General features: G+C 52.0%; 2 protein-coding genes and 3 long non-coding RNA genes across 10 annotated transcripts; 4 read left to right on the forward strand and 1 right to left on the reverse strand.

The window, feature by feature from the left end:
• Positions 1–17,119: 17,119 nt before the first annotated feature.
• HDAC11 (histone deacetylase 11) lies at positions 17,120–39,547 on the reverse strand. The gene is made up of 10 exons (XM_060631881.3): positions 39,419–39,547; positions 38,342–38,490; positions 36,027–36,127; positions 25,347–25,463; positions 24,046–24,088; positions 22,227–22,303; positions 21,146–21,208; positions 20,047–20,143; positions 18,991–19,169; positions 17,120–18,845 (listed from the first exon to the last, which is right to left on the reverse strand). Coding segments are annotated over exons 1-10 (1,044 nt in total). The 5' UTR covers positions 39,421–39,547; the 3' UTR covers positions 17,120–18,629.
• A 309-nt stretch (positions 39,548–39,856) lies between these two features.
• LOC132678897 (uncharacterized) lies at positions 39,857–46,133 on the forward strand. Its single transcript, XR_009609865.3, has 2 exons — positions 39,857–40,079; positions 42,478–46,133. It is a non-coding gene; the product is annotated as an uncharacterized LOC132678897 (long non-coding RNA).
• Positions 46,134–61,090: 14,957 nt separating this feature from the next.
• LOC145715291 (uncharacterized) lies at positions 61,091–86,850 on the forward strand. The gene is made up of 3 exons (XR_014137281.1): positions 61,091–62,495; positions 85,587–85,703; positions 86,587–86,850. It is a non-coding gene; the product is annotated as an uncharacterized LOC145715291 (long non-coding RNA).
• Positions 86,851–88,875: 2,025 nt separating this feature from the next.
• NUP210 (nucleoporin 210) lies at positions 88,876–197,566 on the forward strand. 6 transcript variants are annotated; one of them, XM_078442713.2, is made up of 40 exons: positions 88,876–89,276; positions 108,156–108,292; positions 109,976–110,107; positions 113,355–113,451; positions 116,964–117,114; positions 119,213–119,345; positions 124,438–124,596; positions 125,180–125,248; positions 127,583–127,689; positions 128,682–128,822; positions 129,705–129,842; positions 130,840–130,995; positions 132,508–132,706; positions 137,543–137,688; positions 147,145–147,366; positions 149,503–149,676; positions 155,216–155,408; positions 155,938–156,044; positions 157,814–157,918; positions 158,001–158,102; positions 166,483–166,611; positions 167,695–167,822; positions 167,912–168,047; positions 169,637–169,699; positions 169,867–170,046; positions 173,101–173,181; positions 174,255–174,386; positions 175,495–175,653; positions 178,718–178,809; positions 180,421–180,595; positions 182,000–182,175; positions 184,156–184,376; positions 185,598–185,734; positions 188,535–188,652; positions 189,670–189,816; positions 191,373–191,623; positions 192,611–192,827; positions 194,571–194,666; positions 194,745–194,828; positions 196,036–197,566. In XM_078442713.2, the coding sequence occupies exons 1-40, from the start codon at positions 89,104–89,106 to the stop codon at positions 196,134–196,136; spliced, it is 5,664 nt and encodes a 1,887-aa protein (XP_078298839.2). In that variant the 5' UTR covers positions 88,876–89,103; the 3' UTR covers positions 196,137–197,566. The 6 variants fall into 6 exon arrangements, 5 of the variants coding, with proteins under 5 accessions (XP_078298839.2, XP_078298841.2, XP_078298838.2 ...); XM_078442712.2 differs by lacking the exon at positions 88,876–89,276 and adding an exon at positions 92,906–94,173 and having other exon boundaries at positions 149,503–149,673; XM_078442711.2 differs by lacking the exon at positions 88,876–89,276 and adding an exon at positions 92,907–94,173.
• A 316-nt stretch (positions 197,567–197,882) lies between these two features.
• On the forward strand, positions 197,883–205,206 carry LOC144615677 (uncharacterized). Its single transcript, XR_013554108.2, has 3 exons — positions 197,883–200,745; positions 202,877–202,950; positions 204,717–205,206. It is a non-coding gene; the product is annotated as an uncharacterized LOC144615677 (long non-coding RNA).
• Positions 205,207–206,517: the final 1,311 nt, after the last annotated feature.

Genomic DNA, 206,517 nt, shown 5'->3' on the forward strand with positions numbered 1-206,517 from the left:
ACACTAAGGATACCGTCGGCATTGGTAGCCTGTCAGTGCCCCCTAGGAGGCTACAGAGATGGACAGAGAGAGGCTGGCCTTCCTCCCCGCAACCTCCTGCCTCCCCGAGCTGGATTGCAGAAGAGGGTGGAGAGAGCAGGGGAAGACAGGCCACGCCCTCCCCACCCTGTCCAGGGCCACAGGCAGAATCCAAATCTGAAGGAAAAAGGAGGGGTGGGGGTGGGAGGAGATTTTAAGTCCCCAGTGACCTGAACCTGACTCTTCCTGTCAGAGAACTCTAGGTTTTGTCCCCAAACCCTGTCTGCATCTGCCACACCAGACCCCTACCCACTGTGCAGACTAGGGGAGTCGGCGGGGGGGGGGGGGGGGGGGGTCTCTACTCCCTCAGTGACTTTGCCAGGAGCCACCAACTTCACACATCATGAACCCTCCCCCCAGAGCCCTCCAGGCTGCACAGATGGGCTCATGCCCACCCAAGGCCCCACCCAGGGCCCTCCGTCTTGGGGCCCTGTCCAGCTTTGCTGACTGAGCTCATGAGCATGGCCGGGGTGTGGATGTGCTGAGAAATAGAAGCTTTCCGCCCACCCCTGCAAGTATGGGAAGGTAAAGCACAAGCCAGACTCATCCCGAGACACAGAGGCAAAAATCCTAAACGAACAGGGACGAACCAAATCCAGCCATCTCTAAAAAGGTAATGCAGCACGCAAGTATGATTTATCCAGCGGCACAAGTCCGGCTTAACTCTGGAAGAGCAAATCATTTCGTTCGTCACGTACGTAAGTGAAAGGAGAACAACCATACGGGCGTCCCCATAGGTGTGGGGAGAAAAATGTCTTTCCTCAGGGCAGCATCTCCTCGCCAGCCAGGAACAGAAGGGAGCTTCCTTCATCTGATAAAGTAGATGCACACCCGTAAACTTGTATACGCAATATGCAAACTCAACTTCTACCGAAAATTGCAGGTAGAGCCTGAGCTGAACGCGCCTGTCTCACTTCCATACCAGTTCCCTCCTCCCGTCAACAAGCGTCCCTCTGCTGGGTGCGGAGGTCACAGCAAGGCCCAGGGCGTCTGTGGAACCAAGCACGCTCATCGGCTGTGCAGAGCCCTCATCCCGTTGCAGAGGGATTAGATGCCTTAGAGGTTTGGGAACAGACAGGACCCACCCCAGTGCCACCACATTAGCCTCCCGGCCTGCCTTCGCCTCCCCTCCCCCCCAACATGAATGTCATTGCCACTTTTTTTTTTAATGTTTATTTATTATTGAGAGACACAGAGAGACAGAGCACGAGCAGGGGAGGGGCACAGAGAGAGGGAGACACAGAATCTGAAGCAGGCTCCAGGCTCTGAGCTGACAGCACAGAGCCCGATGCGGGGCTCTAACCCACGAGCCGTGATGTGACCTGAGCTGACCCAGGCCTGAGAGACCCAGGCCTCTCGGGCTGCATAACAGACACCGAATGAAAGCCTGACGGTGTGAGTGGTGGCTGGATGCTCAAAGAGAAACGTGCTGATTCAGCCGCACACCCCACCTCCAGCCCACTTTGCTCTTGGGTCCCTACCGCCATCTGCCCAGCCCCACAACCAGTCCTCCGCCAGCAGGATGAGTGTGGCCCTTTCGCCTGTGTCCCCATTCTTCTGCTCTGCCACCTCTCCGCTGGTTCACGCAGACCCCTGTGCCCACCTCACTGTGTCTTGCTCCTCCCTGGCTCCCCTCTGATCTGCCCAGAACGCGGCCGTAAGGAGGCGCTTTTGGAAACGCACCTTGTCCGCAGAACTCCTCTCCCTAGACACCTGCCTCGGCCCCAGTGCCTTGAGGATGGAGTCTGACCGCATCACCCTGGCCTTCAAGGCCCATGTGAGCGGGCTCAGCCCTCCCCTACTCCCTGTCTCGTGTCCCACACATCTGCCCCCCCTTGCACACCACACCGTTCGTACCCCCGTGCCTTTGCAGATACTGTTTCCTCACCTTTTTCCCTGGTAAACTCCCACTTGCCCTCCAGAACCCAGCTCAGGCATTGGTCCCCCGCCCCTGTGTGTCTGCCTTACAGCTCTGATCACCCTCACACCTGAGTCATGACTGACCCCCCGCGGCCAGCTGAAGGCCTGGAACAAAATGGGGCCAAATGGATAAATAAGTGGATGGAAGGGTGGATGGGGGCAGAGATGGGTAGAGAGGGGACTAGGCGGAGGGATGGAGGGATGGACAGAGGCTGGATGGAGGGAGGAAAAGACAGGGAAGGGGGCTGGAGCAAGGGAGAGGTGACTGGAGGGACAGACGGAGGGAGGGAAGGGACAGGGTGGGACGTGACAGCTCTCCTTACTCTGCTGCTGGTGAGGCCCTTGGGAAGGGGACGGCATCTTTATCTGCCCTGTGGATCTCCCACAGAGCCTGACCCAGGGGTGAGTGTGCAGCAGGAACTCAGTAAGCTGACAATGAGCCCAGCACGGATGTGCAGGAAGTGGTGACCAGGGTGAGGAATGGGGCCCGGCGGGTGGGGTGGAGGGAGCAGTCAGGAGGCTGGGGGCTGGAGAGGTGAGACACTGATCAGCTACGACAGAGGCAGAACCAGCTGGGCTTGGTGACTGGGGACATCGAGGAGGAGGAGAGGGGGGCACGGGGTGTGGAGCCAGCTCAGGGAGCAGGGGTGAGCCTGGGATGGACGTGCTGAGTATGACTGTCCATCGGGGCTCCGCCCAGAAGCAGGATTGGAGTTCAGGGGAGTGCTCTGGGCCAAACCAGGTTTGGGGTTTCTAAAAGAGAGAGGCTAAAGGAACATGTGGGATTGAGGGAAATTTCCAGAAGATCTGGGTAGGAAAAGCCAGGGAATGGAGGCAGAACCTTGGGGTGGGGTGAAGAGGGGGGTGAAGCCAGTCAAGAGGAAACCAGAGAGAAAGGCTTGGGGAGGAGCCAGGTGGGAAGCCCCAGCGAGGCACAGTCCACAGAGGGTAGCAGAGAGGGTGCACAAGGGGCATTCCGTCAGGGCATGCTCCCTGCCCTGAGGCCCCCTCTCCCGTGCTGTCCTGCCCTTGGTGTCAGACAAATGAGTGCAGAGAAAGAATGAAGGAGTTAGGGCTTGGCAGAACAGTCATCATTTGCTGCAGAGTGGTGGGGCTGTCCACCAAACAGAGGCAGCCAAAGGTCATGTTAACAGAGATACAATGTGCAGAAAGTGGGAGTGGTGGTTCTGGTAAACTCGTCCCAGTCACAGCTGCCCCCAGCCCTCTCTGGGCTCCATCTGGAACCTGGCCATCCACAGCCTCAGTTTGGGACCTCTTACCTCCTCCTACTTCAGCTGTGCCTTCAGCAACCCCCTCCCCAGCCCAGCCTTGCCTTCTACTCCGACTTGGGATTTAGAGCCACCTTCTGTAGGACTTAGTTTCTCAGACCCAGTTCAGCTCTTTCTGTGGTTGCTTTGACCCAGTGGCCGACCTAATGTGTTGGACACTCAGGATCACTGTTCATAAGCCCTGTTCTCTATATGCCAAACTTTTTGCTTGTAATAAGCACAAAATGGAAATATTTTATGTGTGAACAAACATGTGCACTTACCCAGCAAAAGCGTTTCATTCCAAGTTTGCATTTCTTTTCACTGTACGAAATTTTAAGCTTAAATAGAAACTCTGTGTGGTCACACAGAAAGGACCTAAGTCAAATACTGCTCCTTCCATCGTTATCATCACTGTGCAATTAGTGATTGTTTCAAGTCCACTGTCTCACACGAGAGTAGATGGTGCCACAGGCGGGTGGTGACGCCAAGTTGCCCAAATGTGGGTGCCTGGGTGGCTCAGTCGGTTAAGCATCCAACTCTCAATCTCGGATCGGGTCTTGATCTTGGGGTGTGAGTTCAAGCCCCACCTTGGGCTCTGCACTGGGCATGAAGCCTACTTAAAAATGAACAAACGAATGAATGAATGAATGAATGAATGAATGAAATTGCCTGAAGGCTTCCAAACTGTCACAAACTTGCCCTCCAAACATATGCTCGTTGTTAAGTCCCCACGTGTCTGCGTGCCTGTGTAGGGGGAGTTTATACATTAGCAAAACCTGCGAATCTGCGGCACGCATCTATATTATTAAAACTTAACAGTATCTACTGTAATTGTTTACAACAGGGAGGAATATTTTTATCACTGATCCTCTTTTAGAATTCCCAGAGCATGGTGATAATAAAAAGCAGACCGCCTTTTGGTGGGGTTTGTTACTGATCCAAATCAAATCATGTACAGTCCACACACCCCCTGTGGGCTGTGCCAGGAGAAACTGGTCCCACCGCCTGCCCTTGGTCCGTCGTGGTCCTCGAGTGGCACCAGCTGTGAAAGAGGCTTTCTTCTACTGCCCGGGCCTAGCATTGTGACCACCACACAGGGCTGTGGCTGGAGCCTTTGTCTTTTTCTCTCGGCCCACCTGGTAGGCCAGTTATCAATCGGGTCGCCACCCCGACGGCATCCTGGCCAGGGCAACCACCAGGCCCCTGACGTGAGTGGCAGGACAAGCCCCCGGGGGGGGGGGGCGTCTCTGAGAATGAGGACCCTTCTGGCTCTGCCCTATTATTCCAGAAAGACACTTGTCAGGGTCCCTTCCTCACTCTCCCAGCCCGGATGGTCATGAGCCCACTGCCATGGAAATGCAACCTAGTGGCCAAGCCCCCCTCCAGCAGGAATCCCAGGCTCGGCATGCGGCCTGGATTAACCCGTGTCTGGTCTGCCAAGACTGATGACCCTCATCCCACGTGCGGACGGGGCCAGCCTGAAATCTGCGTTTCACAAACGGCCTTTGTTCTTCTGCCCCTTGCCCCCGGCCCCCATCGCGGCCTTCCCCACAGCCTGGGAGAAAGGAGGCTTCCTGCCCTGTGTCTACCACCAGCAGGCTCTGTGTTGGCCTGCCCTTGTCCTGCAGCTGGGAAAGTTGCTAGAGAGGCCAAGCGTGGGCTTTGGTGTCCCTCCCAGGGGGGTTTGCTCCCGATGGCCACACACGAGATACACAAATACGGACCCGTTCCTGAGTTGCCCTATGCCCCACTTCCTGGATCTAGAGATGTTCGGCCTCCCAGAACATATCTGAGGCCGACGGGGGATCACGTCCCCCTCCCTCCTTGCCACAATTCCAACACCCAAGCCTGGACCAGGCCCCTGGTAGTCACAGAGACTCCTGTGTGAGCTCCCTCCCCTTCACGGTCCACCCAATGTCACTGTGTCCCCGACCACACTGAACTGGTGATCTCCCTCAATCTCTGGATTATTACCCAGAATAACACTTGTACATCATACCAGCGGTCCTCAGATATTCGCCTCTCACGATCTTCGGATAGGGCTGCCAGGTTTAGTACATAAAAACACAGAATGCCCAGTTCAGTTTGAATTTCAGATAATTACCAAATAACCTCTGTAATATGAGCGTGTCCTAAAGACCGCGTAGGACAAACTCACATTTTATCTGGCGACCCTATTCTTTACGCTCTTAAATAGCATTGAGAACTTCAAACAATTTTAGTTTATGCGAGTTGTAAATATCACCATTGGATATTTGGAAACCAGAATGGAAAACTTGTTTGAATATACATCTATTTTCTTAAATAATAAATAACATATTTGTGTGAAAAATAGCTACTCTTTCAAAACGAAAAGCGAATGAGCTTGCATTTTTGCAAAGCTCTTTCTTTAATGGGTGGGAAGGGATGCTTGGAGGGCAGGGGCCTCACAGATGTGGGACAGAGCTCTGCCCCCACCTGGGCAGCTGGCCACTCAGCCTTTCCCGCTGCAGGCCTCGGAATCCAATGAGAAGTCCCCAGGAACAGTGTGGAAAGAGCCAGAGTTGAGAAAACAGAGGCCCAGAAGAGCAGGGGACTCTCCACATCTCTGCAAAGCTCAAACTACAAAGGTCTGGGTGCCCCTCAGAGACCTCCCCAGCCTGGGGGAGGAGGAAGGAAAGAGGGGGGCAGGCCAGGGCCAGGGGCGCAGGCGGTGGGGGGGGGGGGCATCTCTGCCGTGCCGGGAAGCAAGGAGGGAGGGAGGCAGGAGAGCACAGGGTGAAGGTGCAGCCCATGAGCCCACGGCTATCGACGGGGCAGCCGGTCATTCACAGTGAGCTCCATGGTCTCCCACTGGTGACGCTCCACTCTCACTTCCCTCTTGTCCTAAGTCATCACAAGTTTTTGTAAACAGTCTAACCCTGGTGCTGCAGGGCCCCAGGGCAGGACCTCCAGCATGCTGGGGCCAGGGTGTCTGAGAGAGAAAGGTCACCTGACCCCCACCGCAAGGCCTGAAGTTGCTGGGGAGGGAGGGAGGACGTGGGTCAGAGTCAGCAGGGGCACTGTGATCCAGGCCCGCCCCCCGTCCCCCCTGCCCAGCCCCTGACTAAGGAGGCTGCTGTTTCAGGATCAGCCTGGGAAGCCATCAGCTCTGAGGATGCCCAGGGCTGCCATGTCTAGTGACATGGGCACTTGGTGGAGCATGCCAGCTGTGTCTGCCGAGGGGGCACTTTCTTCTAACATGCACGGGGGCATGCTGAGGTCTAGCACTGGGGCCTGCTGCGTCTTGCCAGCCCTCCCGGAGAGGGAGCTGTAGCCCCTGGAGCTTCGGCCCCAGGCCAGGACGCCTGGTCCCAGTCCCCGGCCCTGCGGTCTGTCAACCCCGGCTGGACACCCTCTCCTCACTGTCGGCAGGTGCCGCCTCCCTCCCCCCACCCAGCATTCCATGTGTCCAGCCACCATAGGGAGCTCCCTGAGTGAGCTTTGTTCCAGCATCCTTTGGGAAAATATTTACTCACCGCCTGCAGGCTTCTCCAGGCTCCTGTTTCCAGCTCTCAGTGGGGAGCGCCACAGTTTGCACTGGACCCTGGCCACCAGCCCCTGGCGCTGGGCTCAGCAGGCAGGGCCCACTCTCCATCCTGTGACCAGGAGACCTTGGCAGAGCCCCGGTCAAGCCTGCACCTTGCCCTCTCTTTCCCACCATCCGGCCCACGTTCCTGGGATGGGCCCAAGTTCCCATGGGCAGAGAACGTGTCCCTGGGCTGGCATCGTCTGGGAGAGGCAGCTGAGGCCTGGCCTAGAGGTTGCCAGGGACTTGGGAACTGATGCCAGCACGAGCATCACCCGTGCCTGCTTCCTCGGGCACCCTAGACAGGGAAGTGAAGGTGGAGGAGGACAGAGGCACGGAGCACCGACTACACCCTGGGCCTTTCGTGCGCACTGTGTCCAAAGTTCACACATCGAGGGCATGACTCTCCTGTTTGTAGAAGAGGACGTGGGGACTCAGAGAGGAGAAGGGCCTTGCCCAAGGTCACGCAGCTAAGAAGTGACATGGGTGGGATTTGAACCCAGGACCCAGTCTCCAATGCCCCTCAAGGCAGCCTCTCCCTGTTTGGGGCTGGGCCTGACCTGACCAGTGACGGAGCGGGCCACAGCCTCCTTTCCGCCAGCAGGTAGGGTTTGGAGTCAGTGGCCTGGAGCCCCGGGTTCACAGTGACCCTGGGGCCCGCGTGTCCACACAGGAGCCATGTTCCTCAGGCCTGTGAGGGGGCTCCTGTCTCAGTTTCCCCTGCTGCCGAGAAGGCTGGGCTCTGCTGCCGAGAAGGCTGGGCTCTGCTGCCTCTCCCGGTTCCGGCGCACAGGAATGAGACTGGGGTCCTCCTCCCCCAGATCTGCCCGCCCGGGACCCAGGATGCGCTCCCCCAGCCCTCCCCTTCCCGAGGGCCCCCGCGGCTCGCTCTGCAACCCTGCGCGGTTCTGGGGAATGTGGTCCATCCGCGCGGCCCAGGGGCCGCTCTGCCCAGCCCAGACCCACGCTGGGTCCGGGCAGAGGGTAGGTGGTGGACGAGGTGGGATGGCTGAGGCTGTGGTAGGGGAGACGCCCCGCCCGCCGGATGTGCACACTCCACTCATAAAAGGGCAGTGCCTGTGTCTGCCTCCCAGATGCCATCAGGGGTGTGGAGTCCCGAGTGGCTCCTAGTGCCCAGCGGGCACTCGTCAAGTGTCGGCCCTTTGCGCCACGCCTCCTGTCCTCTTTCCCCACGGTCTTGGGGGGGAGGGGCACTCAGAGAACAGCAGCTCCGTGCACTGGTGTTCAGGTGGAGGCGAAGGACCAAGGTCCTGGGGGCAGCAGGGCTACCCGGGGTCACCTAGCATGACCTCCACCGGTAGGGGCTGCGCAGGCCAAGGAGACAGGGAAGCCAAGGGGCGGGCGGGGCTGCGGCTGACAACTGCTCTCTCTTCCAAACAACAGCAGGGGACGGCAGCCAGAGAGTCAGGACAGCCTGTTCCCATAGCTGGGCCCAGGGGAACCTGGCTGACCACACCTAGCTCTGCTGGACCTAACATCTGCTCAGCAGCCAGCCCTGTCCCTCTCAGGCCTCCATTTTTAATCCCATGCAAAGGGAGGTGGGACGTGAAATACGCCGGGGCCCACGGGTCCACTTTTTCTGTGGCTGATGGAGCTGGCAGACTCTCCCAGGGGGCAGGTGGCCCACGCCCTGCCTCAGGGGCAGTTCCCAGGCTAAAGGAAGAAGGAATGGAGGAAGGGTGGGGGGGAGGGGAGGGAGGAAGGCAACTTTCACCTACACTCCGCCTCCTTCGCACAGCCTCGGGGCACTCACAGCCTCCCACACGCTGGGCACACTGAGGTTCGGAGATGGGGAATGACAGCCCTGCGCCACTAGAAGCCCGCCAGGAACGACTTACGGTCATAATAATCGTGACAACTCATTTCTGGAGCATTCAGTACATGCCAGGCATTGTTGTAAGTGCTTGGCCTGGGCCCACTAATCCATCCCTCACAGCCTGGCTAAGACCCACCCCCGGTACCGAGATTATCCCATTTTACAGATAAAGAAACTGAGACCAGGGAGGTTAAGTCATTCACCCAAGGTCAAAGGAAAGTGGACCCCAACCAATGCTGTCCAGCGGATCCCAGAGTTCCCTCTTGGGCGGAGAGGGAGAATTTGGTTCCTCCCACGCCCACTGGCGTCTCACCCGGAGCCCCCCAGGCTGGCTGCCAGCAGCAAACCAGAAGCCTCAGGCAGAAAAACCATTGTGTTGGCCCAGGGCTCCTGGAGGGGCCTGGGAGCTCCCCTTCTCTATGTCCCACTGCCAAGAGGTGCTGACTGGGAGAGGAGGGAAGGGCCCGGAGGGGCGTAGGGAATGGGGAGTGCTTGCTCAGGAGTGGGGTGGGGGCCCCATGGATCCAGAGGGGACACGGGGGCCCCCTGCCCCCAGAAGTGTCAGGGAGAAGTGGATCTCTAGCCTGACCGGGCAAAGACAGTTCCTGGCCTGTTCCCCCGCAGCCTGGAGGGCAGGGACAGCCCCGACAGGCACAAGCCAATTTCCCTCACAACTGGAACAGTGACAGGGTGTTTATGGAGCACCTACCAGGTGGCAAAGGGGCCCTGCTGTGAGTGCAGGCTGGCAGGGCAGACCAATCCCCGCCCCCTCATGGCCTGGCCGCGGGGGGGCGGACAGTGGGATGAGTGACGAAGGCTGTTCACTGAGCATCAACTACAGGCTGGTGGTTCCCACACCCACCTGACCCTCCCAACGACCCCGCAGGTGGGTGTCAGCATTCCCATTTTTGATAAGTGGCGACTGAGGCTCCAGATGAGGGGGTGGGGGGTACTTGTCTGTTGTCACCCAGCTAGAAAAAAAAGGCAGTGCCAGGACCCCGTCCCAGATCATCTGACGCCTGGGCCCACAGCCTCCCCTAAACCTTTCCTGGAAACTCCTGGCATTTAGGGTCGTGGGAGTGAGCTATCATGCACAGGGCAGAGCGGGGTCAGGGCCCCGGCTGGTGGGGAAGCCTCCCCTGGTGCTGGGAATGGCAGGGGGGCTGGACCTCACTGGACACCATCCTTTCTTTTACGATGATACTTTGTTTATCCAGCTTAAGCCACACATATGTGAACTCTCCAGATAATGTTGTTAAGGAACAACATAGTTATAATTTAACCAAAGTCTATACAATGTCTGCTCTGTGTCCCTAGAAAAATTACTATTGCAAACCATTTTTAGGCCACAGCACCATAGGGTAAGAACCGAGGTGCTTATTGAGATAAGAAAATGACTTGTATCTACACAAATGGCCTCAAACCGATGCTGTTGTTGTTGTTGTTGTTGTTGTTATGTCTATTTGTTTTGTTCTGGTTTGTTTTTAGGTAGGCTTCATGCCCAGTGTGGAGCCCAGCACGAGGCTCAAACTCATGACCGTGAGATCAAGACCTGAGCCAAGATGAAGAGTCAGATGCCTAACTGACTGAGCCCCCCAGGCACCCCCGTTAGGTCTGCTTTTAATGGTTGTTCTGTGTCCTCTCTTGTTGTTGGACTGTATCTCTTTTCTTTTTTTAAGTTTATTTACTTATTATGTGAGAGAGAGAGAGAGGGATAGAGAATCCCAAGCAGGCCCTGCGCTGTTCAGTGTAGAGCTCGACACGGGGCTTGATCTCACGAACCTGTGGGCCAAAACCAAGAGCTGGACACTTAACCGATTAAGCCACCCGGGCACCCCTGGACTCTATTTCTAAAAGCACTTCAGGGCGCCTGGGTGGCTCAGTCGGTTAAGCGTCCGACTTCGGCTCAGGTCATGATCTCACAGTCCGTGAGTTCAAGCCCCGCATCGGGCTCTGTGCTGACAGCTCAGAGCCTGGAGCCTGCTTCGGATTCTGTGTCTCCCTCTCTCTCTGACCCTCCCCCGTTCATGCTCTGTCTCTGTCTCAAAAATAAATAAACATTAAAAAAAAAAATTAAAAAAAAAATAAAAGCACTTCAAGGTCTGCTCTGGAAAGTGAAAAACAAGCTTGATGCATCTTGTTGGTGACTGCAGTGTCAATGATTCTGTTGTGAGCACGGCTCAACAACAAAGGCAATTTATCAAAAGAATAAATTCTACTGAGCTTGAGCTCAGGAAGCTCTGGGCACTTAATGACTGAAATTGGGGACTTGACACAGCATGGTTTTTAGCCTGTATAGCAAATTCGTGCCAAATAGAGAAAAGTTCCACTTCCTTAAGACACTTTACTGCCACCTGCTGGGAAATTGTCCTGATAAATACACAAATACATTGTGATAGCAATGCACATAGCCCTATTTAGAATTGTGTAGTGCACAACTTGTACAGCTGTTCATGGCAGTTCTGTTTTGATGTCACCAGAATTTTTATCACATCTTATCACATTTTATCTTTTTCTGCCTCCATTTTACTCTTTCATACCTTAGATGGGCTTTATCTTTGTGGTCAAAATATGACTGCTCTATAACTCAAGAAACAAGGTCCCTTCCCTTCTCACCCCAAAATAAAAAAAAGTCTAGGTAAGGACTCTGGTCCAGGTTGAATAACATTGCATCGCTAAACCACCTCTGTGATCATGGAAAGGGGACGTGTGTCAGTCAGAACAAGCGAGGTTATGCTGTGTAAGAAGCCACCCAAGACCTCAGTGGCTTAAATGACAAAGGGTTATTTCTCACTCATACTGAATGTCCACCCCTGTTTGAGTGGGGACTCTGCTCACCTTGGGCTTTCAGGGACCCAGACTATCAGATGCTATGGCTCAAAATGTGCTCCTACCATCACCATGACAAAGGGGACAGGAGGACCCAGAAAATCACCCACTGGCTCGGAAAGCTTCCACCCAGGAGGTGCACAAGCCCCTGAGCTCACAGTCCATAAAGAAAGTTCACGGCTACATCCAACTTCAGAGGACAGTGGGGTGGGGAGCGGGGTACAGCCCTGCCCTGGCCTGGAAGGAGGGGTCTGCATGAGGACGCTCTGAACTTGAGTCACGTGGTTACCTTTGGGGCAGGGCAGCTAGGCTGGGAGTAGGCAGCGGACTGTGATTGTTACAGTCTGGGACTGGGGAGTAGGAGTTCCTCAGGAAGCAGGGAGGGTACCGGCTGCCCCAGCAACTGCCCAGGGTAGCAGCCAGGAGCCAGCCAGCGCAGGGTGGGAGGGCCGTGTGTCAGCCAGACAGCGCAGAGCAGCCACACCCAGCCCCCCGGACACTGTAGCCAGCAGGAGCCCCGAGGGCCCCACAGGGACCAGAACTCCAGGGAAGAAACACACAGACTCCAGCACAGGGAGAAGCGCCCAGGTGGCCCTGCCTGGATTCCTCAGAGCTGTTTTAGATGCAGCACCTCTACCTGTGCAGTTCTTGGGGCGGCCGCGAGTGGGTGGACAGGTGCCAGGTGAAAAAAGAAAGCTTGCCGACACCCCTTAGAGCTGTGGAGCCCATTTCACAGAAGCTACCAGCGCTTAGATGGGTCAAGGAACTTTCTCAAATTCATGGCGCTAATTGGGAAACCCGCATTTACTAAGCAACCACCACATGCCGCTTCTCGGGGGTTCCTGTCTCTGCTGCACAGCCAAGAAAGCACGGAGGTCGGGGGCATATCGCAAAGCTGAGCAGGCCCACCTGTAAAGCCTCAGCCCTCCCCGTGGTGCCCTCAGGATTCGAAGGGGTTGTTTGAGGCGGGGGGAGCCGAGGGGAAGGAGCGGTGGGCATTTAAAAGGATGATGGGTCTGACACATGATCAAGGAACTCGGGGAACCAAATGGGCGGCTGCGGGCTGCGTTTAAGGCACATTCCTGAGCTCCGAAAGGAGAAATAAAAAGTGTTCCCTTGTCTGTGAGTTGAAGAGACAGCAATATTGTGGTGTAACTAGGACCAGATGGGCTCCAGGAATTTCCAAAGGCCTTTTAGCATATTAGACAAAATAGCCTCCCAGCCACACACCATAACTTTGTCTGGCCGCCTGGGTATCGGTTACCGAGACGACCAGCAGGCTGCGCGCTCTGGCTCCAGGGTCCCAGAAGGGAGTGGGCCTCTGGCCCAGCAGGAACCCCTCCCCCTTTGCGTGTGACACATTCCCCTGAGCTCCAAGGCCATTGCACACTCAGAGCAGGAAAAGGGGTGGGAAGTCCCAGAAACGGCCTAGCCAGAGGGCCCCCTGATGTGAAATCCTTCCCCCCACCACTCCACCTTCCAGAAGGAGGAGGTCAACCCCCCCCCCCCCCCGCCCCGGGACACCCAAAGGTGGAGCATACACAGTGGCTCGGCACCAGGCTCTGGGGCGAGCCGCGGAGCATACCCCGGCTGGGACACAGACCCTCCCCGCACCCCCTTTCCTCATCTGCGAACACGGCTGCGTGAGGATGAAGCCGGGCAGTGCACGGCTGGTGCTTGAACCGTGCCGCGAACCCAGAAGCGCCACGCTGTGTCGGCCGCCATCCTGATGATCTTTGGAAAGCTCTGACTGTGAGAGCAAGCGTCCTGCCTCATTCCCGTCCGAAGAGCATCATTAGCTGATATTGATTGAGCACTTGCCTATGCCGGCACGTCTTTTGGGGGAAAAGATGCGGGCTCGGGGCAGGGATTTGTCTCACCGAAGGGCGCACAGCTAGGGAGTGGCCCCGTGGGGAAGCTCATCCCGGCTCTAGCCACTGTGTTTACACTGCCTCCCAGGGGCCCAGCGTCTCCAGGCCTCGGGTGCACTGCCTGTGCAACAAGGGGCTGGACAGGGAGGCAGGAGGGTCCCTCCCACCCTCACTCTCTGGATCCGAATTCTGTCCTCGAATGACCCAGGGACCATACGACAGCCCCTCCTCCGTCATCTGGCTCGGTCCTTGTCGAGGGAGAAGTGGGTCTCAGATGCTACCTGAGGGATGCTACCTGCCCAGTGTCACTCTGCAGGCCAGTCGTGGAGGCAGGTTCGAGCCCAAGGCTGGCCAATTCCAAAGCCTGTGCCCCTTCTCTGGAGACCTCCTCCGCAGAGCTCATGGCTCCTACTCATGCTGTCACCTGCGTCTTAACCCTAATAGTGACAAGGGAATGCAGAAGAAAGCACGTGGTGGGGGCGGGGGGTTGTAGAGCCCATTCTCCTCCACTACTTGGCTGCGTGTGGCTTTGGGCAAGTGCCATGTGCCTCTCTGAGGCTTGGTTTCCCAGCCTGTAAAACGAGGCTCCAGGTCCCTTCCCAGGGAGGCCACTGTGAGCATGAACACAGGGAGGTCAGAGGTCGTGTGGCTCACGGTGGGAGGGCTTCCTCAGGTCCTCTTCCGGACACTACTTTCTGCACACACTCGACATGGCCCCTCTGTCCCTCCCTCCTGCCATCCCCTAGAAGAACACTGAGGGAGGAAAGCCAGGATTGGGCTCTGGTTCATTTGCTTGCCAGGACATCAGGCTCCTTAATACCCTTCCGTGGGCCTCACATTTCCTAGAGACAAAGTGGCGGTGGTGACTGCCAGCACCGAGCCAGGATCTGAGCAGGCCCTCGGACAAGGGCAGCCTTCCTTCCCTCTCCTCCAGCCCAGCACGCCCCAGCCAGCTGCGGTGGCACGAGGCTGGGCCTCCGTGTGCTGTCTGCCCAATGAGCAGGTGGGACAGGTTGTCCGGGGACCCTCGGCTCTGACTGTGCACACGCCAGTTCACAAAGCACTTCTCAGCTGCCTCCCCTGTTTTATTTTTAAAAATTAACTTTCTGCTTGCAAAATTCGAGCTGCAGAAAGCCCAATGTGCATCCTCCGGCCAAAGAGCATCTCAAGGGCAGGACAGGCAAGCCGTTCATCTCTCCAGGCCCCAGCTCAAAAGCAGACAGACACCCACCTACCCACGTGCTGCCACAGTGCCCTCGGCCTGGCCCTGCCCCACTGTCCAGGGGCCACGGAGGCTGTCTTTCCCCTCCAGGTTCCTTGTCTCGTCTGGACTCTGGGGTGCTGACATGTGCCTCTCCCAGGATTGCTAGTAAGGGTGTGAGCCACGGAGGGGCTGACAGGTCCAGGTGGGCTACAGGACACGAGCTCCCCCACATATTCTCATTCCAAACCCCTGCCAACAGGTCTGGTTATAGGAAAAGGGCACTAGTTTGGGGGTCACATGGACACGGGTCCATTCCCTGGCTTTTCCATCACCTGACTTGTGATCTTTACTTCTCTGAGTCTTTAATGTCCCCATTTTTTAAATGGTGATCATGATGATGGCTAACCTATGTAGAGGACTTACTCTGAAAATTAATAAAGGAAAAGCTTCGCTAAAATGGAGCCAGGAGGCCAGAAGGGGGAGCTCTCACACCACACCACTGGCAGCCAATTACAGGAAGAAGGGTCAGTTAGGTCCCAAGGGAAGAATCCCCAACAGCAAAGAATCCTCAGTTATAGCTCCCAAAAGGAAAAGATGCACATCACATCTCCTACGAGAAACTGACTGCCCCAGCAACTCAGCCAATGAGAAACTGTCTGAACTCATGCTTCTCTCCAACTGGGCCTTCCTTCAAAACAACCCCTCCCAACTTCCTCTCCTTCTCCATAAAATAATGTTCCCTCTCCTTGGTCAGATTACTCTATGGTTTTTGCCATAGCTTGCTCGTCCCAAGTTGAAATTTTCTGCCGTTCCCAAATAAACCCAGTTTTGTTGGCAAAATAACAGGTTTCTTTTTAAGATCAACTCCATGCCAGACACTGCTTTAAGCACCTTACAAACTCATTTCATCCTCATGACAACCCTGTGAGGTAGGTACTATCAGCCCCATTCTACAGAGACATAAACTAACGCACAGAGAGGAAGCATCACCCAGCTAGCAAGGGGAGGAGGCAGGACTCCAAGCCAGGCTGGTGAAGGATGGGAAGCTCCTACTTTAATCCCCTGCAGCCTCTGGGGTGCCTGGGTGGCTCAGTGGTTGAGCAACCCACTTCAGCTCAGGTCATGATCTCACTGTGAGTTCGAGTCCTGCATTGGGCTCCATGCAGAACCTGCTTGGGATTCTCTCTCTCTCTCTCCCTCTCTGTTCCCCTCCCCAACTTGTGCTCTCTTGCTCTCTAAATCAATAAATCAATAAATCAAAATACCCTGCAGCCTCAAAAACCATCACGGGATCATATCGCTCCCAGGACAGGGCACTGAGCCTCCCCATACTGGCCCTGGGCCCAGAGCAGGATGTCCCCAGCCAGTGCTGGCTGACCTAAATGAAACCAACTCAAGAACAGGCTGCTTGCAGGAGGTCTTGGCCCTAAACGCTAAGCATTTGGCTGAGGATCCAGGGAGGGTCCTAAAAGTCTCCTTCAGATCTGCCTGGGAGTCCTGCTAGGCAGGGAAGGGCCCTGGGCCAGCACCCACCTTTGTTTATGCCCAAGGCAGTGGGCTGGTGCATTCATTTCCGGCCTCTGCCCCCCACCAGGGCTGTATTAGCCTAGCCTCGGGCATTCCGCGGGTGGCTTAGTCATAGCTGGGCGCTGCCGTTCCAACGCCTGTCTGAGTGCCCCCCAACCGGCCCCAATGGAGAACAGAGCTGTAACTTAGGCAGATGAAACCCCTTCTCCCTAGGCCTCAGCCAGCCCACCAGCCAGACGTGGCACCAGGGTCTACAGGAGGAACAGGGAGGGGGCTCTAACAGGCTAAGCCACTTGTCCAAGGCCCCACATTCAGGCCCAGGTAGAGCATGGCTCCCACGTGGGCTTGGGTTCCAAGGTCTGCCTGCTCCCCTGTGTGCTGGGGGGGAGGGACTGCCCTGCCTCCCACACCAGATGTTCATGCTCCACATCTCCAGGAGGCTCTGGATGGAGTCTCCTGCAGAAATCTCACGCCTCCTGGGCATCAGGGCTGCTCCCAGCGGGATCCACCAGAGAGTGTTTTCCCAAGCTTTCTTGCCCCCCAAGTTCTCCCTATAGCACATGTCCGACCCCGGACTTCCCCCAGCCTGTCCCCCCTCTGACCCTGGGCTGCAGGACCCCCCCCCCCCATCCTGGTCAGCAAGGTGCTCGGCTAGAGACTCAGCACTTCACAAAGTTGGCACGTTCCCTTGGGTTTTTATAACTTGGGGTATCACTTACCAAAAGCAGACAACTCAGGTCTTAAGAACAGATACTAGGGGCGCCTGGGTGGCTCAGTTGGTTAAGCGTCCGACTTTGGCTCAGGTCATGATCTCACGGTCCGTGAGTTCGAGCCCCGCATTGCCTGCTTTGGATTCCGTCTCTCTCTCTCTCTCTTTCTCTCTCTCTCTCTCTGCCCCTCCCCCCGTTCGCACTCTTTCTCTCTGAGAGAGGAGAGAGGCCATGTCTGGCCTCGTTCGATGTGGATTTTAAATCTTTACTTCCTCTAATCCTTGGGAGGTAAGGATGCTCCATCTCAAGAACACACAGCAGCCAGTCCGATCAAGAGCCTTTATGGTTCTCCACAAACAGAAGCTCAACGGTGATGAAGCCAGCCCACTGCCTGCCCCCACGTGTCACAGGCCCCAGGTGGAAATGAGGGGATGTTAGGTACCTTGAGTCAGATGCAGAGAAACCAACGGCAAGGGCAGGGGGCGGGTGAGGGGATCCAAGGGCGTGGTTAGTGCCTCGAGGTCTAGTCCAGGAGGTCAGCCGTTTTGACAGTTCACGATTTTCAAGCCCTTCCTCCCGTCCCCCAGCAGAGGGAGCACCAAGGGAGTGTAAGGGAGAAAGTGGGGAAATGCAGGAGCACCCCCAGATGGTAATGAACGGGAGTCCCCCAGGTGCAGTTGACTGGGGACCGGGATGTGCCTCCGCTGGCCCATTTTTTCTCCCCACCCCACCTTTGATCGCTAAGAACACACTCAGGTAATGAAGGGTGGATGCTCTCCCCACCCAGCTCTCTGTGGGGGGCCCAGGGTGTCCCCTTCAGATTAGAGCTGAGAACAAGGTCAGGGTCTGGGGTTTTTCAAAGACCAGAAGTCAGGGCCCACTTGGGACCTTGGACACTGGAAGCAATAGCCCCACCTAAGGCCCTGCCCCAGGTCCTACCTGTTACAACCCACGGGCCAGGATGGATATGTCTGCCCTCCCTCCCAGAACTCCAGCCTGACCACCGGCACCTCCGTCCTCATCTGGGGCCTCAGGTCCTGTAGGACCCGGCTTGGCCACCTGTCCCCATCCCCAGTGTCCCTTTCTGGGCCTCACCCTCCTCTGTCCCCTCCTCAGTGGGGTTGGCAGCCCCCTCAAGCCTCCAGTGCTGAGGCCCATCTCTGACAGGCAGGACCATGACTAAAGCACAGATTTGGAGCTCCTCAGGCCTCTCCTCTCCTTATCAGCACCGAGGAGCCCTAGGAAAGCAGGTCCAGCCCTTGCTTTATTGAAGGGGAACACCAGAGGGGAGACGCCACTCGAGCCCCGTTCCCCGCCACCCCTTACATCCAGGACACCCAGGACCAGGTGTCCTGCCTGCTGGCTGGGAATCCAGAGTCCCCCTCCAGAGGCCTCGCTGCAGCACCCAGCTTTCAGGCCCCCCCACACGGACACGGGCACCCATGGCTCCCCATGCCCTGCCTGAGGTGAGGGCAAAAGGGTGGGGCAAATCACATGACTCCTGCCCCCAAAGCCTCACCTGCCCTTCTCCCTCCTCGGGAAACTGCCTGCCTCTGCAGGGCCTGGTCAGACCTGGGGCCCCACGGGAGGTCTTCTGGGACTCAGGCCCTGCCTTCTGCCCCCGCCCACAGAGGGGCCTGGAGACCCTCTGACACCCAATGGGGAGAGCGGAGGGGCTGCCCCTAAGGCCAGCCCGGTCGGGGACGGGCCCCTGCCCCTCGGCACCTCCTGGCAGCTGCCCCCACCACCCCGTGGTTAGAAAAGGAGAAGCGCTGAGGGGCGGGCCGGGCTGAGGCAGGCAGGGAACCGCGCAGAAGAGCAGAAGGGTGGCGTGGTCAGGGCACCTCGGGAGGCAGCAGAGGGGTGTCCGAGTTCTGTGCGGAGACGCTGGGGGACTCAGACCCAATGAGCCCGAGGCTGTACAAATTAAGGATGGAGTCGGCAATGATGCGGGCCGTGCGCTTCTGGTATCCGCCCGAGGTCACCATGAGGATGGGCACCTGGCGGCCGCGGACCAGCCGAAACACCAGTTCGTCCCGCTTCACGATGCCCTGTGGGAGGAAGCGGGAGGCTGACTCGGGTGGGCGGCTGGGGCTCCGCGGCTTCCGGAAGTCCCGCTGTGATCGCCGCTGCTTCCGCCCACCTTCCCTGCTGCACCCCCGCCCCCCTGGTACCCCCCTCAGGGCGGGAACGCACCTGGGGGCTGATGGACAGCCCCCCAAGGCGGTCGCCCTCAAGGATGTCGGTGCCTGCGTTGTACACGACCACGTCCGGCAGGTGCTCCTGGAGGGCTTTCTGGAGGTTCCTCTCCACTTTATCCAGGTACTCGTCGTCCTCCGTGCCCCACTCCAGCTCCACCTTCCGCCTGATGGCCTCTGAGGGAGAGACAGGAGTAGCCCCGTAGGCAAAGAAAGGCCAACAAGCTCAGGAGGGCCCAGTCAGTGCCCCAGCGGGATCGGACGCAGTCTGACTCCAGCACTGCTCCCCCTCATTCATTCCGCCCCAAATGAAACTAAAGAGTGCCAAGAACCGCAAAGGAGGCGCGGCCAAGGGAGAGAAGGGAGTGCAGAAGAAACACTTTGCCCTGGGGATTTCCAGACCCCTGTCAATGACATCTGCAGCCTCTGGCCAGAAATGAGAACCCTGCTGTGCCCTCAGGCCCAAATCCAGCACCTTAATCAGAAACCAGGCCCCTGGGCCACACCTGGGGCTGAATGACCCTGAGCAGATGCCCTTCCTGCACTTGTGTCCCCTATTTGCAAAGCGGGCGGGGCCCTGTGTCTTCAAAGTTCATCTGAGAGTCTCCGCCTTTTGGCTGGTAAGTTTAACCCCCCTGCATTTATTTTCACAACTGTTACATTTGACATCTGAAAATGCATTTTGTGTTTTCGACTTCTATTTTGTATTTTCGACTTCTCATATTTTTCCTCTCATTTCTTTTTTGTCATTCCCTATTTGCCACCAGACAAATACATACCCAGGAGGGGTCTATTTTTATTCTCCTGGTGGGTACCCTGATGTAAGGACCCGCACATGTGTTTGCCGGACAGGTTTATGTGATCTCAGGTGGGTCAAGTGACTTCTTTAGATCTCAGTTTGCTCACCTATAAAATGGGAACACACCCCCACCTCCAGGGCTGCTGAGGACAAATGAAGTGACTTCTGCAGAGGCCAGCATGTAGGGAATACTCAGGAGAGAGCTCCATATGAGCACGACCGCACTTAAGACTGAGGGATGAGGGGGCAGCTTACGCTTGGCAAAGCGGTCCCCGGGGTAGATATGGCGGTTATACACATCCATGATGTACACGCGCTTGTCACCCATGAAGTCCCGTTCATGCCCATTGCCCTGTGGAGAGGACACAAAAGCTGCTTGCACACAGGGGCCCTCAGCAAGGCCAGGAAGCCTGCACACACCCACCCCAGGAAATGCCCCATGAGCCTGCGGAGCTCAGCTGGTCCCTGGAGGCAAAGGGTCTCACGGCTATTAAGTAGCAGAGTTGGAATTCAACCTCAAAACACAGCCCCATGATCTTCTAGCATGACCTTGAGCAGGGCCCAGCCCTCTGAGTTTCCTCTCCATGGAATGAGAAAGGAGTTCTAACCCTGCCACCCTCTGGAGTCTGTGGTGGGATCGGCTGGGATCAGGGACGTGAAAGGGAACCTGTAAAGGGCTGTGCAGGTATGGCTCAGTTCCAGAGCTCAGTGTCCTAGGACTCCACCACGGGGTGCCCAGCGGCACACAGGCACAACAGCAGTGTGGGGGGGAGGTGTCCTCAAGAGCCCAGATGACACCCTGCCCGGTCTGAGTGGAGGAGCCAGCCCCCTATTTGGAGCCCTGAGGAAGAAGTAACCCAGAACCTGAGCAAGCCTGAAATCATGCGTGTGAGCATCTGTCTGAGGTGCAGCCCCACAGTAGTCCTCAGCTCCGTGCAGGGGTGGCACCCCAAACTGACTAGGAAGCACTGGGGAGCCACAGCAGGCTTCAGGGCGTGAGAGTGGTGTCGCCACCCTGGGCTTTAGGAAGAGCCATCAGCCAGGTGTGTTGGGCAGTCAGAAGGGAGGAAGGATCCTTTGGTTTGACCGAAGCAATGAGGCGGACCCCGTGCCCTGGCTGGGCTGAGTGGCGCAGATGAACAAAGACCGACCCTCCACTTTTGGCCTGGGGCACAGAGGATGAGCAGCGAGGGGAGAGGCAGATCAGGGTGGGGGGAGCAGAGGCCCAGCTTGGGGCTTGGCAATGTTCCCTGGGGGAAGGGAGCCCCCCACAGTAGGGGGCTGTGGGACAGAGCTGATGGGCATCAACTGGGGGGGCGGGACCATGAGACTGCAGCCCCCACAGGGTACTCACCTGATGGGCATCGAGATCAACGATAGTGGCTCTGGAGATGCCCTCCACTCGCTCAAACAGAAACTGCCAGGGGAGGAGAGGGGGAGGTGAGGACTCAGACAATCCAGAAGACATAGCCCCTTGGGGATTCCCAGTTGGCAAGGGGTCAGGTGGGAGGCCTGACAGGCTTGTGGGCAATCAGACCACCGGGCAAAGACCTCACATGCTCAGAACTGTGTGGCTCAAGAGAAGCATGTGTGCGTGGTCAAGGAAGGCTCCCTGGAGGAGGCAGCATGTGCTGTGCCCTGAAGGGCTGGAGATTAGGAGTGGGGCAGTTGGGCTAGCTCTTAGAGAAAGCCCGGGATTCCTAGAGGAATATATGCGGGTTAAGAAGGTGAAACCTCTCCCCAAGGCTGTGCCCTCTGCCTTATCCCACAAGGCCAAGTTCTCATGCCTCCTCTGGGAAGCCCTCCTTCCCCTCCTTACCCCCAGGAAGGTCTCCTGTGTGTCACCCTCTCTGAATGACCAGGGTCTGTTGACCTGCTTACTCCCACCACTAGTCTGTGTGCCCTGGGAGAACAGGGGCCACGTCAGTCCATTCCTGATGCCCGGAACAAGGCCAGGCACAGGGTGGTTAAGGGGGGGCTCTGCAATCCAGCAGAGGTGTCGGCCAATGCCAGCTCTGCACCTTTCTGCCGTGTGACCTTACCTCCCCAGGCCTGGGTTTCCTCATCTGCACACATGAGGATTAAATGAGGGAAACCTGGGTGGCTCAGTCGATTAAGCATCGGACTCTTGATCTCATGGTTAGTGGGATCGAGCACGGAGCCTGTTTGGACTTCTCTCTCTCCTCTCTCTGCTCCTCTCCTGCTCCCTCCCTCCCTCCCACTGTCTCTCCCTCCATCTCTCTCTCTCCCCCACCCCGGAAAAAAAAAAAAAGGCACAGAAAGTGTCAGATCTGCGTTGGAGTCCCTGCCAGCTTCCTCCCCTTCTGAGACTCAGTTCCCTTCTCTGTAATGTGGAGGAGAACCCCAAGTTGGAGGTGGGGGGGGATTCGAGGGAGGGCTCCTGGAGGCGAGCCCCCACGCACGCTCGGGCGCACCTTGATGGCCAGTGTGATGTCCGCGTAGGCACAGAAGCCTCCGCCCCGGTCACTGGAGCAGTGGTGGAAGCCTCCACCTGCGGAAGGGCAGACACAGCGTGGTCAGGGCCAGGCACTGCCCCGCCCCTACATCCTCCCCGCATCCCATCCCTGCTCAGCTCTGAGGGACAGGCTCCCGGGACTCCAGGTCGGCAAGTTGAACTGAGCACCCGGGCGCGTCACCATCCCTGGGTCAGGAGGTAGCTTTGCCATCACAGCCATCCCTACCCGGAGCAAGAAACCTCGCAGGCTGTCCCAACAAGTGAGTCCACAGTGCCTGTCACAACCCCCAAGGGCTAGGAGCTTATCTTTCCCCAAACTGTCCCTTGCCTCTGCAGAGCCAGGCCGGCCTCCAAGTGACTTCCCATGCCAGGGAGGGGTGGTGGGGCTATGGGGGACCCATTTACCCTGGGACCACCCAGATTCTGCAGGTGGTAGAAAGGGATGGTCAGGAAGGGCACCTTCTGATGGTCTTGGCCACCCATGGCCATGGGGAAGGCCTTAGACACCAGGGTCCGGCCACAACCTCCCCCCTGAGAGCCCATTGCCCTGCAACCTGAGTTTTGGGGGCCTCTGAAATTGAGCCCAACAACTGCCCCACCCAGCAGTTAGGGTCCAGGGCCCACAGCTACAAAGGATTTGCCTATTCTCATGCCAAGAGGCTGTCAACGGATCTTAACAAGATAATAGCCAATAATGAACTCCTAACCAGGCACAGAGCTCACTGAAACCTCCCTATAGCCCCCAGTGGGGACACTATTGCCATTACCTCCATTCTACAGATGAAGAAACTGAGGCACACAGGAAATCAAGCAACCTGCCTGGGATCACACAGCTCACTAACAGCAGAACCAAGATTCAAACCCAGGCTGGATCAAGACCTGGCCTCTTAACCTCTATCAGGTCATAACATCTTCCACGGGGGAAGGGCCTCCCGAGGCCCTCGTGGGGACCCCGCTGTAGACACACACAGGGCATGCCTCTTTCATCCATCTGTTCAGCAGTAGACCGTCACATCACGGTGATGTCAGATCCGATGTTCAGTACCTGGCAATACCAAGATGGAAGAGACCGAGCCCTGGCCTTGTGGAGCTCACAGCCAAAGGCGGGGGTTCTCTCCCACACCCATTTCTTCATCGATATGATGGGGCTGACGTGATAATGCCCAGCTCAAATGAGAGGCCAGACAGTAAAGAGGTTTGCTGACTGTGAAGTGCTGTACCTCAGTGAGGGACACATAAGGAAGGGATGAGGAAAAATGTCTGTGTAACCCTCCCATGAGCCAGTCTTGGGGGAGAGTCCAGGGGACTCCAGAGTGCTAGCCCTCAGGTTCCTGACACGGCATTGACCCTGGGCCTGTCTGCCCATTACGTGACCGTGGCCCTGAAGGCTGTCCTGGGCCCCGGGAGGCTGATGGAATTTTTCAGGAAAGACTCTGAAATTCTGCAGGTTTCAGCCCCACACAGGGCTGCCCAGGGGATGACACAGGCTTTTGCAGACAGAGTGAGCTCCTTGTCACTGGAAGTATGCAAAGGCAGGGCTGGGGAGCCATCTGGGGAACTCTTTTAGATGAGAATCCCACACCAGATGGAGGCACTGGTTGGTCCCTCCCAGGGACCAGATGGCCGAATCCCCGCCCCCCCCTCCAGACCACTCAAGAAGGAGGTTCAGGGTGGCTCTGAAGGCACCAGAGCATCTGAACTCACAGCGGTTGCCTTCAGGTTCCTCCTGGCCCTCCCAGCCTAAGGACCTAGCAAGCCAGACCGGCTGGGGCACTCACCCACATTGATGGCCCAGCCTCGCTCCATGGCCAGCTTCCCTGCCTTTGGAGACAAGCACAAGGTGAGAGGCACAGGCAACCAATTCCCTCACTCATTCATTCACTGATTCACTCATTCATTCATTCATTCATTCATTCATTCCATAAACACCATTTCCAGAGAGCTCTGACATAGGATGATCTATGAGGTAGGGTTCAGGAGACCCCCACCCTCCAGCAGACTCAGACTCAGTCTTGGAAGTACCAGACTGGCTGCTGTATGAGAACTGCAAAGCCACAGAACTGCAATTCTGAGAGGCAACTAGAAGAAAGCAAAGTTAAGTAGTTATGATCACACGCGAGCTGACAAGGATTTTGATGAGGCTTTCAGTGGAAAAATAGATAATTTTTGACCCACAGAAATACGGTAGGCTGAATACCAAAATCTTGTAGGAAATCATGGTTTGGGAGTGGGCAGTGACATTTAAAAAAAACAAAAAACAAAAAACAAAAAAAAAATTTCCAAAGCTAAAAAGAAAACTGTAGATCAATAGGTCTTGATCTGACTCTGGATGAATTCATCCCACACCTAGGGGGCGCCTGGGTGGCTCAGTGGGTTAAGCCTCTGACTCTTGCTTGCAGCTCAGGTCATGATCTTGCGGTTTGTGAGTTTGAGTCCCACATTGGGCTCTGCACTGACAGCTCGGAGCCTGCCTGGGATTCGCTCTCTCTCCCTCTCTCTCTGCCCCTCCCCCTGCTCATGCTCTGTCTGTCTCTCTCTCAAAACAAATATTTATGAAATATTCTTTAAAAAAAGATTATCCTACATCTAAATCTGAAATGTTTCTCTACCTCCAATTAACTCGGCAGCCTGTGGCTAATTTTAAAGACAACTACATATGGGATGAAGAAGCTACTTTTGCTGTAAGTATTCTTTACTGTCACCCCCATGATGGGCAGTGAGGGGAGCATCGCCCATCACTGAAACCATGGGGGCTTGGTTTTGCCATCTTGACTTGAGAACACTATAGCCATAGCTTGAGGATACACCCCCTGGGGAAAGGGGATATATCTTATACACCAGCAAATACGGTAACTCTCATAGGAGGTCATGGGGGAAGGAACAAGGAATTCTAATGTCCCCAAGTGGGAAAGGCTTTGGGAGAAAGAGTTATTGTTACTGTGCCTTGAGGACTATTTAGGATTTTGTTCAACTGCAAAGTGGGAGGAGAGTATTCCGGATGGAGAGCCCAGAGTGGGCAAAGACCCGGAGGTGTGGGGTCCCAAGCCCAGCCCTTCCTCCCACCTGCATCCCCACCTACCATGATGGTTCCTCCCGTCTGGGTCCGAAGGGGCTTCAGCACCTTCCTCTGCACAAGGAAGTTGGGGAGAAAGATGACAGGGGGGATCTCTGTGATGGTGGCAACAGCAAAGGACCACTGTGGAAGGAGACACAGGCCGTTGTGCCCAGAGCGCAGAGGCAACAGCTGGGAAATCAGATTGCCAGTTTCCAGGTGACCTGGGAGAACTTCCAGTCAAGTGCAGTTCCTTTGGTAAGAAGTAAGAGCCCCTGACCCAGCTTTGGGCTCAGTAAGAACAGTTCCTTGCCTTAAAGCTGTTGGCCCACATTCCTCCAAAGCCCTTGTCTGCCCTCTTGCGCCCAGAGCGAGAGCTGCAGAGGACGCCAAGTCACAGGGGCGGCAGACCCAGCCCTGGCCCAGCCCACCCACTGTACAGAAGGGGGAGGACACTGAGGCCCTGAGCTGGGAAGATCTTTCTTTCCAACATCACACAGTGAGTCACTGGCAGAGCCAGCACTGAAAGCCCAGGTCCGCTTCCCCGGCACATGACCTCGTCATCCACTAGGAATCGGTCCTCCCTTCCAAAGGCGTATCAGGCCCTCGTTTCTGGCTACCGAGGCAGGAGGGTCTAGGGTAACCAAAAGGCATTCGCACGAAGATTAGGACACAGCTTTCCCTGTGACCCTCCCAGACCCCGGGGCAAATGTCCATGGGCCCAGAGCCCGAACCATCTGCTGCCTGGCTGAGAATGTACCTGGATCCGTGCTCCCTGCTCTCCTCTGACCCCAGGCAGAGCCTCAGAGGGGCCCAGGGCACTCTGTAAATATTTACTGAGGCTCCAAGGTGGGGGCTACTCCTGTCCTTCTGACAGCCCACAGCCCAGCAGGGAGGCACTCATATGCAAAGCCTTTTGATGGAGAACATGGTCTGGGTCCAGGTGGGAACACGGCAGCTTTCTGGAGGCAGTGACCTCCAAGCTGAGTCTGAAGGTGAACGGGAGTTGCCCGGATGTCACAGTCAAGGTGAAAAGACAACTACTGGCAAAGGGAAGTGAGTCCGCGCTCACGAGAAGTTGGGTACAACTGGGGCGGGGCCGGGCCTGTCCCGTAGGGCCTGTGCTGCCAGAGAATGTTCTCTCTCAGACAGCCTCATCAGAGCGGCAGGGAGCCATCAGATGGTGCTTGCCCAAGCTATTCTGGCTGCAGCAGGAGGACCAATTAGGAGAACTTGAATAGAAGCAGCAGCCGCCCCAGGAAGGAAGCGAGAAATAATGAGGGTCCAGAAGAGGGGAGATGGGGAAGGTTAGCAGATAGCACATAGGGGATGGGCAGACAGAGGAGTCCAGGATGCAAGGTTGGAACCCCAAGACTCCAACCCTGAAGGCAAGGGCCAGAAGGGTAGCCCACTGTGAAAATCGAGGGCTGTCCTGGGACAGGGTGGGGGTGGGGCAGAGGTATGGCCCTCAGGAGGCCAGGCAGAGAGGAGTTTCAGGAAGGAGTAAGCCAAGGGAGGTGTTGAGAACGGGGAGCATGGCCACTGGGTTCTCCCACCAGGGGAGGAGATTTAGGGCAGGAGAGGCATGTTCGGTAAGGGCAAGGAGTCAGCAGAGAGGAAAGAGGATGGGCCAAGGATGAGGTAGGACAGCAGAAAGGGCATATGCCTGGGAAGGTCCTGGCAGGTGCCTTAGCCAGGGGGCACTACTTGAGGCCAGGGCGAGAAGGCAGGACAGGCCCCATGTCAACTTCCATAGGGTCCAGATGTGCTGGGAAACCCAGGCTGCCTGAACTGCACTGAATACCTGTGTGGCCACCCCCCAGCCCCCACCCAGGCCACCAAGGCTGAGGACAGTTGTAGGCTGGGGAAGCCCTCACTCAAGTGAAGGAGCTGGTGAACGTGGCCTATGGCCCACAGACCACTTGCAGTCTGAAAAGGGAGGTGCCCCTCCAGCCTTCCTCAACCCCCGGCCTCCCAGCTGCACCATGGAGGCATCACAGGGCCTGGGAGGTGGTACGGGTGCTAGAGCTGAGACCAGCCAGGAAGGCTGGAATGCTCCAAGACCTGTCCGTGTGCGTGTGTGTGCGTGTGGTGGGGGACAGACCCAGAGAAGGGAAGGTGGCCAGCTCTGACTGTTCGTCACACCAATCCCACTGCCCAACACAGGCTTGGCCTATGGGAGGCATGGAACCATGGTTTTCTTCCTTTTTTTTTAAGTTTTCATTAGGCTCCATGCACAACGTGGGGCTTGAACCCATGACCCTGAGATTAACAGTTGCATGCTCTACAGACCCAGCCGGCCAGGAACCCCAGAACCACAGTTTTCTATGAATAAACAGTGAAAACAACAACTCAGCCACTGAAGGAACACGTTAAGTCACTGCCTCCCTCTCTCCCTCAGCAAGCTAGCAGGGAATAAGGATTGGAAGAAAATGAAAGCTTATCCCAGCCTCCTGAGGGGTCCCATATAGACCCAAAACCACGAAGGGGGCATGTTTTAAAGTATGTTCTGCAGCAACTGCCTAGCCCAGCGCACTATCAGGAAAGGGTTCCACATCAAATGACTCTGGGAAACACTGCTTATGTTGTCCACCTCTTGGAAACTCACATGGGAAACATGTAAAGGGCTCGAAATTTTGCCGTACAGAATCCTATCCGCTGCCCGAGTTTTCTGGCCACAAACCTCTGCCGGCCTGCCTTCCTTACTTTTTACACAACGCCTACTGACCTTTGGAAAGCTGCAATCACGTGGGACACACTAGGGAATGAATCTTCCACGGGCCGGGTATAAAGTCACCAGAAGCGCGTCTGGGATGTAGCCAAGGGGACCAGTCCCCTTGGGGGAAGGGTCACGTCTGCCAACGTTTCTCCACTTCCGGCAGTGAGAGATGGTGCCAGACGGCTCAGCCCTCTCCCGGGCCCAGCCGTGGCCTCTGTGCAAGGCAGTGGTGCTGCCTACTGATGAGCTAGACTCGTGCTGTCCCATCCAGCGGCCACCAGCCACACGTGGCTACTTGGGTATAATTTTAAATGAAAAATTTTTTATTAGAATTTTGTTACTTCAATCAAGAAAATAGAATTTCGTTCCTCAGTCTCACTGGCCATAGTTCAACTGCTCGATAGGCACGTGTGCCTAGGGGCTACTGGCCAGGGCCACTCCAGAACATGTGCACCGTGGCAAAAAGTTCTATTGGACGGAGCTGCTCCAGAAAAACCACCAGTGGCCAGGGTGAAAAATAGACGGGGTGGGAGGGGCAGGCTGGCGGCTGGGCCCTGGAGGAGGGGGTGGGCGGGGAGGTTCTACACAGGGGCGTGCAGGGCAGCAGGCTGGGATGAGGGCACCCAGATCAGGCCCTCTGAGAGCCTGGCCCCAGGCAAGGGCATTGAGGGATGGGCTAGATGGGAGTAGGGTGGGGACAGGGCTCAGAAGTCCTCCTCAGAGTAAAAACTGGTCCGACTCTGGGCTTGGCCACTGCTGCGTCCATTTGGACACAACCCTCCCTCCCGTCTCATCTCCTCACCTATGAAACAGGGACCCCTCCCCACCAGGCCTAAAACGGGGCCTTGGACCAATCTGCCTGTCCTCAACTCCCCATCTGAAGACCAGCCCGGCTCCACCCCGACCCCTGCCCTTGCCTCATCCTTCTGCACAGCACCTGTCTCTACCTGGCATTACGATATGTCTCAGTTGTTATCTGCCTGTTCCAGAAGGATGCCACAGCCAGGAGTGTAAGCACACACTCATTCTCATTCCTGCTACAGATGATGCCGAGAGTGAAGCCTGCACACAGCAGGTGCTTAGAGCGCGTGCTGCCCACCCTTGCCCAGACCCCTCCCTGCCTACACACGCCCTGGAGGGGGCCACCTCCCCTGCGCCCTGCACCGCCCAGGAGAGCTGGATGACTAGCTGATAGGGGGCTAGGACAGTCTGGCCCTCTGCTCCCAAGACAGCACAAATGCAGAGCCCTCCTGGGGTCAGGTGAAGCCATACGTGTGCCCAGCTGCTTCCCCTCCCCCCCTTACAGGTGTCACCCGAGGCTTGCCCTCAGGGAACCCCTTGCACCTCCATCCCCACCACAGGCTCTGCTTCTAGGGCCGTGCTTCTCCAAGTATAGTTCCCAAACCGGCAACACCAGCACTTGAGAACTTGTCAGAAACGCAGAGTCTCGGTCTCCTCTCCAGACCTCCCGAATCCAAAACTCTGGGAGTAGGCCCCAGTGATCTGCATCACAACAAGCCTTCCAGTGGATTCCAATGCTTAAGCAAGTTGCAGAACCACTGCTCTAGCGAACTTGAGCCCATAGTGCTCAATGAATGAATGAATGAATGAATGAATGAGGAGATTTTACCACCCCAGCCTAATGCCCACTGCCCACCAAAAGGCCTGGCCTCCGAGCTTCCCCAGTAGAGACTGGCTGCAACCCCATGTGGAGGCCCCAACTGCTTGGTTTGGGTCAGAACTTTCCACCAGTGGAAGTGGGAGCAAAAGGAGAGAAAGGAAAAAAATCCACACCATCGTCTCAGTTGATAAAGAAGGAGCTTTTGACAAAATCTAACACCCTTTCATGATAAAGTCCATCAACAAACTAGAAACAGAAGGGAACTCTGCCAGGCTGGCAGAGGGCATTTATCATACACACGTGCACACGCAAACACACACACACACACACACACACACACACACACACACACACACATAATCACATAGCTATCACCATACACAGTGCTAAAAAACTGGAAACCTTCAGCCTAAGATCGGGAACAAGAGAGGGATACCCACTTTTGCCCCTTCTGTTCAACCTCACACTGGAAGTTCCAGCCAGAGCAATTAGGAAAGAAATAACAGGTCTCCAAACTGTAAAGGAAGAAGTAAAACTAATCTCTATTCACAGATGGCATGATGTTAGCTACAGAGAATCCTAAAGAATACACACACACACACACACACACACACACACACACACACACACACACCTATTAAACTGAAGAACTTATCCAGCAAAGTTCCAGGATCCAAGATCAACACACAAAAATCTGTTGTATTTCTATATCTTAGCAACAAATAATCCATAAAGGAAATTTAAAAAGTAATTCCATTTAAAATAACAATGGAAATAATAGAATACTTGGGAATAAATTTAACCAAGGAGGTGCAAGACCGGTATACTACACACTACAAAACACGGCTGAAAGAACTTAAGAATCTAAACAAATGAAAAAATAACCTGTGTTCATGGGTTCAAGACCTAGTATTGTAAAGATGGCAATACTTTCCGGGTTCCTCTACAGATTCAACACAATCCCTATCAAAATCCTGATGGCCTCTTTTGCAGAAATAGAGAAGCTGATCCTATAATTTATATGGAATCTCAAGACACCTCAAATAGCTGAAAAACCTTGAAAAAGAACAGACTTAGAGAACACCCAATTTCCAATTTAAAAACTTACTACAAAGCTTCAGCGATCAAAACAATATGGCATAAGAGAGACATATACATCAACTGAATAGAATGGAGAGTCCAGAAGTAAATCCATACATCTATGGCCAACTAATTCCCTACAAGGGTACCAAGACTAGTCAATGGGGAAAGTGTTGTGTCTTTAGCAAATGGTGCTGAGAAAACTGGAGACCACATGCAGCAGATTGAGGTTGGGCCCTTACCTCACACCATATATAAGAATTAAGTCAAAATGGGCCAAAGACCTAAATACAAGCTAAAACTCTTAGAAGAAAACATCGGGGTCAATCTTCATGACCTTGGATTTGGCAATGGATTCTTAGATGTGACACCAAACACACAAGCAACAAAAGATGAAAAAGATAAGTTGAGGTTTAGCAACATTCAAAACTTTTATGCATCCAAGGACACTAGCAAGAGAGCGAAAATACAACCTACAGAATGGGAGAAGATATTATTGGCAAATCACATAACATCCAAAACATACAAAGAACTCTTAAAACTCCACAACCAAATGTCTTAATCGGGCCCGTGACTTGAGCAGACACGTCTTCAAAGAGGCGATATAAATGTCCACCAAGTGGCTGAAAAGATGCTCAGTGCTATTGACCGACAGGGAAATGCACATTACAGCCACAATGAGATACCGCTCCATACCCACTAAGGTCACTGCAGCCAACCAACCAACCAAACAAACAAAAACCATAAAATAACAAGCGTGGGTGAGAATGTAAAGATATTGGAACCTTTGTGCACAGTTGTTAGGAATGTAAAACGTGCAGTTGCTGTGGGGGTCATTTTGCTGGCCCCTTGGTTACCCTATGACCAGCAATTCCACCCCTAGGTATATAACCAAAATAACTGAGTACAGGGACTCAGATATGGACTTGTACATGCGTGTTCATAGCAACAAAAGGCTAAAAGCTGGAAGCAGCCCAAATGCCCATCAACTGAGAAACGGATAAACAAAATGTCTATCCACACAATGGAATATTATTCAGCCGCAATGAGGAATGAAGTGCAGACTCACGCCATGGGATGGATCATTCTTGAAAACGCTACGCTTGTGCTTGCTGATAGAAGCCTCACGCCAAAGGTCACGTGCTATGTGACTCCACGCATGTGAGGCATCCAGAAAAGGCAAGTGCAGAGAGCTAGAACACAGGCTGGTGGTCGCCAGGGGCCGGGGAGAAGGGGAATGGGAGCGACGGCTTTGTGGGTACCAGCTTCCTGTCGGAGTGACGAAAATATTTTGGAACTAAACAGCAATGGTCGCACCACATTGTCAGTGTAACAAATGCCACCGATGTTTACGCTTTAGGATGGCTACTGGCTATGCTATCTGAATTTTACTGTAATTAACAAGAAAAGGAGACAAGAGCCCCCTCGGGGAAGAGAGAAGTGAGAGAAATCAGAGGCCCAGGGAGGGGGCCCAGTTCCCCAGAGACTCTCTAAGCCTTTAGCCGCCTGGTGTTCTGGTGCGAGGGTCTGTCTCCCTCCCAGGCAGGACTCCGAGTGCTGGGAGGTCGGTGACCAGGCCCAAGAGGTGTCCGGACTTCCTGAGGCTCAGGTGAGCTTGGCTTCTCTCTCTCTCGCATGCCGCATACCCAGTCTGAACCGCAGAAAATTCTGTTTCCTCTTCTTTGCAAACTCCAACTCCTACCACTCCCCCAAAATCCACAGCCGCTGTTTCCAGCCTCGTCTGAGAGCCCGGATCTCTCACCAGATTATTGCGACGACCTCCTTCCTCACTGATCTTCCTGCTTTTGTCTTGACAGCCTCTTCTCATCACAGCTGCCAAGCAATCCTGCTAAACCCTAGATCAGACCACGTCCCTCGGCTTAACACACTCCTTGGCTCCCACCTCCCTCAGAGCAAACAGCAGTGGCACAAAAGGCCCCTGTGTGGTCTGGCCCCTGATCATTTTCTGACACCATCTCTTGCCAGTCTCCCTCCCATTCCCTCCGATCCAGTGGCAATACTGGAACACACTGCAGATACTCCTGCCTCAGGGCCTTTGCACTTGCTAATCCTTATACTTGGAATGCACTCCCTCCAAATGCCCACATAGCTCACTCCCTCACTGCCCTCAGTCCATGATCACATGTCAGTAAGTCCCTCCTTGACCTCCTTATTTCAAACTGCAGCCCCTACTCCCCCTTTTCCTGCTATACTTTCATCCATGGCACTGAGTGCCTTCTAACACACCATATCATTGACTTGATTATTGTGTCTATTGGCTGACTCCCCCAAATGTCAGCTCCATAAGGAGAGGGACTCCATCTCTTTTGTTCTATCCTGCCTCCCCTGGAACAGAGCACGGTGCTCATTAAACAGTTGCCGGATTAAAAAAAAAACAAAACACTTGCCATATAAAGGTATCCCGAGCACTGCCTAGCTCAGGGTGCACAAGGACGAGATGTCAGATCTGTGTCATGCCACCCCACACCCCAGGCAAACTGTCACTGGGGTTAGCAGAAGGCAGGAGCCTGGCCCTGGCCCAACCCAACCAGCACCTTCGGTGGGGCAAACTCTGGGCCTTTCGCACAGTAGGCGCTCAATACACATTTCTTTCCCTGAATGGCCATCACCTGGCAAACATCAGGTACTGTATCCCCTTCAATGCCTGGATGACTAAGCATCGAAGGCCACACCTGGCCAGGGCCAGGCGTGAGCCCTGGAACATGGGTGAGGCAGCGCAGGGGAGAGGGTGACCTCCCACAGTGCACACAGAACAGCCGAGGAGAACAGCAGGAACTCTCCAGGGCACTGTTCCAGATGCCCGCAGCAGAGAAAAAAAAGAAAAGGAACATTGCAGAGAGCTGGGGGGGGGAGGGGAAGGGGATGAGGATGAATAGAGGCAAGGGGAATGCTCCTGAGCTGCAGCCCCTAAGTGCCAAAATGGGCATGGTGGTTCCTGCCTGAGCATCAAGGGCACATCACACCATGTGGCTCTCCCACGGTATTTGGAACAAAATCCAAACTCCGCCCATAGCTTGCAAGACACGGCGTGGCCTGGTGCTGCTGGCCTCCCTGACCACATCTTGTGCCACCTCAGCTTTTTATTCCCTTGAGCATCCTTCTTCCCTCTAGGAGGCAAAGTCCCCTCCCCCTGTAGGTATGTGGTTCTGGAACATTCTTCCTTCAAAGCTCCACACGCTCTTCATTCTTTTGTCTCAACTCAAACCTCACCTCTGTGAGGCCCTCCCCGACCACCCAGTCACCCTCCACCCTCCACTTAAGTTACCCTCTATTTTTTTCCCCTTCACAGCCCTTGGTACTCTGTGAAATCCTCTCGGGTCGTTACTTCTTTATTTCCAGTCTTCCACAACAAAAATGCAAATCCATGGGAGCAGAGAAACTTGCTTATTCTTCATTTTGTACCCAGTACACAGTCAGTATTTGGTATAGATGTGTTGAATGACTGAATGCTTCACCTTAGTAGGTGCGATGGAAATCAGCCTGTTTCTCTTTTTGCTCTTGCTGCCAGGGAGCTCCAAGCCAAATATATAAGCTCAACCATAGCATCTTGGTTAATCCTTTCAGTTGGCATGTCTGAATGCTCCTGCTGCCCTTGACCTCAATTGCCTACTCAGGTCTCAACCTGTTAATACTTTTTTTTAATTATTACCTATCACATAGTAAGCTGCCTTTAGGCTTTTGGGGGCCCAAGGCCAGGGACACAGTCAGCCCTGCACAATTCCCCTGAAGGCTCCTCAAGCAGGTGGCATCCTGGAGCCTAGCCCCCCCTCCCCCTCAGCCTTATTCTGGCACATTCACATTCAATCCACCCTGGTCCCACTCTGTTCTGGTCTCTCCCTGCCCGGACCCGTCGCCATCGGTCCCTGTTCCCCACCCTCACCCTCTGGACTCTGGAAGGCATGTCCTCCTGGCCCAGCTCCTGGGCTGTGGACTGTGACCACGCATGTCCAGGCCCCAGGAAACCAGGGCAGCCAAGGACTGGGCTTCCTGCCAAGGCCTCGCACACCTCTCTCTCCCAGGAGCCAGGTTGCAACCTCTTCCTGGTAATCTTTCATGAGCTGACACTGCCACGGCTTCATCTAGAATTCTCACAGCTCCGGCCAGAGTGGGGGAGGAGGGCGGGTAGCAGCTGTGACCAGGAACCAGGAAGACAGACTGGCTTCTGGATGCCCTGCTTGGGGTCTCCCTGAGGGCTGCTGGACCTCCTGGGTGACCTTGAGCAGGGCCTAGGCTTTTCCACCTATAGAGGGGAGGGGCCTGGTGACCTCTGGCACGTGCTGTGGCACTGAGTCTAAGACAAGGAGGGGGTCGGGGCTCTGGGCTCCCACACTGTTGGCAGAGGACCTGTGGCATCCCCGACCATGCCCCCGTCAGGGCAGGCTGGCAGCACCAGGTTCTGATGCACCTCCCCAGCCTCGCTTCCCCTCTAGGCGAGCTCCCCACGCAGAGGCCTCAGAACCTCAGCACTGATGACAGCTTCACGAGCTCCTCTAGAAAAAAGTCACAAGCAGGCAGCCCGGAGGCCCAGTTTGGTCTGCAGGTAGGATTTACAAATGTTGAAATGAGCTGCCGCATTAAGAAACCAGGGACTGCCACTTAATCTGAATTTCTCACTTTTCTTTGAAAGCCAGGCCTTCTGGCCACGTGGGGCCCCCAGGGCAGCTGAGAGGCAGCCACCCACTTGGGAAGGGGCAGGAGCCCCCCAGTTTGCCCCATACACCACCACTACCACCTGCCTGGCCACTTGTGTATATCCCTTGCTCAGACCTGGGGAGTTTCACACTAGTTTTTGGCCCAACAGTTTTCAACAAGTCTTTAGCAGCAGAAGCTCTTAGAAAAGAACCTCAAACGTCAGCCCAATATAAAAATAGACCTGTGTGGGACAGCTTTGGTTGGATAAGGACAAAGGGCTGGAGTCCCCTCACCCAGCATGTCAGCAAGGGTCTCCGAGGCCTGTTCATAGAACACAGATTGAAAGGCACTAATGTAGAAGCTCTATGAAGGTGCAAACTCCGCCGAGTGGTCATCCCTGCTTTCATACCCCCAGGGATGGGGAGCTCACTACCCCCTGGAGCAGCCTAACCCATCCCTGGTATCTGCCTTTTTGACACCTCTCTCCTTCTCTTGGGGACCACAAACTCACATGATCCCCCTGCATGAGGGGCAGGAATGGAGCCCCTTGGGGCTGTGCTTCCCCAGACCGAGCTGCCCCTGCTCTGACCACCCCTCCTGGTCAGCAGCCCTCCCCAGGCCCCAGACCCTGTACCTTGAGCTCGTTGAGATAGCGTCTCGTGTGCACCACCAGCAGATCCTCGTCCGAAGCCTCCCGTGCCTCCACCAGCATGCCATCTGACAGAAGCTTCTCTTCTGAAACCACAAAGTGGGCACCCTGCTTCCCTGATGGCCTCATGGCCGACCTGGCTCCAGACCACCCCTCGGAACAGGCTGCAGGCTTAGCCTCTGCTAGCCCTGCCCCAGAGGAGGTGGGAAACGGCTGGCTTTTGAAAACAGGTCGCCTCCCAGGCCAGTGTGGACAATGGCCAGAGGGCATTAGGCATTGGGCATGAGGCGATCCTTGGGTTTCCCAAGCCACCAACAGCTGAGAGGTGAGCTGGACAGCTTTCATAGGAGGTGGCACATGGGTTGATAAGGGGGACTCAAAATGAGAAAAAGCCTTATCAGTTCTCCCTCTCCACCTTCTGGTGATGTCACGGGAGGCCCAAGGTGGTGTGGTCTCTCTTTCAGGCCTGCCCAACCCTCGCTCATCTCCCTTCTTAACCCAAAAAGCAGCGACCTCACAGACTGCAGCACCCTGAAGTGAATCACAGCTTTCCTGCATTTATTTTTTTACCACGACCCTTTATTTATGGCCAGTGAAACTGGCTTTTCCCATTTAGATGATATAATGTTTCCTTTTAAAACAAGTTTACTTAAGTTTTTTTTAAGCAGAGGCTAAGTCAATAAAAAAAAAAATGAAGTAAATAACGGAGCAGGTGGTATAAGGAAACGGCAAGGTCCCCAGAGTGGTTTGCAAATAACTGATGTTGGGGAAACACTGCAGTATTTTATCACCCCTCACATCCACCAGACAAGATTTGCTCTGTTTCGCCAGAGAAGAAACAGGAAGTGGTCTGGGGCACAGTGAGAATAGGACCATGATGCTCTGGGTTCTAGGGAATCAAAGGGACAAGGTCAGAATCCAAAGAAACTGTTTTAATGTGTAACCCTTAGAAAGCAAATGATCCCATACATTTCCCGCACATAGCTCCACATACAGAAGGCACTCTCCATCGCCCCTCCCCCCAACAACATTCCAAGTCTCCCCACTGCCTTCAGGCAAAGGGCCAGCTCTTTTCCTGGCAGCACCATGTGGCCCCTGCCTCCTTTCCACCCACATCCTCCGAGGAGGAAGGAGGGAACTCAGGAGGACTGTCAGCTCAGAGATGAGGGAGACAAGGAATCCTATGTTGAGCTACTGGGTAACGCAGGATCCCAAGAAAGGGCAATGGGGGGAGTGACTCAGGCTGAGTCTGCTGGAAACAGTGCATGAAGGACCATAGTCAGGGAAGCAAGATGAGCAACAGGCTGGCCCCGCTTATTCTCACCATCCTGGCACACCACTTGTCCTTCTTTTACTTAATAGTTTTCTTTGAATACTCACTCTGGTTACTATTGCAAATGGAAAATCCAAACCAATTGCCATAAATAGAAAAACCAAAAATAGAAAACATATGCAATACAAACAAACTGTTATTAATCTGTAATTTGATTCTATTTTCTGCGACAGTGTGGCTCGCTCTAGATTTGTTAAAAAGGGAGATGGGCTTAGGTGTTAAAGACAGGCTAGCCCCAAAGCGAAACTGTCTCCGTGGCATGATCAGGATTGTGTGATTTAAAGATCCACAATGCCTCGTCCTATGCCAGGTAATGTTCCCTACTTCTGTTAACTGAGGAACCCCTAATGCAGGGAAAAGGGAGAATATTCTCGCACTAGCCTGCTGTGATGCCTGAATTTCCCACCTAAACCAGACCCCTGGATTACAAACCGAAGTAGAAAGCACAATGCGGAGCACCACCTTGCTCAGTGGAATGAGCTGTGGCAGGTGCGAGCCTGAAGCTCTGGGTTCCAGACCCCACTCTGCTACTTGGTAGCTGTGTGACTTTGGACATGTTTCCTAACCTTTCTGGGCTCCAATTTCCTCCATCTGTAATCAGTAGGGTTTGGAGCAAAGGCTCTCTAGTTCCTGGACTCTTGGAGCTTATGGGGAACAGACACTGGATTGCTCTAAACTTCACCTTCCTGGTGTCCATCCTTAATCAGCCCCCCTTCCACTGGGTCTCCACGGACAGGGACAGGACTTAAGCCCACAGTGATGGGGAGCAGTGAAGGTCTGAGGCAGGGACATATCATGCTCAGACGCCTGTACTGAAAAGACTCTGCCCGCGTGAGTGGAAGGCAGTCTGAGGGCTGAGAGTGGAGGTGGGAGACTGCGGCTTGTGTCAGGGAAGACACAGGGAGGGGCCGGGAGAGAGGGGTGGGTTGGAAGAAGCAGCAGTAGGGTCTGACAGGGCCTTCCATACCTTTCAGGAAGCTGATCACCTTGCCCCATTTTCCCGCATCAAAGGGGTGCAGTTTCTCCAGGCCCATGAAGGTTATGTTGTAGCGTGGTGAATACACGATGGGCCAGCGTGTCTCCGGCACATGCTGGTACAGCTGAGTTGTGTGTGGCCTTCCGTGTGCACAGGGACAGACACAGAGACAGGGGCAGTCTCAGTGTGGAAAGCAGCCTCCTCCTCGCTGCCGGCTGACTTTGACCACACAGCTCCACAGCCGCAGGAAAAGGGCCTCTTAGCAACAGCAACAACGGTCATGAGAGCAGCTCCTCACTGAGCATTGGCTCTCTCCCTGCACTGTCCAACCCAAACCTCACCGGAGCCCTGGGAGGTAGGCGCCACCGGTCCTAACAGAGGCTTGGAGGGGGAACCAGGCGTGCCCAAGGTCACACTGCGGGTGGGTGCAGCACCGGCTGTGCACCCAGGTGTATCTGGCTGCCAGGCCTCGGCACGTCCCCTCCACATTATTACAATTATCCTAAAAAGCTGTGTGGCCCTAGGCCTCAGTTTCCTTAAGTAAAACATGTGGCTGTAGCGAGATGATGCACCGAAACAGCTGAGCACAGAGAGCGCCCTATCCCTGAGAGCTGGGGGTGGGGATGACAGTTCCCAGAAACAGCAGGTCGGGGTTCACGCAGAATGTGGCCCAACCCGCAGCCAGGAATGGAGATCACCTCAGCCTAGCCGCGCAGCTGACCACCCCCCCCCCCCCATTACACCTCCGCACAGGGACCAGAAACCCGGCGCCAGCTGTTGCCACTGCGGGAGGCCTCCGCACAGGCGCGTCAGACCCGCGCCTGTCGCCGGGCCTCGCCCGGGTCGGAGCCCCGCGACCCTCACCGGTCCCTCGGACCGCAGAGAAGTGGCGCGAGGCCGGCCTGGGCGCACCCGGCCCGAGCGCCCCCTCGCCCGCCATACCTGGGCACGCACCTGGCGGCCCGCCGGGTAGCCCGCGCACTCGCGCTCCCGCCCACAGGGACCCCTGAGAACCCCGGGGTCTTGGGTTGGTGCCCCACCCCGCGCCCCCACCCCTGCCTCACTCACATCCCGGGGCCGGGCCCTCCCTGCGCTGGCCACTGCTCGGCGACCGGGCGGGGCAGGGCACGGCCCCGCCCCGGACACGCCCCCGGCCTCGGCCTCCTCCGCTGGGGGCGGAGCTCCGGCAGGCTCGACTCCGCCCCGCTCGGGCCCGCGCCTGCGTCACAGAGAGATGGAGTCCCGCAGCGCACTCGCCGGCCGATCGGGGGCCACGCCTCCAACGCCCATCAAGCGCGACGTGCCGCTGTGCGCAGACAAATGCCCAGTAGAATCCGGCTTTGCTCGGAAAGTCACGCCCCCTAAGGGGAGGGCCGCGCGAGTTTTCACCAGGCTCGCCGCAGACATTGGCCAAGTGCGGGATCTCCCCGCCCCGGGGGAGGGGCCACCCTATGCCCCGCCCCCCCCCCCCCCCCCCCCCCCCGCCGGCCGGGCTCTCCTGCGCTCTCCCAAGGCTGGGACTTAGGCCGCCTGGTTTCCCGGCGGACTCCGCGGCTGGCGCGCTGTGTGACCTTGGGCCAGCGTGCGCGCTCTGGGGTCTCTGTTTCCACGGGTAAAATGGGATGGTGTGGTGCTCTGGCCCTGCCATCTGGAACCTACTGGAATCCATGACCTCTCCGACTTGAGGCCGCACGCGCGCCCTCCCCGCCCCATCTGTGGGGACTCCCAGGTGAGACAAGTACTCCCTACACGTCATTTGGGCTCTCTGAGCCTCAGTTTCCTCGTCAGTACAGCTGGGCTGGTGATCCAGTCTTAAGGGGACAGTCGGGTGTCCGTGCTCACTCCCTTGTCTCCCCTCCCCAAACCAAGCCAAGCCCGAGCGACAGCTGGGAGTGTCTTGGGGTTGGACCCTGGGAGGAGGCTCCAACAATACAGCCCCAGAGGCCAGAGACAATGGGCCTCTCTGTAGGCCCAGCTGTCCCCGCCAGCCAAACAAGCAGCTGACCCGAGGGCTGCCAGGAACAGGGATCCCTGGTGGCTCCATGAGGGCGCCCGTGGGCGTGACAGAGTGGGGCACCGCGAAGGGGAAGGACCCAGACTTTTCAACAGTGCCCTCCAAGTGCCTGTCACTTGAATGCATAATGGCACTGGATTCTCACAACCAAATCCTATGAGGGGCTGCTGTCATCACCTCAGTTTTTTCAGGAGGTGAGCTGAGGTCCGGATTAAACCTAGACTAGGCCACCTGTCAGCACCATGACCTTGGGCAAGTTGCTTAGCTCTTTAGTCCTTCATTTCTGCATGTGAAAATGGGGTGATGCCTTCCCACCTACCTCATGGGGAAGTTGAGATCATCAAAAGAGATCATAATACTGATTATTATTTAAAGAGCACCTAGTGTGTATTAGGTTCAATTCTAAGAGCTATGCTCACTTAATCCTTGTAACAACCCTAGGAGGTGAACTATGGTTATTCCCATTTTACAGATGAAGAAACTGAGGCACAGAATGGTGAAATAACTTGCCCAAAGGTCAAGGATATAGACAGATGTAAACCATAGCCACAGAAGGAAAAAAGTAATATCTATTTTTTTTTAACATTTATTTATTATTGAAAGATAGAGACAGAGAATGAGCATGGGAGGGGCAGAGAGAGGGGAAGACACAATCCAAAGTAGGTTCCAGGCTCTGAGCTGTCAGCACAGAGGCGGCACGGGGCTCAAACTCACAAACCACAGAGATCATGACCTGAGCCAAAGTCAGATGCTTAACTGACTGAGCCACCCAGGCACCCCCCCCCCAAAAAAATAATATTTAATAACAAGAGGCAAGAAAGTGTGTGCAGTGACCCTGTTTCATTGTGAGAAGTTCATCTCTGGGAACTTTGTCTGGTTTGGAAAGCCACACAGACAAATAAGCCCGTTGTTGGGAGAACGAGGGCGTGGGGCAGGCTGGAACGAGGAAAGCCACAACCAAAAAGAGTGTGAGATTGCTCTGGGTGAGAGGGTTTTTAAGTTGTCCCCTGTGTGGCTGAGGAGGGAGGTGGTCTGATGAGCCCGGGGGCTTGGGAACACCTTCCAAACAGCATGCCAGCCTAGACCACTGACCCACACTATCACCCGAGGGAGAAATAAACTATGTTATTATTCATACTGAGTGTTTGGGAGGCTCTTTGTTACAGTATCCTAGCCAACACACTGCGCTGGGACACAGCCGTGAACGTGAACCCGGCAGGCAAGATCTGAAAGCCTTGGTCAAGCTCGGTTTAGTGGCAGATACAAATGTTAAACAAGGAGACAATCAAATTTCAAACTAATCAGGGCATGAGCTGAGGAGTGGCAGAGAAAGAAGGTGCCCCCTGATTTAGGCAGTGGTCATGAAGCACCTTTGAAGAGATGGTTGTTTTTCGCTTTTTAATCACGTCTACCTTATTTTATTTTATTTTATTATTTTTTTTTAATTTTTTTTTTAATGTTTATTTATTTTTGAGACAGAGAGAGACAGAGCATGAACGGGGGAGGGTCAGAGAGAGAGGGAGACACAGAATCTGAAACAGGCTCCAGGCTCTGAGCCGTCAACACAGAGCCCGACGCGGGGCTCGAACTCACGGACCGTGAGATCATGACCTGAGCCGAAGTCGGACGCTTAACCGACTGAGCCACCCAGGCGCCCCACGTCTACCTTATTTTAAAATGTCATTGTGATGTAACAAGACACTGACTTATTGCACATTACAGACTTATTATCCCCCCGCTTTGTGCAATCTTAGAATATATTTCATCTTCAGATGAATACAAAACCCTAAAAACATAACACCCCTTTTGGAAAATACAGGCATGCAAATGACAACGTTAACTGCAGAAATGCACCAAAGAGGAATAATAAATGGCATGGATCCAATATTTCAATATTAGTTAATATTAGTTAAATCGGCATAATATTGAAACCAGGCCCTTTAAGTTCTAGTAAGCACTCTATTTCCATTCCAGTCCCTTGCAACAATAACAACAATATTAGCTAGTGTCCTTTAAACTCTTAAGAGTGCCAAGCACTATTAAACATATGCAATGTGGTTTATTATCTGTTTTATTGATAAAGAGATGATTTATTTCCTTATTTTTATTTTAGAGAGAGAGCAAGCTAGTGGGGGAGAGGAGCAGAGAGGGAGAGAGAGAAGAAATCTTAAGCAGGCTCCACACCCAGCATGGGGCTCGAAGGGGAACTTGACGATGGGCAGATCAACCGGGAGGTCCATCCCATGACCCTGAGACCATGACCTGCACCAAAATCAAGAGGGGGCCGCTCAACCAACGGAGCCAGCCAGGTACCCCGATGAAGAGATTATTTTCCAAGTTTATTTATTTATTTGAGAGAGACAGGGACAGCACAGCCGGGAAAGGAAGAGATGATGTTTCAATGAGCGGAAGACACGGCAAGTGCAAAGACTAGAGGCCAGGTGGAGCAGGAGAAGGTAGTGTATGTTTTATTCCTACCACAGTGGGAAACTGCATACCAGGCAGAGTCCCAATAGGATAGAGCAGACCCATTCAGTAGGGTTTAATGAAAAGAGTTCAGCAAAGGGGCGATTTACCTCAGTGTGTGGGCATGGGGAGGATGGTGTTGTAAGGACATCAATGGGCTGGTGCAGTCCCCGGGCTGGCAATAGTGGGGAGCCACTAGCCCCGAAACCTGAAGGAAGGAGGAGGGGGAGCGGTTTCCTAGAAGCAACAGGAGACTCAGTGATGGGGTGAGGGGCCCCCCGGTGAAAAGCTGTGGCTAGAGAGACACAGTCACTGCCGAAACTGGGAGTAAGTCAGGGCAATACCCCAACTTTTCTCTCCTCCCACCTTCTGATGCCTGTCGGTGCCTCCCATTGGCCGAAACCAACTGGGAGCCAAAGACCAAGGATGCCCAGGTGATGGCATCCAGGGGGATCAGCTTTGTTGGGGGTACACAGAGCAGGTGAAAACTGTGGCCAATGGATCTGGGAGGTGGGGGCTAAGTGGAGAATAACCAGAGGTGTTCTAGATGACTTTGAAGATCTCTCCAGCCCTCTCTGAGCCAACTCTGTAACAGAAATGGATTACTTGAAAACTTCCCCTCTTGCTAATACTGGCTGCAAGCATCTTGTTCTTGAGCACTTAACAGGGACTGTCACTGTGGAAACCTGATACTCAGGGTTGGTCACCGGTACCTACCATCCAAACCACCAGCCCTGGAGTGGGTCCAGCCAGGTGACCAGGTGATGCCCAAAGGTGGAGAAATCATGGCACCTGTGAGATCCCCTGGTCTCGGGAGTACTGGGGATCCTCTCTGCCAGGGAGGACTGGCCCTGAGGGAGTTCCACAGCCACGAGAACTCATTAGCTCACAGTGCTGTCTGGATACTCACTCCAGGGCACGTAAGGCCAACAAGAAAGCACACAGGCACCCAGATTCTCCCTCAACTGCACACATGGAGGGAGACACAAACACCCCACAGCTACAGGCACACCCCCAGGCATGTACACACAAATGCACAGACACAGGCACAGATGCTCACAGGCAGACATGCACCAGCCGTGTGTTCGGCCACGGCCCAGCCCACGTCCGGCCACCCTGCTGATTCTTCGACCCTTCCCGCCTCGGTTTTCCGGATGGTCCCAGGATGAAGAGGGCATGCCCCGCCATATGCTCCTGTGGATCCCTGAACCTCCCTGGAATGGGTCGTCTTCTTCATCACTGTCCCTCTGCCCCAGAAGGGGAAGTTCCTGGAACACAAATATTGAAGGAAGAAAGGAAAGAGGGAAGGAACAGGGAACAAATGGAGGGAGGCAGAGACCTAATCGTGATAAAATGCGACAGTATGATGTAAATATGCCAGGGCCCATTCAGGATTTGTTGGGCCCTGTGTTTATACAATGGGGGAGGGGAGCTGTTTTTCAACTAGGAAGACCAAAATGATGAATACTGATGAGAGAAAGAGCCTTGGAAGGGGCCTGTGTAAGTGAGGGCCCTGGTGCTGAACAGGAAATCTGCACCTGTCAACATGCTTGAAGCATGGACATGTTTCTAATACTAACATTCTAACAAATTCAGGAACACAGACACTAGAAGCCTGGAGTCCCAGACACTTATGCACATACACACACACACACACACACACACACACACACACACACACACGTGTGCACAGCTCTAGGCTCTGGTTGCTCTCCAGCTGGGCCCTCTGGACACCAGTCTTCAGAGGCCCCTGCAGCCCTCACTTAGAAATTAGGCCCTGGCCCAGCTGCTTGCACATCAAATGAGTGTGTGCTGATGGACCCACCCCCAGGTGTGCACTTTGATGTTTCAGAGGAGTGGACTCTATTCCTGCCTCCTCACCTGGAGCCCCAACCCATGCCTACCTGCCCGCTATGAGCTGCCTTCACGCCACAGGGCCAGGGGGACGAGGTGGGTGCTGTCTCCGGAGAGGGGCTTGGCCAACATTCAGTGAAGCGTCAGCTGCTGGCCCTTAGAGCCGGCAACACCCCCCAGCATGCCTCCCCAACACATTCTACTGCCTTTTCCCAAGGATGGGACATCGAGGCCCAGGCAGGGAGGTCGTGGGCCCTGTGCAGGTTCTCTTGGGGAATAGCAGTATGTGACACACACACACCCATCACAAGCATTTCTGGAATGCCAAAGATTATAAAAGGTTTTCTTATTCAATGCAGGAAAGCATAAAGCAAACGAAAATGGCTTGTAATGCTGCTGTGCAGCTAATCCCAGTGGCATTTTAAAAATAATGCAGGCACACATTTAGAAAATGCAAACGGTTCCAAAAGATTACAAAGTGAAAACCCGAACCTTCCTTGCTGTCTCAGTCCCTCTCCCCGGAGATGATCACTCTTTGCATTTCCTTCCCGAATACGTTGCTATACTGGCTTTTACTGAAGAAAAGAGAAGAATCACTCTGCCCACTATTTTGTACCTTGCCAGTTTCCCACCTAAAACACATCTCTGCAGATCTGTCCACGTCAACATGGCCCAATCTGTTGCCTTCTTTTTAATGGCTGTGCTTTATTCCATGGTCTGTGCTCTCTGTCAAGGTGTATTTATTCCCAGTTTCTTTCCTCTTAAACACTGTACCTCGATGTACTATTAGTATTTCCGTAGGGCCAGTTAAAACAGAGACACTCCATCAAAGAGTATATGGGTTTTTAATTCCGGTAGAAATTGCCAAAATGCCCTCCAGAAGGGTGGCATTAATTTGCACTTTTATCAGCAATATACAAAAGAGTCTGTCTCCCTACACTGTTAACAATTTTGTCAAACAGAGTGAAAAGTCAGATCTCAGTGTTTCTTAACAGCTTTGCTGAAACATAATTCACATGCTACACAGTTCACCCGCTTTACGTGTTTACAGTGAGGTGTTTACAGTTGTGTCTCCATCAGCATGATTAATCGTAGGGCATTTTCATCGCTCCAGAAAGAAACCCTGCAGCCATTAACAGTCACTGCCCAGTTTTCTCCCTCCCTTAGCTTCTAGCAACGGTCAGTCCACTTTCTGCATCTCTAGATTTGCCTATTCTGGACATTTCATAAAAATGAAATCCTATGGGGCGCCTAAGTGGCTCAGTGGGTTAAGCGTCTGACTTTGGCTCAGGTCAAGGTCTCACGGTTGGTGGGCTCGAGCCCCGCATCAAGCCCGGTGTGGCGCCCCACAGCATGGAGGCTGCTTGGGATCCTCTCTCCTCCCTCCCTCTTCGCTCCTCCTCCACTCGCGCTTTTTCTGCCTCTCTCAAAATAAATAAACTTTAAAAATGAAATCATATCGTATGTGGTCTTTGGCGTCTGACTTATTTCACTTCGCATAACATTTTCAAGGTTGTTCCAAGTTGCCGCACGCATCAGCACTAACTCCCTCTTTATGGCACAACATTCCGTTATGTGGATAGACCACATTTTGCGTATCCATTCATCAGACGATGGACGCTTGGGTTGTTTCAGGGCTTTGGGGCTCTTGTGAATAAGGCTGCTGTGAACATGCACGCACACATTTTTGCGTGCATGTGTGATTTCATTTCTCCTGGGTATATAGGATTTGGTGTCGTTTTAATAGGCGCTTCTTTTAATTTTGAGTGAGGTTGAACATCTTCAAGAATTGCCTGTTCAAATGCATTGCCTATTTTACTGTGAGGTGGTCTGCATGTTTTCTATCTGTGATATTGTGATTTATGACAAGAAATATATATTTGGTCTTCATCCCTTTCTGGGCATCAAGCCCCTAAAACCCTTGGAATTTTCTAAGCAATGAGAACCATACAGGGTGTCTTTTTTATGTTAATGGGGGTACTTTGGGAAAGCATCTGTGGGTGGGAGCTGGTTGCCAAGGGACCCATGTGATGAGAGGGCTGGAACTTTTAACTTTTAACTCCGACCTCCAAGGAGGAGAAAGGGGCTGGAGATTGAGTTTGGTCACCAATGGACAAAGGTTTAATCAACCATGTCTAGGTAATGAAACCTCCATAAAAACCCTAAAGGACTGGGTTTGGAGAGCATCTGGGCACATGAACATGTGGCGATCTGGGGAGAGGGGATACTGAGGCTCCTCACCCTTTCCCCACACACCTTGCCCTTTAGCTCACTCTTCTATCTGGTTGTTCTCGAGTTCTGTCCTTTCATAATAACCCAGTAAGTAAACTTTTCCTGAGTTCTGTGAGCTGCTCTAGCAAATTAATCAAACACAAGGTGGGGTCATGGGAACCTCTGATTTATGGCCAATCTATCAGAAGCACAGGTGACAACCTAGACTTGCCGTTGGCATCTGAAGTGGGGCAGTCTTGTGGGACAGAGGCATCTGAGGCTGTCTCCTGGTAGAGAGTGGCAGGATTGAACTGTAGGATTCACAGCTGGTGTCTGCGAATGGCTTGGGAGTGGGGAAAACACCCGCACACTGTACTTGGGGAGCAGGATTATAACTGGTGTTGGAATCACACTATCGATCTGAGCTCTTTGTTAATCAAGAAAACGTAGTCCGTTGTCTGGCACATGTATCATAAACACACTTTTCCAGTTTGCCGTTTGTCTTTTGACTTCATTTGTGGTATTTTGTGACATTCAAACATCAACATTCTTTATGTGTTCACAGTTACTCACCTTTCCTTTTTTTAGGCCTATAACCAGCTTAGGCAGGTGTTTCCCACCACGATGATAAATCTATCCATGACATCCTGGTTTTCATTCCTCCTCCCTCTTCTTTTGTAACGATTCAAACTTGGATCTACGTGGGGTTTATTCTGGTGCCAGGGATAAAAATCCAGTGTTCTTTGTAGATGGTGAAATAATCGTTTCAACATTATTGATGGAAGAACCCTTCTCGTCACCACCAGTTTGAAATTTCTTTACCGCAAATTCACCTTTTACCACTTTACCATAAATTTCATGTTCCAGTGTCTTCAAACCTGCTTCAAGACCCTCCAACGCAGTGCTTCTCGATCCTGGTTGCACATCAGAATCATGTGGAGGCATTTAAGAAAGCACCAATATCCGGATCCCACCCATTGGATCAGAATCTCTGGGGGGTAGGGCCAAGTATCGCTTTGTTTTATTCATCTGCTTTTTTTGGAAGCACTATATGGGTCCTAATATAAAGCCAGGCCCAGGAACTAGTCACCCCACTGACTCTTCCAGCTATTTCTTCTTTTCTTAAATTTTTTTTAATGTTTTATTTATTTTTGAGAGAGGGAGAGAGACAGAGCATGAGCAGGGGAGGGGCAGAGAGAGAGGGAAACGCAGAATCTGAAGCAGGCTCCAGGCTCTGAGCTGTCAGCACAGAGCCTGACGTGAGGCTCAAACTCACGTACCATAAGATCATGACCTGAGCCGAAGTCGGACACCCAACTGACTGAGCCATCCAGGCGCCCCTCTTTCTTCTTTTCTACCAAACTCTGTTTTAATAGGGTTGGACCTGCCGTGACTCTTCTTTTTCAGAATGACCTTGGCCATTTTTCACATTTGCATTTTTCCAGATGAACTTTATTATCATCAAAAAAAAAAAAGCCTGTTATTAAAAATTAGGCCACACTGATCTTATTTTCAGTCAACAAATATTTATTGAGCACCTACTACTTGCCAGGCACTAGGGGATGGAGGAGTGAACATGATAAGAATTTCTGCCTTCCAAGACCTCACCCACTATTGGAAAGGGACATGCGAGTGCGGTCCAGGAACAATTCTCTGAGGAGGTGACGTCTGAGTCTAGTCTGCATGTTATCTCTGGTCCCAGGAGGCAGGCCTGGCAGTGGTCTCCCCAACATCCCCTTCCCCTGTGCCTTGCTGACGACACCCCAGCTTTGTTTAGGGCAGCAATGTGGCTTGCCTAGGTGACACTTTCGTTTTCCCGGGCTCTGTTGCACACAGTTCTGGCCAAGGAGGCCAGATTACGCGGGATTACTAAACCAAATGGCATTCAAAGACAAGAAAAGCTGACTCAGTGCCAACAACTGCTTACCTCTAGTAGCGTGAAGAAAATAAATCGTTGCATTTAAGTCACCAAGAAATGGACTGTTTGGGGGTGCCTGGATGGCTCAACCAGTTAAGCATCTGACTCTTAATTTCAGCCCAGGCCATGATCTCACAGTTCATGAGTTCGAGCCTCACATCTGGCTCCATGCTGATAGCATGGGGTCTGCTTGAGATTCTCTCTCTCTCCCTCTCTCTGCCCCTCCCCCTCTTGCACATGCTCGCTCTCTCTCTCTCTCTCTCTCTCAAAATAAATAAATAAACAAAAAAAAGAGAGATGGACTTTGTTACTTATGCCTGAAAAGCATTCCTGATACAGCCTCCACCCGGGACTTTGTCAAATAACCCATCCATGTTCTTGACATTGCAAATTCAACAAACAAGTAGGAATGACTTGGCAACATAGAACAGTAGAGGAACCATTCTAAAACTTAACAAGATCTGGGCACCAGCATCTCGGTTTTTCTTTTAATTATGGTTTAAAAAAATAACAAGATTAATCATAACTATTTTGAAGTTTACAGCTCAGTAGTGTCGAATATATTCACATTGTCATCCGACGGAATTCCAGAACTTTTTATCTTATAAATTGGAAACTCTCTACCCATTAAAAAACAACTCCCTGGCCCCCTCCCCGGCTAGCCCTGGTAACCACCATTCTACTTTCTGTGTGTGTGAATTTTTTTTAAATATATATACATTGTTTATTTTCAGTAACAAATAGGTCCTATTTTCTATGCATCAAAACAAGAGTAATTGTGGCCTCCTTGATCCGGAAAAGGTATGCATGTGAGTCCAGACAAATAATATTTGTCTAATGCTAACTATTAGTGTTCTTGAAATGCCTGCACCTCTAAAGTAAAATTATATTAATTTGATCACTCTAGGGATGTCACAGAAATGGAATCATACAGTATTTGTCCTTTTGTGACTGGCTTATTCCAGTGAGCATACTGTCCTCAAGACACATCCATGTTGTAGCATGTGATACGATTGCCTTCTTTTTTTACGTCTGTATAGTATTCCTGTTTTCTTTATCCATTCTTCCACTGATGGACATTTGGGTTGTGCCCACCTCTTGGCTAGTGTGAATAATGCTGTTATGAACATGGATGTGAAAATACATCTTTGACAGCCCGCTTTCAATTCTTTTGGATATACACCCAGAAGTGAAATGTGCTGGGTCATATGTTTAATTTTTTGAGCAATTTCCACAGTGCCTGCAGCATTTTACGTTCCCCAGGAGAGTGCACAATGGTTCCAATTTCTCACATCCTTGCCAACACGTGTCATTTGCTGGTTTGTTTGTTCTTGATAGTGGCCATCCTAATGGGCGTGAAATGGTTTCTCATTGTGGTTTTGATTTACATTTCCCTGATGATAAGTGATGTGGAGCATCTTTTCACATGCTTGTGGGCAAGCATATATATAAGCATATATATAAGATCTGTATATCTTCTTTGGAGAAATGTCAATCTTGTCCTTTGCCCATTTTTTACTTGGTTGATGTTGAGTTTTAGGAGTTCTTTATATATTCTGGATATCAGCCCCTTATCAGACATACAATTTGAGAATATTTTTTTCCCATTCTGTAGGTTGTGTTTTCACTCTATTGATTGTGTCCTTTGCTACACAGAAGTTGTTAAGTTTGCTGCGGTCCTATTTATTTTTGCATTTGCGGCCTGTGCTTTTGGGGTCGTATCCAAAAAGAATCACTGCCGAATCCAATGTCATGAGGATTTCCCCCTATCTTTTCTTCTAGGAGTTTTATGGTTTTGGGTTTTACGTTTAGGTCTTTTATCCATTTTAGCGTGTGAGTTTTTGTGTATGAAACATGCTCTGTGTGGCCAAGAAGTGTGTGGGCCTCAGGAAAATTGAGGTTCTGACACTTGGCCATGGTTGGGCCTAGACACCGTTCTCATCAGATTATTGGATCACAGGGCTGGTACATCTTTGGTGGGACGGGCCCTTCCCCAGTACCAGTGAGGATGCCCACTGGTCCTCATCTTAGGGACTTTCATTCAGCAATCGCCAGACCTTCATCACCCCCACCATTATCCACAAGGTCATATGTACATCATTCAGGCAGCACGCATTACCTTGATCTTCCCAAGGGCCATTGGGGGTGGTGGGCAGGCCAAGAAGGATGCTCCTTTTGCAGACAAGAAATGGAAAGCTTAGGGGTATCCTCACGTCCCAAGTATGATTCTAACTGCAGAACTCTTCCTTCTATACTGAGGTTTTCCTCTCTATGAATATTTTTAAAAATTGCTGATACAATCATATGGTATATACAACAATCCATCCTGGGAGAACTGAGCTGAAAGAAACAATTTTAACGAAATTTTAAATCATTATATATAGAAATGCTGCTTTCAGCTTTGTTTGGAGTAGCCACAAACGTTGGCTTGGAATTGGGTTGGAATGTTCCCAAATACCAAACAATAAGGAAATGGTTAGACCAATGAGTGGAATCCTTTGCAGTTAAGGGAAATCCAAATGCATACCCTAACCTAGCAGAACTGTGTGGAACCCGTTTATAAATAAACACTGACTACATAAAAGCCATTTATACCGTGTTGGTCAACTTCTCACATGTGCTCACAGCCATTTTTACCCTTCTCTTGCCCTCTGGCATCGCACGCAGCCAATGGTCAGCAATGGAACAACACTGAAGGATGGGAAGGCGAGAGAAGTCAAAGTATTTCTCCTTTTCTCTGCTCCCTGTGACATCTCTGGCAATGTGGCAGGTGGTTCTCCTCTGTGGCTTCTCCTTCTTGTCCCCCAGGGACTTTTTGTGGCCCTAGCTCCTACCAGGAAGGCTCCTCCCATGATTCTAGCTCTTGAGAGGCAACCCCAGCTCCTGGGTAACATGGAACACCGATGCCTGTCGCTGTCCAGAGGAATGATGGTGGCTTCCTTCTGGGCTAATCAGTGGGATACCTCACCCATTTGGCTCCCAACTGCTCTATTACCTGAGGAACCAATTCCCTGTATTAAATTCCATCTGAGCGGTTTGCGTTTTCCTGGCTATACCCAGGCTGATACCTACACTGATGGAAAAAAAAATTTTTGTTCACATTGTAAAGATGGTGTGTGTTCATTGTGCAAAGTACGGAAAATCCAGAAACATATACAAATGGAATAAAAATCAGCCATAATCCCACTACCTAAATTTTAGCTCTATTACCATTCCTCACATTTTTAAAATATGTGATACTGTATCCTATATAATTTTATAATCTGCTTTTTTAGCAAACAGCATAGCACGCAATTTCTCCATGTTGCTTATGAATTCCTTATAAATAATGTTTTGGATGGCTGTGCGTAATATATCATCAACTGGATGTAATCTATTGTTGGACATTTAAACAGGTCTTTTTTTGCTAGTATAACTAATGCTATAATTAAAATCTTTTTGTATATAGGATTTTCCCTCCTGAATTTCAGATTACTTCTTTAACTAAATTGAACCAAAGGTGTGAATAATTTAAAGGTCCTTGGTATACATTGTCAAATTACATCCTATAACTACTGAACCTGTTTACACTCCCAGAACCTCATGAGAGGACCTTGTCGTACCACTAAGGATGGGACCTTCTATGCTTTGGATTATAAAGCTCCTTAACTGATAGGAGAAGTGCTCTTATACATGACATAAAATGTCAACAATCCCAGTGGGTCTAGGCAGAAGGGCTCATTTCCTGGGGGCAAGCATAGGAGTACAGGCAAAAACCATGCATCCATTAGCTATTGTTGCATCCAAAACTTAAAGCCTTAAAACAACAAATACTCGGGGCACCTGGGTGGCTCAGTCGGTTAAGCTTCCAACTTCGGCCTGGGTCACGATCTCGTGGTCCATGAGTTCAAGCCCCACATCAAGCTCTGGGCTAACACCTCAGAGCCTGGAGCCTGCTTAGGATTTTGTGTCTCCCTCTCTCTCTGCCCCTCCCCCAGTCATGCTCGCTCTCTCTCTCTCTCTCTCTCTCTCAAAAATGAATAAACATTAAAAAAATGTTTTTAAAAAACCCAAATGCTCATTACTTCCTGTGAGCCTATGGATCACTTTGGTGGTTCTGCTAATTTGGGTCAAGCTTTGGTGATCTTGGCTGGGGTCAGTTAGGATGCCTTGGCTGGGATGACTCAACCTTCTGAGTTTGTCTACTCTTAACTCACTAAGTGTATCTCTCACATCCTTCCAACCAGTTAGCCCAGGGATGTTGTCATGGCAGTGACAGGATTCAAGAGACAAAGCCACAACAATCAAGGGCTTTTTCAAGCTTCTGCTTGTATTAAGTCTCCCTCTATTCCACTTGCCAAAGCAAGACACAGGTCTTGACATAGGTCAAGCCTATGGCCAGTGTGGGATGGCACTACCAATGGATGTGACTAGTAGGAAGCAAGAAACATGGGGGCCCTTGCTACAGTCCATCTACCACAAGCTGCATCCTCGGCAGATGGGAATGTGATCGCCATAGCAACCAGCAAGGGCTACTCCTGAGGCCCAGAAGGTACGAAGACAATATCTCAGTGGAGGCTGCTGACCTGCCTTCAACACATACATTGCATTGCATTGCATTGCATTGCATTGAGGGAATAGGAAGGGTGGAATGTTTGAATCAACACCCTAGAGGAATGAGATCTGGAAGGAAAAATTAAGTTGGGGGACAAAAAATAAAGAAAAGTACAATTCTTACATGCCTGAGTTTAGCAACTAGCATTCAAATGCACAATGAATGAGAAAAGAATTGGCCTTGGGTAGAATGGAGAGAGGGCAGGAAAACACTAGCATCTTATGAAAAAATTTCCAATGTTGGAGGGATACGAAGCCTCCCATTCCTTTGGAATTGCCAGTTTGGGACCAGTAGGGTCCTTAAATATCAACCAGCATAATCCCCTCATTTCAGAGCCCAGGAAACAGAAGCTCAGGGAGGTTAAATAACTTGTCTGAGATCTCCTGGCAAGCTAATAATGCAGGAGGTGAGAACCCGCCTGTGGTTCTCTCTGCTATGCTGAGCTGCTGCTGGGGTTTGCTGCAAACACTCAAATTGCTTCTTAATTGGAGTCTCCTGCTTAATTAGCTGCTTCCTGAGCAGCCTGTGCTCCCTGTTTGGAAATCTCAATCAACATCATCATCTCTAAATTGGTGTGACCTCGCTCTTCTCATGTCTTCCGTATAGGGATTTGCTTCATGGTTTCGCCCAGTAGGACAGCTGGGGACTGGAGAGGGCTTGCAAACGGCATTTGGAGAGAGCATGGCTGTTCTCACCACCACCCTCTGCTCCTGGGACTTCTGAACAATCCACAACCTCACCAGGAGGGTCAGGACTGGGCAACAGGCAGATTGGGCTCAATGCTAGGTTTGCCACTCACCTCCTGTGTAATCTTGGGTAAATCTCTGTCCCTCTCTCAGTCTCAGTGACCACTAAAAGTCTCCCCTACATTAAGGTTACCAGGTTTAGTGGGGCACCTGGGTGGCTCAGTCTGTTGGGCATCTGACTTTGGCTCAGGACATGATCTCATGGTTTGTGAGTTTGAGCCCTGCATCGGGCTCTGTGCTGACAGCTTGGAGCCTGGAGCCTGCTTCAGATTCTGTGTCTCCCTTTCTTTCTGCCCCTTTCCTGCTCATGCTCATGCTCTGTCTCTGTCTCTGTCTCTCTCTGTCAAAAATAAATAAACATTAAAAAAATTACCAGGTTTAGCAAATAAAAATAAAATGCTCATTTACATTTGGATATCAGTGAACAATAAATATTTTAGCATAAGTATATTCATGCAGGATGGGACATACTTATACTAAAGTTTTTTGTTGTTGTTTAACTGAAATTCAAATTCAACCGGGCATCTTGTATTTTGTGTAACTCTACCCCAAATGGAAAATTCCATTCCATTTTGCTCTCTATAAGCTGCCTGGTGCAGCACTCAGAGCAGAGAGAGGTTAGGCTAAGGCATCTGCTGCTAAGTATGAATCCCAGATCTGTCACTTGCTCCTTTGTGATCTTGGGCAAGTCCCTTGCCCTCTCTGAACCTCAGTTTCCTAAGTTACAAAATAGACATGTTAATTTCTGATTGGTTTTCTCTCAAGACTAGGTGAGCATAAGTGAAAAGGTATAATTAGCCTCTTATAGACTGCAAAATGTGCTACAAGCTAGAACATTTTTTAAGAACCTACTGCATGTGACACACTCCACCAGCTATTATAAGACATAGTGATGGCAGTGCAATTGGGAAGACGTTTGTGTAAGAAACGAAATGCCTGAGACTGCCTTTCAGAATTCCTTCATACAGTGAAATTTCGTCAGGAACCTCAATTTGGCCTGCTATGAACTGATAAGGAATTAGACACTTTAGGGGAAAATCTGTGACGTGCTGGGAAAGAGTCATGCCTGGGCTTGATTCCAGAAAGAGAAGGAGTGTCTTTGGACAAGTTGGGCTTTCCAATTTCCACTGGGGAGGGGACCTGACTAATCCAGTGATCACATGCTTTGGTTCGAGTAGAATCTTTCCCATCTCACCTTCAGGCCTTGGATATGCCTCTGCTGTTGGGGTGAGCTGCATTTGATTCCCACCTTCTAGGAGCCTGGACTGATGGGGTGCACATCAGTGGAATTGCCAGCCCAGAACAGCCTCTTATTAAAAGAACTCTCTCAGCCACCCGGAGTATGGGAGAAAATATTTGCAAATCATCTATTGATAAGGGATTGTTTCCAGAATATACAAAGAACTCTTCCAACTCAAAAAAAAAAAAAAATCAAAAATGGGAAAAGGATTTGAATAAGTATTTCTCCGTAGGAGATACACAGATGGGCGGTAAACGCACAAAAAGATGGTCAGTATCACTCATCATTAGGGAAATGCAAGTCAAACTACAGTGAGATGCCACTTCACACCCGTTGGGATGCCTATAATTAAAAAAAACACCAGCAAACAAACAAAAAACAGAAAACGACAAGCGTTGGTAAGAGCGTGGTGTCATTGGAACCTCATGCGCTATTTGTGGGAATGTAAACTGGTGCAGCCTCTGTGGAAAACAGTATGGCAGCGCCTCACAAAATTAAACATAAAACTACTATATGATCCAGCCATTCCCCCTGTGGATATGTACCCCCAAACAATTGAAAGCAGAGTCTCCAAAAGGTATCTATACACCGATGTTCAGAGCATTGTTCACGACAGCCAAAAGGTGGAAACAAACCAAATGTCCGTTGACAGATGATTTGGTAAACAAAACGTGGCCATACCCATGCAATGAATTATTATTCAGTCTTTTTTTTTTTTTTTAACATTTATTCATTTTGGAGAGACAGAGTGCAAGCAGGGGAAGGGCAGAGAGAGAGGGAGACACAGAATCTGAAGCAGGCTCCAGGCTCTGAGCAGTCAGCGCAGAGCCCGACGTGGGGCTCGAATTCGTGAACCGGGAGATCATGACCTGAGCTGAAGTCGGATGTGTAACAGACTGAGCCACCCAGGCACCCCACAGTGTTATTCAGTCTTAAGAGGTAAGGAAATTCTGTGTTCACTTCGGCAGCACATATACTAAAAAAGAGGGAAGGAAATTCTGATACATTACAACATGGGTGAAACTTGCAGGCATTGTACGAAGTGAAACAAGCCAGACACGAAAGGACAAACACCATATGATCCCGCTTATATGAGGTCTCTAGAGGAGTCAAAGGCACAGAGACAGAAAGTAGGATGATGGTTGGCAGGGGTTTGGAGAGGGGGATGGGGAGTTAGTGTTTGATAGGGACAGAGTTTCAGTTCCAGAGGATGAAAAAGTATGGGCGTGGATGGTTGTGATGGCTGCACAATGACATGGAGGTACTGAATGCCACTGAAGTGTGCACTTAAAAACGGTTAAATGGCAAATTTTATGTTATGTGTGTTTTACCACAGTGAAATACAATGAGGGGTAAGGAAGTGGCCCAAATGGGTTAAAAACGAAAGAACCCTTTCCCTTTGGGAAAGCAGCCCCCACCCCCACTTCAGTCCAAAAGGTTCTCCAGGGGTGGGCATTTAATTCACGCGCAGACCATGATTGGTCCGGGACAGGTGTACGACCCGAGCTGGACCAGTGAAAACCCTTTCTGGGACTGGGGTTGGAGCCTTTGGAAAAGACAGCTTCTCCGGGGAGGCTGCGAAATTAATGGATGAGGAACGTACACCGGGAACTGCTGGTGAGCCCTTTGCCTCCGGATCTGAAGAGCCTAGCTGAGAGTGAGGCCAACTCATCAGGAAGCAAAGTGGGGAGACAGAGAGACAAGACCCCAGATTGTTTGAGCCATGCTTGAAGCCAGTTCAAGGCCTGCAATCAGTTCCTGCAGTCCACAAACTCCCTCTGTTTTGGTCTGAGCTAGATTTTCTGTCACTCGCCACTGATGGATGCAAGGCTCCATTCCGCTAAGATATGCAGAGAGAGGCTTCAAATGAGGGCAAAAGCCTCCAGTGGCTCAGCCCCATGTTACTGATGGATTCATACACAACTCCTATATATTGAATGCCTGCTCCCCTCAGGCCTTAAACAGGCAAACCTCAAGGCAGGCAATTTCCACCAGTGTTTGGGATCCAATAGCCACACTTTGTGGGCAACCTGAACAGGGCTTTAGGAATGTGAGCCATATCCCATGCCCTCTCCCCCAAACTCACCCCTCATGGTGGCACTCAAGGCTCACCCTAATTTGGCAACCCCCCTAGCTCTCTACCACAGAACCTTCCCCACCCATGTGATTTCAGCCACACTCTAAAGCCCAGGAGATGGGCTCTGCTTCCCAGCCTCTCCACTTTCCCTCTTCCTATTCCTTCTGCCTGATGAGCCTTTCTGCCCTGTTAATCCCCATCTTTCACTCATTGACTATCTACACAAACATAGCACATTGCCATCCCCTCGGAGACATGTCCTTGATTTCTGTGCCCCTAATTGACACTTAGCCGACCCAGTTTGACAGCCTCCAAGAGCCCTTGGTCTGAACCTGGGGCAAAGAGCATTCTGGAATATCTCAAGTATCAGAGCCCCAGCCTGAGCCTATGCTGAGCTTGCCCTGGGCTCGGAGTGGTCCAGGCACATCTGAGAAGCCAAGAGGGTTAAAGAAGAGTCACCAAGTGGCCATTCTCGAGACTCGAGCCTACATATGGGCCCTCTCTGAGCTTCAATTTCCACATCTACAAAGGGTGGATAGGAAGTAATACCATGGGGGCATCTGGGTGGCTCAGTCGGTTAAGCGTCTGACCTCAGCTCAGGTTATGATTTCATGGTTTGTGAGTTCAAGCCCTGCACTGGGCTCTGTAGTGATAGCTCAGAGCCTGGAGCCCGCTTTGGATTCTGTGTCTCACTCTCTCTCTGCATGTCCCCCGCTTGTGCTCCGTCTCTCCCTCTCTCAAAAAAAAATAAACATTTTTTTAAGAAAGGAAATAATACTATGTACTATGTACCTTATATAGTTGTGATGAAATTAAGTAACATAAGCTTTCCATGACTACTATATCCCGCCATACATTAGCATTTACATGTAGGGGTTAAATCATATGCACATTCACTTTCAGTAAATTAACCCCTTAACACTCCCTGAGTTCCCACCCATGCAAATTGGGTGTTTGTCTTCACTGTCCCAAGGAAAACAAGGCCACAGCCAAAATGCAAAGAAACAAGAAGTTAATGATTAGCTTTTGAACTTCTGAGGGCCCTAAATTCTGTTAATTTCAGGACTTTTCAAGGGAAAATTGACTATAATGCATTTTGAGTCTTACATGCAGGCTTTAGAATGCAACCGCCGCATAAGACAGAAGTTCCTGTATGTCCTCCAGTCGCCTCCTCTGCCAAACCGCTGGATATAGGGTGTTGGAGGCTAGTCCAAAGACCTCAGTTGTGGTGGCTGAGAGGGCCAGGCAAAGAGAGGGCCAGCTGCCAAGTCCCATCCATAGCTCCATTGCCTGAACTGTGGAACACCAGCCCTGCAAAGTCTGGGGGAAGCTCATTTTCTGCCTTGCCGGTTCTCTCCTGGCCCTGATGCCTGAATAGCTCTGTAAAGATAAGTCTGCCTGTGGTGGTCAAGGACAAGAAGGAAACACACAGCCATCATTTCTACGTTGTGACAGGGTGCCATGATGGTGGATGGTCGTTTACTCTGTGTTGCAGTTGCCCAATTAGAGGGATTTAGGGTTTTGGTTTTGTCTTGAAGAGATGTTGCTGTTTAGAAGTTGTATTTCACTTCCTAGTCCAAATGAAGTAAAAAAAAAAAAAAAAAAAAAGTCACTTTAGAGCAAATTGTGTTTATTTTCAGAAGATTTATTAAGTGCCTCCTTTTATTTTACCTAAGTTACAAAGTTAGCTTACCTAAAAAGCAAGTGTGGAGGGTACCGATTGGCTTGGGAGGAGATTACAAGGGGACCCACTAGCTAATCAAAGCTAGTGGCTGGGGAAAAGTTGGGGAAATTTGCATTAGCACCAAATTACCTCTTGGGCACATAGTAATCAAGATCCCATCCTGTTCTCTTTAGAGATTCCACTATCTCTGGATTCCACTGTCTGGAAGATTGGGGTGTTTGGACTAAAGACCCCTTGCAAGAATGGACATGAAGAAATCACCATTGGGACATATTGACTCAATGTTCAATGTGTGGATGGAGGGAAGACTTGTACCAGAACTAGGAACCCTGGCATGGTGGGCATGATTTGAAGACGATGGCTGAACATGAGAGTATACACCACAGCCTCAAACAGAGTGGGACAGTGCTGTGGCCAACTGAAGGATCCAGGCCAGTGAGAACATCAGCACAGGATCAGGTTGCATGGGACCAATGTTCAACAGAAATACCCTGTGGCAGGGACAGAAATAATCCCAGCTAAAAACCGGGCACTGCCACGGGCTTGGTCAAACTCTCAAGAGTTCCTCTGGGGAGGGGTGCCTGGGTGGCTGAGTCGGTTAAGCGATTGACTTCCGCTCAGGTCATGATCTTGCAGTTTGTGAGTTCTGTGCTGACAGCTCAGAGCCTGGAGCTTGCTTCAGATTCTGTGTCTCCCCCTCTCTCTCTCTGCCCTCCCCAACTCGCGCTCTGTCTCTCTTTCAAAAATAAATAAACATTAATAAAAAGTATAAAAAGAAAAGCTGTGTTAAAAAAGAGTTCCTTTGGGGGTAAAAAAGGAAAAGCAGAGTTCCCTTGAATTGCTAGACTGAGTAATTCCTCAAAGTTTTCCAACAATTCAGGAAGAAAAACAACTTATCTAGTATAGGCAGACTCAAGTCTGTTTTAATATGAAAAATTAGAGGTGAACTTCCTTTGTACTCCCAAACTGCTAAATTAAGCACAAGCTATCCTTAATTTTGTTGTTAAACTGTCTTTTCAATGACCCCTCCCCCCCCTTTTGTCACAGTCCCTACCTGAGGATTCTCTTTTCCTTTTTTTGTTTGCTCCTAGGTCTGCAGCTGTGATTGCAAAATCATGGGTTTGATTATTGGGATAAGGTTTAATTACCTCTCACTTGAAATGGAAAGCGTAAACTAGACCAGGTAGGCATGTAAGGTAACTAATTTCAATTTTTTCCCCAGCCTCAGCATCCATCCAGGACTGCTAAATTGATCACTTTGTCAATACATCTGAATTCCTTCTAATCGTGGTTCCGTTTCCCAGGAAGCCTTGGTTGTGCTGGAATTTGTGCAGGGCGAGGGAAACTTGAGCTTTGGGGCTGGCAGAGAGAGATCACGTCCTCAAGGGGCTGTGTCCAGGTTGTTCCGGGAAATCAGAACCCTCTCTTCCATATACTGATCTTTCCATACCCAGCCTTCCTTTTACTGAATCCTCTGTATTGGTTAGGATGAAAAATTGGCCTTTATAACAGAGACACCAGAAGCAACAACAAGCTTAGATTAGCTAGAATTTTATTTCCCTGTCTCATGGGGTTCTTTATTGGGGGGAGGGGGGGGTCCAGAACAGGTAACCCAGCTCAGGTACGATCCAAGCTCTAACCGTTGTTCTGCCATCCTCAAGCAGGGCTCTTTGGGTCTAAAACAGGCGCTCCTGCTTCCCACAGCGCGCCTTCGGTCCCCACTGTAAAAAGAGAAAAAGCGGAGAGAAGGGCAAGCACCTTCCTTCAAAGGGCACGCCCACAGGCTGCTTACAGACTCTGCTTGGATACTATTGGCCAGGAGCAGCTCACATGACCCTGCTTACATACTATTGGCCAGAACGGAATGACGTGGCCGCAGCTGCAAGCGATTCTGGGAAATGTGTTTCACGGGGTACCCGCGAGCTGGGCCAAAATGCCTGGGCTCCTGTAACCAAGGTCAGAAGAGCAGGAGGGTCCTGGGGGATGAAGGGGCCTCCCTACCACCCCCGTGGAGTGGATTTTTGATGGGAGAACATGGAGCCGACCAGTGAAAACAATGAAGAGCCACGTTCTCGGTTGCAGGCCGGGTTCTCAGGGAAGCAGTCTCTGAGAGGTCTATTTGTGTGCAGGAGGTTCGTTCGGGAGTGCCTTGGGGGATGACACCCAGGAGGGCATCAGGGATCGAAGGAAGCAGCAACGCATGTTGGGAGAAATATAACTGCCACACAGTTGCAAAAAGATGCCTCAAGGGATGCCAGGATTGGGGAGCAGGTGGTGGAGACAGCTCGGGAGCTACAACGTCCGTTGCATCCTTCTTTTCCTACCCCACCCCAGCCAGGGGAGCAGAGAAAGGCGTGGAATTAGGTTTGGCCAATCCCATGCCGTCATCCAGGATTGGATCCTTCAGCAGCAGGAAGCCGTAGTTATGGGTAGTTGGAGGCCATACTGACTGTTGAGGAATAGGGACAGGCAGAGGGCCCACTCCAGCAGCGGACATCTGCTAAAGATCCCACTGCCCAATTCCCTACCACCGGTACCCTGGGTTGTGGCTCATTTTGGAAACCTTTCCTCCAAATATCCCGGATCTCCTAGAATCCTTACAATAAGCCCCCCTTCGGGACTAAGTCAGCCAGAGTCAATATTTGGTCTTTGCAGCCCCAAAGCCGCTAATCTCAGGGCACCTCTAAGATGGTTCATTGAAAGAAGAATGTCAGGGTGTGACTGTGTTTTTAAACACACCGTGGAGCCCAGTAGATGAGATATAAGCAGGAAGCAGTTTTATTCTGTCTCGCAACTGCCCTTTTCCAACCAGCTCTGGGGACTTGTGTCTCCCCATCCTTTAGGCAGATCTCATGGTTTTTGGTCACTTTCTGGTGGAGGAAGCAGGTCACTGGGTAAAGCAGAGGAAAATGGGGCTCCCAAAACGGACCTAACGGAGCATCTCCAGACATTGCCCACTCCTTCCCTTGGCTCCTCATTGTACCGGTAGAGGAACTGAGGCCCAGAGAGGGAAAGTGACTTACTGGGTGTAACTCAGCACAGAGGTGGAGGACAAGAGGGAACTGCATTGGTCTCTCGCGGACAGGGCATGGTACTGGGCAAAGCTCGCCCTGCTGTTGCATGGCTCCAGGTGGATCCCACTCTTCATGGCCATCTGAATTTGTGGGACTGGTTCATTGGTGATGTTTATCCTCCAGATATTGTTGTTCTGGAGCAGCCGAAGGACCACATGACCCAGAAGAAGGCCAAGACCAGGGTTTTAATCTTAGGGCAAGGACATCAACTCGTTCTCCTCCACAAAATGGAAGTAACACAGAATGAGGTTCATCATCAGTTCAAAGGTAACCGATGCTCAGAGAGGGGAAGGTAACCTGGGAAATTCCCACAGCTCAGAACCCAAGTGTGGCGGGTCTTTTGCAAGAATGGTTCCAATCCTCAACCAATCTCCATACCTGTACCGTTTAAAAAAATTTTTGGTAAAATACACATAACGTAAAGTTGACCGTCTTAACTATTTTTAATCGTACAGTTTGGTAGTGCCGAGTGCCTTCACATTGTTGTACAGCCATTCTCTAGAACTCTCCACCTTTACAAGGTTCAGTTTTACAAGCTGAAACTCTACCCGGTAAACAACACCTCTCCATGCCCCCCCCCCACCCCGTCCCCCAGCCCTGGCACGTGGCAGGGTTTCCCTTTTTAGGGCTGAATAATATTCTGTTGTGCGCATATGTCACATTTTGTTTATCCGTCTGTCAATGGCCAGTTGAGTTGCTTTCACCTTTTTGACTATTGTGAATAATGCCACTAGGAACACGAATGGACAGATACCTCTTCAAGGCCTTGTTTTCTTGTGTTTGGAGTATATACCCAGAGGGGGGATTGCTGGGTCAATTTTTGGAGGAACCACCCTACCGTTTTCCACAGTGGCTGCGCCATTTTACGTTCCCACCAACAGCGTACAAGGGTTCCAATGTCTTCGTGTTCTTGCCAACACTTATTATTTTCTGTCATTCTCCTAGTAGCCAGCCTGATGCGTGTGAGGTGGTACCTCATTATGCTTTTGATATGCATTTCCCTAGTCTGTGCCTTTTGCAGTGTGATGTGGGGAACCCTCCCATCAAGAGGTGGAGTCTGTGCTGGTTTATGCTTTGCTTTGGTGGTTACTGGTGGTTATTTTCCGTGGCAAGCCTGGACCAAAAGAGGCCCCACACGCGTCTGCTCTCTCCCTGGAACCTGCCCAGCTACCATATCAACAGGCCCAGGCTAGCCTGCTGGAGGATGAGAGACGTGTGGCCCAGTTATTCCTGTTGCCCCAGCCGACAGCTGGCCAACTGTCAGGCGTGTGCACGTGGCCATGTTAGACGTGCCAGCCCAGCCAGGCGGTCACTTGCACCTAGGAGGAGCCAAGCCTGGTTCACATCAGAGCTGCCCAGCTGCCCCATCGAGTCACGAGCAATAAATGATTGGGTTTTGTTGTTTTTTAAGCCACTAAGTTTGAGAATGGCTTGCTGTGTAACAATTGCTCACTGATATATCGGTGTCCGAGCTCCTGCCCTGGGGTTTGATTCTCCACTTTCCATGGACTGAGACTAGGACAGCTGAAACTTTTACCTAGATCTCCTGATCTAGGACAGGTGAAACTTTTACCTAATTCCTGGAAGAGATGGGGCGCCTGGGTGGCTCAGTCGGTTAAGCGGCTGACTTCAGCTCAGGTCGTGATCTCGCAGTCTGTGAGTTCGAGCCCCGCGTCGGGTTCTGTGCTGACAGCTCAGAGCCTGGAGCCTGTTTCAGATTCTGTGTCTCCCTCTCTCTGACCCTCCTCCGTTCATTCTCTGTCTCTCCCTGTCTCAAAAATAAATAAAACATTAAAAAAATTTTTTTTTAATTCCTGGAAGAGAAGACCAGCTCCTCTGGCATCTAGCCCACAGAGGTGGAGGGACTCTTTTGGAATACCAGTCTTTCCCCCCCCCCCCCCACTCCCTAGTTCTATCGAGATCCAATTAGCCCACATCACCGTATGAGTTTCAGGCATGTGGTATGAAGGCTTGACTTCCATATATTTTGAAATGATCACTACAATACGTTTAGTTAACATCCATCACCTCACCTCACGTAGATACAATAAAAAGAAATGGGGAAAAAAAGAAAAAGAATTTCTCCTTGTGATGAGAATTCTTGGTTCTTAACAACTTTCAGATATATCACACGGTGGTGGTAACTACAGTCATCGTAATGTTTATCACAGCCCTCGTATTTATTTATCTTACATCTGGAGGTTTGTAGCTTTTTTCCACCTTCTTCCAGTCCCCCCTCCCTACCCTCTGCCTCTGGTGACCAAAAATCTTTTTCTATAAGTTTTCTTGTTTTTTTGTGATTTTGAGATTCCACATATAACACACATCATACAGTATTTGTCTTTCTCTGACTCATTTTGCTGAGCATAGTACCGCCAGGGTCCAGGCATGTGGTCTTGTTTTTTAATGACTGAGGAATATTCCATTGTATATATGTTTACTCATGTCTTCTACCCATTTCTTAACTGGATTATTTGTTTCTTTCTTTCTTTTTCTTTTTTCTTTTTTTTTTTTGTGTGTGTGTTGAGTTTGATAAGTTCTTTACAGATTTTTGGATGCTAACCCTTTATCAGATATATCATTTGCAAGTATCTTCTTCCATTCCTTAGGCTGCCTTTTCATTTTGTTGATTGTTTCCTTTGCTGTGCGGAAGTGTTTCATCTTGATGAAGTCTCAATAGTTCGTTTTTGCTTTTGTTTCCCTTACCTCCTATATGCACAACCTCTTTATCCATTCATCTGTTGATGGACACTTAGGTTGTTTCCGTGTCTTGGCTATTGTGAATACTGCTACACTGAATGTGAAGATACGTTTTCAAGTTAGTGATTTCATTTCCTTTGGATATATTCCCAGAAGTGGAATTGCTGGATCATATGGTAGTTCTATTTTTGATTTTCTGAAGAACCTTTACTGTTTTCCATAGTGGCTGAATTAATTTACATTTCTACCAAGAGTACACAAGGGTCCCCTTTTCTTCACATATCCACCAGTGTTTGTTATCTCTTGTCTTTTTGGTGATGGCCGTTCTAACAGGTGTGAAGCCATATCCTTCTTGGTTTTGATTTGCATTTCCCTAACAGCTAGCAATGTTGAGCATCTTTTCAGGTTCCTGTTGGCCATTCATATATCTTCTTTGGAAATGTCTATTCAGGTTTTTTGCTCCTTTTTTTGGTTTGTTTGTTTGTTTATATTTATTTTTGAGAGACACAGAGCATGAACGGGGGACGGGCAGAGAGAGAGGGAGACACAAAATCCAAAGCAGGTTCCAGGCTCTGAGCTGTCAGCACAGAGCCAGATGTGGGGCTCGAACTTGTCAACCACGAGATCATGACCTGAGCTGAAGTCGACACTCAACCGACTGAGCCACCCAAGCGCCCCAGCTCCTTTTGTTTTTTTAAGCAAGCTCTACACTCAACATGAACCCATGACCCCAAGATCAAGAGTTGCATGTTTCACCGACTGGGCCAGCCAGTCACCCCATTTGTTTTTTTTTTTTTTTTAAAGCGAAGTTTTAAAAATTTATTTACTGAGAGAGAGAGAGAGAGAGAGAGAGGGAGGGAGGGAGGAGCAGAGAAAGAGAGGGAGAGAGAGACTCCCAAACGGGGTCTGCACTGTCAGCACAGTGCCTGACGCAGGGCTCGGTCCCACAAACTGTGAGATCATGACCTGAGCCGAGATCAAGATCCAAACACTTGGGGCGCCTGGGTGGCTCAGTCGGTTAAGCGTCCGACTTCAGCTCAGGTCACGATCTCGCGGTCCGTGAGTTCAAGCCCCGCGTCGGGCTCTGGGCTGATGGCTCAGAGCCTGGAGCCTGTTTCCGATTCTGTGTCTCCCTCTCTCTCTGTCCCTCCCCCGTTCATGCTCTGTCTCTCTCTGTCTCAAAAATAAATAAACATTAAAAAAAAAAAAAAAAAAGATCCAAACACTTAATGCACTGAGCCACCCAGGCACCCCTGCTCCTTTCTTAATTGGATTTAAAAAAAAATTATTATTACTATGTTTGCTTTTGAGTTATATGACTTCTTTATATTTTTTGGATATTATCCCCTTATCAGGTATGTGGTTTGCAGATATTGTTTTTTTCCATTCTGTAGGTTGTCTTTTCACTTTTCGCTTCGTTGATGGTTTCTTTTGCTCTGCAGAAACTTTCAGTCTGATGTAATCCTGCCTGTGTATTTTTATTTATTTTTAAAAATTTTTTTCAACATTTCTATATTTTTGAGAGAAAGAGAGAGGCAGAGCGTGAGCAGGGGAGGGGGAGAAAGAGAGAGATACAGAATCCGAAGCAGGCTCCAGGCTCTGAGCTGTCAGCACAGAACCCGACACGGGGCTTGAACTCACGAACTGTGAGACCATGACCTGAGCTGAAGTCAGAAGCTCAACCGACTGAGCCACCCAGGCGCCCCTTGCCTGTGTATTTTTAATATTGCTGCTCGTCATATCCAAAAAGTCATCAGCAATGGCCATGTCAAGGAGCTTTTTTCTATATTTTCTTTTAGAAGTTTCATGGCTTCAGGTCTCATATTTAAGTCTTTAATCCATTGTGAGTTAATTTTTGTGCATGGTGTAAGATAAGGACCTAGTTTCATGCTTTTACATGTGAATCTCCAATTTTCCCAGCACCATTCATTGAAGAGACTATCTTTTCTCCACTGAATATTTTTGGCTCCCTTGTCCCTCCAAATATTAGTTGACTGAATATACTTGGGCTTATTTCTGGGCTCTCTGGAATCTCAGTATTTTTTTTTTTAATGTTTATTTATTTATTTTGAGAGAGAAAGAGAGAACACGCTGTCATGAACTGTGAGATCATGACCTGAGCCAAAATCAAGAGTCAGACGCTCAACCAGCTGAGCTGCCCAGGCACCCCTGGAATCCCAGTCTTAATTACTGCCCTTAATGGGATGCCTTTGGTTCAGTCCTCATGTGGACCTCAGGACCCATCACGTACTTATCTTCCTTGTCTCCCCAGAAGGCAGGTAGTCATCAACCAAGCATGACTGAGGTCCATGCCAACTTCTGTGTGCCCTTTTGAAGGTGAATGAAAGTGAGGAAAGAGAACATACTTCCCCATAGGTGGCTGCTTCCAGTTTTGAGACCCTCCACGGGGGCTGGAGAGATCTTTACTGTCACTAGGCCCCCAGGTGGATCCAAGATGCACCCTGGTCTGGGAACCAAAGTCAGGATGCCTGTGGAAAGGCTCAAGCAGGTGAGACACCAGGTCAGATCCATGTTTTAGAATGATTCCTCCTGGTGACCAGCATGCTCACTGGGTTAACAGGCCTCCCCCGCCACACCCTGCCCCTCTCACCATCCTCCCAGGTAGAGTCAGGCCTTGGCCCTGATGGTCTCCCATGGGCCCCTGAGGTACTCTTGTGGCACGCACCCACACATTCGCCATCTCCTTCACCAGCCCACAGGCTCACAGAGGTCTCCCAGTAGCTAGTACAGGACCTAGAACAGGTCGTGGTGACAAAGAGCACAGCCTGCCCCCATCAGACTCCCAGGATTCCGCTCCCGTACCTGCTGTCCCACCTTGAAAATCATGGGCAGGGGTCCAGCCGTTCTATAGGCTTACGGATGTGTTTTCTCATCTGTAAAGTGGGAATAGGAATGGCACCTGCTTCACCATGCGCTGTGAGGTTTCAACAGCTTCCTGCAGGAAACAATACATGGGCATGCGCTGGGGTCCTCACGTGTCTTGCTGATTCATCATTAAAATAAAATTTGAAATCTGAATTCAGGTATAATGCACAGACTTAAAATATATATTGTCTTCATTTGCCAAATCACGGTGTGGAGCCTGTCCCACTTCAGAAAGTTGTCCTTTTCCGATGAATTTCCCTCCCCACTAGGGGCCACCACTGCTCTGATTTCTATAAAGGATAGATTGACTTTCGTCTGTTCTTGAACTTTGAGGAAACGGAGGCATACAGATTGCACTGTTTTTGTGTCTGGCTTCTCTCATTCAGCATTATGCCTGTGGGGTTCGTGACTTCACGTTTATTACGGACTGACATTCCATTTCCTGAATACACCACTATTTCTGTGTCCTCCTGTTGTCAGACAGTTGGGTCACTTCCAGCCTGGAGCAAAGAGGAATAAGGCTCCTGTGAACAGTCGTGTGCAAGACGGGTGTGGGGGACATATCTTTTTACTTGGGTAAACACCTAGTGGCGGAGTTGCCGGGTATAAACAATTGTATAATTAATTGTATAAGCAGCCGCCAAACAGTCCTCCAAAGCAGTTTTGTCCCCACCAGCAAGGAAGGAGGGTTCCAGCTGTTCCACAACCTTGGGGACATTTGGGGTTGTCACTCATATTTGTTTTATTGGTCTGGTGGGTGGGAAATGATGTCTCACTGTGGCATTACTTTACATTTCTCTGACGAATGATGGCGGACACTTTTTCTCGTACTTATTGGCCATTTGTGTATCTTCTTTTATGAAGTGACTGCTCATTTTTACCCACTTTTTTTTTTTCAAACTAGGTTGTTTGTCTTTCCAGTATTAATTTGCTAGAGTTTTTTTTTTTTTTAATATATTCCAGAAGCAATTCCTTTGTCAGATATAAGTGTTGAGAATATTTTCTCCCAGTTTATGTCTTGCCTATTCCCTTTTTTTCCCCTTTGGTGTGTAATTGATAAATAATAAACGGCAGGTATTTAAAGCATATAAACTGATACATTTTGATATATACATATATAAATATATGGAAACACTGTGAAAACCGTCATCATAATTCAGACAATAAATACATCTGTCACCCCCAAAAGCTTGATGGTGCTGCTTTGTAATTCTTTCCTCCTGTGCCCCCCATCTCCTGCCACCCAGCCCCAGATACTCATTTATCTACTTTCTGTTACTGCAAATGAGTTTATACTGTCTAGATTAAAAAAATTTTTTTAACATTTATTCATTTTTGAGAGAGAGCGAGACAGAGTGCAAGCAGGAGAGGGACAGAGAGAGGGGGAGACACAGAATCTGAAGCAGGCTCCAGGCTCTGAGCTGTCATCTCAAAGCCCGACATGGGGCTCAAACCCACCAACCGAAAGATCATGACCTGAGCCAAAGTCAGATGCTTAATCGACTGAGCCACCCAGGTGCCCCTGTGTTGTCTAGATTTTCGTATAAATGGAACCATAGAGTATGACTCTTTTTATGTCTGGCTTTTTTCACTCAGTAAAATTATTTTGAAATTCATCCGTGGTATAGTATGTGTCAACACCTCATTCATTTTTACTGCTGAAATGTACTCCATTGTATGGATACACTACTCCTTGTTTATCCCTTTTTCTGTTGGTGGACATTTGGATTATTTTTAGTTTTTTGGCTGTATCAACCAAAGCCCCTATGAACATTCATATACAAGTCTTTGCGAGACATATAATTTCTTTTTCTGGGTAAATGCCTAACAGTAGGATTGCAGTGAGGTTGCCAAAACATGTAGTAGGTGTATGTTTGACTTTTTAAAAACTGCCAGACTAGGGGTGCCTGGCTGGCTCAGTCAGGGGAGTGTGCAACTTTTGATCTTGGGGGGGTCAGTTCGAGTCCCACATGGAGCATAGAGATGACTTAAAAAGATTTTTTTTTTTTTAATTTTTAAAAACTGCCAAACTGATTTCCAAAGTGGTTGTGACATTTTACATTCCTGACAGCATAGGATTCCAATCCCACTGCATCCACCCCAACATTTGGTGGTCCTTTTCATCGCAGCCATTCCAATAGGTATGTAATGGTAGCTCAATGAGGTTTCCGTTTGCATTTCTTTAATGATTAATAACGTTGAGTGTCTTTTCATGTACTTATTTGTCACCCGTTTATCTTGGGTGAAGTGTTTGTTCAAATCTGTCATGTATTTTTTTTTACTGGAGTTTTCTTACTGAGTTTTGAGGGTTCTTTATGTGTTCTGAATACACAGTCCTTTATCAGATACATGATTTGCAAATACCTTCTCCTGGTCTGTGGATTCTTTTCATTCTCTTACCAGAGTCTTCAAAGAGCAGAGATTTTAAGTTTTGATGAAGACCAGTTTATCCATTTTTTTTCTTGTTTGGTTTTGTTATTTAGAAATATCTGCCTGCCCCAGGGTCACAAAAGTATGTTCCTGGGTTTTCCTGTAGAAGGTTTATGGTTCCAGCCACAATAGATTGCACATTATTTTTTATGTATGGATTTGATTACTCCGTTGTTATAGCATCATTCATTAAAAAGTTTTCATCTCTTACTTGAATTATCTTTATATAAGATATCTTTATAAGGACAAAGTATCTTTGTAAAGGGTCTATTTCTGGACCGTCTTTGTTCTACAGATCTATCTGTCTGCTCTTATGTCAGTATCATAAATGCTTGACTACAGAAAGCTTGATTGCTAGCTTTATAGTGAGTCTTTCAGAAGTTTAAGTCCTCTGAACTTGTTCTTCAGAATTGTTTTGGCTATCCTAGACCCTTTGCATTTTCATACACATTTTAGGATCAGCTTGTCAATATCTACTAACCAGCTTTGTTGGTTTTATTGTTTCCTTGGATTCGTGTTGAAATTTTAGGTGAATTTGGAAAAAAAATTTTCGCTCCTCTAATGGATGAACATAGTGGTGTATCTGCCCATTTGTTTAAATCTTTAATTTCTCTCACCATTGTTCTGTAGTTTCCAGTGCAGAGATCATACCCCTATTTCATTAAATTTGTTTCTAAATATTTTATGTTTTCGTTGCTATTACAAATGGTGTCCTTTTACATTCTCTTCTACTTGCTTGTTGCTAGTATATGTAAACACGAGCTTTATGTATCGATCTTGTATTCTGAAGGCTTGCGAAATTCACTTAATTTTTCTAGTTTTTTTTGTTTATTAAGATGCTTAAGTTTTCTGAATACAGGATCATGTTGCCTGTGAGTAGAAACAGCTTTATTTCTTCCTTCCAGTATGTATTTTGTTGTTGTTGTTGTTGTTATTGTTGTTACCTGTGAGAAATAGGCCCACCGACCTAATCAAAGGAGAGACACAGACACTGGGAGCACAGTGAAGCAAGACTTTAATCAACATTCTTGCAAAAGCAGGTATCTGATGGACAGACCCACTTGGGTCAGTTATAGCAGACAATTTATCTCCTAGCGTGCAAGTCCCTCCCCTGATTCCTCATTGGCTGAGCACTACAGAGGTAAGTCCCTCTCTTGGTTCCTCATTGGCTGAGTACTACAGAGCTTACAGCCTTACCTGGATGTCACCTATGCCCACTTAAGGCAAAAAGTAGTCTGATTGGAACAAATGTACATTCCCTGAGGTGAGGCACAGACTCAGTCCCTCCTCCCTTTGTTCTTTGGTGTATGCTCATTGCAGAGCCCATGAAAACAACCTAGCGAAAATAAGCCCAGGAAATGGACAGGGGAAGAAGAAGCAGGAAGTGAAGTGTCTAAGGGTTTGGGACTCCATTGTGTGTGTGCGCGTGTGTATGTGTGTGTGTTGGGGGGGGGGGGGTTGGTTGTACATATTTCCATTAGTTGTAAATCTACTGGTAACTAGGCAGCACAGCTTCTATTTGATATTTCTGAGAATGAATCCCTCCCTTACTTCTCCCTTCTGAAAATGAATCCTTCTCCCTTACATTACCTTGCTGCACGGGGCTAGACCTTCTGGAACGATGTTGAATAGAAGTGATAAGATTAGACATCCTTGTCTTTTTGCTGAGATGGAGAAGAGCCTTCCGTGTTTCAGTATTTCCAAGTTTCACCAACAACAAACATGTTGGTAACTGAATGCATTTCATACTGCACCTTATTAGCCTGAAGATGTTTCCTTTTCTTCCTACTTTGCTGACGGTTGTTATCACAAATGGGTATTGAATGTTCTCAAATGCTTTTTTCTGCCTCAATGAGATGGTCCCAATATTTTCCCTTTTTATCTTGTTAATGTGATGATGTGTATTGACTGAGTTTTGAATGTTAAACCAAATTTGCATTCCTGGGATAAGGCCCTGGCTTCTATTCTCCCAATATTTTGGTAAGGATTTTTATGTTTCTAGTTAAGAGGGATATTAATCTGTAATTTTCTCTTCTTGTGATGTTTGGTGTCAGAATTATGTTGGCCCACTAAAAAGAGTAGGGAAGCATTCTCACCTCCTCTATGTTCTGGAAGAGATTGTGTAAATTAGAATTATTTCGTCCCTAAATGTGTGATAGAATTCCCACTGGGAAGCCATCTTGTCCTGGAATTTTCTTTGCGGGAAAGTTTTTAATTGTGACTTTAATTTTTTTTTTTTTTTTTTTTTTTTTTTTTTTTTACCAGCCAAAGCGTCATTCAGAGTTTTAATTTCTTTTTTTTTTTTTTTTTCTGTTTTGGTTAGTTGTGTTTTTCAAGGAATTTGTTAATTTCATCTAGGTTGCCAAATTTATTAGCATAAGTTGTTCCTGATATTGAAAACTTTAACATCTCCTTTCAGTGGACAAGAAAGTAAAATGAAACATCATGAAGATATAGAATATTTAAATAATACTATCAACAAACATGTCCGAATTGGTATACCGAATACTTGTAGGATACACATTCTTTTCAGGTGTCGTGAAGTATTCACCGCATATATACCACATGCTAGACCTTAAAACAAGTCTCAAAAATTGTATTAAATTAGACATTAATCAAAATAAGCTATTCTTCATACCCACTATGATGGACACAGTAAAGACAAAAACAGAAGCTAACAAGTGTTGCCGAGGATGTAGAGAAGTTGGAACCCTTATGTGCTATTGATGGGAATGCAATCAAAAGCAGGGCCTCAAAGATGGTATTTGCACACCCATTTTTTTTTAAATTTTCTTAACATTTTATTTATTTTTGAGGCACAGAGAGACAGAGCATGAGCAGGGGAGGGGCAGAGAGAGAGGGAGACACAAAATCCAAAGCAGTCTCCAGGCTCCGAGCTGTCAGCACAGAGCCCTACAGGGGGCTCGAACTCATGAACTGTGAGATCATGACCTGAGCTGAAGTCAGACGCTTAACTGACGGAGCCACCAGGTGCCCCTGCACACCCATGTTTATTGCAGCCGTATTCACGGTAGCAAAGCAGGGGAAACAACTCAAGAGACCATAGGCCAATGAATGGGTAAACAAATGTGGTCTATACACCCAGTGGAATAGCATTCAGCTTTAACAAAGATGGAAATTCTGACCCAGGTTACCACAGGAATGAACCTTGAGGACACTGTGCCATATGTGAAATAAGTCTGTCACAAAAAGACAGATCCTGTACGATTCCATTCATATAAAGTTCCTAGAGTCAAATTCATAGAGATATAAAGTAAAATGCCATTTGCCAAGCACCTGGGGGAGAGGGAAGTGAGAGGTGTTGTTTCATGGGGACAAAGTGTCAATAATGCTAGATGAAGAGAGTTCTGGAGACCGATGGTGGTGATGGTCATACAAAACTGTGAATGTACTTAGTGCTACTGAACTGTGCACTTAAAAATGGTGAAGAAGGTAGTTTTCGTGTTATGTTTATTTTACCACAATTAAAAATAAAATTAAAAGGCCATCTACACAATCTCAAGAACACTTGAATATTAAACAATCCACTTTTAGGTAAGTGATGAATAAAAAAGCCACAAGGGAATTTGAAAGTATTTTGAACTTGAATGATAGTGAAAACACAGCGTTTTGAATTTGTGAGAAGCCAAGAGGCTTAGAGGAGATTCAAAGCCCTTACGATGGTTAATTTTCATGTGTCGGCCGGATTGGGCCACGGGGGCGCACAGACATTTGGTCAAAGGGTATTCTACGTGTGTCTGTGAGCGTGTTTGTGGGTAAAGTTAATATGTGGAAAAGAAAAGGTGGGGTGGGGGGGGCGCCTTGGCTGGCTCAGTCAGTAGAGTGTCTGACTCTTGATCCCACCAGTGGTGAGTTCAAGCCCCATGCTGGGCATGGAACCTACTTAAAAAACAAACAACAAACAAACAAAAAACATCTGACTGGGTAGCCTGAGTAGAGCTGATTGTCCTCCCCAGCGGGGGATCCAATCAGTTGAAAACCTGAAGAGAATAAAAAGCTGAATAAGAGGGAACTTAAGTTGCCAGACTATTTCAGCTGAGACATCCCGTCTCCTGTCTTCAGACTGGAACTCACACCTGAGAGCTCTTCTGGTCCCAGGCCTTCAGACTCTGACCAGAACACTATTGGCTCTCTTGGGTCTCTAGCTTGCCGACCACAGATCTTGGGATTTGCAAGCCTCCGTAATTTTAATCTTGTGAGTCATTTCTTACAACGAATCTCTTTAGACATGCATACACACATATACTCATATCCTATTGGTTCTGTTTCTCTGGAGAGCCCCGCTAATACAGCTCCAAACAGTTATATCAGAAAAGAATAAACTTTGGGGTGCCTGACTGGCTCACTCAGAAGAGCATGTGACTCTTGATCTTAGGGTCGTGAGTTCAAGCCCCACATTGGATGTAAAGATTACGTAAATAAATAAAAAAAAAAAGAAAGAAAAGAATAAACTCTTTTTTTAAAGGAACAGTTTTCTCTGTTTTTTTAAAATGTTTATTTACTTTTGATAGAGAGAGAGAGACAGAGCACAAATGGGGGAGGGGCAAAGAGGGGGGAGACACAGAATCTGAAACACACTCCAGACTCTGAGCTGTCAGCACAGAGCCTGATGTGGGGCTCGAACTCACGAACCATGAGATCATGACCTGAGCCGACGTTTAACTGACGGAGCCACCCAAACACCCCAAGAATAAGTTTTTAATAAAGTACAGAACCAACTCGCTAAGGTCAGGGGGAAAGTTGAGATTACTTGGTCCGGCAGTCTGTATGTGGGAAGAGCCAGGTGAATGCAGACAGCCAGGTTCCAGGATCTAGGGCTTAACCCCCAGGCTGCATCTCAGCTTATGGTCCTACCGTTGGCTTGTGTCATGCTTGCAGGGGACGTCAGTCAGATGGAGGCCAGTGGTCAGGCTGACTCTAGGGGCATGGTATTCCCAAGGGCAGAATTTGGACCGGTGGATGGAGAACAGCTCTAGCTGGCAAGGCAGATTTGGGATTGACATACAGCAGAACGCATGACAGGTGGGTGAGATGGCAGTGAGTCCTTTGTCCCTGGACGTGTTCAAGAGCAAAGTCAGACACTAACTTGTCACTGTGCACAGGCAAACCCTATAATTAATGTTCAAACCAGGATTTAATGGACACTCCTCAGGAAGCTATCATGTTCTGCCTAATTTGTCTTGTTTTTTTTCAAGGATTATTTTTTACAAGTTATAATTTTCTGGTTCTTGGTCTAAAGACTGAAGATATTTTATTTTTTTATTATTGAAAAAAATTTTTGATTTGTTTATTTACTTTGATAGAGATAGAGACAGCACGAGTGGGGGAGGGGCAGAGAGAAAGGGAGAGAGAATCCCACACAGGCTCTGCTGTCAGTGCAGAGCCCAATGCGGGGCTTGAACTGATGAAACCATGAGATCGTGACCTGAGCTGAAACCAAGAGTCAGACGCTTAACTGACTGAGGCACCCAGGTGCCCCAGACCATGAGGATATTTTAAATGGAACATGGCCCATTTCCCTGTCTGAAAAGAAATGCTTAAACAAACAAAATGGTCTTGTCCTCAGGAGTATGGAGAAGGCATTCGGATTTCACCCCGGTCTCAGCCCCCAAATACATTGGGCCCAGGCTCTGGGATCACAGGCATGTCACTCTACCTCTCTAGGTCTCAGTGCACTCATCTGTAAGATAGGTATAATCATAAAAGTGTGCATTTGCTGGGTCTCTTAAAGCACCTTCCCAATTGCTGCGTCCTGCACTTTGATTTTCAGTGAGGATAAAAAGATCACAGAGGAAAAGCAGCCTCTGAAAAGTAGAAAGCTGAGTGCACACAGAGGGTGTAATTTTCTCCTGCCTGGGAGGGGAAGAATCCTGAACTTTAAAGACGAAGCTTTACGGGATAACGTCTCTTCAGCATCCAAATGCAGCCCACTTTTGGCAAAAGACGCATTTAGTCCCGTGACAGGCAAACATCTCATCCCAGCTCAGGGATCAGAATTTGGCATTTGAGAACAACAAAATGTTTCATGGCAGCTCCCGGACAGCCTTTTTACTTTTTTTTTTAATGACTAATCTCCTTGGGTCGGTGTGTCCCTGGGCTGACCCTAGCAAAATAAAACGGAGACTAATTAGTGTAGAAGAGATAATACAGATGGGACCAGTTCCTGTTTTCATGGACATCTCCAACCCAGAGAATAAAAACAAGAAAAGAGTTCTGATTTTTAAAAATCACGTCCTTGGAAATATCCTTGGCAGTGGCCTGAATGTCAGGAGAACTGGGTTTTAATTCTCACTCTACCAACCGAGTGGTTATGTGACCCTTCAGAAGCTATTTTCCTTGCTCGGTTTCCAAATCCGTAGAGGGGATTGGTTTTACTTACCTGCCGTGACATACCCCCAGTTTCTGGGACAGAGCTCCTAAAACCCTTGTGATTTCCTATGTAAGAATTGCACTAGGAACATCCTTTGTTCTAATATTTGGTCTTTGACTCTGGTTCCTGACACAGAACTCCTAAGTCCCTTGGCACTTCCCGAATGATAGGAGTGTGTTTTGTTCTAGTGAGGTGACTCTTGGTGATCTCTTGGCTAGCTTCAGCCTGGAGGCTGGTCCCCAGAAAGACCAAGCCATGATCAGAAACTTAGAACTTTCTGTTCCCCCCACTCCCAATCCTCCAGGGAGGGAAGAGGAGCTGGAGATTGAATTAATGATCAATCACGCCTGCATGATGAAGCTTGAATAAACACCCCAAAGCAGAGTGTTCAGAGAACTTCCGGGTTGCTGAACATATCCATGTACCAGGAGAATGGCACACCACAATTCACGGGGACATTTGGGACTCTTCCTGACTTTGCCCCATGCACCTCTCCATCTGACCATCCGTCTGTAGCCTCTATACTAAACCAGTAAGTGTAAATAATTGTTTCCCTGTGTTCTGGAAGCCATTCTAACAAATTACCAAACCCAAGGAGGGGATCGTGGGAACCTCAGTTTAGACCTGATCAGTCAGAAGGGTAAGTGAGAAGCCGAACTCGTGACTGGTGTCTGAAGTAGGGGACGATCTCGTGAGACTGAGCCCTTAACCTGTGGGATCTGACACTATGTCCAGGTCGATAGCATCAGAAGCGAATTGAATTGTAGGACACCCAGCTGGTGTAGAATTGCCCGATGGGTGGAAAATGCACACATCTGGCACCAGAAGTGAAGTGAAGTGTGGTAGCAGCGTGAGAGTAATGCAGAAGCACAGGAGCGCTTTGTCTATACAGCTGCCGAGCTGTGAGGAGGGAATTACACTAGGAGAACAGTCCTAACCCTGTAAAGAGCTCACCACCCAGCAGAAAAGGTCCATGCTTCTTGCTTTAGAAGCGTCCTCTGGGACACCGTCCCCCTTCCCCACCCCTACTTCACACTGGGTTGGGAAGTGTCTGATGGGCCCCCAGAACAGCCTCTGTTTTCCACTGTCTAAGCTAGCGTGCACTCTATTACTTTAAACTTTATTGTATTTTTGTTAACAGCCATTAGACACGTCCTTGCAAAAACCCAAACTCTAGGAAAATATGCAGGCGGAAACAAAAGCTCACCTACTGTTCCATGCCCCAAATGAAAGCCTTGGTGGTCAGTCTTCCCCGCTAGACTGTTCAAAGTTCTGGTCACCGGGTCTGATATAGGGCAGGAGTTGTTGGGGGGGGGGTTCCCCCTACACCACCAAGCGATGCTCCGATGCCAGCCCAGCTGTCTTGGAATTCACCGCAATTCTGACACTCTCTACCCGGGGATAGTGCCATCCCACAGGCTAAGGGCTCAGTCCCACCAGACTGGCTTCCATTTCAGATGCCAGTCGACAGTCTAGGTTGTCACCTGTGCTTCTGACCAGTTGGCTATAAATCAGAGGTTCCCACAACCCACTCCTTGAATTTCTGTTAATTTGCTAGGAGCAGCTCACAGATTTCAGGAAGCCCATTTACTGACTGGATAGTCGATTTATTACAAAGGATATTAAAGGATATTTATTACAAAGGATATTATTTATTACAAAGGAAAAACATCAGTCAAATGAAGAGATACCTGGGGTGAGGTGCCAGACGAAGGAACTTCTGTCCTCATGGACTTTGGGGCACATGGAAGCATTCTGGTCCCCAACTTGGAAGCTGCGAATCCCCTCCTTTTTTTTTTTTTTTTTTCTTAATGGAGGCTTCATTACATAGTTAATTGATTAAATCATTGACCATTGGTGACTGATTCACCCTCCAGCCCTTCTTCCTTCCCTGGAGGTCAGGGTGTCGGACTGAAAGTTCCAGCCCTCAATTCCTGGTTGGTTCCCATGGCAACCAGCCCCCACCCTTAGGTGCTTCCCAGAAGTTACTTAATCACCTAAACCCACTTGTGGCGGAAAGGGGCTTGGGAACGACAAGACTCTCATTTTACTGCAAGGGCTCTGAAGCAACGTTGGCAACTGAGGACCAGAGACCAAATACCGTGACCCAAGTTGCTCTTATCGGTCAGGCAGTTTCAAGAGTCTGGGCAGCTGTGAGCCTGGAACTATGGACACAGAGCAAGCATACATGAGAAATACATTTTGGTCATCTGAAAGATAAAATACGCATCTCCTGTAAGTTACACTATCTCACGCGCTGTAAAAACCCGAGACACCATTCAGTCCTTCTCTGTATGCCCAGTTCACCCACTGGAGGAGTAACCACCAGGACACTCAACAAACATCTACTAAGTGAATCAGCACTCTGTTGGCTTCATTGTTTGTTTGTTTCTAAAGCATGCTGTCTGCATGAATAGATGTCTAAAGCTAATCTTTCATATAGTTACAAGAGCTTACAATCATTTTGTTGGCATTGTGGCAAAAATTCAATGGAGGAAATTTTCAAAAGATCTTACTGGCTTTATTCAGTGATTCGGGGATTAGGCAACATCCCATCTAGCAGATAGAAAGGAGCTGTACAAAATGAAAGATTTTTACAGGACGAAGGGAGGGGGAAGAGGGAAATTCTACTAGGCAAAAAAGCAGGTTGGTTATTGCAAGGTTACTTTCCTACAGGGGAAAGAGGGTCAGAGAGCCCGTGCTGTCAGCACAGAGCCCGACGCGGGGCTCGAACTAGTGCCAGTGCTGATCAGGCGATTCCTGATGGGATGAAAATGTAACTAACTTTCTCAGGGCCACACAGCCAAAGGTAGGTAGCAGAGTCGGGATCTGGCCAGCATGTGCAAAGGCCATCGGAGTGAGCATTATCCTGGATGCCTAGGTGGCTCAGTCAGTTAAGCATCCAACTGTTGATTCTGGCGCAGGTCATGATCTCACAGTTCCTGGGTTTGAGCCCTATGTTGCACTCTGCACTGACTGAGCGGCTGCTTGGGATTCTCTCTCTCCTTCTCTCTCTGTCCCTTCCCCACTTTGCACAGGCAGGTATGTGCTCTCCCCCCCCCCCTCTCTCAAAATAAATAGATAAATATTTTTTAAAAAAGTAATCAGTATCCAATTGTGGGCAGTAGGAGTGGTCTGCTCTAGGTGCAGGTAGTAAGAGGATGTATCGTCTACAGAGCATTTAAAATCAGTAGTAATATGAAAACCAATTTGACAATAAATTTCATATATTAATAAAAAAATTAAAAAATAAAAAATAAAAAATAAAAACAAACACAAAAGTCAGTAATAAAAATGGCCTGAATGAAGGTCTCTGCTTTTTATTATCACCACACACAGGCCCTATTAAATAATGTCAGTGCATATTTATTATTTATCACAGTGATCAAATCCACAAATCCTGGGAAACACAGCTGTGGGTCTGAGTTCTGAGGAACTGCAGTGGCTACTACTGAGGGTTTAAAAGAATCTTTGTGTGTGTGCCCAATACACATAACATAAAATGTATCATCTTCGCCATGTTAAGTCTATTCACATTGTTCGCAAATAATATCCAGACTTTCTCTTCTTGCAAAATGGAAACTCTGTCCCCATTACGTAACTCTCCGCCCCCCTCCCCCAGCCCCTGGAAGCCACCAACTCTGCTTTCTGTCTCTGTGAGCTTGACTACTGTAGGGACCTCATGTACGTGAAGTCACACAGTATTTGGATTTTGTGACTGGCTTATGTCACTTACAGTGTTCATCCATGTTGTAGCATGTGTTAGAATTTCCGTCCTTTTTATTTATTATTATTATTTTTTAATTTTCTTAATGTTTATTTACTTTGGAGAGACAGAGAACACACACACACACGCACGCACACGCACACACATGCCACGCACGCAAGCGGGGGAGGGGCAGAGAGAGATAGAGACACAGAATCTGAAGACTCCAGGCTCTGAGCTGGCAGCATGGAGCCTGATGTGGGGCTCAAACTCACGAGCCACGAGATCATGACCTGAGCTGAAGGCAGATGCTTAACCGACTGAGCCACGCAGGCGCCCCTATTTATTTATGAGAGAGAGTCAGAGCATGAGCAAGGGAGGGACAGAGAGAGAGTCTGAAGCAGGGGCTCATGGGGCTCAAACCCACCAACTGAAAGATCATGACCTGAGCTGAAGACTGAAGCATAACTGAGCCACCCAGTCGCCCCCCTTTAAAAAAAGTTTTTTTTAACATTTATTTTTATTTTTGAGAGACAGAGAAAGACAGCATGAGCTGGGGAGGGGCAGAGAGAGAGGGAGACCCAGAGTCCAAAGCAGGCTCCAGGCTCTGAGCTGTCAGCACAGAACCCCATGTGGGGCTCGTACTCAGGAACCAAAAGATCATGACCTGAGCTGAAGTCGGATGCTTAACCTACTGAGCCACCCAGGTGCCCCTGAACTTCTTTCCTTTTTGAAGCTTGGATAATATTCCACTGTATGTTTCTGCTATATTTTGCTTACCCGTTCACCTGTTGCACACTGAGGACATTCATCTGTGGAACATTTAGGTTGCGTTTGCCTTTTGGTTATTGTGAATAGTGTTGCTATGAACACGAGTGTACAAATATCTACTTGAGTCCCTGCTTTCAGTTGTTGGGGTAAATACCCAAAAGTGGAATCGCTGGATTATCTGGTAGATCAATTTTTAACTTTTTGAGGAAACGCCAGACTGTTTCCGTATTGGCTGCACCATTTTACATTCCCTCTGGCCGTGCACAGGGTCCCAATTTCCCCACATCTTCACCAACACTTGTGGTTTTGTGTGTGTGCGCGCGCGTGTTATTTTTATAGTAGCTGATGGGTATGAAGTACTATCTCATTGTAGGTTTTCATTTGCATTTCCCCAGTGAATAGTGATGTTGAAAATCTTTTCACATGCATATTGGCAATTTACAGATCTTCTTTGGAGAAATGTCTAAGTCTCTTGCCCGTTTTTTAAATTGGGTCACTTGTTTGGTTTTTGTTGTTGAGTTATAGGAATTCTTTGTGTATCCTGGATGTTAACCCCTTGTGAGTATATGCTTTGCAAATATTTCATTCCATTGTGAAGGTTGCTTTTCACTCTTTTGATCATAACTTTTGATGCATAGAAGTTTTAAAGTTTGATGTAGTCCAATTTGTTTTTACTTTTGGTGCCTGTGCACTATGGAATTTTGGTAACATATATGCTCTAAAATAACACACTTACAAAACTGACGTTTTAATAAAACACTAGGAGTTTTTTTTTGTTTTTGTTTTTTGTTTTGTTTTGTTTTGTTTTTTTCAGAAAACTCCTAGTTACACAGTTGGCTCCCCAGATACATGGATTTAGCTCATGTGTTTGTTCCCAGAGTAAATTTGTAACTTTTTGGGCATCATTTGAATTTGCTTCAGGGACAGTGCTTGTCTGCAGCCCCTAAGGCAATACATGTTCCTGTGTTTAAATGGTAATTTCAAAATAGACAGTGATAGTACAGTGACTGTGAAGACAAAGAAAAAACCCTTTTTTGTGATTCAGCTGTTCTAAGCCACTTAGAATTCTTATTTGGTTTAATTTTATTTTAGTATTTTAAATGTTTATTTTTGAGAGAGAGAGAGAGAGAGAGAGAGAGAGCATAAGCAGGGGAGGGGCAAAGGGAGAGAGGGACAGAGGATCTGAAGCTCCCTCCACACTGACAGCAGAGAGCCCGATGTGGGGCTTGAACCCCTGAACCGTGAGATCAAAGTCAGATGCTTAATCAACTGAGCCACCCAGGCACCCCTGGTTTAGATCTTAAAATGTGAGATAGAGTGCCAACCACAAGGGGTAATTTTTTTTTAATGTTTCCTTATTTGTTTTTGAGAGAGACAGAGAGAGAGAGAGTGCAAGCACAAGCGGGGGAGGGGCAGAGAGCAGGAGAGAGAATCCCAAGCAGGCTCCACACTGTCAGCACAGAGCCTGATGCAGGGCTTGATCTCAGGAGGTCATGACCTGAGCTGAAGCCAAGATGCTTAAGCCACTGAGCCACCCAGGCGCCCTGCAAGGGGTGATATTTTTGATAAGTGCAAGTCTAACCTCATACTTGAACTATTCTACTGAATCTCCATATTAGCCTGCAATGGAAATTTATTTTTTTCATTGTCTACTTTTTACTTATTATTTAGTGGCCAGTATACTACTCTCACATTATTCATTATTGCAATAGGCCACTATGTAAATGTAAGTTTAAAAAACAACAACACACATCAGCGGCTATGATCTGTGTTGCCTGTTCAGGCACCTGAGTGGACTGGCCCGGCTGGCTGGGGTGGATTTGGGAAGCCAGGAGCAGGCTCTGCCCTCCTCCAGGTTTGGTGCCCTGGAGATGTCTGGGGATTCCCTTTTGTGTCCAGCCAGGGCTGCCCGAGGCAGGCTCGGCTGGCTGGGCTAACATACATGCACCTGGGCTCCTGAGGGTCTCCGAGTGTGGAGCTGCAATCAGTCCAGGGCTCAGGGACCAGGGGCTCCAGCAGCCCAGGAGAAGCTGATGGGCTGAAAGAAACACCCAGTGATCCTGATGGAGGACTAATGAGGCCCATGTGAGAAGACCTTCCCGAATGAGAGTAAATGCACAAACAGATGTTGGATCCCACGAACAGGCAGCTTGTCTGCACACACATAGAGAACAGCAATTTCTGTAATTAAATAGCATGATTATTTCACACAAGATGATGTGTTGGAAATCATTTTGCAAAGGCTGAAGCCATGCCACTGCTCCCAGCCTCTTTTTTAAAATAATTATTATTAAAAAAAATTTTTTTTTGATATTCATTTATTTTTGAGACAGGGAGAGACAGAGCATGAATGGGGGAGGGTCAGAGAGAGGGAGACAGAGAATCTGAAGCAGGCTCCAGGCTCCGAGCTGTCAGCACAGAGCCTGACATGGGGCTTGAACTCACGAACTGTGAGATCATGACCTGGGCCAAAGTTGGATGCTGAACCGACTGAGCTACCCAGGCGCCCCTAAAATTGTTTTTTTAATATAAAAGGGTGACAGTCCTTTATTTTTTTTCCTTTAAGTTATTTATTTATTTTGAGAGAGAAAGGGAGAGAAGTGCGGGGGAGGGGCAGAGAGCATCCCAAGCAGGCTCTGCACTGTCAGCACAGAGCTCCATGCAGGGCTCTAACTCACGACGGGTGAGAGCACGACCTGAGCTGAAATCAAGAGTCAGATGCTTAACCGACTGAGCCACCCAGGCGCCCATCTTTCTTAATTTTTAAGTGTCCAAAATGCTGAGTTTTCCTGCTCAGAGATGCCCGAAAGTTCATGTTGAGTCCCCCTTTCCTAAATTTCCAGGGACCCACAACCAAAACCTAGCTGCAGCCTCGTGCAACACGAAGCCACTGCTGCTGCAGACGTGCCCACAAGTGTGTCACAGGGCAGGCACACTCAGCACGAGGGTGCTCCAAAGTACACACTTCTACTCCAAAGATAGAGGGGAAACACAGAAATCACCAGGGGCAACATAGAGATAAAGGGGGAGCCTATAAATTAAAAGCTCATTTCAACCAACTGCAACGTATCTGAATCTTACTTGGATCCTGATTCTTCAAAAAAATTCTTCGAATGTTTTTATTTTTGAGAGAGACAGAGCATGAGTGGGGGAGGGGCAGAGGGAGAGGGAGACACAGAATCTGAAGCAGGCTCCAGGCTCCCAGCTGTCAGCATAAAGCCCGGTGCAGGGCTCGAACCCACAAGGGCTCGAACCCACAAAGCGCAGGATCATGACCTGGGCCGAAGTCTGACGCTCAACCAACTGAGCCACCCAGGCGCCACAGATCATGATTCTTTTTTTTTTTTTTTAATTTTTTTTTAACGTTTTATTTATTTTTGAGACAGAGAGAGACAGAGCATGAACAGGGGAGGGTCAGAGAGAGGGAGACACAGAATCTGAAACAGGCTCCAGGCTCCGAGCTGTCAGCACAGAGCCCGACGCGGGGCTAGAGCTCACAGACCACGAGATCATGACCTGAGACGAAGTCGGCCGCTTAACCGACTGAGCCACCCAGGTGCCCCAGATTCTGATTCTTAAAACACACACTGGGGGGAAAATGTGACATTCATGACACAGTTGGAAATTTGAACTGACTGGATATAACCGAGGAATTATTGTTAGTTTTTTAGATGATAATAGTATTGTGGTTATAGTGTACATATCAAAGGGTCCTTCTCTCTTAGAGATACACGTGTTAAAATACAGAGGAAATGACAGGATCTCCTGGATTTGTTTCAGAATGATATGGGGACATTCAGCTTGGGGTTGTCTGCAGAAGACATCGGACTGGCCGTGGACTGTTATCAATGGAGTTCAGTATACTACCCTATCTACTATTGTGAATGTTTGAGATTCTCCATTGCAAAATTAAAAAAAAAAAAATTGTTACAGAGTGATAGTGGATAGGCTCGAATAACAACATCCCACTAGGAAGAAAATTACTTGCCTTTTAAATGATCGCTCAACCCTCATCTGCTCAAGAGCAAGGCCCTTTCACTGGGCCAGTCTGTGATCCTGTCTCGTGCTTGATCGTGGCCCCACCCGGGAGATGTAGGCCTTGGGCCCTAAGCCTTTGGCGGGGGGAAACAGTGTCTGTTTGTAACTTAATGGCTTCCCTTTGCTTCGTTGTATTTATTTTTTGGCTACCTCTATTTTGGCAACTATTTTGGTTTCCTATTTACAGAAGTGACAAAGTTTTCTTCTTAAATGTATGTAAACAATTTGATTTGAAGACAAGAATTAGCACAGGTGGTACTCAGATATTGTAGGACTTTTTTTAGGGCGGCAGGAAATGACAAGCACGGGAGGCACCAATGCAGTCACAGGAAACATACAACCATCTTAACAAAATCCTGGGTCCCTTCCATCTGGGAGGTTCTCTGTGCCTGGGGCAAGATGGTCTGCTCCGGCCTACTGTCTCCCTGAATTTCAGACGAAGCACCTGACACACAGAAGGGAGGCCAAGGGCAGGCAGCGGACGCAGATCACACAGGGAAGGCTGGCTGCCAGAATGGACCCCAGCTGGGCATCAGACGCCATCCATTACCAGGTTCGGAACCAACTAAAACGAGGGAGGGGGTGAGTGCAAGGACAGCGTAAAGGGGAAAATCTTAAAGGGGGAAACTATTTTTATCCACCGTTTTGTTTCCCATTGGTTGTTTTCTGCTGGGGACATTTCCTAACTGCCTTAAGTGAACCAAACAGGCAGTCAGCAAGCTGTGTTTACCCAGATTATTTAGTTGGGGCTCTTTGTATGTTTGTTTTTGTGTAATTAAACTTTTGATATCTTTATAATTAAAAAAATTTTTTAATGTTTTTAGTGTATTTTTGAGAGAGAGAGAGAGAGACAGAGCATGAGCGGGTGAGGGGCAGAGACAGAGGGAGACACAGAATGAGAAGCAGGCTCCAGGCTCTGAGCTGTCAGCACAGGGCCCAACGCGGGGCCTGAACTCATGAATGGTGAGATCATGACCTGAGCCGAAGTCGGATGCCTACCCGACTGAATCACCTAGGCACCCCAAACTTTTTATAGTTTTTATTTTTTAAGATAATTTTATTCATTATTATTATTTTTAAGCTTAATTTTTAAAGTTTCTTTTGAGACAGAGAGGGAAAGCAGGGGAGGGGCAGAGAGGGAGGGAGACACAGAATCCCAAGCAGGCACGCCGCTGTCAGTACAGAACCCGACACTGGGCTCAAACCCACCCACCATGAGATCATGACCCCAGCTGAAACCAAGAGTCAGAATCTCAACGAACTGGGCACCCAGGTGCCCCGAAGATCATTTTAGAGCCACCTGCAGTAGGAAATAATACAGAAGGATCCCACGCACCCTTACCCACCGATGGACTGCAACCAGAAAGCTGACACGGATGCAGTCACGATACAGAACATTTTCATCACCTCGAGGATCTCCCCTGTTGTCCTTTTAGAGTCACGTCACCCCCAGGCCCGCTTGGCCAGACCCTCAGCCTTGGCAGTCGCTCGTCCGCTCTCCGTTTCTAGAATCTTACCACTTCAAGATGTCGTATGGATGAAATCATACAGTATGAAACCTGTGGGGACTGGCTTTTTTCCACTTAGTGAAATTCCCTGGAGATTCACCTGAGATGTTGCATGTATCAATAGCTTGCTCCTTTACTACCCAGTGGTATTGCATGCCATGGGTGGGTCATAGTCTGTCTAACCGTCATCCCCGGAAGGACCCCTGTGCTGTTGCCAGTTTCGGGTTACTCTGAATAAAGCTGCTGTGAACATCTTATGTACAGGTTTTTGTGTGCACATAAATTTTCTTTTTCTTCTGGGATAAATGCCCAAGAGTATACATGTTTGTTTTTAATGAATTAGTTGTCATATTTTCCAGTCAAGAGATTTCACCTAAAAAAATCCATGTCCCTGATTTCTCCTCCCTAATCACAACATCTGGAAAGACAAGGCACAGCAACTCATGATCCTAATGGGTCAGAGCATTCCAGTCCCCTTATGCCCTGCCTAGTCCCTTTTATTTATTTACCTGCCTGCCAAGGCTCCTGGTTTACCTAAGTAAGTGGGCAGAATTGGAACACGATGGGTGTTGTATATACACATGTCTGCAATTTCTCTGCTCAAGCAGAAAACACTGGTTGCCTATGGGGAAGTGGCCGTGAGGGGGAATCACTGCTACTGCGAGCCCTTTGGGGCTTTTGTAGTTTAAGCCACCTGACTGTATGACCACAAAAATGAATAAAATGTGCAAACAAGAACACTAACATTTCCTCACAGATGCCCCTCTGGCACCGCTTTTCCCCTACAACTCTTCTGTTTCTTCAGAGAAGAGAATCCGGTGGAATTCCTCTTCCCAGAGCACCTGGTTCCACACAGGCAAAAAGCCCCTAGCTCTGGGATCTAGCTTCTCCAAATGCACATGTTCCCTGGTCTGGGGTCTTAAGGCTTTGACCCCCAAACACCCCTCCTCATCATCCAAAAGCCCGATGACCCCTGGGCCTCTCTGAAGTCCAATCGGGTATCCATCTATACCCAGCCCTGGGGCCACCTCCTCCAAGAAGCCTTCCCAGCCTGACTGAAATTCAGCATCTCCTTCCTTGTCAGGCAGTGGCATTAATGCGTGCCTTTTTGGTTACAATTCAGTGCACACTTCCTGAAACTTTTACACAAGCTGGTCTGGTGCACCCTCACCCCACCCCTTTCCTGACCTCCCACTAGACTGCCCCCCTCACCCGCCCCCCCCCGCCCCCCCCCCCCACCTTGCAATAGATTGACATTTTGGAGGCACTGGTGCCGCGTTGTGTCTGCTGAACCCACTCCCTCATGCAAATCATGACAAAGACATCTACAAACCACAGAGCACAAGACGTAGACTGAATGTAAGATCCAAGATCTCTGCATGCAGATGAATTCAGTGATGCTGAACATTCTTCTCTTTTGGAGGGGAGAGGGGGTAGAGTGAGCTCCGGCAGTGCTGGTGCTCCAAATCTGCCCTTTGGGTAACCTCCCTGACTTCCAGAAGCCAGAAGACAAGGGCTTTGGGATCTTAGAGCCCTAGCACTGCTTGCTGGGTGATCTTCGGGCCACTCAACCTGTTTCCTCCAGGAGAAATGGGGATCATAATCTCTCTCCGGCTGGGCAGTGTGGAGGCTGAAGTGGGAGGAAGCACCCAGACAGCTCTTAGTGCTTCAGCAGGTCGCTGCCCCTTGTGGAACCCGGGTCCCTCTTCTGGAAAGCACAGACCGGGGTGAAGTGCACCTCGGCACTCCGCTTCCCCAGATTTCCGGGGTGCCTGACCCTTTGCGTGTCGACGGTCAGCCTCCCCGACCGAGTTCACGGTTACGGCCTCGTTTGAGCCGCGTCCAGGCCCGGCTCAATTGCCAGAGGCGAACAGAGCTGAATGAGTGGCTGCGGGCAAGGCCGCAAGGCTCCACACTGGCGCCCAGTACAGCTAGAGAGTTTGAAACCTCGGGGTTTGAGCGCGGAGACCAGAAAACCGGGCAGCGGATCCCGCGTGGTAGAGGGGTGGCCCGCAGGCGCACGCGTTCAGGCTGACCCCACGTGGGCGCGCGCCCTAGCCTCTCATCCCCCGCCTTACGGTGGCTCGGGCACGGGCCCCAACCCCCACCGTGTCCCGGGGCGCGTGTCCCACATTACCCACCCTCTCCCCGCCCGCACTGCGCGGCCAAGGGCGCGCGCGCTCTAGATGCTCCCTCCGCCCCGCGTGGTCGGGGGCGCGCGGGCCGGGGCCGGGGGTGGGGTCGCCACGGGCTCGGCCCCTTCAGTTCCCGCGCTCGGGCCCCGCCGAGGCCCAGGAAGTGGCCCTAGGCCGCGGCCCTCGCCCCGCCTCCTCCCGCCCGCGCTTATCACCTGCTGGCCCGGCGCACGCGGGCGGGGAAGGAGGGCGACAGGGGGAGCGCGCGGGCGGCCAGGAGCCGGGTCGCCGGAGGTGAAGCGCGGCGAGGATGGCGGCGCGGGGCCCGGGGCTACCGCCGCTGCTGCTCGCGCTCTCGGTGCTGCTGGCGCTGGGTCCCACCGCCGCGGCGGCCAAGCTCAACATCCCCAAAGTGCTGCTGCCCTTCACGCGGGCTACGCGCGTGAACTTCACGCTGGAGGCCTCGGAGGGCTGCTACCGCTGGTGAGGCGCGCGGCCCACGGCCGGAGGAGGGAGGGCCCCGGGGCCGGGCGGGCCGGCAGGCGGGCGCGCGCTGCAGGTGCGCCGGCGCGGGGAGAGCGCGGCCGCGGCTCGCCGGGCCGGGCCGCGCGGGGCCGGCGGGAGCGCGCGGCTTCCGGGGCTGGGGCGGGCGCCCGGGGGCCGGCGGGGCGGCCGGGCGCGCCCCCAGCGGGCCCGCGCGCAGCAGGTGCGCCGGCGCGCGCTTTCTGGGCACCCGGGCCGCTGCCAGGCCGCCCAGGCCCGCCGGAGAGGCCGGCCGCGCGGAGCTCGGCGGCTTGCGCGCGGGTCGCCGTCACTGCGCATGGCGCCGCCTGGGCCTCCGCGCGCCTCCGGCTGGAAGGGAGCGGGGCCCGGGCCGCAGCTAGCTGTTTGTGCGGGAGGAGGGAGCCCGAGAGTCGGCCTGACTTGAGGAAGGGCTCCGGGAAGGCCCTACCAGGGAAAGGGGTCTTCAGGACTTCCCCTGTGGGGAGAGGAGTGCCCTGGAGCTCCTGGGCCGGGGATGGGGGTCCGCGTGGTCTTACTCTTCCCCTTCATGTCCAGGACTCTGGGGAGGGGATGCTCAAGGCCCTACAAAGCCCTAGCCCGGAGACGCAGGTTTCTTGGTTTTGGCCGGTGATGGGGGACTCATCCCTGGTGCCGGACTGGTGTGGGAGTTGGGTTTGTGGGGAAGTATGAAAGGCGTGCGTGGGAAGAATCATACCCGTTCGGCATCGTTGGGAGGAACATAAACCTTTGATGAAAGGTCTTGCGAAGGAAACCCTAGGGACCCATTTTACAGATGAGAAATGAAACGCAAGGACTGGTTGGTGATTCACCTCCGGTTGTCCAGAGTGGGGTTAAGCCTTTATGCTCAAAACTCAGGCTTTTTTTTTTTCTGTCCCCTCCGCGCTTCCTGGGGCATCAGGAATTCTACATTCATTGTGGAGGGGTGGGATCTCGGAAACCCCAGAAAAGAATGAAACTAGAGGCCTCCGTTTGTTCCCTCTTACCCCCTAGACCGAGAGGCCTGGCTGGGCAGGGTAATGTGGCTCAGACCGTCCATCTAACCCGCCAGAGAATTCAGCTTCTACTCGTGCGGGTGGAGACAGGCCAGGGTGTGACTCAGGCCCCACCTTGCTAGAGATGAAAAAAGGCGGTTCTCTGCCCGCTGGCTTCCATGAGGCGCTTTTGCCTGTCCCTTCCTTTTCCTGTTTGATGCCTGGGCCGGTGCTGAGGCTCAACAAGGTGTGATCACGTTTCAGAGAACAGGTGTGCGTATGTATATTTTGAGTCTGTCTGGATATCAGTGTGTGCCTATCAGGCAGACATGCTTGACCCCCCACCCTGGCCCAGAGCAGCGGTCTTCCTCCTCAAGGATGCTGTTTGCAGCTATGTGTTTTCTGAAAGCGGCCTTGTGAAATAAAGCCATGCTGAGTCAGCCAATTGCATTTGGGGCTTAGTGCCTTATGCCCCGGGAGGGTCTTGTTTCTGGCTTGGTACCAGAGGCTGGCCTTTGGCTCAAAAGTTTTCTATATACCTGACTAGGGCCTTGTCTTGTGTGGGAAGATGAACTGCTAGTCCATGCTTTCCAGGAGATACATGCTTTTTCTCTGGTGGAGGTTGTCTGTTCTCTTGATATATGCGCAAGAAAGAGGAAGCTGATTGTTAAAAACAGCTGGCTTCAAATGAATCCCTTTGGATGTATTTGTGTGCTGCTTCCTTTGAGATTCTGTAGCTACACTTTTTTCCCGCCTAAGTACATTTTCTTTTCTGAGAGGGGCTGGTGATTTTTAATTTACTTGTAAAGCTTCTTAGGAGGAAGGGGGAAAAAAAACCACATTCCTAATCTCCTATGCATCAGAGAAGTGCTAAGTACCTTATGACTTGTTTTGCATCTGATCCATCATTTTCATCGCAAATGTGTGACTGCTTAGCTTATGTGTCTCTTCAGAGGTATTTGGTGGTGGTGATTTTCCCCTTAATTTCACAGGAAAATCTTCCATCAATCAAGCATTGAAAATATTTATTTTTAGTAGTGCTGTTCCTAGTTTAGTTCTCTGTTGCTTTAGTTTTTGAAGAATTTCCTCTGGAGGTTTTAAGAGTTGGCATGCAGATGAGCTGTACATCCGCAGGTATCTAAACCTGGGAGGAAACTATCCCCTTCATCCAGGAAGTTAAGTCTGCTATGGAAGAACAAAAGAATTAAAACTCTCCTGGACCTTGGGGGAACTTTTGCTCAATCGTTTGAATTTGGAGCCAGGTTCCACGTTTACCCTGAAACCACTGCATGCCTCAGCCAGTCGGACAGTGTTTGGCCCGGGGAGCCCTAGAGATCGTAATGCAAATTGTCCTCGGGGCCTCAGAGAAGGAAGGGCTCTGTGATGTGGCATAAACACAGGTGGTCCCCGACCAGCGATGGTTCTACTTAGATTGTTCAGCTTTATGATGGTGCAAAAGCGATAGGCATTCAGCAGAAACTGTACTTGGGACTTTGAGACTGTACTTGGGACTTTAGATCACTTCCTGGGCTAGCGGCATGCAGTCTGACGCTCCCTCCGCGAAGCTGGGTAGCAGGCAGCAGCTACAGGTCAGTCATGCGATCACGTGGGTCAACACTCAATACCCTTACAAGCATTGTTATTCACTTCCAGGTACAGTATTCAACAGTTATAGGACACACTCAACATTTCATTATCAGATGGGTCTCTGTTAGAGGATTTTGCCCAACTGGAGGCTAATATAAGTGTTCCCAGCACGGTTAAGGTAGGCCAGGCCAAACTATGATGTTTGGTACATTTGGTGTATTAAATGCACTTTCAACTTGTAATACATATGTTTTTGAAGTTTATTTTGGAGGGAGGGAGAGAGAGAGAGGGAGAAAGAGAGAGAGAGAGAGAGAGAGAGAGAGAGAATACAAGTGGGGGAGGGGCAGAGAGAGAGAGGGAGAGAGAGAATCCCAAGCAGGCTCCCCTCTGATAGCCCAATGTGGGCCTTGAACTCACACACCATGAGATCATGACCTGAGCCAAAATCAAGAGTTGGACGCTTCACCGACTGAGTCACCCAGGCGCCCCGATAGTTTCAATTTGAGATGCGTTTATCGGGGCCTGACCCCATCGTAAGTCGAGGGAGATCTGTGGCAATAGTCTCTGAGTTGAGTGGGAGCTCACGGGATGCCACCATTCCCACCTCCTTCCGGGACTTGCGGCCTCCGGCTAATTGGCCAGCCACTGGTTGACTCACAACCCTGAGATTAAGAGTTGCACAGTCCACCGACTGAGCCAGCCAGGAGCCTCAGGTCTTTTTTTTTTTTTTTTTTTTTTTAAGGTATCCTTTTATATACAAAATGGCATTACATAGACAATTGGGAAAATATAGAAAAAGAGAAATAGGCCCTAATCCTTCAGCGTAACACGGCCAGTCACTATTTGAGCTTCCTTTTAGTCACTAATTCCCCCCCTGGAGCTCCTTTCTAACATTGCCTCATGCTTGGTACTTGGGTCATTTGGTATCTTTTTCTCTGCTAACCACCAGCTCACATTAAGGCTCAAGTATTTTTCTTTTCTTTTTATTTTTTTTATTTATTTTGAGACAGAGAGAGAGAGGGAGAGAGAGAGAATGTGACGACAGAGGGGCAGGGAGAGAAAGAGTCCCAAGCAGGCTCTGCAATCTCAGCATGGAGCCTGACACGGGGCTTGATCTCATGAATCAAACGGTGAGATCATGACCTGAGCCAAAATTAAGAGTCAGACACTTAACTGACTGGGCCACCCGGGTGCCCCAGGTCTCAAGTATTTCTTTAGGGTGTTTCATTATCTTCCAAAATTCTGAGTGTCTGAGCACCATTCTGGTGTTCCATCATCTGCTCACACTTTCCCCTGTGATTGAAGTCCCAGGTTCTGCTTTCTCCCCTGGGCTTGTCTTGGAGAAAGTGAGTTTCTTAGGTCAGCTTCCCAGTGCAGCCTGAGACGAGGACTTGGTTGCCTGTGGTTTATTGGAGAGTGTGCTCTCCTGGGAGGCAGGATAGGGAAGAGGAAGGACATGAGCAAGGATGTGGTCCCAGAGAAAGTCTGTGTGACTCTTGTGACCTTGTGCAGTTGAAACGCACTTCACGGCCATCTCCCTTGAGGTACAGGGGAAGCCGAGCTTTTGAGCTCGCACCCGCAGTCAGCCAGTGGCTGCCGCTGGGGAAGAGGGTGTTGTGCAACCTTCTGGGGCTCTGGGTGAAGCAGCCCTATTGGCCAGGGGTGTTTGAGTGGGTAAGGTTATGCGTGCACACCATGAGAGGCAGCATGCCCCCCGCTGAGGGGGGGGGGGTCGGCCTGGTAAAGGGCATCTAGGCAGGGCATCCTAGAGCCCCCACTAAGCTGCTGTACCCAGACTTCTCCTCCTTCCCTGTGCCCGAAGAAGCCTTCCCAGGGCACCCTGAAGCTGCCTGGCGTGTTGGCCAGGCTGGGTCCTGAACCAGTGTGCACTTCTCGGCCACGGGTGTTAGGGTTCTTGGGAGGCAGATGGGAGCCCTTCCTGCTGTGGCGGTCCCCACACAGTGGCCCTTGTCCTTGGCGTGTGTTGCGTCTCACGCGCCTCAGATGACCCTTGGCGAATCGGGGCACGTAAGAGCCGACAGTCCCTCTGCCCTTGCTGACCCGCGGCTGTGTGAAGTCCAAGGCCAGCAGCGCACCTCCCAGGGCCTCTCGGCCAGTCCTGCTGCAGCCTGGGGAAAGTGGAAGAGAAAGAGGAGGGGCAGGGTTTCCTCTGGCTCTTCCGGGGCCCCTTCTGCACACCGAGCCAAGGAGGAAAGTCAGCCAGCCAGCTGCCTTCTGCCGAGCTCACAGACTCGGCCTGAAGGACGGAGGCTGTTCACGTGCTTGAAGCTGGACAGGTGAGGCAGTAGAACCCAGGGGAAACTGGAGAATCAGGCCCTGAAATCGAAATAAAAAATTGACAATGTGGAAGCTTAACCACAAAAGTGGGCTTGATTCAGCGGGAGGCCCATCAGTGCTCACTGTGAAGGGCCATCCTGCCCAAGTGCACTGGTCAGCAACACACATTTCACAGATGAGGCCTGGGGGTCTACTTAGCAGGGGATGAATGTCTGTGACTTCTACCTGAGCCAGGCGCCACTCCTGGGCCTGGGGCCTGGGATCGTGAACAGGCAGATGTGTGGGTGCCCTGCTGTCCTGGAGCTTGTAGCTGGCTGGGAGAGTTAAATGATGAACCGAGATGAAATGAATGGCTGCATTTCCTATGGCAAGAAGTCTGCGAAGGACATAAAACAACACGTTGTGACAAGGGCCGCAGAAGACGGTATGCGATATTGGGCAGGGTGGTCAGGAGAAGCCTTCTTGAAGCTGACCTGGGACCTGAACGGGTACCAGCCAGAGGGAGAAGCAAGTGCAAAGGCCCTGGGGGAGGGGCCGAGCTTGCCGGAGGAGCACAGACAAGGCATGTTTGGTGAGGGGAAGGGCGACGTTAGAGAGGGTGACGGGCCGGGCCATGTGGGACCTTGTGGGCTGTGGTTAGGAGACAGGAAGCGGGTTGCCAGGGTCAGGACTTGGGGCGTGTTAGCCTGGGACCAGTTCATTCTTAGGGCCTTGCTCTCTGCTCTGCACCCGCCTCAAGGTCGGCCTGCAGCTCGGGGCTGCCGGGGCCTCGTGCAGTTCCCTTCGACGACTCACAGAGGGAGGTGCCGGGAAATGTGTGTTGACTTGAGTTGACCTGGTGCTGGGTTGTTTTCTTCCTGCCTCCTTTGCGGTCTGCTCTGCCCTGCTCTGCCCCCACAGTTGGGTGGCTTCCTCCCTGCAGGCCCTGCCTCTGCCCCAGAGGGGCCGGAGCCTGCAGGTGGAGGGGAGGCGGGCTGTGCTTCCCTCCACTCCCACCCACCCCCTGCTCCTGTGCATCTCTCACTTCTCGTTTTTGGACTCTCTTTCTGGCCTGGCCTTGGGTTCCCCTGCCCAGCTCCTGTTCCTGTGTTCTGAGGAGTCGTGAGTGGTTCCCCCAAGGCCGTGGGGCCCCAGAGCGCCTGACGCAGTGTGTGTGAGCTGGCCTTCTGTCCCGCGGAATGGGAAAGACTGACTGACCCTTCCAGAAGCCACTGTCAGCCCGTTAGGTTTCCTCAAAATAAAAGTGGATTTCTGGTGCCAATATGCACCATTTTTGTTTGTTTGTTTCTTAAATTGTGGAAAGATACGCATCTTGCAAAATTTACCATCTTAATCCTGTTTAGGTGCACAGTTCAGTGGCTTGAAGCACATTCATACTGTTGTGCAGCCATCCCCACCGTCCATGTGCAGAACTTTTCGATAATCCTCAACTGAAACTCTGCCCCATCAGACAGAAACTGCCCCCCTCCTCCCCCCACAGCCCCTGGAAACCACCATTCTGCTTTCCTTAACACCTTTGAATAGTTGCGTGTCTCCTGAGAGCAGACATGCCCCCCCCCCCCCCCAGAGTCTGGTAACATTGTTTTGATACATTTGTTTTTATGGTTACCAGAGATGTAGGGCAAACGGTATGGGCTTTTCATTTTCACTAGTGATACAAGGTTTCCTTTAAGAAAATTATTTTTGGGGGTGCCTGGGTGACTTAGTTGGTTAAGTGTCCCAACTTTGGCTCAAGTCATGATCTTGCGGTTTGTGGGTTCGAGCCCCGCATTGGGCTCTGTGCTGACAGCTCGGAGCCTGGAGCCTGCTTCGGATTCTTTGTCTCCCTCTCTCTCTGCCCCTCCTCTGCTTGCTCTCTGTCTCTCTCTAAATAAATAAAACATTAAAAAATTTTTTTTAAATTATTATTTTTTAACATGTTTTATTTACATATTTTGAGAGAGAGGAGGGGCAGAGAGAGGGAGAGAGAGAATCCCAAGCAGGCTCCACGCTGTCAGCAGAGAGCCTGATGTGGGGCTTAAACCCACGAACGGTGAGATCACAACCTGAGCCCAAGAGTCGGACGCTTAACCGACAGAGCCACCCCACAGGGTTTCCTTTTAAAGTGCTTTTTCTTTAAAGAAGAATCCATCTAGAAGAAAAAAATAAGAAAACGATGCAAGGGTTACCTGGACGTGACTGGACCCCTGGAGGGCAGCATACAGAGAGGGGGCCTGGAGGTGGGGAAGGGGCTGGCAGACCGCAGCTGTGCAGGCAGCTGCCGGGGAAGCCGGACATGCACATCCAGAGGCTTCAGATATTGAAGGGTGTGTGTGGCAGAGGGAGCCAAGATAGCAGAACCAGTTTTTTGGTTTTTTTTCTGCGAATCCCTTTATATTATTCCCCACTTAATCCTAAAAAAAAAAAAAAAAAAAAAAAAAAAAAAAAAAAAAAAGGCAACAAAAACAAAAAACCCTTTTTGGTAAGAAGGACTACTCCCTGTGCAAATTGGTAGCCGGAGATGAGCTGGTTACTGGAAGAACCAGGTTGCCGTCCCCAGAGCCAGCTCGCTCCCGGGACCACACGGGATGGTGCCAGCGCTTCTCAGCCAGTGGGTGGTTCACCCGGGTCCCTTCAATAGGCCTTAATAACATCAAGGACACTTTTCAGAAGCAGGATAAAGGATACACGTGGGGTTGTGATTCAGGAGGGGGCTGAGGCCTCTTCCGCTAGAGTCTGGGAGCCCGGGCCCTCCCCTCGGGCAGCCCCAGAGCGGGTGGGAGGCCTTTGGCCCTGTTTTGAATAACAGCGCCTCCGGCAGGAGGGAGTAGGGCCCTGTCTGGACTGGGACCGGACCGGACCGGGTCCAGAGCCAGGCTGGGCTGAGCCTTTTTTTTTCCTAGGAATGTGACCTTGGGCTGGTGACTTAACATCTCTGTGGAGATCTCAGGTGTCAAATGGGGGTCTTACCAGGATGCTAGGAGCAAATGAAACAGTTGCGTTGTGTTTCACCCTGTGCCTGGCAGAGTAAACACATAATGAATACAAGGGTTTTTTTTGGGTTTTGCTTAAAAAGAGAAAAAAATACCAGTACTTTGAATGAAATAAAGCAATAAGCCTTGAAGGATTCAGTCAGGGGTGTTTCTTTCGTCCAGATTCTTCTGCCTATAGGCAACAGGAAGTTCAAGCCAAAATAGTTTAAATAAAACCAAGGAATGTTGTTTTGGCTTCCGGAACTGAACTGAACGCCCTTGCTTCTGTGCTGCAGGGGTTCGTGTGACGTCAGCAGGACCTGGCTTCTCGGTCCTTGGGTCTTGGCTTTGGCCGGGTACCCTCCTGGGGTGTCAAGGTCACAGTTCCAGCCGTACAGCCCCCAGAGTCCGGTCTAGGGGGGCACAGGCCACAGCACCCATTCGGGCTGACTCACCTGGGCACGTGCCTGGGTCTGAACCCCTCTCCAGGCAGGTGAACACAGAGAGCTGATTGGCCAGGCCCCAGCTACTTGTCTCCTAGAGTCTGGAGCAGGGTGAGCTCTCTGCAGCCTTATGGTCTGAGAGTGTGAGGAGAGGCAGCACCCACAGAAAAGCTGGGTACTGTTACTGAGAGAGGTGGATGGGGGCTGGCCAGCCAAAATCCAACATGGGCCACCAATGGGAATGACATCCTCCTTGCCTTCCATTCAGTTAGGACATTTGGTGAAATTAGGTTTCTAATTAAAAACCTTCTCACAGGGGCGCCTGGGTGGCTCAGTCGGTTAAGCGTCCGACTTCGGCTCAGGTCGTGATCTCAACAGTCCGTGAGTTCAAGCCCCGCGTCGGGCTCTGTGCTGACAGCTCAGAGCCTGGAGCCTGTTTCAGATTCTGTGTCTCCCGCTCTCTCTGACCCTCCCCCGTTCATGCTCTGTCTCTCTCTGTCTCAAAAATAAATAAAGGTTAAAAAAAAAATTAAAAAAAAAAAACCTTCTCACAAAGAAAAGTCCAAGCCCAGGGGTACCTGGGTGACTCAGTCGGTTGAGTGTCCGACTTCGGCTTAGGTCACAATCTCGCAGGTTGTGTGTTTGAGCCCCACGTCGGGCTCTGTGCTGATAAGCATGGAGCCTGGAGCCTGCTTGGGATTCTGTCTCTCTCTCTCTCTCTCTGTCCCTCCCCACTCATGCTCTGTCTTTCTCTCTCAAAAATAAATAAACATGAAAGAAAGAAAGAAAGAAAGAAAGAAAGAAAGAAAGAAAGAAAGAAAATTCCAAGCCCAGATGGCCTGTCTGTAAATCCTACAAAACACTTAAGGGATGGATAGTACATGTTTTGTATAAAGTCAAGAAAGAAAAAGGAGTGATGATGCCCTAGGTCATTTTTATGAGGTCAACATTCCACTTATTGCCAACCAGACAAAAACATTACAAGAATAAGAAATCCACAGGAGAAAAGCACAAATTCTTTAACGGAATAGTAGCAAGTCAGATCCAGAAAACTATAAAAAGGATGATGAGTCATCATGACCCACTGGGATAAATCCCAGAAATGCAAGGTTGGTTTAACATTCACAATCACGGTAAGTCACCGTATCAATGGAATGAAGAAGAAAAGCCATATAATTGTCTCCATAGGTGCAGCGCATTCAACACCCATTCACGGTTAAACATTTGTAGTAAACTAGGCATAGAAGAGAATGTATAACCTGATACAGGGCACCTGCCAAACCTTGTACCAGAGTCTTGTGCTAAAGGTATTGGGGCAAGAAGTCCCCAAGGAGTCCACAAGCTGCGGACTCGGTCTTCACATTGTCTCTGAGGGAAGTTGGACAGGAAAAGGTCATTGCCAAGCCGCTGCCTGGAGACATCTGTGCTTGCTGAGCTGTTTGCCTTGAATGCTCTTCCCTCAGATATTCAAAGGGCCAACGTCTGCCTCTCCTTCAGAGACATTTCAGTCTGTGCTTGTGTCACCCTCTCTGTTAAGGCTTCCTCTGACCATCCTCCCAAAAATCACAACCTTTCCCGTCCCTGCTTTATGTTTGTCCACAGCCCTATTGTGTAAGATCCTGTATTCACTTACTTGTTTTGTTTATTCTTCGCACTGAAATGTAAGCTCCATGAAGATGGGGATTAATGCATATCTTGTCCCTTGGTGTATCCCCAGCACTTAGAGCAGCAGATAACCTGGAGTACAGCGTATAACCCAGCAAATGTGGATTTGGTGCATGAATGCATGAGGACCAGTGGGGCCGTGGGGGCTGAGAGGAGGGGGTGAGGAGGCTTGGGGATGGGGCCGTGCAAGAGCTGCCATTTACCGCGAGCCACGAAGCCATGAAGGCCGGTAGCCTGAGAGCTGGGAGAAGGAAGGGCATGTGAGGTGGCAGGAACGGCAGAAGCAAAGGAATGGAGGTATGAAAGCTGGGAGGGAGGGTGGGAGGGAATTCCGGGCAGAGGCTAGACTTGAAGTCTGATGGGTCGGGATCTTGCTGGCGGTGTGGTTTTGGGCCAGTTACCCTGCCTTGGCTCCACCGTTGACGGTGGGGGTCCCTGATGAAGCTGCTATGGGGGCCTGACAACAGGGACCAGGGTCCGGCTTCGCTCAGGGAAAGGGATGGACACGGTGAGGCATAAATGATCATGATCTAGAAGGACCTGCGTTGTCTTCCTTCCCTTTAAAAGCTAAGTTCTCGTGGTTAGCACTGCACGAAAGGCCTCTCATTTGAGAACCTTGTGTTTCCTGAACTTGAGAGCTTGCTATGTTCAAGGCCCATAATGAGAGCTTTATATCTTCTATCCCATCTAATCTACCCCGATCCTTTGCGGCAGAAACTATTTTTATTCCACCGTGCAAATGAAGAGACAGAGGCCTGGAGAGATTAGATTGTTTGGTTAAGGCCACACAGCAGGTGAGTGGCAGCACCCTGCTGTCTTAGGACGTCACCTTGTAGCAGAGACCAACAGAGAACAGAGGGAGGCCTGTCACCATCACCAAGTGCCGCTTACCACGCTGCGCCAGGGGCCCGGGGGAGCCCTGGGAGCCTGTCCTGTGGGCCCTGGGGCATGCCGGTCAGTGGGAAGACGGGGCCCACTGACCACCGGCTGAGATGTATGGGAGGACCGTGCACGTGCGAGCTGGGGCATCATGAATCCTGTCAGTGGACTGACAGTTAATTTAAACTGGGGTCAGAGGAAGGCTCTTCAGCAGAAAAGCCGTAGGAGCCAGGACTTGTCTCTTTGGTGGAACACGGTGTTATGTGCAAATGAATTGGGCTGTGCAAATTCATTCATTCATTCATTCATTCATATGTGCAAATGAATTGGGCTGTGGCCGCAGAGAGCTGGCTTCCGTGGGTGGCAGGTTGCCTAGAGGGCGTCTCAGCTGTCTGGGCTGCACGCGGACCTGCCTCCTAGGCTGTTAGTGCTTGTCTGTCTCTGAGCCCCATCCCCCGGGGTCTGTCCCGAGGATCCCGTGCACTGTTGTCTGGGATGTGTGCGGCCGCCACGTTCGGTCTTGTGGCATGGGACACATCTTTCATCGCCTCCTCCGCTCCTCGCCGTGGGACCTGCCCAACCAGAGAGGGGACTTGCTGGTCTCCAGAGCCCCTGACGTCAGTGTGTGAGGCTGCTCTGTCCTTGTTTTTCTGGAAGCATGGGGAAATGGCAGCTGATAGAGTAGTGCCAGAGAGAAGGTGTAGCTGGCGTGGTGGGACCAGGTCTCTCTCCCTCTGCCCCTTGTCTCCCACGCCGTGAAGCTGCAGACGCTTCGGGCCACTGTCAGAGTTTGGCTTTGTCTTACTCATGACCTGCATTGGAATTTGCTTACTGTTTCCTACAAAATGACTCACTTTTTTGGGAAATTGATACTGTCTTTAGTATAAACATTTATGAACTCATGAGTTTGATACATTTGTTTTTCGTAACACACTTTACCATGAAAGAATAACAATTGAGGGGCACCTAGGTGGCTCAGTCGGTTAAGCATCCAACCTCCACTCAGGTCATGATCTCGTGCTTCGCGAGTTCAAGCCCTGCATCAGGCTCCGTGCTGGCATTGTGGGGCCTGCCTGGGATTCTTTCTCTCTCTCTCTCTCTCTCTCTCTCTCTCTCTCTCTCTCTCTCTCTCAAAACAAATAAACCTTTTAAAAATTTTTAAAAAATAAAGTGAAAGAATAAGAATTGAAATACATAAAGAGTTCATTTAAAAAATAGTTCGTCTGTAAATGACTCCTCTTTGCTGTTGTGTGTATCATACCCCGGTGAAAATACTTATGAAGAGGGAGAAGTATCTGACCTGGAGTTGCACAGACCTTGCTGTGATCCCTGGCCCTGCCACTGACAGCTGTGGGGCTTGGGGAAAATTACTTGACCTCTCTGAGCCTCAGTTTTGTTTTCCCAGAAGGCCAGCCAGAGGATAAGTAATCTGATGGATGTAAGTATTCAACCCTGGTTTAACATGTGGTGCACAATCCCCTTTCTTATCTTCTAGCCCCTCCCTGTGTTAGTAAGGATTCTCTAGAGAAACAGGACCAATAGCATATAATTTTATTATATACGAAGGGATTTATTACAAGGAATTGGCCCATATGATTATGGAGGTTCACAAGTCCCAAGATCTGCAGGGTGAGTTGGCGAGCTGGAGACCCAGGGAAGCCAATGATGTAATTCCCATCCAAAGGCTGGCAGACTGGAGACCCAAGAAAAGCTGATGTTTCAGTTTGAGTCTGAAGGCAAGAATAAGCCAATGTCCCAATTCAGAGGCAGTCAGCAAGAGAAATTCTTTTTTTCTTGGAGGAGGATCAGCCCTTTTGGGCTCTCCAAGCCTTCAACTGATTGGGTAAGGCCCACCGACATTAGGGCAATCTGTTTTACTCGGTCTACTGGTGTAAATGTTAATCTCATCCAAAAATACCCTTGCAGAAACACCCAGAATAATGTTTGCCCAGTTAACCTCGTGGCCCAGTCAAGCTGACCCCTAAGATTAATTACCATATTCCCCCAGCACGCGCGCGCACACACACACACACACACACACATACACATTTTTAAAAAAAATTTTTTTAAGTTTATTTTTTGACAGAGACAGAGTGTGAGCATGAGCTGGGGAGGGGCAGAGAGAGAGACAGAGGGAGACACAGAATCCGAAGCAGGCTCCAGGCTCTGAGCTGACAGCACAGAGCCCAACGTGGGGCTCGAACTCATGAACTGTGAAATCATGACCTGGGCCGAAGTTGGACGCTTAACCGACTGAGCCACCCAGGCGTCCCCCCCCACTTTTTTTTTAAGTTTTATGTAAGTAATCTCTATACCCAACATGGGACTCGAACTCACGACCCTGAGATCAAGAGTCATATGCTCTTCCAACTAAGCCAACCAGGTGCCCACTGCTTTTATACTTTAATCGAAACATGGTCCCTGGATGTCTCAGCACTAGCCAGATGTGAGGTACGCCTGCCCATCATCACCTCTGTTATCTCCTCTGGCACTCCCTGTCTCTGTCTGCCTGCCTCGGCGTGATTAGCCACTGTGTCTCCAGAATTGCCCGTCCTCCCCCTTTGGAAAAGCGAGTCTTCTCTTGCTGGATCCTAGACGCAGAAACATTCCAGAATTGCATATGTGTGGCCAACTCTTCCATTCCCAGCCCTGGGAGGAGCCAGCCTGAGTCTCCAGGGCATCTGTGGGGTTTTATGAGCCCACCCTAGAGAGCTGTGAGATGCAGACACAGCCCTTCTGTGTAGTTGGGAGGGGACTGGAGTAGCAAAACACACCCAGACCCAGCCTTGATCACGTGTATCCTGGCCCTGGCATGACCTTTAACTAGGTCCTCTTGTCTTTCTGAGCCTCAGTGTGCTTCCCTGTACAAAAAGGGCACAGCAGTAGTTTTCTAAGTTGCGTCCAGTGTTAGGGGAAGTATGTGCATTTCAAAGCTGAAATCGTTCTGGGGCACATTGGTGGCTCGGTTGGCTGAGTGTCTGACTCTTGATTTCGGCTCAGGTCGTGATCTCATGTTTGTGGGTTTGAGCCCCGCGTCAGGCTCTGTGCTGACGGTGCGGATCTTGCTTGGGATTCTCTCTGTCTCCCTCTCTGCCCCTCCCTCTTGCATGTGCGCTCACTCTCTGTCTCTCTCCCTCAAAATAAAGGAAGAAAGAACAAAGTTGAAATAGTATAGAAAACAACGAAGAATAACATAATGCATACCCACAATGTTACCATTGGAATTAGCCATGGGTTACAATTTATGTATTTGTTTCCAGTCTGTTTCTTTTGGGTGAGAAATCCAACACTGCCAATAAAGCTCAAGTTCCCTTTGCCTCCACCCCATGTTTCACCCCTTACCCCTGGCAGTCTCTGTTCGGAGCTCGAGTCCTGAGGGTACCTTTCCCTTTGTAATTCCCAACACTTTGAGTGTGCTGTTTCATCCAGAATCCACTTGAACTTCACCATGACAGGGGCACATAATTCCTTTGTGCCTCCTAAAAGTATAGCTGAGGGGCACCTGGGTGGTGGCTCAGTGGGTTAAGCATCTGACTTCAGCTCAGGTCACGATCTCACGGTTCGTGAGTTCGAGCCCCACATCAGGCTCTACACTGACAGTGCAGAGCCTACTTGCGATTCTCTCTGCCCCTACCCCACTTGTGCTCTCTCTCCGTCTCTCTCAAAATAAATAAACTTAAAAAAAAAAGAAAAGTATGGCTGAAGCAGACAGGCCTCAGGACGCCCCAGAAAGACTCAGATAACTGAAAAGAACCCTTTTGCTGGTAACAGAAACACCACTGGAATGACTGTCTTAAGCCCTCCTGTAGGGGGGTGGCGTGAGCCTTACCAGCTTCACATGCAGCCCCCTGGTGCTGAGAGAAGATTCGCAGGTGAAACGGGCGGGCAGGGGAACGTGGTGCGGTCTGTCCCAATCCTGGCTGTCCGCCACATCTGTTGATGTTCTTTGTCACTTTATGAGGTGCCTTCTGGCCCTCCCAGCTGCTCCGTGAGGAGGGAGCCTGGCTCCCATTGTCCCAGCTTAGCCGAGGCGAGCAGGTGCAGGGCTCACATCCCACCACACGCCCGCGCTGGAGGCTGCCCTCCCCTGCCTGCGCGGATCGCGCTGTCTTCTGGCTGGGACCCTGGACAGGCCCGAGGGTGGGTGGGGTGGGCACCTCCTTCCAGGCAGCTGGAGGCCAGGCACGCTGCTTTTCCTATCTGGAGGCTGCACTTCGTGCCCTTGTATCAGCCCTAAGTGTGAAGACGGGGAACTTTCTCAAGAGGGGCAAGAGCTCTCAGCACCCACCAACTCCAGAGCTGGTCCTCGGGGGGGGGGAATTAGAGGATATCCCCAGGACAAGTGGTGAGCTGGGAGTAGTGTTTGCCTGCCTGGCTCTCAGTCCTCTGAGCTGGCCGTCGCATGCCTTCACCACTCACCTCGTGTGACAGTGGCAGCTTGGGATGCAGCTGGTCTGCATGTTGGAATGATGAGGCCTGGGGTATGTTGGGTTACATCATAGGTATAATTAAGGTTAATTCACCCATTGCTTGAATAGGGCTTTTTAATAGGAACTTCAAAACATAGGCATGAATCGGCCGAGCACAGCATTTTTAGGGCAGTTGACTGTTCCGTGTGATGTTTCAGATGGTGGATACGTGTCCTCATACACAGACTGTACAACCCCAGGAGTGAACCCCCCGCAAACGATGGGCTCTGGGTAATGATGCTGTGTCCGTGTAGGCGCCCCAGTTGTCACAAGTGTGCCTTCTGTCCAGGGGTGTTGACAGCGGGGGAGGCAGTGCGTGTGCGGGGGCAGAGAGTATGGAACTTTCCACACTTAGCACTCAGTTGTGTGCAAACTTAAAACTGCTCTAAACAGTCTATTAGGGCGCCCGGGTGGCTCAGTCGGTTAAGCGTCTGACTCTTGGTTTCGGCTCAGGTCACGATCTCACGGTTCGTGGGTTCGAGCCCCGCATCAGGCTCTTTGCTGACAGCTCAGAGCCTGGAGCCTGCTTCGGATTCTGTGTCCTCGGGGGCTTGGATTCCCTCCCTTGACGGTAGGTGAGGTTTATGTTCTGAGTACTTCCGGTGGCGGTGTTGGTCCATCTCCAGGCATCCTGCCAGCAGCTCAGCGTGGGCTCGTGATGTCTGTGCCACACAAGCATCCCTAGGTGTGTGTGGAGGTGCCACTGTGCCTGCCTGGCCCCGGGAGAGGCACTCGGTGACAAGTGGAGATAGATGTCTTTTGGGCTGTGGTTTCACACCATTGCTTTTTAGCCCCAGGCATTTTTGGTTTCTTACAAGTTTCTTTCTGAATACCCCAGATCAATGGAGTTCCAGTGAGTTTAAGCCAAGGGCTGGGAGGGGAGCTAAGACTGGTAGAACCTGCTCTGTGCAGAGTGCAGCTCCTAGGACAGTGCTGGGTGGGCACCCCTCCCCTGGTTCCTGCATGCTCCCTGAGCGCAACACCTTGTTCTCTGCTCTGCAGAGTGAATCGGAGGAGATCGTGCACCTGCTGACGATCCCCTGCTGGCTTGTCATGGCTCCCAGAATAAATCTGAGCTCTTTACTTGTGGCCCCCCCGAGCCTCCCTGACGTCAGTTCCTGCCATCTCTTTGACCTCAACCCCCACCATCTCTTTCAAAGATTTTTTTTTCCGGTTTTATTGAGCTATATTTGACACAGAACATTGTATTAGTTTAAGGTGGACAACAGAATGAGTTGATACAGGTGTATGTTGCCAAATGATCACCGCAGTACATCTAGCGAACATCCATCACCATACATAGTTACAATTTCCTTCTTGTGTTGACAACTTTTGAAATCTATTCCCTTAGCAACTTTCAAACGTGCAATACAGGATTGTTAACTGTAGTAACCATGCTGTACCTTACATCACCAGGATTTATTTATTTTATAGCCAGAAGTTTGTACCTCTTGATTCCCTTCACCCATTTCCTCCACCCCCCTGCCTCTGGCAACCACCAGTGTATTCTCTGTTTCTGTGAGTTTGGTTGCTTTTAGAATCCACGTGTAAGTGAAATCATACAGTATTTGTCTTTCTCTTTCTGACTTACTCCACTTAGCATAACACCCTGAAGGTTCATCCATGTTGTCACCCAACGGCAGGGTTTCCTTCTCTTTTACGGCTCAGTAATATTCGTGTGTGTGTGTGGGGGGGGGGGGTGGGAGGGTGTGTGTGTGTGTGTGTGTGTTCCACATGTTCTTTATCCACTTGACCACTGATGGTCACTGAGGTTGTTCCAGTGCATTGGCTGCTGTGAATAGTGCTGCAGTACTCACGGGGGTGCAGATAGCTTCTCAAGTCAGTGATTTCATTTCCTCTGGTTATATTCCCAGAAGTGGAATTGATGAATCCTACGGGACTTGTGTTTTTAGTTTTCTCGAGGAACCTCCATACGGTTTTCCACGGTGGCTGCCCCAATTTGTATTCCCACCGATGGTGCACGAAGGCTCCCTTTTCCCCACATCCTCGCCTTGTCTTTTTGATAATAGCCATTCTAGCGGGCGTGAGGTGATAATCTCATTGTGGCTCTGATTTACGTTTTCCTGATGATGGGACTCCAGATTTTGAAAACTGCTCAAGAAAGGCCATTAGCGGCTTGGGGTGGTGGTTAGGAGCACAGGCTTTGGCCAACGCCTCTGGTCTCCTGGAATGGCGTCCCAGGCCTCAGATCACACTAGTCTTTCTGTTCCTGGAGCCCTCCTGGCTGCTGCCCACCTCCGGGCCTTGCCCGAACCCCCCGATCTTTGTGTGGTCTTCACCGAGACGCCTTCCCCGGAAGCTTCCATGAGCACCCTGTCTGCAGAGAGCTGTAATGGCACATGCTCACCCAGCACTTTCTGTGGAGTCTCCTCTCTGCTCACCCCCACTACTTCTCATCCCACCTTGGCCCAGGAACTGTCGTCAGCCTGTCATAGGTGGGGAGCCGTGGCACCGGCCGTGGGTCACTCCCCCAATCACGCCGTCCCTTCATCCTGTCGTGGGGCCCCGTCTCTCCATGGGAAGCCATCTCCTAGATTTTGCTGGTTTATTTGAGCTTATCTGCCTTTCTTCTCATCTTTCCCCTAATGGCACCTCTGTGTGCACTGGGACTTTACGATTGTGGTTGTCTTCACAGCTGGTGGTCTCCAGGTTTCGTAGGACCTGTTGGGGGGTGGCTAATGCTCGGCTGCTCTGTGCCAGGCCTGGCCCAGAGGTCAGCACAGATCCACGGTGTTTCCTCCTCACCTGACAGCAAAGGCAGTTTTCCCACTGATAGAGGATTATTTCCTTTTTCCCCCCAATGCTTATTTATTTTAATTTTTTAATGTTTATTTATTTTTGAGAGAGAGAGAGAAAGACAGAGCGTGAGCGGGGGAGGGACACAGAGAGAAAGACACAGAATCCGAAGCATGTTCCAGGCTCTGAGCTGTCAGCACAGAGCCTGATGCGGGGCTCGAACTCACGAACTGTGAGATCATGACCTGAGTTGAACTCGGACGCTTAACCGACTGAGCCACCTAGGTGGCCCTCTTAGTGTTTATTTTTGAGAGGGAGGGAGAGAGAGAGAAAGAGAGTGAGAGGGCAAAGAGAGAGGGGGACAGAGGATCTGAAGTGAGCTCTGAGCTGTCAGCACAGACCCCGACGTGGGGCTCAAACTCATGAACCGCAAGATCATGACTTGAGCTGAAGTCAGAAGCTTAACCAACTGAGCCACCCAAGCGCCCTGAGAATTATTTCTTGTTCCATAGAGAAGTCTTATAAGGCTTGTAAGGTGTTCCCATGTGTTTGGTCCCCTGTTTGATTTGCTCAGTGTGTGTGTGTTCGGGAGGGGAGGTCCCATGTCCTTCGGTGGTCATGCTTGCATTAGAGGGGCCTCAGCCGGGCCCCCTTTCTCCCCTGGGTGTGAAACCCCCTGGACACTGCCCACCTCTACTCTGTGTTGGCGTCTGGGACGGGGCCCCGGATGGGGACCTGCAGCTCTGGCTTCTGGTCCCAGCTGTGCCTCTCGGGGTAGCCCCACCCCAGAGAGTGAAGTCTCATCTTCCTGCTGTAGGTCATCGACCCGGCCGGAGGTGGCCAGTATAGAGCCGCTGGGCGTGGACGAAGCGCAGTGCTCCCAGAAGGCAGTGGTGCAGGCCCGCCTGTCCCAGCCCGCCCGCCTGACCAGCATCATCTTCGCCGAGGACATCAGTAAGAGCTCAGTGCCCTGGGACCCTTGGCGGGACAAGAGGCGGGAAGCACCCCACTGAGACCTCGGCCACACAGCCTGCCCGGGCCTGTGGCAGTGCTTCCTCTCTCTTTTGTTGGGTCAGAGGATGCTCAGGCAGGAGGAGAGGCCATGCAGGCGGCACCCTCCCCCTGGCGCTGTGTCCTGTTTTCCCCCTCACGGAGGCTGGCTTTCCTTTCTTTTTTAAAAAAAATTTTTTTTTAAATGTTTTTATTTATTTTTGAGACAGAGAGAGACAGAGCATGAGCCAGGGATGGGCAGAGAGAGAGGGAGACAGAATCCGAAGCAGGCTCCAGGCTCTGAGCTGTCAACACAGAGCCCGACGTGGGGCTCAAACTCACGGACTGTGAGATCATGACCTGAGCCGAAGTCAGATGCTTGACCAACTGAGCCATCCAGGCGCCCCTGGCTTTCCTTTCTAAATTATTATTTTTACCCAAATAACTCTTCAATAGGGGTTGAATCAAAACGAAGAAAATTGTTGTGATTCTTTTTGTGATTCTCTTACTGCCCCATACTTAATCGACCACATCATAGTTGTAAAATGCTTAGAAGACAATTAATGCTATTTTCTGTCATGCTTTCTTCCGTTTAAAGTGATATGAAAAGTTTTCATTTTGATAGTCATTTTTAACAGCTGAATAACACTTCCCACAGGGGGTTGTCCTGTAAGGATCCCCTTATATTGGACATTTAGATTGTTTTCAGCTGCTTGTTTCAGTGTTATATTTATACAGAGAACAATTAAGAAAAACATTTGTTTTAAATAGGCCCCATGCCCAGCATGGAGCCCAATGCAGGGCTTGAACTTAAGACTCTGAGATCAAGACCTGAGTTGAGATCAAGAGTCAGATGCTTAACCAACTGACCTGCCCAGGTGCCCCACTTTTGGGTTGTTTTAAGTTATTTACTACCAAGGATAGAGTCCCAGTTTTACATATGAATTATCTGTAAGGATTTTGATGACTGCTTTCTAACAAGTTACCATTAACAGCACACAAAGGGTTTTATATGGTGCCTGGAGAATGGTCAGAATGATTTTGTGTCACATGCCGTTATTTTTACACTGGAGAAGTCTCCAGGCAATGCCATTTGTGTATCTTCTTTATGGGGCATGTAAAAAAGTCTGTGTGCTTGCTCACATAACCCATGTATTCGATAGTGCAGTTGATAGTCTGTGTAAAAGCACCTGTGTAAACGAAAAGACAGACTCAGGGCGCAGTTCCTGATTTCAGCGTGGGGACGAGCATTCAGAACAGCCTCAGCTTTCTGGATGCTAACTCCTCATAATGTACCCTGGTCATTTAACTTAGTGGTCACACCCTGAATAAAACTAGATTTTCTCGGAGGAGTTTTCTCGCACACCGCTTTAAATGCTGGTGCTCACGTTGGAGGAGTACGAGATGGGCACCCGAAATGTCTCTGAGCCCTTTCTGTGCACAGGTCCGTGCTGCCTTTTAGGAGGCCCGTGTGCTGGTCAGCGGCTTGGCTTCTGAGGGTTAGTGTGGTTCTCCCGGCCCCATTTCGGGGTGCTGGTTTTGTTGATTGCTCTCACCTTTGCCAAAATGCAAGAGCACCTGACCGGCGAGACCCTGGCGGTCAGGGCGCCGCCTTCTGTGCTGACCGGTCCGTTCCCGTCCCTCCAGCCACGGGCCAGGTCCTGCGCTGCGATGCCATCGTCGACCTCATCCACGGCATTCAGATCGTCTCCACCACCCGCGAGCTGTACCTGGAGGACTCGCCCCTGGAACTGAAGATCCAGGCCCTGGACTCCGAAGGTGAGGAGGTGCCCCTGCTTCTCTGTCCCCTCTCGTCTGACCCTGCTGTCCCCCAGGGAGGGCTGCCCCAGCCAGGATGGTGAAGCTGGCGCTGGGAAGACACCGAAGAGGTCGGGATCGCTCTGAGTGGCCCCCAGGCGCTCGGGGGCAGCAGGGCCATGGCCGTGCCTGGCACACCCCGGCCTCTGCAGCAGTGCCTGTGAGATGAGAGCTTTGGCGTTTCCTGGAGGGGGACTCCACCTGTGCACAGGGTCATGCTGGGTAGAACGCGTCTTTGGGAAGCTGACGTCCGGCGTCGTGGAGCTGTGGGACGGTGGGAGAGGGTCATGGGGTCAGTACGCTCTGAACAGTGGCAGTGTTCTCCCTGCCTGGCTTTGACGGCCGGAGTTGGCTTCCTGGTCCAGACTGTGGGGCGCACGTGTGTGTGTGTGTGCGCGTGTGTGCATGCCAGGAAATGTCCCTGTGCCGGCCTCTGCACTATCCTTCACTTTGTTTCACTGGAGTCTGATACTGGATTGTCCTGGGATTCTTAGAAGATCTGTTCTTGGTACCAAGTGGGCTGTGTTGGCTGTAGCCCGACCTCGTGGCCGAGGAGCAGAGGGAAACCTGCCAGTTGAGATTCCTATTGGAGAAACTAAGTCAGGCAATAGATGTCTTTCAGGCCGAGGGATCTCCCAAAAAACTTCAGCCCAGACCTTGGCACACCTTGCCTTTGAAATCTTCCCTGACCATCTCAGCTGCCTCTGCTTTAAAAAAAAAAACAAAACAAAACAAAGAATTCTCTAGATTGGGATTTCCCAGCCCGGGTACTATCTACACTTGGGGCTAGATAATGATTTGTGGTCGGGGCTCCAGTACGTCGTAGGAAGTTCAGGAGCATCCCTGGTCTCCACCCACCAGAGGGAAGGAGAACTCCCCAAAGCTTCATAACCAAAAGTATCTCCAGCCATTGCCAAATGCCCCCTGGGGGTGAAATCACTGCTCTAGAGCATCTGACAGTTCCCTTGTTCCTATTTATTTATCAGGTAAGCCGCCTCACTTCTCCGAGCTGTTGTCTGGTCTGTGAAACTGAGATAGTGGTGTTTATCGGGGGGGTTGCAAGGATTTGGTGGGAAGTGTGTGCGGGGCTTAGTGCCGGGCAGCAGGTAGTGGTTCTCAGGTTTCCATCTGCTGGGCGTCCTGCCAGGTGCTTCTGCCCCCGCAGCTCAGGCTGTGGGGGAGGGGGAAGGGGCACATGCATCTCAGCAGGTGCCGCTTCTCATCACCTTGGATACAGGTGTGAAAGCGCTGCACAGCTGGGGGAACCGACCCCAGGGAAGGTTGGAGGCTGGTGCGTGGGGGACAGAAGTCAGGACAGTTTCTTAGGGACGTGATGTTTGACCGAGCCGTCGTTCTGAAGCAGTCATAGAGGATGCTTCGCGGGCTGTGTTCTAATAAAGCTTTATTTACAAAAACTGACAGTGTGCCATAGTTTGCCAAGCCCTGCTCTAGCCCACTCCGTTTTATTTCCTGTCTTATGTTGCTTAAAACAAAAAAAAGATTTATTTATTTTTGAGATTCCAATACCATGAAATTCATCCATTTAAATTTAAATTCATCCAGTTCATTTTATATGCTTTTAATATATTCACAGAGTTGTGCAACCGTCCCCACTCGCTAATTTTAGAACATTTTCGTCACTACAGAAATGAAACCCAGGACCCAAGAACGGTTGCTTCCCATTCTTTCCTCTCTCCAGCCCCTGGCAACCGCTGCTTTCCGTGTATAGATTTCTCTGTTGTGAACGTTTCGTATAAATAGAATCGTACGATGTATGGCCTTTTGTGTCTGACTTCTTAGCATAATGTTTATCTATGTAGTTGCATGGATTTCCTTCCTTTTTATGGGTGAATAATATCCTGCTGTATGAATGGACCACGTTTGTTTATCCATTCATTTGTTGATGGACATTCAGGTTGTTTCCACTTTTTGGCTGTTGTGAATAATACTGCTGGGGCGATTCGTGTGCAAGTCTTTATGTGGACATAGTTTCTCGTTTCCCCTGAGTGTGTATACCCAGGGGTGGAATTGCTGGGTCACAGAGTACTTCTGTGTTGCCCTAAAAGTGATGGCAAAGGCGGCCCCGTTTTCTGGAGCTTTTGCTGAGCACTGTTTCATCTGGCTTCTAAAATCACATGGGTGGGGAGGGGCGGGACCCCTCTGACTCTAAATGCCTTACCCTTTGCTCTGTAGAAAGAGCTTTCCTAGACCTCCGATGTTCTATTTGGGAGCTGGCAAGACAGGGAATGTAGATGAGGACTACAGAGTGGGGGTGGGACAACAGAGCATGGTGGGGAGTGTGGCAAACCGGAGACTGTGATCCCTTCTAGTGAGGCTGGGCCAGCCACTGGTTGGTCACCAGAGGGACGAGGGCCCAGGAGGCTGGATCTGCAGACTCTTCAAGAGAACACGGAAGTTGGTTTTATAGGTTGCATTTCTTAACTTGAAACGGTGGGAAATACCTCAAAAATGCAAAAGAAGCATTGACTGGGTAACAGCAAAGCCACAGCTCCTAGGAGATCAGGCCTCAGAGTGACCAGTTTCCACCCTCTGCCCTGTTGCAGGGTTTCCAGGCGGGACCAGATCTTGTACTTAGACTAAGAAGGTCTTTATGGCGTGTTAGGACCCACACTGGGTCCTGTCTCCAAAAACCATTGCCTGGTCGCTCTGGCTGGGCTCCAATCGTCCTGACGTCCTATCAGAAGGCTCACAGGCAGCAAGCTGGCACTTCAGAGCTCGGGCCAGCTGGGTGGCTTGCCACCTCCTCCATGCTGGGACCCTGGGAGTCTCAGCGCCTAGGTGGAGAGACCAGACGCTGCCCCTCATCCCCAGCTTCTTTCCCCGCAGAGGGAGGGTGAGGAGGAACCAATGGCTCAGGTCTCAGAGGCTGCGTCTAAACTGTAAAGTGCTTCCAGACGTGAGGGGTGATGGTGTCACGCACTTCACCGCGCCTGTCGTGAGCAGTCAGAGGCTGGAGGTACAGTGGGAAGAACACAGATGCTCACCTGAGACAGATTTGGTTCACATCCCAGCTTAGTCCCTCACAGTCACATGACCCTGGCCCTTTATGCCTCAGTTTCCCTTTCCTGAAATGGAGGTGTGACGCCTGCTTTGCAGAAGGGTGGTGCTGAGTGCCTTTGCCCCTTCCCCTGGCAGCAGGGAGTTAGGTCTGATGCATTTTTTGCTCCCCCACCACCTGCTCTTACAGGGAACACGTTCAGCACCCTCGCTGGGCTCGTCTTTGACTGGACAATCGTGAAGGACACGGAGGCCAATGGGTTCTCAGACTCCCACAACGCCCTGCGGTAAGAGGCGCCCCACCTTTGCAGGGAAGCAGGAGGGGGGCCGTCGGTTGGCTGCATGCAGCTGGGGGCTTTATCGTCGCCGTCACCATCCCACCTTCAGCAAGGAGCCCAGGAAAGTTCCCGGGATGCTGGCCAGCATTCCCCATGACTGACTGAGGCAGGGCGTTTCGGCTCACACAGCCGTGCCAGAAGCTTACAGCCTCTGCAGCCTGCTGGGGCGCTCTCCGTGGGAAGTGGTCGAGGGGGCTGGGGTGCCCGGCTGTGAAACAGAAAACTTGTCCCAGGTAATGGAAGGCTGTCACGGGGCGCAGGGAACAGTGGCACATGGCCTCAGAGGGCAGCCCTCCCATGGGGATACGTTAAAGGGGAGACAGTTTTCGGCCAGGAGGACATTCCGGCAGTGACAGCCAGCCCTTCACAGGCGCAAGAGGCTGCGTCCCTCAGCGCTGGGGGATGCAGACGGGCTCCTTATGCGATGGGCTCGTTCAGGATCCCGCCTCACTCAGTCCCCCCACCAGCCACGTGGGCTCACATCCCACTGTTTTTTTGCGATTCTTCAGACCTAGAAACAAAGGTGTAAGCCACTTGTCTGGTTGATAAGTGGCTGGACCTAGAATTTGCACTTGGATCTACGCACATCTGCACTATCCAATATGGTAGCCGCTAACCCAAGCCAACCCTGGCTCTTTAAATTTAGATTCATAAAATGAAAACTCTCGCTCCTCAGCTGTACTAGCTGTGTTTCAAGCGCTTGTTAGCTATGTGGCTAGTGGCTCCTACCCATTGGACAGAGCAGGTGTGGACCAGGAAGTCCTGTTGGCCAGAGAGGTGGTGGTGCAGACCCAGGGTCGGGGTTCATATCCCCTACTATATACTGCTTTGCCTCATGCCTTATTAAGTAAAATTTCAAAGTCCCTCTTGGGGGGGGGGAAGACTTAATTTTTTATTGTGACTAGCCAGTTATAACCTTTATTTTTTTTTTACTTTGCTTTATTTTGATTCCGGCACAGTTAACGTACAACGTTGTGTTAGTGTCGGGTGCACATGTAGCGATTCAGCGCTTCCGTGCCTCGCCAGGTTCTCCTCATGACAAGTGGCTTCCTGAATCTCCATCACCTGTTTCACCCGTCCCCCCGCACCCACCTCCCCTCTGGTAACCATCGGTTTTTTCTGTGTAGTCAGGAGTCTGTTTCCTGCTTTGCCTCTGTCTCCCTCTTCTTTTTCCCTTCCTTGGTTGTTTCTTAAATTCCACATATGAGTGAAGTCATACGGTATTTGTATTTCTCTGGCTGACGTGTGTCACTTAGTGTCATGCTCTCGAGCTCTGAGGAAGACTTAATTAAAAAAGAAAACAAAAACTTGCCGTTATTTTCAGCCTACGGAAAAGTTGCAAGTACGGTACACAGAGTGGTGGCCCTGAGCCATTTGAGAGCAAGTTGTCGACCTCATGTCCCTAATTATGGACCGTGCACTGACAACCGCTAAGGACATTTTCCTGCGCATCTACAGGATGGTCATCAAAGTGAGGAGATTGACACCGTCTGCAGGCATCGGATGCCGGTCAAACCTTGGCGGTCTATCCCGATTCTATCCTTCGTGTGAAGCAAAGACCCCAGCCAGAGCCACCTGCTGTATACTGTCCGGTCTCTTAGTTTCTATCAGCCCAGGACAGTTTCTTGGTCTTTGTTTGGCTTTTGGGACCTTGGTGCTTGTGAAGATTATAGTCCAGTTATTTTGCAGAATGTCCCTCATTTCGGGATTATCTGATATTCCCTCCTGGTTAGACTCAGAGCTTTGCGTCTTGGGCGGGAATGTCACCGAGGCGAGATTCTGTATTCTCCCGAGTGCATCTTGTCATGACTTTGTGGGTCTGTCACCAACGATGTTCCCTGTCGTCACTTGGGCGAGATGGTGTCTGCCTGGCTGCCCCACTGTGAAGTCACTTTCTTACCACTTTGCAGTTAGTATTTTGTGGGGAGTTAAGGGTCTGGTCTTTGCTTTATACTTTTAAAAGTGCAGCTCTGGGCTTTAGGGAACATCTTGGCTTTGCTCACGCTTGTCCCCATGGCACACATCCTCCTGCCCTGACGCTGTGCAAGCTGGGCTTCCCTCTTGGGTCTGAGGTCTTTTGGGAAATGGGGCCCTCAGGCTCTGTCTTCTGAATGAGGTCTGGAATTTCTGGTGTCTCATAAAGCCGGGCACATGGGCTGTGCATCAAAGAGACCTGGATTCCAGTCCTGGCCCGAATCCTGGCCCGGTCACTTCCTGCCTGTGGCCTTAGTCAAGGAACGCAACCCATCTGGGCCGCGGCAGCTCTGTGGGTTAGCATGCTGACTGGTATTCAGAGCCCCTCTCTGGGCCTGACGCCCCAGATGCTCAGAGAACACTGGTTCCCTGCCCCATTCTGTGCTGCCAGGTGCATTTCCCGTCAAGCCCCCCCGAACTTCCAGGCACGTTGTGACCAGAGTGTCCTGGGTTTTCATTACATTCAGGATGTGGGGTGCCTGGGTGACTCAGTCGGTTGAGCGTCCGACTTCAGCTCAGGTCACGATCTCACAGTCCGTGAGTTCGAGCCCCGCGTCAGGCTTTGTGCTGACCGCTCAGAGCCTGGAGCCCGCGTCGAGGTCTGTGTATCCCTCTCTCTCTGCCCCTCCCTCGCTCATGCTCTGTCTCTCTCTGTCTCTCTCTGTCTCTCTCTCAAAAATAAACATTAAAAAAAATTTTTTTTTTAATTTAGGATGTGACGCCTAGTGAAACCAGGCAAGGAAATACATCACAGTGTAGTGCAGCGCCTGGTGGGTCTTGGGAGAATGAAAGCATTTCCAGGGGATGCTCTTGTTCAAGTGGAAAGGCAGGCTGACTTGTAGATCACAGGCTGCAAGAGAGAGACTGTATGGAAAGGGTCCCTCAAGCCCTGCTTCCAGCCTACACTGTAGGGAGGGTCACTGCATCCTGACTTCTCTCCTGACCTGGGGCTTCTCCCCACAGCCCCACCCCCAGAACAATAAGATGGGTGTGATCCCCTCGTCCTGACACCTGAGGGGGGGGGTCATTGAGAATCATTTCCCAGCGATAGGAGCTGGCCCAGAGGGGTGGATAGAGTGGAGCAGGGAGCCCTGGGAGGCTGGTGGCTTGGCTGGCACCACCCCGGCTGGCTCTGTGGTCGTGGGCCCGCTTGTCAGTTTCCATGGACCTCACCTGCCACAGCTGTGAGAGAAGCATTTCGACTAAGCAGGCGGTCCTCCTAATTTGGCGTTTCCCATAACCACATGCACATTTTGACACAAGGCAGATCGCCAGGCTTCGTGTAGACAAAGACCTGGGCCAGGGGCCAAGAGTCTGCATTTTTTTCCAAGGAGGTTGGCAGTTCCGATGTAGGAGGTTCAGGGACACATTTCTAAGCAACGCCACTCCCTGTTAGCTCCTGGCCCTCCTAGAGGCGCCGATAGATGGTGAATATGTTAGGGTCTTTGGTTCCACGTACCGGGTCTGATGACACATTCCCTTTCCAGAATCCTCACATTCCTGGAGTCCACATACATCCCTCCTTCCTACATCTCCGAGATGGAGAAAGTGGCCAAGCAGGGGGACACCATCCTGGTGTCCGGGATGAAGACTGGAAGCTCCAAGCTCAAGGCGTGCATCCAGGAGGCCGTCTACAAGGTGGGGCCCTGGGGCTGGGGAGGTGCCGGGCTTCCTGGGGGGACACCAGGCCGGCCATGCCGCTCACACCCATGCACACATTTAGGAGTGGGAATGAGTTGCTCTACTGTGAAGGCTTCATCGTTGGTGCCATGGGAACTTGAGGCTGTAGTTCTATATTTCTGTTTCTTTGGTCTGGTTTTTTGGGGGCCACAGCTTTTGAGAGAGGTAGTTGGGGGAACTGGAGTACACCGTCCCCAGAGTCACAAAGTAGTCGGGCCGTTGTCATTTTTTTTTTTAAGTTTATTTATTTATTTTGAGAGAGACAGAGACAGCACGAGTGGGGGAGGGGAACAGAAAGAAGGCAGAGAATCCCAAGCAGGCTCTGCACTGTCAGCACAGAGCCTGACGCGGGACTCGAACCCGTGAACTGTGAGATCGTAACCTGAGCCAAAACCAAGAGTCGGACGCTTAACCGACTGAGCCACCAGGCGCCCTGGTCCATTATCAGTTTTGAGGGAGACTAGGAGCGGCAGGATTTTCATTAACTAGCAGATTTTCAACAAATACCCACCTGTCCCAATAGAGGGATGCGTCCAAGAATTTGGGGCTCTGAAAAGACTGGGGGCTTCCTGGTGTCCCCCATGCTGTTTCTTCTTGGGTCCCACTTTGAGCCCCGGGACTGGTGGTGGTCCCATCTGTGGAGGGCTCCCCACCCCACCCCACCCCACCCCATGTCTTTCTTTACTTTCTAAAGTGGCAGGTGAGAGAACTCCTCCTGATTCACTCTTTTTCATGGTTTAGCCAGTAGGCTGGGGGTCCTGGGGAGGTTTAGAAGCACGGGACATGCCATATCCCAGGCGTTATCCTGTAGCACCCTGCAATTAGTATTTGGAGACAGTTTGCCTCCGTTTCTCGGAGCCCCGGCCCAGCCCACCCCACTGCTGAGCTGGAAAGGCACCCTTGTCCTGCCTGCTGTCTGTAAGTGACTTCTCTGCCTGTCGTGCTAGAAAGTACCGCCACCAAGCCCAGCCCAAGGCCTGTTTTTTTTTTTTCTTTTTTGATGAGTCAAAGATACTATTTAAGCTAGCATTAAGTGACGAAACCTTTAAGATGTTACAAATGGGTCAAAGGAGAATCCCAAGAATTTAGAAATGGAAGCAGAACTTGTCAATATCCATGATATCCACGGGACGATGGGGCGCCTGGGTGGCTCAGTCGGTTAAGTGTCCGACTTGGGCTCAGGTCATGATCTCGCGGTTTGTGGGTTCGAGCCTCGCGTCAGGCTCTGTGCTGACAGCTCGGAGCCTGGAGCCTGCTTGGGATTCTGTGTCTCCCTCTCTCTCTGCCCCTCCCTGGCTCACGCTCTGTCTCTGTCTCTGTCTCTCTCTCAAAATCAATAAATAAACATAAAAAAAATATCCACGGGATGAAAATCAGCCACATCTCCACCTGAGACAATGTATTTGCATTTCTGTGGATGAGAATTGTTTCCTTTGCCAAGTTTTCTCCGACTGGAAGAGTTGCCAGCAGATCAAAGGCAGTGGAAGGTGCGGGCCCCCGCAGACTGGTAACCGGAGGGGTGCGCTGGACTCGAGATGGGGTCTTTCTCCCGTTTCAAGTCTCTCGTGCCTTTTCCTGGTGAGGAGGTCGCAGCGTGGGGTGAGAGGTGGGCAGGATGGGCCGAGCACTCATCAGAGACATGCATCTCTGCCCCTTTTCAGGTTTGCCAGTGGCCTCCCAAACTCCCTGGCCTTTGGGTTTTTGCGGGGGGAGCCCCCGAGCTCCTGTTGGCCACAGTGTCCGTGGATCTCACTCCTCACTTTTCTTTCCATTTAATTAAGATTGTACCCAGAGCTGCAGCGTGCGTAATGTGAGGCGACTTGCTCGGTCCGTGTGGCAATGGCCGCTGAATACGTGCCTGCTGTTCACACCGGTTCCCCTGGGGTTTCGGGGGACTGAAGGTGTGGGGCTGGGAGCATTGCCTTGTTTCTGTCTCCCTAACTTCTCGGTCCGCACACGAGCATCCTGAAAAGTTCTAGATTCTCTTTCTCTTGCCCACACTGCTCTCCGTTCCCCAACCTCACCTCACCTTCCCTGCCCTCCTCCGTCTTCCAAGCATGTGCACCCTGCGGAGGTCAGGCTGCTGATTTTGGAGAACATCCTCCTGAACCCAGCGTACGACGTCTACCTGATGGTGGGGACCTCCATTCGCTATAAGGTGCAGAAAATCAGACAAGGAAAGATTACAGGTGGGTCGCTGACTCTGCGGGGGAATCACGGCAGAGGCTCCCTTTTTTATTATTGTGGTAAAATACACATGGCATAAAATTTCCCATTTTGATGCTTTTTAAGCGTTCAGTGGCATGGAGTACACACGTGTTGTCATGCAACCATCACGACTATCCGGCTCTGGAACTTTTTTCATCTTCCCAAGTTGAGACTCTGTTTTCATTCAACACCAACTCCCCATCCCTCCCGCCTCCCTCAGTCCCTGGCACCCACCGTCCTCCTTTCTGTCTCTGTGGATCTGACTTCTCTAGAGACTTCCAGGAAGTGGAATCCTACCATATTTGTCCCTTTGTGACCAGCTTATTTCACTTAGCCATGACGTCCTCAAGGCTCGTCCTTGTTGTAGCCAGTGTCCGAATTTCCTTCCTTTTTTAAGGCTGAAGGGTAGTCCACTGCATGGGTGTTCACGTCTGTTGAATGTTTATCTCCATTCACCTACTGATGGGCACTTACTGCTTCCTTGCCTTGGCTACTGTTAGTAAAGTTGCTATGAGCACAGGAGTGCAAATATCTTTGCGAGATGCTGCTTTCAGTCCTCTTGGGTGTGTGTCCGTCCCTTTGTTTTCAGAATGTCAGAAGCTGTGAACCTCACATGGGAGTGAGTCTTGCCCTCGGCCTGCCACTGAGTGCCGGGCAGCCTTGGCAGGCCACTGTCCCCCCTTGGGGCTCAGTTTCTCCATCAGAGCCCTTGAGGCCTTTCTGTCTGTGCTGTGAGGGCAAAACTACTTAACGGATGTGCATTTGTTCTGGAAGTTCTAGACGGCCGTGGACCTGGGATGCATTTTATGTGATGAGCATTCTTCATGCAGCACCAGTCCTCCTAAGAATTATTACTGTTATTATCCTTTTTTAAAAACATTTACCCATGTTTCATGGTCAGAGCACAGGATGTTAAGATCTTGGGCACAGGAGTGTCACCTGTCCATCCGAGGGCTTTGATGTGTGTCTGGGTAGGTGCCTCCCCTAGATTGGAGGGTCACTCTGTGATGCGGGGTGCATAGATGCTACAGTATCCAAGAAATTTGGGTTTTTGTGGCATAGATGAGGTCCTCAAAGAGACTGCCTCACCTCAGAGCAGTGGATCCAATCAGAAGCCACTGTGTGGCTCTCTGCCCTCAGACCACAGAAGCTGAGAAACCAACCCCTTCTGCATAGGACGCAGGGTGGGGCCTGAGGGCTGAGCCCCAACCAGGGAGGGCAGTGAGCATGGTTAAGGGTGGATTATTTTTTTAAAAAATTTTTTTATGTTTATCTAATTTTGAGAGAGAGAGGGACAGAGACAGAGCATGAGCAGGAGAGGGCAGAGAGAGAAGGAGGCACAGAATCTGAAGCAGGCTCCAGGCTCTGAGCTGTCAGCACAGGGCCCGACGTGGGGCTCGAACCTACAGACCGCGAGATCATGACCTGAGCCCAAGTCGGACACTTAACCGACTGAGCCACCCAGGCACTCCAATATTTACTCATTTTTTGAGAGAGAGACAGAGTGTGAGCAGGGGAGGGAAGAGACAGAGGGAGACACAGAATCCAAAGCAGGCTCCAGGCTCCCAGCTGTCAGCACAGAGCCTGATGCGGGGCTCGAACCCACGGACCGCGAGATCATGACCTGAGACGAAGTCGGACGCTTAACTGACTGAGCCACCCAGGCTCCCCAAGGGTGGGTGATTTAATTAAGACGTCTGAAGAGCTCACCCTGAATGAGTTCAGGGGCCATAGTTCAGGGGAACGGCACATCCCAAGTACCCAGGAAGCTTGTGGGTTTAGTGACTACTATAGACATCAAAGAATTGGAACACACAAGAGATACCCCAGGACCGGAAATAGTCATGTTGCCTCCCTTTCATCAGTGAGGTAATGAGATGGAAAATTCCTCCAAAGATAAACACACCTGTGTGATTGAGGGTTGTGGTTGGCACAGCTCTGGAGAGGATTCCAGACAGATGCCTTGAGAACTGAGCCAGCAAAGGCCTACCGTGAACGAGTCATATAAACGGAAACTCTGTCCATTCATTTTAGATGAATTTGTTTTTTTTTTTTTTTAATTGAGATATAATTCACATCACTGTCATCCGAAACAAGTTGACTAGACAGGAAAGCCAGGACTGATGGTGTTACAGGGGACATGAATTTCAGCCACTGTCTGTCTTGCATGACATCCTGCTTTGGCTCGGAGAATTATAGGTTAGAGGACAGTCATGTGGATTTATTAGCATGTAGATCATTGTAACCCCAAGTTTATTCTTTCTGGGTTTTTTTTTTTTTTTTTTTGCGGTTTTCCTTCCTTAAAAATATAATTATTTTTTCTTCCATGTTTCCCTATGTCCCGCCTCTCTTTATTTGGGGACTTGCTGTCTTGCAAGCCCATTTATTGAGCACCTACTGTGTGCCGCAGCCTGCTGGGTGCTGTGTATGCGGCCCAGGTCCCTGCCCTCCTGGAGCGCACAGCCCAGCAGTCAATCCAATGATTACCCTGCAAACATGTTACAAGCGGGGGCCGGTGAGGGAGGAGAGGGGCTCTTGGAGCTCATGACAGGAGCCTCGGTGTTGCCTGCAGACCAGTGGGGGCCACAGGCCTCTCCCCTCGGTTCTCCACCCTGTTGGTGTTTGTGTTGCTTGCAGACCTGGCTGGCACAGTAACCACACCATCAGACAGAAGAAACCCTAGAAAGGACAATGCTGACTGAGGGCAGTGGAATAGTGGAAATGATTGAGCTAAAATGCACTGAAGCTGGGAAAACCAACCGCATAGACGGGTGTCTGTGTCCCAGGTGGCGAAGGACTTGGAACCCAGCACACCCTTGAGCTGTGCTTCCCAGCACTGAGTCACATGGGCTATGTGAGCAGGTGCTGGAGTTGGAGGCAGGGGAGTGAGCCCCCCACGGTCATGGGCTCAGACCCACTTCCCCAGGAGCTCCGTGAGCCTACACGGGGTGGGTGGATTAGGAGCATGTCTGGAGCATTAGACGGGGTCCGGAGGGGTCACAGAGCCTGTCTCCTAGAAGCATGTGGGCCTCTTGGCTTACAGAGGGGCAGCCTTTGGGGATGGCCCTTTCCCCTCTGCAGACGGTAGACGGGCTGGTCTCGTGTCCCAAGAACAACCTTCCTATGTTTCCAGACAGATAGTGACCCTTAGTATTCAGTGCCTCTTAGAGGCACTGGTTCTGCGTTTGTAAGAGGTGTTTAAGGAGTCAGACAAGCCCCTTATTTTCGTTGTCTTAGGCTTTTGTAAATACGTCGTCGTGCAAGATCTTGTGAGAATCAGTATATTCCCTTCCCAAAATGGCCTATTCGTTTGGAGAACTTTAAATAAAGGAGGGAGCTAGTGCTTCATAAAACAACATAAAGTAATACTGCTCTATTGAGCAGCGGCATTATTTTATCATGGCATGGATCCTTGACGTGCTGCTGCTATTTTCTGAACATACGGTCTGCAAGCATCACAGCCCAGCTTGGCTGGGCTTCCCCCAGTTAGAGACAAGAAATGGGCTGTGTGTTCGCTAAGGGATTCTCAGTTCTAGTGTGCACTGGAATCCCCTGGAGAGCCTGTTCAAACTCTGAGCACTGGGCCCCCAGAGTTTGATCCAGAAGCTCTGGGCTGGGGCCAGTCATTTGTAGTTGGCAGGTGACGCAGATGGTCCAGGGACCACGCTTTGAGAGTCTCTGCTTGAGAGCAAGTTCTTGGGGGCTTACTGGAACACACAGAAGATACCCTAAGACCGGAAATAGACCAGTTGCCTCCCTTTTAGAGTTCCCATTGGAATCCTTGGGAATTCTGAAGGATGCTCGAGCTGCAATTCCTCCTGGTCCTTGTCCTGGACGCCTCCGGGGGCAAGGCCCTGAGCCGGGGCCCAGAGATGAACAACAAGCAGGGATGCTGTCAGCGGTTCTCCGCTTTCTTTTCTCTCTTGCCGGAGGGCGGGGACGTGGCAGCACCTACAGGCTCCACGAGTGGGTTGCTGGGTAGGAAATTTGATGGGCCAGGAAGAAGTCATGGGAAAGTGCTTGTGGTCTCTTTGGTTTGAATCCCAGCTCTGCCGCTGCCTGCTGTGGGACCTCCGGCGGGCTTCTTGTCCTGACTTCTGCAGCACCACCACCTTGAGGGTGTGGGCATCAGTAGTGCCTGTTTCAAGGGTTGTTGTGGGATAAAATGGGGTAATGTGCACATCAAACACCAGGCGCAGTTCTGCCACATCTCAATTTCGTGGTCAGTGGCAGCCATTTGTATCAAAAGTGCTCGTGGTCACTACCGTAGTGTGGAAAATGGATGCAGGGGTGGTGGATTTTGTGGAACCCCTTATGTCCTTGGGGAAATTGTTTTTCATCCTGGTCCAGAATGAGCGAGTTCTCTTCTACAACATGACACAGAGAGGGGAAGCATTGATGGATGGGCAGGATGGCAACAGAGAGAATTCTAGACTGAGCTCCCAAAACCCGGTGGGAAACCACGGATTGGTGCCTTTTTGGAAACTCCCAGAGGACGCACAGATCCAGTGAGCCCCATGCTGGACCCTTAGTGCAGTAATAGAGTTCATTTAACTCCTGTATGCTGTAAGCAGTCTGCAATTGGAGTCGGAAGCCGTGCTTAATTAAAAAAAAAAAAAAAAAGGCAGTTTACAGCAGTCACTGAAAAACTGATTGTCTCTGAAAATTCATGGAGAGTGTCAGCTTTCTCCACAGGCATTGAGCATAATGTTAAAATTAAAAGGGTTGATAAGATATAACACTGTATGTTAACTATACTGGAATTAAAAAAAGTATTGAGAAAGCTAAGCAAAAGAAAGAAATAGGAAGGAAGGAAAGAAGGAGGGAGGGAAGGAAGAAAGGGAGGGAGAGGGAAGGGAGGGAATGGAGGGAGGGAAGGAAGGGGGGGCAGAGAGGGAAGGAGGGAGGGCAAGAAGGAAGGAAAGAAGAAAGGAAGGAAGAAACAAGGAAAGTCCGTCCGTTAAGGAGCAGCCCTGGGAGATGCTTCCAGGGATTTGGGGCGGGACTGCCACATTGGCTACTAACGTTTCCTGTCTTTGCTTTTGTCTCCCCTTTTTGACTCCGGGTGGTCAGAGCTCTCAATGCCTTCCGAGCAGTATGAGCTGCAGCTTCAGAACAGCATCCCGAGCCCCGAGGGAGACCCGAGCCGTCCCGTGGCTGTCTTGGACCAGGACACGTCGATGGTCACTGCAGTGCAGCTGGGACAGAGCAACCTGGTTCTCAGCCACAGGAGTACCCTTTTCCCTGGCCAGTCTGCAAGTGCATATGTGTGCCCCACGCGGGATATCTGCTGTTGGGAAGCCCTTTTTCTCCCTGAAAGCTTGGCTAGGCTAAAAATAACCCTGTTTTCCCTCAAGGTCTGACAATCAGAAGGAACCGAAATAGCAACACGGCCGTGTAGAATTGCTCACCTCGGTGGGTGACTCACTGGAGAGGCTCCCCGGATGGGAGGTGGTGGCAGGAGCTGAGCCGTGCTCCTCGCCTCCGGAACCGTCTTGGGCGTGGGTAGCCTCATCCGAGGGGCCTGGCCGCGGCTGTTTCCACACTGGCACATGGGTTGTCCCTGTCCTAGACCTGCTCCCGTGGTCTCCAGTGTCTCTTGCAGAGATCCACCTTTGCTCATATAGGAAGTGTGCTGGGCCCTTGGGTTCTGGAAAACGGCCTTGTTCTATTTGGCCTCAGGCGAGCAAGCTTTCATCCCCTCTCCTTTGCCTGTGATGTCTAGATGGTAATCAAGTCATCCAAGCCAGCTGAATCCTGCCAGCCAGACAGTCTGTTTTCCTTCCTATGTTTTGTTCCTTAATTAAGAATTCAGGTATCCGCATGCAGGGTGCTTCTAGGTTACCCAACAGCACCATCTACGTGGTTGAACCTGGATACCTGGGTGAGTTGGGTCATCGTGGGTCCCCCTGGATGTTGTTTATTTATAGGAGTTAAAAAATACAAGTAAAGGGAACGGCTCCCTAGAAAGTGCTTCAGTCTGGCCAGCTCTGCCAGTCCTTGTCCGGCTGCTCCCTAGTCCTTCCCCCACTGATGCACAGACAAGCAGAGGGTAGGCCAAGGTCAGGGTAGGCGACCGGCTCAACAGAGACAGAAATATTTCGGTCGAGTCAGTAGGGCTTTGTCCCTTCCTGGGTTTTATTCCAAGCCTCCGTCCAGACCTGACCGTGGCTGTGGCCATTTGGAGGTTGGGGGCCCCAGTGGGCAGCACAGTTACAAAGGAGCCCCTAAAGCAGTGTGGCACTCGGTAAAAGTCTCAGTGGGGAGGAAGGGGAGGTGTTTGACTGAGGGAGGAAGGGAGGAATCTGCACTTATGGAGGACCTATAGGGGCAGAGCCGGGGCCCAGGGGCTGCCATAACTGACCGCGGCTTGGCAGATGTCCGCGACACGTGTCACCCCTGGTCACAGTGACGGTGCTTCCTTTGTGTTTCCTCGGAGTTGACTCCTTGTTGAGCGTACCGAACTGGTTCAGGCCAGACAGCACTTGACTGACACGCGGCAACCCCTTAGGTCCTCTTGTTAGCCACCACATGAGCTTGCTGCTTGGTGCGGACCCCAGCTGACCGTGCAGTGACACCTGGCAGGGGAGCCCTGTGTGTCTCAGGGACTTCATTTATTCAGAAAGGTTTTCTTGGTACCTTCCCTCAGTCTGGCCTCTGCTGGGCATCGGGGCTCTGGAGGGAGGGAGCTTAGGTCCTCACGCAGGAGAGACCAGTGTGAACGGATGGTGACAGGACAGGGGTCCAGAGCCAGTGGATGTGAGTGCAGAGGAAAGGCCTCTGGGAGATGATGTTCGAGGCAGGCGTTTCAGAGGGGCTCCATCCGAGGCAGGTCAGCCCAGCCGAAGTAACAGCTCGGGCGCAGGTGTGGTGAGAAAGCGCGTGGCCTCTTGGGGGTCAGCCAGCAGCTGCTGTGGCCCCAAGTGGGAACACAGCTGGAGGCCTGGGAGGGAGGGCCGCTCACCCGGGTAGAATGCTCAGTGCCAGGCCTCAGAGGGAAACCCTGTGGATTCAGAGCATTACTTACTGGGGATTCAGTGGGTAGAAGTCCTGCGGATTAACAGCATAGACTCACAGTGGATTCAGAGGTAGACTCACTTTGGATTTGGATCATAGACTCACTGCGGGTTCAGACTGTAGACCTCCTGTGGATTCAGTGTAGACTCCCTGCGGATTCACAGTGTAGACCTCCTGTGGGTTCAGTATAGACTCACTGCAGGTTCAGAGTGTAGACCTCCTGTGGATTCAGATGTAGACTCGTGGAGTCACAGTGTAGGCCTACTGTGGATTCAGATGTAGACTCCCTGCGGATTCACAGTGTAGACCTCCTGTGGATTCAGTGTAGACTCGCTGCGGGTTCAGAGTGTAGACCTCCTGTGGATTCAGTGTAGACTCCCTGCAGATTCACAGTGTAGACCTCCTGTGGGTTCAGTATAGACTCACTGCGGGTTCAGAGTATAGACCTCCTGTGGATTCAGTGTAGACTCCCTGCGGATTCACAGTGTAGACCTCCTGTGGGTTCAGTATAGACTCACTGCGGGTTCAGAGTGTAGACCTACTGTGGATTCAGTGTAGACTCGTGGAGTCACAGTGTAGACCTACTGTGGATTCAGTGTAGACTCGCTGTGGGTTCAGAGTGTAGACCTACTGTGGATTCAGATGTGGATTCAGATTCAGATTCAGACCTACTCAGATTCACAGTGTAGACCTCCTGTGGATTCAGTGTAGACTCGTGGAGTCACAGTGTAGACCTCCTGTGGATTCAGATGTAGACTCCCTGCGGGTTCAGAGTATAGACCTACTGTGGATTCAGTGTAGACTTGCTGCGGGTTCAGAGTGTAGACCTACTGTGGATTCAGATGTGGATTCAGATTCAGATTCAGACCTACTCAGATTCACAGTGTAGACCTACTGTGGATTCAGTGTAGAGCATCCGTGGACCGTCCGATCAAGTGTGAGTGAGCCCTTGAGCAGCCAGTGAGGGATGTGCTCAGGTTGGTCCTGGGCATCTGAGAGATCACCTCAGGTTCTGAGGGCTCAGGTTGGTGGTGGGCGTCAGATCTCACCATGATCAGCAGCTGTTCTTTCTCCTCGGAGGGGAGCAGGTTGTGAGCGGCTGCGGGGCCCTGGGGCTGATGGTGCCTGGTACCATCCCCTTCCTCAGCTGCACGCCCCTGTGGTCCGGGTGGTCAGGCTTTGTTGCTTGCCTGCTTTGTAGGGTTCGCCGTCCAGCCTGGTGACAGGTGGGTGCTGGAGACGGGCCGCCTGTATGAAATTACCATTGAAGTGCTTGACAAGTCCGGCAACAAGGTCTACCTGTCCGACGTGAGTGCCTGCCTCGGGGCCCGGTGGGGTGTGGGACGCGTCTCCCAGAGCAGCGCCCGAAGCAGCAGGGCCCCCACACGGGCAAGCTGAGTCCGGTGATTCCTGGTGGTGCTGCTGGGTCCATGGGAGACAGCACCGTGGGATCCCGGGGGCCTCTCAGGACATTGTGAGCCTGGGAGTCTGCACCCCTGGCCCTCTCCCTGTAGGGCTGGAGCGGGGAGAGGAAGCCACAGGCAGCACAGTCCAAGGAGGCGGTGACGGGAAGCAAGCGTTGTCTGCCAGCTGCCTTCCTGCTCCCTTGTCATTAGCCTGAGACTTTACCTCACTCTGCTGAGGATGCATCTTTTCCTGCAGGGCCAGGAATACCTATAACTCTGTCTGGAAGTCCCAGGTGACCAAGGCCAACATCCCTTAGCTTTCTGGCTCTAGAAAGGAACGGCAGATGTAGGTGGGGGGAGAGGAGTCTCGGCACATTTTGTTCCTTCAGGAGAGGTTTCCAGGATCCTCAGTTGGACCATCTGGGACCTTCCTGGCAGCTTCTGAGGTTTGAGAAGGAGGCAAGGTTCCCCCTTAGGCAGCTTTGCAGGTTATTGCTTTCTTTGTGTTATTGAACAAGGACCCTGACGATCACCCTTTTTTGGGGGTGAGGGGGGTCAGGCTCTCGTGGATATTCACGACCTTTTTTGTGGTTTGGTGTTTAGTGGTTTCTTTGCTGGGACCTCAGGGTCTGAGAAGACTGACATGGGCTTGAGCACCACGGGGTGATCACAGCAGGAGCGCTGGGTCCCGGGCCCTGCGGGGAGGGTGGCCTGGGAGGGCTCCAAGGCCAGAGTGGTCAGAGCTCAGTTCTGGGGCCTCGCCCAGCTCCTCTGCTGGTTTTGAGGCCCCTGGGCCTCAGGCGGCCCCGTGGCCTGACCTCGCTCCTTTCCTGCATTCTGACTTCCGGACTCGTCCCAGAAGCGCCTCTCTCACCCATCCTGCCCCCCTTCCAGAATCTCCGCATCGACACCGTGTTACCTCCTGAGTTCTTTGAGGTGCTCGCTTCTTCCCAGAATGGCTCGTACCATCATGTCAGGGCGACAAAGAAGGGCCAGACGGCTATCGAGGCAGCCCTCACCTCCGTGGTGGACCAAGTGAGTTGGCACCTCCCTCTGTGTTCACCCCCCGTGCCCTCCCAGGCCGGACATGAGCCCTGGGAGGCCGGGGACCCCCGGATCAGCCTGGTGTGCTGCTCTCATGGGTACCGTGAGGGTCGCCTCCGTCTGGGCTCTCGAGGGCTGTCTGGTGGTGGGGCTTGGGGCTTTCCCTGTCCCCCGTCCCCATACTGGGTGCCCCTCTTCCCCTGCCCTTTGCCAGCCCCTGTGAAGGTGAGTCTGCCCTTCTGGGATTGGGGCAGAAACCCTGTTGGGGAAACCACACTGGGCCCGTGTGTCTAGCTGTGGTACAGCCAGGAGCCAGGAGCATCCCTTTGGCCGTTTGGCTGCTTGGGTCCTTCCAAGTCCTTTCATTTAAAAGGCCGGTCAGTTTTAGGTGTGAGCAGGTTTTTACTGATTGGGAAATTGGCATGGGTGACGGGTGATCTCTTCCTACCCTGCACAAACCTGCCCCGGACCTGGAGGAGGCAGCTAGAGGCAGCAGAGAGAACGGCCTGGGGGTTAGACAGCGATTCCTACCAGTCTCACTTCAGCTCTGGGGGTTTTGGGCAAGTTGCTTTCGTGCCCCATGTCTCAGTTTTCCTGCCTGTAAAGTGGGATAACCACATCGTCCCACCTGGGGTGCCGTGAAGATGAAGTCAGGCAGCATTTACTTGAGTGGCTGTTACAGAGCCGTGGAAAGCTGTCTCCATGGAGACAGAGGAGGGTGGAGGGTATCCGGCATCATCCTTCCTGCTCCCCGACAATCACAAAATCTCCTTGTGACCTGATCTCCGGGGAGGGGTGGGGGTCTGCTTGGGTGCAAAAACTTCTGATGACCTGGTTGTCATGGTGACGTGCAGCTCCCTCACCCCCTTGTAGGATGGAGGGGTCCACACGTTGCGGGTACCTGTGTGGAACCAGCAGGAGGTAGAAATTCACGTCCCCATCACCCTCTATCCGAGCATCTTGACGTTTCCGTGGCAACCAAAGACAGGCGCCTATCAGTACACAATAAAGGTAACTGACACCCCACATCTGGGTTCGCTCCTTTGGGGGTTTCCATAGGATTAGGGCTTTTTGTCTATTCTGTGTCTTTTACTGTTACCTTCTAGTGGTTGGAGAGAATTTAAAATCGGGGAGTTTTTATGCTTTTTCTACTTTCTGGGGTGTCCGTCACAGCGTCATATTTTGGCAATCAGAAAAAAAAAAACAAACGCAGATCAACAGACAAGGAAGCATAATAAAGAAAGCCTCGAGGGCACATTCAACTTCAGCATTAGTTTTTGTTAAAAAATAAAATAATAATGATAAAAAAAGGTTGTTTTCCAAAAGCAGTGTAAATACCCTTGGAGAAGAATTTGAAATTCAAGGCGAGAACATCTCTGTCACCTATCAAGTGTTCTCGGTCTTTGATATGCACGCGCCCACCTGGCCTCAGTCAGCGGGCACTGACCGACTCCCATGGGGGCTCGAGCCCCGGTGGCCAGCACTGTCCCTGCTGTCTCCCTGGCCGTGACGACTGTCACCGGCACCTGCTGCCTGTTCACTCAGGTGTGTCCCCGTCCAGAGCTTGGGGTGCTGGCCTCCGATGTGGGGAGCCACTGGACTGCCTGTACTTCGGGGGAGACGGCTAGCAGCAGGAGGGGTGTGTGCCGGGAGGGAGCCTGTGCCTGGTCAGGGAAGCAGCTTCCTGGACCTTGCCGTGTGGCCCAGGGTCCTCCCACTCGGGTCTGCGGGTGCCGCCAGGTCTGGGGCCAGTGTCACGGGCGTGTGCGTGTGTGTGTGTCGGCCACAAGGCCCCCACAGCATGAGGACCGGAAATGAGACCCGGTAGAGAGAGCGAGGTGGGGAGGCGGCCTCCAGCCGGGGGTCAGCTGGTGCTGCAGGTGGTGAGAGGCCGCTGACCGTGAGAGTCAGAGAGCGAGCGTGAGTGTGCGGCAGGAAGAGACGGACAGAGGGAGAGAGAGAGAGCGCGGGCAGGCAGGCGGGCTGATGCACTGGTTTTCCTCCCCAGGCCCACGGCGGGAGTGGGAACTTCAGCTGGTCTTCGTCAAGCCACATGGTGGCCATGGTCACCGTCAAGGGCGTCATGACCACAGGCAGTAACACTGGACTCAGTGTGATCCAGGCGCATGACGTGCAGAACCCGCTCCACTTTGGGGAGATGAAGGTGAGACCTCGGGGCCCCGGACAGCTTGGGGGCGGGGTTGGGGGTGGGGAGAGGCGCAGGACGGAGGTCTCCAGCCCGCCTCCTCACATCCAGCCTTCAGGCTTATTCAGAAGCACTTCGGCCCTCAGTCTTGGACTGGGTTTTGGTGGCCGGCAGGGGGATGGGGGTCAGGCCCCAGCCCTGCCCTTGAGGAGCTCAGGTCACAGCAGGGGGATGGGTGTGACGTCCCCCACCAGGCAGGGGATGAGACCAGAAGGGGCAGGGTCAGCATAGTGAGAGTTTCTGGAAGGGGGACCAGGGAACACAGAAGACATGAGGTAACCAAGGGGCCATTCTAGAAAAGTCCTCAGACCTGAAAGGAATGAAACCTCCAAGTCAGAAGTGCTGCTGAGCGTTGGCAAATTCATGGTCAAAGGGAGGTCCCAGACTCCGTGAGACCTGGCTCTGACTCATTTCCTTCTCTGTACTGGAGCCCTGCACCTGGCTGTTGACCCCAGGTGGTGCAGGACCAGCTCACGTGGCGAAGGCCGTGGGTGGTGGGTGTGAGTCACTGCCACCCACCTTGGCCTCCTGACTTCCTGACCCTGACCCCGACCTCCACCTACCTCTATGACTTCACTTAGGCAGAAGTCAAAGCTCCTTACACAGCGTGTCCAGTCTCAACCTGCTCGTATATTATTTGGGACGTGGATGGACAGGTTGTCCTGGTCTTTATTATATCTGGATCCACATAGATACACACACACACACACACACACACACACACACACACACACACACACCCCTGTCTAAGGATCGATCTCATTCTCACGTAAAAAGGGTCGTAACCGAGACCCTTTAGCTACAGCATGATTGTCAAATTATGGATGAACTGTGACCACTGTCCTCCTCCCCCTGAGTTTCTTTAATCTCAGTACACGTGCTACCTTTCATCCAGTTGCTCAGCAGCCTGGGGATGGTTCCTCGAGAGACTGTGTAATGGCCCCAGAGGCCAGGCTGCCCGGCCCAGACCCACCGTCCAGGTTTTCTCAAGTAGAGGTGGCTAATAAAATCTTAACACAGGGCCTGAGAGCACTGAATGAATTAGCAGTGTTTTTAGAACAGAACCTGGAGTGTGACAAGTTTTGTTTTATAGAAGTGTCATCTGTGGGTGATGATGCCTCTCTCACCCTGTATTGTGGCCTTCTTTATATTCCTCCAGCAAGCTGAGCTGGTACGTGGCTCAGGACCTTTGCACCGACTGTCTCTGCTTCCTGGAATGTTTTCCCCCTACACTTCTGTCTGGCTGCGTCTGACATGGCTCTCAGGTCTGAGCTCCTGGGTCACCTTATCAGAGCGGCCTTCCCTGACAGCTCTGTCCCCCAGTTCACTGCACACACCTGTCCTCCCAGCTCAGTCTCCTCACTGACGTGTCCTCAGTGCCCAGTGCACGGCAGCTCTTAGGAAACACTAGCACATGCCCTTCCTTTCCCGCGGAACCCGATGACCTCAGTCCACGCCACTGTCCCACAGGTGTATGTGATCGAGCCCAGCAGCATGGAGTTCGCACCGTGCCAGGTGGAGGCACGCGTGGGCCAGACCTTGGAGCTGCCGCTGAGGATCAACGGTCTCATTCCTGGTGGGGCCGACGAGGTGGTCACCCTGAGCGACTGCTCCCATTTCGACTTGGCGATCGAGGTGGAGAACCAGGGCGTGTTCCAGCCACTCCCAGGTGAGCCAGCACTGATGAGGGGGCACCAGACAGAATGCCTAAGTTCTCAACAGGGGCTGCCCCCGATTGCCCCCTGGAGGGCTTGAGACATCGGGGCGGGGGGGGGGGCGGGTCATAGCACGAGGAATGACATGTGTCCCCTTGTCCACCATCAGCAGTGGTCTGGTCCGGCTCCTGCCCATCGTGCGACCCACCCTGTCATTGGGCTTTGGGAGCCCTCAGTTGCCACATCTCTAAAATGGGTGTCATCTTAAATAGAATCACATGTCCTCGTGCCCATTGCAGTGCCTGGATTTGCAGTAGGTACTCGGGATACCTGTCGGTAGGGATTTTGGCTGGTGACAGAATCCTGACACCTTGGTGGCATGAAGCGTGTCCACCCCTCAACGCACATTGACCTTTCCTCTTTGGCTTGCCCCGCGGGGCTTCGGTTGTGATGTCGGTGGTAATGGTGGCGGTGGCAGTCAGTTTAAAGAACGTCAACCCCACCAGGTGCAGAGTAAGCACTCAGTATGTGTGTGTGACTCATCAGACTTCGTGGGAGGGCGGGCTATGGTTGGCCCACGTGTCAGATGAAGAGACAGGGAACTGCTCTTCACTAGCTAGCTGCTCAGGGTCACACAAGGGCACAGGTGAGGGTGGGATACAGACCTGGGTGTGTCTGACACTGACCGTGGAGCCATCATCCCCTGAGAGGTGGAGACGGGGCAGTGAGGGGATTCCTGTGGATGAAGAAAGCCAAGGACTGACAATCCAGTGAGGGAGGAAGGTTTGGGGAGGGGTTGGAAGTAACAGGTGGGCAGGGCCTCGGTGGTCAGCCGCCCGGGGTAAAGACCTCTGCATGAGGGAGAGAGAGGCCCGCTGAGGCAGGAGAGGAGCTGCCCCCCTGTGCTGCCCCTGACGTGTGTCCGGGAGGGGAGCCTGCAGGCCGCGGCCCAGGCACCGGCTTGGCACCCAGGAGGTCCTGGGAATGGGGGACAAGGTTTGGGATTCACAGCTATGGGTCTGAGCGTCACTTCTTTCTCACATTGGCTGTGTGATGGTGGACAAGTTGCCCAGCCTCTCTGAACCTACAATCCTTATGGGTAAAATAGGGATACCCGCTCCTCACTAGCTGTGAGGGTTATGAACGAATGTCCCTCAGCCCAGCGCAAGAAGCATGTTTCAAGGAGATTGGTTCTGAAGGTAGCAGCCGAGACCAACACCCGTGGTGTCAAAATTTCCCTCAGAAAGCTCCTGGAATGTCCCTTGGTGTAGAGTACACATGTGGCTTGGTGAAGCCTCGCTTATAGGGTCCAGGCTATATGAGAAATACATACCTTCTAACCTGGAGCCTAGCCTGGCCACAGAGATGCAGGCGTCCAGAGGATCTGTGGGGCCAGTGACCAGGTGGGGCCAGCGGGTTGAGTGACATCTGTCTGGGGCCCAGGAGGCTCATGGGACAGGTGCTTGGGGCAGATGTATCCCCACGCTAGGCTTCCTTCTCTGTCTGTCTGTCTCAGGTGAGATTGCCTGGTTGAGAGGACACGTGATGGGTCCCTCAGTGGCTGCAGCCCCAGGCCCCAAGACCCCCTCTCGGTGAGTTTGGGGCTCCACTTTCTTCCTGCTGGAGTTGGCAGCTGGGGTCCCATTTCCTCCTTGTCCTCATCGCTGAAGCCCCCTTGGAAGCTGTTTGGCCGTGGGCACCATTGCAAGCCTTTGATGGAGCCCCAGGGCTCTGGGCTTGGCGGGGTGCTGCGACACCTGGGCTCCTGCTCTGCCCTGGCCCTTGCTCTGCTCCCAGCCTCGGCTGGTTTTCAGCAGCCTGTTCGCTGAGCACCTAGTAAGTGCTGTGCTCTGGGGGTTCCTGGTGAACACGAGACGTGTGGTGTCTCCTTCATGGCCCACTAAGAACCAAGACAGGTGGCTCCACAGGCATTTACGGTGCCTGGGACGGAGTGGGCCGGTGGGCGAGCACAGGGACCGTGAGTTCTGTCCCACCCCTGGGCGTGCACTCGGCAGGAAAACCTGAACATATTCCTCGGCAGAAGTTGGGTGCCTGAGCCAGTTTGGGGATGTCTGGGAAGGCTGCTTAAATGAAGTGAGAGCTGAACCTGAAGGATGGGAGGGGGAAAATTGGGAGAAGAGTGTTCTGAGAAGCAGGAAGAGTAGGTCAGGAGCCAGAGACCGAAGAGGGAGTGACACGTTCCAGGTTCGGCCCCAGGTCAGGGCGGAGGTCGTGGGACGGGAGAGCCTGGCACTCGGGGAGTGCTGAGTCTCTACACCAGGCAGGCTGGGGCAGGGGGCAGAGGGCATCATGCTCAGACCGCCCCGCCCCCACTCCCCAGCACCCACTTCCCAGCTCTGCAGAGGACCCGGCGTCCTGTCTCACATTCAGGTCCGAGTCCAGGAGAGCATTCGCCCAGCCTCTCTGAACCCGACCGGAAGCCAGCAGGGTCCACACTCAGACCTAGCATTGCTCTATTTGCTGTGTGTGATTGTGGACACAGGCCCACTGGGCAGAGCTGCAGTTTTCCGGGGCTCGTGGGCTCTGCCCGTGGACTCTATAGCCCACCCTTCCTGGCGGTGCGGGGACTTCTGCCCTGGCCACAGTGGTGGCCACTGACACAACAGCGTGCTCTGTCCCAACCTGGAAACATCGCCAGTGCTCCTCAGCTGGTGAATGGATGAGCAGACTGACTGTGGGACACCCTCGCAGCACAGTATTCCGCAATAAAAAGGAACCGGCTTACTGATCATGGGACAGCATAGATGAATTTCAAAAACATGCTGCGTGACAGCCGCCAGACCCAAAGAATGCGCTTCATTGGCGTGCAGTGGGGGGCACACCGATCTCCATGGAGAGAGAGACGGAAAGTACAGCAGTGGCTGCCGGGGACTGGAGAGGGGAGGGCGCCACTGGCCATGGGTGCAGGTTTCGTTTTGGGAGATGAGATGTTCTAGAATTAGTGGTGGTAGTTGCCCAACTCTGTGAATGTGTTAAAAAACCACTGAATTGTGTGTGCACTCGAAATGGGTGATTCTGGGGGGCCTGGGTAGCTCAGTCGGTTAAGCGTCAGACTTCGGCCTGGGTCATGATCTCGTGGTTCATCAGTTCGAGCCCCGCACCGGGCTCTGTGCTGACAGCTCGGAGCCTGGAGCCTGCTGCGGATTCTGTGTCTCCCTCTCTCTCTCTGCCCCACTCCTGCTCATGCTCTCTCTCTCTCTCTCTCAAAAATAAACAAACATTAAAAAAAAAAGCTAAAAAAAAAATAAATGGGTGATTCTGTGACATGTGAGTTATAGTTCAATAAAATTATTATTTAATAAAACCCCAAAACCCTTAAACCATGATGTAAAACGAATGCCATAGTGCTTGCTTCCAGGGAAAGGGGTGAGCAGGGATTGCCTGAGAAGGAGCAGGAGGGAACCATGGGGATAGGTCGTGTCCCGCATCTTGGTAGAGGTTAGGGCTTCACAGGTAGACGCGTCTGTCAGAACTCATGGCATGGTCCACTTAAGATCTGTACTATTTCACTATGTGTAAATTTGACCTTCGGGAAAGAGAACCATGAAGAAATATTGGACTGTGGATAACTATATGTATGCTAAAGCATTTGGAATGAAGTGTACTGATGCCTGCAACTTACTTTTAAATGCATAAAAAAAATAAGATCAGTGGGTAGATGGGTAGGGGGATGGATGGATATGCGGTAGGAGAAATACAGCGAAATATTCATTGTAGAATCTAGGGGATGGGTATGTGGGGTTTCACAGATTTTTTTTCTAAATGTTTGGAAACAAAACAATAAAATACCGTTACACTCCCACTAGAATGCCTTTTTTAAAAATTGTGGAAAATACCAAGTATTGGCAGGGATGCTGTGCAGCAACTAAGAACAGTATAGCTTGATGTAACCATTTTAGGGAACATATTTGGCAGTGATGGTGACATACAAACATACCCGTGCTCCTGGGGAATAAGGACTAGGGGTGAAGATACCGGACTCTTAGGGATACGCCCAGCAGAAATGCCGAAATGCGTCCACCCCAGAAAACACGCATACGTGTTCACAGCAGCACCCTGCTTCAAAGCCCCACTCTGCAAACAACCCAGATGTTTGCAGTAGCATGGGGAAATCGGTCGCTACATATTCATACAGTGAAGTCATATTTACAAATGCGGATAAAAGATGTACATTGTGCAAAGTGTAAGGAGAGCTCTCACCACCAGTGTTGAGCTTAAGAGGATAGACGCACAGGACTTTATGCTCAGTGACTCCCTTCATGTAAAATATAGAAGTCAGCAAAATTAAGCTGTTAGAAGTCAGGTGGCAGTGGTTTTCCTCTGGGGAGGGCTAGTGACCAGAAAGATCTATGGGAGATTCAGGGATACAGGTCATAGTGTTTCTCTAGATACAGGGTGTGTTCAGTTGGTGGGGGAAAAAATCATTATGAATGGTATGCTCATGATAAGTGTATTTTGGTATGGGAATTATACTTCAGATTTTTAAAAAAATTTTTTTTAATGTTTATTATTTTTGAGACAGAGAGACAGAGCGCGAGTGGGGGAGGGACAGAGAGAGAGAGGGAGACACAGGATCCAAAGCAGGCTCCAGGCTCTGAGCTGTCAGCACAGAGCCCGATGCGGGGCTCAAACCCACGAATCGTGAGATCATGACCTGAGCCGAAGTCAGACGCTTAACCGACTGAGCCACCCAGGCGCCCCAGTTCAGATTTTTTAGTTAAAAAAGTTAGATTGTGTATCAAGCCCAGGATGAAGGAGGGGCTGTCAGCCTGTCATGTTTTTCTTGGCAAAGGCAAGTTCACAGGGACCGTTTGGTTCTCTTCTTACAGGGAGGCTGCAGCCAGGGTCTGAGCACTGCAGCGGGGTCAAGGTGAGAGCGGAGGCCCAGGGCTACACCACACTCCTCGTGAGCTACAAACATGGCCACATCCACCTGAGTGCCCGGATCACCATCGCTGCCTACCTGCCCCTCAAGGTGAGCCCACCTCTTCCCCTTGATGCGAATAATTCAGTTGCTCTGGAAAATTTGTATTAAAACCCGATTGGTGGGGCGCCTGGGTGGCTCAGTCGGTTGAGCGTCTGACTCCGGCTCAGGTCATGATCTCACTGTTCGTGAGTTTGAGTCCCGTGTCGGGCTCTGTGCTGACAGCTCGGAGCCTGGAGCCTGCTTCCGATTCTGTCTCTCTCTGCCCCTCCCCTGCTCACACTCTGTTTCTTTCTCTCTGAAGTATACAATGGAACATAAAAAAAAATTTTTTTTAAACCCTGATTGGTCAGAATAGCTTTTGGAATAGCTACCGCTCCCTCTCGTCATCAAGCTGAAATCAGGAAGTGTGTAGAAAGAGCAGGGCCTCCCTGATGGCGGAAGGTGATCGTTGACATCTGTGGGGGTGAAATGCTGTCTGCAGAGGATTCTGGTGCCCGCCTGACATCAGGTACCCAGCTGGTGTGTGAGTCCCCCTTCATCTCTCTGTGGCGAGAGGCCTTCAGAGCTCAGAACTCACTGCCTCGGCTTTGACACTGACTGCCGAGTTTGAATCCAGGTCTGACACCAACTCGGTGGCATTGACTAGTTTAATTTTCTGGGCCTCTGTTTCCCTGCCTGTAAAATGGGGCTAATACAGCACCTAAATCATAGGGTTATGGTGTGGATTAGTGGGGCTAGTGAATGAGAGAGGCTTAGAACAGTGCCTGGGAGGTAGTGAGTGCTCCGTAAGGGTTAGTTTAAAATACAGATGAAAGAGAACCAGACCTTCCTCCAAGGGTGGATGGGAAGGCTTCACGCAGGCCCCGCCGCAGGAAGTGGACCTAATGCAAAGCCTGCCTCTCACACAGGAGGTCCAGAGAGGGTGTGTCAGCTCCCCCTTCAGGGGGCAAAAGGGTTGTCCCGGGGCGCCTCCCAGGGGCCTCCCGGGCTGGGACAGTCAGGGCTTACATTTCCCTGACCCCCAGCTCCAGCCTGCAGGACAGTTCTGGTCCCCTTGGTTTTCGGCAACATGTCTTCTTCCCCCATGTTTCTCTCACCCATTAGAAGCAGGGTCTGTGAGATTAGAGCCTTTCACCTCTGAAACCCTAGCCTGGAGCATGGTGTTTGATACAGAGCAGATAACCACCAACAGGTTTTTTTTTTTCCTTTTTTTTTTTTTCAATTGAGGTATAATTGACATATAACATTATATTAGTTTCAGGTGTATGACATAATGATTCAATATTTGTGTATATTGTGAAATGATCGCCACAGTAAGTCTGGTTAATATCCAGCACCAAAGGTACACATCTTTTTCTTGTGGTGACAACTTTTGAGATCTACTCTTAGCAACTTTCAAATATACAATACGGTATTGTTAACTGCAGGCTTCATGCTGTGCATTACATCGCCGTGAGTTATTTATTTTATAACTGGAAGTTTCTACCTTTTGACTCCCTTCACCCATTTCTTGCCCCACACCCCTCCGCAGCAACCACCAATCTGTTCTCTGTATCTATGACTTTTCTTTTTTTTTTTTTTTTTAGATTACACACATCAGTGAGATCATACAGTGCTTGTCTTACTCTGTCTGACTTAATTCACTTAGCATAATGCCCTCAAGGTCCATCCACGGTGTTGCAAATAGTAGATTTCCTTCTTTTTTATGGTTAAATAATATTCCTCTCTGTGTATGTGTGTCATCTTTATTCATCCATCAATGAACACTTAAGTTATTTCCATATCTTGGCTATTGTAAATAATGCTATAATGAACACGGGAGTGCAAATATCTTTTTGAGTTAGTGTTTTCCTTTCCTGCGGTTAAATACCCAGAAGTGGGTATTATCTGAGAAGGGTTGTTTTGTTTAGAATGAATGAGTGGGCAAATGTGTCCAGGCTTACCAGCCAGGACTGGAGCCAGGTCTCCTGACCACCCCCCCCCCCCCCCACCAAAATTTATATGAATACCTACTACACCAGTCCCGGCTCTACACCTTAGGAATACAACAGAGCAAAAAACACACAGAAATCCCTGCCCTCAGGAACTGGCATTCTAGCAGAGACAGCGGTGGAGACAGTAATAAGCCAATGCATACCATGGAAAAAGTAAGGAAGGAGAGGGTGATAGGGAGGGTAGTAGAAGGGAGGGTGGCAATGTAAAATTAGGAAGTCAGGGTCCCCTCACTGATCAGGAAGCACTGAGGGCTCAGAGAACAGGTTTCAAGAGGATCGACCTCCCTAAGATGGATGGCGTCAGTCACTCTTGAGGAACCCCTGCCGGAGCCTTCCATGAGGTGCGGTTTCCCTAGGACCCTGAGGAGAGATTCTTCAGGGCTCTTCCTGGGTGCTTGCTTCATGACCAGACATCCCAATTATCTGGGGTGTGTGGCTGTAGCATCAGAGGGCACCGAATGAGCTCACTGTCCTGAGGTGGGATTAAGGGTGAAGATAATGTAGACGTGTCCCCAGTCAAGGCTTCCTGACTAGACAAGCTGTAGGAGAAAGATATGACTTTCTTTTTTTATCTTTCTTCTGTCTTGATAACAGTTAAGATCAGGTTTATTTACATGTAACAAAATCTAAAACAGTGTCTTAGCCAAAAGAGAGTTTATTTCTCTTTCATGTGAGAGGTCTTGCCTGGGGCTAGTGTGGCAGTTCCATGGTATCAGGGACCTAGGTTTCTGTCTTTCCTCATTCTAGTATGTGGCTTTCATCCTCACGTTTGCCTCGCAGTCTAAGATAGCTGCTGGAGCTCCAGCTATCACATCTGTATCCCACATAGCTAAAAGAGGAAAGAGCTTTCCTTTCAGCTAAGTTAGCTTCTTGTAGTAGCCTCGTCAGGAGTTTAAAAGAACAGTTTCTACCTGCATCTCACTGGCCAGAACTAAATCCATTGGCCATACCTAGCTTCAACAGAGACCAGGAAATATTTTAGCTAGATACTTTTCTACCCTGACAAAATGAGGGTTCTTTTCTTTAAGGAAGAGGGGAGCATAGAAACTAGGAAAGCAACTATCAGTGACTGTTTGCTTGTCCATCCGTCAATTTACCCTGCAGATTGTCCCTGGGCACTTTGTTGGTACAGTCCAGGCTGGGGAGACAGAGATCCCAGGTGAAGTCCCATACTGTGCCCTGGGTGGCCACTGGTCTGTGGGGGAGGCAGCTGCTCAGACAACTGCAATGAGCATGACAGAGATAAGGAAGAGTCCCGAGGGGGACAGGTCACCAGCGAACACAGAAGGAGAAGGAGGGCATGGAGGCAGGAAGCTTGGCTGCTGAGGGCACTAGAAATAGTATATCTCGGGTGAGATAAGAGGCTGGGAAGTCTCCCTGGGTCAGATCAAGGAGGGTTTTGAATGCTGGGCTAGGGGCTAGATATTTATTCTGTTCTCACCCAGCAGTGGGCAGCTGGTGAAGGTCAGAGGAGGACAAAATCAGGTCCACACATAAGATGGGCACCACTCAGCTCTGGCCCCCACCCCCGACTTACATGTACCTTCCTCCATCTGTTTGGACTATGGAGGCCTTGTTCTTGCTGGCTACCTAATTCCCTCCGCGGTCCGCACCCCAGGTACTCTTCAGCTTTTGTCTGCTGCAGGGATCTGGAGACCCTTGACCCCCATGCAGGTTACTCTCTGGGAGCCCCCAGTGCCCGGGTGTGAGGACCCCCCCTGGCTCCCCGTTCCCACAATGGAGCTGTTCAGTACGGCTGAACACGATGACCCCAGAGCCGCTGGGATAGCCAGGGGAAGTGGGGCCTTCACTTCCAACCACCCCACCCCTCTCCTGCTGTCTTTTGGTCCTAGACCAAGCGTGAGTATCCTGTGAAGGGGTGCGTGCATTCCATCTGCTAGAAATGTAAACCGTCTGCGCTAAGGGCCTCTGGATGTTTAGACTCACCCTCTTGGTTCTGCAAATCAGGAGACCGAGGCCCAGAGTAGACGTCTGGTCTGACGTGCGCAGACCCTCTCCTCTCTGGTTTGCCCCTTCAAGTATCTGTGCTCTGACATCCACTGAGGAGCCCTTATGATTTATGAGCGTCCTTCGTTAGCAGTGGTGATTATTAACCTTTCTCCCTGGCACAGAATTCTCTGGCCCGTTTATGCCTGAATGGGAGGAGAATTACACGCGAAGGTGGTAATTCATAGTTTGGCAGCTGTTAATTATAGGACGTGTGGTGCCTTTACACAGTCTTTCCCTTTGGGCTGGTGGTGGAAAAAAAAATCCTTTGGCAGGGTTTACAGTGACCTGTTTTGCCCGCAGTGAAGTTTTGCTGGTTGTAGCATTGACACACGGGGAAGAACAGGGGATCTGCAATCGGAACAGACTGGATACACTTGGACACGTTGCTTCACTTTGCTGGGATTCATGTTTTCCATCTGTAAAATGGGGATGATAAGGATAGTTGATAATAGCACGGGCCATTTTTTTTTTTTTAATGTTCACTTATGTTTGACAGGATGCGAGTGGGAGAGGGGCAGAGACCGGACAGAGGATCCGAAGCAGGCTCTGAGCTGTCAGTGCAGAGCCGGATGCAGGGCTCAAACTCATGAACCGAGAGAGCACAACCTGAGGTGAAGTCTGACACTCAAACGACTGAGCCACCCAGGTGCCCTAGCTCAGGTCCTTTATTGAGCCCGTGTTGCTGGACATGTATTTGGGGCTTTCATTCACATTCCCTTGAATCTCTTTTTTAAAAAATTTATTTACTTATTTTGAGACAGAGAGGGAAAGAGAGAATCCCAAGCAGGCTCTGCACTGTCAGCACAGAGCACGATGTGGGTCTCCAACTCACATACCATGAGATCATGACCTGAGCCAAAGTCAAGATCAGAGGCTTAACCGACTGAGCCCCCCAGGCACCCCCTGCCCCCAACTCCTTGAATCTCTGTGGTAAAATCCCACGAGGTGCAAGTTCTTGTTATACCCATTTTACAGAATGCAGAGACTGAGCCTCCTAGAGGTTAACCTGCTTGCGGTCACACAGCTAGCCAGTAACAGCTTCATTCTAGTTGTGGCGACAGAAACAAATGACTACATACAAAGTGATAGCAGGTAGTAATAAGGGCAGTTGAGCGGGAAAGGAGGTAGCAGGTGACAAGAGGTTCTGCCTTACAGGATCAGAGAAGGCCTCTTGGAGGAGGTGATGTTTGAGCAAAGAGGCCTAAGTGGAGTAGGAGGGCCAGGGAGGAAAAGTCAAAGGCCCTGGTCATGCTTGGCCATTCACATGCAGAAAAAGGGCTATCTTGATGGTTTCAAAATCTGGGCATGCAACAAGGCAGAGTCTGCGGGTGGGGGTGCCCCAGGTTTTTTGAAATTGCCTGCGTCTACACATGTGCATATGTGTGCAGGGAGGGATTCCTGGAGAGTTGATAACCAATAACAAATTCAGAAAAATATTGGGAAAAAAAAGTTAAAAGGACAGAATTCTCATTGACAAGTGATTCCCTTTCTTTGCTAAGGGTTTAATGTAAGTCCACAGCCAAGAGAAGCTGTGCCCCGTAGGCCTCAGCAGATCGTCACCCTGTGCCCCTCGAGGGCGTGTGCATCTTAAAGCTGTCACTCCGGTGACTCCCCTCCATAGCGAGGTGGCAACTGGCTGGGGCACTGCTCTGGGTCCAGGACTACGGGTGACAGCCAGGTGGTTGTCTGAATCTGTGAGGACGTCAGGTTCTTGGCAGTTGAGGAATTACACAGCCGCCGTGGGGGTGAGGGCATGGAGGGAGCTAGGTGAAGGGTCAGGGGGCCCTGAGGGGTGGGTCCGTCACCCCAGTCCTGGCAGGTGACTACAGAAATAGACTAACACCCTACAGTGAGTGGAGTTCACACATGCGGGTCCAAAATGGAAGGGGCTGGCACTGTCTGAGCGCTGGGATGCTTTGGTTCAGCCCAGGCTTTATGACATCCCAGCAATACATTCTGGTCTCTACCCGCAGAGGGGTGGGAGACTGGATGTTCTGCCTCAAGCAGCACCAACACTCAGGGCTCCAAGGATTCTTGGAGAGGAGAGCTTGGGAGAACCGGACCTGGACATAGCTGTCAAGTACACTACGTTATAGGCATTAAACTAAGGACTCCCTCGATCTGTGTTAGCGGTAGCCTCCATACTCCCAGCATGCTGGCCATTCTGAACCAGAAGCGGCCCCTGCCCAGGTGGACTCCAGGCTAATGCAGGCACAGCACCTGTGTGCATCTGTGCTGTGCCCACAGCAGACATAGCTGATGGATCCTGGCGCCCTTTACTGCGTGGTGCTGATTCCACCTTAGGAACCGGCTCCGTGGACCCCCACCCTCGCCAGCTGTTGAAAGGCAGTCAGAGGAACAGGTGTTTGTAACTCTTATTCTAAAAGACGTTGGGAATCATGAGAGGTTAAGGTATTGTTTAGGCCAAGAGTAGGGGACAGGCACACACTTAGTCACTGCAGCTTTGTAATGACCCATCTGTCAGACACATTGGTCTGTTTCCAGGTGTCAGTTTTAGGGTTTGGTTTTTGTTTTTACTATTATGTATATGTAAGTTATATAGTTCCAGAGTTAAAGCTATATCAGAAAGATACTTAGGGGTGCCTGGTGGCCCAGTTAAGCATCCAATTCTTGGTTTCAGCTTGGGTCGTGGTCTCATGGTTCCTGAATTTGAGCCCCGCATCGAGCTCTGAGCTGACAGTGCAGAGGTTGCTTCAGATTCTCTCTCCCCCTCTCTCTCTGCCCTTCTCTCTCAAAATAAATAAATAAAACTTAAAAAAAAAAAAGAGAGATACTTAGAAATCTCACCTCCATTCCTTTTTGGGGGAGTCAAGAGTCACATGTAGACTTTTGACATGCTGGGTGGGTCAGCACCCCTAACCCCTGCGTAGTTCAAAGGTCAACTCTCTATACAAATATCAAATTGTTATGCTGTACATCTGAAGCCAATGCTATGTTATATGTCAATTATATCTCAATAAAAAGTTAAGTAAAAAAGTAACTAAATTCTTTAAAAAGAGTGCACATTTCCCTGCATACTCACCAGCAGAGTGTGTGCTCAAACTTTTAGATTCTTGCTAATCATATGGCTACGAAATAGTATCACGGGGTCACCTAGGTGGCTCAGTTGGTTGAGCATCAGACTTTGGCTCAGGTCATGATCTCATGGTTCATGGGTTCAAGCCCCACATCGGGCTGTGTGCTGACAGCTCAGAGCCTGGAGCCTGCTTCGGATTCTGTATCTCCCTCTCTCTCTGACCCATCCTCTGCTCATGTTCTGTCTCTCTCTCTCTCTCTCTCTCTCTCTCAAAAAATATATATGCATTAAAAAAAAAATTAAAAAAAAAAAAGAATCTAGGGGCAGGGTGCCTGGGTGGCTCAGTTGGTTAAGCATCAGACTTCAGCTCAGGTCATGATCTCACAGTTTGTGAGTTTGAGTCCCACATCGGGCTCTGTGCTAACAGCTCAGAGCCTGGAGCCTGCTTCGGATTCTGTGTCTCCCTCTCTCTCTGCCCCTCCCTGCTCACGTTCTGTCTGTCTCTCTCAAAAATAAATAAACATTAAAAAAAAAAAAAAGAAATAGTACCACAGAGTCATTGTAATTTCCCGTCTTTTTTAAAAAAAATATTCTTGTTTTCTCTACATTTTTTATTTCTCATACAGTTTGATTGCTGTGGTTATAGAAGAAAGCAGGCCTTACCTTTAATGAACCCTTAGGCTGATCAGGGAGGTAGGTCCCCAGACCAATCATTTCCTTGCAGTATGCTGACACGAGGCAAAGCAGGGACCAGAGAATGAGCTGTCTGCCCTGGCAGGCTGGACGTCATCGGGTGAGGGAGGAAGTGGGGGCTTCTTGGAGAAAGGAGTAGGTAAGGGGACAGGGTCAGTGGGGTGGCTTCTGTGAGGGCTAGTCTAAAGGTGGGACTAGGAGAGATAAGGCGAGGGCTACCCTGGAAGAGCCCGAATCCTGGGCTAAGGCTTTCTTCCGAGGACAGCAGGTGCTACAGAATGGTTTAGTGCAGGAGTGACGGGGTCAGATCTGTGCTTTCAGAAGGGACATCTGGAAGTTCTTGGAGGGTAGAGTGGGGTCCAACAGGGAAGCCCGCTGGTAAGTAAGTAGTTGGGGCAACCTCAGCGAGACCCTCTGGAGCAGAGCAGGTAAGCCCCAGCAGGGAGCCAGGGAGCAAGGCTGCAGGACCCCTCAAAGAGACCCCAGCTGTGTCTGTGGAGGGAGGTGTCCTTGGGCAGAGCAAACCACGTCTTCCTGGTGGAGCTGGCCCTCTCCCTGATGTTGGATGGGAATGGCACCCTTTCTTATAGACTCTAAGCTCTGCCCTTGTCTGTGCAGGGAGGCCCTGGGACCCTCAGCACAAAGACTGTGAAAGCAGATGAGGGCTTTTATAAAAAAAAATTTTTATTTTGTTTTATTTTAAAGCTTATTTATTTTTGAGAGAGAGAGAAAGCATGTGCTCAAGTGAGTGAGGAAGGGGCAGATAGAGAGGGAGACATAGAATCCCAAGCAGGCTCCAGGATCTGAGCTGTCAGCACACAGCCTGATGTGGGGCTCAAACCCACGAACTGCGAGTTCATGACCTGAGCTGAATTCGGACGCTTAACCGACTAAGCCACCCAGGCGCTCCTAAAAAATTATTTTACTTTGTCCTTATTTGTTGAGTACTTGTAGGACTTAACGTTCACTCTTTCCTTCAGCAAATAATGATTGAGCACCGACTATGGGCCAGGCACTGTTCTAAGTGCTGGGGACAAAGCAGGCAAAAAAGTCTTGCCCCCTCCCCTTCCCCCCAAAGCTTATCCGTACGTTGTAGAAAGCGTGGGAGAGTCTGTGGAGGAAAAAGGAAACAAACCGCCAGCAAGGACAGGCTGCCTGCGTTTCCCTCAGTCTTCTGGTGTGTTTCTTTGTAGGATGGCTTTATGCTTTTTAAAGCCACGCGGCTGTGATCAAACTGGAGTCAGTTTTGTATCCGGCTCTTTGTACGTGCTGCCTCGGGGACCCGTGGAACCTCCCATTGTGTGGATGTACCATGTTTATTTACCCAGCCCCGCACTGTGGATTTCAGATTGTTGCCTATGATTTGCTATTATAGGTAATAGTGTGACGAACGTCTCTTTGTGGGTGAATCTGTTTCTGTCCTTCCTGTTCTGTTTAGGTTAGGTTCCAGGTGAGGAGTTCCTGGGTTCCAGGGCAAGTGCTGTGGGTATTTTCAAGGCTTTTACTGATTATTTCACAGAAGAGGCAAGTCTGTTTAGCCCTCCCCTCAGCGGCATATCAGAGAGTGAGGACACAGTTCTTCCCAGAGCCTTCCTATGCCTTTGGATCTTGACAACAGTCCTGGTAGTGTTGCTGATGAGCAGACTGAGTTCCAGAGAGGACTTGGGGCTTGCCTGACCTCTGCAGGGGCGAGTTGGCAGCAGGGCAAGCCCTGCACAGGCCTCCCAGAGGAATGCTGCCTCTCCTTTCCCCCTCACCTCCCCCCCACAGGCTGTTGACCCCTCCTCCGTCGCCTTGGTGACCCTTGGCTCCTCAAAGGAGATGCTGTTCGAAGGAGGTCCCAGACCCTGGGTCCTCGAGCCTTCCAAATTCTTCCGGAACATCACTTCTGAAGACACAGACAGCATCAGTCTGGCTCTCTTTGGGCCCTCTACCTCCCGGAATTACCAGCAACACTGGATCCTCGTGACCTGCCAGGCCTTGGGCGAGCAGGTAAGAACATGGCTGTCCCTAGACCCACCTTGCCCAGAGGGAGGGGTGCAAAGTCGTGTTGCCTGAGTACCCTGCTGTGCTCACAGCACCATTTCACAGACAGGCAAACTGAGGATCAGTGAGGTGGAATGACTGAGTAGACACAGGCAGGTTGGTCTGGGGGCAGCCGCTGGGACCCTCCTGACACATGGCGGCTTTGCTAGAGCCAGTCAGTCTCAGCTCCCTCTCCACTAGTGGGGGGACCTATTGTCTCTCTGGACTGCGTTTCCTGCCACCAGATCAGAGGATGGGACGAGATCGGGGGTCACAGTCAGAGGCCTCCAGGGTTCAGGCGGATATCATAAACGAGTGAGGCTTCAGCCCAGATTTGGGAGATTGTTTTTGGTGTTTCAGGATAAGCCAGGAATCCCCGTAGTTTTTCTTTCTTTTTTTTTTTTTCTGTGAAATCTCTTGATTTTTGTTTTCCACAATGCTGAATGAAAACCAAAAAAATTAGGAGACTGGGTGGACCAAACACAACACGTCTGTGGCCGAACTCTCGTGGGGCTAGAGCCACACCGGAGCCCCTGTGTGAAGGACTGGGCTGGACGGGGTGGCAGCTTGCCCATCCGGTCCCTGTGCCTGGTCCTCCGGAGGCTCAGGGCCGCCCACTAATTTGCTTCTAGCAGGGATGTAGCCCTCCATTCACAGGGTGCCCTGGAGCCGGGAAACAGAAAGAGGGTGGGAGGCCAGCGTGACCCAAGAAAGAAGGAGAGGGGCGCCTGGGTGGCTCAGTCGGTTGAGCATCCAACTCTTGATTTCGGCTCAGGTCATGATCCCAGGTTTGTGGGTCGAGCCCCGTGTCAGGCTCTGCACAGATCATGGAGCCTGCTTAGATTCTCTTTCTCCCTCTGCCCCTCTCCCCCACTCTGTGTCCTCTCTCTCTAAAATAAAATTTAAAAAACATTAAAAAAAAAAAAAAAGAAAGAGAACACGTCTTCAGGGAAGTGGAGAATCCCTTTGCATGTCTAATAGTGCCAGCTGGTGTTAAAACACACATGCACACCACCCCCCCCCCCCCCCCCCCCCCCGCCAAGGTACCCTTATGAAGCTTGCCACACTGAGACTCCCTTGGTGTGAGCAGAAAAGATGCACAGTGAAAGACCCTGATTCCCGCTGGCTTTGTCTTTTTTAACTAATAAGTAAAAGAAATGTAAGTAATACCATGAGGATAAACCCAGTCCAGAACTAAGCTAGAGAACTTTCTTCTCCCTGACTCGGCTTGCTCATCCGCATCCCCCACTGGGCTATAGGGGTTGGGCCTCTGAACAGAGGCGCCTCCGGGACCCTTCTACTCCTGTGCCGTGTGCCTCAGTTCCTTGGGACGTCGGGGTGGAGGCCGAGAGCCTGCAGGGCAGCATGGAAACCGCCCTCCGTCCTGTCTTGGGATCAGGAAGGCTGAGGGACTCTGGGCCGGACCACGTGTCCTAAAGAAAGTGTGTGTCATTTCAGGGGCCTGGGGCACTCTCTGGGGATGGACCGTTAGCTGCGGTCATAAAACTCGGGCCTGGGCTTGATTTCTGATGCCCCAGCTCTCAAAGCAGACTCAAGCTTCCCTCTTTTCTGGCACCTTTAATTTTGGCCTCTGCAGCGGCCAGCCGAGCTTCTCTCAAGAAGGAAGGTGTGCAGGCCGAGGCCCCCCATGGCCCTTCTCCCTTCCGGCTGCCATGCGGGCCTCTGTCCGTCGGCACACGCCCTCCCACACCTGCGCCTTACTGTGATGAATCCTCCAAAGTCAGTGTGGGCTCCTCCTTTAGAAAATCCACAGGCTTGTGAATTTGCTCAGTCAACTATGAGGTGTTCGCAGGGTCCTGCGCAGCCGCGAGGCATCACCAATCCGCCTCCTCCCTGGCTCACGGAGCAGGAGGCGTTCGGCTGGCATTTGTAGAGGGCATCAGAGCCCCTGCGGGAAGGCCTCTCGCATGTTGAAAGAGCACGCTGCCACACATGTCACTGGACCTTTGTAACCCCCTGGTGGGGTAGCTCTCACCTTCCCATTCTATGGAGCAGCAAACCAAGTCCAAGGTTGCTGGGTGGGGAGGCCAGGCTCACGGTGGAGCAGGCACTCGGACCCTGAGTGCTCCTGTGCCCCGCCAGGTCATCGCCCTCTCGGTGGGGAACAAGCCCAGTGTCACCAACCCCTTCCCCGCACTGGAGCCCGCCGTGGTGAAGTTCGTCTGCGCCCCGCCCTCCAGGCTCACCCTGACGCCCGTCTACGCCAGCCCCCAGCTGGACCTATCGTGCCCGCTGCTGCAGCAGAACAAGCAGGTGGTGAGTGGGCAGTTCTCGCGGGGGGCAGCGGGGGTGTGGTGATGAGGACGGGTCAGCACTGTGCCACCTCCCCTCCGTGCACGGGGCCTGCTTTTGTCCGGCTTTTACGTATCGGGGGGCTGTGTTTCAAACGTAAATGTGGGAGGGGGAAGAAAGTCACTCGGGGGTTCTTCTGACGAGTGGGGCTGGAAGGTGAACCCACGGGCCTGGAGCACCTGGGCTTCTGGCCAGTCTAACCCTCCACGCCAGGACACCCAGAGATCGGGCGACAGATGTGGAGGACTTAGAAGCCCTGCTGTTCAGGGTCAGGGGTACGGACACCCTCCCGGCCAGCCCCAGCCCCCAGCCCCTTCACAGAGGCGGAGACTAGGCAGGTTTCTTTCCCTTCATTCCTTCACTGTGTATTTGTTGAGCACCTTCTCAGTGTGAGGCACAGAACTCGGGGTTCTAGAATACAGGAGTACTCCGGTTGGTGAGACATCTGCCCCACGGAGGTGACAGCAAGAGCAGGAGGCCCGCAAACAGTAGGCAAGATGGACAGAAGGTGGGAAGCGCCGTGGAGCAAGTGAGGCAGGGTGCGGGACGGCTGCCATGGGAGGCCGCTTCAGATGGAGCCAGGAAAGGCCTCCGTGAGGAGGGCACATACCGTGTCAGGAGATGCCAGCCGAGAAGAGCAGAAGGAAGGGTGTTCCGGGCAGGTAGAACAGCAAGTGCAAAGGCCCTGAGGTTAGCCTGGGGTCTCTGCATCCCTGCTGCCCACGCAGCAATCAGAACCATTGTGTGTTCTCTCACACAGCTCTCACCTGTGTGCCTTATTCCCCATCGTCGGACCATCTGTGAGGCCAGGCTCATTGCATCCCCTTCACGAGTTTGTCCACGAGGCCCGGAGGTGGGCAGGGTCCCAGAGGCCCTACATCCGCCCAGCTCCCAAGTTCAGTGCCCCCTCTTTGGTCCTCGCAGCTGCTTCTCTTCTCCCGGCCCCAGCCCTGTGATCAGCTCCCCCTGCTCCAAGGCATGGCCAGCTGCCCCCTGCCTTGGTGGCTCCTGAGGGCCCCGTTCTGGGGATGGGAGCCCCTCACCTCTTTGCCGCTTGCCCTGAGAGCGCTCAGCGCATCTCCTCTGTGCACCTGATGGAAGCTTTCTGAGGCTGTTTCTGTGGGCAGCCTCTCCCACCACCCGCAGAGAGATTTGGGATTTGGCTCCCCGTGGGTGAAGCAGGAGGATGGCTTTGTGTTTTGTTGAAGTGCATTTCTTTGACGTTCTGCGGGAGGTCCCAGACTCCAGTGTCTAAGACTTGGGACCACTCCTGCCTGTCTGGCATGTGACTCTTGGCCTCCATGTCCCCTGTGAGTTTAGTTGGCTTTTCTTCCTGCTGTTCTGGTGGGCTTCTGTCTTCTCTCAGGCTTTCCTGATTGCTCAGCTCGGAGACACATGGGTGTGTGAGCCCCTCTGCTGCCCCCAATGCCGGTCCCTTACGGGTCAGTGCCTCAACAGCATCAGTTACAAATGAGGACACTTTGCGCCCAGCATGGGGGCATTCTCCCACCTACCCCGTGGGGGCCGGGCACCCATGTTCCCTCGTGACAGGTGAGGAGAACTGGCCCCGAGCCTAGAGCCCCTCTGGAGGCTTGTCACCATGACGCCTCATTTACCCCTAGCTCAGGCCTGGGTGTTACTGGAAGGGAGCAGGTGGCTGTCATTCCCAAGCTGAAAATCTGTGTGTTCAGGACTTTTCTGCCTCCTGACTTTGGGGGCTGTTGAGGCGAATGTCCTGAAAGGGTCACATTTTAAAACACTTTTATGTATTTAAAAAAAATTTTTTTTAAATGTTTATTTATTTTTGAGAGAGAGAGAGAGACAGAGCATGAGCAGGGGAGGGGCAGAGAGAGAGGGAGACACAGAATCGGAAGCAGGCTCCAGGCTCTGAGCCGTCAGCACAGAGCCCGATGCCGGGCTTGAACCCACAAGCTGCGAGATCATGACCTGAGCTGAAGTCGGACACTTAACCGACTGAGCCACCCAGGCACCCCAACACTTTTGTGTATTAACAAATTACCTCTTTATAAAGAGTATAGTCCTGCTAAGTCTGGACTCTTCTGGAAAAGCCGCTCTGCTGGTCCACCGAGTGTGAGGTCACAAGCCAGACAGCAGCTGACATCAGTAGGCACTGACAGCTGGGCCTGAATTCCTCCTTGAATGACAATGGGTGACAGTGGTCCCCTAGGGTTGTAGGGGAAAAGCGTGAGTGGTAAATGTTACACTTTAACCTTATCCTCTGCTTAGACCCAGCCAACAGCTTCCCGCTCCCCCAGAGCAAAAGCCAAGCCCCTTCTGTAACCCGCAGTCTCTGAGCTCCGGTCCCCATTAATCCACCACCCTGCTCTTCCTGTCCTTGGACACCCTGTCATACCCTGAGCATACCAGAACGTGCCCTGCATGCATCCCGAACTTACTGTCCCTCTGGCTTCTCTCTACTCCTGTGTCCCCAAGCCTCCCTCCCTGCCTCCTTCAGTTTTTTATTCAAATGTTACCCCTTGCAGGTAGGGAGTCCTCAGCCTTTAGACCTTACCTAAAGTTTCTCCCTTCCCTCAACATTTCATATTCCAGTTCCCTGTTCCCCTGCCCCCAAGCTCTGCACATCATCTAATGCTGTAGAATTTACATATTTATCTTATTCTCTGCGAGTCTCTAGAAAAGACCTCAGCTCATGGTAGGAGCTCAGTAAATGTGATGGATGAATGAACACAGAAACATGCACACCATGCCAGTGTCCCTGTGTCTTCTGGCCCTGACTCTTGCAGGCTCAAACGTCTGGAGAAGCCAAGCGGGGCACTGCTGAAGAAAGGGGGCTGGGGGTAGGGGGGTGGGTGGTGCAGACCTGGAGAGCAGGTGCCCCTCCATAGTGACGGTCTGCCCAGCTCGACTCTAGCCCATTCAACCCCAGGCTGGTCAAACCTTCTTATTTTCAAAGAAAAAAACAGGCAGATCTATATGTATCTTCCCTGTCTTTGCACGTCGGGCATTTGCCAAGTGAGCCGTGTCTGGCCATCTGTTGGCTGTGACCTCTGGGTCAGCGCGGGGTTGTCTCTCTTGACGGAAAGACGACAGTCAAGGCAGCAGAGCACGGATCTGAATTGGCTTGCGTGTGTCGTAGATCCCGCTTGCCAGGAAATAATGGACTTCAAACACAGAATTGCCGTGTGATCCATCAGCCCTAGAGTTCCAGAGCTGTGAGCCGATCGGGCACGGCCCCTGCGATTTATGATCTCACTAGGGGACCTTGAGAAAGCTGTATCCCTGCCATGCATCCTGGGTACAGTATCAATTTAATTTTATACCTCTCCAAAGCCAGAGGCCACCCGAGACGTGTTTGCTGAGTAAATTATTGGCGAGGCCACATACCAGAATGGAGCTGACCAGTCAGAGTGACAAAGTGGAACCAGACTCTGGCCTGACCCCAGCCCTCTGCACGGGTCGTCCTGTGTTCAGCTCACTATGGCTGAGCACCCGTCGTGTGCCAGGAGACTGATTAGTGGGAGCTCGGATGGAGCCTGACTGGTGTACCGGGGAGAGGCCTCACGGTCAGGGGAGGCTGCACAGTCACAGGGGAGGCCTGTGCGCTTTAAAACCAGGCCAACAGTGTTCCACCCCAACCCTGTGTGACCTCGGGCAACTTGCTTAATGTCTCTGAGCCTCCGCCTTCCCATTTGTAGAATGGGGATGATGCTGTTCCCTCAGATGCCCATTGGAAGGATCCAAGCATGCTTGGAGCAGACTGTTAACATCCTTCCCTGGGAGCACAGGGGGAGGGAAGGGCATCGGCTTCCCACCCAGGATGCATCTCGGGGAAAGAGTGGGGCCACTCCCATCCCTGTCTGTGGTTGTAGCTCCTGACCGAAGCCAGCATCCCCAATTGATTGGGCTGTGACCTGCAGTGAAAATCTGCAGCGTGCTTGGGCTCAGTGTTCTCTGGGGGCAAGAGAGCTAGAAGGACTTGTGGCAGAGCCCTCACGGTGCCGGTCGGTAGTTCGGTGACAGCATCGGTCTGGACAGGTGAGGCGAGGCTGCGGGAACAGACAAGCACAGATTGCGGTGGATTCACACAGCACGGTTCACTTCTTGCTCGTCCTGCGTGTGCACCGTGGTGGCGGGGGACCCTGCTTCATGTCGCTGTTCCCATCCTTCCAGGGCGTGTTGAATGTGGTTGGGTGCCACTGCAGAGAGAAGGAGGCGGCACTCCCTGGCGGGTTGTGTTCTGGCCGTTAAGGCTTCCCCCCGGAATTGTTGTCAAGTCCCGTTTCACCTTTCACAGGTCAAAGCAAGTGATACGGTCACTCCTAACTTGCAAAGGCCAAAACAGTGTGGTCCTCGCTCCTGGCCCCGTGCGTGCATCAGTGGGTACGCCTGGGGACACTGCGCACGACCGCCCGTGTCCCTGCCTGCACGTTTGTTACAGTGAGCCGACCTCTTGCAAATGGTCTCATACGACCCTTGGTTAAAACAGAGTCCTGGGAGGTGGGCCCTGTTGTGACTTCCACTGGCTTGCCTGGGGTGGTGACAGGCCAAGCTTCCAGGCCAGGCAGGGGGACGCAGATGCCTATGTACCTAGGGTCCCTGCTTCACTACCTGCCCCACCTGCCCCCTTGCCAGGAGGCGGGGAAGGTGGGGGATGAAGCAGCATCTGGGAGGAAGGAGGGCGACTTGGCTTGGGTTGCCCAGGGCAGGTTTGCCTGGGGAACAAGAGGTAATGGTAGAGTGGTTAGTAATTCAGGGTTTGGAGCCGAACCCCGAAGGGTGTGCCACTCATTCTCGGAGTTGCCTTTTATTTGTTCCTTTTCTTCCCTGGGACTCTGCTTCCTCACCCTTTATATAGGGACGACAGCTCCCATCTCATTGGGATATTTAAGGATCAGGTGAGAACTTGGCTCTGCAAGGAGCCTTGCAAGCCGAATGGCTCTGGAACATTTTGGAGGTTGTAACTGGCGTTCCTATGAAACCCAGGTGGGGGCAGCCTTCCTCTTGGAGGGGCTCGGTGGGGCAGGGAGGAGGTAGCAAGGATTTGGAAAGGTGAGGCCAAGAGAGGAAGGAGAGAGCAGCCTGGCTGGGGGAGGGCTCTAGGGCGGGGTGTCTTGACCTTGGCACTCCTGACCTTTGGGGCCAGATCCTTACTTCTTGAGGGCTGTCCTGTGCATTAGAGGGTGTTAGGCAGCATCCCTGACCTCTACCCATTAGATGCTTGTTGCACCCCCACCCAGCTATAAAAATCAAAAATGCTTTCACATATCGCCAAGGCCTCCTTGAAAGGGCAAACCGGTCCCCCCTAAAGGACCACGGGGTGGACTAAGACACCAGGTTGGACGAGCCTATGAAGCATCTTGACCGCTGCACAGCAGTAGTTAGTGACTTGCCCCCCTCCATCGCCAGGATGCCGGGAGCCCTTCCGAAGGCAGTCAGCCAGGTTCAGGGTGCACCGCATGGTCAAGAGTGGCTGTGTCCAGGCCTGGGCTTGGCCACGACGTCTGACTTTTGCTTCTCGCAGGTTCCAGTCTCCAGCCACCGCAACCCCCTGCTGGACCTGGCCGCCTACGACCAGCAGGGCCGCAGATTCGACAACTTCAGCTCTCTGAACATCCAGTGGGAGTCGACCAGGCCATCGCTGGCCAGCATCAACCTTGACCTGCCCATGCAGCTGGTGGCCCGGGATGATGGGAGCGGCCAGAAGAAGTTGCACGGTGAGCTGGGTGGTGAGCCCGACGACCCAGGTCAGAAGGACAGGGTGTTGTGAAACCCCAGACAGACGAGAGGGGTGCTGAGGAGGGCTGGCGGCTGCTGGGGGCTTTCATCGGGGACTCCCCTTTATCCAGAACGGAAAGGAAGCAAGTTCACTCCTCTGCTTTGATCCTGCACAGACGTTCCGTGAGGCAGGAACTGGAATCTCTATTTCAGGGATGGGGACACAGGCTCAGGGTGCACAGCAGGTGTGTCTCCCATCCCCGGTTGTACGGATCAGCCAGCCTCTGGGACCCGTGCTGCTCTGAGTCATGCTGCCTTCACAGACCCCTCGGCAGCCACACATGGAGTCCCGTGCAGCTCCCTGAAGCTGCACCATGGGCCTTTTGCTCAGGGCCCGCTAACTCTTATGGTGCATGCAGTTTAAACAGACTCAGTGATGTATGTTTAGGACTATGGAGATTTAAGACTGCAAATCACAGGGAGGCAGGGGGCAAAACCCGACACCCGTTTTCCTCTCCCTGGACTCAGGTTTGCAGGCCATCTCGGTGCACGAGGCGTCGGGAACCACAGCCATCTCTGCCACCGTGACTGGCTACCAGCAGTCCCACCTCAGCATGGCCAGAGTGGTGCAGCCGGTACGTCCCCAGGCCCGCCGGTGGCAGGGAGGCCCCCGCGTCTGCCTGCATCCTGTCCGGCCTCCCAGTGTCCTGAGTCCCTTTGCTGGGTCGCACCCTCTGTTCACTAACCCATCCCTGAATCGAGCACCTTCCCTCTGGCTTCTGGCCGCCAGTACCCCTGCCCCACACGCCTGGCATTCAGGCAGTCTGGCCCTGTCACCTCGAGGCCCCGGCGCACAGCTTTGGGAGCCCTCAGCCTTGTCTGTCCAGCCTGTTTCCCCCCGCCCCCTCACCCGTGGCCCTGACCTCAGACCCTGCCCGAGGTTGTGCCCAGGTGGCTCGGGCTTCTGTGCCTTTGCAGCTCCAGTCCCCGCTGCCTGGAATGCTGTCCCCTCACTCCCTTACTTCCTGTTTGTTAGGCTCAGCCACAGTGTCAGCCTCTGGGAAGCAGTCCCTGAACCCTGGGCACACAGTAGCTGCCCAAGGCCTCAGATCCCCCTGTGCGCCCCCTGGTATGGTACAGACATCCCTGCACATACAGACTGTTGCCATCGTCTGCATACGCTTGGGTCAAGGCCCACTGACCCGAGCCTCCCCACCCCGGCATCTCATGGGCCCCCCGCAGAGGCACTGCTCCTGGGTGGCAAATGGGTGTATGGAAGGGCTCCCCAAGAGCGGTCCTGCTGAATGATACCCACACCAACGTGGGTTTTGAGTAGGGTGAAGGCAGCAGATAATGGCTGGAAGGAGAGGGTGGGATGGGGTTCCAAGGGACCCTAAGTTCCAGCAGACGGGGCTTGAAATTGTCTCCCGGGTGGGGGGGGGAGCAAGGGGGTGGAGACCCCAGTGGGAGTGGCACTGAGGCTGGCCCTGAAGGAGCACACCTGTACGCCCCTGGTGGCTTCAGCCCGAGGTCGTCTGTCCCCACCTGCACAGGGAGTCCCTTGGCTGTGGGTGGCCTCGCGGGCCTCCCCCTCCAGGGCATCTGCACTTAGCCTCGTTGGCCTGTGGGCTTTTCTCTAGCAGTACTGCTCACGCCTTCACTTCTGGGTGTCTGCTTATTTGAGAGTCCCCCCCCTTCCCCCCTCGCGCCTACCTGGCCCTTTGTCGCCTTCACAACCTGTCCTACGGGCTGACACAGGCCATTCGTTTACTGTCCCTTATAATGTAATCCTGACATTGGATTAAATCTGCATCATTGCCTGAGGACCGCTGTCGAACCCCCAGGGCTAGCACAGGGCTGGGCGGGGACGGGTGCTGAAGCAGGTGAGTCCAGGGCCGGGTTGGGTCCAGCAGTCTCCCTGGAAGGACAGGCAGCAGCTTCGCATATGGATACGGGCAGCACCCAGGGGAGTGAGGGCTGTGCTGCATCCCCCATGAGCCCCCCGTGAGGACGCCTCTACGCCCCCTCCTCTCAGCACCTATATGCTGTTTGCCCGTGTCCCCGTCCCTCACACAGGGCACTGCAGCAGGTCATCTGCTGTGCACCCCCACTTTCCTGGAGTGCGTGGGAATCACCACTCTCATGGGGCCGGGCCACCTGGGGTGGGGCACCGGCCTTGGCAGAATTCTGGTTGCCTCAAAGGAATGTGTCCTCTAAGCTGGGCTTGAAACATGATGGTTTTACTGGGGCTTATGTCCCCAACATAATGAGTACCCTGGGGTGACGCCAGGACCTGGGGTTTCTATGCTCCTTCAGGGCAGGGGTCGGTGGGGGGGGCGACCCACAGACTGGCCAGGGTTGGGCCGTTGCCTTTGGATCTAATAGCACTGCCTCACCCCTTCAGCACGACCCTCTCACGCCTGTGTCGGCCTCCATAGAACTCATCCTGGTGGAGGACGTGAGGGTGAGCCCAGAAGAGGTGACCATCTACAACCACCCCGATGTGCAGGTACGGTCCCTTCCACCTGCCACCTGGGCGTGGCCCACGGGGAGGCCTCGCCTTCGACACCCAGGCCCACCCTTCCTTGCAGGCTGAGCTGCACATCAGAGAAGGCTCTGGCTACTTCTTCCTCAACACCAGCACCACAGACATCATCAAGGTGACCTACCAGGAGGCCAGGGGCATGGCCACGGTGAGTACGGGCCCATCTCCACCATCCTTGTCATCCCTCGTCCGGTGGCCTTGTGGTTATCAGATTGGTTGTGTCAGAAGCAGGTGCTCAATCGCAGCAGATGCGACTTGTAACGTCTTTAGAGTCTCTGATTCATTGTTCGCGAAACTTCCATCATTTGTGACTTTTGTTCCTTCTCTGCAAACTACCCACACTCTTAGTTAGCTAATGGTTTCCTGTCAATCAGTCTGTGAATTAAAACATTATCATATAAACACAAGTCTGACAACCGTAAGGAAGATTGCTTTTTTTAAAACAAAGTTTACTGATTTATTTTGAAAGAGGGAGAGAGAAGAGAGAGTGGGAAACAGGCTCTGTACTGTTAGCACAGAGGCCAACATGGGGCTCGATCCCACGAACTGTGAGATCGTGACCTGAGCCGAAATTAAGAGTTGGACGCTGAACCGACTGAGCCGCCCCAGGCCCCCCAGGAAGATTGCTTTTGAAAGATGTATCTGCTTTTCGTGTTTTTCCATATTCCTTTCTTGACCTTCTTCCTATTCTTGCAAATATTGACTTAGCTGTGCCTGTGATATGGAAGAATTTAGTATTCTGCTTTGGTCACTGGTTACACCCTTAGTTTTTTTTCCCCCCCCCGTGTTGCTCTGTAGGCTGGCTGATTATTTCTATGCTATCATTTGTACTTAGCCATTCTCTCTTTGTAGAGCATTTCGGTTGTTTAAATCTCTCTCTCTCTCTCTTTTTGAATAGCCGTATAGTTGTAGCAAAGGGTAAAAGCAAACACCAGTATCCTAAATGTCTGCATATCTGCACAATGAGTTATTTTTGCAGTTATGAAAACCGAACTTCCTTTAAAATAAACTCACTACGGAATGTGTCAGAGAACATATCAGACCACTACCAGAAGTCATAAATGTAGGCGGCCAAGAACAAAGACATGACACCTAAGTCGTGTCATTAAATTGCCACTGTGCTGTTGCCTTTGGGCAGCTCCAGAGGTCCTTTTCTCGGTTTGCATTCACTGACCATCTTGACACGGGTGTCACGAAATTATTTGCCTCTGGAGTGGGATAGGTGGAAAGTAAATGAGGGACATGAGCAGAGTTTCCCATGAGGAACGTACCTGGAAGTGTGGGAGAGGCTTAGTTTCAGTGTCAGAGAGTAGTAGGGGGTGGTGGGGACTGTGGCAGAGTGGAAAGCAGAGACTGTGTCTAAGGGACAGCTGCGGTGTGCCTCTAGTGGCCTTTTGTTATTTTTAAAAAGGTTTTTATTTTTGTTTTTGAGAGAGAGAGAAAGCACACAAGGGGGGGTGAGGGGCAGAGGAGGAGAGAGAGAGAGAATGAATGAATGAATGAATGAATGAATCCCAAGCAGGCTCCATGATCAGTGCAGAGCCCAGGGCAGGGCTCCATCCCACAACCCCGGGATTATGAGCTGAGCTGAAATCAAGAGTCCAACGCTCAACCGCCTGAGCCACCCAGGCATCCCTTTCTGTTGGTTTTTAACAACAGCTTAATATTGTGGTATAATTCCTATGCCATACCGTCCACCTATTTAAAGTGTGCGATTCAGTGGTGTCTAATACATTCCTAGGCACGTGCAGCCATGACCACAGTCAGTTCTGGGGCGTTTTCATCACCTCAAACAGAAACTCCGGACGGTTGAGCCATCTCCTCCCTGCTTTTACACACACACACACACACACACACACACACACACACACACAAACACACACACACACAAACACACACACACACACAAGAGTGTTGGACTTTGTCAAATGCTCTGTGTCTCTTGAAATATTGATGTGGTTTTTTGTTTTTTATTCTGTTGATATGATGAATGGTGTTAGTTGCCTTTCAGATGTTAAACCAACCTTGCATTCTTGGGACAAGCGCTACTTGATCGTGACATATAGTTCTTTTTATATGGAACTGGGTTCCGCGTGCTAATATTTTGGCGGGTTTGTGTCGTTAAGAGTTGTAAGAGATGCTGGTCCGTGCTTTTCTCTTCTGTGATTTCTTTGTCTGGTTTGGGTATCAGGGTAACATTGGCCTCACAGAATGGCTTAGAAGTGTTTCTTCTTATTTTTGGAACAGTTTATGTAGACTTGGTAATAATTACTCTTTAAAAAAAAAATAAATGTTTATTCATTTTAGAAAGAGAGAGCAGGGGAGGCGCAGAGCAAGAGAGGGACAGGGGATCTGAAGCGGGCTCTGAGCTGACAGCAAGTGAGCCCGATGTGGGACTCAAACTCATGAACTGTGAAGTCATGACCTGAGCCAAAGTGGGACGCTCAGCTGACTGAACCACCCAGGCGCCCAGCTAATAATTACTCTTAAATGTCTGGTAGGATTAACCGGTGAAGCCACTGGGCCATCATCTTTCCTTCGTGGGTAGTTTTTTGATTATAAATCCAGTCTCTTCGTTTGTTATCGGCCTATTCACATTGTTTCTTTCTGAGTCAGTTTTGGTGGCTTGGGTCTTTTGAGGACAGTTGAGGTTTTTCTTTGTTTTTGTTATTTGTTTTTACATTTTTTTACATTCTTCCAGTGGTCGGCCTTGGTCTTTACCTGTCTGTGGAAAGGACACTTTTCCCTGGTATGGCCCTTCAGTGAAGGGTGAGGAAACACGTCATAATGTTCCTGTTCCTCTCAGAGGCACAGTCTCACATGGCAGGACCTCTGAGGTGTGTGGCCGTAAATCAGAACAAGAAAACACGATCTCTCAGCACCTGGGAATAAATGTGTGCTGCTAGAAGCCCGAGATCATAGGAAGCTGTCCCCTGGGCATTTTTGTTCCCTTTATGAAAGAAAGAATAATTCCCTGGCCATCCCTCCTGCCATGTAAATGAGTGTTTGCTGTCACATCCTTCATATTAAAAGGAAAAGCTCAAATCGTAAATAATTCTGACTGCTTGAGATATGCCTTGCTTTGCTTTACTTCTGGAAATTAAAAATAACTCCCCTGTTATCAGGAAGAGGGAAGTTTCAGGGCCCCTGGGTGGCTCAGTCAGTTGAGTGTCCAACTTTGGCTCAAGTCTCGTAGTTCACTAGTTCGAGCCCCACGTTGGGCTCTGTGCTGGCAGTTCAGAGCCTGGAGCCTGCTTCAGATTCTGTGTCTCCCTCTTTATCTCTGCCCCTCCCCCACTCGTGCTTGCTCGCTCTCTCTCTTTCTCAAAAATAAACATTAAAAAAAATAAAGAAGAGGGAAGTTGCAGTTCAGAAAAATGTGCACAGTGCCAACAATACTTGGGGACCCCTTTACTCATATTTACCTCGCACCATACGTTTTGAGTAAGCCCTGAGGATAAACCTACAGCCAGAGAGAGAACTTTCCTCCAAGAACAAATGCTTTGAAGAGCCCGTGTTGGACTGGGCTGCCTCTGTAGGTAGTGAGTGCCCCGTCTCTGGAGGCAACCAAATGGGAGCTGGGACCCTTGTCTGGAAGACTAGAGATGGGATTTCAGCATCAGAGGCAAGTTTCCCCAGGCGACCTGTGAGCCCCTGTTCAGTCCTACAATTCTGCAGTTCCCTGTGCAGTCCCCCTCAGCAACAGATGCTAGGATTCTCCAATCAAGACAAATATTAATGTCCCCATTTTACAGATGGTTCTAGTAGAGCTATAGCCCTTCTCTCTTGCCTGTGGACTGGCCCTTTGCTCGCATGTCTCATTGCTTCATGGCCCTTATGGAATGGGACACGGTGCCCAGTGCAGACATCCCACAGGACAAGCCTAGCACACTATGGACGTACCAGCAGCAGCCCGTGTGACAGGCCCTACAAGAGTCGCTTTTGCCCCAGAAGGTGTCCTGAAGGCACCTTGAGCCCTGGTGTCTCTGCTTCCCATCACCTGTGCAGAGACCTCTGCACCTCGAGGTGGAGATTGGGATCCGGTTCCCCCTTGCCTCTTCTGTAACCTGCCAGGGAAGTTTTTCATGGAGCGTTGACAATCTGTGACAGATCCTAGCAGCTTCTCTCAGACGGTTGTTTCTGAAGGACGTTTACACATTTCTTTGGCATTTTCCAGCTGCTAATTAGCAACATTCTCATTTCCCTTAATCACAGAGACAAGAAAGCCCACAGGAGTTTTTCAATTAGCTCATAGAAAATGTTTCTTTCTTTCCTATTGATACACATTCGGGATGCAAGAATGGCTTCTGGGTGTTTCGGCTTCTGAGCGTCTGTCTCTGGAAGGCAGCCGCGGAGCTCACGCACCGGGCCCATTGTGGAGGCTATTATGTCCACACAATGCATGGAGGGCTGTGCGGAATTCTGCTCACACCCCCTAAAACTCTGCAAAGGGCCTTCGTTTCAGTTTTAGCTGGGTTGCCCCTAGGAGTGTTTACCCGAGTTAAACTTAGGGTTTCTTTCTTCTCACCGATTCTTTATATTTCAAACCAAGTCGTCCCAACAGAAGGATCTTATAATCATGCGATTATAAGAGCAGCGGGGAAGGCCCTACTGTGCGCCAAGCACTTTGTACCTGTAACTAACGCATTCATCTCGCAAAGATTGGTGCCTGTCATGTGCCTGGTCCCGGTCCAGGCACTGGGAGTCCGTGGGGAACACCTCATGAGCTACAGTGTTTCTGCCCATTTCCTTGGTCCCGTGATGCATAGCCGATCATGGTGACATTGTACATCTGTGGAAGCGCGTTAGGAAGGAAGATGAGGCGGGTAGCAGGTGCGAGCCTCAGGGTTTGAACTTGGGTGTGTCCTGCTTTCCCCCTGAGTGTGACCCGTGGACAGAGGTACCCGTCCCAGTCCTGGCCCTGCAGGAAGGCATAGGGCTGGCTGGGGTCCCTGGCTGGATTTCCACCCAGCATCCAAGCCAGGGTTCTTCTCGGTGTCTGTGATCTTCATGGGCTCGTGGTCACCCCCTCGGGGTCTCGATGGCATCCAGTCGGGGGCACAGACCCCAGTGCTTGCGTGGCACGGCCTGACCCACCGCACAACATTGACAAGCACGCTATATAATAGGAAGCAGGAGCTGATGGCTCCTGTGACGTGTGCAAATATTTATACAGTCCTTACTCTTCTATGAATGCTACCCATCAAGGGACAAGTCTGAAGTGTGTGGGGGCCCAGGGAAGCGAGGAACCGGGATGATGCGGGCAGACCCTCGGGGCCTGACGGGGGCCAGTAGACGTCACGGCTCCAGCCCACTCACGAGCTGCCTCCGGTGCCACTGACAGTGTCTTAATGAGCAGTAATGCATTCATCGCCTCTGAAGAGATGACAGGACTTTCCTCTGGGCTCAGTGTTCGCTGAAGTTCTCAGGTGGCACCTTCAACACTTGGAAATTAGAATTCGCTCTGGGCTTGGATTTTTCTCCTCCTCCTCTCCTTCATACTCGTGCCTCAATGTCGGTCAAGAAGCAAGTGGACCCGGAATGCCTGCAGAAACAGACGTGCACAGTCTAGAGTTTGCAGTGAGGCAGGCCCCCACTCTGCCTCCAGCTGCCTGGCAGGTCCCCCCGCTTCCCCCAGAGCAGCTCCTTCGTCTCCCAAGGGGCCTGGTGAACTCTCTCCCTTAGAGCTTTGTTCAGGGGGGGTGAGGCGAGCTGATGGGTGCCAGCAGGCAGGCCGGCCGGCCGGCCAGGCCACGCAGTGTCTCCGCGTCTGTCACCCGGAAGGTGGCCGGACCTCCAGCCTCTGGGAAATCAAGCAGAAGACGAATTGATTTCCCCTTGCCACTTTCCGTCTTTGTTTAAAATGTGCAAAATGGTCCTTTTGAAGGAGAGAAAAAAAGAAAACGAGAAAGCTTTCTGTGCATTCCCCTGTGCGGGTCTTTCAGCAGCCAGTGCAATGTGTAATTTCTTCGCGCTGTGAAGGACACGCCAGGTCCTGACAGCAATAACTTCTGCAGGAGGATTAGATCGGAGCCTCGCGTTAGGCTTTCAAAGAAAGCTCTCATTTCTCTCTCAAGTTTTTAAATGAGTTTCCGTTGAGGGAAAGAGAATAAGCCAGGATGAATCGTCCTCGGCAAAACTGGAGGCCCCTGGTTTCCAGACCCCACTCCTCGGCCTGTATTTAATTCCGGACTCGTGTGGCAATGGCTCAAATTGCACAGGCATCGCTTTGGAAGGCGAGTATGATTTCCGCCACGGGATCTTTGTTAATTGACTCTAAGTCATCGTGTGGAATAACTCAGGCACGCCTCATCCGGGTTGATGTGCCCTTGAGCTCAATGACACCGGCAGGGTTTCCAGCTTGGCCGAGCTTGCTAATGGGGCTGGGGCCTGCCTCAGCTCTGGCCTTTTCCGGCCGGCCCCGCCCTCCTCCCCTGCCCACAGTTCCATTTTGGTTGCTCTGGCAGAGTGTGGCAGAAGGAGCCCTGAGCTGGGAGCTTGGGCACCTGGGTTCTCTCCCCAGTGCTGCCCCTCCAAGGCTGGGTTCCCGTCCTGAGTGGGCCTCAGTTTCCCCATATGTGCATTGAAGGAGTTGGATCACAGCACTTCCCAAAGAGATGAGGGTACATGGGGTTTGCAGACTTTTTTTTTTTTTCCCCTAGAATTTCTAGGTTTTAGCAAAGCTAAAAGTAAAGCTAAGGAAGCAAGCTGGAAAGTCAGGTTTCTTTGCCGTAACTGCAGTGACCTAGAGCTGTGATCCTGGATCTTGACCTGATTGGTACATGTTTATTGGTACTGTGCTGGGTGCCAGGCTCAGCCCTGAGGCTACAGCTGGCGAGAAGACAGCCTGAGGGAGGATGGACACTAGACCACGGTCTCCATCATGGCCAAATTATATGCAGTAAAGCTGCACTAGGAGAAGTGAACAGAGGTAGCTCTTAGCTGTCTGGTCAGGGAAGACTTTTCTGAGGAAGGATGCTTGAACAGGGGCCTGAAGGATGAGCAGGAGCCAGCAGGTGAAGACAGGGTGCAGGGGAAGAACCCCAGATCATTAAGATGGACTGTGTGGTCTGCAGGCAGGCAGGCAGGTGCTAGCTGGCTTTGGAGAACAGAGCAGAACTGTGGCTGGAGCCTGACAGTGGTGAGGGATCATGGTTTACAGTGACATTAGAGCCATGGGCAAGGGCCAGCTCGTGCCAGGTTCTTCCAGGATGGGCTAAGGATTTGGACTCACTCTCTGGGCAGTCTTTGAAGGATTTAGAAAAAAAAATTTTGAGTGCTTATTTATTTTTGAGAGAGACAGAGAGAGACAGAGTGTGAGCAGGGGAGGGGCAGAGAGAGAGGAAGACACAGAATCCGAAACAGGCTCCAGGCTCCGATCTGTCAGCACAGAGCCTGACGTGGGGCTCAACCCCACAAACCGTGAGATCATGACCTGAGCTGAAGTCAGACACGTAACCAGCTGAGCCTCCCAGGTGCCCCATTTTTTGAAGGATTTTAACCTGGATATGATGTGATCATTTTTGGCTCTCTCATTAGGGTCAGAAATCTGCTTTTTATTTCCCCCACTGGTTCTTGATATTGAAATCCTAGCTTTGCAAGCACTGAACCATTCACTGTAAACATCCCCTGCCCCCCATGACTGTAACACCACAAGCTGCAGGCAGCAAAGCCAGGGTTAGAGACAGGAAACACCGCTCTGGATTCACCCACCAGCTCTGTGGCGTACCCCACTTGCCCAGCCCCCAGACCACGTAGTTGAGATACACGCCTTAACAATACAACACGTCACTACAAGTGCATCTACAGCGTGGGAGAGTGATTACGGTGCAGTTTATTTGGGGAGAGATGCTTCTGAATGTGTGGTCCCAGGAAGCAGATAGGGAAAGAAGGAGGTTTAAAATTGGGGGTGGGGGGGGTCTTTGCAGTGAAGACCGGAACACAGTAACCCGGGTGTGTCCATCTCCTCGGAATGTTCACAAGGTCTCTACGTCAAGCACGGCTGAGGCAGAGATGAATGAGACTCACAGAGCTAAACCTTGAGACTATGGTGGCCTCTATGGTCTCTTTGCAGGTTCTGAGATTCTGCAAGGTCAGGTTAGGACTTCCGAGTGAGAGGTTTGTTTGGAAAGGAGCTATGTCATGCATGACACTCTTCCATCACCAGAGCTGCAGAGGCAGGTGGCCTGCACAGAAGCTGGGAAATCCCGGGTTGGAATCCTCATTCTACCTCCGAATTGCTCTGTGCCCCGTGGCCATCGACTGCCCTGCTTTAAGCAGCTTCCGTTTTCTCCTTCTCATAAATTGGAGTAAATGCTCTCGGAGATCCATCCCAGTTCTACCATTTTACATTTCAAGCACTTCCCCTGGTTGGCAGTGGGGGCTCATGGCGAGGGTGGGCAGGGCAATGCTTGGGTTAGGATCTTCCTCTGAGCCCTGGCCCAGCCGTCTCCTGGAGATGGTGTCCCATGGGCAATGGGCCGATGCCATGAGCAGCTGCAGGACTGAGCCCCACTCCAACCTTCCAGGTGTTCCCTTTGCTCCCGGGCGTGTCGACCATCATGATCCATGACCTGTGCCTGGCCTTCCCAGCCCCGGCGAAGGCCGATGTCTACGTCTCGGACATTCAGGAGCTGTACGTCCGTGTGGTTGACAAGGTCAGTAGCCACTCCCTAAAAGGCCCCTCGCTGCTGATTCACAGAGGCTGGGAGAGCGGTGTTTCTGTGGGAGTTATCTTCCTCATGCCCTGTTTCTGAGTCCCTGTACCCAGCTCCGCCTGCCCCCCCACCCCCACCCCGCCAAGTTGCTTTGAGCTTATGATGTTGTCTCTCCTCTGTCACTCCGCGTGTGTGATGTCAAGCAACCTCTGAGGTTATACTTCTTCCTGCCAGTCGACATCGGTAAAGCTCAATTGCGAATCCCGCCCGACGTCGTCTCCTCGTGAGCCCCGACTTGGGGATTCTCGGTCTCTAGCTGGTGTAGTTACTAACTGGCCAGGCATACCCCTTGCTGATGGTGAATTTTCTCCCTAGTGTGAGGGTTTTTGGAATCTCATCAGCAAATGAGTAAAATGAGCTATGCCAAGTGCTTTTGCAAAAGGAATGCGTAATAGGTCTAGGATTTTCTTTAATGCAAACAGGGAATTTTTATTACTGCAAGTACCTGAAGGAGCTGCAGCCAGGCTTATAGAGGGTTGCTGTCAGGTTCCTATCTTCCTGACTGGAGAGAATGGTTAGTAATTAAAAGGGGAATGTTCGAGCAGCTTAGAGTGCTTGAAAAGCCAATATTCTCTCACACCGCCTCAAATGTTCCTTCTGTGGTTTTACTTCCACTGGTAATTTGCTGATCAGAGTTCTACTTCTTCACTAAGCATTTCTGACTCTTGGTATCTTAAAGTTCTTACTGTACGTATTATATGGTGCCAGATGTGAGCTGTTCAGTCAGTGAGCACTTATGGAACTCCTACTGTATGCCATTCTGGCTGTGTCTTTTCACTCTAACTAGATTCTTAATTCTTTAAGAGCGGAGAGCGTAATTTTTGCATTTAAGGATCCCCAAAGCTCTTTGTGTGCAGTAGGCACTTGATTAATTTTCATCTGTTGATTGGCTGATTGTCTGGAGTTCAAGCTAGGTCTGTGGGTTTAAGGTTGATGACACTTTCACAGAAAGCCTTAGGGTACAGTAGGTGATGAAACTGGTCATTCAAAGGCTACCCTGAGTTTCTGTCCCCTATGATGCAGGTGGAGATTGGAAAGACGGTCAAGGCATATGTCCGGGTGCTGGACTTTCACAAGAAGCCTTTCCTGGCCAAATACTTCGCCTTCATGGACCTGAAGCTCCGAGCAGCCTCCCAGATCATTACATTGGTGTGAGTCCTCCTAGGGGTCAGAGGAAGGCATCACAGGGACAGGACTGGCAGGTCCAGGGGAGAAGTCCCAGCCCTTCCCTCTGTTCCAGGGCCCTCGATGAAGCCCTTGATAACTATACCGCCACGTTCCGCATCCACGGTGTGGCCATTGGCCAGACCAGCCTCACCGCAACCGTGAGTGATAAAGCTGGACAGCGAATCAACTCAGCCCCGCAGCAGATTGAGGTAAAGCTGTTTCCCTTCCCACCTTCCTGTGTGGGATCAGTCCTGCCCTTACTGCATGCGTGCACGGGGTGGGAAGTGTGTCATTTCTGTGGCGGGCCAGGGAATTATGGGGGTAGCCCAGGAAGCTGCCGTGGAGAAACCAGGTTAAAATCTATACCCTGCAATGTCCCCTGATTAAAAGGGAGCCATCACCAGTCCCAGGGATCTGGGGAGGCAGCTCCAGAGGGAGGGACCTGAGTGACTTTTACCTCCCTCTGGGACAGAGTGGGCAGGATGTGGCTCAGAGAAAGGGAGCCGCTCGTCACACAGCCGGGGAGTGGAAGAACACTCTTGAAACCCTTCGGTGCCAGAAGGGAGCAGCTGGGTAGAAGCCGTGGGCAGATTTAGGCTCCTGTGTGGAAGCCCATCTTGACAGTCGGTCTGCACCCGCCCTTAGAAGCAGTGGGCTTTTGTCGTGAGCTCCTGGAGCAAGCAGGTCCTGAGTGAGGGAGCTCTGGGGCACCCCGCAGTCATCTCAGTGTGTGACTTGGGACTCGTCTTGTGGCATTAGGTGTTCACACAAGCCTCCTAGTCCCCGCTGGCCAAAATTTCCCGGCCAAGTTTCTCCATCAGCTGCTTGTCTCCTGCCAGCGTCCTCCACGGGTCTCGTCCACCCAGGGGCGGATAGACTTTATATTAAACTGTGCCGGAGCTGGTGGTTCTGGTTCGTGCCTCTAGAAGGAAGGGCTCCTTTCTTCTGGTGAAGAAGAATTCATTTCTGCCATAAATAGCTCAGCCCTGCGGAGACTAATCCTGATGCACAAAGCAGCCCCTTGGCCGACCAGGCTCTTCCTGTGCTCCTGCCGGGCGGGCACTGCGGGGGGGGGGGGGTGCAGGACGATGGTGTTGGGCTTCTTTGTGCTGCAGAGACCAGGACATCCTTGTCCTTGACCCCCCACACCCCTCTTTCTTCATCTGAGAAGTTTTGAGGGCATCGAAGTAGAGCACTATTACTATTCTCAGGCAATTTATCAGTAGAAATTGGAGAAGTTCAGTGAAATGGAACATCTTGAAGGCACTGGAATGTAAACCTTGACGTGCATCGGAATCCCCTGGAGGACTTGTTAACATATAGATTTCAGGACTCCCCCCCCCCCCCCCCCACCACCCTGCCTCATTCTGGTTTCATAGACCGGGGTGGGCTGGAGAATGTGTATTTCTAACGATTGCCCGGTGACCCTGGTGCTGCTGGTCAGGGGACCGTGCCGTGAGAACCACTGCTCTACGCAGGGGTCTCACATGAATAAAATTGTCTTTCTTTTCATGGGGTTTCACATCTGGTGAAATGAAGCATCGTTGTAAACAACAGAACATGCCCCTGAGAACCACAGATCCTCAGGCCCATGGGCGGGCTGAAATCCTGGGCGGGGGGGGCGCTCAGCACCCCCCCACCAGAGCTGGTCAGGACCCCAGGCCCTCGCCAGTCCCTTCTAACAGAGGAGGGATGTCCAGGCACCATGCCTCCCTGAAAATATTCAGGGGTGAATTCTGCCCAGCTGCGCGAGCTTGTAACACGATGGCCCCCTTCTCTCTTGTGTCTCCACACGCAGGTCTTTCCCCCGTTTAGGTTGATACCCAGGAAGGTGACGCTGATCATCGGGGCTATGATGCAGGTAGGAACCAAAGGCCGCGTGCTCGCCCACCCCCACCCGTGGCCCCTGCCTAGCTCCAGGCTGGCCTGCCCTCCTGGGCGCCAGAGGGCTAAGATGGGGCGCTCCGGGCCCTGAGCTCTGAGGATGAGGCGGGGGCTGATGGGCACTGCTATTTCTCCCTACGCCAGATCACCTCGGAGGGTGGCCCCCAGCCCCAGTCCAACATCCTCTTCTCCATCAGCAATGAGACTGTTGCCGTGGTAAACAGTGCCGGGCTGGTGCGGGGGCTGGCCGTCGGCAATGGCACCGTGTCTGGGGTCGTGCAGGCCGTGGACGCTGAGACCGGCAAGCTTGTCATCGTGTCTCAGGTAACGAGCGTGGGCTCCACTGGACGTGGGTGCTTCCGAAGCCTCCCTGGGCATGAGCCCTCTAAGTGCTGGGGTGCACTGCGCCCCTCAAGAGCTGGGGTGCTGGTCAGCTGGGATGGGGAGGAAGTCTTTTAACTGGGTTCTGGCTCTGCTCGTGAGGACCACCCCTCTCTGAGGGTCCTGCTTCTGCCCTCTGAGTCCACAGCCCCTGTCTGCCACCTGACCACCCACCAGGGCCAGCCTAGCCAACTTGGGGGCCCCTAAGATCGCTCAGAATTCTCCAGACTGAGTCTCCCCAAGTGCTCTTTTTTTTTTAATGTTTGTTTTTGAGAGAGAGAGCACATAAGTGGTGGAGGGGGAGAGAGAGAGAGAGAGAGAGGATCCAAAGCAGGCTCTGTGCTGACAGCATAGAGCCCAACATGGGATTTGAACTCACAAACCGTGAGACCATAACCTGAGCTGAAGTCGGACGCTTAACTGACTGAGCCACCCAGGCGCCCCTCCCCAGCTGCTCCTTAAGGGACAGAGCCTGGTCTTCAACCCCGTCCCTGCCCTGGGGACATTCCAGTGCACGATGGTCATGCAGCCTGCAGCCCTCTAGTCCTCTCAGCACCCCTGCCCCAGGGCGTCTACGGCTACCCTGTTTCCAGACGATGGTCCTGAGGCACAGCTAGTGGGCCAGGGCTTGGGGACATTCTGATGGAAAAGGGGTTACTGTTAGTTCCGACACACTTCATGGATCGCAGTGTGTGTTTTCAGGGGCGTGCGTAGCCAGACTGCTCTAAGCATGTGGACGATCGGACATCAGTAGTGTTTCAGACCCAGAGTTCTATTTCCAGGAGAAAAGGAGACCCTGAATCACGTACCAACGAACTTAAGTTATCCCCCAAGCCTCTCGGCTGGACTTGGGGACTTTTGCTAAGCGCTTTTCTGGATCAGCGGAGACAATGGAAGGCCGAGCTAGGGGAGTCCTCCCCCCAGGAGGGTCTTCCTGCCCCTCATTAGTGGCATTGACACTAGGCGGGTGAAAGTCGGTTTCTAAGTCCGATAGTTTCCCTTGTTGCCCAGGGGGTAGAGACCTCACCGGGGTCCGGAAGGGAGACGGGAGATGGTTTCCACCTCCTGAGCAGGGCTCAGAGTGCTCGGATTCTCCCTAACGGTGCCCTGTGGAAGCGTCTCAGGGGAGACTGCAGCGTGGACATGACCGTGCCAGAAATCTGGGCTCTAAGAAGAGCATTGTTCTGTGTAACGTGACTGTGGACAGCCTTTTCAGAACCCTGTCACCCTGCTCCTTGTCCAGCCTGCAGGGCCCCCTGGAAGGAGTCCATGAGCTCCCATGAGCTCATAGCATCTGAACACAGGGCACCCAAGGGAGCTGGCTCTGTGCACTGCCCTGGAGATGTGCCCTTCTTCCCTGCGGCTCACTTTGATCTGACATTGGGTTCATTGATTTGCTCCTGTTTGCCCGAGTTTCAGTGTCTCTGCAAGTAACCGGTTAAGCCACAAAGTCTTTGCATCGTGGAGGTAGATGCCCTGATTGTACCTATTGATTTTTATAAAGACAAAGTGTCGGGAACGTGAAATCTGCCCTGTGGCATACAGCAGGATTCAGATAGACGTCTTGGAGGAGAAGATGAAGGACCAACGAGGCCTTGCCTTTTTTTTTTTTTTCTCTTCTTCTGAAGAAAGGATTAGGGCTTCGGGAACCAGCCTATTTTTCTCCCCCTGGGGGCCCAGGTGGCTGAAATGGCAGCTGGCTGGAACTATGGCCAGAGGAGCTGACGGCCATGCATTTCCCTCCCAGCCACTTCTCTCTCTCTTTTCTTTAAATAATTGTTTTTTTTTTTTTTTGAGAGATAAAGTGTGCAATGAGGGGAGGAGCAGAGGGAGAGAGAGAGAGAGAGAGAGAGAGAGAGACCCAAGCAGGCTCCCCACTGTCTGTATGGAGCCCAATGTGGGGCTTGAACCCATCAACCGTGAGATCATGACCTGAGCCGAAACCAAGAGTCGGAGGCTCAATTGACTGAGCCACCCAGGCATCCCACTTCTCTTTGTGGTCTGACCTCGCTGGGCCACCTCTCTCCGTGTGTCTCTCATCGGGTGGGGTGGGAGAGGAACTCGGGGAGGGTCTGGCACCCCTGGGCAGGTGGAGTGACTTTGCCAGCAGTTCCATCTGAAATCCATCTCCTAGAGCCCAGGCAGGCAGTGGTTCAGCCTGAGGCCCACGTGTCCACAAAGTGTAGGGGGTTCTGCTCAGAAGCTCCCAGTTCATCTTTCTAAACCAGATCATAGAATCAGCACCCATGGCCAAAGCATGGGCCTGGACTGGCAGAAGGAGACTGGGCAGTGAAAGGGACAAAGGCAAGGAAGAGAAGGAAGAGAATGGGTGTTTATTGAGTACCTACTATATGCCAGGCATTAGCCCGGATCACAAGACACAGGGTGGGCTCAGTATATAAAAAAGGCTTAAGGGTTTTAGTAGCCCGGGCTCAACAGAGTCAATAGCACTATAAAGAAGCCTGATAAGGTTAATCTTTGACCAGATTAGCAAGAGTATAGACTTCAGAATGAAGGAGAATATACAGTCTGCTCTAACGAGACTCTATCTGTATCCCGCATTTGTCCCAACACCCTGATCATTGACGGAGAGTAACACATTAGATTTAGGGTCGGGAGCATCTGGACTCCTGTCTTGTGAGGGCCACCCAACCTAGAGAAGAACAGTGTCCGGTCACTGCCCCCTAGTCTCTCTGGTGCTGACCCGGAACAACTCCATCTAATAGGTCTGCAGGCTCAGAGGACAAGGCTGGGAGCCCCAAGGGAACGGGAGGAACAGTGGCCAGATCTGTGTGGGGTGAGCCACCCACAAAACCAGTCTGCCTTGGGAAGAGGAGGGTGGTGCTGGACATCCGTGAGCACCTTCCAGCCATGCAGCTCCCAAGCTGGCCTTGGCAAGAGCCTCCCTGTTTGGAGGGGTCCCTTGGTGAAACACCTGTTGTTGGCTGATAGTACCCCCCTGCCCCAGCCAGCCTGAGCCCAAAGCCCTTTCCCTAGGACCTCGTGGAGGTGGAGGTGCTGCTTCTCCAGGCGGTGAGGATCCGTGCCCCCATCACTCGGATGAGGACGGGAACCCAGGTGAGACAGGGACCCCTCCAGCACCTGCTGCCGGTGTCGCTGTCTGGGCAGCCCCCTGGCGGGTCTCAGGCTCCGAGTTCTGGTTCAGGCTGAGCTTGCGGGGAGTGGAAGTTGCTACTAGGTCGCTGTTTCCTCTCCTGCTCAACCCCCGCTTATCTCTGGGGTCAGACTGAGCTTTAGGACGGAGCCCTACCATTTCCTGCTCTAGGCCTCGCAGGCATTCTGTGTGTTCTCGCTCCCAGTGCAAAGCCCTCGTGGGCATAGCATTTACCCCTCTCCAGTTCTGGGTCCCCCTCCCTCAGCACAGTTATTGAGTGATGCCTGTGTCTCCCTCCCCCGAGTCTGTCACCCTTCCACACCTGGAATAGCACCTGGCAGGGAACAGGAGCCAACGCTTGGATAGCAGGACCTCAGGGCTTTCTGTGCGGTGACTCATTTGACACTCATCAACAAGCTGTGAGGTGGCTCCCGGTGTCAGTCTCTATGTTACGGGTGGGGAAATGAAAGCCTAGAAAGCTTATGGCCTCTGCCCAAGGTTGCATGGCTAGTAAGTGCCAGAACTGGAAGTTGACCCAGGCGGCCTGGCATGGAGTCCATTCTTCCCGTTAGCGGTATTGCCTCCCCTGGTGGGCACTCAGGAAGCACGGGTTGAGGGAGCCCGTGAACCCCACCTGTGCCCATTCCACGTGAGCAGGGAGCCCCTGCTAGATTGAGAGAGGAGCAGAGGCACGGATGGCAGGGTGGCCTGGGCTGGGCTGCCCGGGGGGCTTCAGGCCCCCTGGAGCTGTAGGGGGCCACGTCACCAAGGGGGTCTGTCAGCCAAGGTGAGACGCCGTGCACAGCTCAAGAAGGACCGCGTGCGGAGGGGCTGGCTCTGTCTCTTGTTTGCTCATTTGCTATTTCACCAGAGCTTCTCGCCCCTGTGCCAGGCCCTTCTCTGGTTAGGGAAGAAGGGCCCCCCTTGCACAAAGGAGACAGGAAAGCGCCCGGGCTGCTGGAGGTTCCCCAGGGCTTGGGGGGGCACTCTTGGCGGTGGGACCCTGCTGGTCACGGGCCTGGCTTCTCTCCTGCAGATGCCTGTTTACATCACTGGGATCACCAACAGCCAGAACCCTTTCTCCTTTGGCAATGCTGTGCCGGGCCTGACCTTCCACTGGTCTGTCACCAAGCGGGACATCCTGGACATCCGGGGGCGGCACCAGGAGGTAACCCCCCCCCCCCAGGGTCCCCTGCCCCCTGCATGCACCGGCGTCCGGAGCCGGGAGGGTTCTCCCCACGTTTCTGCACGTGAGCTCTGCCCCCTCCCTCCCAGGCTGGTCCTGGCCCTGTCCTTCTCTCTCTCAGGGCTCGTTGGGACACCTTCTCCCAGATCCTGCCACTGCACTGTCCACCCCCCACCCCCAGTGACCTGCCTCTGTTCCCAGTCCTCTCGTGACCAGGAATATGGGCTCCTAGCTCTCCCTCCTTCCCGGTCCCGGACTGCCTGCAACCCTTTCCCCTTTAAGCACATTCTTGCTAAGTGCCAGAGAGGGGCGTCGCGGGTAACCCGCTTCAGAAGGCAGCCTTGTGGGGAAGTCACAAAAGTTCCAGGCCGTCACAGGGTCTTGGTCAGGGCCCCTACTCTGTACTTCTGACCTTCTTTCTGAGGCCATGCCTCACAGCCCTGGGGCTTTTTCCAGATTTATCCCAGAGGGCAACCACCCCCCCCCTCCCCTTAGCCCTTCTTAGAGGGACCCTGGCCTCTCCTCAGACCTCAGAGCTGGACGAGTAGTTATAACCCCCTCGTTGTGTTTACAAGCCCATACGGAAGGGACATGCCTGTCTGGCCCAGGGAGCCAGTGGGGAAATGGGACAATGGGACCAGGTTCCAGCCCTGGTGACTCTAGTCTGCCCTCCCTGGGTCATACAGGACTCGAGTGTGGGGTGGTTTTGAGAGGTTTCTTCTTGCCTTGTCTGTGCATGGTGGGGAGGGTCCTGTCTCCAGTGCCAGGGGCTTCCTCAGACTGTTCCCATAACACGGACATCCCAGAATAGAGGGTCCCTTCGCGGAAAACTGCCAGGTCTAGCAAATACCTCTCGGTTCATCACCCACCCCACACACTAAGGGCTCTGAGAAGCTCCGCCTGCCTGGGTTGGCCCAACATCCCCCACATGCACCCATGAACCTCGTGAAACTCTGCCTCCCACACCCGTGACGGGTTAGCGGGCCCTGGCCGGAGCGGTGAGGCGACGGCCTTTGAGAACAGGCAGGTGGATGTCGGGGGGACTGGAGCCCCTGGCCCTCCCTGAGAACCTGTTTGGTGTCCATCCCAGGCTTCGCTCCGGCTCCCGTCACAGTACAACTTTGCCATGAACGTGCACGGCCGGGTGAAAGGCCGGACCGGGCTGAGGGTGGTGGTCAAGGCTCTGGACCCCGCTGCTGGACAGCTGCACGGCCTCACCAAAGAGCTCACTGACGAGATCCAAATCCAGGTAAAGGACACGTGGGCAGAAGCCGCCGTCAGAGGGAGAGGAGGTGCCAACCCAGCAGCCTCTCCCCCCGGGGACCATTCGGGGGCACATCAGCCCTTCTGCCACCCCATACCTGAGGAGTTCTCGGGCTGCGGGGGAGCCCGAAGATGGGGCTGCCTGAGGGCATAGGGTGGGGGCGGGTGGCTGGCAGTCCAGGAGGTCTGAAATAGCTTGATGTATTCCCTAAAGAGCGGGTAATCCTGAGCTAGGAGTCTGAGGCACCTTCATGGTAGAAAGAAGCCAGAGAACTGTCTGAATGGGGCATTAATTGAATTGTCTGTGTTTATTTCGCACTCACAGACCACTTACCAGAGGCGGACTTGCCATTCCCCAGTCCCCAGTGTTGCCTCACCCGTGAAGTGCCTCCCAAAGCCTGTGGGGCAGGCGCTGTGGGCGTTGCTGCTTGATGATGAGCCCGAGGCCTTAGGGGGGAGGGGTCAGAGTATGCCCCCAGGTTGCAGTGAGTGGGTGGTGGGTCCTAAAAGGCCTGGAGGGCTGTGCTGTGTGTACGGCCTGGGAGACGGTGTGACCCATCGATTCACAGATGGAAACCGAGCCTCAGAGAGGGAGGGGGCCTGCTCCAAGCCCCCAGAGGAGCCCCACTGAGTCAGGACCAGGAGCTCAGCAGTTTTTCTCCCACCCAGGCCTCAGTACCTGTGTCTTTCTCTCCAGTCTGCCCTTCTTCCTCCCCTGACTATCGGAGCCCCTCAGTGAAACTAAGGATCTGGGACCCAATAACCTCTGGGATGCCTTAAATGGCAAAGAAAAATTGGGGGTACTTGGGTGGCTCAGTCAGTTGAGCGTCCGACTTCAGCTCAGGTCATGATCTCACGGTTTGTGGGTTCAAGCCCTGCGTCAGGCTCTGAGCTAACAGCCCAGAGCCTGGAGCCTGCTTCGTATTCTGTGTCTCCCGCTCTGTCTGCCCCTCTCCCACTCATGCTCTGTCTCTCTCTCTCTCTCAAAAATAAACGTTAAAAAAAATTGCAAGAAAAAATTGAAAGCAGCTCCTGAACGTGAGAAAAGAAACAGATCAGGTCCCCTCTTCAAGAAGAAATAAAGCATTTTCTAACCTAGGCGCCTACCTAGTCAGGGGTAAAGATTCTCAAAGAAAGAAACTGTCATTTACCAACCCCCCTCACCTCGGGCTGCACATGTGTGCATGCACACACACAGACACAAACACACACAGACACGTAACATACATACGCATGCAGAGACACAGACACGTATGTATACACAGATAAATACAAACACAGACACATGCAAATAGATGTTCTTCCCAGTTAAAAATGAAAGCATGTCTGGCACCTCCTCATTGGATAAAGACGGGGCTTTGCAGCCTTCGAATTCTGTGACCTTGCATGAGTCACTGAGCATCTTTGTGCCTCAGTTTCCCTAGCTGATAGCAGTTGGAGGTTTGGGTATGTCAGAGACTTAGCGATGCTGGATCCAGCCCACAGATGTATTTGATTTGGCTCATTCTGTGCTCTGAAACCATTTTTATTTGTTGCGAACATTTAAAAATAGGAAGATGTATAAAAATCCAATAGGCAGCTTGTCCTGAAGATACATGGCATTTTTCCACATGTGCCAAAATCAGCAGGAAATGGGAAGCAGCCCCTCCTGGCCCCATTGCCCCCCGCTTCTCCCCGATGGTGAGACCACCTGTCAGTTGCCATTGACCCTGGTGCTTGCATTATTCCTTTTCTTAAACTTGAGTTAACAGGAAAGTAATATCTCTCTTGCACCTTAATTTACCTCTAAAGAGGGACAATAGGGGCGCCTGGGTGGCTCAGTCACTTAAGCATCTGACTTCGGCTCAGGTCGCGATCTTGCAGTTCGTGAGTTCAAGCCCTGCGTCGGGCTCTGTGCCGACAGCTCGGAGCCTGGAGCCTGCTTCGGATTCTGTCTCCCTCTCTCTCTGCCCCTCCCCTGCTCATGCTTTGTCCCTCTCTGTCTTTCCCTGAAAAATAAACATTAAAAAAATAAAATAAAGAGGAACAATAAAGAATATGCATTTAAGACAAATAGGAAGTAGGAGGAGACATTTTTGCATGTACTTCCTGTGCAGTGCATGCATCCGAGTCAAAATCAGGCTGCTCCACTCTGGGTGCCACCTGCCTAGTGGAAGGACTCCCCTGATGCCAGAACCTCATCTAGCTCCCAAGGTCATTTATCATTCACCATTTCGGAAGTGCTGCCACACACATTGCTACTAGAATCCTGCGGCTCTTTGAGACAGACATGGCAAGGATTATTAGTTTTAGACCCATTTTACAGATGAAGAAATCTAGACTTACATATACGATCAGAACATAGCAGTGCTGGGAGGGAGGGAGTTTTCTTGGAAAACCAAGCCCTTGGGATCCAGCCAGTCTGATCATATCAGAAGCCAGTGGGGAGCTCAGAGCTGTGCTCGGCATCCAGACCCAGATGCCAAGGAAGGTCCTTCCAAGGGTTCCTAGAGAAAGGGACTTGGAAGGGTGGTGGGCAGTTAGGGTGCATGTAGGGAGGGGTCTCGAGTTACCATAAGTGCAGCAACCATGGGCTGGGGAGCCGTCGAGGGCCCCGGGGTTCCTGGGGAGCGATGATCAGATTCACTTGGACATTACCAGGTTTATCATCTGCCCTGGTTCACCAACATGCCCCATACCCACACTGTGCGGATCCCGCGGGAGCGTGGCAGGAGGGAGTGAGATGGGGGTTATTCTGAGATGGTCACATTGAGGAGCAGCTGAGCAAGACCCTGGGTCCTGTAACTCTCTACGCTGCCTTCCGTGCCCAGAGAGATGTCCCCACCACCGGGAATCTGGGGAGGGGCCCGTGCTTCCTGGCTCCATGAAGCAGATGCCGTCGGGGCCTCTCTTAAAAGTCAGCCCTCCCCGTCCCATCCCCAGCCACCTGACAGGTGCTGGCAACAGTGATCCTCCTGTCTCCACCCCGTTGGTCTCCCTCCCTGGAGGGGAGCTGGTGCCTGGCCGTGACTCCAGTCGCATGACAGGAAACAAAACTCCCTCCATTCTAGGTATTCGAAAAGCTGCTGCTGCTGAGCCCTGAAATAGAAGCAGAGCAAATATTAATGTCGCCCAACTCGTTTATAAAGCTTCAGACAAACAGGTACGTGACTCAGCGCTTGTTTGCAGCTGGGCTGAGACGCTGCGCTCGGCACCCGACGGCTCATTTGTCAAAGTTGTCAGGAGCCGCGGGTGCTTCAAGCGAACGGCATCTTCCTGGGCTTGAAGTGGGTGCGGCTTCTGCATTTCCCCCTCTCTCCGCCATGGATGTCTTCTGCTGTTCCGCATCACGTGTTCCCAAGGGTCCTTCTTATCTTCCCCGTAGCCTCGAAAGGTTTTAATGCCCGCTGCTCAAACCCGCTACCTTAAAGGGAAAGAAGTGCTACCTTGGAAGAGTTAAATTTTCAAATGCCCCTTTGTCTTCAAGGCTTGCTGTTCAGTGTGAATAATTCCTGACCCAGCAGCATGGGCATCACCTGGGAGCCGGTTAAAATGCAGACCCTGGGCCCCACCCCAGACCTGCACGTAACAAGACCCCCACTCGATGGGGATGCACATCGTTGTCTACAAGGCACAGGTGTAAAACACGTCTGCAAATGTCATTCCCACCTTGCATTCAAATGGGGCGCCTTTGGTGGCAATGACTTGCACGTGACCTACAGTTGCACGGTGGGGGAGGGGCTGTAAGGACCACAGGAGTGCTCGCGTGTTCTGTGGAGCGCACACATGTGGTGGTCATTCGTGCACGTGTCTAGATGCCAGGCTGTGTGCTAGGCTCTTGGAACAGGTGCATGACGTGCTGGTGGGGAAGCGAGAAGTACGGCACGAGAAGGGGACAACGAAACAAGGTATAACGGTTAAGCCAAGGCCCAAAGAAGGGCCTTCTGTGCAAGGATTTAGGGGAGGCCTGTCTGAGATAGTGAGGCTTGAGCTATTAAAGGATGAAGAGGAATTCTGCAGGTTCCAGGCAAGGGGTTACTGATGGGGGAGAAAGTTGAAGCAGAAGCAGTAACATTTACTTTAAGGTCATCTGAGGAGGGTCTGTCGGGCTGCATGCAAAGAGCACGGGGAGGGGGACAGGCCCTGGGGGCTGAACACCTTTGCTCCCTGGTGTTTCTTTGTTCTGTAATAAGCCTGAAAGAGAGTATGAAACACTGAGATGTGTCTCCCACCCAGCCCAAACCACCTTCTGAGCCAGCAGCCCATTTGCATCCCGTTCCCTGCCCTTGGAAACAGGACAGGGCAACACCATTGCTTCCCTTTCACAGCTGGGGAGACCGAGGCCAAGAGAGGAGGCACGCAGCTGTTTGCGGGGCATTGGGACTGCACTCAGCTTCTGCCTGACGATGGTCTTTCACTGTGCCAGGCTGCCTTATGGCAGCAAATGGGGAAGTTTGCCCCAGAAACGATCTTTGACAGCATATGTCCCATGCAGCTGATGAGAGGAGCTCAGGCCTCAGCCTCTTCTCCCAGAAGCAGCGCCCTCTTTGGAACCATCGGTTTTGCAAATTAAGTTTCCCGTGGGTGACTGATGAGGCTGAAGTTGAGCTGAGCACCCAGGTCCTAATGCACAGTGGGGCTAAGATCAGGCCTTTTCCTTCTCCCAGGAGCCATCGGGAAGCCCAGATGGCTGGATCTCAGGGCAGGGATTTCGGGCCCCTTGCTGTGACCCGCTCCCACACTCTGAAAAACCGAGTCTGTTTTTTTTCCAAAGGGACGGAGCAGCATCTCTGAGCTACCGCGTCCTGGACGGGCCGGAGAAGGTTCCTGTCGTGCATGTTGACGAGAAAGGCTGCCTGACGTCAGGGTCCGTGATTGGGATGTCCACAATCCAAGTGACTGCCCAAGAGCCTTTTGGGGCCAACCAGACCATCCTCTTTGCTGTAAAGGTAGGTTCATGCTTTCCTGCTTTTTGGAGTAATAAAAGCAATCGTGTCGAGGTAAAAAAAAAAAAAAAAAAATCTCCCCTCGCAGGTATAAAATAGATCTATCACCTTCCAGCTGAGAAATTGTAGGTAAGAATTTATTGAAGAATAACTTGGGAGCAGAGGTCCTAGCTGAAAAGTTCTAGCATCTTCTAGATGTCAGAGCGGAAGATCCTTGGAGATTGATTGTAGTGGCCTCATTTCATAGATGGGGAAACTGAGGCCCAGCGAGGCCCGTGATTTGCTGGGACCAGCACCCATGTCCTGACTGGGCAGCCGGCACCTGGAACGTGATAGGTGCCTATGCACATTGACTGCATGTGCTGGGCACCTGACACAGAAATGGTTGCATTATACATGTGGCAGCATGTGCAGTTCAGTGACCCATTTTACAGGCAAGGACAATGGGACTCACCATGGAAATGACTCACTCAGTGAGTCACTTCAGTGGTGGAGAGTCAGGGTCTGGTCATCCGGCCGCATCACGGCGCTTCCCATGTCCCTCTGCCCTCTGTGCTCCGTGGTGACGGGGACTTTCTCCTCCTCGAGCATCCTCGGGTCGGGTCCCCGGAATTTCCTTCCACTATCTTGTCATAGCCACTTTCTGAATCCTGGGTGACAGACAAGATACATGACTTCACGTTCGAGATTTTGCCGTGGTCACAGATCTGTTTCCTTAATTAATGTCTTTTTGTTTCCATAATTAATGCCTGGCAGGGAACCTTCAGCCTGGTTTTTGAGTCGGTGAAAGCAGCTTCCTGCTCATCCTACCTCAGCAAGTATGTACTGAGCACCAGCTGAGTAGAGGTCGCTGCACCCGCCGATCTTTATCCAAGAAATTGGGTCTTCTGAGCGGAGCTAACTTTCTGGCCAGGATAGATTTTACCCGGAGTTGGAGGGCCAGGGCTGCTCTCCCTGGAGCTTGGGTTTCTGGGCTCTGGGATTCTTTCCCTGGAGCACCTGTCGGCACGTCGTGGCTCCTGGTTAATACTTCCTCTGCCGTCCAAGTGGGCATTACTTCCACTTTAAACACCCAGAGAGCCAGGTTTTCGAAGGAAACTGAACATCGAAAGCCCAGGGGAAATTTTTGCCAATGTGAATAATGATCTAATTTTTCAAAGTCATGGGTTTTGAGTCTTGTAGATTGGGGGGTTTTCTTCTAGTGAGGCCAGCCCACTGTGTGGGAAGGTGGGATTCTTGTCGCTAGGTTGGGACGCTTAGCGGACCAAGGCCTTTTCTCTTTCTATGACCCCTGAGTCGATCAGCCTCCCGATCCCTCCCGAGGCAGGCCCCACTGGGGGCAAGTGACTCCTCCCTGGGAGGCTGGTCCCCAGGGCAGTCATCACCACACCTGCTCACTGTCCCCAGGTATCTCCTGTGTCTTACCTGAGGCTCTCCATGAGCCCCACCCTGCACACCCAGAACAAGGAGGCTCTGGCAGCCCTGCCTTTGGGAATGACCGTGACCTTCACCGTCCACTTCCACGACAACTCCGGAGATAGCTTCCATGCTCACAGTTCGGTCCTCAGCTTTGCGACCAACAGGTAGGGTGCGGGTGATGCTCATCTCCCCCGTGAAGATGTGTGTCAGTTGTACTTGGATTTGATGTATGGGGGTGGCTGAGTCCACTAGACCCTCCGTGCCACTGGAAGGAGAGCTTCGTTCCCTGCAGTCTTGAGGAGGAAGCGTGTCGTGCTTGCAGGACCCCAGGGGGAGCACTGGGCTTGGGCAGGAGGCAGCGGTGAGGGGAAGGCAGGGCACAGAGCCTGTACTACCGCGTGGCGGGAAGCTGTTGGCGATGTCCCATGGCGGGCCGGAGGTGAGACACAGGTGTTGGGGTTTGTGATAAACTTTGGTGTACCCGTGAAAGCCGACTGCAGGGGAGACGTAGCCACCCTGGCCATTGCACTGGCCCTGTGATCAGCGGATGCAAATCAGTGATCACAGACTTTATAAAAGTTGGTCAGAGCAAGGCACACACATTCCAATGCTCTGGTGCCGGGGAGGAAGGGGTCTGACCTTCACTGCATCCCCTTGTTGGTGTACAGGCCTTTCCACGTGACATCTCGCTGACTCCTCACTGCCGCCTGTTTGTAGAGGCCCAGAGAGGTCAAGCCACTTGCTCAGGGTCACGCGGGCTTTGAACACCAGGCTCCACATGAGGTTCATTTTGGCTGGCCCTGTAAATACCCCAACAACCTGGGGTTTCTTTTTAATGTTCATTTTTGAGAGACAGAGCGTGAGTGCGGAGGGGCAGAGAGAGGGGGACACAGAATCCGAAGCAGGCTCCAGGCTCCGAGCTGTCAGCACAGAGCCCGATGCGGGGCTTGAACTCACAAACCGGGAGATCATGACCTGAGCTGAAGTGGGACGCTTAACCCACTGAGCCACCCAGGGGCCCCACCATCAGTCTGTTTTAATTAGACCTCCAGGCGATTCTAAAGGTTGAGAACTACTGCCCCAGGGGCATGCAGACTAGCTCAGAGGAGGAGAGAGAAGCATCAGGCATAGGAAGAAGGATGGCTTGGGCAGGGGTTCTAGGGCCTATGGGGGGCAGACGATTGTATCCAGGTGTGGGTGACCATTGCAACTTGGCCTCCTCACAGGCCTGCTTAGCGCGCCCAGGGCCAGGTGTAGGGGGGCTTAGCATGGTGGGGAACTGGGGCTTGGAGTTGGAGCCTGTTCAAGCCCTAGCTCTGGCCTTTGTGGCGCCTTCCCAAACAAGGCGGCTCACCTCTCCAGGCCTCTGTTTCCACACCTGTCATGCGGGGAACATGCCTAGTCCTCGGGGCCGGCAGCTGAAGCCATAGTCGTGAAGGCGTCTGGCAAAGTGCGGAGCTCTTTGCACATTGTATGGGCCATCCATGAGTCTGGGATCTTGGCCACCCTGGAGGAAATGGAGCCAGCTCCTCCCAGCCCCTCAGCTACCCCACAGAAGTCCCACCAGCCCTTGAGCCTCTCTCTTAGAGACCAGCGGGAGCTCCGAAGAGAGACAGCGTGGCGGAGGAGACGAAGCCAGAGACCCTACCCCTCAGAGCTGCCGGTCTGGGCCTTTCCACCAGAGCGACATTGGCTGGTGTTGACCAAGCACTCACTGTGCCAGGCACTGGTCTCGGTGCTTTATAGCTACTGACCTGGTTTAGCGCTTACATCCAGCCCTGGACGTGGGTACATATTATCCCCATTTTACCCATGAGGAAGTGGGCAGAGGCCATGCCTCCTGAGAATGTCTTTATTCCCTGTTGGGAAGGGACCAGCAAGCATCTCGAAGCTCGCCTTGCCCTCTGACCTCAGCTTTCCCTCCTGGGACATGGGGCATGTGCTGTGGGCCATGGGCTCCTCCCCAGAGGAGATGAGATGAGACCAGGTTTGGGCAGCTGCTTGGTAAACTTAAGCTGGAGGGACGCCCTGGAGCCACCATTAGCAAGAAGCTTCGCCCAGCAGAGGACTCAACTACGTTTCTCCCTCTGGAGTTGGGGGCTCTTTCCTGAGACTGAGAGCCCGCATCCCCCTCCTGTGCCTAGAGACGAGTTCGTGCAGATTGGGAAGGGCGTCGCCAACAACACCTGCATCGTCCGGACCATCAGTGTGGGCCTGACGCTGCTCAGCGTGCGGGACACGGAGCACGTGGGCCTGTCCGACTTCGTCCCGTTGCCCGTCCTACAGGCCATCTCCCCGGAGCTGTCCGGAGCGGTGGTGGTGGGGGACGTCCTCTGTCTGGCCACAGTTCTTGTCGGCCTGGAAGGTGAGAGAGAGAGAGAGAGATACTGGCCGGGGTCGGGGTGAGGGGCTTCCTTTTGAGTCCGGGGCAGCCCCAAAGATGGGAGCGGGCTCCTGTCATGAGGGTGAGACAAGCAGGGCTGGCATGACGTTCAAGAGCAGGAGTCAGAAAGCCACAGGCCAAATCCAGCATGCTGTCTCTTTTTGCAAACACAAGTGCCTGGGAACTCTGGCACACCCTCATTTACATGTTGTCAGGGGCCGTTTTTACCCTCCAACTGCCCGGTTTGAGCGCTGGCATCAGAGACCTCTGGGCCCGCACGGCCCAACAGATGTGTCATCTGGCCCTTTGTGGAGGAGGCTGGCCAACCCATGCGCTCGTATAGCCCTGTCCGCTAGAAGTTTCTAGCACTGTGGAAACATCCCATATCTACACTGTCTGACACGGGGCACTCACGATCCAGTACTCTAAATGTGGCTAATGCAACCGAGGAGCTATGTGTTTCATTTTAATTCATCTGATGGCTAGTGGTTACCATGTATCGCCAACGGCCTACATCTAGAAGGAAATGTAAGGAGAGAACAGCTCTCGGGCCTGTTCCCATGCCACCTGTAGATTCACCACCTATGTTACTCAACTTCTTTTTTCAATTTGACTCCCTGTTTTTTTTTTTTTTTTACCTAATTAAATTCATTTCAAAAAGACATTCAACACTGCCCTTAAAAGAAAGCAAATACAATTTGCCAGAAATAGAACGTGGCTGTTGAGTTATTTTGTTGTATCTGTTATATAATGCAATTGGCTTTTAACTGAGAAACGCTCTTGAACCTGACACTTGCTTTGTTTGCACAAAGGGGTTGATAAACAGTCAGGGGTGGGCAGGGGTGGTGCGTGGGGAGGTTCAGCACCCGGGTCATCCCAGGACAAGGAAGTGATCGAGAGATTCCAAGCAGGGAAGCACTGGAGTGAACATAGGGCCAGAGGTTCACTCTGGGCAGGGTCACAGCCGGGCAGAGAGCCGGTGTGCTCCGGGTGGCCGCAGCCAGGAGCCAGGGGAGGTGGGGGGCGGGGGCGAGAGCCAGGGTGCAGAGGCCAGTGGCGTGGATTCTACCCTGAGGGTGATGAGTGAGCTCCCCCGGGAGCAGGGTGGAGCATGGTGGTGGGGCAGTGTCACCCAGGCGACAGGGCTGGGCGGGAATGGCTGACGTGGGAAAGATGAGTGACAGCCAGGGTTTTCTCTCCCAGGCCTCTCCGGAACCTGGAGCTCTTCAGCTCACAGCATCCTCCGCATCGACCCCAGGACGGGCGTGGCTGTGGCCCAAGAGGCGGGATCTGTGACGGTTTACTACGAGATTGCTGGGCACCTGAGAACCTACAAGGAGGTAGGGCTTCGGGGCATACGTGGCTCACCCTCTTGGGGTAAAAGCCTCGGCTTTCTATCCTGAATGGCACCCTTCCCTTTAAAAAAAAAGAAGCACCAGCACCCTGCTAGGCAGTCAGGATCCGGAGTCGTGAGTCTGGGGTCTGCTCCCCACTTCCTCCGGGATTGGAACAGGTGCCCTTTCCTTCCCAGGCCCCTGCCTCCCACGCTCAAAATGGTGTCATGACAAGGGCTGACCTCCTGGGGCCGCCCCCCCAGCTCCCACGCACGCTGGCGTAAGGGCACGGGTGTCCCCTGTGGGCGCTTCCCCAGGAGTCTCGGGGCGGGCGAGCCGGCGTGGCCATTTGGCATCACCGGCAAAGTTAAGCCTCCCCGGCAAGTCACTTTTTGAGTCTTTCTGGAGGTGAACAAAACCGTTCTCTCTTCTATTTATCTCCAGCCGAGAATGAATCAATGAGCAGCGTCTGGCTGCGTTCCAAACGTGTCTCATTTTAGAGCCAGCGTGCACGTGATCGAATCCAGCAGTTTAACCTAATAGCTTGCATATTTAGTGCTGGGGCTCTGCAGTGGGTGAGCGGGTTGCAGATAGAGGCACCTTGTGACTAATAAAGCTGTGCTCTCCCAGGAGGAGCCGCGGAGAGTGGGCAGGGGTGGGTGGGAGGGGGGCTGGAGGAGAGGGCACAGCGTAGGCAAAAGTGTGCAGGGCTCAAGAGTCGAGCCCCGGTGGCTGGAACATAGGCAGTGGGGGGAGTGTGGAGGCTGGCGTTGCAGTCAGATCGTGTGATGCACATTGTGTTCTGGGTAGTTCCTGGTTAAGCACGTGAGCTCTGGGGCCAGGCTGCCTGGGTTCAAATCCCAGCCAGGCCACTGAGAGGCTGTGTGGCATTGGATAAGTTATTTCACCTCTCTGTGTCTGTAAAATGGAGGTAAGAGGGCTAAGAGGATTAAGAGTTAACCTGTGTGAAGCACTTAGAATGGTACTCAGCACCCAGCAAATGTTCAGTAGGTATTAGCTGCACCTGTTACTATTCTGGAGCAAAGAGGAGAAGCTTATGCCAGACCCAGTAGGGATTTATCAGGGTTTTTGGGGTTATTTTATTTTATTTTATTTTATTTTATTTTTAATTTTGTAAAAAAATTTTTAATGTTTATTTATTTGGAGGGAGGGACAGAGAGAGGGGGTGACACAGAATCTGAAACAGGCTCTAGGCTCTGAGCTGTTAGCACAGGGCCCGATGCAGGGCTTGAACCCAGGAACTGTGAGATCATGACCTGAGCCAAAGTCGGACGCTTAACTGACTGAGCCACCCAGGCATCCCTATCAGAATTTTTTTTTTTTTTTAAGTAAAGAGTGATCACAATCAGAGGTAATGTTTGGAATGAGTATCCAGTTCCTGGTGGAGTCTAAGAGCCCAAGAGATGGGGAGTAGCTGCAGGGGTAGTGAGCCAGGAGACAGGATGGGCACTCTGCTGGCCCTGTTGGGTGGGCAGAAACTAAGGGAGGGTCATCAGAGCTTGGTGACCATTTGGAAGTAGGGGTTGAGGGAGAACCCTTTGGGGGATGACCTCCCTGGCGTCCGGACTGAGTGACAAGGTGGATGTCGGTCCTTTGCCCTGATGGCGGTAGGGGGTTGCAGAAGGAGGGGCCGGCGCTGGGGAAAGATGATGAGTGGATGGAGGCGTGGCCAGTTGGAGGCGTTTGCAGCTCCTCTAGGTGAGGCCGGTGATGAGGCAGCAGGTGTTTCTGGAACTCCAAGACAGCAAGCTGGAGATGGGGTGGGAGTCCACAGCACAGACATGGTTCTGGAAGACCTGACAGTGGACAGGTGCACATACATGCAGCACATACCAGAGCAAGGCCTTGGGCCCCCTCTGCCAGGTGTCGGGGGAGGAGGCAGAGGAAGCAGGGACAAGATGGCAGGCAGCCAGGAGTACAGGAGAAGGTGGGAAGAACCAGGGCCCGGATGTGGGTGCCCACCAGTGAGCGTGGAGGTGATGGGGCCAGCCTGACGGCCTGCCTGCGCTCTTGTGTCAGCCACAGGAGCTCCCTGGGCTTTGGGGAGGAGTGAGACCCCATCCCTGCTCTTTACGAGATCACGTTCCGCCTAGAAATCCTGTGGGAGGCAGGAAGTGCTCAGCGCCTGCCCAGAGGTGGGAGGACAGCCTGCCGGCTGGAGGGGACCATGCTGGAGCTGGGCCTGCGAGGGCCGATGGGGTCAGGCTCTGCAGGGGGAGGGGGGAGGGTGATCCCAGCTTAAGAGGGGCACACGACTGGGGTGTTTGGGTGCAGCCAGTGCAGGCTGGGCCAAGGGGGGTGAGCAGGGGAAAGTCTGGGAAGACTGGAGTCTGGAGGGGCGTTCAATACCCAGGCTATGTGAGTTGCCTTTTGGTCAGGTTGATTTATTTTGAATAAATGACAGTAAAGTAAAATGGCTCCTTCTCTCATTGCTGAAAGACTAATTAAGCAAAGTGATGAACAGAGAAGTGATCTGCCGCTGTCCCAGGAGCCAAACCCCACAGCCCACCCCGGACTGAATGCATTCAGACCTGCTGTTCAGCACCGCACTCTGCTGTTAGGAAAAGCAGCTCGTTCAGAGGGAGGCAGAGTCTGACCGGCCTGGGGTCTAAGCCCAGATCTGCCACATCTGGCCAAGTCTCAAAAAGACGTGGAGCCTCAGTTTTGTCCCCTGTGCAATGGGCAGTGCCTGCATCCCAGGCAACGGGGTGAGGTCACAAAAATGCCCGTCACTGAGCCCACACGTGGTCGGTGCTCAGTGCAGCTGCCTCGGCTCCCTCCCCAGATAGCGATCGGTGTCCCTCAAAGGATCGTGGCCCATTCCGTCCGCCCAGGCCAGACCAGCTTCCAGGAGGCCTCCAAAGTGACCGTCACCTTGGGAGACAGAGGCTCTAACCTGAGAGGTAAAGAGTGAGGGGCTTGCTTGGTCTGGGGAGGGGCCCCGCCAGTCGCAGGAGCAGGGAGGAGGCTCCCCGTGGCCCTGCTTAAACTCACGCCAAAGGCAGAGAGAGCATTTAACCCCTGCTGGCCCATTCCTTCCAGCTTTTTCGAAATCCGAGTGTTCTTTCTAAAAGAGCCCAGCACCCAGAAGCTGCCTGTGTCTGAGCTGGAAGTGCCACTTCAGCCCCAGGGCAGCCGAGTAAAGAAAGCCCCAGTTGACTGCTGGTAATCCCAAGAAAGTAATGATTTAGCAGGCCTCGCCGCCGATTTTGGTTTTTGTAATTACCTTTTCCAAGTCATGCATAGAACATCCGACCCTGGCCCTGCCCGTGACAGCCCTGGACAGCAACTTCCAGAAGTAAATACACCGATGTGGGCTGGTTTGGTTTTTTTTGTTTTTGTTTTTTTTTTAAACCACGTACCCAGTGGAATTAAATACCACTGTTCTTGTTCTGATTGATGAGGTAGCTTTTCTGCATCATATAACCTCTCTTTTCCTACTTCAGGGCACAGGGCCAATACTGCACAATTGCCGAGATGATACTCAGTGTATTAGTGGGAAACTGTTGCCCTCCTGAAGTCCAGAAATAAATTGCCCATTTTCCCCCTGCCGACAGGAACAGACGATGTGCATTAGTGGGCCCGACCCATCTGCTGTGCTGCGGGACACAGGCTCTGTAGCCCAAATGCTGAAATTCTGATCTGAAATTGCCCACGATTCGGAATGACCCTCCTCCCCCCTAGAATTCTCCCTAGCTCTTATAAACTGTGGTGCTGTCACGAAGCTTTGGGCAGCCCTCAGGGGGCCCTGTGTGGAAGGAACGTGGGGCGTTTCACGGCCCGGCTAGCCTGCACCTGGCCTGCTCTTGCTCCCTCGTTTTGGGGCTCTAACAGATGGATGCAGAAGCCTGTGCAGGGGGGCCGGGGTGGGGCGCCTAGTAGGTCTGGCCCATGCCCTTCTCACCCCTTCCCCTCTCCAGGTGAGTGCTCTCCCTCCCAGATGGAAACCATTGAGACTCTGCACCCAGAATCCCTCATTAGCTGCCACCTCCAGTTCAAGCAAGATGTCTTCGATTTCCCAGCGCGTGACGTTTTTACGGCAGAACCAGGATTTGACGCCACCCTGGGTACGTTTGCAGGGGTTTGCATGGGACGACTGGCTTGCATGGAAGGTTCCTGTTGGTGTGCCGGGCTCACAGCAGCCATCTGTCCGGAAGGGCCATGTCTGTCAGGAGCCCAGCCTGGCGGTCGATGCCACCACTCCGGCCTGTCATTCATTTTGGCCGCTGGGCGGGGTTGGCAGTCCAATGCTGGGCGCTGGCTGTCCTCGGCACCCACCTACATGCAGCAGGCAGGACACATTTCAGAGTTGGAAAGCCCGGGTTTAGGTCCCTTTCTGCTCTTCCTACCTCAGGGCCAGCGGGTGTTAAGGCTGCCTCCCTCTGTGAAATGGGAAGGATGATGCCTTAGAGCTGAGCGGTGCAAGTGAGAGCTGGGCAGAAGGGCCCTTGTTAACTAGCCAAGGGCCCCACAGTGTGTCCAAACAGAACTTCCACTGCCCCTGATGCCCGCGCCACGGGCTGGAGTGACTGCCTGGCCCCGGGCATGCCGGCCACGTGGTGCGGAGTGTCTGAGAAGGGGGGTGCCCACGTGGGGTGCTTCGAGGGTTCAGTAGGATAGTTCCTGCCATATGCTGAGCACAGTGCCCAGCATATACTATCGAGTCCTCGACAGTAGCTGCCCAGTGTCATTATGATAATGAGTGTCGATGAGCATTTGGACCATTCTTCAGTTCCTTCCAAGAACATGCAGCCCGGTCTTAATTAGGAAGAGTTAGCGAGGGCACAACACCAGACCATAATAAGCCCAGCCTGCAGCTTGCCATGGCCCGGGGTCAGCACCCAGGCCGCTGCCTAAGATGCAGGAGGTATGTCCTCAGGGCACCTGTGTGGGGCCCAAGTGCAGGGACAGAACAGGTATTTGATGGTCCCGTGCCCTGTTTATTGGCTAATGCAGCCCCATGAGGGGGTGTGAAGTTATTCCCACTTGATCCAAGAAAACCAGGCCAGCAAGGAGGCTGACTCACCCAGGGGCACTTGGCTGGCAAGGGCACGGAGGGGACTCCAGCCCAGGCATCCGGGTTCCAGGTACTTTCCAGGGCATTGCTCAACAGTGTGCATTGAACTCATTTATCTACCCAGGGTCAGGCGTGGAGGGTCCAACAAACACCAAGGTAGCCCCAATCCACACCTTCACAGGACTTCCTGCTGTTATCTGGGGCCACGGGCCATCCTGGGAGTCCGCTCCAGCTCAGCCTGTAGCTCAGCATCGGGTCACGGTATCCGTTCATTATTTACTCACCCCCATCCTGAGAGCCAGGATGGCTAGGCCCTGAAATGCAGAGCTGGCCCAGACGTTCCTTCCCCAGGCAACGTCAATGCAGCGGGGATCTGGCAAGCAGAGGATTCTGAGGAGTGAGCGAGAGTGCTGGTCACAGAAAGGGTGTCCAAGCTGGATCAGGGGTGCTGAAGAGGGACGTCCCTGGAGGTCCCTGGAGGAGGTGATGCCTCACCTGGGCTCTGAAGGATGCGTAGGAGTTTTGCAGTTAGAAGAGCAAGGAGAAAGTGCAGCGTCCGGGCGTGGGTGGGAGAGGGGACAACTCAGAGCTTGCTTGTCTCCACAGGCCGGTACCTCTGCTCAGTCACGATGCACAGGCTGACGGACAAGCAGCTGAAACACCTCAGCATGAAGAAGACAGCGCTGCTGGTCACCGCCTCCATCCCCGGCAGCCACATCTCTGGCGAGCACGTTGGTGCCGAGGTGCCCTTCAGCCCAGGGCTTTACACTGACCAGGCTGAAATCCTTTTGAGCAACCACTTCACCAGCTCTGAGGTCAAGGTCTTTGGTACCGTGGAGATTCTCGAGAACCTGGAGGTGAGTGGCGTCCATGCATGAGCCGGGGGCCTTGGAAAGGACCGGAAGGCAGGGAAGACGAGGTGAAACGTGGAAGTCATGGACCACCTCTCTTTAAAAGTGAAAAAAAGATTTTTTAAACGTAAATACCCTTAACCTTTTCTTTTCCCCCATACCATTATCTGTGAGCTTGTATCATTGAATTAGTTACTGGGAATGCTGCCGGACTTCCCCAACCAGGAGCTCGGTATGCGAGGGCAGTACTTAGCACAGAGCGTACCTAGCACATAGTATGTGCTCAGTGAACACTTAGTATGTTCAGTGAATGAAGTCAGTGCAGGAACGTACACTGACATGGGGGAGGAAGAAACGCTATAATCCCTAACTTATCACCGACGCCCGCGCAACTGGGGACGAGTCCCTAGCCCTGGGCCTCAGTGTCCCCATCTGGTGAATGCCAGGTGAACGATGTCCTAGGTCCCGCAGCCCAGCAGGCCGGTAAGAGATCTGGGGTGATGTGACAAAGCGGTTTTTGGCTCCTCCGTTTGCCGTATCCCTGGTCTCACTGCAGCAAACGTGGACGTGGATGAACGTTCTTGGAGCGAGACGGCGATGAATTCATTGCTGCTGATGGAGGGTCTGCCAGTCCAGGGGTTGAGCTGCTGGCGATCGGCCATTAACAGAGCTCCAGGCTGCTGCCTTGGAAAGTTGGCGTTTGGTGGTAGTTCGTGTTGGTTTAGCATTTTTTTAAAGAGCACTTGATTAGAATTCAATGATATTGATTTGTCCTTTCCTTAAAAACACTCCCAAGTATAGACAGTATGCTCCTTCCCTGACTTTGCAGATTTCACGCTGTCACTTAGAAGTACCCAGGCGTCATCGCCTACCTAGGAAGGTGGACCAGGGAAGGGTCCCCACCCCTACCGTCTGGGCCCCAGAGGGAAGCACAGCATGTCAGGCGGAAGTGGGGGTGGGGGTGCCGCTCTCCAGCTGCATTGTCTCTCCCAGGTGAAATCAGGGTCCCCGGCTGTGCTGGCCTTTGAGAAGGAAAAGTCTTTGGGGCTCCCCAGCTTCATCACATACACAGTCGGCATCTCGGATCCCACAGCTGGCAGTCAGGGGCCTCTGTCCACCGCCCTGACCTTCTCCAGCCCCATGACTAACCAAGCCCTCACCATTCCGGTCACCGTGGCCTTTGTGATGGATCGCCGAGGGCCTGGTCCTCGTGAGTCATGGGATGGGACACCGCTGGGATGGACCTGGGCGAGGAGGGCCGGTCCAGGTGGTCTTGACTGTGGGTGGAAATCTGGGCAGGAGAGCAGGAGGGGGGCGGGTCAAGACCTGGAGGACTCAGAAATGCAGATTGTCCCACAAAGTGGATTTGGCCCATTCGGGTAGCTAGAGGGATCCTGTTGAAATGTGACTGGATTGTACCCCCTCCTCTGCTCAACACTGCTTTGGCGCCCACCTCCCCTGGGGGGTAAAGCCCAAGCCTCTCCAGTGTCTTGAAAGGCCGGCCCCACATAATCTGCCTCCCCAAACCATTGATGACTTGTCTCCCCGCTTGGGCACCTTGCTACAGCCACGCTGGCCTTCTTCCTACTTTGGGAACACGTGCAACTCCCAGCTAAGCCCTTGGCATACACTGTTCCCTCTGCCTGGGACGCCTCTCCCCCCGATAGCCCCTTGGCCACGTCCCCACCTCAGTCAAACCCACCTTTCCTCACACATTCCCTGCTCAGATATTAGGAAATTCTGAACCTTACTCCCACGTAAATCCTTCTCCTTCTTCCATAGCCCTATTCCCCACCGTCAGCCTAGGGAATAATTAATACAACTAATTATAATTTCCACTGGTCTTCCCCAACTGGGAGCTGAGTACTGCATGTGGGGACAGCACTTAGAACAGGGCCTACCTAGCATATACAGTAGGTGCTCAGTAACGGATGCCTCATTTATCCCGCAGTCGTGTACGAGCACCTGTTGCACAGCAGCGCATGTGCTGGGCAGATGCCTGAGAAGCCCCCACCTCAAACAGGGCATGGAATATCACAGATGCAGCGAGAAAGGAATGATCCTAAACATGGGGCTCAAGAAGTGGGGGGCACACGGAGCGGGTGATTTTACACTTGCTGGCCTGAGGGTGTGGTTCAAAGGGACTGCTTCCTTCAGGTCTGGAAGGATGAGTAGCCAGGGGGAGGGCCGAGCAGTCAGAAGGGCCCTGGGGTGAGGTGCAGGGTGAGGGGGCGGGCCACGAGGAGCCTTGAACCCCCGGCCAGGGGCTTGGGCTTTTTCTTGAGAGCAGGGAAGTGGCCTGGTCAGGTCTGGAGAGGAACAGCCTGAGGGGTTAAGGCCAATGTCAGGGGCACTTGAAGAGGCCACCTCCTTCCTCCCATCAAGCAGGGATGTGTCCTGACTCAGGACAGCCCATTTAGGGGAGGAGGAGGGGCCCAGGTTGAGGCAGAGGGAGATGCAAGAGGAAGCCACAGTCTGGGCCACCCCGAGGCAGGGCCCCAAAGGAGGAGTGGCTTTGGGACAGCTGATGCCGGGCTCCCGTGGTGCATGGGGCTCAGTTCTGAGGGCGGCAACATCCCTGTCCAGAGCCTTTGCCCAACCCTGACCTCCGTTTTCATGACAGCAGCTCCTGGCTTGACATCTTCCACACTGCCTTGCCTTTCCGGGCATGTGGCTGACTCCCGGGCCACCCTTACCCTCCGAACTCCCCCAGACAGCTCTGCTCTTCCCCGGAATGGGTATGGAAACTGAACCCTCCTCCCAGCAGGGCCTCAGGTGGACGTGGGTTGGTTCAAGTGGCCCAAGATGGAATAGGACGGACCGCTGGAGTGACAGCCCTACAGGACCGGCTGCTGCCCCAGGCCTCAGGCAGGCCGCCTCACCCTCCGGCCACGCACAGACACAAGGGGACTCCGTGTGGCCGTTTGGTAACTTGTCTTTCCATTGACTACAGATGGAGCCAGCCTTTTCCAGCACTTCCTGGATTCCTACCAGGTCATGTTCTTCACACTTTTTGCCCTGCTGGCTGGGACTGCTGTCATGATCATAGGTGAGGCGGGCTGCATTGTGTCCCCTGGGCTGCCCCCCACCCCTGACCCCAACTCTAACCAGCCATGTTGTCTTGCAGCCTACCACACGGTCTGCACACCCCGGGAGCTCACTGCACCCCCAGGCCTCTCCCCCGGAGCCAGCCCTCGCCACAGCCCCCACTGTGAGTCACCACCCTGTGGATGCAGCCAGGCAGAGCCGGGGCTACGAGGGAGGGTTGTGGGGATCAAGGCCCTGAACCCCAGGTCTCAGAAGCTCTGGCCCCACACAAAAGTGGCAGCTGGGGTGTGAGGCCCAGAAGGCAGATCTGGGAGCTGGTCCTGGGCAAGGAGAGCTTTCCCCCGGCAGAACCGTGGAGGGTGGAGGGCTGGTAGCAGGGGCCGTCTCTGCAGGGGTGCATGTTGGGACTGGTTCTTACCTGCTGGGGCTGCTGCAGAGGGCTCTAAGCTGGGTTGAACTGACTGACTCAGACGTGAGGATTTTGGACAGTCCCGCTGATGGATCTCCCAGATGGGGGAGAATCACAGGAGCCATTCCTCTTCGAGTCCAGTTGTCTCTGGTGACCCTGAGGCCCTGGTGATCCTACACAACTCTAGGGGACACTTCTCTCTGTGAGCGGTGTCCCTTGAACCTTGTGTAGTGCCCAACCTTCACAGCTGCACGTGGTGGCCTTTATATCTTTTCCGTTTGAGGGTTCTCTCCCCTATAGGAGGAATCCTTGAATGGTGTCTGCTGACCCAAAAGAGGCATGGCCAGGCTTCAAAGAGTCTGAAACTTTTTGGAAAAGGATGCAGTTATGTATATAGATACATTTTCCTGGGTAACCAGATCCCACGTGCATCCTGGACCCCTGGAATCATAGTCTTCCACAAATGTCATTCAGCCATCCTTACGACGGGCACTCGCCTTTTCTAATCCCATCTTCCAACCCCTCCCTCTGTGTGTCGGAGCCATAGTGGAGTAGTTGCATTACCTCCTGAACGCTCCAGGCCCTGGAGTCTTTGTTCATGCGGCTTTCTCTGCCCAAGAGGCTGTTCCTGCCCAGATGGACAGGCCCCGCTCCCTGCGTGCCCCACGGACCCACAGACGTGCCCATGTGGTTTTAAGACCCACTGCTTGTTCTCACTCTGCAGCTGCGGGAGGTCAGGGCTCATGCTCCAAGCCTCTCGGCACGTCCAGCTGTCACCCCTTCCCTGGGTGACCTCACATCACTGGCCCAGGGCTGCCTGGGGGCACGGTCAGGGGGATGGCCGAGCTGGGCAGCGGATGCGTCCTCAGCGGCTGTTCCGGTGCAGGCACGGAGGGCTCCCTGTGGGAGCACCGAGCTCTCCCATATGCTCTGTTGGTCACCTCATCTCTTTTCTCCCTAGATTTTGCTGCCTCATCGCCGACGCCTTTCAACGCACTGCCTCCCATCCGCAGAGCCAGCCCTCCGTCGGGGCTGTGGAGCCCCGCGTACCCCTCCCACTAGTCCGTGGGCTGGGCCCTGACGCCCCTGCACCCCCACGGTGGGCCCGGCCTGGAGCACCCCTGGGCCCTGAGCCCTGGCCCAGGCCCAGGCCCGTGTCGCTGCCTGCTGTGTTCTTGTAGACCTGTAGTTTAGGCTGTGCCCGCTAGCTCACCCTTCTGTGTAGGGCTTTCTGTTGGCTCTTGTTTTCTGTTCTGTTCTTACTTCAGAATCTTACAAAGGCTAAGACTCTCGCTCATTCCTCTGTGCCCGGTTGTCTAGGGTTTCTGGACAACGTGCACTTACGCTTTTCCTTCCCCGCAGTCTCTGGAACCACTCCCTTCTCGAGACTTTGAGCAGGTGAAGCTCCCTTCACTAGTGGTCTGTAAGGGATGTTCCTGAAGTGGCCTCAGGGAAAGGACTTTTTGATTTTTTCTTAACATTTGTGGGGTTTTTTTTCCCCTCCTTGGAAACTTTACTTTTCCCCTACTCCGGCCCCTGCCAGGAAATGAGGGGAGCGAGCAGACACGATGTCCAAAGCTGGCCCCGTGACTGCACGGAGGCCTCAGGTAGGCGCCAACGGGGCCCAACCCCACACTGGCTCAGCCTCACCGGGAGACGCCGACGGGCCACAGGAGCCACGAGCCGGGCTGCTCTTTGCCTCCGTGGGGGCCACTGTGAATATAGACGGCGTCCTCTGTGGTTGCTTCCTGCACGTGGAAGCGTCTCCTGGACTTGGCCGCAGCTCCATCGAGGTGCTCTTTGGGGTCCGGCTCCTCCTCCCTATCCCAGCTTCTCTACCCACACAGGGACTTCGGAGTCGTAGTTAGGAAAACATCCCTGAGCCAGAGACCGGGACCTTTTCTTCTGGTTTGTTTGTTTGTTTGTTTGTTTTGAGAAGCCACTGTGTTCCGCCCGAGCACCAGACCAAAACCCAGTGTTCTCCCTTCCTCCTTTTGTACCACGGTCGTGCACCTCAGCAGCCCTGAGCCTCTGGCCTGCCCCGTGTGGGCACCAGTCTCCCCGCGGCAGCCCCCCAGCAGGCCACGGAGCCAGACCCGGCCAGTGAGGAGGGTGGGCCTGCCCTCCAGGAAGGGGCCGGGAAGGAGAAGATGTCTAGAAGATGCCCCCTCGTTCATTCAGCACCCGAGGCCTCCAGAACGCGGCCTCTCCGCCCTGGGCCGAGAGCTGTGCCGCTCTCAGGAAGAACTGGAGGCGCACCCCGAGCCCGGCCCACGGGGTCGCTGTGTGGGGGGAGCCGTCCCCTTGGACTCTGAGCCGCAAGCGTGAACCTACCGCAGGCCTTTTGGTCCGGGCCGTGCGATTTATTTTTCTAAAGCTGGAGACAGGAAGAATTGTGCCTTGCCTATCACTTGAGCTCAAACTGACGACTTGGATGTAAATAGCCGCGTTTCTACTTGGTTTATTTAATAAAGCTCTATCTAATTTCTTAAGAGGGGCGTGATCACTGCCGGATCTGCGTGCGTCCTGCCTGGACGTGACCCAGGCTCCGGTGACTTGGCTTCCTTCCAGTTACAGAGATTTGGGGAGCGGGTCTGTTCCGCTGCCCTTCTGTGCCACACCCCCCTCCCACGGGGCCCCCACAGGTGCCTGGGGATGCTGCAGCCCCACCCACACATCACCAGGTATCACCATGTGTCCCACCCCTATCTCTCTCTCTCTCTCTCTCTCTCTCTCTCTCTCTCTCGGGCGCCTCTCACTCTGCAGCTGTCCTTTCCTCGTGTCACTCTGGTCTCTGCACCCACTCTCCGCACCGGCTGACCTCCCTGGTGTCACTGATCCTCTCACTGACTCTGCAGCCTGGACCTCGTCCCACTGCTCGCTGGCAGCCGCTCCTGCCTCCCCAGCCCCTCACCCTCCGCCTTCCCCATTCCCGCTCCCCTCGGGGTGGTCCTCTGCCCACCCTCCACAGCCCCCTCGTGCCCTGGCTTCCGCCGTTGCGGAGCTCTCACGCAGGCTCACCCCAAGTGCCTGAGGCAGGTTCTCCTGTCCCACGTCGCAGGCAGATGCCTAGAGAGACCAGGTGGCCACCCAAGGCAGCAGGCTATTGGAAGGCGCCTCTGGTGGAGACCCCCTGTCGCCCACATCATCCACCTTCTTCCTGACTCAGAGCTGGGCAGACAGCGGCCAGAATCCATACGAGGTGTCCCAGCCGTTTTGGCTGCTGGAAGCCAACATGTGACTATGTTTTGGGGACAGAATGTGAGCAGTGGTGTCCCGGGCAGCTCAGGAACTGGACTGACGGGAGGCGGTGCCCTCCGCACCACGTTGTCCCAACCCTGGCTGAGCTGGCTGGGAGGAGGCCACCAGAATGGCTCGGCCATTGTCCTTGGAGCCTGTGCCCTGCCCAGGACGGCCTCCCTTGACAGGAAGGAAGGACACTCCCAGCGGCTTCCAGTGAGTCTTCTGCCACAGCCGAACCGAATCCCAGCCAATTCAATGGCAGCGCCCCAACACAAGCCTGGCAGCCCAGCTCTGGGCCCCCTCTTGTAGCCACGCCCCCACATCTGGCCACCACCAGAGCTCTCCCCCCTGCCCCCTCCCCCCGCTGTGGACACACTTGCTCCTGTACAACTCGGGTCCCCCCCTCAGACCTTCCTCTCCCATACTCTTCGTGTGGCCAGTCTCCAAGTTCCCATGAATCTGTCCTCCCCACGACCCTCTTCTTGGCCCAGGGAGCCTCCCCTGGGATGAGGTGCCAGCCTCCGTGTCCCCTGCACCAACCCGCTGCTCACAGATCTGACCGCTCACACCCTCCTGCTTAAACTCTGCTGCAGCCAGCTTGCCCTTGGGGTGGGTACGGTCCCTTTGTTCACACCAGCTCCCCCCCCCACCACCTCTTCACCTCTAGTAGAAGCAGCCAACCAGGCCACCCCCACCCCCGGGCCCTGGGGCTTTGACACCAGCCAGGGTTGGGGTGGTCCTGCACCCACCCTCTCCCACCTGTGTGCTCCTGCTCTGCTCTCCCCCACTCTGGGCTTCAGTTTTCTCCTCTGCAAAGTGGGCACGGCGGTGCCGTCAGTTACTGTAAACGTAAACCAGAAGCCATGTGTGGGGCCTTCTCTTTGGGCAGCGGGTTGGTGACTAGGGGTGCCTTCCTCTCCCATAGGGAATGGCAGATCTGACTGTCAGAGGGGACGGCAGGGGAGGGAGAAGCCGAGGGGGAGGGCCCAGCTCCCCGAGGAACGAGGAACGTTCTGTGTGGCAGATCCGGTCCTGAGGGCCCTGGGCAGTGGGGGTGACTGGGCACAGAAGCGCTTGGGGGACAAGTGACAACTCCAGGGCACCAAAGCCCTTGTGGCCTGCCCACACTGAGAAGTTAATGCCGAAGCTAAAAGCCTAAAAGCGTCGTCACCTCCCTGGGCCTGGTTTCCCTGACTGGAAAATGGGGAGGACGCTTTCCTCATGAGGATCCTGGGAGGACAAAATGAACTGATAGGAGGTGCTAATCCACATATGCTGCTGTCACTGTTGTTGGGGAAAGCTGGCACGGGGCCCATGAGGAGCCCAGATGGTGGGAGAACATTTGTTTACAGAATGGCGAGATGCAGAGGCAGCAGGTGAGCAGCAGGGAGGGTGCTCCCCCAGCCCCCTGGACCTCTGTTGTCATTCCCTGTGCTGTGTTGCCATTGTCTGACCCTGTTATCCCTCCCCAGCTGGGACCTCTTTGAGGCCTGTTCTTCTGTGTCCTCAGGACCTGGCACCAAAGAAGATCTAGAAAGCATTCAATCCATGTCCTACATTCAGCACAGGGCCTGCCTGGCATGCAGCACACAATAATGACAGTATTGCCCCCAGGTAGGTCCCCCTCAGTGATGCAAGATGGCTGCCAAGATCCAGGCATCACAGCATGTCCAGACATGGCAGCATCCAGAAGAAGAAGAGAAGCAGAGGGATAATCTCTTCCTGTCTCCTTCTAAGGACTAAAGATTTCTTTCCTGGAAGGATCCTCAGCGGATGGTTCCCGTCATGTCTATAGCCAGAGTTGGCTCTTCTGGCCATTCCTGCCCCATGGCTAGTGAGGGCAACAGGATGATCACGTCCATGTATGGCAATCCTTCACAGTTGAGTGGAGGTCAGTGTATCAACACGCTCAACTTCTTTCAGATCAAAATAGAAAGGTCTCAGCATCTGCTGGTTTTCTCTGTGATGATGGCATTTTCTTCCCTTTACCCATCTCAGATACTCTAGAGAGAGAGCCAGATACAGGTGAGAGGCCCGGGCTTTCTTCTCCCCAGAGGCGACCACCATTTTAATGCACATACAAAGGACCGTGAATGCACGGGCTGCCAGAAGCAGGCCCACCTTGCCAGAAGGGAGTGCTTTGACAAAACCAGGGGACGCACAGCACATTCAGCTTTCCGCTCCCAAACGAACCTCCCAAAGGGTGCCAAAAAATGCTTTTAGCACCATTTAGCGCTAAAAATATAGTATTGCGTATAGGTTTTTTTTTTTTCCTCCAGAATTCCTAAGTTTGGGCAAAAATTAACTCTCTGTGTCTGCATCTTCCTGTTCTCTGTGCAGTCTGGAAATGTTACATTTCAAGGTCTGATGGACTGGCTAGAAGAAAGCCTAGGACCCGGGACATCCAGGATGGGCGGGAAAGGTCTAGGTGAGTGGGGAATGCGTGAAGCTTAGAGATCAGGTGACCAGGAGTGTAGGCCTACCTTCTGGGGCTGAAGAGAAATCATTTTACCTTTCTGGGCCACAGCAGTCCCCTGTTCTACGAAATGGCCATGCTGGCATCTGTCCTGCCCATCACCCCAAATGGCTGCCAGCAGGAAGCAGGTGCATTATTATTCCAGGCTCCTCCCTCTCTGCATGCACTCCCTTTGGCATGTAACTGCAGAACCTCCCACGAGAGGCTAAGTATATCCCCTCCCCGTGGAAGTTGGCCATGGTACTGTGACTTGCTTTGGCTGGAAGGATGTGGTGGGAGGGACCTGAAGCCTCAGAGCCTGGGACCTGAAGTTTCCACACACCCTTCTTGTGCTTCTGCCATTGACGTAATAATAAGGAAGCCCAGGTAGCTGCTGGTGCAAGGAGGGAAAAAGACACCTAAAGGGGGACCTGATATGGATCTGCTCATCTTGGAACAACTGACCTGCAAATCCATGACTTGGAAAAAATGACAGGTGTGAAAACCCACTGACTTTGGGGACGGTTTGTTAGGCAGCATTACTGTAGCAGTAGGTGGCTGATACAAAGCATGATATGATTCCCTTCTGGCTGAACCATCGAAGGCAAGTTTCCTGCCACTCGTCACGGAGTCTGAATGACATGGCTGAACCCTGAGGTGGGCCCCCTCGGCCCTTCCTGCTGGCACAGGGTTTTCTGGGTGGCTCTGGCAAATGGCTGCAAGGGTACCAGACCAAGCACCAGGGCCAAGGAAAGATAGCTTGGCAGGTAGCCACCACTTCCTATAGCCAGCCATGGCTCCCTGTGGCCAGCGTGAGTGACGGAAGAGGCCTGGGGCTGCACAGGCGAGCAAAGCTGCTGACATTTACTGCACCCCTCCCCCACTGCAACCAGGCACATGCGAAGCCCTTTCTAATCTCTAGTTCGCTTCATCCTCACCTCAGCTATTGACAGGTGGGGAAACCGAGGCACACAAGGTTAAGCCACCCTTCTGGCGTCCCACGACTGGCAAGTGGCAGAACCAGAATCCGAATCCACTCAGACTGGTGGCAGGGTTCGCTGTCCCACACCAGTTCCTGCCCCTGCCCACCTGGAGAGGGCAGTGGGGGATCCATCCCAGAGGGGCAGGCTGTTGTGCGCAGGGAGCCAGGGCCGGCACCCACACCCCTCCGAGCAGCTCTGCTTCAGGCTGTCTCATGGGTCATTTGATTTTTCACAAGGAAAAAAATTGAATATGGTGGTGGTGTTTAAAAACACAGAAGAGCAAAAAACTAATATGACTTGAATTTCATTTACCTTCTGCCTTCTCCCCCTTCTCTCCCCTCTCAGAGGCAGCTACCTTTATAAATTTGCAGCATGTCCTTCCAAAGCAACATTTATTGTTAATAATAAGCATCGGTAAAAAATATATATACGTATTGCTGTTTTGTGTGTATTTTTATACATTTGCATGACCTTGGTCATACTTTGTCTCATTCAACTCTTGTTTTTTCCCCTCCTTGTATTATTCTATCATATAGCTTCATTTCAATTGAATTCTTTCTTCCCCTATTGTTGGACAGAAGCTTATTTCCGAGTTTTGCTATACTGAACAGTGCTGCAGTGAATGTTCCTGTACAAGCCTCCATGGGCCCAGGGGCTGGGGTTTCCCAAGGCAAAGGGTGTGCCCATTATGAGTTTGCCTCGATGCTACTAAATTGATTTCCAAAGCATTGCACGATTCTCACACCTGCCAGCTGGATATGAGAGATTCGATTTCCCCTATCCTTGTCAGCACATCACATTGTCATATCTATGTATATTTAGTTTTACTGGTTTGATGGGTGACTTTGAATTTGATAAGTTGAATTCAAATTCTCGGATGGCTACGGAAGGTGAACTTTTTTTGTTTATCGGCCATTTATATTTTTCTCTGTCCTCCACCCAAATGTTGACTTTTTTAAAGCTTACTTGTCACTCCAAAAGAGAGATACTATAAGAAACCTATTCATATGCCCAATTTTGTCATCAATGTATCAGTTAGCTATTGCTGTGTAACAAACTTACCCCCCCCCCCTTCTCAATGATTTACATCAGCTAACATTAATTATTTCTCATGAATCCAGGGTCAGCTAATCCAGGCTGGGCTCAGCTGGGAGTGACTGTGTCTCTCACCCTCCTTCCAGGACCCATAGGCCAGGTGAGACATGTCCCTCTCAGGGTGACAAACCTGATGTAAGAGAGCAGGTGGAATTGCCATACAGCTACTTGAGGGCTAGGCTGGGACTGGCATGCTATCATCTGTGCTTCATTGTATTGGACCAAACAAGTCACATGTCTGATTCTAAAATCAGGGTTTGGGGAATAGACTCTCCCTTTGATGGGAGGACCTACAAAGCCACAAGGGATAGGGTGTGAATGGAGGGGTGAAGAATCAAGATCATCAATGCAAATTTGTCATGGTTGTCTTTTTTTTGACTCATCGGCAGTAGCCCTCTATTCAAGGTGCACATTGATAGTTTATATTTTGATATTTTGTCTGAGATCTTCTGCTTCTGAAATAAAATTTTGAAACCCGTGTGATTCCCTCATTGTACAGATGGGAAAACTGAGGCTGAGACACGGGAAGGGACTCGCCCAGGGTCACACCTGAGTAACACACCATGTTCTAGCCCCTTCCCCTGACATTTAAGGCCCCCACCTGACCATGCTGGCCACCGCAACTAAGACAGTTCATGCGGATGTTTCGATAGATCGTTGTGAGCGTTTTAGCCTATGATGAATCCTCGAGGAGTTGGTTTAGAGCCACAATTTTTACATCCAATAAAGTGAGCAATTCCAAGAGTGAGAAAAAGGAGGAAAACAAAACCCAAGACCACAGGTTTGCCGATCGTCTATTATTTTGTTAAGTTTTATGTTGTATGTAATTAGCAGATAAAATTCTGTGGAGGGTTTCATTAGCAGCCTCATCAGGTGACCACTTTCATGTGGGGAGTATTTACTGAAAGCAAATAAAGACCGTTTATAAGCACCAGGAAAATGGAATCTGAAAGACCTATTGCTTCACTGCATTAAGGCACAATCACCCCAGGGCAGCAGGGCTCCGTCCCTCCTCCCCCAGAGAGAAGCTGGGGAGCCTGGTGGACAGGGCCCAGATGCTCCTGCCTTTGCCTCTCACCAGACAGATGACCTTGACCTTGTCTCTCTGAGCCTCAGTTTCTCTGTCTGTAAAATGGGGATTGTCATATGACTTCATCCAGCGGTTTGCTCTGTGGGCTTAACGAGCTCCTGCATAGAAACCCCACCACGTGGGAGCAAATAGTTCGTGCTCAAAAACATGAACTTTTCTTCCTTCCTCTCTCCCTGGGTGGTCCGGGACAGCCACCCTCACTCTCTCAGGGGCCACAACACATACCCTCTGGGAGTCTTTACAGCTGTCCCCTCTGCCACCTGCCAGCTGAGCAAATTGGTGATCAACCCGGGCTTACAAACATGAGCGTGACAGGCCAGGTAGATGATACCCCTGAGGAGCTGGCGGTGGGGGCAGTGACCTGGAGTGCATGGCCTCACCCACTTGCTCTAGCTGCCACGTGAGAATAAAGGCCCATGGAGCTATTTTTTGTGGTTTTCTAGAGATTTCCCCAAATCCAATTTTGTGTGTGTGTGTGTGGGGGGGGAGGTTGGGGGTAAAACCTTCCACTTTATAAGTAGTGGTAACAAAATTCAAGTTTAAAAAGTAGAAAACACAGGGGTGCTTGGGTGGCTCAGTCGGTTAAGCGTCTGACTCTTGATTTTGGCTCACGTCATGATGTCACGGTTCATGGGTTCGAGCCCCGTGTCAGGTTCTCAGCTGACAGCTGGGAACCTACTTAGGATTCACTCTCCCTCTATCTCTGCCCCTCCCCTGCTCGTTCTCTCTCTCTCTCTCTCTCTCTCTCTCCTCAAAAAAAAAAAAAATTTAAATAGGAAAAACAACTTGTGTGGGCCAAAGAAACCTGCCCTCAGACCACCGTTTTTCGATCTTCTCTGAATTTCATCAATGGCAACGTTCAGTGTGTGTATCTCCACATTCCCTTCCGATCACCCTGGCAGACAGTGCTATCTGCTCCTTCCCCTCCTTCCCACTCCGCTCCAGCAGGACTTCATCCAGTGTTCTGGGAAGCCACAGCCAGTCATCTGGTGTTGACAGAGGAGCCCTTCGTTTTAGAGGTGGAGAAGGACTGGTTTTAGCTCACCCGTAGCCAAAGATGTGAACATGTTAGCTTTTCTCTGGCCACTTGCCCGGGATGGACACAGATAGAAGTTAAAAGCTGCTGTGTATGCTTGGAGGTTTTTTACCCTCGTTCAAAATTATAGGTTTGGAGCTGAAGCATCTTAAAATGTGGAAGGCACAGGCAATGGCTGCAGCCCCAGCGGCCCGCCCCTACTCCCCACAGGCCCCAGAGGCAGTGGGCAAAGGGACTGCATGGGGGGGGGGGGGCAGAGTGTGCAAATGTATGTAAATGTAATCATTTTGCTGTTTTCAGGAACCACTGAAATGACATTTCCTATTCGTGGAGGTGGGGGGGGGGCAGTGCGCGGGGAGAGGGCAGATGGGAGCTCATGATCTAAATCAAAGGACAATTATCAAGGGCTGTTTCTTAGACACCCAGGTTGGAGGCAGATTCATGTTGGTTGCCAAGTCACTAATTTTGTTCCCTAAGCCAGGAAGGTTGAGTTGCTGTTATCACCTCCAAGGGACGTTGGCACCCTTTATCAATGCCCTGCTTGCCCATGTATTTATTCTCTAAACATTTATTAGCTCAAGTTATGTGTTGGCAGCTTCCCAAGGAGCCAGCGGGGATGAGGGGGAGAGGAACAGAGTGTGAGTCAGATGGGGCTTCTTTAGGGAGGGACAGGGAGGGAGACAGATATGCACCTTCTATGGTATGGAAAGTGCTGGAACCTCAGGGAAGGGACTGTTCCAGGTTGGTAGGTCAGAGGAGGGTCCCAGGAAGAGGTAAGTCAGAATCTGGGCTGGGACAATGGACATCTCAGCATAGGAGCCAGTTTGAGCCCAAGGTCAGAAACTCAGGTAGGGACAGCATTGAGCAGTAGGGAGGAACACGTAGTGGCCTGGGTTTGAATCCTCACCTGTTTGGAATGCAGCTGTGGTATGTTGTGCTGGGTATAAAAAGCTCCTGGCCCCCAGACTCGGGGATGATGGTGCTGGTTTGGGATGATTGAGATCACTATGTTCAAACTGCAGGCTCCCTGTCTCTTCCAGTCTTGTAATATCCACTCCTGGGTACATGTGGCCTGGGTGAACATGTTCTGAATTCAGGGCAGCCAAAGAGAAGTCAGCAAAAATGATTCTTTCCAATTTCCCCAGACTCTTTTTGAGGTTTCCTGCATTTTATCCATTTTGAGTTACAAAATGGATAAAACCCATCCAATAAAAATTTTGCCTAATTTCAGATCCTGAGGAAGGTATTTAATTTGATTAAAATCTATTTTCTCAAGTCATATCATAAAGTATTCTAACTATGGTAGATCCTCATCACATTTCATCCTATGAAATGTTTCATACGTTCTATTTCCTATTAATGAAAGTATATCTTTAAACATGAGAAGTCATAGATGCTAACTTAGAAAGGTTGGGGGGATGGGGTTCTGTGAAAATTCTGTGAGAGTCAACAAAAAAGTTGTAAAACCTCTCCCACAGGCAATGGGGAGCCATGGATGGTGCTTGAGCAGGAGCCTGATATGTTTGGGCTAATAAGGGTAT

This window comes from Panthera onca, chromosome A2, assembly GCF_046562875.1.
Source record: "Panthera onca isolate mPanOnc1 chromosome A2, mPanOnc1 haplotype 2, whole genome shotgun sequence".
Classification (NCBI taxonomy): Eukaryota; Metazoa; Chordata; class Mammalia; order Carnivora; family Felidae; genus Panthera; species Panthera onca.

Bases quoted from the DNA above. Each gene is read 5' to 3' on its own strand.
- NUP210 (XM_078442711.2), top strand. From the start codon at position 93,803: ATGGGAGCCCTTCCTGCTGTGGCGGTCCCCACACAGTGGCCCTTGTCC. The intron at 128,823-129,704 runs GTGAGTTGGCAC...ACCCCCTTGTAG, and splicing joins TCACCTCCGTGGTGGACCAA to GATGGAGGGGTCCACACGTT. The intron at 182,176-184,155 runs GTAGGGTGCGGG...TCCTGTGCCTAG, and splicing joins CTCAGCTTTGCGACCAACAG to AGACGAGTTCGTGCAGATTG.
- HDAC11 (XM_060631881.3), bottom strand. The intron at 36,128-38,341 runs GTATGGAAGGCC...TTGTGGTTTCAG, and splicing joins GGTGATCAGCTTCCTGAAAG to AAGAGAAGCTTCTGTCAGAT. The intron at 19,170-20,046 runs GTAAGCTGCCCC...TCTCTCCCTCAG, and splicing joins CGGGGACCGCTTTGCCAAGC to AGGCCATCAGGCGGAAGGTG.